The 288358-nt window shown below is 36.9% G+C and overlaps 1 protein-coding gene and 1 pseudogene across 4 annotated transcripts; both read left to right on the top strand.

The window, feature by feature from the left end:
• Positions 1-47842: 47842 nt before the first annotated feature.
• Positions 47843-48563, top strand: LOC100579670 (annotated as a pseudogene).
• Positions 48564-63895: 15332 nt separating this feature from the next.
• On the top strand, positions 63896-282124 carry FBXW7 (F-box and WD repeat domain containing 7). 4 transcript variants are annotated; one of them, XM_012508214.2, is made up of 14 exons: positions 63896-64854; positions 64948-65040; positions 190163-190212; positions 190818-191387; positions 253031-253113; positions 256063-256204; positions 265482-265616; positions 270680-270803; positions 272507-272643; positions 273598-273711; positions 275000-275181; positions 277165-277390; positions 278995-279205; positions 280236-282124. In XM_012508214.2, the coding sequence occupies exons 4-14, from the start codon at positions 190887-190889 to the stop codon at positions 280502-280504; spliced, it is 2124 nt and encodes a 707-aa protein (XP_012363668.1). In that variant the 5' UTR covers positions 63896-64854; positions 64948-65040; positions 190163-190212; positions 190818-190886; the 3' UTR covers positions 280505-282124. The 4 variants fall into 4 exon arrangements, with proteins under 4 accessions (XP_012363668.1, XP_030672101.1, XP_003257888.1 ...); XM_030816241.1 differs by lacking the exons at positions 64948-65040; positions 190163-190212 and having other exon boundaries at positions 64543-64854; XM_003257840.3 differs by lacking the exon at positions 190163-190212 and having other exon boundaries at positions 64543-65040.
• The last annotated feature ends 6234 nt before the right edge of the window (positions 282125-288358 follow it).

The following is a 288358-nucleotide window of genomic DNA, read 5'->3' as shown; positions in this document are numbered from 1 at the left end:
ACTGAATGAATGCCACAGTGAACCAGACAAGGGCCTCTTGGCCGTTTTTAACACCTCCCATCCAGTTCACTTAAGGTTAGAGATATTTAACATTTTTTGCTTTTTTTTTTTTTTGGAGGCAGGGTCTCTCACCCTGTCACCCTGTCTGGAGTGCACTGGCATAATCTCAGCTCAGTGCAACCTCTGCCTCCCAGGTTCAAGTGATTCTCATGCCTCAGCCTCCCTAGTAGCTGGGACTACAGGCATGTACCACCATGCCCGGTTAATTTTTGTATTTTTTGTGGAGACAGAGTTTTGTCATGTTGCCCAGGCTGGTCTTGAACTCCTGAACTCAGGCAATCTGTCCGCCTCGGTCTCCCAAAGTGCTGGGATTACAGGCATGAGCCACTGCACCTGATCTGCAATGTTTTTTAAAAACCTCAGGACTCAGGGGTTACATTAACCATGGCAACCACACTCCTGCTCCGTCTAGCCAGTGGTGCGGGAAGACCAGTATTTACAGCACCAGTTCTTGTTTGCTTGCTTCCTCTCCCTTTTTGCTGTTGATGTATTTTATTGCCAATTAAATTCCCCTTAACCTTCTGACTGGCTTTGTTTTGGCCTACGTACAATGCTAGGAACCAGGAGGCTTCGATTTGAGCTTAATCCTGCTATAATATCACATTTTGAACTCGGAGTTGGCATTTAAACGCCTTTGCACCTCATTTCCTCATTTGCAATATAGAATTCATGAACCAAGAATTTTTAATTTGATAAGATCTTGGATGCTTTTTTGTACAGCAAAATATTTTCTGTCTCTCTGTCTCTCTTTTTTGAAGATGAAGAAATTGAAGATCAGTGAAGTTAAATGAATTACTTAAATCTACCACCTCCCAGGGTTGATAATGAAAATGAAGTAATAAGCAAACAATTAGGTAATACTCTGAATTGAGTTGCCTTTGGCAAAATATTGAGGTAAATAAAGGCTGTTTTTTTATATCGCCTTTCAGCTCCCCAGTCATCTCTGAATACTATTCAAATTTGCAGCCAGTTTGCCAGAAAGGAATGGAAATGCTATCTAGTGTGGCTTTTGACATTCTACTTCAGGACAGCTGTATTTGTACACCTTGGGAGATATGCACAAGAAGTATTGTTAGTTAAGCAACCTTTAGAAGTATGTAGGTTGCATGCCGGTATCTCCTCAGACTTAGCACTTTACTGCTACCATAGAATCGTAATCATAAAAAGTCTGGTACACAGTAAGACGGTGCCTGGAGAAAAATGGACAAGATTTTGGCAGCTTGGAAGACAATCTCCAGGTATGAAAGTAATTCTCTGTTCTTCCTAAAAGCTTGATCATTTTGAAGACAACCCAATATGAAACAAAGTGAATTTAGAATGTGCAGGTGAATAAAGTGTGATTAATTTTCAAATACTTTCACCTTGACTATTTTAGTTCAGAAATGCTGGCCTAAATTCTTCTTTTATATTTTAATTAATTAATTTATTTTGTATTTTTAGTAGAGATGGGGTTCCACCATGTTGGCCAGGCTGGTCTTGAACTCCTGACCTCAAGTGATCTGCTTGCCTCGGCCTCCCAAAGTGCTGGGATTACAGGCATGAGCCACCGCACCTGGCCATTTTCATTTTTTAATTTTAGATTCAGGAGGTACATGTGCAGGTTTGTTACATGGGTATGCTGAAGTTTGGGCTTCTAATGATCCCATTGCTCAAGTAGTGAATGTGGTAAGCAATAGGTGGTTTTTTTAACCCTTATCCCTCTCACTCTCTCCTGGCTTTTGGAATCTCCAGTATTTATTATTTCCATCTTCGTGTCCATGTTTAGCTCCCGCTTATAAGCAAGAACATGGGGTATTTGGTTTTCTGTTTCTGCATTAATTCACTTAGGATAATTGGCCTACGTTCTTAAAATAGACCCAGAACTACGTCTTGGGTCAGGGCTGCAAACAAGAGTTGAAATGGCGGGGACTCATGTTAGGCCTTCCCAGCATTAGAATCGCTGAGAAACAACTTTATAATGAAAATTTTCCAGGTCGTAGCACTAGATATTTTGAGTCAATGGCAGTTGAAAGAGGCCTGAGCATCGGTATTATTTTGAAGTTCCAGTTGTTTGTCAGGATCTACTGATGGGATGCATTGGCCATATACTCAGGTACATCTTGAGAGGTCTAAAGTGAAGACAGTTTACAGCAAAATTTCTGTGAAAGTCAGAATCCTGGCAGAGAATAGATGGCATACTCAAACTGGGTAATTTGAAGAAACTAATAGAGAAGACGTACAAAGCCATGGATAGGGGGTAGAGAAACCCACAAGGGATGATGCCATCCTCCAAGATTACAAACAGTAGGGGGCCACCACCGCTTTAGGCCCAAAGAGCCAAGGAAAAGGAGCAGTTATTGGAACAAACACAGAGTAGCTGAATGGACAGGGCCACCTGGCAGGATTTCTGGCCTTGTAAAAGGATGCAGTCATTGTACATCAACATTTATAGCAGCATCATTCACAATAGCCAAAAGGTGGAAACAACCCAAATCCATCAATAGATGAATGGAGAAACAAAATGTGGCATATATACATACAATAATATATTATTCGGCCTTAAAAAGGAAGGAAATCCTCCTGCATACGACAACATGGATAAACCTTGAAAACATTATGCTAAATGAAATAAGCCAGACATAAAAGGACAAATGTTATATGATTCCCCACTTATATGAGGTACACAGAAGAGTCAAATTCATAGACACAGAAAGTAGAATAAAGGTTACTGGAAGCTGGGAGGAGGGTGGATAATGGGCAGTTATTGTTTAGAAATGGAGATTTCTGTTGGGGATGATGAAAGGTTTGGGAAATGGGTAGTAGTGATGGTTGCTTGACATTGTGATTTGTACATCTAAAAACGGTTAAGATGTTAAATATTATGTATATTTCACGACACCAAAAAATGCAGATAAGAAAAGAAAAAGATGCAGACAACCCACAACAATTCTTCAGGGAGCACCTGAGGAATAAAGTCCCTTATTCTTCATCCTCCCGCCCTCCAATCTACAGCCAGAGTCTCCCGTTGGTTGAACCCGACTGAGATGCATCAGCAAAGGGAGCCCATTAATGTATTTCACAAAGATCAGCATCCAGGGCACAGAACAGGGTAGAGATGAGAGGAAGATCAGAAGGAACAAAAGGAAGCTGGACAGCATGGGTCCCTTATTCCATCATCTGCCCTCTAGAGAAAGCATCAAACCAGCTACCTTAGTGTTAAGAAGAGTTGGTATGAGGAAAGCTGATGGCAGTGTTTTTTCTTACCCAGAAACAGCGGTATACCTCCAGTAAGCCCAGCAGTATGTTTTCCAATGAACCCAGAAAATCTTTGTTTAAATGCCATGCTGTTTATTTATTTACATCTTTTGATCTAGAAATCCTACCTCCTGAAATCTGCCTTAAAGAAATAATCAGAGCTATAGACTAAACATTGCATAGAAGAATATTCACTGGAACATTATTTATAATCACAGAAAGGAGCAACTAAATGTCCAGCATGTAGAAGATAATTTTATATAAGAAAGCAGAAGGGCAAACTGATTTTATGTTATAATGCCAATAGTGTAAAAAAACATGGTACAAAGTACACTACAGTGTTAGAATGGTTATCTTTGAATGACTGAATTAAGAATGATTTTTTTCAAGGTTTCTTATTTTTCAACATTTCTTTCTTGAACATAATTTACTTCAATAATCAAGAAAACCCAACACATATGTTTTAAAACCTTATGGCTGCCTCACATGATAAATATTCCTAATATGGAGATCTCCAGAATCTACTCTGCCATCCTGTGTAAAATGCATTGATTTACCTGCTGGCTGCCTATTAATTAGAAGGGAAGCAGCCAGGGGAAGGGCAGCCAACTCCCCTGAAATAGAGAGCGTGCATGGCTGAGGGTGCAGCTTTCTTTGATGGAATATTGCTAAACGACGAAATTCTATCTCCCACAAGAAATTATTTCTGCTGGCTGTGCAAACATCAGGCTGCAGCCTGCCCTTGCAAAAGTGGCTGCTTTACTATTTATTTGTAAAATCAGCAAAGCCTATGCATGAACGGTCACAGTGGCTGACTTTACAAGCTACTCACGACAGGCATCTGCACATAGAAAACCATAGCTCAGAGTATATTCAACCTATTGTGATTCCTTCTTATTTCATGTCTTTCCATTTTGAAAGGGTGTTGATTTACATAAGGGAGAATGATCTTTTTGTGTAAAATGGCTTTATAGACATATGAAAATATCTGTTAACCTAAGCTTGGTACAATCTTGCCTACCTTTTGTGCCTTGTTTAACCATTTCTCACCCTTGCACAGCTCACACTCTAGGACAGCAACCTATCTCATTAGCAATGCTGGGTGTGTATGGAAATGTGCCTCCAGAAGGAATTGAGCACTGGTTGGGAATGACAGCTTTGGAAGGCCCTCTCCATTGATACTCAGTCCAATTCTTCCCAAGGTTTGGAGGTCCCACCCAGGAAAGGGGACACCTGCATGGCTCAGAGGCCATGCTGAGTCTCTAAGTGCTGGGCCACTATGCTTAAAACCGTCTGTTAATGACAATGGCCAAGTCAATACATGGTGGCACAGAGGCACCTGTCTACTGCTGGCTTGATACCAAGTCATTTCATAAAGTCAGCAGATAGTAAGAGATTTTAATCCACACACACTGTACTTCTTTCAAATTGAAACTTGGTGAAGTCCCCAAACTTTCTATCCCATCTTTTCCCTCAAGGATCATTTGCTGTCAATTTTACCCTTCAAATCATCTTCTGGAGTTATTTATTTATTTTTTTTTGAGATGGAGTCTTGATTTGTTGCCCAGGCTGGAGTGCAATGGTGGGATCTCGGCTCACTGCAACCTCTGCCTCCCAGGTTTAAGCGATTCTCCTGCCTCAGCTTCCCAAGTAGCTAGGACTACAGGTGCACACCACCATGCCCAGCTAATTTTTGTATTTTTAGTACAGACAGGGTTTCACCATGTTGGTCAGGATGGTCTTGATCTCTTGACATTGTGATCCACCCGCCTTGGCCTCCCAAAGTGCTGGGATTATAGGCATGAGCCACCGTGCCCAGCCTGAAGTGATGTTTTAACCAGGAAAATTAATTTTGGCATCAGTGGAATCAAGAAAACATTACAAAAAGTTACGAAAATGCTTTAGGATTTTTTAAATTAGGATATCAAAGAATGAACCACTGAGAGCAGTTGTTCTTAGCCAATTAGAGTAGGCACAGCAGAAAACCTTTACACACACTGCTTGGGACACATCCCAATAGATTCTGACCTAGGAGGTCTTAGGTGGAGACTGAACATCTGTGTATTGAAAGTATTCCACTTATGGCAATTATATTAGGAAACTGCTGGAAGAAATGAGGCAATTCTAATAGCATTTATGGTCCATAGACTAAATTTTAAGGGACAGGATATATTTTCTTTTATACTTGGCTGCATCTACTTAAGAAGGCGTTTACTTGCTGCTCATTCCTGCCCCAGACTATGACATCAAGATTTGAGTGAGATCCAAGAAAATAGCCATCTGAACATAAAGCAGAATTCTCTTCCTTTGTTAATAATGTCTTCCATAAATGAGCAGCTCACTTTCCCCACAATAATGCCATACCTGTGAATTCTCTCTCTCAAGAATTCCTATTTCTTCATGACTGGAATGGCATTATTTCTAGAGAGAAATTAAGTGTGAGCATAAATAACTTGGCCAAGTTCACAAAAGACAAAGGCAGACATATCTGAAGATGGCCAGAGACGCGAACATAGTACTGTGGTTGCCATTTGACTCTTAATATAATGCATCTGTTCATGCAGAGGAAGGGAGGATTTTTAAAAAATCAGGAATGGGCAAAAAATATGATTATTTCCTTTTTTCCTTCTATCCTGCATAAATGTATCACTCTCAAAGTTATCAAAACACCATCGGACAAGGTCAGAAAGGGAGGCAAGTCTACCCGCCTCCAGGGTTCACCCCGTGGGTGTACACCTGTGATATTATTCATAATATCCTAGGGAGATATTACCCCTAATATCACAGTGGATGTACACTCTGTGTTATTATTCATAATATCCCAGGGAGATGATATTAATCCTAGTATCACAGCAAATGTACACCCTGCGATATTATTCGTAATATCCTAGGGAGATGTGATTACTCCTAATATCACAGTGGGTGTATACCACGTGTGTACACCCACTGTGATATTATTTGTTATATCTTAGGGAGATGATGTTACTTCTAGTATCACGGTTTGTGTGCACCCTGTGATGTTATTTGTAATATCCTAGGGAGATGATATTACTACTACTATCACAGTGGGTATATACCATATGATATCATTCATAATATCCTAGGGAGATATTACTCCTCATATCACAGTGGGTGTATACCTTGTGATATTATTCGTAATATACTAGGAAGATATTACTGTTAATATCACAAGGGGTGTACACTCTGTGTTACTATTCATAATATTCTAAGGAGATATTACTCCTAATACCACAGTGCATGTACAACCTGTGATATTGTTCATAATACTCTAGGGAGATATTACTCGTAATATCACAGTGGGTATTCACCCTGTGATATTATTCGTAATATCCAAGGGCAATATTACTTCTAATATCACAGTGGCTGTACACCCTGTGATACAAGGAGTGATATCCTAGGGAGATATTACTCGTAATATCACAGAGAGTGTACACCCTGTGATATTATTTATACTATCCTAGGGAGGTGTTACTCCTAATATCACAGTGGGTGTACACCTTGTGATATTATTCTTACTATCCTAGGGAGATATTACTGCTAATATCACAGTTGGTTTTTTTTTTTTTTATTATATTACTCCTAATATCACAGTGGGTGTTTACCATGTGTGTACACTCTGTGATATAATTCATAATACTTTAGGAAGATATAACTCCTAATATCACAGTGTGTGTACACCCTGTGATACTATTTGTAATATCCTAGGGAGGTATTACCCCTAATATCACAGTGGGTGTACATCCTGTAATATTATTTGTAATATCCTAAGGAGATATTACTTCTAATATCACAGTGGGCGTACACTCTGTGATGTGATATCATAATATACTAGGGAGATATTACTCCTAATATTACAGTGGATGTACAGCCTGTGGTATTATTTGTAATATCTTAGGGAGACGTTACTCCTAATATCGCAGTGGGTATACACCATGTGTGTCCACCTTGTGACATTATTCATAATATCCCAGGGATATTACTCCTAATATCACAGTGCATGTGCATATCACAGTGGGTATACACATTGTGATATTATTCGTAATATGCTTGGGAGATATTATTCTTAATATCACCGTGGGTGTACACCATGTGTAAGAGTTCAGTTAACACAAAGGAAAGTGTTGCAATTGAAGAATTATTTATTTATTAACTTAAAAATACAGAGCAGTAATTGTAAGTTAGTATTACTTCATGGCCACTTACTCCATCTGTCCAGTTGGAGCCCTCAGAAAAGGTCTTGATAGCGCCTGCTGCGAGGGAAAGGACACAGATTTATTTTCAAGAGGCAATGCTTTCAAAAACAATGATGCTTTGTGGGCTCTCTGCAAATACAAAGTGATCCGTATAGAAGAAGCTGGAGATTTATACTCCAGGAAAAAAACAGATATTACCAACTTGCATGAACCCATCCAAATTTCTCAGGTGGTTTAAGTGTAGTTCTAGCCCCTATCTTACTAGGGATAGGTTAGAAGGACAGGCTTCCAAACAATATCCAGGGATGAAATAATAGTGATAGCGGAAACTCCCTTGAAGATGAGACTAACTGAGATTAATTGGAACTGCTGCAGCTCTGATTTTGAGGGCTTCCCAATAAACCCACCTCTGCTCTCTGGAAGTCGATGTTTAAAGCTCTGCGGTGTCTGCCCTAGATCTTTCCAGAGAAAGGATTGCTAAGCAGGAGCAGAAAGATCACATCATTTGCACTTGAACTCAATGCAATGAGCGCATTTGTTTGTCCTCATTAAGTGCAGTGTTGCAGGCGCTAACTGACATGCAGAGGCAGCATGCTGGGGCGGGGCCAGGGAGCCAGAATCTGGTGGAGCGTCAGGGGAGCTGGGCTTTGCCGGCAGCTCTGCCCCTGCTGAGCTCTGCAGCCTTGGGAACTCCGGCTGCTCCGAGATCTCGGGTAACTCATCAATAAGAAGAGACATTCAGGTGAAGGTTTCCCAGTTGTGATTTCCAGAAGCCTCTGGTGTCCAAGGCCACCGCAGGGGTTCAGCAGAAAGGCCATACAGGCGCAATGCCTGCAGGCCCTTACCCCCATTTCAAACAAGACATCTCTCATCGGATCCTTTATATATACTGAGTTCCAAGTAAGACTGATTAAAGATGTGAACGCCACAGGACCAGCCAACTTTCACATCTTTACTTAGTAAAAGGCAAAGTAAAATGTCTGACCATCTTTCTTCATTGTGGAGCATGTAGAGTGGTTACAAGCATGGACTCTGGAGCCAGATTGCCTGGGTTCAACCCTCATCTCATCTTCCTGGAGCTGTGTGACCCTGGGCAAGTTTCTTAACTTCTCTGTGCCTCAGTTTCCTTATCTGTAACGTGGGATAATAACAGTACTGATCTCAAAGGATTGTCATGAGGATGAAATGAGTTAATATATATGAAACCCTTAGAGCAGTATCTGGCACGTAAACAAGTGTTTCATATTATTATTGGCCCAAGCTAGCAGTGAGCTTCTGAGCCAGCAGGATTTAATAAAGCCACAAAAGGCAAGGCAGAAGAGCTCACTCATTCTGTGTAAAGGTGCTTGGGGGCATAATTGGATTTGCTGAAAGTGCCTTTTTAAACAGTGCTGTTGGTTTCTGATTCACATTTGGGAAGAAAAGCAGAACAGAAGGTGATAAATTCCTTTACGGGAGAGCTTGGCAGGAAAGGCAGATGCAACCGTAAAGTTAATTGGTGAATGGGAGGTGGAACTCCTGGGCAAAGGCAGACTGACGGCATGAGCATGTGCTCCTGCTCCGGAGCTGGTTTATGCTGATTAATTCATTAGGGATTCTTTAAGGCCATTCCTGGGTGGCTGCTGGTCCTGCCTATGCCCAGACAGGGATGATGTCAGCATATGGTTTATGGAGTTCTGCAGTCCTCTGGAGGATTCCAGGAGCTTATAGAGCTGTTTCCAGGCTATTTGCCAGCACTCTGAAAACTGAATCCCCCTTGAATCTTGTGTAACCCAGCTTGTTTTTCTCTGTCATGATTTTTGTTTTTGTTGTCTTCTGTACAAGCACCAGGGCATGAGAAGTAACCTCAAAAGTTTCTAAAGCAAAGCTCCCTTTTTCAGCTCCCCTTACTTGAGTCAGAATTCTGCTTCATTTCACAACCCTTCTCTGATGCATGAAGAGCATAGACTGAGATAACACAACAGGGATATACTAAGTTTAAGATGCAGAATGGAAGATCATAAAATGTATCATTATTTTTTGTATCACTAAGAAAGGGAACAGATAACTGCTAATTAAACTCTTAACATAAGCTTTTTTCTTTATAATCAGTTTGAAAATGCTCCTTCAGACTTTTTTGGACACAGATTATTTTTAGATTGCATGTCACTCTTGTGTATACATTAACAGGAAAATATAAGGCCAGGGTATTCCTGAAATCCCTACGCATTGACATTGTGTAGAAAGTCAATGTCAAATTGTAGTATACACTTTCTGAAGACATTGCCAGTGACCTAGGAGCTCACGTGGGTGGTAACAACCAGGAACACATCTCAATTAAAATGCCCTATGAAGAGCTACAATAGACTCATGCTCCTGTGAGCAATGGCAGCTCCTTGACTGTCACCAGGCCAGTAGCAACTGTAAGATGCATCCCAATTTGAGGAACATTTATGTGTGAAAAAATGTGCATCTTAGAATGCATGAAATTGGGGATAAAGATTTATAGTTGTCTCTTAAAGAGGATGGGTTTACCTCTCAGGAAACTTTTCAAGAGTTATTTTTTTAAAAAACTCAGCCTCATCCTATTAGCAAGAAGGTACATAGTGAACTTTGGCCTTTTCCAAGAGCTTGACAATTTCTCCAAGCAGGGTATGCTGGAGGATTGGGAGGAGCAGAAGATGCCAGAAGCAAGAATCAGCCTTAGGAGGGGGACAACTGCTCCCATGATGTGTTTTACATTTGCCCAAAGTGTCTTCCTCTTAAATAAGAATCATTTATTTGTGCGATGTTGTTATTATTCTCTGCTAAAATACAAATACCCTTTAAAAGGTCATTCAGTGTTCCTCCTGCCTGATTAATGATTTCTCCCTTCTGGAACGGATTTTGCCAGAGGTTTATTTAAAGGAGCTAACCTTTCAAAAAGAAAAATTTCTGAATGTTTCAATAGCATAAAACTTAGATCATACAAGATCACATCTTGTATGAATCTATTTATATGTCCAATATAGGCAAATCCATAGAGACAGAAAGTAGATGAGTGGTTGTCAGGGGCTGGGTGATAGGTGGAAATGGAGAGTGACTACTAATGGGTATGGGGTTTCTTTTTGGAGAGACAAAGAGATTCTAAAATTGGATTGTGGTGATGGTTGCACAACCCTGTGAATATACTAAAAACATTGAATTGTACACTTTACATAGTGAATTCTTTGGTACGTAAATTATATCTCAATAAAGGCATTTAAAAATGCCTTTAGAATATGCTGTGTGTGTATTCAATAACCTAACAGAAATTTTCTACACATATCCCAATGACATTTATTTAATAAAAACTTAGTGAGAATTGTTTTGTTCAAAGCAATTATTTTGTCCAACAGATTCAACAAAGCAAAATGCTAGGGGCTGTGGCAAAGGAGATTTGACCCCTCCTTTGAGGAATCCATAATCAAGCAGGAGCAGGAGAAAGAGACATGGACATAAATCACCCTGGAGGACAGAGGAAAGATTCTGAGAGACTCTGGGGATGTTTCTTGGGGAAATCAGGATTTGACTTGGCCTGGAAGGCATTGGAATGATAGATAAGTAAGGGGGATTGGGAGGGGGGATGGAAATAGAGAAATGTCTTAGATCCTTTGCAAGCTGACAGAGGCTTTCTTGAAAAGAGGCCCCAGCCCAGGTGAGTTTATGGGTCCTGCCCATGGAGAGCTTCTCCAAGCAGAGTTAAATAGAGTGGGAATAGGCAGAGCCAAGCTAGAGAGGGCCCTGGGTCTGATGAGGGGAGAGTGCTGTCAGCAGAAATAGATTATGAAATGACATGAAAAAATCGGAAGACTTGAACAGGGTCATTCCAGCTAGTTGCTAGTACAGATCATGAACTCAAATCTGTTTTTCTAAATCTCAGTTCAATCATCACTGCCTTGGAGTGAAGGTGATAACCCATTGCACACCATCCCCAGCAAGGGCTGCCAGTGGTTTTGGGAGATTGCAGCCTGGCTTTTAGGGACACATACAGGTGTTCCTTGATTTATGTGCGATGGGGTTATATCCTGATAAACCCATCCTAAATTGAAAATATCCTAAGTCTGTTGACAGAATATGCATTGTTATGCATTTAATACACCTAACCTACTGAACAACATAGCTTAGTCTAACCTACCTTAAATGCACTCAGAACACTTACATTAGTCTGCAAATGGGCAAAATAATCTAACACAAAGTCTGTATCTTTCTTACCAGTGTAAACTAAAAAAAAAAAAGTATGATTTCTACTAAATGCATTTCCCTTTCACACCATCATAATGCCAGAATATTGTAAGTCAAACCACTGTAAATTGAGGAACATCTATACTTTGAAACGGTGAAAGACAAAAGTCAAAAAGATGATGTGTTAGTGCATTTTGCATTGCCATAAAGGAATAACTGAGGCTGGGTAATTGATAAAGAAAGAAGTATTTGGCTCACAGTTCTGCAGGCTGTAAAAGCATGGAGCCCATATTGCTTGTGGTGAGGGCCTCAGGAAGCATCCTCTCATGGCAGAAGGCAAAGGGGGAGCAGGTGCATCGCATGGCAAAAAGGAGCAAGAGGAAGTAGAGTCTCTGTGTGAGGCTCTGCCCCATGGCAGGCTTCTGCTTGGGCACTCAGGGTTTCCCATACATCCTCTGAAATCTAGGTGGAAACTGCTGAGCCTCCTTCACTGTTACATTCTGTGCACCTGCTGGCTTAACATTACATGGAAGTTGCCAAGGCTTACAGTGATTTGCACTCTTCAGAGTAACAGCCCAAGCTGTGCCTGGGATCCTTTGAGCCCCAGTGGGGATGGGGGGAGCAGTGTCCCAAGGTTGCACAGGGCTAGGGGCCATGGACCTGGCCCCAGAGCCATTCTTTCCTCCTAGGCCTCCAGGTCTGTGATGGGAGGGACTACCTCAGAGGTTTCCGAAATGCCTTCTAGGCCTCTTGGCTATAAGCACTTGACTCCCTTTTAATCACGCAAATCTCTCTAGCAAGTGGTTGCTTCTTAGCTTACTTGTATTTCTGTCCTGAAATGCTTTTTCCTTCTCCACTATATGGCCAGGTTGTGATTTTTCCAAACATTATGCTCTGCTTCCCTTTTAAATATAAATTCCAACTTTAAGTCATTTCTTTGCTCCCATATTGGATGGTAGGTTGTTAGAAGCAGCCACTCAGCATCTTGAATGTTTTGCTGCTGAGAAATTTCCTGCGCCAGATACCCTAGGTCATCATTCTTAAGTTCAAACTTCCACAGAGCCCTAGAACATAGGCACAATGCAGCCAAGTTCTTTGCTAGGGTGTAACAAGGGTGACCTTTGCTCCATTTCCCAATAACTTCCTAATTTCCATCTGAGGCCTCCTCAGCCTGGCTTTCACTGTCCATGTTTCTATCAATATTTTGGTCACAATCATTTAACTAGTCTCTAAGAAGTTCCAAACTTTCCTGTCTTCTTCTGAGCCCTCAAAAATTTTCCAACCTCTGCCCATTACCCAGTTTCAAAGCTGCTTCCACATCTTCATATGTCTTTACAGCAACACCCCATTCCTCAGTACAAATGTTCTGTGTTAGTCCATTTTGCATTGCTATAAGCATATACCTGAGGCTGGGTAATTTGTAAAGAAAAGAGTTTTATTTGGCTACAATTCAGCAGTCTGTACAAGCATGGCACCAGCATTGCTTCTGGTGAGGGCCTCAGGAAGCTTCCACTCATGGTGGAAGGTGAAGGGGGAGCAGGTGTGTCACATGGCAAAAGGAGGTAAGAAGTAGGAGGGACCCCAGACTCTTTAACAACATCACATGGCAAAAGGAGGCAATAAGTAGGAGGGACCCTAGACTCTTTAACAATCAGATCTTGCATGAACTCACTTATTACTGTGAGGAGGACACCAAGACATTTATGAGGGATCCTCCTCTATGCTCCAAAAACCTCCCTCTAGGCCCACCTTCAGCACTGGGGATCACATTTCAACATGAGATCCGGAGGGGACAAACATCCAAACTATGGCAGATGGTAAAGTAAAACCTTCTATTAGTCCTTTTCGTTATTTCTTCAACCTCTTACTGTACAATCAGAAGCTATCACGTTCATTAACCTCAATTCTTACAAGTATGAAGTAAAACAAGTATGAGCAGGCAGGAATAAACCTCCTCACATCCCTGTTCCTGAAGAGGTGCTGCTTACCTGGTTTTACCACTCTCCAGGGTGGTCTGTCCACTCTGGAGTCTTGATTACAGTTGGCAGTGGGGTTCAGGAAGGACAGCTTTCTTTCTTTAACAAAGCCTCTAAATTGTTTTTAACTCAGAGCTTTACATACACCTCAAAAATAAGTTCAGACTGATTGAATCCATACTCTGACAACTAACAATATAGAGTTAACCAAATAGTTAACCCAATCAAAATGTATATCTACTAAACATATAAAAATGTATAGAGCAGTTCTGCAGTTAACCTTTAATCTCTCCTCACTGAGGATTTAATTTGATTCTTAGCCAGATTTCACAGGGGTCACTGTGTCTGTGTTGGGCTCTCAGGATCTACTTTCCCTAGATATTTTTCATTCAGAATCCTCTTCTAGGCTCCATGCTGTTCTTCATCCATGCCTGTCACCATCAAAATGGTCATTTCCTTGCATGAAGGCTCTTCATTAATTTTCTTTCCCCATGTGCAGTTGCCCAAAGCACTCCCTTTAAGAACAGAACCTTTGTCAACTGTGTTTCTGTCGTAAGCCAGATATGTATGAGTGTGGAGCAGAAGGCAAGCGTTCCCTCTGTCAATACACATGCAGCAAGTGCCTGCAGCGGCCACCTGTTACCCAGGAAATTCTTTCTCTCTCTCTCAGTTGATCCTTTGCTCTGCGTTGAGATGTCCCCACAAGCTCCCATAGAAGTAGAGAGGATGTTTATAACATCTAGTTTTAGTACAACCTTAAAAAAAAATCCTGTATCTTGCCCAGAAGTCATGGCTGATATAAACACCCTGGTTTTGCTATTCAACCCTTCTCGGTGTCGGTTCTTCTCAGTTTCTGTTTTTAATATGGGCATATTTGCTCCCTTGGGTTGGTAACTTTGCATCTTAACAAGTCCCTGTCTCCCCACCACCCCACACCTTCAGGCAAAAATGCTACTTCTGCTGTGGGGATTATTCCATTTAAAAGAAAAACTGAGGGCCTCTGGAAGGGGCTGCCTGCTTGGTCACTCAGCCCAGCTCTCCTTAGACCTAATTATATATTTGAGCTATTTCCTTTTTGATCAATTGAAACATGCTGATACAATGTGTGATGGTTAATACTAAGTGTCAACTTGATTGGATTGAGGATGCAAAGTATTGTTTCCGGTTATGTCTGTGAGGGTGTTTGCCAAAGGAGATTAACATTTGAGTCAGTGGACTGGGAGAGGCAGACCCACCCTTAATGTGGGTGGGCACCATCCAATTAGCTGCCAGCGAGGCTAGAATAAAGCGGGCAGAAGAAGGTGGGAGAAGTTGACTTGCTGAGTCTTCCGGCTTTCATCTTTCTTCTATGCTGGGTGCTTCCTGCCCTCGAACACCAGACTCCAAATTCTTCAGCTTTTGGACTCTTGGACTTACATCAGTGGTTTGCCGGGGCTCTCGGGCCTTTGGCCACAGACTGAAGGCTGCACTGTTGGTATTCCTACAGTGAGGTTTTGGGACTCGGACTGGCTTCCTTACTCCTCAGCTTGCAGATGGCCTATTGTGGGACTTCACCTTGTGATCGTGTGAGTCAAGACTCCTTAATAAATTCCCCTTCATATATGCATCTATTCTATTAATTCTGTCCCTCTAGAGAACCCTTATACATAATGCTACAGCCAAAGATACACATGTAATTAATTAAATCAATACATATTTCTAGGCCAGGAACAGTGGCTCACGCCTATAATCCCAGCACTTTGGGAGGCCCAGGTGGGTGGATCACCTGAAGCCAGGAGTTCGAGACCAGCCTATCCAACATGGTGGAATCCCATCTATACTATAAATACAAAAATTAGCCAGGCATGGTGGCACACACCTGTAATCCCAGCTACTCAGGAGGCTGAGGCAGGAGAATCACTGGAACCCGAGAGGTGGAGGTTGCAGTAAGCTGAGATTGTGCCACTGAACTCAAGCCTGGGTGACAGAGTGAGATTCTGGCTCAAAAAAAAAAGTCTGTTCATCTTTGCCATTATGGTAGATAATAAAGAATTTGCATACATTTTGTATAGTTAAATAAAGTAATAAATATCTAAAGGAATATTATAAAATTATCTTGCTTTCTAGTTCTATGATGTCACTCACTGCACACTCCTTTCCTTTCGAAACATTTGTATAGACTGGCTAATTCACACTATTTGATATTTTGAACTGCCTACCAAATCAACAAAATGGAAGGAATTCAAGCCAGGTATTTTCTAAAAATGCATTTTTCATAAACCAGGAAGGGATATCCAACTCTGAGAGAATCCCAGATGTTTGAACATTTTATCACAACCCGTTTCATGATGATAAACCCCTTTTGTCACTCATTTTGTCAGATCAAATAACTTCTTTATTTTTACTGATAATTCAACAAGAGCAGCCTTGGCTAACACAGTTATTGACATTATCTCTTCCCATAAACACTGGCAGAGGAAAGTTCTGAATTCTTAAAGATGGCCTTGCTCTATGATGCTTCTGTGATTATTTCCACCAGCATTTTCAACCTTCAGTAAAACAAGGGAAATGGCAGGTAAGCAGTTTGATAAGTAGGGGTAGTGTGAATATGTGGGGTATATGAGCCTAGAGAGGGGGGTGGAGAAGTAATTAAAATGAAGAGAATAGCTAAACTGCCCTAGGGAGAGGATATTGTGAGAGAAGAAATGAGGGCCCTGGATTGGAGCCTGGAAAATCCCAACGTTTAAAGACTGTGTTGCGGAGGAGAAGCCGGAAAAGAGCCTGAGAAGGAATGGCTGAAGAAGCAGGAAGGGCACCAGGAGAATGTGAGGTCAGGAAAGCAGGCAGGAGAGTGTCTGGAGAAGGTGGAGAGGGATGCTCTCTCATTGCAAGAGGAGAAACTGTAATGGAGTGGTCAAAGCTGATGCCGTATGAAAGCCAGGGAGAACCCGAAAGGCACTGTGGTTTTATTTACTATGTTTGTTTGTTCTTTCCAACTTTTGTTTAGGTTCAGGGGTACATATACAGGTTTGTTATATAGGTAAGTTTGGTGTCACAGGGGTTTGGTGTACAGATTTTTTCAACTCCCAGGTCATAAGCATAGCACCCAATAGGTAGTTTTTCGAACCTCACCCTCCTCCCACCCTCCATCCTCAAGTAGATTCCAGTGTCTATTGTTCCTTTCTTTGTGTCCATGCACGCTCAGTGTTTAACTCCCACTTACAGGAGAGAACATGTAGTATTTGGTTTTCTCTTCCTGCATTAATTCACTTGGGTTAATGATCTCCAGCTCCATCCATGTTGCTGCAAAGGACATGATCTTGTTCTCTTTTCTGGCTGCGTAGTATTCCATGGTGTATATGTACCAAATTTTCTTTATCTACTCCACCCTTGATGGGCATTTAGCTTGATTCCATATCTTTGCTATTGTGAATTCACTGTGGTTGTAAATGCTCTGTTTGGTTCAATTGTGTATAAAGTTTAGTTTACAAGTAAAATCCCCCTGAGAGCACAAGTCTGAAAGTTAAGCAAAATGTCTAATATCCTATAGGAGCCTTCATTCCTGGAAAGAATAAGAATAAATGAACTTATGGAGAATTTGTAAATTAAAGGATCTGGCAATGTATATAGTAAATTTTAATAAACAGAAGTACAGATTTTTGTTCAAGTGGGTGGATTTATTTACTGTTAAATATTTCTGCACAAAATGTATGTACACTACAAATAAAACTATATTTGAACCATGCATGTGGGAGGTAACAAGCAAAAATGAAGAAATTTTGTTAGTTACAATATTTACATGTTTTTTGAAAAAATCATGATGTTTATATTGCCACTGTATTATCTTTTTCGAAAAAGAATGCAAAGAAAAATTTATTTTACATGACATGGAAAAAAAGGAGCTTGGGTTTTTGTAGTTTCTGCTTAACATATGTATATATATTTTTTTGCCTATGTGAAATCACCAGACCAGATAGATAAGAAATGACCCCGGGTCAGAGTGAGTCAGTGTGGGAAGACCAGTAACAGGTCTCCCTCATTATGTTGTATAATCCTTTTCCCGCCATTCCTTAGCATTGCAAAATAATCAATTCCAGTAGCCCTAAAATCTATTTCTCACCCCGTTTCCTAACTGCGTCTTCATAGAAGATCAGAGTTGGCCACCAAAGGATCAATCGCTGTCTGCATAATTTCCCTCTTTGATTTTTACACCTAAATATGATTCCATGGGTTTGCTCCTCCTGGTGGCTGGACCACCATGGCATCCTCAGCAGCTATCCAAGCCCTAGTTGTGCTAGCTGGGAGAGGAAATTAAGGGCACCATTGCTTTAATGCTATCAGCTAATTCTTCATTAGTTATTGGCACCTTTCCATTGTGAACAAGCAGATAGAATGTCAATGTAGTTCCTAAGGTCAGAGGTGGGTTGGACAAGAGAAGGAGTGGAAGGAAAGTGGAAGAACCAACAGCCGACCTTCACTGATATCTAGGTATTGGCAAGGGCAGCTTTAGCCTGGTCCCTAAAGGTCTGTCTTAATATCTGATCTTTTTTTTTTTTTTTTGAGATGGAGCCTCACTCTCTCACCCAGGCTGGAATGCAGTGGTGTGATCTCAGCTCACTGCAACCTCAACCTCCCAGGTACAAGTGATTCTCCTGCCTCAGCCTCACGAGTGCTGGGACTACAGGCATGCGTCACCACACCCGGCTAATTTTTGCATTTTTAGTAGAGACAGGGTTTCACCATGTTGGCCAGGCTGGTCTCAAACTCCTGACCTCAAGTGATCCACACGCCTTGGCCTCCCAAAGTGCTGGGATTACAGGCGTGAGCCACCGCGCCCGGCCAGAATAACTTGATTTTAAAGTCATTCCTCTCCATGCCATTTCTTAATGCTCTCTTTGCACAAAAGATTCTCAGAAGAATAGGGAGAATTTTTTTTTTTTTTTTTTTTTTTTTTTTAGAATAACAAGATGTTTCAAAAAGGGCAGTATAAAGTCAAAATGGCATTGCCTTAAAAGATAGAGGTTAAACCTTTCTGGGCCTCAATTTCCTCCTCTGCGAAATGGAGGATAATAATAGGACCCACTTCCTGGAGTTATTATGAGGTTTCCAATAGATGGCAGCTATCACAATTAGAAAGTGACAATCGAAGCTTGGGTCCAATTGGGATTCTAAAGATAACCCAAACTTGTAGGCCCCTACGTGCATTTTTAGATACAATGTCAAATCCACATTCATTATTCTAGCTTATAAGGCATGAAAGTTTAAAGCCTTTGTGGGGAAGAAAAATAGCTTACAGATGTCTTCTTAAAGGGAATTCTTTATTAATTCCACAAATAATTATTGAAAACTACTGTGTACCAAGCAGTGTGCTAGTTACTGGGGAGTGAATGAAATAATCTCTGTTCTCATTGAACTCCTCTAGTAGAGGAGACTGGGACTAATCAAATACCACAAATAAATAACACAATCTATAATAAAAGCTATGAAGACAAATTCTGACTTGGTTTTAATCTCAGAGAATAGAATAGACATTGAAAAATATTATACTAGGGAAGTGTAATTTTGCCATTTCTCAATCTCAATCTTTTTCATAATTGATATGATGTTAGTACTTGGGTCCACTTGTTGTGTGTGGTGTTATTGGTTAAGACAAACTGTACCAAATACATCTTGAATATTCAAAACTGGATTAAAACATGGACTCATTAAAATGGCAAACTGTTGAGTCTCTGAAGCTACAATTTCATATCACAGCACACATACATTTCCACGGGGCAAGAAAGCCTGGGGTAAAGCCGGGGAGCAGAGGCCTAAGGACGGCAAGGATAAGGTCGGAAAGCCACCATCCAGCCCCCTCCATCACAGAATGCCGGGTCACGGTCCTGACAAAAGGAGTGAGATACGACCAGAGGAGCAGGTCATGGCATGCGGGCAAGCGAGCTCACTTTAATAAAGCAGCTCACTTTAATAAGTTTTCATTTGTACAAACAATTTATCCCGAAGGCCTTCTCCTACATTTTCCCCATGGAGCAGTAATTTTCAAGCTGTAGGTCATGGCCCATCCACAGATCATGACATAAATTTAGCGAGTACCCACATGCATTTAAAAAGTAAAATAAAATAGAAAAAAATAAACTAGAAAATGTCAGTGTGGCCAGGCATTACAGATTACAGATTACAGATTACACACCTGTAATCCCAGTACTTTGGGAGGCTGAGGCAGGCGGATCACCTGAGATTAGGAGTTTGAGACCAGCCTGGCCAACATGGTAAAAATTCGTCTCTAGGCCGGGCGCGGTGGCTCACGCTTGTAATCCCAGCACTTTGGGCGGATCACGAGGTCAGGAGATCGAGACCAGGGTGAAACCCCGTCTCTACTAAAAATACAAAAAAATTAGCCGGGCGTGGTGGCGGGCGCCTGTAGTCCCAGCTACTCGGAGAGGCTGAGGCAGGAGAATGGCGTGAACCCGGGAGGCGGAGCTTGCAGTGAGCCGAGATCGCGCCACTGCACTCCAGCCGGGCGACGGAGCGAGACTCTGTCTCAAAAAAAAAAAAAAAAAAATTCGTCTCTACTAAAAATATAAAAATTAGCCTGGTGTGGTGGCACATGCCTATAATCTCAGCTACTTAGGAGGCTGAGGCAGGAAAATCGTTTGAGCCTGGGAGGCAGAGGTTGCAGTGAGAGATTGCGCCACTGCACTCCAGACTGGGCGACAGAGACAGACTCTGTCTCCAAAAAGAAAAGAAAATAAAATGTCAGTGTGCAGTATGTAATAGGGGTGAGGGCCTCTGTGCTTTGGTGTGTATATGTACACTAAGTGACCCTCTGGGCACTGTTCAGTACTGGGAATTCCCTAAAGAACATCCTGTCCCTACTTTTATCTGGATAGGATCCTTCTAAAGTTAAAACTCTCTCCCAAGCAGATTGCACAAGGACAGGGGCCAAAGAGTGGAGTATCTGCACAGGCTGAAGCTCAGGGGTCAATCTGAGCTAAGATGATGTCTGGATGTGGGGTTTGGCACTGCAAAGGGACAATCCACATGCAGACATGCAGTGTGCAGTGTGGATGAGGCAAAGTGATGGAGGCGGAGACCTAGTAAAATACAAAAGTGCACATCCCACCTCCTATTATGGGGAAGAAAGGTACAGATTGGTATTCCTGATATTCGGCCATTTTTGAGCTATTAAAATGTCAATCCATGTATTGGGTTGGGGGGGCCTTGAAGAGGCACCTTAAGGATGCAGCCTCCTTCAGGGCTTCATCTATGAGTGAGAAAGGAGCTGATAAGAGATAATTGGTAGTGAGATTAAGCCAAGGGTTTGCATCCATATTTTCTTTGCTGGGCTCTTTGCCCTTGAGCAACTGTTCTCAGCACCTGTCAGCTGTCTGTAACTTAAACCATTGTGTTTTAAACAAGGTATGCTTACAGGTAGCTTCCTTCTCACCTTAGCATCCTTATGATTATGACTGCTTTCCAAATACCAGAGATGTTTTCACTTTTATTTCCTCACTTGATAAGATACTTCTTTTGGTCTAGTTATTTAAAAAAACCAACCAACCAACCAACCAAACAAACAAACACTTAGTGTATGTAAAAACTTCTTTTCTTGCAAGGATCAGAGGGTTGGTCATGTTATTTTCAGAAATAATTTCTAACTTCAGATCTCCCACATTGTTTTGGGATGACATAGAGAGTTATCAAAGAAAAGGAATGAATAGCTGGTTTTCCTCTGAGTTCTTAAAAGCATCCTAAAGGGGACTCCTTGATAATAAAAGGGGAGGGAAGGTTGGAGGTGATGTTTTACCTTGACAAATAGCATGGTCACTATCTGTTGAAAGTTAACAGTGGTACAGAGGGCAGGCTTCTAGCTAGGTATACGAACAGATAAGTTGTGGGGGAGGAAAAAGCCACTGCAGGAAGGAAAGAAGCCAGCTTTTGCACTGGCAGGAGTGGTGATCTGCAGAGGCGAGGACGAGCCTCAATCCAGAGACCCCGGGAGCTGGCATCAGCTGTTAAGATGAGATGACAGATATCTAGGGCAGCCACTTATTTCTTTGAAATGACCCGCCCTGTAGTTACTTCTCCAGCCTAAGTCTCTGACTGACTCTTCAAGAATTTGAGTTCCTCCAAAAGCTTTTCTTGGTCAAGTCCAAAGGGCTCTTTATTTCCTATGTAGCGCGAGAGAGGGATGTTTCTTTAAAACTCTTACATAAAACTTTCATGTTGTAGAAAAAGCATGTGCTTAGAAATGAGACAGACCTCCATAGCGTTTTTTCAAATGCTCACCACCGTCTAGCTGTGAGCCCTTGAGTAATAGCAAGTTAGGAAACGCAAAGAACTGCAGTTTCTTAACCTGCAAATAGGAGAAGTAATACATCTGTAGGGTTATTGTGAGGATTACATAAGGTAAAGTTTATGAAGTGCAAGGCTATTGCTGGGCACTCAAGAAACAAAATTAGTATGTGTATTATTACCTTTCCTATAAGTGCCACCATTCCAACAAGCAGCTAAAGGGCAACCACAATGGACTTTACAACTCTTTTAGAACACCAGTGATGATCATAATATAAACATTTGGGACATATTTACAGAATTTATAATTCAAGATGGGGATTTTTTAAAGGCTTTTATGAAAGTGTTCCATGAAGTTGCTTAGACAATTGCATGAAAATCCTGTATAAGGAAAAAGGTATTCAGTTTTAATTCTTTTTCTTTTTTTTTTTTTTTTGAGACGGAATATTGCTCTGTTGCCCAGGCCAGAGTGCAGTGGTGCGATCTTGGCTCACTGCAACCTCCGCCTCCCGGGCTCAAGCGATTCTCCCACCTCAGCCTCCTGAGTAGCTGGGACTACAGGCACACGCCACCATGCCTGGCTAATTTTTGTATTTTTAGTAGAGACTGTATTTCACTATGTTGCCCAGGTTGGGCTCAAACTCCTGACCTCAGGTGACCCACCCAACTCGGCCTCCCAAAGTGCTGGGATTACAGGTGTGAGCTGCCATGCCTGGCCCAGTTTTAATTCTTGAGTGATTTTCAAGTCTAAGAATTTTCCAAGCACTTGGCTTTTCTTTCTTTCTACTTCTACTGTTTAACATTCATCTGTTTTATTTAATTATGGCTTCTCTAGTGAGATTGAGTAAAGTTTGGAAGAAAGGCTTTAAAAATTATAGACACTTTAGACTTAAAGCTAAAATATACTTTAGGGATTAGCTTGTCTAGTGTCTCCCAAATACCACTCATTAGAAAATAATGTGTCATTTTTTGTCATCCTTATATCATTTATTTAAAATTTTCCCTTAAAAACTAAATACCCACTTTACTATTAAACAATAATATTCAGAAATGTCGGGCCAGTCACAGTGGTGCATGCCTGTAATCCCAGCACTTTGGGAGGCCGAGGCAGGTGGATGACCTGAGGTTGGGAGTTCAAGACCAGCCTGGCCAACATGGCGAAACCCCGTGTCTACTAAAAATACAAAATTAGCCGGGCATGGTGGCATATGCCTGTAATCCCAGCTACTCGGGAGGCTGAGGCAGGAGAATTGCTTGAACCTGGGAGGCGGAGGTTGCGGTGAGTGGAGATCGCGCCATTGCATTCCAGCCTGGGCAACAAGAGCAAAACTTCGTCTCAAAAAAAGAAACATATATCCATACAAAAATTAGCCCGTGGGCTCCTGTAATCCTAGCTACTTGGGAGGCTGAGGCTGGAGAATCACTCGGAAGGTGGAGGTTTCAGTGAGCCGAGATCGGGCCACTGCAATCCAGTCTGGGAGACAGAGCAAGATTCTGGCTCAAAAAACCAAACAAAACAAACTGGAAATGTCACAGGTTTAATAGTAGTAAGATAAATACATAAAGCAATTGTCCATTATTACCTACAGTCATCTTCTATACTACCAGTGGCATGGGTAACAGACTTGGATAGCACTGATCACATTTACCCCTCATTGTGTAAGTGAGGACACTGAGACCCAGGCAAATGAAGTAATTAACCCTGGTGGAGTCTATGTTTGCAACTCCAGTAAAAGGTTTGATGTATTGAAGAATTTGGTGAGTAAAAACCATCTAGGTATTTCAGTTGTACTAATCCTCCCTTTTCATATTAGCCATATACTCCCTAAGATCCAAGGGAGTAATCAAAATAAGGACTGACCTTAGAGAAAGAGAAGAAAGCACTGCTTATTATACATAGGCCCCTAAAAAAAAACCAAAAAAGTAAATAAAAAAACAAAAAAGCATTGAGATGGGTCAAAGGACAAATAACTAGATTTGATAATTTGTTCTCTCTTAAAATAATTTTTATAATCGTATGAACACATCCAAAAGCTAAAGCACATTTACTTGTTTGCTTATCCAGTTTCTTGAGTTTGTTCATGCTGACCTGACTAAGGTCAGCAGTATTGGCCGTCTCCTGACCCTGAGTGCCTTGTGCATTGAAACCCGAGTGTCAGTTCCTGTTTGCACCATTGTACCTTGTTAGAGAAGGTATTTCTATTCTCCAGAGAGTGAACAATAAGCTACTGTATGTTTGGTCTCTAGAGTTCATTTCTTCATGTTTTCATTAGTTTTATTCATAAGATTCTATTAGAGTCAATTGTTAAATTGCTGGAAATGTCCCCAACAAAGGACAAAAAGGTTCTTCTATAAAACAACAGCCCATCCCCTGCCCAGACTTGAAGGACCATAAATTAGTGTAATAAATTGCAGAATATAAGTGAGTAACTTTTCTTCCTACTCTCCTAGGGACCTGGAGTTTGCAAGTCCATGTCTGAAAGTAGGTCAGAAACATAGTAAAAAAAAAATCCTACTAAATACAAGTTGAAGTTCACTGCTTTGAAAAATTATAGTCCCATCTAGTTAATTCAGAGCCCAATTCATTCCTTTTAATAGATTCAAGTTATCATGCATAACCCGGAATAATTGAAATAATTGTTAAAATTGCTAATAACATCTCATTTGAGACATTCCTCTTTTAAAAGAATTCTTCCAATTCTGGAGTTTATGGGAAGAAGAACATTCCTCAGTTGGTCCTGGAGATTTCATTAGACACAATTCCATTACAGAGTCACATTTCCCTAGTGCTTTCAAGATCCTGGAATTCCTTTCTCTCTACTTTGAATTGAAGAAAGCATTTGACAATAAATCTATTTTGATTCATTATTACAAAAGGTGCATTAGCCATAATGGTACAAAATTTCAGAGTATGGCCAGTCATGTAATTTCTAGCCAAGGACATGAAAGCAAATACATAACTTAATATTTATTAAGAACTAAGTACCCAGAGGGGGCTAGTCACTAACAAAGACAGAAGCACACACAATTCTGTGTCAAATGAGAAATTTGACCATATTTATTACAGTAATTCCTAATCTATTATGAACTGTACGATTTTAAATAGAGCAACATGGAGGGACTTGCAATACAGTGAAGAAAAAAAGCAATTTCTTTTGAATTATAATGTATTGAAAACACATGCCAAATACTTCCCTCAATACTAACAAATGGGATAAAACCATAATCTATCTGAGTTTCACATCGTTTTTCAATATTACACTCTAATATAAAGTGAAAACACCAATGTAAGGAGGTGGGAATGAAAATGCTGCAAAAAATGTTTGTTTGTTTGTTTGTTTGTTTACAGCACAATGAATGTTTATCTTATTTTAAATGAAATGTTCCTTAACAGACAGCTGCTTAATAGCCCTCATACATTTCCCCTCCCCCTCTTCTCTAATGTTTACCCACAGCTATTCCCCTGAAACTGCTAGGGTGGCTTTTGCTCTTCTTTTAATTCTTTAAAATAAATGGCCAACCATCTCTAACACACTGGAATAGTGTTCCCAGAACAGTTATAAACCTCTCTATTACACAGTAATGCCTCGTTCATTCCATAAATGTCAAGACAATTTCCCGACTACTTATTTGCTCTTAGTACTTTTTCCTGCAGACTCAGAAACCAGCTGCCATTCCCTCTGTACCCTGAAAATTAGGTTGGGGTGTGTAAAACAATGAATGATATAAGGAAAGGACTTCTTCATTCCCTTCATTCCCATACTCAAATTTTAAGGACCGTGTGACCCTCCAGAGGACACTGCAGCCCCAGACAATGGTACATGACGAGTTCTGTCTTGCTGTGGACAAAAACATGCCTGCCAGACTATGTCAGCCCTCTTCATTTGCGTTTAAAAACAAGACAGAAGGATGAGACTTTGAACCAAGAGTCAGGCTCTTGGTGAATTGTCAATTACACAATTTTAATAAAGAAACATGGAGACATTACAATAGAGTGAAGAAAAAGGTCAATTTTTTGGCACTGTAATGTATTGAAAACACTGTCAAATACTTCCCACAATATATGGGATCAAATCTCTTTGGCTATCTGTCTGGTCCATTGGACCAGGTTTATTTACCCCTTTGACCCCCCATTTGGACACCTGGACTCCATGCCTAATTTTATCTCCTTGCCCAGTCAGGACCATTAGTTTCAGTAGCTAGTTATCCTGCTCAGAGGCCATACTTTGTCATTTCCTCTAGGTTAGTTGGATGCCTTCCATCTTTCCAACTGGCTGTCATCTCACTTCTTATCTGCCTTCACGTGGCCTCTTTCAGGGTCTCCAACTCATGTCATCCTGGACAGCATTAACCTGGGAAATCCTTGGACTTGCTTCTCTCTACTCTTCCTCCCACTTCCTGTGACCTTGTACTGACTCCTGTCCAATTCCCAAATTCATGAGCTAGGGAATCCCAGGGTAGATTAAAATTCTGGACCTGGCTGAAAGAGCCATGTACTTTTGTGAAAAAAATGTGAAGTACTTAGGTGATCAATATTCTTGAAAGTTATCATTTACTCAGAGAAATTAATAGCTCATGCTGATGAGTATTTCTTAGTATTGTACTCTGAAGGGGACGTTTTCAGATTCTCAGTCTGAGGGGAGAAATTAGAAAGAGGACAGCAAAGACCAGAAAAGTGCTTACAAGGATTGAAAAATGGGACCAATAAGAAAATGAGAGGGTGTGGGTTATTTATTTGTGAAAAGAAATTAATCTGTGACTTCATAATTCCCTTAAAGATGTGATGCTACTGCATGAGCATTGGATTGGATTGCCCTCTCATTTCCTCTGTTCAACAAACATTACTGAGGGAACCAAAAAAAAAAGTGAAGAGCGCATATTCATTCTAGTATTTACTGAGAGTGGAAGAGGCAGTGATTTAAAAGGTGAATCATGGAGATAAGGAAGAGTTTTCTGAGAGTTGCCAGACCAGTATTTCCTAACTTCCTTATTTCCTCTCATGTCATCAACACAGCCCGGCTGGCACAGGGAGTAAGTCATGAAACTGTTCCAATTCTGAGACCCTGTAATTCCACCTCGATGAACGTACTCCAAGGACAAAGAAAAAAAGTAGCTTCTGAAATTCGTTTATAGTAACATTATTCAAAATATAGAGACATCTTTTAGGGGTCAGCCCAGCCCATTAGCCATCCTCTCTTCCCTAGAACTCCTCCTACTCCCATTGGAGAGGGTGAGTCCCTAGCAGCCATGTTTGTCTTGGGTAATCCCACCTCCTGATCTACAATTCAACCAGAAATGAGTCTAACACAAGCTGGAATGTGGAACTAGAACAGAGAATTGCAGGTTAGTCTTTGCATGTGGTCAGGGTGGTAAAATAATCTCAGGCTATGAGGTAACCCTACTCTCCTACAAAGAGGTAATTAGGGTAAAGGAAAGAAGAACAAAACAGATTTACCAAGAGAAACAAGTAAGAAACAAAGAAAAGGCCGACACCTTTCTGTCTGCTTCCAGATGCCCAACTGCTTTCCCATTCTTTGACCCCATGGCATACCCTTCTATCTTTACAATAAATCACCTTTTTCAAGTTAAAGTAACTTAAATCACATGTTGTTGCTTATAACTGAGTCTTAACCAAGATATAATAATTAAAAATTGGAAGCAACTCAAATACCCCAAAATAATTAAATTATTGTATGTTGAATATTTTTATTGTATATTGAGTACTCTTTAAAGCAATATTTTAAATTGTCTACATGGAAAAATGCAGACCATTAGACTGCATGAACATATTGCTTGCAACTGCTAAATTGCAGATTTAGTTAACAAAGACTGCAAGAGTAGACAAAGTAATATAAACAGTTACAAAGTATGTGGGATTTTTGGAAACAGTATTTGTACAATATATTTAAAATAAAATTAAGCCACTAGGATTTTGAAATACGGATTTAATATTCCACTTCACATCTATCCCAGAAGAGTCATTATCCTGATAATGATATGCTCCATCTGTCTTCCCCCAAAAACTTCAAAGTTGCCTCAAGTTTGTCTATTCTTTTATTTCCCCACATCTAACCCAATAGCAAGTTCATTGGCCATGACACGAATACATATTTCAAATCAGCCCATTTCACCCCAATTCCTTTGACAATAACTCAGTCCAGATTGCCATTGTCTCTCACTGGGGGTAACACACACTGCCTCCTAACCAGTTTCTCCAATTCCACTCAGCTCTCTTTTATCCCATTCTTCACATAAAAGCAAGGATTATTTTAAAATAACATCCAGAATTGTGACTTCTAAATACAATTTTCCAATAAAAGAAATTTGGGCAACTTGGAGAATCAGCTGACTACAGGTCTGGGGCAAGAAATGTGAAAGACTAGGCTGGAATATCTTGTCATACCAGTTAGCAGTGAAGCAATTCAAGGCTACTGAGGTCATGTCAAAAGGACTCAGGAGGCCACTTAAAGAGAATCCTACTGGCCCAAGAAAGGATAATTGAAGTCTTGATAAAAACAATAATTACAAGAGATTGAACCAGATCAAAATGTTTAAATTCATGAGTTAATAATGATGTACTAAAAAAAAACTTTGAAGAATATTAAATGACTGTCTGTGTAGAAAACCCCAAAGAATCATTAAAAAAGAAACTCATTAGTGATTACTGCAAAGTTGGACTTTGTTAGTGATTATAGCAAGGTTGCAGGATAAGCAAAACTAAAAAACTCTGATAAAAGATATCAAGGATACAACTAAATGGAGAGATAGAGATATTCAATATTCATAGATAGAAATATGCAATATTGTCAAGATGTCAGCTTTTCCCAACTTGATCTATAGATTCTGTAAAATTCCAATCAAAATCCCACCCAGTTATTTTATGGATATTGACAAACTCATTATAAAGTTTATATGGAAATGATCCTTAGGAACCCACTCATTTATTTTGAGAACTGATAAGTAAAGGAAAAGAGCAAAACAAAACTAAAAGTAAATTATATATATTGTTTTTCAGATTAAAGCTTTTCCATTGCTTCAAATTGCACTTTAAATAAAAGCCAACCTCCTTACCAGGACCTATAAGGCCATGCTTGATCTGGCATCTTCCAACCACACTCATCTTTTTTCATGCCACTTAGCTTCTTGCTTATGATACTCCAGCTATATAAGCCTTCAAATAAGCTGTGGTTTTTCCTGCCCCAGGCTGTCCCTCCTCATGCTTCAGATCTCAGCTTACCTTTTCAGAGGGCCTTCCCTAATCATCCTCACAGGAAATCCTATTTGTTTCCTTCCTACAACTTGCCAAAATTTGTATTTATTTTGTTTGTTCACTTGGTTTTGCTTGGTTCTTCTAGTAAACTACAGGCTCTAAGAAAAGAGGCATCCCTTGTTAATGGCTAGAATCTATGATACAGAGGCACTCAGCAACTGTTTATAGAAAAAGTAAATGATATTATCCATCAAGGTGAGACTAGGTAGTTGAAAAACATGTGAAACTCAAATAAACCAGAGAGGGTGATTATGGGATCTCTGAGAGGCTCAAGGTCCATGGCATGATGGTTAGGAGAGGGCCTGGAAAGAGAGAAATGTGATTTCCAGGAAGTAGAAGACCACCATAGAGCTGAAGAAACAGATGTGAGCACCTTAGGCTGGGAAAACTTTAATGGAGTGTCTTAGTTCATTCTTGATGCTATAACAAAGTACCACAGACTGGGTAATGTATAAATAGTAGAAATTTATTTCTCACAGTTCTGGAGGCTGAGAAGTCCCCCATCAAGGCGCTGACAGATTCAGTGTCTGGTAAGCACTTGCTTTCTGCCTTCAAGATGGCGCCTTGTTGCTGTGTCCTCAGGAGCAAATGAATGCTGTGTCTTCACATGGCAGAAGAATGAGTAGAGATGAATTTACTCCCACAAGACCTTTTATATGGGCATGAATTCCATCCATGAGGGTAGAGCCCTCATGGCCTAATCACTTTTCAAAGATCTCACCACTTAATACTGCTACATTGGGGATTCAGATTCAACATAAATTTTTGAGAGACACAAACATTCAAACCATAGCATGGAGTGTTAAATTAAAAAAGAAAAAGTGAATACCACTGAAATTATAAAAATTGCAGAACATATAGACCCTAGGCCTTTTATTCTCAATTAACTACTGGGCTGCAGACTCTGTTCATCATGCACTTTGCTGTGGCATTGGGCCAGATAATTCTTTTTTTTATTTTTTTGAGACAGAGTCTCGCTCTATCGCTCAGGCTGGAGCGCAGTGGCGTGATCTCGGTTCACTGCAAACTCCGCCTCCCGGGTTCATGCCATTCTCCTGCCTCAGCCTCCCGAGTAGGTGGGACTACAGGCTCCCTCCACAATGCCCGGCTAATTTTTTTCCTGTATTTTTAGTAGAGACGGGGTTTCACCGTGTTAGCCAGGATGGTCTCTATCTCCTGACCTTGAGATCCGCCCGCCTCGGCCTCTCAAAGTTCTGGATTACAGGCGTGAGCCACCGCGCCCGGCCTGGGCCAGATAATTCTAAGAACTTTTATTGTTGTAGCTGATCTTTGATAGGTCTTGATGTGCGCTGATGTTTATGTATAGAAGCCCACCACAGTTACATTTTGTGCTTCGGGAGCTTTAACAAATGATCCAATGCAAATGTTATCCTTAGTGATTAGGAGCTCTCTAATGAACCACCATACCAATGTTCCTTTTCAGTTCTTTATTGCTTTATTCTGTTTTTTTCCCCTTCTTTTTTAACCAAGAGGTTTTTGTGAGGGTGGTTGTTGGCAAAACCTGTTGCTACAGTTTCTGAAAATTAAGACTGAAATTCTTCACTAAAATGCCAGGAAGTTTAGTGGATTCTGAAAAGCATATGATTTTTTTCTGTCTGTGTCTTAATTAATCACCAAGCAGTATAAACACATCACAGGAAATTTGGATAATAAGAAAAAAAGATGAAGGGAATTAAGACGCAATCCATCTGTATCACCCCAATGTTATAAATCTATGTATTTTCTTTTAATCTTTTCTCAAATGCTTATTGTTCCCTTGCTATATTCTTAGTGTACATATGAGTTTTTATCCTAAATGTTTCGTTCATTCTAAAACAGAAGGCAGATAATAAGCAAATAAGTAAGATAATTTATGATAGAAATAAGTACGGGGAAATAAATAAAGGAGGGTAATGTGGAGTGAGTAGTCAGGGAAGGCCTCACGGAGAGGTCATTTGAGATGAGACCTGCTGGACAAGAAAGAATCTGTCAGGTGCAGTGGCTCACACCTGTAATCCCAGCACTTTGGGAGGCTGAGGCAGGAGGATCACCTGAGGTCAGGAGTTCGAGACCAGCCTGGCCCAACATGGCAAAACCCCGTCTCTATAAAAATACAAAAATTAGCTGGGCACAGTGGCGGGCGCCTGTAGTCCCAGCTACTCAGGAGGCTGAGGCACAAGAATCGCTTGAACCTAGGAGATGGAGGTTGCAGTGAGCCAAGATCACGTCACTGCACTCCAGCCTGGGTGAAAGAGTGATACTTCATCTCAAAAAAAAAAAAAGTTAGCCAGGTGTGATGGCATGCACCTGTAGTCCCAGCTACTCAGGAGGCTGAGACAGGAGAATTACTGTACTCTAGCCTAGGTGACAGAGCAAGACTCCATCTCCATAAAAAAAAAAATAAAAAAAATAAAAAAAAAGAAAGAATCAGACTTACGAAGATTTGAGCCAGTATTTTTCACACATGGGATAGCAAGTGCAGAGACCCAGGATAGGAATAAACTTTGTTTGAGGAACAGAAAGGTGGCCAATATAGACAGAGCTAATGAGCCAGAGGAGCATGGAAGGAAAAGAGGGAGGGAGAGGGCTGTGTGTGTGTGTGTGTGTGTGTGTGAGAGAGAGAGAGAGAGAGAGAGAGCAAGAGAGAGAGAGATAAGGGGACATCACTGGACACAGTAAGGAGATTAGCTCTTGGTCTAAGAGCAATGTGAAGCTATTGTAAGATTTTTAAACATGGCAATGACATGTCTGATCTAAATTTTTAAGAGTACTCTGGTCACCAAAAATAGTGTACAGAAATTGTTTCTGCATGAGTGTGTAAACAAATACTAAAGATGGAATTCTAACTCATATCTGCTTAAACATGTCAAACCATGTGTCCGAAATGCTCATGTAAGTGGGAAATATACAGGCTTTAGGTAGGGCTATATCCAGAAGTCCAGAGAATGTCCTCAGATCTGTCTTTTTTCCTCATTAATTCTGCTTCTTTTTCTATGTTGCCTCCATCCTCTCCTCCAGCACTTCTGAACCTAACAAGCAGGGGGCACAGCCACCAATAGCCCGAGGTCATCCAAAAGGAAGAGAGAGCTTCTGTCTACCTTAGTTTGGAGAATTCTGGGAAAAGACTCAAATTGGTCAGTCACAGACAATGTATCCCTCCTTTGGCCAATTACCATGTACAGGGCAGAGTTGTATTGTCACTAGTCAACCTGGGCCATAAGCTCACCTATTGGGAGAGATGAGGGTAGGCCACCATGACCTATATCCCCACCAGGATTACACCAAATTGGAAATAAATTCTTCAACACAAGGGATGCTGTTATCAGAAGGAGATTGGTAAGCATGCTGTGCAGTGGAGGAACCCCCACACTTACCAAACAATAGCTACACTGCTTGGTCATTCAATGTACATACTAAATTCTTTTTCATGGAATAATATTCTATGATATGTCAGTTTCAATCATTCATTCTTTTGTTGTTGTTGTTCCAAATGACCATTTGTCCAGTTCTATGCTTTACTGAATTAATTATCAATTGTTACATAATTTTTTTTTTCTTTTTAGAAGGAGTCTCACTCTATTGCCCAGACTGGAGTGCAGTGACACGATGTCGGCTCATTGCAACCTCTGCCTCCTGGGTTCAAGTGATTCTCCTTCCTCAGCCTCCCAAGTGGCTGGGATTACAGGCACGAACCACCACACCCAGCTCATAATTTGATTGTTTCATAGTCATAAATAATATTCAATGACTGTCCTAGAGCATGTGGCTTTTTACATACCTTTTATTTTCTTCATTTCCAGAAAAGGAACCCCTGGATTGAAGGTATAACATTTATTTTTCTTTATTGACATATTTTGTCAAATTTATTGCTTTCTAAAATGTTGTTTACCTGTGAAATGCCACTAGAAACGCATAATATATCAATTTCTCCATACCTGCTATATTATTATCATCACTTTTTAATTCTGTCAATTTAATAGGTAAAAATGATGCATCTTTGTTTTATTTGTTGCTTTTTAAAATCACAGCTTCAGGTAATTTTTTTTTTTAAACTAGGGCACATGCCCTTTGCTCACTCATCTGTTAGAGTCTTAATCATTTTTTATCTATTTATCTGATTCATTTAGATTTCTTAGTCCCTTCCCATAAGTGACTGTATTTTCTAGTTTGGTGTTTGCCTTTTTATTTTATTTATTGTTGTCATTGTTGGGTTTTTTTTATTTTTTTTATTTTTTTAGAGGCAGGATTTTGCTTTGTTGCCCAGGCTGGTCTCAAACTCCTGGCCTTAAGCAGTCCTCCCACCTGGGCTTCCCAAAGTGCTGGGATCACAGGCGTTGCCATTTCACTTTACCTTTGAAAATTATGTTGCTCTTATGTTGTCAAGTTTTTATATCTTCTATTGTTTCCAAACTTGGAAATTCATGCTTTTCCAGAAGCTTGAAAAATATTTAATTATATTTTCTTTCAGTTCATCTAAAGCTTTTTTTTTCTTTTTCATCTCTTTACATATTCTAAAATTTAGTTTCTATTTATGGTGTGAAGTTAAGATATGAGTTGATTTTTTTTCCAATTGTTGGCTATTCAGCTCATTACAATTTATGGGATGATATTTTCTTCCCAATTGATTTGTGATACAACTTTTAACTGTATTTTATACATACTAGAATTCATGTATAGGTAATTACGTTTCATTGAGAGCTTTGTCAACTCAATTCATATACCAGTGCCACCAAGTTTTAATTAATATTGCTTTATATACAGGGGCGTCCAATCTTTTGGCTTCCCTGGGCCTCATTGGAAGAAGAATTGTCTTGGGCCACACATGAAATATACTAACAATAGCTGATGAGCTAAAACAAAAAAATGGCAAGAAAAACCTCATAATGTTTTAAGAAAGTTTACAAATTTGTGCTGGGCTGCATTCAAAGCCATCCTGAGCCACATGGGGCCCGCAGGCCATGGGTTAGACAAACTTGCTTTATAATATGTTTTAGTGCCTGGTAGAGCTAGCTCCCTACTTTATTTCGCTCTCGAATGTTCATGTTATTTTAATGTGTTTACTCTTCCAGATAAAGATTGGGATAACTTTCAAGTTAAAAAAAAAAATCCCTTTGAGTTGTTGATTGGAACTGCATATACTTTAGGAGCGAAAACTTCTGGAAAATGTCCAAATTTGTCTAGGGTCAAAGTTGCCCGCCCTCCAGTAGATGAGGCTCTGGTATCACAGTCCCCTCTTTTTAAGGGCAAAATTCATTTGCATGAGGAGGAAACTTTGTGTTATTTTCTCTTAGAACATTATTTAAAAATTGCATTTTAGGAGACATTTCTGTTGTGGCTGATATCAGAATTGGAGGTAGGACTTAATATATTTTTAGCACTTTCTTTGTAGTAAAGCAAGATTGGATACCTTTCCAAATAAGTGGGATTTTTTTTTTAGCTAAAATTCCTCCACTTTTTGTTGTCTCTTTTTAGTTTTAGTATTTGTATATATCTTTTATCACTTTAAAAAAAGGCTCAGTTGGCTGGGCGCAGTGGCTCACACCTGTAATCCCAGCACTTTGGGAGACCGAGGTGGGTGGATCACCTGAGGTCAGGAGTTTGAATTTAGCCTGTCCAACATGGTGAAACCTCGTCTCCACCAAAAATACAAAAATTAGCTGGGCATGGTGGTGGGCGCCTGTAATCCTAGCTACTCGGGAGGCTGAGGCACAAGAATTGCTTGAACCTGGGAGGCAGGGGTTGCAGTGAGCCGAGATCGCGCCACTGCACTCTAGCCTGGGTGACAGAGTGAGATTTTGTTTCAAATAAACAAACAAACAAACAAACAAGCAAACAATAAAAAGGGCTTAGTTTAATCTCCAGAATAGAGATCCTTTTTGTTCACTGAATTTTCTATACTTCTCAAATTTATTTGAAAATATGAGGGCCGTGTGCCAACTGTTTGGATAGCTAGCTATCTGGTTTGCTTAGCACTTACGCGTTTATTACAGAAAGTGGGATCTGAAATTTTCCCCTACCAAACCTTAGTTTTCAGCTATGGGTCCTGAATTACATGAATGGTGTCCCCTGGAGCTGTGCAGTGCATAACCAGCATGTCGAAATGCTGCAGCTTTGGTGATAACAATCTGCTGAAATTGAAAGCAAACCTACATATTTCCAGTTTTTCAAGGTTTCACCAAGGGTTGAATTACACCCTAAAAATATGTAGGCACTTTCCTGGGTATCTCTTGGGGAATCTGTATTTTTCCAGGGAGAGAAGGAAGAATGGTCACAATGATGATGATGACGATAGATACTTTTGCTTTATTTATCTCATTTTATCTTTGTTATAACTGTCTGTTGTAAAGGATAAGTGTTATTACAACCCTTATATTAGAGATGTGGACAATGAGATTCAGACACTCTGTGTGACTTTCCTGGCTGGTAGGTAGTAGAACTGAGCCTTCAACTATAAAGCATTAACTCTATATTACTTCCTCATTAGGGATATTCAAAAAATGCCCTGAATCTGTTATAATTCAACTCTTTAAGAAGGTTTTCCCAATGCTTGGAATCTTGAGTATTGTGCATGGGTTGTTGGTTTTTGTGGGTTTTTGTTGTTGTTGTTGTTGTTGTTTTGTTTTAATCTATCTTGAGGGCTGGGTGTGTTGGTTCACACCTATAGTACCAGCACTTTGGGAGGTCAAGGTAGGAGGATCACCTGAGACCAGGTTGACCAGCCTGGCCAACACAGCAAGACCTCATCTCTAAAAAAAGTTTTTTTTTTAATTGGCTGGGCACGGTGGCTAGCACCTATAATCCCAATACTTTGGGAGGCTGAGGCATGTGGATCACTTGAGGCCAGGAGTTCGAGACTAGCCTGGCCAACATGGCTAAACCCCGTCTCTAGTAAAAATACAAAAAATTAGCCAGGCATGGTGGTGCACATCTGTAGTCTCAGCTACTCAGAGGCTGAGGTGGGAGGATTGCTTGAACCCGGGAGGTGGAGATTGCAGTGAGCCGAGATCACACCACTGGACTCCAGCCTGAGTGACAGAGCGAGACTCTGTCAAAAACAAAAACAAAAACAAAAACAAAAACAAAACACCTCAATTCAAGTTTGGCCTGTCCTTGTGTGGGGTGGGATTTAGGGAAAATTGTATTGTTTTCATTTTGTCACCTTCTTTACCACTTGATGTATTACAATTGGTGTAGAGATAAAACCAGCTTAAATTATACACCCAGTCAGATTTGAAGAATAAAGGAAGTTACAAAAGGTCAGCCAAAGGAGTGGGTGTGGAACCAGGAAGAGGCAGAACTACCTGTGCCTTTTTTGTGATGAGAAAGATGTCTTAATTGTATACGCCTGTGTTTTGCTTTGTTTCATTTTAAACACCAGATGGGACATCTCCTTTTCCCATGCTAGTTTCCTCCGGTGGCTGCGTTGAACTGTCTGTAACTTAGAGATCCTTAAAAACAATACAGTTTGTGTGTGCACATGTGTATGCATGCATGTATGTGCACATGTGTATGTTGGAGGTGGGCCCAAGGCAAGCAGGCAAAGGGATTGATTTTGTTCCATCCTTTGTCCAATTCCAGGTGATTATAGTGTGTCACAGATGACTTACAAAATCATACATACATAAACTTTCTGTTTTAAGAGATCCTAATTCTGATATTCATTTACATGCACCTTCACTTTTATTCAGATACTTTCCCTGTCTTCTTACATTTAATTTTGAGCCTTTGTTTTTGACCCAATCACTTTTACTTAAATTTGTACTAGTCACACTCCCTAAAGTGTTTCTTTCTTCTTTGGCAGTAAATATTTTCCATCTTGAAGAATCTTGTGGTCAAGAGAATAAAATGGCTCTTTTATTTGTTTGAGAAAACAAATAAATAAATCTGAGAACAATTTGAAGTTCTCAGATAAGGAGCAATTTATTTTCTTTCTATACCACACATCAACTAGCAGTCCTGCAGTTAGTTGGCACTCAATAGTTACTTACTCAAAAGAAAATAGTTGCTAATGAGGGCCAGGCGTGGTGGCTCACGCCTGTAATCCCAGCACTTTGGGAAGCCAAGGTGGGCAGATCACGAGGTCAGGAGATCGAGACCATCCTGGCTAATTCGGTGAAATCCCATTTCTACTAAAAATACAAAAAATTAGCCGGCGTGGCACGTGCCTGTAATCCCTGCTACTCCCCGGCATGCACCTGCAATCCCAGCTATTTGGGAGGCTGAGGCAGGAGAATCGCTTGAACCCGAGAGGCAGAAGTTGCAGTGAGCCGAGATCACATCACTGTACTCCAGCCTGGGTGACAGAGTGAGATTCCGTCCCAAAACAAAACAAAACAAAAAAGAAAATAGATGCTAATGAATATTACCTTGGATATCACATTCAGTTTATTCACCCAGTTTCTGATAGCTCCTTTTGTATCATCCTAGAATGAAAGTCAGGGGCACAAGGCCAGGCGCGGTGGCTCACGTCTGTAATCCCAGCACTTTGGGAGGCCGAGGTGGGCGGATCACGAGGTCAGGAGATCGAGACCATCCTGGTTAACATGGTGAAACCCCGTCTCTATTAAAAATACAAAAAAAATTAGCCAGGCGTGGTTATTTGCTAGGAAGGAAGATCTAATTATTCTTTAGGTTAAAAAACAAAAACAAAACAACACAGCTAGAGACCACCTTTTGGGGGGCAGTTGCCTGTAGTTCCAGCTACTTGCGAGGCTGAGGCAGGAGAATGGCGTGAACCCAGGAGGCGGAGCTTGCAGTGAGCTGAAATCACACCACTGCATTCCAGCCTGGACGACAGAGCGAGACTCCGTCTCAAAAAACAAAAAAAGGCAGGGGCACAATAAAGCTTCGTAGACTTTTTTTAAAAAAGTAATAGGCTTTACTTTTTAGAGCAGTTTTAGGTTTACAGAAAAATGAACAGGAAAGTACGGGGAGTTCCCATATACCTTCTTCCCCTACCACAGCTGCCGTTATTATTAATATCTTGCATTAGTGCAGTACATGTGTTATTTATAACTGATGAGCCAATACTGATACATTATTATTAACTAAAGTCCATAGTTTAGGACTCAAATTTGAACCTCATTAGGGTTCAATTTTGGTAGTGTACATTTTGTGGGTTTTGACAAATATATAATGGCATGTATCTAATATTACGGATTATACAGAATTGTTTCGTTGCCCTAAAAATCCCCCGCCCTGCTCTCCACCGATTTATCCTTCTTTCCCTCCCCCTGAGCCCCTGGCAATCATTGATCTCTGTAGTTTTGCCTTTTCCAGAATGTATGTAGTTAGAATCTTATGTATCTATTGCAAACTGGCTTCTTTCACTCGGCTATATGCTGTTGTTTCCTCCACATATCTTCATGATTATAGACTTTAAACACGTTGTCATCTGCATTAAACACCTACTATGTGCCGTACATGGTGATGGGTGCTGAGTAGACAAGACAAACAAGATTACTGTTCTTGATCTAAGCTTTGAAATTGTCCAATATTCAGTGTCCAGCAGCAATGAATTTTCCAAGGCAACAAGCACTGTTCCTGGTATGCTGAAGCGCTTCTCTTCATTCCCTGAGGAAATCACTTGCTTACATCATCATCTATGAGGAGATCAATGTTACCCATAATCCCATAACTGATTTACCATTTTCCAGACTAACCAGTTCCAGCTCCTTTGTGTAACAGGAATGAGCCCTCCTGGTTTAGTTTACAATGCAGATCCTCTTCTATTTTTTTTTTTTTTTTAAGAGACAGTGCCTTGCTCTGTCACCCAGGCTGGAGTATAGTGGCCTAATCATGACTCCCTGCAGCCTTGAACTCCTGAACTCAAACCATCCTCCCACCTCAGCCTCCCAAGTAGCTGGGAGCACAGCTGCATGCCGCCACGCCCAGCTAATTTTATTTATTTATTTATTTATTTATTTATTTATTTATTTATTTATTTTGTGGAGACAGGGCCTTGCTATGTTGCCCAGGCTGGTCTTGAACTCCTGGCCTCAAGTGACCCTCCTGCCTCAGCCTCCCAAAGCGTTGGGATTCGCGGCACCTGGCCCTATTCTAATTCTTGACTACAAAACTTGATGAAGCAAGAGAAAGGCAACTGCCCCCAAAAACGTGGTCTCTAGCTGTGTTGTTGTTTTGTTTTTGTTTTTTAACCTAAATAATAATTAGATCTTCCTTCCTAGCAAATAACTAACATACATCAATTCATTTCTGCTTATTGTCAGCAATAAAATCTAAAATTATAATTAAACTTTCAAAAGACAATTTATGAATCACCAATAATATTGATGAAAAAATACATAAGGCATCCTCCAAGTCTTTGACTGGCTTCTCCCTCCAAGATAGGCAAGATACTCTTATATATGGTAGATTTCATTGGATTAACAAATGGAGGAATCTAGTCCTAGGTCCTAATCAGTTTTGTTTCATTTAAAAACATTTCATGTTTCATGCTTCTTATCCTTGCTCATTATTGCTCACTGTTAAGATGGAACTAAATTGATGGATTTCCATGATAGTTAATGGCAGTTTTAAGTTTTCAGTGAATGTGGGGCATAGTTTACCCTAATTTAAGGAGCAAGAATTTATCCTTTTACACAGAGAGTACCTAAGCCATTTGAATTCTGCTATGTTTATCTCCTAATAAGACTAGATAATGTTAAAAATTGAATATATTACCAAAAAAAGGAGTCTAATTGTACATATAAAATTAGAAACAATAGTTCTAAGAACATGAAAATATACAGCAGACCAGTAAGTTATTTTAGTTGTGTTTCCCCTTTAAGCACTGAGGTTTTCTGTACTATCCGTGTATTACAGAGTCATAAGAACCAAACCGGTTTTAGCCAGATTGGAAAATAGACTACATAGGATGATATCATGATGCTCGAAGAGATGAATTAAATAATTAAATCTCTGATTAATACAGGAACACAATGGTGATACTGAGATACCCTATTTGTCATTGAATCTTTTCCTAGATTTTATTTTAAAGTCTTAGGCCTACAAAAGAGGACTGTCTAAATGGTTATTAAATCACAAAGAATGTGAACGCCCACAAACAGACAATTCTTTTCATCCCTGCTGCAAGAAAGAAATCTATAACTGAAAGATAAGAAAATCTGGAAATGGGGCTATATGTAATATATTAAATTTTATATGAAGAATTGTGCATCTGTTTATGACCAAAAATATTTCTATACCAAAGATAAGAAGGGGATGTGATGATTTCAGTTATTCAGGATGATTATTATTGGTAATAAAAAAGAGCATTTTAAAATGAAAAATATTTAGAATAATAGCTTTTTTTTCCCCTTGTGGTCTATATTCACTTGTAGGATGTAGCTGAAATTCTTTGCCTTAGAGATAATTCTTACTTTCTTTGAATACAAGCCTGTTATATATTTTTTCCTTCATGAATCTATCCTTAGATGACTTAATCACCGCTGCTGTTTTATTTGCTTCTTTTAATGAGGGAAGTAATACATGGAAGGAGCAGAAAATTGTTGTCAGACGAATGGGTGCCTGTGACTTGCCAGGCCCTAGGACAGGTGTGGCAGGGCATACAAGATGAGTGAGTCCTTGTATCCCAGCAGTTTGTAAAGGAGCCAGTGCTGGCTGGAGCCTTGTTGGAGCCCAAGGCTCAGGAAGAATCAGTAATACTGATCCTGTCTTTATTTTAAATTCTGATATTTTGTTCAACATCAATTTCTTGCATTATTTTGATTTGTTAAAACATTTATTTAAAATACTATATTATATACAATTAGAAAATGGAGTTATTCAATATGTACTGAATATGGTACATTCTGCAAGATACATTTTATAAAGGTGGGGGAATGTTCTAGATGAAAAGGGTCTAAAGAGACATAACTAAATGCAATGAGTGAAATTTGATTAGATACTGATTTGAAAACACTGGGTTACTGAGTTATTTGGCATCCCCTTAAAGTTTGCAACTCAAGTAAGTGCCTCACTTGCCTCCCCCTGGTCCCAGCCCTGGAAAGAACACCAGGGGCAGGATGAACCATGGGTGGAGGTGCCTGTGGGAATGAACACACATCTGGTTAGGGTGAGAGTAATCAGCAAAGCTTCCAGAAGAAGCTTTACAGGATGAGTAGGATTTCTGCCTGTCAGAGATAGCTAAAGGGAGGAGGCCCATGTGGAAAGAGGGTCTCTCAAGCAGAAAGAACATGGACAAAGGCATCAGCAGCACAGGCTTCAGTCAATCTGGGATGGGATGTACATAAGGTAGGAATGGGAGAAAAGGCAGAAAAGAAAGGTTTAGACCCTTCTGTGAGCTCCCTCTTTAATTCAGTGGGCAATTAATGAGCAGCCACTGAATTTTTTTTCTTTTGATTTTAAATGAAAATGCATTTTAAAATGTTTCCTGAAATTGTTTTCAGGCACTTTCATAAAATGTAGTTTAAAACTGAAAGTGTATTGTTGCTATTTTTTAAGATAGTTGCCTCTTCAAATTCCTTGTAAAGTGCTGTAAGTGGAAGTAGGATATCAGAAATTTAGAAGCAAGTACATTCTGTCCCCTCCAGCTTTTTAGAGTATTGAATCATAATTGATATACAGTAAATTGCACATATTAAAAATGTACAACTTAGTAGTTTTGATGTATGTACAGAACTGTGGAACCATCATCACAATCAAATAATGCACATATCATTGCTCAAAAATTTCCTCAGAGCAATCCACTTTTCCTTCCTTTCCCCACTCTGCCTCTTCCCCAGATAACCATTGATCTGCTTTCTGTCACTATAGATTAATTTGCATTTTCCAAAGTGTTATATATATGGAATTATGCAATATGTACTGTCTATGCTACAGTCTAGAAGATGCTTCTTTTTTTCAAAATGTGGAGGAATGTTCCAGATTAAAAGACTAAAGAAATAAAAGGAAAAAAAACCAAATGCAATGGATGCAACTTGATTGAATGCTGGTTTGAAAACACTGTAGACACCACTAGGGAAAATTTGAATAGGATTGAATACAAAATGACAATAAGGAATCATTGTTAATTTCCTTGGGTGTAAAAATTCTATTACTTTTTATGTAGGAGCCTCGCCTAATGTTGCATTTTGAAGCATTTAGGGGTAAAGTGTCACAGTTTCTATAATTTATGTTTAAATGGTTCTGAAAAATATCTAAATAAAGCAATATGGAAACACTTTAACAACTGTTGAATCTATATAGTAGGAATATAGGTTTTCTACATAGTAGGACTATTTCAACTTCTCTGTATGTTTGAACTATTTAATAATAAAAGTTGGAAGGAAAATAGGACAGAAAATTTAGAATTGGGACTGTCCTGGAAAATGTAGGCTGTAATCAATCACCAAGTCCTTTTCCTATCAGTGTCTAACTTCTCACTGGTATCTTCTCTATATTCAATCTCAGCACTTCACACCTGATTTAGAATAAGCATATACCCTAAACAAAAGTAACAATAAATATTGACTCTCATGTCACATCATATACAAAAAGTAACTTAAATTTGATCATAGGGCCTGCATGCAAAAGCTAAAAATACAAAAAATTAGCTGGGCATGGTGGCTCGTGCCTGTAATCCCAGCTACTCATGAGGCTGAGGCAGGAGAATCCCTTGAACTTGGGAGGCAGAGGTTGCAGTGAGCCGACATCGCGCCACTGCACTCCAGCGTGGGCAACAGGGCAAGACTGTCTCAAAACAAACACACAAACAAACAAAAAAACCTGTAACATTTCTAGAAGAAAACAGAGGGAAAAATCTTAGTGACTATGGGTTTGGCAAATATTTCTTAAATATAACACTATAAAAGAAAGAAAATCAATCAATTGGGCTTCATACAATTAACATGCAAATTAAAACCACTGGGAGATACCATCACACACCTGATAGAATGGATAACAGTAAAAAGACTGACCAAACTAAGCATGGATGAGAATGTGGAATTCTCATGTACTGCTGGTGGGCATGTAAAATGATACTTTGAAAAACAGTTGAAACATTTCTTTAAAAATTACATACATACCTGCCAGATGTAAATGTATAATACTTACGCAGCCATTCAACCCTTAGGTTTTTCACTCAAGAGAAACGAAAGCAAAAGTCGAAACAAACATGAGTCCACAAATGTTCCTAGTAGCTTTATTTGTGATATCCCCAAGCCGGAAACAACTCAAATATCCATCAACACGTGAATAGAAAAACAAATTGTGGTATACCCACACAATGGAACTCAGCAATGAAAAAAAAAAAACCAAATCATTGATACAGGAGGGAAAAAAACCAACTCAAAATAATTATGCTAAGTGAAAAACTCCAGACAAAAAAGATTTGTCTAATTATTTCCTTGTGATGATGTTTAACTTACACCTCTATGTTTTGGAAATTAGGCCTAAAGGCTTGATTTATTTTTGGCAAGAATACTTCCTAGATCATGCTGGGTCCTTCATATTGTATCACATGAGGAGGTAAATAGGCTGTTTCACTGTGTGATGCTAAATTTGATCGTGTGTTTAAGGTGGTGATTGCTAGATCTCTTTTCTATGAAGGTATATTTTTTCCTTAGCAATTAGCAAGCAATCTGTGTGCTGTACTTTAACCACAGGTGAATATCTTGTTTGGCATTTACTTTTTCCTAACAGTTTTAGCGTCCATTAGTAATCCTTGCCTAAATTGATTATTCCATTGTTTGTTTGTTTTTTTTAAAAGGATTGATTTTAAAAATTCTGTTATTTCTTCTCAATGCATTAGCTGTTTTCGTCTTAGTCAATTGAAACTGAAAAGTTTTTGAATGGAACAACTTTTTCATGTTTGATTCCCTTGACAAATTCATATTCACTTCTTATGGCTCCACTCAATTAACCTCTCTTCTCAAACTCTAATAATTTCCTTCTCCTTCCTAACTTCCTAGTCGTAGAGGCTGTTTTCAAACTGTATTACAAATACCACTTTTTTTCATTCACTCATTTGTTCTGAATTTTTTTTGTGTCCATACTATGTCTTAGGCAGTGTTCTGGGTATAAGGATGTATTATAGTGGCGAATAAATCAGATGAAGTCCCTGGCCTATATTCTAGTGCGAGTGGAGAGACAGATAAGAAAATAAATATAAATATTGGCTAGGCGTGGTGGCTCATGCCTATAATCCTAGAGCTTTGGGAGGCCAAGGCAGGTGGATTACTTGAGGTCAGGAGTTTGAGACCAGCCTGGGCAACATGGTGAAACCTTGTCTTTACCAAAAATACAAAAAATTAGCCAGGCATGGTGGTGTGCGCCTGTGGTTCCAGCTACTCAGGAGGTTGAGGTGGGAGGATTGCTTGAGCTCAGGAGGCAGAGGTTGCAGTGAGCCAAGATCACACCACTGCACTGCACTCCAGCCTGGGCAACAGAGCCAGACCCTGTCTCAAAAAATAAAAAAAAAAAAAAGAGAGAGAAAGAAAGACAAAGAAAAGAAATAAAAATATAATAGAATGTCAGATAGAAGTAAAGCAAAGCAGCTGAAGAGGAAGGGTAATGATGAGAAAAGGTGATGAAGCTATTTTAGACAGGAAGTCATTGGAACATGTATAGCTGACAGCCATCAGTGCCCTGCCCACATCCCCCAGGTCCCTTGGGATGATCTAGTATAAGCCAGTGTTACTGGAAGCACCTGTGACTCTCTGCCTGTGGCCCAAGGGCTTCTCTCTGTCTATGTGGCAGGTCCATGCTGGCGGAACAGCCCTTACCCAAGGGCAAATGGGAGTTGAAAGACAAACACCCCAGCTTTCCTGCCCCCGCTGGGTGGGAAAATTTTGATGTGTATTCCACATCTCCCAGAGGTTTTTGGTGGGATTGAGCCCCAATTGTTCTCAGTGGGTAACTTGGCAATTAAATATTCTGCTGGCCTCTTTCCTTGGCTGGCTCTTGTCTCCACTACTCTACTAGTTCTTCCTGGTACATTTTACACTTCAAACATACCACTTGTACTCAAATCCTTAGTTTTGGAGGAACCTAGCCTAAGTCAGTAAGTCTTAGGAATGGCCCAAGGCAGGAGACCCTCAGAATGAGATTCTAGCATTGGATCACTTGCTGGCCAACAGAGAGCAGGTCAGCAAAAACCCAATCACTGTTAGTAAGTGGGGCAGTGATGATCTCTGGAGTGCTATGGCATCACTATTACTAACAGTCTTGCCTGTGATTAACTGCGGTATTGTGTAGGTGGTGGGGAAATGCACTGGCTGATAGAGTAGCTCTTGAACTGAAAGATACGGGGACAATGATAATTATGAGAACTGTGGAGCTGGTTGCTTGTTGTTAACTGCTAGAGAAGCCACAAAGGAAGGAAATAGCAGGCTCAGGTGAGGTAATCATTGACTTAGAGCATGGGTTAAGAGCCAGAAATCTTTCATGGCATCATTTAAAGGGAGTCTCATCTGTAGGCAGAGGGTAGAATGAGCTGAAGAATAAGACCCCAAGTTTGACCTTAAATACAATAGAGCTAAAAAGGAGGCTGAGTTCACAGCCCACCAACTATCTTTCTTTCTTTCTTTCTTTCTTTCTTTCTTTCTTTCTTTCTTTCTTTCTTTCTTTCTTCTTTCTTTCTTTCTTTCCTTCTTTCATTCTTTCTTTCTTTTTTCTTTCTCTCTTTTTCTTTTTTCTTTCTTTTTTTTTTTCAGGGTCTCACTTTGCCACCTAGGCTGGAGAGCAGTGGTGCGAACACGCCTCACTGCAGCCTCAACCTCCTGGGCTCAAGTGATCTGTCTACTCTCACCTCAGGCCTCCAAGTAGCTGGGACTATAGGCATGCACCACCATGCTCAGCTAATTTTTTTTTTTTTTCATAGAGACGAGGTTTCACCATGTTGCCCAAGCTAGTCTCCAACTCCTGGCTCAAGCAATCCACCCACCTCACCCTCCTAAACTATTCGGATTACAGGTATGAGCCACTGTGCCCAGCCCCCAAATTTCTAATGCTAAAGTAAGGGACCTGAAAAAGAAGGAGAGGGGCCCTGAGAGTTCCGATGGAGGTATTTGGGTAGATGGGCTCGAGGACCTTAAAACCCCAGATTCCTCTTAAAACTGAGAGTGAGAATACTCTGGAGCCTTTCTCCTTGCTAGGAGAAATCAGACTTCTGTTGCTCGGAGACTTGCCAAGGCCTCACGTAGCAAGGGTGAATGCCTTGCAGGACGGTGCTTGTCTCTAAGATCCATCCCTACCTCTCTTCATTGCTTCTAGACCAATAATGAGAAATCTTATTATGAGCCAAGCAAGGAAATACCGTTATGTGAAGAAAGGGGCTGTTCACCAAAAGCACTGCAAAACCTGGCAAATATGTACTAGCAGGAAGTGGGAGAACTCTCCTGGAAATGAATCTTAAAGGTGCCAAATCAGGGAGGGCAGAATATAAGACTGAATAGCGGACAGTTTGTTAATACAGGTGTATTATTCAGTGACACGGGACTCACTATCCTGGTAGAATGCCTAGAACTGTACCTAATACATTGCAGAAACAGCTCCTTGAAACTTGAAAATAATGATCAGATGGAGATGCTGGAACTTCTTAGAAGAGAGATGAAGAAGAGGTCAGCAAGTTCAAAGAGATTAGAAGTAAGAATGCATTTTTTTTTTTTTTTTGAGACAGGGTTTCACTCTGTCACCGAGGCTGGAGTGCAGTGGCACAATATCAGCTCACTGCAGTCTTGACTTCCTGGGCTCAAATGATCCTCCCACCTCAGCCCTCCAAGAAGTTGGGACTACAGGCATGCACTACCATGCCCAGCTAAGTTTTGTACTTTTTGTAGAAATGGGGTTTTGCTATGTTGCTCAGACTGGTCTTGAACTTCTGGGCTCAAGCAATCTGCCCACCTCAGCCTCCCAAAGTGCTGGGATTACAGGTGTGAGCCACGGCACCTGGCCAAGAATGCATTTACTATGCAATACCAGAGAACCCACCAGCCAACAATGTTCCCTGGGAGGTCCTAGAGGACACTCCCTTACTAAAGTGATAAGCAATATGCTAGTATATTCTGAGAAGCTCAGAACTGCTTGTCCTCTAAATCAAGATTGATGGTAAGAAATGCCCCAGAGTAAATGGGAATAACAGAATTCTAGCGGCCAGGTTGGTGGTACTAGACCATCAGAGGCCCTGGGGATATAATTATGGTTATGTGTATCAGCCTGAATAAGTTAGGAATCTAATACTGAGTAGGAAACAAGTGAATCCCAGAAGAACACATGAGTCATTCAGATTTTGAAAATATGTAAAATGCCTTTTGGCTCTCTGAGCAGCAAGAACAAGTGCCTCACGAAAGGCAGCAAAAGGGGAACCAAGAAGAAAGTGGTTGATCTATTTTTTTTTTTATTTTTGAGATGGAGTCTTGCTCTGTCACCAGGCTGGAGTGCAGTGGCGTGATCTTGGCACACTGCAACCTCTGCCCCCCGGGTTCAAGCAATTCTCCTGCCTCAGCCTCCCAAGTAGCTGAGACTACAGGTGAGCACCACCATGCCCAGCTAATTTTTGTATTTTTAGTAGAGACGGGGTTTCACCATGTTGGCCTAGATGGTCTCGATCTCTTGACCTCGTGATCCACCTGCCTTGGCCTCCCAAAGTACTGGGATTACAGGCATGAGCCACCACGCCCGGCCTAGTTGATCTATTTTCTAAGAAAGACTGGTATGATGTGAAAGCACCTGCTATGTTCAACGTAAGAAATATTGGAAAGACACTAGTCACCAGGACTGAAGGAACCAAAATTGCATCAGATGGCCTCAAGGATCGTGTGTTTGAAGTGAGTCTTGCTGATCTGCAAAATTATGAAGTTGCATTTAGAAAATTCAAGCTGATTACTAAAGGTGTTCAGGGAAAAAACTGCCTAACTTCCACGGCATGCATCTTACCTGTGGCAGAATGTGTTCCATGGTCAAAAAATGGCAGACATGATTGAAGCTCATGTTGATGTCAAGACTACTGATGGTTACTTGCTTTGTCTATTCTGTGCTGCTTTTACTAAAAAACGTAACAATCAGATATGGAAGACTTCTTACGCTCAGCACAAACAGGTCTTCCAAATCTGGAAGAAGATGATGGAAATCATGACCCGAGAGGTACAGACAAATGACTTGAAAGAAGTGGTCAATAAATTGATTCCAGACAGCATTGGAAAAGACATAGATAAGGCTTACCAATCTATTTATTCTCTCAATGATGTCTTCATTAGAAAAGTAAAAATGCTGAAGAAGACCAAGTTTGAGTTGGGAAATCTCATGGAGCTTCATGGCAAAGATAGCAGTTCTGGAAAAGCTACTGGAGAATAGACAGGTTCTAAAGTTGAATAAGCTGATGGATATGAACCACCAGTCCAAGAATCTGTTTAACACTCAGACATTTAAAATGGCAAATAAAAAGTCCTATTTGTGAAAAAAACATGGAAAATGAAAATTTGTGTGTGTGTGTATGTGTGTGTGTGTATCACAGGTGGGTAAGCACAAAACTAGAGTGGTTACTTCTGGGAAAAAAAGGAAGAAAATGGGGCTAGAGAGATGTATGCAGGGACTGCTAAGGTACTGGCAATATTCTTTTTCTCAAGCCAGCTGGTGAGTACACAGGTGTTCATTTTATTATTATTCTCCATACACATGAATAATGGTTTTTTGAACATACTTAATATTTAACAAAAAATAATGTACAGAAATAGAACCTAACCATAGTTCTCTATGTTTTTGACTCACAGTAGAGAGTAGTAAAAGGAACATGAGCTCCTTTGGCTTTAGGTAGATCCAAATTCAAGCCACAAAGCTGTATAACCTCCGGGATGTTACAGTCTCTTAGTAATAGGCTTCTCACCAGTAAAATGGTTTTGGTAACAGTTACCCAGCAAGGTCATAGTAAGGATTAAATGAGACAATTTACATAAGTTTTATAGTCAGTGCCTGGCACCTATCAGGCGCTTAAAAATAATAGTTGCTATTCTATAACTTTGTCCACGCTTCCCATTTTTTCCCCCTTTTAGAAAGCTTTCATTTTCGTCATTTCACTTCATTCAATTTAATGATTTCCTGCAAGCAAAGCATTATGTGGGTGGGCTATACTTTAATGTGTGGGGTTTTTTTTTTTTTGTATTTTAAGTTAGTTTTCAAAATGTCATTATCTCATCTGATTCTCAATTTCAATCCTCAGTGCCTAGCACAGGTTGGAACATGGAAGGAGACCAATAAATCTAAGCAAATGAGTGAATGTAATAGGCAGGTGTTAGGGGCTGAATTGAATTCTCCTAAAATTAATATGTTGAAGTGCTAACCCCCAGTAGTTCAAAATGTAACTGTATATAGTGATAAGGTCTGTAAAGAGGTGATTAAGTTAAAATGAGGCCATGGGGTGGGGCTAATCCAAGATGACTGATACCTTTAGGGGAAGAAACAGGAATGCACACACATATACACTAAGGGCCATTTCAAGACAGGGAGAAGGTGGACATCTGCAAGCCAAGGAGAGAGACCTCAGAGAAACCAAACCTTGATCTTGTACTTCCAGCCTCCAGAACTGTAAGACAATAAATTTCTGTTGTTTTAAACCACTTAGCCCATGGTATTTTGTTATAGCAGCCCTGGGAAGCTAATACAGTAGGGCAAGTATAATTATCCCCAATTTACAAATGTCTAAACTGAATCTCAAGGGTTGTTGTACAGTTACATGAACAGTAAATGGGCAGAATTGGTACTTGAATCTAGGTGCCAAATTCTGGTTGTTTCCACTACAGTCTGCTTCTTGTCAAACTGTGCTATATTAAGATGCATCAATCTGTATGAACTCAATTTTTTAAATTAAATGATTTTTATCAAAGTAATACAGGGGAAAACAAGAGTTTCTTATAGTAAAGAAAACCAAGTATCACCTATCTTTCCCCTCGTTTGCCATGGCTTCCTTAGAGCAACCATTTTCCACTCTTTTAGGTGTTTTTTCCTTTAGTATTTGCATCTAACATGCTTATACATGTGTCATAATTTTTGAAATCAAGACATCACCTATTAATTTCCTGCAATTAAAGATGAATCTTTAATGATCTTAAAACTCATGCATACCCCCGTCCTCCTCCTCCCTTCATTTTAATATACTTTTATCACAATATTGATAACTTTTACTTCCATTTTGTCTTAGTTTTCTCCAGGTTAATTTTCTTTTTAACTTTTATGTTAGACTTTCCTCAAACATGTGGTGATCCTTGGTTGTTCATTCATGCTTAAGAGAAGGTCTGCTTTCTGCTTTACCCTGTGTCTTGAGAGGCAATTAGTGACTTCAATTTCTGACATTTTCTGGGGTTCTGCATCAAGGATCAGCCTGATAGTGCTGGACACTGGTGCAGGAACATAGGTTTTAGCTTTTTTTTCTCTAAGTCAGTCATTCCTTGTCCAAGTACTTTCTGTCTTCTAGAATTTCCTGACAATTCTTTTCTGCTGCCATCATCTCTTCTGTTCTCTTTGTATTTTTTTGTTCCATTTTCATTCCTTTACTGTTATCTTAGGGGGTTTTAGGAGGAAGTGGAAATACAGGTTTATAGCCAAGAGTTTACAGTTAAAATTTTGACATCTCTTGAGTTTTTATTATTAGTCAATAAATATTGGTTAGTATCAACTCAATTTAAATGAATAAAAATATCATTAGATAACTATTTTTTCCAGTTGCCTCTGCCAAACTTTCTTTTACACTGAAAACCTCAGTTTGTATTATTAGCAATAAGAGTAATATAATAGTTCAAACTTAAGTGTGACTTATATAAAACTTTTGTGCTTAGAGCGAGGTAAGGTGGGTGTCCATGGCATCACTTTAGTGATATTCCTGCTAAATACAAACACACTGAAATTGAGGGATATCCCACTGGGGAAGGATCTGGGTGGTGTGAGTTCCATAGCAGGACAAGGAGGGTTTATGAGTGGAGGACAGACTGCTGTATGGTGACACAGCCTGAGCAGGGGAGGAGAGATCCTGGCAGTAGGGTGACCTGACCCAGGGTACCAGATCTCAAGCAAGGTAAAGAGGGCATCCACACTGTGGGGTGTCCTGGGTGAGCTACCAGAGCGCAAGTCGAGTGAAGGGGGTGTCTACATGTGGGGATGGCCTGGCACAAGGGTCAGGGCACAGACTGAGGAGGACAGCGACACTGGGGAGGGAGCAGTGGCAGCAATGCGAGTTTGGTTAATGTACCAGGGGATGGATCAAACAAATAAATATATTAAGGCTCATGGGAGTCCAGTTTCTCACTTTGAAAGGAGTCATAAATATGGAAAGGGAGAAAGTTGGAATAATCCCTGAGGTATTGAATTAGGATTAGAATATCAGTGTGAACTCACAGAATGCAACGTTTCTGTATCCATATAACATCAATGTCAATGTTGTCATATATAGAGGTAAATGTGTATGTGAGTGTGTGTGTGTGTTCCCTAGAGCTGTCCACTGCGAAAGCCTGAGAGCTGTGAAACAAAACTGGAATCAGCAGACCTGCTCTGGTTGTGTGTGTGTGTTTTTTTTTTTTTGAGATAAAGTCACTCCCATCACCTAGGCTGGAGTGCAGTGGCATGATCACGGCTCACTGCAGCCTCCATCTTCTGGGCTTAGGTGTTCTACCAACCTCAGCCTTCTGAGTAGCTGGGACTACAGGCACATGCCACCATGCCCAGCTGATCGCTGTATTTTTTTGTAGAGACGGGGGTTTTGCCGTGTTGTTCAGGCTGGTCTTGAACTCCTGGGCTCAAGCAATCCATCTGCCTTGGCCTCCCAAAGTGTTGGGATTACAGGCATGAGCCATCACTCCTGGACAGATCGTGGCATCTAAATACCATTTACCACTGAAAGGAATCAGGGCTCCTTGGTAGGGTGCCAGATTTGGCAAATGAAAATACAGTAAATATTTAGCAAAGAAGATATTATTGCATGGGACATACATGCAATATATATTTACCTGAAATTCAAATTTAACTGACTACCCTGTATTTTATTTAGCAACTTTACCCCTTGGAGAAATAACTGATTCCCATACTGGGTCAGGAAAGATATAAGATGAACCAGAACACTTTTTTGTGCAAGAAAAAAAGTAAATAATCAAGGAATGATGGGATGAAATGACACAGACACCAATTTAAAGGGACTCCCATTAGCCAAATATGGGAGCAATTTAAGCATCAAAATAAATAAATAATAATAGTAACAGGTTATAATCCATTTAACAAAATAGGAAACCATGAGCCTAATAGAAATAAAAAAATAAAATGGAAGTTTGATGAGGAATTGAATATTTATCTAGATCTTATCTCCACACAAAATACTTATTAATTCCATATGGACAAAACAGTGACTTCATTGTGGAGAAGCCTGGCAGATATCATTTTAATCAAGTGATTAAAGTGAATGTCATGAGTAACAGAAGGAATTAAAATTGAGCGTCATCTGATGAGATGCAGTAAGAACGTAAAGCGATGAATATCATCAATTTAGTGATGTTCCTGCTAAAAGAAAACACGTTGAAACTGAGTGATATTCCACAATAACTAGCTGTAATCTTCAAAAGTACTGAAGTCATGGAAATAAAAGGCTGAGGAAACGTTTCAGAGAAAGGACACCAAAGACATGTGACAATTAAATGCAACACATTCTAAACTGGATCCATTATTTTTGCTATAAGGAATGTTACCTGGATAATTGATCAAATGATGGGATTTCAGGATTAGATATTATTGATTATCAAGGTCAACTGATAATTAAAAATGGATTAAAATTTAAATCAATTTAAATGGATTACAAAATCAATTTTTACCTTTTTTTTTTTTTTTTTTTGAGACAGACTCTAGCTCTGTCTCCCAGGCTATAGTGCAGTGGCATGATCTCGGCTCACCGCAACCTCTGCCTCCCAGGTTCAAGCGATTCTCCTGCCTCAGCCTCCTGAGTAGCTGGGATTATAGGCGTTTACCACCATGCCTGGCTAATTTTTGTATTTTTAGTAGGGATGGGGTTTTGTCATATTGGCAAGGCTGGTCTTGAACTCCTCACATCAAATGGTCCTCCACCTTTGTCTCCCAAAGTGCTGGGATTACAGGCATGAGCCACCATTGCCAGCCTAAAAAATCCATTTTAATTATTGTACTGTGTTTCTGTTGGAGAATGTCCCACATATAGGGCATCAGGTTGGCAACTGACTCCCAAATGGTTCAATATAAAAGAGTGATTTGTAGTGGACTTGCAACTTTTCTGTAGGCTTCAGATTGTTTTAAAATAAATAAACATCATGTTTAGTTTTGGTTTTAAAAGGAAATGATAATCATTCTTATATATGGGCCTAAAAAATAGTTGAAAATACCACTAATAAAACATGTTTTGGCCAGGCGCAGTGGCTCATGCCTGTAATCCCAGCACTTTGGGAGGCCGAGGCAGGCGGATCACCTGTCAAGAATTTGAGACTAGCCTGGCCAACATGGTGAAACCCCATCTCTACTAAAAATACAAAAATTAGCCAGGCGTGGTGGCACATGCCTGTAGTCCCAGCTACTTGGGAGGCTGAGGCAGGAGAATCGCTTGAACTTGGGAGGTGAAGGTTGCAGTGCGCTGAGGTCGCACCACTGCACTCCAGCCTGGGTGACAGAGTGAGACTCCATCACACACACACACACACACACACACACACACGCACGCACCAAAATGTGTTTTGCAATGATGAGGTACAGGACTCAAAGCCAACTATCTGGAGACCACAAACTCATACATTAAAGAATGCTCCTGAAATTAAATTGCTAGAATTTTTAAACTATAAGAAGCCAAAAAGGAGACTCAACATATTACTGATACTTGTATGCAAAGCATTGGGGGGAAATTGCCATTTAAAAGAAAAACCAATGGCAGTTACTTCTGGGGTTTAGAAAGTAGCATTTCATCTCTGGGTTAGATGGTCCTTTTGTTTAATAAAAACATCTTTAAGGGTGTGTCAGACACTGGTAATTTTCTACCCTATAACTATTCTTTCTGCTTTCCTTATTAACAGACCTCAAACCTCACTTTGGGCAACAATGCTCAGGGCCTTCTCAGCCTTCTTTAGAGCTGGGTATGGCCTTAAGACACCACTCTGTCAAGGAGAGCTAAACAGAATTGTGCTGGGAATATTGGGAAAATAATCAGTGTGGATGTGACTCCAGAGGATCTGCAGCTTATTTGTGAGTCATCAGGTAACGGGTTTGATGATAAAAGTCAACATGACACGGATGGCAATAAAGATGGCAAAGGAAAAGAAATAGCCTGGGCATATGATGGTATTATGAGCATTATGGTGTATGACCATATATTGTAATGTTCAATGTTTCTGTATGTTTTTTTTGTTTTTTGAGACAGGATCTCATTCTATTGCCCAGGTTGGAGTGCAGTGGCACGATCACAGCTCACTGCAGCCACAACCTCCCTGGGTCAGGTAATCCTCCTGCCTCAGCCTCTTGAGAGGCTGGGACTATGGGTGTGTGCCACCACACCCAGCTAATTTTTGTATTTTTTGTAGAGATGGGGTTTCACCATTTTGCCCAGGCTGGTCTCGAATTCCTGGGCTCAATCAATCCACCTGCCTTGGCCTCCCAAAGTGCTGGGATTACAGGCGTTGAGTCGCCACGCCACGCCATGTTTCTGTATTTTTAAAACTGCCATAATGAAGATTTGAAAAATGACAAATAGGATTGAAGGTTTCTAGAATGCCATTTGTTTATCCTGAGAATGCAAGCAGTGACTCATTTATTTGTAGACCACATCCTCAGAAAATACAGATCAAATGATTTTATTTTAATTTTTTTGAGATGGAGTTTTGCTCTTGTTGCCCAGGCTAGAGTGCAATGGTGCAATCTCGGCTCATTGCAACTTCTGCCTTCCGGGTTCAAGTGATTCTCCTCCATCAGCCTCCCGAGTAGCTGGGATTACAGGCATGTGCCACCACACCCAGCTAATTTTTGTATTTTTAGTAAAGATGGGGTTTCACTATGTTGGCCAGGCTGGTCTTAAACTCCTGAGGTCAAGTGATCCACCTGCCTTGGCCTCTCAAAGTGTTGGGATTACAGGCGTGAGTCACTGTGGCTGGCCTAGATCAAATAATTTTAGATGGTAGTGGCTGGGGTCAAGCACTGAGTCTGGCACATTCTAGGTATCAGACTGTATGCTCCGTTAAGGGAGGGACAAGGTCTTTTTTTTCCTCTTCTCATCACTGTATGTTCAGCACTTTGCTCTAGTGTTAGAAAATAGTAGGTGATGGTAAAATTTTGACTCAATACTGCCTTTTGGAAGTTAAAACAAAAAATATACTAATAATATTTATAAAGCTGGTCCCTTTGGGAACTCCCTATTGTTAATTCAATAATTTAACTTTGAATTTCAAGCCAGAACATTTTAAAGCCTTTGCTCTACAAGTTTAGTTACATTTAAGCCTAACTTAATATTTTTATAAAGTTATTTTTAATCCTGTTTTACTCAATTTTTAATTTTAAAAATAGCTGGATTTTATTGATAAAATATTTCATGACTATTTATGACAAAACCAACTGGCTTGTATCCTGAAGGATTCCTCTAAAGCTAAAGGTTACATTTTCAATGATTATAAGTGATTCAAAGTTATTTTATTTCCTATTAAAACCAGTAGTCATCTATCATTAATCTTCAGAATTAATCTTTTTGCAAACCCAGATGATCAGAAAGGTAACACAGGGGAAATCTCATCATTAGTCTGTAAGTTTTCCAGGTTGATTTGTATTTTAATTATTTTATTTTATTTATTTTATTATTTTATGACAAAGTCTCACTCTGTCGCCCAGGCTGGAGTGCCCTGGCACCATCTTGGCTCACTGCAACCTCTGCCTCCTGGGTTCAAGCAATTCTCATACCTCAGCCTCCCGAGTAGCTGGGATTACAGGCGCAAGCCACCACACCCAGCTAATTGTTGTATTTTTAGTAGAGATGGGGTTTCACAATTTTGGCCAGGCTGGTTTCAAACTCCTGACCTCAAGTGATCTGCCCACCTCAGCCTCCCAAAGTGCTGGGATTACAGGCATAAGCCACTGTGCCCGGCCTGTGCTTGTATTTTAAAATATCATTAAATTCTGAGAGCCTCCAACATTTTTATAGTACTATGAAATTATTAAGAAACTCATTACCAAATCCAGTGGCAACATTTGACACTTTTATTTGGTAAAACTCTTTTCTCAGTTATTAAGGAAGTATGGCGATTCTTTGAAGAAGCAATAGGGACCAGTGACAGATTGGCCATAAGGGATGAAGGGGAGAGTGGAGAAACTTTATTTTTTTTAAAGCAAGTTTTCTTCCATTTAATCCATTTTTAGTGCTACTATTTATATTAATCTTTAATTTTTTTTTTTTTTTTTTGAGACGGAGTTTCGCTCTTGTTGCCCAGGCTGGAGTGCAATGGCACGATCTCGGCTCACTGTAACCTCTGCCTTCTGGGTTCAAGCGATTCTCTTGCCTCAGCCTCCTGACTAGCTAGGATTACAGGCATGTGCCACCACGCCCGGCTAATTTTGTATTTTTAGTAGAGAGAGGGTTTCTCCATTTTGGTCAGGCTGGTCTCGAACTCCCGACCTCAGATGATCTACCTGCCTCGGCCTCCCAAAGTGCTGGGATTACAGACATGAGCCACTGCGCCCAGCCTAATCTTTAATTTTTAAAAAATTATTTCTATTTGTATCAATATTAATCTGATCCTAAAGCTGTTAGGCTTAAAATAAACCTTATTCAATTGTAGAATAAGAGGTCTGCCATGTGGAAATGAACAATATCCTACAGACCTTGGGAATTAATTTACCTTATTGTTCCAGAAGACAGAGTCAGTACCGCATTTGAAGACTCAGGGTGGAGTCCAGGTTTCCCATTTACTTGCCCTCCTGACTCTGGGTAAGTCAATTTCTCTGGGTCTCACCTTCCTCCAGTTTTAAAATATCACTGATTCTAAACAAAGAACTGAGAGATAAGAAATTAATGAAAATAATAAAATGTAGTATGTTGGGAAAATATGCCAGGCAGTGACACCAATGTTGTGTATTTGATGTTAATGAGTGAAATTAAAAAAAAAAATCCATAAATTGTAGCAGGAATGTTAGGAGGAAAGAAAAAGCCACTGTGACTTTTAAAAAAATCAACGAACCTGGGAAATGAAAAAAATATGTGCAGGGAAAACAACTTTTTACACGATTGTCTTGAGAAAAATACAAAGCAACAAAAACAAAGTTTATTTACACAGATTCGAGAGAATTAAAATTGCCTTTATATTCTCGGAGGAAACTAAAATACAACAAAAATAAAAACTACTATGAGGGATTGCTCGCAATAGCCTAATAGTTGAAAAATTGCATGATTTTGGATGGTAAAGAAAAAAAAAAGCCCTATAGGCCTACTTTTAAGAAGTTTATTAGCTGGGTATGGTGGTGCATCCCTGTGGCTTCAGGAAGCTGAGGTGGGGGAATCCACTGAGCCCAGGTTGAGGCTGCAGTGGGCTGTGTTCGCATCAATGCACTCCACCCTGGGTGATACAGTGAGACTTTGTCTCAAAAAAAAAAAGGAGAAAAAAAAAAAAGTAAAGCAAAAAAAAGTTTATAGGGTGGACATGGTGGCTCACACCTGAGGCTGAGGCTGGAGGATTGCTTGAGTCTTGGCGTTTGAGACCAGCTTGGGCAACATAGTGAGACCCCGTCTCTATAAACAATAAAAAAATTAGCCGGGTGGTGGCACGTGCCTATAGTCCTAGCTGTTTGAGAGGCAGAGGCAGGAGGAACGCTGGAGTCCAGGAGTTCGAGACTTCAGTGAGCTATGATTGAACCACTGTACTCCAGCCTTTGTGACACAGTGAAACCCTGTCTAAAAAAAAAGTTGGCCGGGCGCGGTGGCTCACGCCTGTAATCCCAGCACTTTGGGAGGCTGAGGCGGGCGGATCACGAGGTCAGGAGATCGAGACCATCTTGGCTAACATGGTGAAAACCCGTTTCTACTAAAAATACAAAAAATTAGCCGGGCGCACAGGCAGGCGCCTGTAGTCCCAGCTACTCGGGAGGCTGAGGGAAGAGAATGGCGTGAACCCGGGAGGCGGAGGTTGCAGTGAGCCGAGATTGCGCCACTGCACTCCAGCCTGGGCAACAGAGCGAGACTCCTTCTCAAAAAAACCAAAAAAACAAAACAAACAAACAAAGTTTATAATCAAATTAATAAAAAAAACTACATAACCTATAATTATGCTTATTTTGGAAGGAACTTGTCCCAAATATAACTCACTTGGTGGCATTACTGATGGCAGTGGCAGGCCATCCAGAGCAGACACTGCCATCATGCTGGCTGCAGCGTGGATGTGTGAGCGGTGGTGGCAGGAGAGGCTGTGGGAGTGGCAGTGGCAGTTGTGGGACCTTTGTGCCCTGCATTCCCGAGGTGGACAACTGTGCTGCACCCCGTACCCATCCTCATATGGCCATGCAGGACCCGTTCCCAGCACTGGAGGCTCCACTCCTCCAGACCCTGACCCTGAATCACTGTGATCACCAACTGACACCATGGGGAGCATGTGGGGAGGAGGTGGACAGTCCCCAGAGCCCACTGCCCTGGGGGTTGCTGTGATGGGGCAAGGCTGAGCTGCCTGCCAGCAGAGGAGCAGCATGCTCAGGCACGGAGAGGTGGGCAGAGAAGGGCCCAGCAAGGACCTGGAGTCCCCGTGCCGGGTTGCAAGGAGGCACAGCTGGGGCTGCCTGCACACTCCATGAGCAGGCGGCAGCCCTACCCTCCCAGGCGCAGCACCAGGGCATCTCCGCACGCTGCACCCTCTGGGGGATGGGAAGGCCCCCTTGCCCTTGCAGGCCAGGGGGTGTCTGTTCCCACTGCTTGGCCTCTCCCTGCTCCCAGTGCCTGCTCTGATCTCAGAACGGGGTTGGGGCCAAGCCCGGGCACTGTCACAGCCCAGCTGGGTATGTGCAGGCTTGGGGCAGTACTGACATGCCAGCCCCCCGCTGCTTCCGCCCCCTCTAGATGTTGGGCGCTGACAAGCATGGGAGGCAAGGGTTGGCAGGGCTGAGGGCAGCTCTGTGCTGGCCCCACAGGCGCCCCTCTGCAGGAATAGCCTGGGTGCCATGAAAAGTGGTAGGAGGCAGACAGGCTCTAGAGTGGAAAGGAGCGGGTTCCCACTGAAGCCCCACTTTTAGGCCGGGGAAGGCCTGAAGCCTGGGGATTGGGCTGCCCATCCTGCAAACCAGAGTGGGAACTTATGGTGCTTTTTCCTGGGCCTGCCCAAGGACCAATCAGCATGCACTTCCTCCCCTCTGAGGCCCGGGGCTCAGTCAGAACTAAGCAGACGATGGATGACCAGCTGCAGAGAGGAGCTACCTTCTCTGCTGTTAGCTGAACACTTGTTAGGATGACCAGCTGTGGAGAGTAGCTACCATCCCTGCTGAGAACTGAACACTTGTTGGGACAACCTTCCTGCATAGAGGAGCTACCTTGCAAAGAGGAGCTCTCCTCTCTGCTGAGAGCTGAAAACTCATCAGGACAACCTGCCTAGCAGAAAGGAGCTGCTGTCTCTGGTAGGAGCTGAACACTCATTGGGACGCCCTGGCTGCAGAAAGGAGCTACCCGCTGTGGGTCTCCTCTGAGCTGTTCCATTACTCAATAACATCTTGCTCACCCTCCACTTGTCTGTGTACCTCATTCTTCCTGGTCACAGGACAAGAACTTAGGACCTGCCAAATGGTGAGGCTAAAAGAGATATAACACAAACGGGGCTGAGACATCCCCCTTGCTTGCCACGTTGCGGGTGAAGAGGAGAGAAGGGCTGTGGCCTTTCAGAGAGCCCAGACCTGGGAGCTCCCCAAGCCAACGCTGTGACTCCCTCTTTGGGTCCCTGCAGTTCCTGGCGTCTCCAAGCTTCTGGGTGCCAATGTGTTCCCTGGTGCCAGCTGTGGAAGCTGCCTGCAGTATGCGTGGTCCAGCCACAGCCTTGCAGAGAGCTGGTGCATCTGGAGCTGCCCGCCCCACTGCAGTAACTGGTGTGTCTGACTGCGCAGTAGCCAGACCTCACGCTCGCTCACACATGCCTTGCCACTCCAGGCTGTACTTGCCCTTGGCAGGCGTGGGATCCAGGCTGGTAGCATAAGCTGAGCACAGCCTGCCAGGCCAAGTAGGTGGAATGAGCCCAGTGGGCCTGAGCAAGACTTGGGCAAAGGCGCCACAGGCCACAGAGGTTTCTGGCCAGAAAAGTGACACCCTAAACATCCCATAACATTATTTTACCTGTTCAAATGTGGACTATGATAGGATATTGAAAAGTTGGGCATCTCAGAGACTTAGACATTGAAAAGATACTAACGCACCACAAAAACGTAAATCCAAATAGCTAGTTGTATACAAAAAGGTCCTCAACAGCATCAGTAATCAGAGAAATGACAGTTAAAACCACGATGATATACTACTACACACCCACCAGACTAGCAAAACTGAAAAGACCAATAATGTCAAGTGTTGTGAAGGTGTGGAGCAATGGGACTCATATATACCTAGTGTGAGTGTGTAACCCTCTAGAAAAGAACTTGACATTATTTATTCAAGTTTATGATACATATTACCACTCCCAGGTATATGCTATACAGAAACTGACGTAGATGTGATGGAATACATATATGAAGAATGTTCACGTTAGCATTTATAACAATCCTAAACTGGAAACAACCCAGATGTCCACCAGCAATAGAATGGCTAGACATATTGTCACATACTGTTACAATGGGACACTGTAATATGCAGCAATGAAAATGCACAAATTACAGCTATAGGAACAACCTGAACAACATATGAATTAAAAACAATGTTGAGCAAAAGCAGCAAGAACAACAGATTACATATTATATTGTTTCAGTTACATAAAGTTCAAAACAAAGAGTGAAACTAAACAATATATTGTTTAGGGATGCATGCTTGAGACAAAGCGACAAAGAAAAGCAGGGAAATGATTATCACAAATGTTAGAATAATGGCTACATTTAGGAGGGAGGGAGAGTTGTGTTCGGGAAGGTCATGGCAGGGAGGGGAACTTCTGAGTTGCTGGAAATATTCCATTTCTTGACCTGGTTGATTGGTTACGTGGTGGTTTCCTTTATAATCACTTATACTATATCACTGCTTTATGTATTTAAACTATATTTCACAATAAAAATGTTAAAATTCATATAGAGTTTCTGGAAAGCAAAATTTTGCCAGATAAGTTAGCTTACACAATCTTTGACAGTAAAAGCCACTGATGTGGAATAACAAAACACTGATTAGTTTCTCGTAAGAGCTCACTTTCAAGTGTAGAGGTCAAAAACCTTATGAGTCTCCGTTTTTCTGTATTTCAACACAGTATTTACAGCCTTATCTTAAATTGATGAACCAGGGAAGGAACTATTAGCTAAAACTTGAGATTTTTTGGGATTTTTAATTAACTAGCTGTTTTCTCCTCTGGATTAATAAGCAATACGAGGAACTAAAGAGATGCAGACCAAGTTGGAAATGTATGAACTTCCTTCTCTCCAGTCTCCAGTTCCAGCTGTTTCCTCCTGTTATCAAGCTGGGTGTTGAGGTGGGTATCTAGCCCAGTAAGCTTAGTATGTTGTTATTAAATACTTTCTAAGTAAGTGGCTCAGGCTCTCCTGAGTGCCCTTCTGTTCTTCAGCACTGAGGCTGTAAGGTGGAGCCACTGACAATGAAAACAAGATCACGCTGCTGAAAAACCCTATGTGGTACACACTTAACTGGAGGTGTTCTCTGCTGGGCTGCAGAACTCTGATGTTTGCACTCTTTTCCTTCAAAGCCCACAAAGGTTAAACTCTCTGAGGTGTTTAGCTTCAGAAAGTCCCCTAAATCTGTGTGTTTTACTCCTTTAATTTCCACCATTCCCCTGCTGTAAGATAGGAAGAGGGGGAAAAACAAAAAATATTTATTTTGTAGCCATGTGAGACCATCACTTGTCGGTCTGATTAACTGTGAGTCTTATTTGGAAGGCTGTAGCAGGGGATTGGTCATGTAAAGACAGAAAAATCCAGGGTAATTTAAGCAGGATGTTTAACCTGGCTCTTGGAACTTCAGGTCAAGGGCGGTGCTAGTCTGTGAGTCTCTCCTTGGTTTTGCCACATCCTCCTTTGCCCCTCTCACCACCTTTCCCGCAGCATTTTAATGAACACGAGCCCTTGGATTTACCCAGTTAAAAGTTTCCTTAGTCTACTGTTTGCAGATGGTAGTGGAAGTAGTGGGAGAAACCCAGAGCTTCCCACATTTGTCTATAATACACTTGCTCCTATCTCACTCCCTCCTCCAGGTGGAAAGACTTGTAAAATCCATTACTACTGCTTCCCGAGGAGGTAGAGTGTACTAGGGTCCAGGGACAGAATTGTGGAATCTGCTTTCATCATTGCTGCTGCTTTAATCTTTTTCTCATACTATTCACTGAAGACAGATTTCTGAGGATTCTGGTCCTTTTATCTTAAATTTCTTTTCCTAGAGAACTACACTTTTAACGTCATGAATTTTTACTTGACTTTCCTTTCCAGGATAACATCTGTAGGAAAAGCTGCATAATACTAATAACATTTATTTTAGAAAGAAAATAACCTTTGAGTCAGACCTGAAACATAGGCCAACATTTCTTGATGACAACGTACGCTGATGAACCAAGACCAGAAGCTCTCGAAAGCTCCAAACCATAAGAAAGAACCATTCGTAAAAGTGAGGCACTATTAAATTCTTCCCCTGACAGTCAAAAATCCTTCAACAATCTCCCAGAGGATGGCTCCCTTCCAATCCTCCCTTCCCGCCGCCCTAACAATCTGCGCGAGGATGGGTCCCTTCTCCTGCCCGGCATTTCGTCTCCTTTTCCACTAAAGACTCAGGTTGTGACTCTGTACTCAAGCCGCACCCCTGTTTCTTTCATGGCTAGGGGGAGGGGAGGAATGTATTACAACTCATTTTTACAATGCACTGCAGTTTACGAAGCGCTTGCACTTCCACCATATCCTCTGAGCTTCGCGAGTGCCACGTGAGAGAGGCATTCATTCATTCATTCATTCATTCATCAAACATTTGCTCGGCCCGACCACACGTTATCCAACGCTGGGTCTCACCCCACGCCACGGGAAGGGTGGGGCGCTCTCTCCCTGGAGCAGGTGCAGCAGATCAGGCTGTAGGGTAACTCCTCGATCAGTCCGGCTTTTCGAGGGTCTGTTTGGGGCCAAATGCCTCACCTTCGGGTGGTGTGCACAGCTGCCTGAAGGCGCGGCCTGGGCCTCCTCCTTCCTCCCAAAGGAGCAGTCCCCACCTGCCCCGAAGGAAACCGCTACAGAGCAAGCTCTCCAGGCCGCCCTCGGGTCAGGGGTAAGATCGGGCGGCAGCTTAGGCTCGACTCGGCTCCTCCCCTTCCTCTCTTCAGTTCTGACGCGGCCGTAGAGGCGGCAGCGGCGGCGGCGGCTGCGAGTCCCGCGGCCCGAGGCGCACCCACCCGCTTGCCGATCCCCACTTCCTCTTCCCTTGGAGCGTCATCAGAGCGCGCCAGAGGCGCCCAGGGCGGGGTGGCTGGAAGGGGAAAAAAGGCCAGCAGAGGAAGCCTCAGAGCGGAAAGAAGAGGGAGGGGGAAGAGAGCGGTTGCTAGGTGACTGGCGTCATCGGCAGGCGCCGCTCTCCTCCCGCCCCTCTCTCTGGAGTGAGGCGAGAGCCCCGCGCAGAGCGAGGGAGACAGCGAGCTGAGCTCCGGGCGCTGCCGCTGCCGCTGCCGCCGCCGCTGAGAGTGAGAGCGAAGGAGCATCCGAGAGATCCAGCCCCTCTGCACTGGCCGCCGCTGAGACCTTCGCTCTCACCTGGGCCAGCGGGAGCCGCGGCCGCACTCCTTTCCCCCCCTCACCTTCCCGGCCGGCAGCGGCGGCTGCACACGCCGGAGCCGGAGCAGGAGCCCGAGCCTGAGCCGGAGCCGGCGGCTTGGGGGGCAGGGAGGCGGCTACCACGGGCCGGGACTGGGTAGCTGCTCCGCGGTGAGAGAACGCCGAGGAGGCGCCGGAGCTTCTGCCTCGTCCTGTGGGGCGTGGGGCGAGAGACCCCCAAGGTGTAGGGAGGGGGGTCCCAGCCGCAGCGACACATGCGGGAGCCGGGAGCGGGGGCGGCGCCGAGCGGAGCCGGCCGGGTCCCTCGCCTTGCCGCCGCCTCGGCCACCCGCCCGGGGCCGTAGCATCTTGCCCCGGAGTGTATGAACCGGGGCCCCAACCAAGCTCGGCAACCACCCCCCGGCCGGGGGGGCGGGGACCCCGATGTGAAGCGGCGGCTGGGGCGGCGGAGAGAGGAGGACCGACGCCGCCGTCCTTTCCTCACCTTCCCCCTCCCCTCAGCCCCCTCCGGGGGTCTTCTCCCTTGGCCAGTCGCCGGCCCCCCGGCTCCTTGGCTGGACTCCGGGAGGAGTTCTTAGAGCCCCCCTCCCCCGCCCCAGTCCCGAGGGCGGCGGGGCCGGGGGGGACCCGGGGGGCCGGCCGCAGCCTCCACCCAGAGGAAACTTTATAAAAACAAAATCCGGAGTCTCCCAAACCTGACTGTCCCGGGAGAAGTGGCCCTGGACGGGCAGAAGCCGCAGCCTGAAAAGACCCAGGAAGAGGAAAAGAGGAGGTAAGCGGGGCCGCCGTCTCCTCTCCCCTGGCAGCGCGGAAGAGACCCGGGTGGCCGCCTGGTTTAGCGACACGAGCACCGCTTCTTCCTCAGTACCGCGCCGGAGCCTTCCGCAGCTGCCGCCTCAGTCCGAAGGAGGAAGGGAACCAACCCACTTTCTCGGCGCCGCGGCTCTTCTATAAAAGTGTGAGTGGCCCCGGGAGAAGGAATTGAGGGGGAGAAAGTGGGAGGATGCCGGCGCTTCCTCCGGGAGTTTTGCTGATGTTCTCCAGTAGTGTTGGGAGTCTATCAATGAGGGAGTCTAGCTTTATTCACGGAGAGGGGGGAAGGTGTTAGGGAGGCCTGTATTTTGTAACTTTTTAGCTCTTTGTACGAGTAATCCAAGTATGCAGGTTTCTCTTGGAGGAGTTCTTTCTCCAAAGTGAATACTCGCACCTTTCTGGCCAGTAATTGGCAAAGGGAAATTGAGGAAGCCAGAGCATATGTGCGCACGGAGGCCATCTGTATCTGTAACCTTTTCCTGGTACTGTGGGTGTGTGCGGTGTACTTTTTGTTTCTGGGGTACTCTCATATATGTTCCCGAATGAGAACTAGTTACCCTATGGACCCCTGAAAGTAAAATTCCTTTTTTTAAAAACAACAACAACAAACCTGTCTTGAGAGAGATTCATTTTAGTACCTATTGGTACAGGAGTTAACCTCAGTTCCTGGGTCCAGTTCATGTGTGTCAGGAGGACACTGTAACAGATGTCAGTTACTCAGGAACTTGAGTTGTTAGGAATCACAGCTTACTTGGGGAAGAGCATTTATCACATTAATCATTTTATAAAAGTTGTGATTTTTTTCCCTCCCCCCCTTTTTTTTTAGAGTAACAAATTACAGCACTTTTTTATTTGGTTTGAGGCTTTGCTTTTTTGAATTATCTTTATTTCTGTATCAATTTAGGATACATCTTTGATATTTAAGTCAGGAATGATTTTTTCCTTCCATTATTTTAAAGCTGAAGTTTATAAAACCTTTGACTTGTATTTTAGGTATCTTGTCAGGGTACCAAATTAAAGGTTCATGAAAGTAATTAATATTTCATATACAGACCTTAAGGGTTAAACATAGAGCAGAATTTTATGTGAGAAGGCATAGAGAGTACTATACTGAGAATTGTGGTCCATCTAGACAACTGTGGGCTGGTTCTGTCTGAAGCCACTGCTGAGACATGCTTTGTGGGAATGAATGTAAGCCTGGGGTTCTCTCTCTATTCGAAGTTCTCCATTCAGGATCTTGATTAGATTAATTTAAAACTTTCTCAAACTTAACAATGTTTGGTCCTTTTTTTTAAAGTAATGAGTTCTGCAAGTTTATTAGCCTGTGTATTATGTGACAATTCATTTACATATTGCATACCTGTGTCCCTAAACTTTCAGGACACAGTCAGAGTTTGTGTTTCAAGAATTATCAGGACAAGCCTCAGTTCATCTTTTCTTAATTTTATAGACTTTCATTATTTCTACCATCAGTTTCTCCAACTGTTGTCTTAGAATAATGTCTTTCATTTCTTTGACCACTTTTCCCTCCTCTGGAACTTCTCCCACTGAATTGTTTTTCTTTAGTTGCCTTGTTATGCTTTGGTAAGGAACTTTAAATTCTGTCTTTTAAGTGTGTACTGACATGAAAATACTGAATAGTAGATGTAATGTTAGACTTAGAATCAGAGTCACGTATTCTGTTTTTCACTAAGATGTTGTAAAGAGAAATGTAGTCATGTAGAAGCTGTATTTTGGGAAGGAGGGGAGGACAAACTAAGAAACAAACTATAGTTTGAATGTAGGTTGCACTCTGTCAAAGTTGCTTACTAACTTTAGGACCTACTTTTATTGCTTTATAGATTGGTTAAAAATTACGGTAATTTTTTTTTGAGACAGAGTCTTGCTCTGTCACCCAGGCTGGAGTGCAGTGGAGCGATCTCGGCTCACTGCAACCTCCGCCTCCCAGGTTCAAGCGATTCTCCTGCCTCAGCCTCCTGAGTAGCTGGGACTACAGGCATGCGCTACCACGTCTGGCTAATTCTTTTGTATTTTTAGTAGAGACGGGGTTTCACCATGTCAGTCAGGCTGGTCTCGAACTCCTGACCTCAAATGATCTGCCCACCTCGGCCTCCCAAAGTGCTGGGATTACAGGCGTGAGCCACCGCGTCCAGCCAAAACGTTATGGTAATGTTTTATTGCATGTTTGGGTAGAAATGGCAAAGTATTTGGGATCCCTGCCTTTGAGATGCTTTTACTTGTAGGTGGTGGAGACAATCAAACACAAATTGCACAAAGCTATAGGAGAGGGGGGATAGACCAATATTTATCCAAGACCACACTGGATGTTAGATATTATTTGGCAACTTATAGATGTGAATATATTTTTACATTTTTCACTAGGGAAATGTTGCTTTTGGACGTGTACATATAGAACTAATTGAAGTATTGAAGCCAAATCTGGGAAGGTTTCTTTTAGGAAGAAAAGAGCAAGTGGAGACAAAATATTTAAGACTTTTGGAATTGGAAGGCACAAGGGACAGATAAAATTACGAAGTTGGTTTGAAGGGAATACAGATGGAGGTTGTTGAGTAGTGTTAGGGTCAGTTGTGTTTGTGTAGACACATGATTACAGTTCAAAGAAGCAACTGAGAAGAGTGTTCGTGAGAGTAGTTTCAGATGACTGGGGAGAAATTACATTTTAGGCAAAAGCCGTTATGCCTGGATTAGGATTTTGTTTTTCTAGGGAACCAACATTTTTATTATATCGTGGCTATCCAGGGCTATACAGAAGGAGGAGTGAAAAAGAAGATGCTTAGTGTGTTGAAAGCGGCTTCTTACAAAAAAGAGTTTGGAAATGAGTAAATTTTACCAAAGTTTACCAAAGTAAACTTTGCTTTGGATGTGAAATTTTAGGGCAACAATTGGATACTGGTGCAGTTTCAAAACAGCAAAATAGTTTAGCAGGTAATATGCTGAAAATGTAAAGTTGGAATTATTTTCAAAGTATTTAGGTTTCCCAGAGTACTGATGGAAAGTGAAGAGCTGAAAAGTGGGTATTTTTAGTTAGGGGGAAAATCCGAATGAATGAGACACTACCTAAAATAGATGTTTTAGAAGTGGATAAGAGTTGAAGTTAAAAAGGAATGAGCAGGCTTTAAACATGGCCACCAGTTTAGTACCAGGGTATATTATTCTGTATTTTTGAAACAAGCTAAAAGTTTTTTTTTTAATAGGGTGTATAGGTCCCTTGAGATTAAATTCAGAAGAGTATACTTAATAATTTAATTGTTAAGGAATTTATACATAGAAGGACAGATTTGTTTCCTCAAATTCATGTTTTAAAGTTCGCTGTGCATTATTATCCTACGTTTGGTCTTAATATGACGAAGTGAGGCCAAAAATAGCTGACAGAGAAGGCTGCTTCCCTTGTTCACAGTTGGTGTGTGTCTTTGTGTCCCATACAATGGAGGGGATATCCCTGTGTAGGCACAGTAGTGCTGAACATGCTTTTTTTTTTTCCTTTTAAACTTTTTATTAAAAAACAAAAAGCAACTTGGCACTTAAAAAAATGTAGACATTTTTGTGGCTTGCATTTAGTATTGACTTTAACAGGATTAAGGATTGTGAGGAAGGAAATATATATTCACACTTTTTTGTGTTCCTTAGTTGGAATTCTGCACCTTCCCAGTAGCTTCTCTGACTTCTTAACAGTGATTATTCAAATGGCAGAAACTCTGGGGAAGAGATGTTTCAACAAGGAGATAGGTCTAAGGTGATTCTAGGGTGAAGATATAGGGATTGGATTATATGCCATATGGAGGCCTTCTCTCATCACCCTTCACTTTCCACAACATTTTTTGTGCAGTCGAAGCCATGTTCAGATGAATTTTAGAAGGCAGCCGTTTATAGTTAACGTTATTTACCAGTAAGGACAGTGGGAAGAGTGGTAACTTCATGTACTTTGCCTTGGCAACTTTTGGATTGATAGGGAATTAGAGAGCCTTGAGGGTTTATGTTTGTGTGTGTGTGTGTGTGTGTGTGCGCGTGTGTGTGTGTTTTAGCACCCACCAGATGACCCCAAAGGCCATGCATAGGCTCATTTAATTGTACTTTGGATATGGTTCTTGGAGAAGTCTTCTGGTGCTTCTGACATCTCATTGCGTAGAGAAGGAGTTGGCAAACTATTTTTGTAAAGGGCCAGTTAGTAAATATTTTAGGTTTTACAGGCCACGTGATCTGTCACAACTTTCAATTCTGTTCTTAGAGTGTGAAAGCAGCTGTAGACAACAAGGAAGTGAATGAATGTTGCTGTGCTCCAGTTGGCCCATAGGCTGAAGTTTTTGGACCCCTGGTATAGACAACTGCCAAATCCACCAACAAACAGTATGAGCTTTATTACACTACAAAGCCAGGACTGGCTATTTTTGGTGGTCTTTGTTTTCTAGATGAGATGTTTTTCTCTGAGTTCATTTAAAATGATTCTGCATAAAGCACATACTCTACTGTACAAAATACTTTTGCCTTCATGGTAATGAAAACTATGGATTGAGGGTCAGGGGTGATACCATCTTTAAAGAGATGCAGCTAAAAAGTAGGGACTACCTGCATTTCTTATCTAAAGATAACCACAGTTGGCATTTAGTGATATACTTGCTTTGTATCATGGCCAAAAGTTATCTGTAAAGAAGCTTGCGGGCATACTTTTGAAACCTTCTGAAAATAAATGTAAAGCATTTACTTCGTATGTAAAATTAGAAGTGTTTATGGTTGCTTTGAATAATATGAGTCAAATTATAGGAGCATTAAAGTTTGATACTGCTATCTATTAAAGTCCTAATCTCTTGCAGTGACTAATTCAGTGTGTAGAATTAGTGGCTCCGCAATTTTTGTTTTGTTAATTTCAAGTACTAGTGTGTCTTAACAAATCACTTAAATCATTTAAATGTGTACTTTAAAAAGCTTTGATGTATATACATGTATATATATACACGTATGTGTGTGTGTGTGTGTGTGTGTGTGTGTGTATGTTTTGTTTTGTTTTTTTTTTTTGAGACGGGATCTCATTCTGTCACCCAGGCTGGAGTGCTGTGGTGTGAGCTCAGCTCACTGTAACCTCCACCTCCTGGGCTCAAGTCATCCTCCTACCTCAGCCTCTCGAGTAGCTGGGATCACAGGCATGCGCCACCATGCCTGACTAATTTTTTTGTATTTTTGATAGAGATGGGTAACAACTTTTGGATTGATAGGGAATTAGAGAGCCTCGAGGGTATATGTTTGTGTGTGTGTGTTTTAGCACCCACCAGATGACCCCAAAGGCCATGCATCATGTTGCCCAGGCTGGTCTCTTAACTCCTGAGCTCAGGTAATCCATCCACCTTGACCTCCCACAGTGCTGGGATTGCAGGCGTGAGCCACCACACCTGGCCAGCATTGCTATATTTTTAAGAGTGAATCATGTGTGTTGTTCAGAAAGTGTAATTCACTTTGTACAATTTTGCATTTCAGTTAATATTAAAATATTTGTTTCATATGTCAGCAGATACCAACATTGGGTGATGATATATTTAGTTTCATAAATCCTATTTATTTTAGGATTCCCTTGTTTATGGCAGGGATGGAGATTACTCTTGCAATAATGATCACTTTTTAGTTAGTATGAAACCTGCTTTTAGTTTATATATAGTATTCCTACATATTGTTACTTAAATTGAACTAACAATTTACTTTTTAATTTTTCTTCTTCCTTTTAAAGAAAGAGTATATAATCTGACAATGTTAGTACATCTTTTAGAAGGTAACTATAAAGTTGCTTTCCTATTTATTTGGAAAGTATTATTTACTTATTATTTTAAAAAATCTTGTAATTTTTGCCTTTTCAAGTAATTTTATCTTTGTCCCAAGCCTAAGGATGAGTGGCAATTTAAAAGACACAAGGTATGCATCTTCTATCTGCAAATACTCCAAATAGAAATATTCTAGTTTGTTGATACTTTGAGTGGACCAGGGAAAAATGTGTATTAGTTTTTTTTTAGTGTGGCTGAATTGTCATTACAAAAAGATGAGTAAAGTTGCTTTTAAATAATGAATTCTTGCTGTTAAATTGTCCTGTTTTTAGGCTTTTCCCCCATTAAGTGTAATGGGGGAAAATGTACACACACATACACACACAAAGTATGTGTGTAGACGTACCTAGCGTATTGTGCTAGATGTTCATTTCTGCATAACTGCTCTGGAATTTAGGCAATATTAAAAGACTTTACAAAATATTTTTAGTATCACTTAATATCATCCTGTTTTATGTCTTAATGTACTTTTATGTTTTTGCTGCTTTCTGATGATACCTCCTTGGTACTTTCTCATGATACCTTTGACAGTATATTTAAATGGAATGTATTTTCTCAAAGTATGTGACATTTTCTGAACACTACGGGATATATATCTTCTAGTAATTATATTTTTACGTGCAAGTATCTTTAAAAATTTCTTCCTATTACAACTTCAGAATTGTGAAACATTTGAGGGAGCATCTGCAGTTTTCACTGAGCACTTAATCTGGATATTGGAATGACAGACTTAACATTTAACTAAGTTTTTCTGAGGTGTTCCTTTACAATTTTTGAGTAACACTTGATTTCTGTGAAGCAGAAGGCTTATAAGAAGAAAATATGAGAGCCAGTGTTCGTCTTGTATTATCCTGCCATGCAGGTAGTTGAAAATCAGAAACAAACAGAAATGCACAAGAGACCTTATTGCTTGAGTATCTTCTGCTCTTCCCCCATCAGACCTAAGGGACAGCTAGTGGATCAGTCAGATACTGTGCAGTTTCTGTTGCTATGCTGTGTCACCTTTGCCCTTTCTTTCTAGCTGGAAGATAGCTACTGGAAATCTGGCTGTAAGAAAGAGATAGCATGTTTTCTCTCTCTCTCTCTCTCTGTGTGTGTGTGTGTGTCTGTGTACATGTACCTAGTGTATTGTGTTAGATGTTCATTTCTGCACGACTGCTCTGGAATTTAGGAAATATTAAAAGACTACAAAATATTTTTCATATTATTTAGCCTTTTCTCTGAGAGGATCACATCCTCTGGCTTTGGCGTTTTCATCTCACAGCATCTTAAACGAACCTGTCAATGTATATTATCAGTTCCAAATGTGAAGTCTCAAAGCAAATTGCTGGTTTGTTTTTGGAAGAATATATGTGTGTGTGTGTATATGTGTGTGTGTGTGTGTGTGTGTATAATTTTTAAATTTTTAACAAAAATTCCTGATCTAGTCAATGCTTATGAGAGTGTGTGTGGTTTGTTTAAAATTATTTTTTTTGGAGACAGGGTTGCTTGTTGTCACCAGGCTGGAGGGCAGTGGTGTGATCTTTGCTCACTGCAGCCTCGACCCCCTGGGCTCAAGTGATCTTCCCACCTTAGCCTCCTGAGTAGCTGAGTAGCTGGGACTATAGGTGTGTACTTCCACACCCTGCAAATTAAAAAAAAATTTTCTGTAAAGACAGGGTCTCACTATATTGCCCATGCTGGTTCTCAAACTCCAGGACTCAAGCAGTCCTCCTGAAATGGCCTCCCAAAGTGTTGGGATTACAGGCTTGGGCCACAGTGTCCGGTCAGAGTGTATATATTTTTTAACAGCCTTTTAGGATTGCATGCTTTTTAGGGGGGTGAATGGGGGGTAATATACCTTTGCATGACATTCTCTAGGTCTGAGAAGGAGTTGCTTCACTAAAAGTGTAATTTATAATTAGCAAATGGTTGAAAACAAGTCTACCTGGAGTCAGCAACAGGCAGCTAGTTTACTTCTCATTTACCTGATAAAATACATTGATAATATCGATTCAATAATTCATAATTCAATAATTTCTTGGCTTCATGGCCTTGGACAAGCTATTTATTATCCTTTTAATTTTGGTGGCATCACCTGTTGATGGAGGAAAACGTGTCCTTTACGTGGTGGTTGTTAGGATTAAATGAGGCAATATAAAGCATGCAAAGCTCTTAATCCAGTGCCTGACATATAGCATTTGACCCATCAGTGTTAATTTATTAAGTTAAAGTTCTTATAAAGTGTGCTGTAGATAGAAGATTTAAATCAGGCTTTATATTAAGCCCAACATTTAAATTCAACACTTGAGTTTGACAAATAATACTGAAGTAATTGTGTGTTTTCAGAAACATCTAAAACTTCATTAACATTTTATTAAAAACTGAAGAAATGACAGAACTGTTGGGCTTTTTTTTTTAATAGAAAGACTGATTTGAACATAACTGGAATTTGAATTTATTTTCAAAGATCTCGGTAGTGCATGGACCAGAAAAGAATCCTTTTTTGAATAGTTAGTGATTATGATAGTGACTGTGGTTTAAATTGCCCATTTAGAAATAGCAGGATCTAATTCAGTTATCAGAATAACTGAATTATTTTAATTGCCCATCTCTTTAACCCTTGGAAATAAAAAGCTTTAAAAAATCATTAAGAAGTTGAACAGAAATTTTATCTGTGTCATTTACATCCCAAATTCAGATAGAAATAATTTTGTTTACATGATTCTATTTTAACTACTTAATTTTAGTTTTTGTTTTTTCCTGAAATTATTAGTATGTGGATTTTAAAAATTCCTTTTTTTTGTGCTTAGTATTTGTTTTTGTTTGTTTGTTTGTTTGTTTTTTTGAGATGGAGTCCCGCTCTCTCGCCCAGGCTGGAGTGCAGTGGTGCGATCTCGGCTCACTGCAAGCTCCATCTCCCAGGTTCACGCCATTCTCCTGTCTCAGCCTCCCCAGTAGCTGGGACTACAGGCGCCCACCAGCACGCCCAGCTAATTTTTTTGTATTTTTAGTAGAGATGGGGTTTCACCGTTTTAGCCAGGATGGTCTGGATCTCCTGACCTCGTGATCCGCCCATCTCGGCCTCCCAAAGTGCTGGGATTACAGGCGTGAGCCACCACGCCCGGCCTGTGCTTAGTATTTGTTAAATACAAGATTGGTTTTCCGAAATACCTTTTCTTCAAGTGTTTTATTGGCCAATACAATAAATAAATGCTTCTTGATTGTTTTTGTATTTGTAAAGAAATTCTATGTTGAGAACAGTTTTGATATGCTTTCCTTCATAGTCTGTTTATTGAATAGAACTGTATGTTTAAGGTATATGAAAAAAATCTAAGCTAGAAAAAAAGACTGAGATACATTCTTGGGAGAAAATATTTGCAAACTATGCATCTGACAAAGGTCTATTGTCCAGCGTCTATAAGAACTTAAATTTACAAGAGAGAAACGACCCCATTAAAAAGTGGGCAAAGGACGTGAATAGACACTTCTCAGAAGAAGACTTACATGTGGCCAACAAGCAAAGAAAGCTCAATATTACTCATTAGAGAAATGCAAATCAAAACCACAGTGAGATACCATCTCAGACTATTCAGAGTGGCTACTATAAAAAGTCAAAAAATAACAGATGCTAGTGAAGTTGCAGAGAAAAGGGAACACTTATACACTGTTGGTGGGAGTGTAAATTAGTTCAACCATTGTGGAAATCAGTATGGCGATTCCTCAAAGAGCTAACAGCAGAACTACCATTCCACTCAGCAATCCCATTACTAATGGGTATATACCCAGAAGAATATAATTCATTCTACCATAAAGACACATGCACACGCATGTTCCCTACAGCACTAATCACAATAGCAAAGATGTGGAATCAATCTAAATGCCCATCAGTGACAGATTGGATAAAGAAAATGTGGTACATAGACACCATGGGATACTATGCAGCCATAAAAAAGAAGGAGATCATGTCTTTTGTGGGAATATGGATGAAGCTGGAGGCTATTATCCATAGCACACTAATGCAAGAACAGAAAACCAAGTACCGCGTGTTCTCACTTATAAGTGGGAGCTAAATGGTAAGAACTTATGAGCAAAATGAAACAATAGACACTGGGGTCTACTTGAGGGGCAGGGTAGGAGGAGGGAGAAGAGCAGAAAAGATAACTATTGGATACTGAGTTTAATACCTGGTTGTTGAAATAATAAGTACAGCACATCCTCGTGACACATGTTTACCTATGAAACCTTTACATGTACCCCCAAACCTAAAATAAAAGTTAAAAAAATATATTCTTTAGCACTGATTATCTTGCTAGCTGTGACTTCTCCTTTTAAGGAAAGTTTGCTTTAGATTTTAATGTAAATGTAGAAATTAGATTGGTTTATCTGCTAGTGGATCTCTGGTTAGATGATTAATGAATATTTTAGTTTAAAAAAATTTCAGCATTTTAAATACTTTTCTTTGTTGGTAACGATTTGGATTATGCTTCTAGGGATCTTTACATTTCATAGTTTTTCGAAAAAGACTATAATAAGTTCCTGGATGGGAAGAAGAGCATGTTCTGTCTAGTTTATTTGATTTCTTCCTGATTATTATGTATGTAATACTGGAAGGTTGTGTAAATAAATATTTGGGTTGTAAGTTTTCTTTTGCATGATTGGTGGTCTCTTAATTGACTGCTGTGTGAATTTGATAGTATAAACTAGAATGCTTATACAGTGAGTGGGGAAGCCTTTTTCTACTGAGTGTTATGCAGGTGGATTTTTTCCCCCCCTGCGGATAAATACTAAACTTTTATATTACCAGATTTAGACATTTAGACAGGAAACAAAATTTCCTTTTTTTTTTTTTTTTTTTTTTTTAAATGAGCAGGAGAAGAGAGTGGGGTTGTACAGAGGTGGTGAGAGAGGCAGTAAAGGAGGGAGCAAAGAAGAGGCACATATCAGGGAAGTGGCTCCGGAAGTTTTGAGTTCAGTCTTAGTCAGAGGTCACACCCTGTTATTTCTTTGGGTTGTGGACATGAGGTGTTACCACTTGTTATCTGTCACCCTTTGAAATGATGATTAGATTATTGGTTTTTATTCATAGCTTTTCAACATTTGGGTTCTTTAAACCATTGAAGGTTTAGTTTGTATGGGATAATCAGTGTTATTTTAGGGTGGGAAAATTTCCACCATACCTGCTAGGAGAAGGGGATGGCCAAAAAGTTTTTGACTTACAGAGGAGTTTTTTTGTTCTGTTGTTTTTTCCGCATTGACTCTATTTCGCTAGTTTTGTCTGAGAGGGGTGCTTGTAATTCTGTATGTGACATAGTAGCTGAGAGGCAAGCTTTGGAGTTGATAGACCCAGGTTCCAGCTCTGCTGCTTTGTGATTTCAGGCAAGTTATTTATTCCATGTGTGTTTCCTTTAAAACTGGGATGATAATAATAGTGCCTATTTCCTTTATAGGGTAATTAAGAGGATTGAGATAATGCATGTAAGCCTTTAGCACAGTGTCTGGCTAAGTTAGCATCCAGTAAATGTTAGCTGCTGCAATAATAAGAAATATTGTAGTATTAAGTTATTGTTATTTCTGTGAGGGTGCTGGTTTTCTGAATGCTGAGACACTGGTGATCTTTGCTCCTGAACGTGTTACTGTTTTGAATACTACCTTTATTCAGCAGCAGATTCAGTTCAGATTTACTGAACACCTACTATGCCAGGAATTGATCTAAATAAGCAAAACAAAAATCCTGCTCTCTTGAAACTTACTTTCTGGTTAGGAGAGACAAAATACACAAAACAAAATAGATGATGTGTCACTCAGGAAATTTGGTTGTTGGACTTTGTCTAAGCTTTCATTAACCAACCCTAGCAGTCTTAACCTTTACATATTTTTTGATTGTTCCTGTTGCTGTGCTTGAGAGTGTTTGGAGGTAGGGGCACCCTAAAAGCATATCATGGACTAGCTTTATTGTCTCCAGCTTCAGTTTGATCCTAATTTTAAGACAGCCTTAAATGATAGTTTTCATCATTTCCTTAACTTACTACTTAAATTGGCTATCTCAAAACTTTCAGTCCCCAAAACTTGTATTTCACATCGTTCAGAGAGATGTTGCCCCTCCCCAGCTGCTCCGCTTTTGCTCTTCTATGCCATTTTCTTAAGAGGAGGAGATACTAGAAACCTCTTTTTAGATTTATTTTCTGACTAGTCTAACTGCATACTTTTCCTTCTCATATTTTGTTTTCTACCCTTTATTTATTGTTAACTGATATATTTAATTTGCTTAGTTTCTTTAAAATATGTGGTTTTTTTGGTCTCTCCAATTAAATTGTGAAAGTTTTTAGGTCAGGGACCACTTTTCTATTTTGACCTTGAGCTTACTCTTTTGAAAAAAAGATACCACTCAGGGATGTGAGATCTCAAAGAGATAATGTGTGAAAGGGGTCCTGGAGCCAGATCCTTAATAAATGGTAGTTTCTTCTTTGAACCACTCTAATTTCTAAAAGTTAGTGCTGTGCATATAATCAGTGCTGAAAAAATACTTGAATTGAGTTGGTGAACTTTTAATTTTCACTTAGTGGTAGTTATAGTTTTTAGTGCTAGATAAGAGTCAAAATACTACTTTTCAAGTGTCAGATGATAAACGCTGGGTCACTAGTGGTAGAGCTCAACAGTGATTAGGAGCAGGAACTTGAGCCCTCATTGTTTGGGTTCAAGTACAGGCTACCACACTTTTACTGGTTGTATGACCTTTGGCAAGTTGTTTAACCTCCCTCGGTTTCTTTATCTGTAAGGAGGGGAAAATGATATCTACCTACCTCATGGATACTTCTTTGTTAGTATTAAAGGAAGTAAATGAGAAGCTCGAAATAGTGCTTAGCATATAACAATCTATAACAGGGTCCCCGGGGGACATTTGGCACTATTTGGTGATGTTTCTGATGGTCATTTGGGGGAGTGGGGAGAGGGAAGGGTGCTACTGGTATCTAGTGGGTAGAGGTTAGGTATAAACAAGGTATAGGACAGCATCCACAACAAAAAATTACTTGATCCAGAATGCCAGCTCTGCCAAGCAACATTGGGAAACCCAGCTTAGTTCCTTTGTATAAGGTACTTTGCCAGTTAGATTCTGTATAAATGCTGATTATTGATAAAGATGAGTCACAGACATGGATAGGCTTCATTTAACATTCATTTTAAAAGACAGACATGTAAGAAGGTTAGTAGATTTCGTTTTTTTTAAGGTTACAGGGAAATTACTCCAAAATTAATCTAAAAGTGCTTACACTTTTTTCAGAAACTGAGAAAAGATTCCAGATGGATTTTACTAATTTAATTTTTTTAATGACGAACTATTCATGTAAAAGTATATTATGAATAGAGGGCTTATGAGATATGAGTGCCGTAGTGTGTATTCATAAAGTCAAACGTACACTTAAAAAACAAATATCAAGGTAAATGGAATGATCTGTTGGGGGAAACCTTGGAGCTCTCTCTCTTTCCATATGTTTTATTACTCACAAAGTCAAGGGCTCTTTAACTTAGGATCTTGTTTTTCTGTGTGCACTTTTCCCCTTTACTGTTTAAAATTGGACCCTTACTAAAGATACAGAAAATTAGCTGGGCATGGTGGCGTGCACCTGTAATTTCAGCTACTGGGGAGGCTGAGGCAGGGAGAATTGCTTGAACCAGGGAGACGGAGGTTGCAGTGAGCTCAGTCTCAAAAAAAAAAAAAAAAAATTGGACCCTTACCATTCCTTGTCCATTTCAGGAGCCTCTTAATTGCCTTGCTTCTGTTCTTTCTCTGTATTCCCACTTGAATTGACTCTTCTTTGCTGGGATCCCTTTGGGATCCCTTCTAGTGCAGATCCAATCTACCCTTCAGAGCTCCTTCCACTGTCCCCTTATTTCTGGGAGAGAATTCAGCCGTAATACCCTAAGGCTGGAATTTGAATGTACTGACTTTTCTGTTTATAGGGTTGTGTATTATCTTTGGAAGAATTGGGAAGTCACATCATTTTCTGTATGTTGTGGTTCAGGTGATTTCTTTCACTTGTATCCAAACACTGGTTGTGTGTCCATGTATATACAGCATGTATATACTTTAATGTCTATTTGTATGTGTGTGTACATGTATATTCTTTCATGTATATTTGTCTCTACACCTTGCTATTTCCTCTGCTTGGAATGTTCTTTTCTTTGCATCTGGGAAACATTTGTCTCTTCAGACCCTACTTAAGTATTGGTCTCCTAGGAAGTGTGTCCTGATTAATATAGCTAGAGTTAGTTATTTTTTTCCACTGGTTACCCACAGTATCTCTGTGGCTTTTATAGCACTTAACATCCTTATTTGTATTTTTCTCTTCTACTGATCTCTCAGTTCTTTGAGGGCAAGAGTCTTGTCTTAGTCAACACCTGCTCCCCCAAGTACCTAACATTCCTGCCACATTGTAGACATATAGTATGTTAACAAATGAATGGGAGAGACAAAAAACTGGAAAGCTTTTAAATAAGTTCTATGGGGGTTGGCAGGAGGGGAGACCACACATTATCTTGTCACCTTTGTTTCCAAGTGCTTAGTGTTGTGCTTGCCCATAGGTGTTCAGCAAATATTTATTGAATGAATTAGAAGCAAATCCCAGGAGTTGATAAAATTTTCATGTGAACTTTTTTTCTTCTGCATTTCTGGAAAGCATATCCTAGAAGTAAAGTAGCTTAGATATTTTGGAACATCTTATTCTTAAAGTCGACCTTCCTATTTTTGACTCAGTAGTGAAACTTCGATCCAATTGATACTTCCTGAATAGTGCTTTTGGCTGATTTCTTCACAACATAGGTCCGTTCTGCTGTTGAGTTTGTTGGAAAGATGAATATGTAGTATCATTTTTACATCATAGAGGAGCCATCATTAAGTAAAAGTGTTAAATAAGGACTCTGGTCCCCTTTGCACATTTGGGCCCAAATAAAGTGAGTATGTACTCTTCTTAAGTATGGGTAATGACTGAGGCTATTGAGGTGTAGGAATGAAAGAGGACAACTGGAGATGAAGAAGTGACCTACTAGATCTCTTTTTCTTTTGGTAATGATTGATTTTTTACCCCCAGTTATTTTTAAAGAATTAGCAAGGAAGGAGAGGGGTATGAATCTAGAAGATAAGAATGTAGATTTTCTAATTCATGATCATTATTATTACCATGTATTGAATGTTTACTGTATGTCAGAAACTGTCCTAAGGATTTTTACAACTGTTATTTAACTTACTTCTCACAGCAGTTCATATGAAATAGCTACTGATGTTTTATGGCAGAGGAAACAAATTCAGATAAATTTCCAAGAACACATTGTTAGGAATTTTGACTTGCAGAACTGGGATTCAAATCTAGATCTGTCGTACTCCATGGTGTATGCTTTTAATCATGCATGCTGTCTCTTAAGTTTTTATTGAAAATGGAAAGTTGTACTGACATAGGAGGGGAAAATGATAGAAAATCATCCTATTGGAAGGCAGATTAACAGACTCATGAAGAAGCAATTCCCAGGTTCATATCATTATACAAAATAATTGTGAAATTGAAGTCTGTCATTTGAATTGATTTGCATTAATCTTCATTTTTTAGTCTTGCTCTTGGAATCATCATCAGGACAGGTGTCCCAGATATGTTAGCAGTAGAATAAATTTATCTAGGCAAAATCTGTCTAAGATTATGGAGAAAACTGATTTTATATGTGAAATGTGTTGTTTAGTGAGAGTTTAATCTTTTGAAGATTATTCTTGGGTAGAGGATGAGCCTCAAATACATTATTTAGGATTTGAAAACCTACGGTTTGGCATCCTTGTGAAGTGTAGCCAGAAAATCTGACAATCAACATTTGTTAGTCTCTTAGGTATAAATTTATAAATTGTTTAAGTCCGTGGCTATCTGATTATTCTTTCCTTTTTTTTTTTTTTTTTTGGAGACAGAGTCTCACTCTGTAGCCCAGGCTGGAGTGCAGTGGTGTGATCTTGGCTCACTGCAAGCTCTGCCTCCTGGATTCGTGCCATTCTCCTTCCTCAGCCTCCCAAGTAGCTGGGACTACAGGCGCCCACCACCATGCCCAGCTAATTTTTTGTATTTTTAGTAGAGACGGGGTTTCACCGTGTTAGCCAGGAGGGTCTCGATCTCCTGACCTGGTGAACCGCCTGCCTTTGCCTCTCAAAGTGCTGGGATTACAGGCGTGAGCCACCGCGCCTGGCTTCCCTTATGTAATTTCTTAAGCTATTTTTGTTTGCTGATTTGGTGTTTGTAATTTAAAAAAATTTATTTTTTTTTCTTTTACATACTTTGTAGAGCTATTCCCTACCCAGTGAGTTTATTTATAGATATTTCATATTTAATTAATACTGTGAGAACACAGTTTTTATAGCTGTATTTTTGTTTTTTCGTTAGGATATTTAAAATAGTTTTTGTAATTTTGTTACCTTAAAAAGAGCTAAATTAGATGTTGGCCTTTAAAAATGTTTTGTGAAAGATTTTCTCTTGGTTCCATTTAAAATACTGTATTTGTAACTATAGTTAAATACATTTGAACTTTGCCCTTTCCAGAAATTTTAATTATATGCTTTTATAAAATTTTATCAAAAGTTACATGCAAATACTAAGTATAGAGTGCTGAAGCTGAGCGTGATGACTTATGCCTATAATCCCAGTTACTCGGGAGGCTGAGGCAAAAGGATTGCTTTAGACCAGGAGTTGGAGACCAGCCTGGGCAACACAGCAAAACCTCGTCTCTACAAAAATAAAATAAATTAGCTGGGTGTGGTGGTGTGCACCTGTAGTCCTAGTTACGTGGGAGGCTGAGGTGGGAGGATGGTTTTGGGCATAGTAGTTCAATACTGTAGTGAGCCAAGATCTGCCACTATACTTTAGCCTGGGTGACAGAGCAAGACCCTGCTTCAAATATGTAAATAAATAAAATAGTAGGCTGAGTGCAGTGGCTCATGGCTGTAATCCCAGCACATTGGGAGGTCGAGGCGGGTGGGTCACTTGAGGCTAGGAGTTCCAGACCAGCCTGGCTAGCATGGTGAAACCCTGTCTCTACTAAAAATAGAAAAATTAGCTGGGTGTGGTGGTGCGCACCTGTAATCCCAGCTACTCTGGAGGCTGAGGCAGGAGAATTGCTTGAACCTGGGCGGTGGAGGTTGCGTTGAGCTGAGATTGCACCATTGCACTCCAGCCTGGGTGACAGAGCGAGACTCTGTCTTGAGGGAAAAAAAAAGAAAAATATAAATATTGAGTGCTGAATGATGTTCTATAAAAGATTAAAAATGCCTAAGTGGAACTAAATTCTGGTAAATAGAATTTAGGGGTTGGGGTAGAAGGAATCAGATAAGTACTTCAAGATTTTCAGATTTTAAGTCTTAGGCTCATTAGTATCCTCTGACATCATCTACTACAGGTTTCCTTTCTTAGAAGTAAATGTTAATATGGCACCACTATACAAATAATATCGATATCAGTATTTGAGTGTTTATTATGTGACAAGCACTGTTCTGTGTCCATCGTGTGTATTACCTCATCCAGTCCTCATGATAGCTCTATGAGGTAAGTGTTGTTAATATCCCTATTTTATAGCTGAAAATTTGGCATGAGAAGTTAAACATGGTCAAGGTCCCACCTTTAGTTAATGGTGGAGCTGGGATTGTTTCCAGGCAGTCTGGCTCTAGAGCCTGGGACCTTAATCTTTATTCTATACTGTCTGTATCATCTGTAAATTTATTTCTTATATATTATTTATAGAACAGTGCCTGGCACACAATAAGAGCTGTAGAAGTACTGGCTATTTTCATTGGCATTTAATTATATACTCTATGAGGTTGGCAGAGCATGCATTATTATTCCATTTGTTTATTTATACTATTAATTAGATAGTAGACTTTATTCAGATTTGTGTGTTTCTTTTTTTAAATAGTCGAGTTTACCGAGGTTCTTAGAAACTGCATGATTGCCTCCAATAATGTGGCCACGCTATATCTCAAAATCAACTTTTTTTAAAAAACCAGCCATCCAACTTTATTTACACTTCCTTAGAAATGGATAAAGACCAAGATTGGGCTTCTGTTTTGATATGTCATTGGTTTAGAAAGGCAGAAATGGCCTGGCGCGGTAGCTCATGCGTACAATCCTAGCACCTTGGGAGGCTGAGGTGAGTGGATCGCTTGAGCTCAGGAGTTCCAGACCAGCTGGACAACATGGCGAAACCGTCTCTACTGAACATACAAAAATTAGCTGGGTGTGGTGGCGCTTGCCTGTAGTCCCAGCTACTTGGGAGGCTGAGGCAGGAGGATTACTTGAACCCAGGAGGTCGAGGCTGCAGTGAGCCGAGATGGTGCTACTGCACTCCAGCCTGGGTGACAAAATAAGACCCTGTCTCAAAAACAAACAAACAAAAAAAGCGGAAACAACCATACTAAGTTTACAGTATTGTTTGTGTGCCTACTTGGTGGAAGAAATAAATTCTTAGAAGTTACAGTTTTTCTTAAACTTGTACAGTGTTGAGATTAGTATTACCCCTTATCCTGCTGACTTGTGAAATTGAATTATATCACTTATAATAATGTGAAGTTTTAGAAATTGTTTTGATGATAAAGAGTAGCAGCCTTTAAGAGAAATAATGTAAACCATGTTTCCTCAAATCTAAATAGTCATCTGTATGGTATTAGTTTTCCATCGCTCTACAGAAGCAGTCCCCAACCTTTTTGGCACCAGGGACCATTTTTGTGGAAGACAATTTTTCCATGGATGTGGGGAAGGAGAGACAGGGGGGAATGGTTTGGGATGAATCATCAGGCATTAGGTTCTCGTAAGGAGCACCTAACCTAGATGCCTTGCATGCACAGTTCACAATAGTGTTTGTGCTCCTATGAGACTCTAATGCCGCAGCTGATCTGACAGGAGGCAGAGCTCAGGCGATAATACTCCACCTGCAGCTCACCTCCTGCTGTGCGGCCGGGTTTCTAATAGGCCACGGACCAGTACCAGTTGTGGACCCCTGCTCTACAGCAAATTAACACAAATTTAGCAGCTTATCTTACAGTTTCTGTTGGTCAGGAATTTGGGTATGGTTTAGCTGGGTCTTTCCTCAGGTTCTCACTATGCTGAAATTAAGGAATCAGCCGGGTCTCCTATCTCTTCTGAGGCTCTGGGTTCTCCTCCAGGCTCACTCCTTGTGGAAAGAATTCAATTCCTTGTGCTTGTAGATCTGATGTCCCTGTTTGCTTGCTGGCTGTCAGCCAGGGACCACTTTGAGCTCCTTAGAGGCCCACCCCCACCACCATGTTCTTGCCATGTGGCCAAGTTACTATGTTGTGTATGACTAAGGAAGAAAAATGCTGGATTAAAATATAAGACGAATTGTTACTTTGTATATGACTAAGGAAGAAAAAATGTTGAATTAAAACATGATACAATGCATTATTGCTTGGACAGTGCCTTGCAAAAAAAAAAAAAAAAAAAAAGAATTGTTATTCTTCCAGCCACAATATCTGCTTCAGAAATGTCAAATTTATTTTCTACTGTTGTGTTTGTGTGCTTTTTTGTAAACAATTTTTTTGTTTCAATGCTGAATCATAGTATTTTACAGGACGTTTAAAATTAAGAAGTAAGTGTGACTTGTGTGCCAAAAATGTACAGAATTTAGTAAGAATTCTGGTGATATAAACTGCCATTACCAAATTTGCAAGTGTACAGGGAATGACAGCTATGTTGTGACTGCCACGGGCAAATGGTGATTTGTAAAGCATTGTTGCTTTTTTCCCCCCATTTTAAGTTGATTTTGAGATATAATTTATATACAGTAAACTACAAGACATTTCTGTCACCCTCAAAAGATTCCTCATGCCCCTTCACAGTTAAATCCTTCCCTGCACCCTCACCCCAGGCAATCAATGATCTGCTTTTTTATTACTACAAATTAGTTTGCATTTTTTAGTATTTTAGACAGTGAGGAAAAAAGAGGAGATGGAGACAGGCTATTTTTAATTTTTATATTTTCTTTGTTCTTAGAGAAATCCTAGTTTCTTTATTAGGCATTAGGTTTATTCCTTCAGTGTGGGGGTAAAATGATTCTTCCTGAAGCTTTCTAAGTACGTTTCCTAGATGTTCTTGACCTCTGTTTTGTGTCAGATAACTTTTCTCCAGCATAACCAGAGTTGGCTCTCTTAAACCATACATGTTTGCCTAGCTCCCTCATCCATATTTCTACTCACTGTCTTTTTAGGACCATAAACAGAGGTATTTTTGACTTGACATTCTCAGCTCCTAAACAATCTTACAGTGTTACTGAAGCTTTTCACCTGTCACATACCCCCTGACCTAGTCTGTTTTTGTGTTGCTGTAAATACCCGAGGCTGGGTAATTTATGAAGAAAAGAGGTTTATTTGGTTCATGGTTCCTGCAGGTTGTGTAAGAAGCATGATGTCAGAACATCTGCTTTCTGGTGAGGGCTTCAGGAAGCTTCCACTCATGGCAGAGAGTGAAGGGGAGCAGGTATTACACGGTGAGGCAGGAAAGGAGAGAAAGAGGAGAGGGGGTGCCAAGCTCTTTTTATCAGTTCTCATGAGAACTTACAGAGGGGAAACTCGTTCATTACCTTGAGGATAGCGCAAGCTGTTTATGTGGAATCTGCTCCTATGACCCAGGCTCCTCCAACTGTGCCCCACCCTCAACATTGGGGATCAGATTTCAACCTGAGATTTGGAGGTGTCAAATATTGAAATTATATCATCCATTAGAGAACATACCGCCCCACCCCTGAGAATCTCAAAATGTATTAATCTCAGATTTTCTTGTTGAGAATTCATATTACAGTATGAGTTGTAGGAAACATGAAGGAAAGATTTCCCTTCTAGTCAGTTCTTATATTTATCGCTTGTTTCATGCTCCTTGATGTGTATAGTGTTTTCAGGTGCAGGAAATGCTGTGGGAAGAATGTTGCTTCTTAGAACGTAAGAAAAAGGGAACCCTAAGGGAAGACTCAAATGAAGTCCCCAAAAAGCCCACTTAGCTTCTTCTGAGACAGCATTTTCCAATGGAATGCAAGCGAGATAGTTAAATTTAAATTTTCTAGTAGCTATGTTAATAAAGCAAAAAAAAAGAACCAGCCAACATTAATTTTAATAATATATTTTATTTAACACAATGTATCCCAAATGTTATTTTATCATGTAATCAATATGAAAACTATGAAGACTTTGATATTTAAAATTCTTATTTTAATACTAAATCTTTGAAATCAGTGTATATTTTATACTTACAAGACATCTGAATTTGGACTTAGTCACATTTCAAGTGCTCATTAGTTAGTGACTACCTTAGTGGACAGTGTAGATGTAGATTATGTACTTTTTAGGAAAAGACAATAGCATGTGGACTCCACAAGAAATTGTCTTTAACAACTGTTTGACTCTCATAGGTTAGGGCTTTAGTGTTTCAGAATGGTTTCTATGGTTAAGATACAAAGTTTTTTATTTTTATAAAGGTAAATACATTTTTATACATTTTCATTATACATATAATGTCATTGTTGGAGAGTTGGAAAAGTCTGGGTAAAAGACAACAAATTGTCCTCACTTCCTCAGTCCAGAGATAACCAATGGTAAACTTTATTGCATTTCCTCTTTGGGAATGTTGCTTTTTAAAATCAAAGAGAAAATAGATTTCTTTTTTGTCATAATTCCTTCCTGTTCACATTCAGACATACATTATTATTGACAATTCTTTTACCTCTTTGTTTAAATTTATGTATTCTTTTTCTCCGGCTGTATCCTCCAATAAGGTCTCTGTGAGTGGAGTACTCTGGAGCACAGTAACCTGAATGGTGCTTCCCTGGATTAGGGTTAACAATAGAAACTTCAATGGCTTTTATGTACTCATTGCTAAACCAGTGTAGTTGCTTTCTATTTTAACTATCTGCGATCTCTTTGCATATCCCACAGCTTTTTTAGTTATTGAGGCATAATTTGCATACCAGAAAATTCACTCTATTAAATATTCAGTTCAGGTCGGGCACAATGGCTCATGCCTGTAATCCCACTTTGGGAGGCTGAGGCGAGCGGATCACCTGAGGTCAAGGGTTTGAGACCAGCCTGGCCAATATGGTGAAACCCCGTCTCTACTAAAAATACAAAAATTAGCCGAGCATGGTGGTGTGTGCCTGTAGTCCCAGCTATTTGGGAGGCTGAGGCAGGAGAATCGCTGGAACCCGGGAGGCAGAGGTTGCAGTGAGCCGAGATGGTGCCATTGCACTCCAGCCTGGGCAACAGGAGCAAAACTCCATCTCAAATAAATAAATAAATAAATAAATATTCATTCGTTTTCGTTGTATTCACACAGTTGTGCAATAATTATCACTATCAATCCAGAACATTTTCATTACCTCAAAAGAACCCCGATGCTTATTAAGGAGTCACTTCCCATTTCCTCTTTGCGCAGTCTCCTGGCAACCACTAATCTATTTCCTATCTCTATGGATTTGCCTATTTTAGACATTTCTTATAAATGGAATCATACAGTACATGGCCTTTTGTGTTTGGCTTCTTTCACGTAACACGATGTTTTCAGTGTTCTTCTGTGTTGTAGCATGCATGAGAACTTCATTCTTTTTAGGACTGAATAGTATTCAGTTGTATGGAGGATACCACATCTTATTCATTCATCAGTTGATGGACTTTGGGGTTGTTTCTGCTTTTTGAGATCACATTCATTCTTCAAGAACATTAATTTCTTAATATCATCCTCCATTCTTGTCAAAGCTTTCAGTGGTTTCCTGTTGTCTATAAACATAATAGAAAAATATTTAGTTTGCATTCAGTCTTACAAAGTGTAATTTCAAGTTACTTTTCCACTCTTATTTTCCATCTTGGTATTGTTTACTGTGTCTAAAATATGTGCTACATATGAATTATAAAATTATGTAGACAATATAGATAACCTTGTCATCTGATCTAATTTTTAAAAACTGAATTTGAATACTGACAAACTAAGGAGTATGTGTAGTATGGAGAATTTGAGAAAGACAAGTATCAGTAAAGAAGAAACATTATAGTAAAACAAAATTTTTTTCTGCCTTGGTCCATTGAAAGAAATATTTAGTTTCATATAATGTGAACAAAAACCTTAATTTTGAATAAACATTTGATACATAGGAACTCATTCAAATCATTGATTTTCTGGTTAACTTTGTTAGTAGTTTGTTTTTTTCTGAGTCTTTTGTTTTATTTTAATCTGGACAGAGTCAGTCTTTTTCTCCTTTTTACATGCCTGAAATAGTAAAAATGAAATATTTTTACTTAAAAATATTTCCAGAATGTCTTACACACACGTACACTTAGAAACAAATACAAATATATAGTGATATTCTCTCACATTTTACAGAGAAAAGCATAGTATACATGCTTTTTTAAATTTCACAGTAGATCTTAGAGATCTTTTAATATTAGCATACTGAGAACTTCCTCATTTTTTTCATAATAGTATTGTTTATTCCATTGTGATGAACATGCTATTGTTTTTGAAACTAGTCCCATATTGGTGGACATTTAGGTTGTTTCCAGGTCCATATTACAGATAATACTACAGTGAATAAGTTTGTACATGTATCATTTCATATGTATACCAATATTTCTGCAGGATAATTTCCCAAAAGTGAAATTGCTGAATCAAAAGATATATCCACCTGAAATTTGATTACCCATATTTTTAAGCATAGGGAAATAAATAGAAAAAAAGAAACTATAGATTTTCAAAAACTTTGTTTATAGATGAAAAAATGGAGGATTAGAACTTTTAAGTAATTGTCCATGGTCATGCACTCCACGGAGGACTGGGCATGGTGGGGGTTGGGGCGGGGGCTGTGTCAGGATGCTAACCCAGGTGTTCCTGATTTTAAATAAGCTCCTATCCTTCCTGTTATATTCATACTGCATGTTATGAGCAAAAGGGGAGAGAAGTCACCAACTTTTTTGAGAAAAATAATAAAATCCCAGACTTTATTTTTGGGATCATCTGAGGTGGGAAGATGGCTTGGGCCCAGGAGTTTGAGATTAGCCTGGGCAACATAAAGAGACCCCGTCTCTACAAAAAAAAAAAAAAAAAAAAAAAAAAAAAAAAAAAAAAATTAACCATGGTGTTTGAGGCTTAAGTGAGCTATGATCACTGCACTCTAGCCTGGGTGACAGAATGAGATACCAGTATACGGAGGTATTTAATGTATATCGAAGGTAGCATTTCAGATTGGTGGGGGAGAAGATGGATTATTTGGTCATTTATATTGCAGCAACTTTCTATTCATTTGGGGAAAAAGCCCTGTCCCTTGCTCTTACTCTTTACATAAAAAATAATTAAAAAATGAAAGCAAAAGGTAATGCAGAAGGATGTCGTGAGGTTAGCCTTATTAAATAGACTGAACTCAGTGAGTACTGAACTCATGAAAGTTTCATATTTTTCCCAGTCACTGTCTTTTGCATTTTCCTTAATTGATTTTTAACGTCACCTTGGATTAATCTCATAGCTTTCCCAATATGTTTTTAGTTATGAAAAGTCTATTTCTGCTCTTGCCCCGTATTAGGCTTGACATGTGGCTGGAGAGATCTATGGTACTCTTTCATATGTACTGCTCTCCTCTTTCTCTCCTCCCTTTTTTACTTGTTATGAAAACAATGAGTAAGGTTAAAAAATTATTTTTCACAAACATGAAAAAGGTTGATAATACGTAAGTTTTGAATATGGGGGGAAGTTATTCTCATACTGTTGTTGGGAGTATACATTTTTGTGGCCTTTTTGGAGAGCAGTTTGACAGTATTTATCAAAATAAAGTACACAGGTATCTTGAATTAGCAGTTGTTCTTCCAAAATTTAGTAGTACAGATATACTGACATAACTTTACTTAAAAGTAGAATCATTTTTATAACTTAGTGTTTATTGACAAGAGAATTAGCATTTATTTGAGTCATTTATTATTCTAACTCTTCTACCAAAATGGTGAGATGTGTTGTAATTTACTAGAAGTTTAGGTTGTTCCCAATTTTTTCGTAAGTATAAAAAATGCTGCAGTGAACATCTTTGTCTGTGTGCTACCCATTCATTACTGTTGAGAATGTTTCTTAATGGCTATATTTAGGTAAGTGCTATTTCCCTTTATTTCCCCTCTTATACTTTAAGGAGCACAGGAGATCTCAGTTTTAATCACAGCTCAATTGCCTAAATGGGTGTGTGACTTATAACAAGCTCTTTAACCTTACTGAGCAGAAGGTTCTGCAGATATGGGCCTGTCAGACTATTTTATAGCAGTAACAAGTGGACTGCCTATTGTTGACCATAGTCACATTCTTCATCATCTTGTAGGGAGTAGTGTCAATAGGACAACCCATTGAGTGATAGTCCTAACTTTCTTGGTTCCTCTCCCTCATTGTGAGGTCATTGTTTCACATTGTATATACTTACTGATTCAAAAAACAACTCCAACACTTATTGAGGGGTAGTACTGTTCCAGTTGAGAATTACTGTTGTAAAAATTTTGGCAGGAATTATATAAGATTATTCGTGATTGTTATTGACTTATCTTTATTCCTTCATTTTTTTTAAAGCAGGAAGCAATAATAGTTTACGTTTGTTAACCTCAATATCTACTCTAAAACATGTCGTTTTTCTTATTATCACCATGAAAGTCTGGGTTAACAGGAGACAAGACTAGCTTCTTCACAGATACATACATTAATTTGACATTATAGAAAAATGAGACTGTATCCTGACTTGCCAGTTTGGTTTTGATTGGTGGTTTCACCTTTTTTTTTTAGACTCAGGAAAACGGTGGCAAAAAATAGTATAAAGGGTAAATTCTCATATGTTCTTCATTCAAGTTCCCAAAATTTAACATCTTATGCAATGACAGAACAATGATCAAAATCAGGAAATTAACATTCATGTAATACTGATATATAGTCTATAGACTTTATTCAGATTTCACCCATTTTCTCACCAATGGCCTTTCTCTGGTCCAGGATCACAATGAGATTACTCATGTGTTGTATTTTAGTTATCATGTTTTCTTAGTTTTCTTTAACCTGAAACAATTCCAGTCTTTCTTTGCCTTTTGTGACTGTTATACTTTGTAAGAGTACTGGTCAGTAATTTTGTGGAATATTGCACAATTTGTGTTTGTATGTTTTCCGATGATTCAATTAATTTTAAACATTTTTGATTAAGAATACTGCAAAAATGATTTTATGAATCTTATTTAGAGGCACATGATGCTGATTTGTCCAATTATCGGTGATACTAACTTTCAGTTCCTTTGGTTAAGGTGGTATCAGTCAGGTTTGTCCACTCTAGTTGCTTTTTTTCCTTTGTAATTCGTAAGTAGTGTTGATTCAGATTCTAAGTAAAGAAAAGGAAAAAAAAAGTATCTTATGGGAAGGTACTTAAAAATAAGTACTTTGGGACCAGGTAATTATCATTTCTCATCATACTCTACCAATTTTTAACTTCCTTGCTTTTTTTTTTTTTCTTTTTTTCTTTTTTTTTTTTTTTTTTTTTTTGTAGTAGCATGATCATGACTCACTGCAAGCCTCGATCTCCTGGGCTCATGTGATCCTCCTACCTCTCAGCCTGTTAAGTAGCTGGGACTGCAGGTGCACACCACCATGCCTGGCTAATTTTTCATATTTTTTGTAGAGACGAGGTTTCATCATGTTGTCTAGGCTAGTCTCGAACTCCTGGACTCAAGCAATCCTCCTGTGTTGGCCTCCCAAGGTGTTGGGATTACAAGCGTGAGCCACTGCCTGGCCCCAGACTTTAACTTTTATTGATGATTTTGTCATGGTGATTTTCTATTTCCATCATTTCTTCTGTATTTACGTTAGTGGTTTTTGGTAAGGGAGAACTTTCCCTTGTTATGTATTTATTTAATGTTTTATGTATATCAAAATGGACTCGTGGATTTTTTTTCCCCTCTTATATCAGATGGACTTAGAGATTATTCTATGGATTTCATCTGTTATCATCATTATTTATTTTGGTGCTCTAATTATCCCAGGTTTGGCCCTGTGAAACCTCTTCAAGGAGGTTCCTGGTCCTTTTGACGTGTCTCCTTCATTTTGTGAGGGCTTAACTTTCTGTTTCTTTGTTTGTTTGTTTTTTTCTTTTTGAGTCAGGGTCCTGCTGTGTCACCCAGGCTGGAGTGCGCAGTGGTATGATCATAGCTCACTGCAACCTTGATTTCCTGAGCTCAAGTGATCCCCCTGCCTTAGCCTCTGGAGTAGCTAGGACTACAGGTCAGGTATGTGCCACCACACCCAGCTAGTTTTTGCCTTTTTTTTTTTCTCTGATAGAGACAGTGTCTTGTTGTGTTGCCCAAGCTAGTCTTAAACTCCTGGCCTCAAGTAGTCCTCCCACCTTGGTCTCCCAAAGTGCTGGGATTATAGGCATGGACCACCACACCTGGTCAGAAGGCTTAACTTTCTAGTAGCAGAAAATGTTCTAGTCTCATCTTGTACTTTTCTCTGCCCCAGCCATGAAATCAGCCATTTTCACCAAGGAATATTGATTCCTTTTATTGGAAATTGGAATTATTCCATTCCCCCTGCCCCCAGTACTTGTATCTTACCATCTTTTTAAGTCTTTGTGTCTTAAAACCGTTAGATGATCTGGACACATTACCCTGATGTACATAAATTAGTTTATACATAGTAATTCTTTTTGTAGCAGACTCTGTTTAGTTTGTAGCAGATTCATTTTGCACTGATTAATCCTGGAGGATTTCTTCACAAGTTACATTGTGTCAAATATGTTATTTCATGGGAACACTATTGAATTTTTTCTTTAGTTTTGTTGGGTATTTGATAATAACAATTTAAAAAACTTTTCTAAGAGCTTCCTTCTAATATATGATATAGGAATGTTTACATTTCTCATTTATTTATTTGGTGTAGTGATCTCAGAAGTTTTTTTTAAAAGAAAAATCTTGGCTTTGTCTCAGGTACTCTCAGTTCACTTCCATGTGGGAGGGTCATTTGCCATCCATCCAGAGTACCTTTTTGATTAGGCTTTTCAGTGTCTATAAATATTTCAGTCTTTTCTGATCATTTAATTTCTAATACATGCATATGCTCCTATGTATAATAAATAGACAATAACTTCAAATTTGCAGTTTCTAGAAGGTTGGAAAAGGGAAACATTGTGGTGTGTAATTTACCAGCCATCAGATCCTAGATATTTGAGATTTTAACTAAGCAAGGTATTAGACCATGCTGTTGTGTCTTCACAGAATTCATTCATATTGTGCATTACACAATCAATGTGCATATTGCACATTGATTTTATCTGTAAGTTGTCTTTATCAGTGGTTCTCAAAGTGTGGTCCCCTGCTAGTATAGTATCAGCTTCACGTTGGAACTGGTTAGAAATGCAGACTTCTCAGGATCCACCTAATTGCAGCAGTTAATTTTAACAAGCCCTTCTGTGACCCTGAAACATGTTACAGTTTGAGAAACACTGCTATAATACGTTTCATTTAAATTGTTTCAGGTTGTGGGGGTAGGGAATAAGACTACCAATTTATTCATCTTCTGTGCAATATTACCTGTTTACCTAACTCTTAGGGATATTAAGATATTTTGAAGAAATGTGTCCCATAAGATTATAATGGAACTGACAAATTCCTATTGCTTAGTGATATCATAGCTGTCATGAAGTCTTAATGCTATACCTTACTCATGTGTTTGTGGTGGTGATGGTGTACACAAATCTTCTGCACTGCCAGTCGTCTGAAAGTATAGCACATGGCCGGGCGCGGTGGCTCACGCCTATAATCCCAACACTTTGGGAGGCTGAGGTGGGCGGATCATGAGGTCAGGAGATCGAGACCATCCTGGCTAACACGGTGAAACCCCGTCTCTACTAAAAATACAAAAAATTAGCTAGGTGTGGTGGTGGGCGCCTGTAGTCCCAGCTACTCGGGAGGCTGACGCAGGAGAATGACAGGAACCTGGGAGGCAGAGCTTGCAGTGAGTCGAGATCGCGCCACTGCACTCCACCCTGGGTGACAGAGCAAGACTCCGTCTCAAAAAAAGAAATATAGCACATACAATTATGTACAGTACCTAATACTTGATAATAAAGGACTGTGTTACTGGTTGATATATTTACAATACTGTACTTTTTATTGTTATTTTAGAATGCACTCTTTGAACTTTAAAAACAAAAATTCACTTTGGGAGGCCGAGGCGGGCGGATTGCTTGAGGCCAGGAATTCTAGACTAGCCTGGCCAGCATGGCAAAACCCTGTCTCTACTAAAAATACAAAAATTAGCTGGGTGTGGTGGTGCACGTCTGTAATCCCAGCTACTTGGAGGCTGAGGCACGAGAATTGCTTGAACCTGGGAGGCAGAGGTAGCAGTGAGCCAGGATAGCGCCACCACACTCCAGTCTTGGTGACAGAGTGAGACTCTGCCTCAAAAAAAAAAAAAAAAAAATTGCAAAACAGCCTCAAGAAGGCCCTTCAGGAAGTATTCCAGAAGGCAGCAATGTTGTCATAGGAGATGGCAGTTCCATGTGTGTGATTGCCTCTGAAGACCTTCCAGTGGGACATTATGTGGAGATGGAAGACAGTGATGTTGATGATCCTAATCCTGTGTAGGCTTAGGTTATTGTGTATGTTTGTGTCTTAAAACAGTTTTGAAAGTTAAAAAAATTTTTTTTAAAACAGGAAAAAGGCTTTATAAAATAAGGATATAAGGAAAGAAAATATTTTTATATAGCTTTACTATGTGTTTTAAGCTAAGTGTTATTACAAAACAGCTGAAAAATTAAAACATTCATAAAGTATAAACGTTATAGTAAGCTGAGGTTATTATGGAAGGAAGAAAAAATTTTAAAATAAACTTAATACAGCCCAAGTGCACACTGTTTATAAAGTGCATGGTAGTATACAATAATGTCCTAGGCTTTCATATGCATTCACCCCTAACTGACTCATCCAGAGCACCTTCCAGTCCTGCTAGCTTCATTTATGATACAGATGCACCATTTTCAATTTTATATACCTTATTTTTTATATACCTTTTATATATTTAGATATGTTAATATCATTGTGCTCCAGTTGCATACGGTATTCAGTACAGTAACATGCTGTACAGGTTTGTACCTGGGAGCAATAGTTTATACCATGGAGACTTGTGTAAAAGCACTGTATAATATTCACACAAAGAAGAAATTGCCTGACACATTTCTCTCAATGTATCTTTGTCATGAGGTGATGCGTGACTGTATAATTTGAGCCACACATGTTATTTTAAAAATTGCAGTACCCTTATTAATATAAAAAGCAGTTGAATTAATTTTAAGATATTTAACCTGATGGAGCCAACATATTACCATTTCAACATATAATTTATAAAAAAATTGTTATTTTAGATTCTCTTTGTACCAAGTTTTTGAAATTTGGTAGATATTTTATATCTCAATTTCAGCACTAACTTTTTACCAGAAGTAATTGATCTTCCTTTAGATTTCATAAAGTTTATGGTTGGAAAAGTAGATTCACATATCTAAATCGTTTCAAACACACTTAAGTATTTTGGTACCTGAATTAGGTACCAAAAAATAATTTTTCTGTAATATTTGCATCTAAATTGGTAAAACTCGTTCATGTTTTAGACTTTGAAGTAAAACTATATCCATTTCAAAATTGAGCTACTCAAGTTAAGCAAATTCATGAACTCTTGTGTTAACTCCGTTATTACTGACATTATATTCAAAAGGATATTGGATGTTAGGCAGATCTATATTAAATAAAGTGTTTTTCAATGATTTTTTGCAGCCACTTTGCAAAACACTGTCAATTATAATTAAAATTTATGCATGTTGATTTATGTTAGAGCAAAGTGTAAAATCTTTTTTACTGATTTGTGTTATGAAAACTTTAAATTTCAATGTAAATTTATAAGAAAGTTCTTATAAAATTTCTGGCATACCTTCTTCCAGTTTCTTTTTATTTTACTTTTTCTTATGTAGCCTGGTCATAAATAAACTCTACCTTTCTTTGGTGCTTCAAGTTAAGCTTGTTCATAGGCATTGAGATATAAGTGAGAAAACAAAAGAATACTGCCATTTTTATCTTTTATTACTTAATAGTGAAAAGCATCTCTTTCTAAAATCAGAGTTAACATTAGAGTAGATCTTTGTGAAGTTATTCCACTATACCCAGTGAGCAAAGAACACAGATGTTTTAAATGTATTGTTTTCTATTTTTTCAACATTTCCATGAACTGGCTAGGATTCATATTTTTGGCATGTACATACTGAACAATTTAACTCTTTATATAGGGCTTTTCATAGTCTGTTTCAGAAAGCTGAACACAGATATTTTCAGTGTGTATCATACAGTGGAATGAAGGAATAGGAGAAACATCAATTTTTGCTTTTAAAATTCCTAACATAGCTGGAGCTGTCTGTTGTGATAGAAACTAATTGTTTAATACCTAGCTGAAATTCTTTGACAGAGGTAAAGGATTAAAAGATATCTATGCCACTCTTGATTTTTTTTTTTTTTTTTTACAGCTATATAGTGACAACTTTTCTTAAATTTAGAAGTTCTTTCAAATAAATTTCACCTAAAAGATTTAAGTGGGGCCGGGCACGGTGGCTCACGCCTGTAATTCCAGCACTTTGGGAGGCCGAGGCAAGTGGATCACTTGAGGCCAGGAGTTCGAGACCAGCCTGGCCAACGTGACAAAACCCCATCTCTACTAAAAAATGCAAAAAATTAGCTGGGCGTGGTGGTGTGCCTCTGTAATGCCAGCTACTTGGAGGCTGAGGCAGGAGAATCGCTTGAACCTGGGAGGCGGAGGTTGCAGTGAGCCGAGATTGCACCACTGCACTCCAGCCAGGGCAACAGAGCGAGACTGTCTCAAAAAAAAAAAAAAAGATTTATTAAGGTAGTGTCTCTTATATCACATGGCTCATCTAAAGCTAAAGGGAAATAGTAATTTTTCAAAGTTTGAATCTGTTGATTTTTGGTATTGTTAGAAAGGTCTTCCATATGATGGATGGTGTCTTAATTGAATATCTTCCACGTGTTGTAAAGTATCTATTTTAGTATTCCTCATAATTTTCTAACAAAATTTCTATAATTGAAATAATTTCTTTACCATGTCTTTATATAAATGTGATTTTCTTTCTTTTGGCGCAAGAATTTAAGCCAGTTTATAGCTGACCAGAGTTACAAGCCCAGATTTGTTAAAAATTTTTTAAACATGTTTGTTGGACATTTAATTCTGACATTGTTTGGCTAATTTTGTCGCTTTTCTTCTGACTGTAGAGCAGAAAGTTCTTATAAAATTCACTATGTATTTGTTGAAAATGTCTCCTAATATTGTGTACTTTACTTGTAAAACTTTAAAACACAAGAAATAGCTTTTAATTTTGCTCTGTCATAGCTAATTGTAATTGTCATTCATTAGAAAATTTCTGGCATACCTTCTTCCAGTTTCTTTTTACTGTACTGTTCCGGTGGTAGCATTAGCTTCTGTATCTCTACTTGATTGTGTATTGCTGTAATGCCTTCTTTTTACTTTTAAAAATGTGTCCTCCTCTTGTCCATTCATTTTTAAAGTAAGAAAATAAATTATATTCAAAATGTATTAAAATTAAAAAATAAAAAGTATTGCAATTGAGTTACCAGTTGTGATTTACATAGGCATCACTGCAACTTGTGTTATTTATGAAAAACATATTTACGTAAACGCATTACGGTGTTAGATTGGTGAGTAGAAAAATATTCATTCTAACTGAATTAGTTAATTTTTACTGACTAGATCAGTATTTTTATGTGTAATACTCGAAATGACTCACTGTATCCTGAGATGTGGAGTATAATATGCAGTGCAATGGTCACAATGAAATGTAGTACTGCCAAAAGAATAAAACTTTCTTTAGTAGAAAGACATTTTACACAGCTTCAGCTTTTAAATTTAAATTAAGTACAACTAAATAAAGCTGAAAACTCAATTCCCTGGTAACACTAGCCACATTTCAAGTGCTCAGTAGTCACATGTGGCTAATAGCTAATGTATTAGAAATTAAACCTTTGAGAGTTGCTTATGTATGTGATTAAAGTATTTTGGTTACTTGGGACTAGAAATTACAGTCATCTTTGATAAGGCTGATGTCATAGGAACAGTACCAAGGGGACTTCTGAATCAAGTACCCTAGAAAGAGCTACTTAGAACTACTTGCATTTTCTTTGTGGCATCTCTTACAGGCATGAAGGATTAGTAGAAAAAATTTCAAACATTTTTCATGGATAAAAGGATTTAATCAGAAAAGCATTTGGATATACATATTTGAAATCACAGCTTGCCTGTATGTTACTAGAGTAGTTGGAGAGTGGAAAAGTATCTATATTCTAAAGACTGTTTCATCATTTGGGTGAAAAACCAAAAAGAGTAATTTTGTTTAATAGCTCTTTCACAAATAAAAAAAAGAATGTTCATCTGTAGAGACCTATCGAGATCTCATCAGGTTTACAACAAACTTTAGATTAGCAAGCTCAATTTCAGTTGACATGGATTGTGGAAAGATTTTCAGTGGAGCTCAAATATTTAATATCCTGAGTTTGGATGAATATACAATTTCTAAAATTAAGTACTTCAACTCCTCTGTGGTTTTAAAACCAGTAGTGGCCATATCTTGACTAGTTATTAAAGCACCAACCTTTTTTTCTTTATTACTTTTCTTTTATCCTTTGAGCAAGTTAGGCAATAAGTTCTCCATGTTTTTGATTTCCACAGAAGTAAATGAATGTTATTGCTGATGTTTATTTCATTCTGTCTTGATGTCATGATATGAGAGTATAAGGAGATGTCTGAAAACTTGTTTTAAAAATCCTATGAAGTGTAAGTTCATGAATAAAGAAGGAAGTGGAACTTGTCTTGAGAGAATTTGACCATTTAGATGGTTTCCAAAGTGCATTCTGCTAGTCACTAGAGATGGTCCTTGAAAGAGTTCTGTAATTAAGTTTGAAGAAACACTGTGTACCATAATAATGGCCTATTGAATATTTTACCATGCACATTAATATATCAAAGGCTTTGAGATATCTTACAAGAAAGAAACTTGCTAAAGCTTGTCTTCCTGCATTTCTTAAACTTCTTCCACAGTGACTTTAAGTCGGACTTGTCTATCCTGTGAGAAATGCTGCCCTCTAGAGGCACAAATTCAATTGCTCTTAAATTTGAGTACCACAATGCTGCCTGATCTTAGTGTGAGGTTGTAATAATTAATATTAATCAAATGCATGGTAACAAAACCAAATAGAAGAAATCTTATGTTGCTTAATTTTAAGAAAATATGAGGAAACAGAATTGCAATTTATAAATACCCACTTTTTAAATTGTACATGTGATATTTTTGGCTGCTAATAATCTTTTGAATACATTTCTGTATATGGGGAATTGCGGACACATAGTACTTCAAGTCTCCAAACTCTGAGTCTCTCCTGCTAGCAGACGCCATCCTTCCCTGTGTTAAAAACCTTGCTTAAGACAGTTACCATCCACGGGGAAGCAGTTTCCTCATACCCCTTCCCACGATACTCATGTTTCCATACCTGTAACTGGAGTCAAACTATATCATGCTGTGCCTTTGCAGTCACAATGGGAAGAAAAGGATTATATGTAATTTTTTTGAAGATTTTTTTTTTTTTTTTTTTTTTTACCGACATAGCAGCAAAACCTTCAGGAATATGTATAGAAATGGGTGATGATGATGATGTGAGAGAGAAAGAAACATGCTTTTGCATTTAGCTGAATGTATTGGTATGGTGCAGTTATCAGAGATTCTGAATTCGTTGTTCTCGTTCAAGTAGCCAGGAGTGGTTCTAGTTGTTTGCTCCTTTGGTCTCAGCATTGACTTATACTAAATGAAGTTGAATGCCTAAAAACTCATAGCATAATATAGAGGAAGAAGTCAAAAGATTAAAGGAAATAGAACTGATGGAGTGGATTTATCACTGTGACCATTCACTTACCTCCCCTATTCCCTCTCCAGTATTCTCTACTAAGATGTCTGGAAGACACTTCATTCACCAACCTAATGAGAAATACTTTGAGGGCAGTGCCAGCATATATGAAAAGTAATTCAATTGCCTTTTTCTGTAGGTTGGAGGAGATACTTTGATTGAAATTGTCTTTTTTACTTTAGGGGGTGTGACCAGATTCTGGGTAAGGCCCAGGCATCATTTTCATAAGGTAGCTTGACAGGCATGATAATCAGAGATACACTGACTTGAATTCTTTTTGGCTGTGGCTAAATGATCATGGGTCCCTAAGGTCTAAAACAGAGAGGCAGCCTATTAAGATCCTACTTTATCTGTATGAACAAAAAATTTTAGGTTGACTTGAACTACCGGAAGAGTGAGTTGGCCAGCCTGGGCAACATGGCGAAACCCTGTCTCTACAAAAAACACAAAGGGCATGGCCGTGTGGGCATGTGGTCCCGGCTGCTCGGGAGGCTGCCCCCTTTTTGCAGTTTACTTCATGGGTTATATAAGAAAACAGAAAGGAGGGGGATATCACCGAGAGATTCTGATATTGGAGCTGTGTGCAATAACTGATAAGTCTCTGGTTTTTACCTCCATATGAGGAACAGAAAGAGTTTTGTTTGTACAAGGCTTAGTTATAATCTGTCAGGTTTGAGGATCTTGATTGGAAGCATAGACTTGGTCTGTATTTGTGGTTGCTCATTTCAAATAGCCTCTCAATGTTGGATAAATTTGCATGTTCATGTTCTATAGAGTCAGAACTCAATTTCCTAGTATTCCTTGCAGCTAGGGCACAAGCATGTGACCTAGGCTTTATTGATCAGATGCATCTGTGTAAGACATGAATTCAGGGTCAGAGTAATGCAGGGTAACAGCTCTTGCTTGGAATTACTTCCTAATGTGGATGTTGAGTGACGAGATATTGAGCTGTTTAGAGGTAGCAGTGACAGAGATACTAGTGAGCCTTATTGTCCTAGGCTCAGCTTTCATGGTACTAGGGCTGAAGGGTGGGAACAATTTGGTGGGGAGACTTAGGTATTTTTCCTGGCATCATATCTCCAAGTGGATTCTTCAATTCTCTGATAATTCTTGGAATCACCTAATATATTAATAAATTTATTTTCTCTTGAAACCACCTCAAATAGATGCTGTTTACAGCTTAGAGCCCTGATTGATTGTCTAACTTTAAAGATTTTATTTATTGTCAAAATATTTTATTTTTCTAATTGAGATCTAAAAATTGCCAAGCACTTATACTCCATTTTTCCCCTTCCTAGAGCTCTGCAATCCTTTGCCGTCATTTTTTCTTACCAGAAATGCCAATTTTTGCACCTTTTGAATTGCTTTTTCTTCTTTGCTATTTGGCTTGAGCTCCACTATTGTTATGAAACCTTTCTTATACCATCCGAGCAGCCTGATAGATTCTTTTCTTCCTCTGAATTCCAGTAGCACTTGTTTAGACATTAAGTGCAAGGTGTTTTTTTGTTTTGTTTTGTTTTTCTGTATGCATCTTAGCTTCCACACTAAATGATAAGCTCCCTGAAAACTAGTACTATGCCTCTTTATATCCCTTGCATTATCCAACAGAATGTCTTGCACCTATTAGATTCAAGGTTCAACACAGTCACCCTCATAATATATTGGATGAGAGTTGCTGAGAATCACAGTGATGCCAGGCTGAATGAGCTGAGATAATAAACTAGTTAGATGCATAGTCTGGCCATGAGGCCTAATTGCCATCTTCCTCAAGGAGTCTGAGACTTGCCTGTCAGTAGTTTTCACTAGTAGGTGATCATATCTTCTGAATTACTATCTTCTTAATGTTTTATGAACTTTTTTTTTTTGCCTTGACAAAAGCCTTCTATTTCTCTCATACTTCCTAGTTCCTTCCATTGTGCCCTCTGCAATTTCTTTTCACCAAGCTTACTATTTGCAGGCTCTTAAAATTTTGTGTAAATTATGAAATCAAATATACAAAAAAAGTACGGAAAGTAATATAACAAACACCTGTGTACCTAACCTCAGGGTCAAGCAGATCTTTTGCCTCATTTGATTTTCTTTTAAAGTTCTTCCCTCCCCATACTTTTCTCCCTTCTTTGGAGGTACTCATTCTCCTAACGTCCTTGCGATTATTCCCCTGCTGTTTTTGTACACATAAAACATTTACACAAAAGATGACCTGAAAAATTTTCATGCAGTGTTTTTTTCTAGATATGTTCATATTGATGTGTAGATTTAGTTCTTTCATTTTAACTACTGTTTAGTTTTCCAGGTTGAATAATGCCAAGTTTTATAGAGATAATGCAGTTCTACCTTTTGGCAAATAATATTGTAATGCTCGTACATAAGTACTTAGTGTAATTTTATCAGGATAGACACCTGAAAGTAGAATTGCTGAATCACAGGGTTCAGGTGCCACTTTATCAAGTATTGCCGAGTCCAGTCCAAAGTGGAGCTACCATTTTATACCCATTAACATGTTTCCCCACTTTTTTTTAAATAACATTTAATTTTATCTAGCTGTTATTTTTTTGCCTATTTGAAAGATGAGAAATGGAGTTTGATGATTTTCATTTTCATTACTTTGATTTATAGTAAAGTTGAATGTCTTTGCATAGTTTTTGATCATTCTAGTTTCCTATTCTGTGAATCTTTTATGTTCTTTGCTGATTTTTTTTCCTATTGGGTAATGGACCTTAAATTGATTTGTGGTGATTCTTTTTATAATCTGGATATTAATGGTTTTGCTAATATGCATTGCAAGTGTCTTATAGTCTGTGTGTGTGTATGGTTTTTTTTGTTTGTTTGTTCGTTTTTTTTTTTGAGATGGAGTCTCACTGTCTCCCAGGCTGGAGTGCAGTGGTGCGATCTTGGCTCACTACAAACTCTGCCTCCCGGGTTCAAGTGATTCTCCTGCCTCAGCCTCCCCAGTAGCTGGGATTATAGGTGCCCGCCATCACACCTGGCTAATTTTTGTACTTTTAGTAGAGACAGGATTTCACTGTGTTGTCCAGGCTGGTCTCCAACTCCTGACCTCAGGTGATCTGCCCGTCTTGGCCTCCCAGAATATTGGGGTGACAGGCGTGAGCCACTGTGCCCGGCCTTCGTGTTGGTTTTTAACATTGTTTAAAAGTTTCAGATTTACTACATGAGTTTATTCGTAGAATCTCTCTTCTGTATCATAGCTTATTTGGTCTGCTTTCATGTCATTACAATATTGTGTTAATTTTAATAGTTTTGATATAAATCTTGATATCTGATAAGGTGAATCTTCTCTCTTAATAAAAATTTTAGGTCAACTAATCATATTTCACCCTGACCCTAATGAAAATTTAACAGAAAACAAACCCTGTTGGAAATGTGATTGGAATCTCATTGAATTTACAGGTTATAGTGGGGATAGTTGTCACCTTTACGTTGGTTGACTGTCATTGATATTTCTGTTCAGTACAGTTCTATTTTTTTCTTTTTTCTTTTTCTTTTTTTTTTGAGATGGAGTCTTGCTCTTGTTGTGATCTCGGCTCAGTGCAACCTGCGCTTCCCTGTTTCAAGTGATTTTGCTGCGTCAGCCTCCCCAGTAGCTGGGATTACAGGCGCCTGCCACCATGCCCAGCTGATTTTTCTATTTTTAGTGGAGACAGGGTTTCGCCATGTTGGCCATCCTGACCTCAGGTGATCTACCCACCTCGGCTTCCCGAAGTGCTGGGATTACAGGCATGAGCCACCGCGCCTGGCCCAGTTCCATTTTTTTCTTGATAGAAGTCTTCATTAGATTTTTTTTTTAGGTCTTTATGATTTTTGTTACCATCGTGAATGGCAAATTTTTATAAAAACACTTTTTGTTACTGGTAGTTACAAACCAATTAGTATAAGAGACAAATTGCTAAGAAACAAGTTGCTATTTGTATCTTGATTTTGTATCTCTCAATCTTGCTGAATTCTTAGTTGTTTTTGTTTGTTTGAGGCGGGGTGTCTTACTCTGTCACCTAGGCTGGAGTGCAGTGGCGTGGTCACTGCTTACGACAGCCTTGACTGCCTGGGTTCAAGCAATTCTCCCACCTCAGCTTCCCAAGTAGCTGGGACCACAGGTGCATGTCACCACACCCAGCCAATTTTAAAATTATTTGTAGAGATGAGGTCTTGCTATGTTGCCCAGGCTGCTCTTGAACTCCTGGGATTAAGCGATCCTCTTGCCTTGGCTTCCCAAAGTGCTAAGATTACAGGCATGAGCCATTGCACCTGGCCTAAACTCTTCTAATAATAGATTCTCTTGGATACCTCATGCAGATAATCATATAATTAGTGAATAAAGATGGTTTTTGTTGCTTTCTAAGCCTATGTCTTTATATTTTTCTTTTGTTATTGACCTATGTAGGACCCTTTTACTAAAATTGCAGCTTTTCCTGGGCCTTGGCTTTATGTGTGTGTTAATGTATGGAGTAGAAAGGGATATCTGAGAACTAAAGTCTCCCACTAAGGGCCAAAAGTCTCATTTCTAGTCCCTACATATGAGTCAAAGGATAAATATAGGTTAAGACTAGCAACCCATTGTAGGGAAGAAACATTGCCAACTTGTAGCCTAATATGTATTTTTTTAATATGTTACTGTTTTTTCCATGTTACTGGCACACACTTAAAGATTTCTGTTTCATGGTGGCTAAAGGATTAATTTAAAATAATTTTTTTTCCTTTTTGAGATGGAGTTTCACTCTGTTGCCCAGGCTGGAGTGGAGTGGGGTGATCTTGGCTCACTGCAACCTCTGTCTCCCGGTTTCAAGCGATTCTTCTGCCTCAGCCTCCTGAGTAGTTGGGACTACAAGTGCATGCCACCATACCCAGCTAATTTGTTTTTTTTTGTTTTTTTTTTAATTTTTAGTAGAGACGGGGTTTCACCATGTAGGACAGGGTGATATCGAACTCCTGACCTCAGGTGATCTGCCTGTCTTGGCCTCCCAAAGTGCTAGGATTACAGACGTGAGTCACTACACCCAGCCTAAAAGAATTATTTTGATATATCCTTTCTGCATGAAATTTCTGTGGGAAGGCTTTTCAGGTGATCTGATCTGATACAGTGTTAGGATTGGAAGTATAGCTTATACTGTATAAATTTCCTTAATTGAAATTTCACATTATTTGGGAACTCTGTACCCTGAAGCTGTCTCACTCTGGTATTGGATGTCCTACAATTAGTTTAAGAGAGCAGGCTTGGGTAAATTTCTTAAAACTTCCTTATATTTGTTTCTTCATCAATATTAGTAGTATAGTATCATCTCCTATCTTATAGATTATTATAAGAAATAAGTTAATAATGTAAAGCGTTTAGAACAGTATTAGTTATTGGTCTCAACCTCCTTTTAGCTGTTTATCTACAGCCTTTCTGGTAGATTTTACTTATTCTGGGAAGATAATGGTGTATTCCTCATAATCTCCTTGCACATTCCAGGTCCTACAATAATTCTCAAACGTTTTAGCATCCTTACATAGACTCTCCAATATCCTGGTCTTATTTCCCTGATCTCCTCAAATCTACTGATTTTTCTCTTCCTCAGACAAGTGATTTTTCACTTATTTGGTAAAATCCTAATTCTGGATTAACTCGGTTATCAGATTCTTTCATTCCTATGCCATCTGAATGCTGCAGTAGAAAGTTACCTCAAAGGACATTTAAAAAAAAATTATAAATTCATGATTGTCGATCACAGACCCTAATACTGCATGGAAATCCATTGCATTATCCTTGTCAGCTAGTTTCCTCATCTTTACCATGACTGTTTCAATCATCTGTTCTCCTCAGACCTCCAACATGCCCTTTCTCTTTCTACAGAAAACTTTTCCTATTACTTTCCAGTGGAAACCGGAGTACTCGATGCAACCTTTAGTTGCCCACTATCTTTTCTGTATTTTCTTCCTTCTTAATGTAAAATAGAGGTAGTCTTGCTTTCTATCTAAGGCTCTCTCCCTTTTTCTGCAGTACCTTATGCTGTTGATGATTTCCTTTTTTTTCTGTATGTTTAACTTTTCTTTACACTTGATTCTTCTCGTCAGTATTTAAACACGCTTAATTCCTGCTATTAAAAAATAAAAACAATAAGCATTCATGGGTACCACGTTACTGACCTTTGTGTTCTCTTTCCTAGCCAAATGCTAGAAATTATTGTTTCCATTTCTCACCTTTGACTCACCTATTTAGTTTATTCATTCCACTGGAATAGTATTTGCTTATGATACCAACGACCTCTCTGTTAGTAAATTAAGTGAATATTTTTAGACTTGCTCTTATTTGGTCTCTCACTTGGTGTGCTAGGGCTTCCATAAAATACCACAGACTGGGTGGCTTAAACAACAGAAATTAATTTTCTCACAATGTGGAGGCTGGATGTCAAAGATCAAGGTGTTGGCAGGTTTGTTTTCTTCTGAGGCCTCTCTCCTTGGCTTGCAGAGGGTGCCTTCTTGCTGTGTCCCCACTTGGTTTTTCCTCTGTACGCATGCATTTCTGGTGTCTGTGTCCAGATTGGATTAGGGCCTGGAGGATGAATTTACTCACCTCTGTAAAGGCCCTATATCCAAATACAGTTGTGTTCTGATGTACTGGGGGTTAGGGCTTCAACACGTGAATTTTGTGGGAGACAGTTTGGCACATAATCTCCTAGCAGGTTTAAACAGTTTTGAAAAACTATCCTTGGCTGGACGCATTGGCTCACACCTGTAATCCCAACACTTTGGGAGGCTGAGGCCAGTGGATCACCTGAGGTCAGGAGTTCAAGACCAGCCTGGCCAACATGGTGAAACCTTGTCTCTGCTAAAAATACAAAAATAAGCCAGGTTTGGTGGCACATGCCTGTAATCGCAGCTGCTCGGGAGGCTGAGGCACGAGAATTGCTTGAACCTGGGAGGCAGAGGTTGCAGTGAGCCAAGATCGCGCCACTGCACTCCAGCCTGGGCAACAAAGTGAGAATCTGTCTCTGGAAAAAAAACAAAAAACAAAAAAACTATCCTTTAAACTCTTTGGTTTTCATTTTGCCTCTCTGATCTGTTGCTCTTCAGCCTTTTTTTTACAGGCTTCTCTTCTGCTTGGTCATTAAAAGTAGAAATTTCTAGAGTCTTGGTCCTTTGGTATTTTCTGCTTCTCTTGCTTCTGTTATTTCTCCCCAGGCAGCCTTACCACTTTGATTTCCACTTATGAAGGAACTGCATACCTGTTATTCCAGCACTTAATTTGCCTAAGTTTCAGACCTATTTAATAATGCCATTTAGCTTATCCCAGAGGTACCTTAAAAAAACGAGTTCAAATCTGAACTTATAATAATCCCCATCCATGTGATTTGACCCTAATCTACCTCCTTAGCCTTACTATTCTTTGTTACTCTTTGCCATAGCTGCACTACAGCAAAGCATGGCCTCTTGGTCCAGGTGTAATATACCTTTTCCTCCAGAGTCTTTGCTCTTGTTTCCTATGTTAATATGCTCCTCATTTTTCATTTACAACATTACCCAGTTTTCAATACATACAAAAGATACAAACATTAGTTATTAGGGAAATGCAAACTTAAACCATAAAATAATCACTAAAACCAACTAGAAGGGGTAAAATTAAAAAGACTGTCAATGACAAATATTCTAGGAAGCCATCCAGAACACTCATAAATTGCTGGCGTGAGTATAAAATGGGAGAGCCACTTTGGAATACCATTGGCAATTTCTTATAAATTTAAGCATACCCCTTTGGATCCAGCAATTCTACTTCTAGGTGTTTTCGGAAAAGGAATGAAAACATGTCCACAAAAAACTTTTAAAAATTATATTTATAGTCGATTTATTCCTTATAGCTAACAACTAGAAGCAGCCCAAATGTCAATAGGATTAATGACCAAAAATTTTTTAGTATATTCATACAGTGGAATGCCACTCAGTAATAAAAGAACTACAGAATGGCAAATGTACACAACATGACATGGATGAATCTCACATACTTGGCAGAGGAAGCTGGACACGATACTGTATTATTCCATTTATATTAAGTTCTAGAAGAGGCAAAGCCACTCTGGAGTGAAAAAATAAAAACAGAACAAAGGTTGCCTTTTGCTTGCGGAAAACGCTGATATTCAACTGGGAAGGTGCATAAGGGGCCTTCCTGAAGTGATGAAAATTTTCCATATCTCATAGAGGTGTGTGTTACATGGGCTTATCTATTAAAGTTGTACAGCTAAGAAGTATGTATTTCAATGGCATACATGTATCTTAGATAAAATATACAAGTTTTATCTAAAAATTATAGAAATAATTGAGTTAGGTGACAGGGAGTGGGAGGTGTAGAGGAAAGAAGAATTACAGAACATTGGTGGTTGCTGAAGTTGAGTAATGGATGTGGGGAAGTTTAGTATACTATTTTGTTTGTTTTTTGTGTGTTCAAAATTTTCCACATAAAGAGATCTTTTTAAATCAAAGTTATGAAGACACTTAAGCAGCACCTGTGGTCTGACCACCAGCTTAATAAAGAATGCTTACTGATGTAATTTTCTTCTCTTGTGAATCGTACCCTGATTCACCACTCCTTTCTCCCCACCAACCACTATCCTGAATTCCTCTTGACTTTTTAAGACATCCTCCAAATATCATTCTAAACGTCATGTCCATGGGGGAAAGCCTTTTCTGATTCATAACACTCACTAGTTTTAAGTGCCCCTGTTAAGTCCTTTCATAGCTTTTATCTTAATTATGATTTATTTGCTCAACTATTATCAACCTCTACACTAGACTAAGCGTAAGTTTTTGGAGGGAAAGATATATCTATTCTTGCTGTTTTAGTGTCTAGAGTAATAATACATTTATTGAATGATTATGTAGGTGTAGTTTTTTAAAAAAAATTGAAGGATACCCAAATTGAAGAGCTATTCTATTACTGCTTACGTTGTAAGTTCAGTATGTTATAAAATGTATGAATGTGAGAAATGATAATGATTTCTTTCTGATTTTATTGGCATCTGATAAAAACAAGGGGCAATAATACTATGTTATTAGATCTGGAACTATGTCCGGAAAGTCCTGTCAGTTGGTTCTCAAATGCCCTTGAGCTTTATTATGCTTCTTCCTTATTATGTAAGTATTAAGCCATGTGAGTGAAAGACCCCTTTCCTCTTTACAAAGAATATTCCAAATCACCTCTTTTTTCTCTCTTCTCTAATGTGCTTCTTCCTTGGACTATTAGTTTTGGTATTTATCAGAGACAGTGATCTTTAAGGGCTTGTTGTTTTGTTGTTTTTTGTACTGCTTGCTGTATGTTTTAAATTTTGATATATCTTACTGCCAAATGAAGGTGTGAGCTCATAGGTAGATATAAAGATAGAAAAAATATGCTTTGCTTATAATTATACCATTAAACATGTTGTCCTTAATTCAGATACACACTATTGGTATTGTAGGTGCAGGATTATGTTTTGATTTTTGCCAGTTCATATTTCCATGGAGTATTTAGGCAATTTTAACAACATAGATTTCTGTAATGAATGTTTTTTTAACTTACGCTGCTGCTTGAGAGACAGAGTCAGACTGCCAGGGTTTGAGTCCTATGCCCAGTATTTCCTAGCTCTGTGACTTTGAGTTATCTGCTTTTTGCCTGTTTCTTCCTCATTAAAACAGAGATACTAAGTGTACCTTATAGTGTTGTTGGGAGGGCTATATGAGGTTGTATATGTAATGCCTGGTACTTATTAAATGTTAGATCTTTTTTACTTTTTTGGGTTCTAGGGAGTCCAATAAGTAACAGATTTTTCCTCTAAGGTTTTTTTTCTTTATTGGTGGTAAAATATACATAGTATAAAATTTACATTTCTACCATTTTTAAATATACAATTCAGTGGCATCAAGTACATTCACAATATTTTGCAACCATCCATCTCTGTCCATTTCCAGAAGTTTTTCATCATCGCAAATAAAAACTTGATACCCATTAAACTATAACTCCCATCTTTCCTCCCCTAATTTCCTGGTAACGTCTGTTATACTCTCTCTTTATGATTGTGGTTATTCTAGGTACCTCATAAAGAGAATCATACAATGATTGTCTTATTGTCCTCTCTTATTTCATTTGGCATAATATTTTCAAAGTTAATTCATGTTGTAGCTATTGACTTCTAGTTCCATTTCTTGTGGTTGAAGAAAGTACTTCCCTAATAGAAATGAAAACACGTTTGCAAGGCTTTTTTAAAGAATGCATATGGATTTAGTCATAATGGGTAACAACTGAAAACATTGGTATGGCTGGGTCAAGTTGGACTAATTCACTGTAGCCCAGGGTCATGTAAGAACATGGAGTTTTCAAGGTAGGCATAGGGGGTGGTGTTGAGGGGAGGGTAGTATCATGAAAGATAGTGCTCAGAAGAAGATAAGGGTGCCAGGTTTCAGTTCCAGGGATGTTCACAGTAAGGATTACAGTGGGCTAAATTTTAAGGTTAATTTTATAAATTCTAAACACATCCTGTTGACTTTAACTGCAACTCTTAAAATTTATCAATAACATGACTTTATAATTCCTGGAAACTGATATTTTCCCAATACTTTGAAGAGGTTTAAAAATAGTTGACTAATATTAGAGCCAATATTTCATGTATTGATTTTTCTCTTTAAGTGGCAGTTAGTTTAGAAAATGCTAAACTTAAGTTAGCAGTATAGAGTAGGTATACAGTTATACTGAGTGTGAATGTCTTGGTAGGCTTGGAAGCCTACCATTTATGTCCTCTTGAGGTACCTGAATTACCAAAAGCTTTATGTATTCTGAAGTTATTGAAAATAAGAGCTTTTGGGAATTCAGGTAGTTCGGGAGTGACTTTTCTAAAAAACAGACCTGAGCACTGTACACTATTTCCTACAGCCTTTTAATTACTGCCAATTGCCTGGAATAAAGTTAAAATTCTAGAGCAACACAAACATGGCCCTTCGTGAACTGACAGACATTTCCTAATAATTCCTTACATACACGATACCCTTGAGCCTTACAAAATTAAGAATTTCTGAATTTACCTTCGTGTGTGATTCATCTGTGTTTCTTTCTATACATGCTATTTACTTACCTAAAATAGACTACTCTCTATTTAGCCTCAAAAGTCTCATGGAAGGTTTTAAAAAATCTTGTCTAAGCTCAGTTAATTATATTCTTTATACTATTATATTTAGTAGTTAATATTATAAACTACCTTACAGTAATTTTTACAGATACCTGGCTTACTCCCTAAATTGAGTTGCTTGAGGGCAGGAATTGTGTATTAATCTTTGCCATATTTTCTTTGCCTTGCTTACTGTAGTTGATTGGTGCTAATTGAATAAATGAACATTTATGGTTTTCTTTTTGAGAATATTATATGGGTAGTTCCTTTAGTTGTTTAATAGAAGATAGCACAGACTTCTATACAGATTGGCTTTTATGGGAAAACACAAGAGAATAATTAATTAAAACATAATTTCATCTGGAAATAATTTTCTGCAGTTGGAGCGAATATTTTTTAAGTTATTAACTTACCTAGAGTGGAAGGTTGAATTTTTGAATGATAGTGTTTTAGTTATTAAAGTAAATGGCATGTAAGAGAACTTTTAAGTTCATGAGGCAAAACAGGGAAAAATTGCAAAGTTAGAGTCTGTAAGGTTTCTGATGTTTCATAGAGTAACAAAAGGTTGCTTTATTAGCAGCATTAATGAACGAATCGCTTTATTGGCCTAGGCATACTGGTAGCATTGTCGTTCCAAAGAGCTGAGAGTTCTTATTTCAATTCATGATTATGTTAGACAAGTGAAGTGAAAGCCGTTGACCTTCTCTTAAGGAGAAAATAGAAAGTTTTTACAAATAGATTACAGATTAAAGCCTTTTAAGGAACATGATGAAGAACTAAATTACTGCTAAATCACTTGAAAAATTTATATTTTTTTGTGTACCAGTCTTATAACAGTAGGTTTTTTATAGACCTATTAATTGATATTTAAAATAATAACTTTAATAGGATGATTTTGTAGAGTTAGTCAAAGTGATTGACAAAAGCAAATTATTAAAATAGGCAAACTTTCAATTCTCCAAAGGATGTTCAATTTTAAAAGCAATATGAGATACCGGAAGTATTAAACTGGAGAAGATGTAATGCCACTTGGATGGCATACTTTTCACATTATTTTTTATTTGTTTAAATGGAATACATTTTGCTTTTTAGACTCATTTTGGAAGTGCCGATTTGCTTCTGTTAATTTACATTAAAGATTAAAATAGGAACCACTGGTGACCTTCTAAATCAAAGTTCTTCAAAATGGTTGTTTTAAATAGCAAGAATTACAGAACTGAGTATTGTATAGCTGTTAAAACTAAAAATTATGTAGCAGCAGTCCATTTTAAATTTAACAATTTTAAATGATACTTCAAAATATAAAAAATACAAGGAAGAATATAAGATGCTCATATATTTGTACTGCCAAAATTTAACAAATGTTAACTTTTTGCTATCATTGTTTCAGAACTTTTTAAAATAAATTAAAAATATAATTGAAGATTACTAATCTCATTCTTTTGCCTCTCTTCTCAGAGGTAATTACTTTTCTAAAAGTATCCTGTAAGTTTTCAATACTTTTTACCACGTATTTGTATAAAAAGATAAACAGTACTGATTTAGTTTTAAAATGTAAATAATAATATATTGTTGGCATAATTTTTTAACTTGCTTTTTTCACTCTGTTTACTTACATCAAGATTTGTTCATGTTGATATTTGTATGTACTTAAAGTTTGTTTGTTTTATCCTCTGTATTATTAGTTTGTTCCATTATTTATTGTGTTAAGTTTGATTACTTGGTTAAGGTGGTGTGACCTGATTTCTCTATGGTAAAAGTATCCTTTTTCCCTTGATAATTAATCATTAATCTGTGGGGTAATGCCTTGAGACTGAGTAAACATTGTTTCTCAACAGCCTTTCACCCAGTGTTTTTAACATCCATTATTGATTTATGCCTGAATTATCGGTTACATTGATGCTTGCAAAATGATTTTCTACATCTGTTATTCTTTCCACATTTATTAGCTGGCATTCTTCTTTCTGTAAGGGAGTTTCTGTCCTTTCACTATGGGCTCATGCTTTCTTCATTAATTCGGTGAACTAAAATCCATTATCGTTATGTAGTCATGCATTGCATATACGACATTGATCCCATGAGATTATAATGGAGCTGAAAAATTTCTATCGCATAGTGACGTTGTAGCTGTCATAACATGTTAGGACTAACGTCACAACCAACATATTACATGTTTGTAGTGATGTTAGTGTAAGTCAAATCTACTGTGCTGCCAGTTATCTAAAAGTATAGCACATATAATTGCGTACAGTACATAATACTTGATGATAATAATAAACAGCTATGTTACCGGTTTATGTATTTACTGTGCTATGCTTTTTGTTGTTATTTTGAATGTACTTCTACTTATTAAAAAAAAAAGTTAACTGCAAAACAGCCTCAGGCAGTTCCTTCAGGAGGTACTCCAGAGACACTGTTATTTTAGGAGATGACAGCTCTGTGCTTGTTATTATCCCTGAAGACCTTCCAGTGAGACAGTACGTGGAGGTGGAAGACAGTGATACTGATGATCCTGACCCTGTGTAGGGCTAGTCTAATGTGTTTGTTTGTGTCTTAGGTTTTAGCAAAACAGTTTTAAAAGTGAAACAGGAATTTTTTAAAATAGAAAAGGCTTGTAAAATAAAGATAAAAGGAAAGAAAATATTTTTGTGCAGCTGTACAATATGTTAGTTTTACGCTAAATGTTATTACAAACGTCAGAAAAGTTTAAAAACCAAAAAGTTTATATGAGCTAAGGTTTATTACTGAAGAAAGAAAATGTTTAAAAATAGATGTAGTGTGGCTTGAGTGTATATTTACAAAGCCTACAGCTGTGTACAGTAACGCCCTAGGCCTTCACATTCACTCCTCACTCAATCATTAACTCACCCAGAGCAGCTTCCAGTCCTGTAAGCTCCATTCATAGTAAGTGCCCTGTATAGGCGTATGATTTTAAAAAATCTTTTATACTGTATTTTTACTGTACCTTTTCTGTGTCTAGATATTTTCAGATGCACCATGTTACCCGGCAATATTCAGTGCAGTAATATGGTATACACGTTTGTAGCCTAGGAGCAATGGGCTATACCATGTAGGCTTGTGTAAATACACTCTGTGATGTTAGCACAGTGAGGGAATAGCCTAACAAACACATTTCTCAGAAGATATCCCTGTGGTTATGTGACGCATGACTGTGTATCCTTTGGTGACTCAAATTGTTAAAATTTAGCCAGCGAGAACTCAATCAGTCTAGTTTCTATGTTTCTTTGACATGCCCCCTCATTTTTATAACGCCAGTTTGCTTTGTGGCACAACAAAACATTCTCTCCTTACCTTATGGTTTTCTTACCCCAGACCTGGACTTGGCTATTTTACCAAAAGTTCTTGTTTCTCTTAGTGGGGAATGGTATTTGGAAGCCAACATCATGGATGCATTACTGGGTGTCATTGCTTCTATTGGTTCTTTTCATTAGACAGAACAAGAAAATATACTTTTAAAAACTAGTGATATTTGAATTCCTAGTGACACCAAGGTTCTTTTCTTTCCTTGTTTCATATTCCTCTTCTTCCATAATGAAGATCCAGTTTACCAATAACATCCATATATGCTTATTCAGTTGCTCTGTCTTATACATGATATAACATTGGAATTACTATAGCAATACCACTACTAATAATAATCTCAACAAAATTTAAGATTTCTATGCAGTTTTTTATTTATAGCATATAGCCCAGTGAAGGTATATAGTCAGAGTGCTATGCTTATAGTTATTTTAATTGTATTTTTCACATAGGCAATTTGAAACTTTCTAATAGGAAGGTTAAGCCTATTTACTTATCTTGATATAACTAGTACGTTTAATCTAATTGATATGTTGTATTTCCTATTGTTTTATGTTATATATGTTTTTATTTTACTCTTTTTAAAAAGTTACTTTTACTAATACAAAAATCTTCCTTTCTCTAGATATTTAGAATGTTGGTCTTAGCTCTTATAGTTTCCCAGTCTTTTTGGTAGTTTTGTTGTCATTACTATGTTTAACTTTGTTAACTAGAATTCGTGTTTTCTTTTCTTCGTCCATTTAGTTGGGCTTTACACTTTCCTTTTTTTTTTTTTTTGGAGACGGAGCCTCGCTCTGTCACCCACACTGGAGTGCAGTGGCGCAATCTCAGCTCACTGCAACCTCTGTCTCCCAGGTTCAAGTGATTCTCCTGCCTCAGCTTCCCGAGTAGCTGGGATTACAGGTGCTTGCCACCATGGCCGGTTAATTTTTGTATTTTTAGTAGAGACAGGGTTTCGCCATGTTGGCCAGGCTGGTCTTGAACTCCTGACCTCAGGTGATCCACCCACCTTGGCCTCCCAAAGTGCTGGGATTACAGGCATGAGCCACCGTACCCATCCTATACATTCCTTTGCATAAATGTTGTGGTCTGAGGAAAATTTGTGTCTGAGCATTTAATAATTTAAAAAATTACCATGTGAGTGGATTTATTTTATATGAACAATGTGCCACATGTAAATTGTTCTGCAGTTGATTTTCCCTTTTTGTGGAGCTTTTACAATATTGTTAGTATGTTTACTTGTTACTTTTTCCCCTTGTATGTGTAGCCAAGTAATTACAAAAAATGGTGCACTTTGCCATATCTGAGCTTCTCTTTTTCCCCTCAAGTAGATACTGTGCATTTGAACTGCAAAAAAGGTCATATTCTTGCTTTCTCTCTCTTTTAAAGGCAAAGGCTGATGGTTACTTTTTGTTTAATAAGAATCTTGATTTTTCATTTTGTGTATTTGATATTTATCATTTTAAGACAAAAAATCCTCTATACATAGTTGTTAGAAATTTATGTAGAATGGATGTTGGAACCCAATCATAAAGCTGTAAAACCATAAAGTAAGTAGTAATAAATTTTAAAAAATGAATAGGATTTGTATGAAGAAAATAGCAACACTTCATTCTAGGATCAAACAAATGAAGAGAGAGCTGTTTTTCAGAATGAAAAACCAAATAGTGTCGAACGTAGACTCTATTCAAAGTTCAAATCTGTAAAATTAATAGCAATTCTAGTCAAAATAGCTGTATTTTCTTTTGAGAAGTTCGGGAAGTTTGACAACCTGATTGTCAAATATATGTAGTAGAGTATGTGAATGAGACTATCCAGTGTAAAATTTAAAAATAAAAATAAGACCAGTACTGTTATACTATACTGTATTGCTTGCTATACTATAGTGCTGTAGTAATTAAAACACTATGCTAGTGATACAGGAATAGGGTCCAAATAAATAAAAACTGAGAAGGAAATTGTATACACATGCAAGTGTGTGCGTGCACACACACAGACACACACACAACACAAAAAGGGTTTTTTTTTTGTTTTTTGTTATTTGTTTTTTGGAGACAGAGTCTCACTTTGTTGCCCAGGCTGGAGTGCAGTGGCATGATCATGGCTCATTGCAGCCTTGACCTCCCAGGCTCAAGCAATCTTCCCACCTTAGCCTCATGAGTAGCTGGGACTATATCTGTGTGCCACTGTTTCCAACTAATTTTTGTACTTTTTGTAGATACCGGATTTTGTCATGTTCCTTAGGCTGGTCTTGAACTCCTGGGCTCAAGTGATCCTTCCACCTCAGCCTCCCAAAGAGCTGGGATTACAGGTGTTAGCCACCACACTCAGCCTCAAAAAGCTTTTTTTTTTTTCCTATAAAGAGCCATATATCTAAAAAGGGAAACAGATTTGACTTTATTATAATGGAATTCTGTGAGAGAAGACATTTTAACAAGATCAGGCTATCTAGTAGAAAATATTTGTAACATATAGCAAAGTTTTTTTTTTTTTTTTTTTTTTTTGAGACGGAGTCTCGCTCTGTCGCCCAGGCTGGAGTGCAGTGGCGCAATCTCGGCTCACTGCAAGCTCCGCCTCCCGGGTTCACGCCATTCTCCTGCCTCAGCCTCTCCCAGTAGCTGGGACTACAGGCGCCCGCCACCGCGCCCGCCACCACGCCTGGCTAATTTTTTGTATTTTTAGTAGAGACAGGGTTTCACCGTGGTCTCGATCTCCTGACCTCGTGATCCGCCCGCCTCGGCCTCCCAAAGTGCTGGGATTACAAGCGTGAGCCACCGCGCCTGGCCACATATAGCAAAGTTTTAACAAACATAGTAAAGACCTTCTAAAAATTAATAAAATTGAAAAAATGGGTTATAAGTACAAATAATTCAAAGAATGTACACAAATTAGTTTTCACAGAAATATGCTTAAAGATGTATGTACGAGTATGTTAATTTTAGCATTATTTGTAATACCAAATAATAATATCCCAACAAAATAGTTGGAATAATCTGAATGCTCACCAGTAGGGAAATGGTACATCTGTATTTTAGAATATTAGCAAGCTGGTTAAAAAGAATAAGATCTTTGTGACCAGGTATGGCAAAATATCCCACATTATTCATGAAACTATAGAATGATCTGTGTAGTATGATCTCCTTTACTTAACTCAGTAGGTATGTTGTTTGTGGTAAACTTAAAATTATTTTATTTATCTTATAGGATAGGGACTTTTAAGTTAACCTAATATTATTAGGAACTAAAATATATCACTGTAAGAGAATAAAGACACAAATATAGAATAAAAGGAACTAAGAAAAATATTTTACATCAGATTAATTGGAAATATTGGTATGAATGCATGAGTAAATAAAGAAATATCTCTTCCCCCACCCTGTTCTGTCTATCAGAAAATATAAGAAGCATGGACAATCTCAGTAGCAATGGTTACATGCATCTTGGCTGCTAAATATGGCTCCCTGTTGAAAGGATTCAAGATGTCTTAGAAAAATAGATGATCCCAGTTCTTAGGAAAACACACAGAAGCCAGAAAACAAGGAAGTGGTGAAAAACTGAGGAATTCTGTAAAAAAGAACCAACTCAAAGGAGTTCTAGTGGCCATCTCCGAAATAATGATTGCAATCACAGGCATATGTTGGAGATGTTGTGGATTCGGTTCCAGACCATCACAATAAAACAAATATTACAATAAAGTGAGTCACACACATTTTTGTTTTCCTAGTGCATATAAGTTATGTTTATACGATATTGTAGTCTGTTAAGTGTGTAATAACGTGTTTAAAAAATGTACATGCCTTAGTTTAGAAATACTTTATTGCTAAAAAATGCTAATAATGATCAGCTGAGTTTTTAGCGAGTTGTTCTAATCTTTTTCCTGCTGGAGGGTCTTGACTTGATGTTGATGACTGCTTGCCAGTCAGGGTGATAGTTGCTGAAGGTTGGAGTGGCTGTGGCAATTTTTAAAAATAAGACAGCAATGAAGTTTGTTACATCAATCGATTCTTTGATGAAATATTTCTCTGCAGAATGTGATGCTGTTTAATAGTGTTTTACCGACAGCAGAAATTCTTCAAAATTGGAGGGCAGTCCTCTCAAACCCTGCTGCTGCTTTGTCAACTAAGTATGTAATATTGTAAATCCTTTGTTATTGTTTCAATAATGTTCACAGCATCTTCACCAAAACTGGATTCCATCTAAAGAAATCACTTTCTTTGCTCTTTTTTTATAAGAAGCAACACCTCAGCCATTCAAATTTTGAGATTTCAGCAACTCAATCATGTTATCAGGCTCTGCTTCTAGTTCTGTTGCTATTTCTGTCACATCTGCAGTGATTTCCTCCACTGAAGTCTTGAGCTCCTCACATCCATGAGGGTTGGAATCAACTTCTTCCAGACTTCAGTTAATGCTGATGTTTTGATCTCCACTCATGAATAATGTTCTTGAAGGCATCCACATTGATGAATCCTTCCCAGAAGGCTTTCAATTTACTTTGCCCACATCTATCAGAGGAATCCCTATCTATGACAGCTATACCCTTAAGAAATATATTTCTTAAATAATAAGACTTGAAAGTCAAAAGGACTTCTCAATCCATGGCCTGCTGAATGGATGTTGTGTTAGCAGGCATGAAAACAACATGAGTCTTCTGGTATATCTCCATCAGAGCTCTTGGGTGACCAGGTGCATTGTCAATGAGCAATGAGTAGTATTTTGAAAGGAATCTTTTATTCTGAGCAACAGTCTCAACAGTGGACTTAAAATATTCAGCAAACCATGGTGTAAAATAGATGTGCTTTCATCAAGGCTCTGTTCTGTTTGTACTGCACAAGCCAGAGTAGATTTAGCTTATTTCTTAATGGCCCTACAATTTTTGGAATGATAAGTGATCATTGTTCCACTTGGAAGTCACCAGTAGCATTGGCTCCTAACATACTGAGTCAGCCTATCCTTTGAAGTTCGGAAGCCAGGTATTGACTTATCCTTTCTAGCTAGGAAAGTACTACATGGCTTCTTCTTCCAATAGAGAGTTATTTCATCTACATTGAAAATCTGTTGTTTAGTGTAGCCACCTTCATCAGTGATCTTAGTTAGATCTTCTAGATAACTTGCTGTAACTTCTCCATCAGCACTTGCTGCTTCATCTTATACTTTTATGGAGACAGCTTCTTTCCTCAAACCTCGTGAAATAACCTCCGCTAGCTTCAAACTTTTCTTCTGAAGCTTCCTCACCTCTCTCAGCCTTCATAGAATTGAAGAGAGGACTTTGCACTAAATTAGGCTTTGGCTTAAGGGAATACTGTGGCTGGTTTGATCTTCTGTCCAGAACACCATATCAGCTTTTCCTTTTTTAACTTGGTTAACTGTTTGGCACAAGAATCCTCGCTTTCAGCCTATCTTGGCCTTCAACATTCCTTCCTCACTAAGCTTAATTATTTCTAACTTTTGATTTAAAGTGAGTAATGTGTGACTCTTCTTTTCACTCCAACACTTAGAGGCCATTGTGGGGTTATTAAATGGACAAATTTCAATGTTGTTTTGTCTTAGGGAATAGGGAGGTCTGAGGAGAGGGAGAGAGATAGGGATTGGCTGGTGGTTGGAGCAGTCAGAACACATGCGACATTTATCAGTTAAGCTTGCCATCTTTTATGTTTGTGATTTGTGGTGGCCCAAAGCAGTTAAAATAGTAACATCAAAGATCACAGATCACCATAACAGATACAGTAATAATGATAAAGTTTGAAATATTGTGAGAATTACTAAAATGTGATACTGAGACACAAAGTGAGCACATGCTATTTGAAAAATTGCACCAAATAGACTTGCCGAATGCCGGGTTGCACAAACCATTATCTTGTAAAATCCACAATATCTTTGAAGTCCAATAAAATGAAATGCAGTACAATGAGGTATACCTATAATTATAAAACCTTGGATTGAAAAAAATAATCCATGAGTCCAGAGAGATAAGAAGAAAAGGAAGGCCCTCCTTTAGAGAATTGTAGTAGCAGTGTTAGAACTGGAAAACTGTACTGTAAACTCCAAAGAAGCAATCTGTGCCAACAGCATCAATGGATCCCAAAACCTTTAGGTGTAAGAGTGCTGTGAACATGGTATGTATGCAGTGGTGCCCAATGATTCTGTAAATCTTGTATGACTACAAAGGGAAAATGTGCCTTTGCAGTAGATCTGTAGATTGCCACTTGAACTAAGTGGTCACACTTATAATGGGACAGCCTGATACCGTGTTCCTTTTGTTATGATGTAATACGGAATGATGTAACCTTGGGGGTGTTCTTGCCTAATGTTTATCTACAATCCAATCAGGTTTCTAGACTTGATTTGTTTCCAAGAAATACAGGAAGTTGTGGAGTAAGTCAGAATACATTCTGGGAAGCAGTCAGACAAATCTAGGATCTGGGACATTCTATAAGAAAACTGGCCATGAGTCCTCACACATCATTGTCTTAAGAGAAAGATATGTGTGTGTGCGAGAGACTATTCTAGGACAGGCGAGACCAAAGAGATGTAACAAGCAAATGTTATACATAAATTTTCATTTGCCCTTGGATTGCTCTCTCAACCCTGAAGGCTTAAAAATAGATATCTTTGAGACACTTGAGAAAACATCAAGATACCAGCTTACCTTGTTTTTACTTTTTTTGACTAGATGTCTTAATGGTTTTATTACTTTGTAAGACTTGTTTTAAAAGATATGTTTCACTGCTCAGTATAGTCTATGATAAAATCAGTAAATATAAAATATTTGTCATTTGCATCTCTTAAGAGGTTTGTCTCTATTGATGAAAGCTCAACTTATGTGTAACTGTCTTCCGAAGTAGCTTGCTTGGAAGGACATTCTCTGTCATCATATTCTGCTTCATTTAATAGCTGTGTAATCGGATCTACTACATCCTTGTTTATCGTTTATTAGATTACTGCTTTTAAGCCTATTTTAGTTCTTTAATCTGAGAATAACAGTTAACTCAGTTAATTTCATTAAAGCAAGATTGCCTGTAATTTTTTTATAACCTTAGAAAAGTACTGTGCCCAACAGCAAAACAAAACAAAAACCTAATTCAAAAATGGATAAAGGACTTGAACAGATATTTCTCCAAAGAAGATATAAAATGGCCAGTAAACACATATGAAGAGTCTCAACACCATTAGTCATTAGGGAAATGCAAATCAAAACCACGTTTAGATACAATTTGGCTGTTACCACGTTTAGATACAATTTGGCTATTAGCAAAGACACAGAAAATAGCAAGGATTGGGAAGGATGTGGAGAAAATTGGAACCATGCCTGCATTGCTGGTGGGAATGTAAAATGGTACAGCTGCTATGAAAGACAGTTTACTAGTTCCTCAAAAAGTTTGATGTAGAATGATTGTATCATCCAACAATTTCACTAGGCTTATCTCCAAAAGAATTGAAAGAAGGGACACAAACTGGATAACTTATACAGCAGTGTTCATAGCAGCATTGCTCATACTAAATAAAAGATGAAAAAGGCCAAATGTCTATGAACAGATGAATGGACAAATGTGTTTATACATATAGTAGAATATTATTCAGCCATAAATACAAATGAAATTTTGGTACGTGGTACAACGTAGATGAACCTTGAAAACGTTGTGCTAAGTGAAATAAGCTAGACAAAAAATATTGTATGATTCTACTTAGATGAGATACCCAAAGCTGGCAAATATGTAAAGCTGGCAAGTATAATAGAAGTTACTAAGGCCTAAGGTGAGGGAGGAATGAGAAGTTTGCTTAATGAGTATAGAGTTTCCATTTGGAATGATGAAAAGTTCTGGAAATTAATAATGGTGATAGTTGTACAACATTCTCAGTGTACTCAATGCTACTGAATTGTCCATTTAAAAATGGCTAAAATGGTACATTTTATGATACAAAAATATTTTTAAAGTAAAAGTTTGTATTTTGATGTTATTTGTGAAAAATATTTTCACTAATAAAATTTTTGTTTGTTGTTTCATTGCTCCCTCTTTGAAAATGTATTAAAAATTATATGCATTTTGAAATATTACAGCTATATAAATGAAAAAGAGTGTCAGTAAATAATTTTAGCTCAGTACTCTCATGTTATTTATTGTCCTTTCTGTTTCACATTAAGTTATAGAGAGTCAGCAATTTAAATTTGCAGATTAAAAAACACTTTCTGCTTTTGGCCCTATAGAAATAAACCAAACTGGAAAAGGTGTCATGTTTCCTAGATTGTGGACACAGAAAAAGAAGAGATCAAAAGGATAGTAGATAGTTATTGACCTGATCATATTTAAGAATACTCTAAAAATGCAAAAATGTTAAGAAGCAAAACTGGGAAATACGGGGATGATATATGAAAAATTCAAATGACAAATATGCAGTGGTTGAGTATTTATGGGTTTTTTTTGGGTTTACTATTTTTTTCCCCCAAATTTAATGGATCCTCTTTTAAATACTTCTACTGGATTCTCTTTAGATGATGCTGCAACTGGGTTGAGACATTTTCATTGTTTGGCTTTGTAAGATTTCCAAATGCATATAGTTGTTAAAACACGTGTTCAATGAGGGTGGAAGGAAACACACAAAAATAGAAGTATGTCACTCTGGTAAGAGATGATAGGTCCGATGACTGCTAATACTCTTCCAAATGGCCTTATTTGGATCCTTCTTAGAACTTTTATATTTTTCTATTATTGACCTACCCCTTTGGAACTAGAGTCCCATTGTCAAGAACTGTGAAGAATCTGACATTTTACCCTACTTGCAAGCTAGCAGTTACTCCGTTGTAGTTTTATGGATGGTGGTTAAAGATATGAGACTCCTGAGTTGGAGTTGAAGGACAGTTTATTAGTGCAGCAAGCAGTAGCAGTGACCAGAGTATTAGCTTGCCTTTTTTTTTTTTTTTTTTGGCCGGTTTTCCAAGCCCTGGTTCCCATATAGCAGCGTGAAGAGGAGGGCTACATGATGCTTATACATACTGTGGATTGCATAACAGATGCGGAATCCTCAGCTTCTTACAGAACCTGAATAGTAGTGTATAATAGGAAGTAAGAATGCCTTTCTTTGCTTTGGAGCAAGATACTATCTTTGTCTCCCAACACTATTGCTATAAAAGTATCCTCAAAAGGATAGTGCAGACCAAAAGGGTAGTGAGTGTCTTCCTCCTAAGAGGTGCAGAAACATGAGAGTCTCATAGAAAATTGTCTCCCAATCATATTTTCTGCTCATTTCTATACTATTTTGTCTTAAGGCAAATTTTTTTCATGAGTATACCACTATGAGTTATCTGACAGAAGATAGTGAAGTATCTGTTCAAATAGTTAGCTGGCTTTTAAAATCAGGTTATTTGCTTTCTTATTGTTGAGTTTGAGAGTTCTTTCTTGATTCCGGGTACAGTCCTTTGTCAGATATGTGATTTGCAAGTATTTTCTCTGAGTCTGTGACCTGTCTTTTCATATTCTTCAATCTCTTTTACAGAACAAAAGTTTCTAATTTTGATTACTATCAAGTTTTTCTCTTATGAATTGTCTTAGGAACTTTTTGGTTGTTGAAAATCACAGAGTTTTTTTCTTTGTTTCGTCCAGATGTTGTATTATTTTGTGTTTTACATTTAGATCTGTGATCTGTCTTGCATTACCTTTTGTTTGTATAAGTTATGAGGTAGAGTTCAGGTTCATTGTTTTTGCATATGGATATTTACTTGTTCTAGCACTATTTGTTGAAGAGACTATCTTTTCCTTCAGTGAATTGCCTTTTTACCTTTGTCAAAAATCAATTGCCCTTATTTGTAAGTATATTTTGCTGGATTTATTATTCTGTTCTGTTGATTTCTGTGTGTCCTCTTGCTAATACATCATTGCCTTAAATAGTAACAGTTTTATAGTAGTTATTGAAATTAGTGGTCTCCAATTTTGTTCTTTTTCTGAATTGTTTTGGATGTTATAGTACCTTTGCATTTTCTTTATAAATTAAGAATCAGCTTGTTGATAGCTACAAAGATACTTTGAGATTTTGATTAGTATTATGTTTAATGTACGTGTCAATCTGAGGAGACTGACATTTTACCAATATTGAGCCTTCCAATCCATGAATATAGTTATTTTTCCGTTTTTTAGGTCTTTGATTATTTTCATCAGTGCTTTATAGTTTTCAGCATACAGAGCCTGCACATATTTTGTGGAACTATATCTTTTTCGGATGCTATTGTGAGTGCTACCGCTTTAAAAATTTTTGATGTACTAACTTATTGCTGATATATAAAAATATGGTCGATTTTTACATATTGATTTTATATTCCACTTGTTAAAATCATAATCATAAAACCCTTTGTTTTTTCTATATAGACAACATGCTTTTGAATAAAGGCAGTTTTACAAAATTTCATTTAAAATTTGTATGCCTTTTATTTCATTTCCTTTCTTAATTGCACTTGCTAGAGCTTTCCAGGACAATGCTGAATAGAAGTGGTAAAAACACATCTTTGCTTTGTTCCTGGTCTTTTATTACTCTTTTATTATTACTGTTATCTTTAGAGATGGGGTCTTGCTCAGTTGTGAAGGCTGGAGTGCACCGGTATGATCATAGCTCACTGCAGCCTCAAACTGTTGGGCCCAAGTGGTCTTCCTGCCCCACCTCCCTGAGTAGCTGGGATTACAGGCATGTGCCATCATGCCTGGCTAAGTTTTTTATTTTTTGTGGAGATGAGGTCTTGCTGTGTTCACAGGCTGGTCTTGAACTCCAGCCTCAAGTGATCCTCCCACTTGTACTTGGATTGCAGGCATTAGCCACCACACTCTTATTATTATTAATAAATAAATAAATATTTATTTATTTCTTGAGACAGAGTCTTGCTCTGTCAGCCAGGATGGAATGCAATGGCACAATCTCTGCTCACTCAACCTCTGCTTTCTGGGTTCAAGTGATTCTCCCGCTTCAGCCTCCTGAGTAGCTGGGATTACTGGCGTTTGCTACCATGCTGGGCGTGGTGGCTCACGCCTGTAATACCAGCACTTTGGGAGGCCAAGACAGGCAGATCACGAGGTCGGGAGATCGAGACCATCCTGGCTAACATGGTGGAACCCCGTCTCTACTAAAAATACAAAAATTAGCTGGGCATGGTGGCGTGCACCAGTAGTCCCAGCTACTTGAGAGGCTGAGGCAGGAGAATCACTTGAACCTGGGAGGTGGAGGTTGCAGTGAGCCAAGATTCCACTATTGCACTCCAGCCTGGCAACAGTGAGACTCCATCTAAAAAACAAACAAACAAACAAAAAATTATAGGATGAAGTTTTAAAAAGACCTTTGAAAGATACAAGATAATAGGATTCAATTCTGTATAAGGTAGAGATAAACTGTTGATTTGTACTAGTTTGATTTGTGAAATATTACAGTTAGGCTAAATCAAATAGGTGATGGGTAATTTGAGAATTGATTTCTAATGCTTTGTCCTAGATCATTCAAAATCTGATGTTCACATAACTGCTTAGAACTCTTGACTAGTTGTGCTTTTTAAAAACCTTTACCAGGCTGACTACAACTTTTCTACCACCATAATTAAAATTGAAAACAAAAGAATTAGTCTCTTAGGAAAATAATTTACGAACGCTATCTAAACATGCTAGATTTAAAAATATTTACATGGTTAGAATTCATGAACAGTCTTCATTAGACTTACTGCTGAATGACCAGCATACAGTCGCTGAATTCATTGTGCATCTTTTGTTTTAAGGGAAGATTGTTTTGCTTATATCTTTGCAGTCTTCTCTGAGATCTTTAATGTTACTAGAAGTTATAAAGTTTGGTTAATTTTTCTAATAAGCCTTTATCTGATTCTGTGGGCTATTTAGATTTGGGATGGGATCTGTTGTCTTAATTTGGTCACTATTGGCTCTTGGCTTCAAAGTGGACCCTAAACTATATTCCTAGTCTGTCTAGTATTTGTCTTTTTTTTGCTGAGATATGTGACCCCTGGGGAGGTTTCCCTTATTTTCAGTAAGTTAATCTTTCTCTTTTAGGAAGAAAAGACACATTTCTCATAAGGGAGGGGTTTTTTCCTTTTTTGTTCTAGAGTGCCTCTCAAATTAACAATTTTGTTCATATCAAAAGTTGCCCATAATGATCACTGTAAGTCTCAAGTTATTCTTGGTGAAAATACGCCATTCAGAAAGATAAGTATCTGAATTGGAAGAAGCATGTTTCATGCTTGGAGAGGTTGTGGAGTTAGACTGACTTAAAAAGTCAGTTTTGTGTAGCCTGGGCAACATAACAAGACCCAGTTTCTATGGAAAATAAAAAAAAAAAAAATTAGGCAGACGTGGTGGTGCACACCTGTAGTCCTAGCTACTCCAGAGGCTGAGGCGGATTGCTTGAGCCCAGGAGTTTGAGGCTGTGGTGAGCTATGATCATGTCACTGCACTTCAGCCTGGGCAAAAGAGTAAGACCTCATCTTTTAAAATGTATATACAGGTTTTTCTTCAAAAGATTCCAAAGGTACCGCTTTAAAAGATGTAAGATTTTCTAAGCAACAGGGCCAAGTACTTTGCTTTGAAGTTTTTATGAATGCCTGCCTTGGCTATCTGGTTGCTTTTGAAATCAACATCTTACTAAGCTATTAATGCTTTTAAAATGTGTGAAGAATTACATATTTGTAAATTTAACTTGAGTCTGTCTAGGAAAGCATTAGCAAGACTTTTGTTTTTGTTTTTGTTTTTGTTTTTGGAGACAGTCTTGCTCTGTCGCCCAGCCTGGAGTGCAGTGCAGGTCACTGCTCACTGTAGCCTTCACCTCCTGGGCTCAAGCTATCTTCCCACCTCAGCCTCCTGAGTAGCTGGGACCACAGGTGTACATCACCACACCCAGCTAAGTAAAAAAATGTATTTTTCATAGAGACAGGGTGTCCCTATGTTGCCAGGCTGGGCATTAGCAAGATTTTACAGGAAATTTTTTATACCATTAGTAGAAAATAATAAGGAATCCCTTGCTGGTAAAATTTATATTGAAACTACCCTTAAACATATTTATATAAAATGACCAGAGATATTTAATTTACCTTTATATAATAAATAGAAATAAATTGAAATACATTATTAGGAAATTCAGATTTTTTAATTAGTAAATTACATATTAGTGTGATGGCTTAAAGTTATTGAGAGGTAATTTTTCATCTTTGATTAGAAAAACTTAAAAATTGTAGTATAATTTACATACACAAAGTATATATGAGCTTTTTATATTGATGAACTTTACAAAGTGAACACACTTTTGTAACCACAACCCAGATCAAGATATCAGCTTCTCAGAAGCTTCCCTGTATCTGTCATATTCCTTTACATGAAAGGTAACTAATATTCTGGCTTTGTAATTAGAGATTAGCTTGGCTTTTTTTTGAATTTTTATAAATAAATCATAAAGTGTGTAAGACTGTATGATATATAAGTTTTTTTAAACTGGCTTCTTTCCCACAGCAGTATGTTTTTGAGATGGATATTTGGCTTACAGCATTTTTCATTTTCACTGAGGTTTAGGGTTTCATTGTGTGAATATACTTAGTTTATTTCTCTCTTCTGCTGATGGACATTCAAATTATATCAATTTTGGGTTCTTACAAATAATGCTGCTGTGATAATTCTTGTACATTTTTTTTGTGCATATATGTACACATTTCCATTGAGTGTATGCTCAGGAGTAGTATCACTTAGTCTTTGGGTTTATCTTCAGCTTTAGTAGATACTTCCAAACAGTTTGCCATACTGTTTGTATTATATTATTATACATTTTTACCTGCAGTATTTTAGAATGTCAGTTGCTACAGATTTTTGCTTACACTTGCTTGGTATTGTCTTTTTTTAGATAAAAGTTAGTCATTTTGGAGGGTAGTAGTATGTCTTTGTGAAGTTTTGTTTGGTCTTTAGCCTATCTTAAAAATCGGTTTGTCTTTTTTGATGAGTTGAAGTATTTTTAAAGAATATATTTTGGGTATGAGTCTTTAGTGGAACATGTGCATTGCTAATATTTTCTACTACACTGTAGCTTGCATTTTTATTTTTAATTTATTTAATTTTTATTAATTTTTTTTTTAAGAGAAAGGGTCTCACTCTGTCACCCAGGCTGGAGTGCAGTGGCCTTATCATAGCTTATTGCAGCCACGAACTCCTGGGCTCAAGCAGTCCTCCTGCTTCAGCCTTCTGAGTAGCTGGGACTGCAGGTTATGTGCCACCACACCTGGGTAATTTTTAAATTTTTTTGTAGAGGCAGAATCTCACTATGTTGCCCACACTAATCTCGGACTCCTGGCCTCAAGCAGTCCTCCTGCCTGGGTCTCCCAAAATGCTGGGATTACAGGTGTGAGCCACTGTGCCAGCCATTTCCTTCTTTCCCTCTTTCTCTCTTTCTCTCTTCCTGTCTCTCTCCTTCCTTCCTTCCTTCCTTCCTTCCTTCCTTCCTTCCTTCCTTCCCTCCCTCCCTCCCTCCCTCCCTGCCTCTCCCCTTCCTTCCCTCCGCCTTCCCTCCCCCTTGCCTCCCCCCTTCCCTCCCTGCTTCCCTCCTTCCTTCCCTCCTTCCGTTTTTCCTTCCTTCCTTCCCTCCCTTCCTTCCTTCCCTCCTTCCTTCCCTCCTTCCCTCCTTCCTTCCCTCCTTCCTTCCCTCCTTCCCTCCTTCCTTCCCTCCCTCCCTCCTTCCCTCCCTCCCTTTAATTGTAATGAAATTGTTTGTTTGTAATGAAACTCAGTTTTTTTTCTGTGCTGTGTATTAAATCTGTGCCTAAATATCATGACAGTATTTATCTTGTCACTATATAAGCTTTATTATTTAAAATTTTATATATAGGTCTCTAATATACCTTGTTTTTTTTCCCACCTTTTCTATGGCTTGTGGATAGATGTTATTCATTTTACTGATTTTGATTTTAACAGTAGTAGTCATAGAAAATCTATTGATGTGGCTTACTCATGAGAAAACATTTTTATTTTTATATGTGATATTATAATTTCTAGTATGGCAACATTTTCTGCTAGTTATGATACGTGATTTTTACTCTGGCGATTCTTTAAGAGGAATTTAAAAACAGCTTTATTCCTGACTTTAGAGAAGGCAGTCAGTTTTACTTAATAAGTCATTTTATGTCTTATTTCTTATGTTTTGTTTTTGAGGAGTCATACTGGTAGTTTAAAAATACTGGGTTTTATCATCGAATGCAGCTACAATATTTAAGCAGATGACTTAATCTCTGTGAGGCATGAGGTGATTAAAAAATGTATGTATATGCTTTTTCAAATACAGAGTAAATTGCCTGGCAGTCAAGAAGAGCTTCATAAATATTATTTAGTGCTTTTTATTCTAGATTTTTGAAATAAATTGGACTTGAGACTTGATGGAAAGGATTTGTACTATAAGTTTATTATAAAATTATTAACCGCTAGCTTTTGTAAATAGTAAAATTGATTTGCCCATTATACATCTTTTTGTTATGCATAAAATATTTTAATTTTTAAGTACCAACATAGGATGGATTTTTAAATGCTTCCTCATGTTAATTTTTTAATAAACATGGAATGAATACTGTGTGAAATATTTTCCCACTTCATCGGCTCTGTTTTAACTCAGTAGACTCTATAGTTAGATTGTCTAGATGCCACTTAAAAGATGGTAACTAGATACCAGAATGTGTTACATTATATGTTGATTGTCAGGAAGAACTGAATGCATGAATGCTTCCCTAAGATATTGTTAGCATGCCGTTGTCTTGATCTATAATTTTTTGTCTAAGTTGTGATAGAGCTCATTCTTTACATGGTCTAGTAAATTCAGCCAATGTCTTTATAATTCATTAGCATCTCTATATATTACCTATAAAATTTAAATTATAAGGCTATGAAAAAATTGTTTCAGATGTATAATATGCCAAAGTTTTAGCATATGGTTTGAATTTTAAACTGTTTTACTGAAACAAATTACCCTCATTAAATGGAATTCTTGGGTAGACATTACAGAGTAGGTGTTACTCTGAAGTTGAAAATGGTTTCATCTTCTTTTTAAAAAAATTTTATTATATAGGGAATCTCAACCACCAGCAGGATTTTAAAAAGGCTATCTAAGTATTTGGTAAGTAAATATTCTCCATGTTAAATATTTTGCATGTTACTTAAATTTACACATATGCTACATGAATGACATTTACAATAGTGAGTGTAAATTACAGTTATAATTAATATTTTAAATTTTACTTGGTTACTAGAATTTTTGTCTCCTTAAACCTATTCCAATGCTTTTCTCTCTTGTTCTTTATGTTGTGTCCAGAAATTCTTTCAGTGTACAGCCTTAATATTAAGAGTTCAAGGAAAGAAATGGTTTTAGTGAGCAGGAATACTAATACTTTATGAATAAAACAAGATTTCCCCTACTTGAGATTTTGTAGTATTTCTTTTTTGTGAAAACACTAATACAGATTTCTTTAGCCATCCATTGCTTGACTTCTCCTTGTATTTAGGTCCTGTTTGCTGCAGCATGCCAACATGAACCGAATACTGTGATCAAGGTCTATGCATTTCCTATTTAGATTATTCTTTGTTCTAAGATTAAAATATGAAAAATTTTGTAGGTGTCTGTAGTTAAGAATTTCATAAACTTATGATTTCATAGATAAAGCTTTTACTTTTTTATTTTTGAGTACAGGTAGGTAAGTCAATCTCAGAATGTATTTTACTTCAACTACATAGTATTTTATACCTGTGTACTATGGTGATTATATAGATATAAAATGCTTTGGTTAATCATAATAGATTTTAAAGCTATTAAATATGCTTCAAAATGGGAAAGAAGTGCTGAGACATTGCATAATGAGGTGTCATAATATAGACTTTTGGTTGTTTTTAATATAGTCAATAACAGATTATTAAGGAGGAATTATTTAGTGATAAGCACTGGCTTCCTTTATTACACTTTTTAATGTGTTTGAAACAGCAAATATTTGACCAAATTATTTTTCTTAAATTTTATAGTAACTACAGTAGATGTTCAACAATTACTGTTCTGTTTACTGTACATTTGTAATAAATATAAATACTTTTAGGAGCAAATGATGCCACAGAGATCTCTTAAACAGATTTTTACTACTTTAGAAGGTGGTAACTGATTTCTGGAGTTGTATTAAGTAGAAAAGAGTAACTTACTGTCATTTTTTTCCCTATTGATGCGTATATTTGAGTTAGAGGGAAGCAGTCATCTTTGCATTATATACTTATCATGTAGATTTCATCATAGCAAATTTATTAATTTTAGTGACAGTTTTGTCAAGATGAAATTTACATACCAGGAGATTTCATCTTTAAGTGTACAATTCAGTGATATTTTAATATATTCACCAAGTTGTGCAACCACCAATACTGTGTAATCTTAGGTTACTTTCATCATCCTTCTTCTGGACACCCTCTATCACCCAGCCCTAGGCCACCACTAATATTCTTTGTTTGTATAGATTTGCCTATTCTGGGCATGTTATAAAAACAGAATCATACAATATTTGTCCTTTTGTGTCTGGCTTCTTTCATTTAGCATGATATTTAAAGCTTCACTCCTGTTGTAGCATGTGTCACTGTTTCATTCATTTTTGTGGCTGAATATTTCTTTGTATATCATTTGTGTATTCATCAGTTAATGAGTTGTATCCACTTCTTTTTTTGGCTATTAGGAACACTTTTCTATGAACATTCTTATATAAGTTTTGTGTAGATATGTTTTTGAGTATATATGGATGGGGTAGGATTGCTGGATAATATAGTAACTGTGTGTAACTCTTTGAGGAACTGTCAAAATGGCTGTACCATTTTACAATGCCACCAACAATGTATGAGGATTGTAATTTCTTCACGACCTCATAAACACTCATTGTCATGTCAGTCTTTTGTATTTCAGCCATTCTAGTAGGTATGAAGTTGTATCTCATTGTGATTTTGATTTTGATAATGACTAATGATAAGCATCATTTCACATGCTTATTGACCATATATCTTCTTTGGAGAAATATCTGTTCAACTCCTTTGCCCATTAAAAAAAGGATTATCTTTTTAATGTTGAATATTGTAAACATTCTTTATGTATTCTGGAAACTAGTCCCTTATCACATACATGATTTGCAAATATTTTCTCCTATGGATTATCTCTTTACTTTTATGATGGTGTCCTTCGAAGCAGAAAAGTTTTAATTTTGAAGTTCAGCTGATCTGTTTTTTGTTGCTTGTTCTTTTGGTGTTATATTGCAGATTTGTTTTTAAATAAATACTCACTGATAGCCTGGGTCTATGACAAAGTTTTAATTGTCATAGAACTACGAAAAAGCATTGGCATTTCTTGTGTTTGACAGTCAAAGCCCAAAGGAGGCAATTATCCTTGTATTTGTGCTTCAATTCCTCAGCTAATTGTTTTAAGCAAAACCTTATGTTTTGATCCCATGTGTTACTGTGAAAATATTAGCTGTGTGTGATATGTTTATTGATATTAGTCTTGTGAATTTATGTTTAGTTTTTTTTGGATTGAAGAAGGGAGGGGCCATCCTTAATAGGTGTTATTAGTCCGTTCTCACGCTGCTAATAAAGACATATACCCAAGACTGGGTAGTTTATAAAGGAAAGAGGCTTAATTGACTCACTGTACCTCAGGCCTGGAGAGGCCTCAGGAATCTTATAGTTGTGGCAGAAGGGGAAGCAAACACATGGTGACAGCAAGGATAAGTGCAGAGTGAATTGGGGGAAAAGCCCCTTATAAAACCATCAGATCTTGTGTGAACTCAGTCACTGTTATGAGAACAGCATGGAGGTCATCATCCCCATGATTCAATTACCTTGCACTGAGTCCCACCACAACACGTGGGGATTGTGAGAACTACAGTTCAAGATGAGATTTGGGTTTGGACACAGCCAAACCGTATCAATAGTTTATTATGACGATTACTGCATATTTTATTTCATAGCTTAAGAAACCATTGCTTTTTAGACTAAGGATTATCAGATTCTTATCTTTCTTGTGAAGAAGGAATAGATTTTGATAATCTCACTGATTTTAATCTTGTACAGATTATTATTATTATTATTATTTTGAGACAGAGTCTCGCTCTTTCGCCCAGGCTGGAGTACAGTGGCGCGATCTTGGCTCACTGCCAGCTCTGCCTCCCGGGTTCACTCCATTCTCCTGCCTCAGCCTCCCGAGTAGCTGGGACTACAGGTGCCTGCCACCGTGCCCGGCTAATGTGTTGTATTTTTAGTAGAGACGGGGTGTCACCATGTTAGCGAGGATGGTCTCGATCTCCTGACCTTGTGATCCGCCTGCCTCGGCCTCCCAAAGTTCTGGGATTACAGGTGTGAGCCACCACGCCCGGCCCAGATTATTTTTAAGCAATGATATTTTGGTGTTTTTGTAAACTTCAGTATGGAATATGTAAGTTTTTCCTCAAGTAAATGTCTTTAATTTTTTTTTTTTTTTTTTGAAATGGAGTCTCGCTCTGTTGCCCAGGCTGGAGGGCAGTGGCACAATCTTGGCTCACTGCAACCTCTGCCTCCCGGGTTCAAGTGATTCTCGTGCCCGAGCCTCCTGAGTAACTGCGATTACAGGCGTGTGCCACCAAACCTGACTAATTTTTGTACTTTTAGAAGACACGGGGTTTCACCATGTTGGTCAGGCTGGTCTCGAACTCCTGACCTCAGGTGACCACCCGCCTCTGCCTCCCAAAGTGCTGGGATTACAGGCATGAGCCACTGCGCCCGGCCAGTGTCTTTAATTTTTAAGGTACCAATTTAGTTCCTTATTTTTTATCGTTATGTGATGTTATGTGATCAGTTGAAGGTGTATTTCATGTATTTTGGCCTATAATGTTGTCTAGTTTAGTTTCTGGAGAAATGGTGTGTAACAATGGAATGTCACTCGTCTTCAAAGCATTAGCTTTCTGTGTAAGGTTGAGGTTGTAATATAAATGCGCTAGATGTGTTTTTATTAGGGGAATTGACTGTTCTTACCTTTCATGTTATTTGACAGTATTCTTTGTCAACTTCAAATAACAAAAGGCCTATTTTGATGAGATTTTATAGTGCTAAGATCACTGATATTCTTGTTAGTTGATTTAAAATCATGGTGTTTGTTGGCTAACAGTCACTTGAGTGCCTATTAGATGGGTAATATTGTTCTCTTTTTTTTTTTTTGAGAAGGAGTCTCACTCTGTCGCCCAGGCTGGAGTGCAGTGGCATGATTTTGGCTCACTGCAACCTCTGCCTCCTCCTGGGTTCAAGCGATTCTCCTGCCTCAGCCTCCTGAGTAGCTGGGATTATAGGCGTACGCCACCATGCCCGGCTAATTTTTGTATTTTTAGTAGAGATGGGGTCTCACCATGTTGGACAGGCTGGTCTTGAACTCCTGACCTCAGGTATCCACCCACTTTGGCCTCCCAAAGTGCTGGGATTACAGGCATGAGCCACCGTGCTTGGCCAGATGGGTAATGTTGTTCTATACGTTGATATTCTTATGGTTTATGTTATAGTATTCATGGAAATTTAGCAATGGAAAAGGAAATGAAAAACTTATTAATGATGTTGTTAAATTTTCAATTGTGATGACAGTAAGGAAAAGACATAATTGAGAGCTACCTCCAATTGTTTATATCAAATGTGGTAATTAAGAGGATTACCTATTTATGGCTGAATTAAGGCAAAATAGCTTTTATATCTGATTCTTTCCTCTTCCCTTCTCTTGTTCTGCGTGCTATCATAATAATTGAGTATACATTAATTTTCTTTAAGTATTTATATTTTAAATAAGGTTTCGATGTCAGTAGAGACTTTTTTTTTATTTCTTCAAGGTAAGTACCCTTTAAACCACTAATTTGTCACTAGAGTCTATAGTGGCTTCCGTATATAATAGGTAGCACAGCTTCTCAGGGCATGTCCTGCTTTGCTGCTCTGTTGATCCATAATACACCTTGGAGATACTGATTCTGGTTATGTGAATAGAATAATTAAATTGTTTTTCATTAGATGGATCTTTGATTACTAATCTTACTCAGAAAGGCTCAACTGGACTTGGATTATTCTAATTGCCAGTACTGTTTTTGCACAAATGTCTGCAAATCACTTAACAGTAATATTGACCCCTTTTTCTTCCAATAAAGTTATTGCAGTAATCACATCACTGCAGAGAATATTTCTTAAAAGCCTTTTTTCAATATTTACTTCTTTAATGAAAAACTTAATCCAGATTAAGCCACATACATAGACATCTTGACTTCATTATTTTGAATACTTGAGGTTTCCAAACTCTCTTTAACTATCTTCACACAATTTCTAGTCTGTTATTTTAAGTGATTACAACTGTTCGTTTCTTCTGCTTTTGTTTCCTCTTCATGTGCTGCCTAGCGTTGTTAGAGTTTCATCAGTTTCCTGCCTTGAGAGGTTTCTAGTACAAATTCACATTTTCCCTTCCTAGTTTATCCAAGTTCCTTCCTGGTAATTTTTATCTTTTTGATATGTTTCATTCTGCATGTTAGTTATTTGGAACCATTCTACTGTGCTCAAATGAACAGTCCTAGCCCTAGTTCTCTTATTCCTTTTTCATTTCATATTTTATACCCTTTTTTCCTCAGTCTGTCAGAATAAAGTGTTTTCATTTCAAAAGCTTATTATCTCTGTTTTTAATCTTAGCTCTTCTTTCCTCTATTTTTCTTCCTCTTATGGTCCATGCTGGGTTCTCTGCCTTATCAGACTTAATCTTGAAAAGAACGTTACTTCCTTCCCATTATCTCCAAGGTTGTTATAGTCCATTCTAGGTGTCTCCAATTTCTCAACTCTTACTCAACTACTTTCTGAAGTTTGACTATTATTTCTACTAGTGTTCTGCTTTCTTAAGTGTAAGTAAACACATTTCTTACTTAACTAGGTAGATAAACAGTAGCTGGACGGATCTGGCCGTAAACATGCTATTATTTCCAAGATAAAACTGAGTTCCAAATGGCTAAATATTTGTCTTTTCACTTTTCATCCTTTCCTGTCATTTTTAGCATTTGTTTTTTTGCTGCTTAACATTCACTTCTCCTTTGTCTTCTGTAGTAAACCTTAATGGTTTTTCTCCTCTCTCTGGCTAAATGTTTGTTTTCTTTGTTACTGCTTTCTTCTTTTATATACCACTTATATATAAATTGGGTTGAAGCTTTGCACTTAGCTCTTTTTCATTACACATCATTTTGAGGAGATGGTCTCGTGTTCATTATGTAGATTATCACAAATTTGATGACTCAGAAATACCACATTTTTCTTAGTGACCTGTTCTACCACTTTCTCAGTCGCCATGTCCTTAGCACCCCAAAATTGTTATTTCCCAGTGGAAAAGTTTGTCTTGTACAATGGTTGATATATGGTTGGAACTAAGTAAATGCTTTTTGAATCATGAACAAACTCCTTATCTGTCTTTTTTTTTTTTCTTAAGATAATGGTTTTAAATGTCCACCTATTCTCATGTCACAAGCCCTGCAATATCTCTGACCACTTCTTGTCTACACTTGTTAATATTAGTTGTCACATTTTGGTCCTAAGTTTGACTAATGAGGAAGATGACATTTTTGTCTGCAGATGGTGGAAATAAAAATCACAGAGATTGTGATTTCCTTATGGTTTTATGGGTAATGGTGGAGTTGAAACTTACAACGAAGTTTCTGGTGACATGTTTCCTGGTTTTCACAGAAAACATTCTTTTTTTTTTTGAGGCAGAAAGTCTCACTGTGTCGCCCAGGCTGGAGTGCAGTGGTGTGATGTCTCGGCTCACTGCAGCCTCTGCCTCCTGGATTCAAGTGATTCTCGTGCGTCAGCCTCCAAGTAGCTGGGATTACAGGCGCCCACCACCACGCACAGCTAATTTTTGTATTTTTAGTATAGACGGAGTTTCACCATGTTGACCAAGCTGGTCTTGAACTCCTGGCCTCAAGTGACCCACCTGTCTCAGCCTCCCAGAGTGCTGGGATTACAGGCATGAGCCACCACACCTAGCCAAAAACATTCTTTATAATGATGCAAGTAATATACCAGACAAGAAATTACTCAGTGTACTATGTGAGATTAAAAAAAAAGATGACTGGAAGTGGAAGTGGGAGTACTTTAAATTCTTGTCTGATGAGGTAAAGATTTTAACTTGGTGGAAGGAATAGAAATCAAGGATGTGAGAAGTTTTTCATTCATTAGAATTTCGAGATTCTTCTTTTAAGAATGCAGTGATGCTAGTGAAGTGGTTGAGTGAACCATCTTTCAGATAACAATTATAAGATCTGGACAAAATATTGAAAGAAAAACTTTAACTGTCTTAAAAGCAATGGAAAGTAACCAAAGAAGGCAAAACCAGATGAGAGCCTCCAACTGCAATGTATAATTGTATGTTTGTGGCTTTCTTGCCTTATGGTGCATTTTCGCCTCCTGTCGTTCAGTGGCATAGGAAAGAAGTTAGAGGTAACCTAGCAGTTGGAAATTTACTCAGGGGAATCATGGAAGCAATAAGTAAGATCCAAAATCTGAGCGTAAACCCTGTCCAAATCATGGCTAATCACGAAACTATACATGCGTAGGGGAGACCCCAGGGGACCCAGTGTAAAAACAGGCAGAAACAAGAGCAGAATCTGCTCCTGAAAGAATTGAACCCTGTGAGATTTGTGATTGCTTCTTTTTTTGACAGTACATTTCTCAACTTGTATGCAATTTGCGTGGCCAACAGCTGGCTTGAGGTATCAGAGCACAGAACATATTGTTGACAGAAGAGTTAAAATTTAGGGAATAAACACTGAAAGCAACACAACATCAGAGGTTGTAGGCCACACATCTCAGTATAATCTCTGCCCATTTCCTTCACTGACCACCTGACTACCCAGGTGCAGAGGGGATGCTCTGGGCATCAGGTTAGAAGAAGGAAGCAGCTGGAAGGTGAAAGAACTAAGCAAAATCATTGTTGCTTACCACAAGGGAGACACACAGTAAGTCCTCACTTAACGTTATTGATAGGTTCTTGGGATATGACTTTAAGTGAAACAACATATAACAGAACATTTTTTTCTCATCAGTTGTATAACAAAACAGTGTTAAAGGAAACAACAGTATTCAAGGACCTTGCTGTTTGTTGTTTTGCTTCTAGTTGCTGTTTCTAAGACCTATTGACGGTATTGAGGACTTAGCTGAAGTTTGCAGTTTGAGTCCATACAAGCCCATTAGAATCATACAACATGAAAATCAAATAGTCCTTTGAAAGGCTGTAACAAAATCCAGTTGCTATAACTTGCTATTTACAATAGATATTTTCAACTAAAAATTATTAGATATGCAAATAAAGTGGAATATGACTCATTTTCAGGTAAAGAAAATCATTCAATAGAAATTAACCCCAAGTATAGCCAGATACTGGATTTAGCAGGCAAAGACTTTAAAATAGCCCTAAATATAATCAGAAGAATTTAAGGAATCCTATGTTCAAAGGATTAGAGAAAAATACAGTCACCCCTCTGTTTCCATGTTTCTGCATTTGCAGATTCAACCAACCATGGATCAAAAAGAGTTGGGAAAAAACATAATAAAATTTACAGTACAGCAATAAAAAATAATGCAAATAAAAAACAATAAAGTCTTGTTGAGTGAATAGATAGGAGATCAAAACAGAGAAACAGGTACTATAAAGAAGAAGCAAAAGAGAATTTTAGGGTTGAGATCAGTAACTGAAATGAAATTTTTATATTTTATTTTATTTTATTTTGTGACAGAGTCTTGCTCCGTCGCCCAGGCTGGAGTGCAGTGGTACGATCTCGGGTCACCACAACCTCCGCCTCCTGGGTTCAAGTGATTCTCCTGCCTCAGCCTCCTGAGTAGCTGGGATTACAGATGTGCGCCACCATGCCTGGCTAATTTTTGTATTTTTAGTAGAGACAGGGTCTCACTATGTTGGCCAGGCTGGTCTCGAACTCCCGACCTCAGGTGACCTGCCTACCTCGGCCTCCCAAAGTACTTTGATTACAGGCGTGAGCCACTGTGCTCGGCCAAGCAAAACAGTTGTTTGGAGATGGCAAAAGAATCAGTTAAAGATAGATAATAAAAGTCATCTATTTGAAAGAGAAAGAATGGAGAAAAATAAGCAGAGTTTGAGAGACCTTTGGGGTAATACAATGTTTGAACATGCATCTAAATGGAGTCTCAGATGGGGAATAAATAATGGCTGAAAACCCCCCCAACTTTGGTGGAAAGTATCAATTTACATATCCAGGAAGCTCAGCAAACTTCAAGCAGGATAAACACACACAAAAAACAGATGTTAGCACATAAGTGGTCAAATCGCTTAATGCCAGAGAATTTCTTGAAAGTAGCCAGAAATAACTTACCAGAAACAATGGCGACCTCTAGCCATGGATATGGTATATTCAGCTGAAAGGCAAAAAGCTATCAAATAAGAATTCTATGTTCAGCTAGAAGTGAAGGTAAAATAAATATATGTTCAGATAAACCAAAACTGGGAAATTTTCACCAGCCAGCCACCATTGCAAGCATTTCTAAAGGAATCAATTTCAGGGGAAATGGCACCAGATGGCAAGTGCCATCTACAGGAGGAAATCAACATCAAAACTAGTAAATACATAATTTACTCTAATTTTTATAAACTATATTTTTCCTTATTTTAAAAACAAGTACCTATGACTTGAAGCAAAAATTATGATGCTGTATTGTTGGGTTTATAATGGAGTTTGGGAATTTATGTATTGTACAATATTTAATATGTAATGACATACAAATTAACATATTAGTAGTCTTCTAACTTATGAACATGGTATATCTCATTAAGGTTATTGTTTAATTTTAGTAATGTATAATAGGTTTCCAAAAACTTAAAAATGTGGTAAAATACATACAAAATAAAATTTGCCATTTTAGCTGTACAATTTGGTGGCACAGTTACATTCACAGTGTTGTTTGTTCATTACTACTTTTTCCAGAACTTTTCTATCATTCCAAACAGAAATTCTGTACCTACTAAGCAGTAATTTCCCATTTCCCTTCCCAGAGTTCCTGGCAGTGTCTAATCTACTTTCTGTCTTTATGAATTTGGCTGTTCTGTATTTCATATATAGTAGTCCTCCTTATCCACAGTTTTGCTTTCCACAATTTCAGTTATCTGTGGTCATCCATGGTCTGAAAATAGGTGATTATAGTACAATAAGATGTTTTGAGAGACCACATTCATGTAACTTTATTACAGTATAATTGTTCTTTTTTATTATTATTGTTGTTAATCTTTTACTTTGCCCAATTTACAGATTAAACTAATAAGTATATATGTATAGGAAAAGACGTAGTATATATAGAGTTTGGTTCTATGTATGGTTTCAAGCATCCACTGGGGGGTCTTGGAACATATGCTCTGTGGATAAGTGGGGGACTAGTGTACTTCCTGCCCTGCCCCTTGGTTTGGAATCACTGCTGTATGAATATAAGGGCAGTCTGCCTGTGATGTGACTCTCCATTGATCACCAGGGTGTATGAATTAATTGCTGTCTGTAGAGTCTTGGAATGACTGTTGAGTTTGCTCTGTGTATGTGTACATACAACAGTATGATAATGATGTCATCCTTCTGGTTTAAATATTTTGTAGCACTTGTGGTAGATTGAATGCTGGTGTTGGTAGTAAAGTCATGCTGCAGTTATAGTCTGAACTAGCTGTACTGTTTTGGGTAGTAACTTAGACAGTAGAGAATACCACTTTCCTAGGCAGGGCTCCTCACCTCTCCTAGGGGGCCATTTCACTGCATCTTGGAGCGAATATACAGAGGGGAAGTAGCTAGATCCTAATTTCTACAAGTTATGTCAGTTGGGGAACAGTTGTGGTTGTCAACCTGTGTTAGGGCTGTATTGGTTTTGCTTTCAGTTGTGCTATAAAGTGGAAAAAATTGAATTGTTTATTTATCTCTTATTTATGGTGAAACTTTCCTGTGGCCCGTAGAAGTGGCATAGCAAGCTGAATATAGCTGGGTTGGTTCTTCATTACAAGATCCTACCCCCACCTCCCTTGCTTTCCTGCTTAGTTTCTTGTATCTATACTGCAAGCTCTTTTTCCCAGTTAGAAGTAAGTTAGTTCACTCTTAATAGAGCTGATTTACAAAGGAATTTTATATGTGTCATACTGTTTGATTCTCTGAAAGGTAGATATGGGACTGTGGTAACAATCCAGCATGATGTTAACTGTGCTCTCATTTTTAAATGTGCAAATGGATGTGTGTGAAATGGTGGTTTGTCTGATACAATATTGGGTGCTAAGACATGTCTGACCTAGAGCCTAGATGTGTTGGCTTCTTAATAATGCTGGATGATGTATATCTGGATCATTCTTTTTAATTGACTGAGAGGATGCATATCTTCTACCTGTTGAGAGTTAGGAATGTAAAGGCAAGTGAAAAATTTATTAGATGCTCTTAAAAGATGAAAATAGATGTGCTCCATCACTAGTATAGTTTCTTTTTGACCACTGTGTCAACCTGTTTAGAAAGTCTGTTTTAGGCCGGGCGCGGTGGGTGGCTCACGCCTGTAATCCCAGCACTTTGGGAGGCTGAGGCGGGCGGATCACGAGGTCAGGAGTTCAAGACCAGCCTGGCCAACATGGTGAAACCCCATCTCTACTAAAAATACAAAAATTAGCTGGGTGTGGTGGTGCATGCCTGTAATCCCAGCTATTTGGGAGGCCGAGGCAGGAGAATCGCTTGAACCCAGGAGGCGGAGGTTGCAGTGAGCTGAGACTGTGCCACTGCACTGGCAACAGAGCCTGGCAACAGAGCAAGACTCCGTCTCAAAAAAAAAAAAAAAAAGAAAGAAAGTATATTTTAAACATCAAATTAAAAGAATTTCCTGAAGTAACTTTTTTTTTTTTTTTTTTTTTTAGTAGGAGTGGGGAAGATAGGAGTAGAAGAGAAATGAATTGGAAATTGAGTACCACTACCCTTTTTCTTACCTTCTATCTAGAAATCTTTCTTAAATTCCACAGTATCAGTGTAACATCTTTTATCTTTTGAGCTGTCTTTGAGATTCTTTACTTTGTTTCCAGACTGTTTGTTAGGATTCTACTAGAGAAGTTGTTTTCAGATTTTAATTTCTCTGCTCCATTTTCATCTTCTAATTTTTTAATGAAAAAAATCCAGTTTTATTGAGTTCTAATTAATGCATAATTTGTTGAGTTTTGACATATATGTGCACTCATGAAACCATCACCACAATGTATATATCCAATGAATATATACATCACCCTCAAAAACCTCTTTATAATCTCTTCCCTCCCCACTTCCCAGGCACCCACTGATTTGCTTTCTGTTACTGTAGGTCAGTTTGTATTTTCTTGAATGTTATGTAGGTAGAATCATATAATGTGTCTCCTCTTTTGTCTGACTTCTTTCAACCCTAGCTCAATATATTTGAGATTTGTCTATATTGTTGGATGAATGATCAAAATTTTGTTTTGTTTTTTTAACTGGGGAATAGTATCTCATTTTTAGTATATAGTACAATTTATTTTTTGCCTGTTTCCATTTAGCTATTATTGCTGGATTGGGTTATTAACAGTTATTGACTATTATGAATAAAGTGGTCACAAATGTTGGTGCATAGTTTTTTATGTGGACTTGTGCTCTTATTTCTGCTGTGAGTGGAATGGCTGATTCATATAGTAGGTGTATGTTTATCTTTATAAGACACTGCCAAACTTTTCCAAACAGTTTGTATCAGTTTATATTAACACTTGCAGTGTATGAGCATTCCAGTTGCTTCACATTCTCAGAATTCTTGGTATGGACAGTATTTTAATTTGATTTGTTTTAGTAGCTGTATAATAATGTCTTATTGTGGCATTCATTAGTCATTAGGAAAATGCGAATTATGTTGAACATCTTTACCTATGCTTGTTTGCCATTCACATCTTTTTCTGTTGAAGTATTTTCTTAAATGTTTTGCTTATTGATTTATTGATTTATTTGTTTTGAGTAAGACATAGTCTTGCTCTGTCTCCTAGGCTGGAGTGCAGTGGTATGATCATAGCTCACTGCAGCCTTGAACTCCTGAGCTCAAGCGATCCCCCTACCTCAGCCTCCTGAGTAGCTGGGACTACAGATGTGTACTACGACACTCGGCTGTTTTTTTTTTTTTTTTAAAGGATTTTTTAAAAGTGATAGGGCCTGACTGTTGCCCAGGCTGGTCTCAAACTTCTGCCTTCAAGCCGTCCTTCCACTTCTGTCTCCAGAAGTGCTGGGATTACAGGCTTGAGCCACAGTGCCTGACTACTTAATTTTTTTATTGTATTGTTTGTCTTATTATTGAATTGTAAGAGTTCTTTCTGTGTGCTAAATACTAGTCCTTTGGATAACTGCTTGCAGATTTTTTTCAGTTTGTGGGTTGCCTTTTTTTCTTTACCCATGTCTTCTCAAGTTCAAAAGTCTTTTATTTTGATGAATACACGTTTATAGTTTTTCTTTTATATTTCATGCTTTTTGTGTTGTATTTTGGTAGGCCAAATAATGACCCCTGAAAGATGTCCGTATCCTAATTTCCAAAAGCTGTATATATGTTACCTGACATGGCTACACGAACTTTGCATATGTGATTAAGTTAAGGATTATGAAATGAGATTATCCAGGATTATCCAGGTGAGCCCAGTGTAATCAGAGAGTCCTTGTAAGGAGGCAAAACCAATCAGGGCAGAAGAGATGAATGACCGCAGCAGAGTCCGTTGGAATGATGTGCTTTGAAGATGAAGGGAAGGGGGCATGAGCTAAGGCCATGAGATAATAAATTTGTGTTGCTTTACACCAAGTTTATAGTAATTTCTTACCACAGCCAATATAGATTTTACCTGTAAGTGGAATGCCGCTGTAACAAATACCTAAAAAGGTGAAAGTGGCTTTGAAATTGGGGTATTGGCAGAAGCTGGTAGAATTTTGAGGAATGTAATAGAGAAAACCTAGATTATCTTGAATGTACAGATGGTAGAAATACAGATGTTAAAGGCTCTTGGTGAGGCCCCGGAAGGAAATGAGGAGCACAGTAGACAAAATGTGTATCATCTTAGAGAATACCTAAATCATCATAAAGAGACTGTTGGTGGAAATGTAAACATTAAAGGTGCTGCTGTTTGTGAGGGCTTTGAAGGAAATGAGGAAGATGTTATTGGAAACTGAAGTGAAGGAGATCCTTGTTTAGATTGTAACAGAAAGCTTACCTGAATTCCGTCTTGTAGTTATGTGTCTAACTCTCCTGTGTTGCCTGGGTATAGCAGCAATCATTTATACATATATTTGCAGTTCTATTCTGTACTTGTTATAAAGTAGTTTTAATTAAAGTGACAGATTTATGTTTTTATAAATTAAATTTATATTTAAAAAATCAGTATTTAGAACACATATCTTAGTGGACTATATTTATTCTTGAGATATTATTATTAAAGTCTTTTTACAGCTTCCTTTTGAATAAATGGATATGTAATTTAAACCTTTAGTTTCTGGATTTTCTGATGACTTTTCTTTAAAAAGAATAATTTTTAAAAACACGTTTTAATTTATAACTAAAATGGTTATTTAAGGAAACATATATTAGTTGTATTTAGATATATGCTTTTTTATTATTAATTTGGAAAATGGAAGTGCATTGTTTGGTAGAATAATTTTAAATGGTAGCTCTTGTTAATGGCTAATATTTATTATGGATACAACTTACAAATATCCGTACGTTCAGTCTTCATCCTTATCTTCCATATCTTTTTCTTCTGCATTCTAGGTTTTTTTGTTTGTTTTTTGGAAGGAGGATATATAAAGTAATTATTACTACATTTTTAGCTATTGCCAAGTTGAAAGTCAATGTTTAATTTTTTTAAGAAAGGGCTATTTAGTGTGGAATTCCTAAATATTATAGTTCCCTCTTCTGTCCTTTCAGAGCTATTGCACCCTGTTAAATTTTTTTGCATTCAGTTCAACCAGTGTTTGAAAATTACCAATAGACTTAAAGTACTTCTCTGTAGGAAATATTGGAGATTGGGGTACAAGGTAAGTGACACAGTGAAGAAACACAGACAGTTTCAGAATATGAGACAGGTACCTAACATGGTTTCTGCAAGGTAGTGGCATGGAAAAAAAAAAAAAAAGAAAAAAGGCTTAGGGAGTTACTCTGCAGTAAAAGAGATATAAGAAGCAGTACTATAGTTATATACAAAGGGTAGTTCTTTGGATTCTGTTTAGATCAAATTAACTAGAAAATACATTTTTAAAATAAGATGAGGAATTTGAATATTGACTGGTATTACTTAATATCATGGAAATATACTTATTTTGAATGTGTATAGTGACTTTGTGAGTATGAAAGGCAGTGGCCAAATTATTTAATGATACATAATGATGTATATGGATGAGGGAAGTAATGATGTGATGTCTGGAATTTACTTTAAAATACATTGGAAAAAATGAATAAAAGATAGATAAAGCAATATTGCTAATATGTTAGTACCTGTTAAATATAGGTAATAGTATATGTATAGAGGTTCATTGTACTCTTTTCTCCACTTTTTGAAAAATTTCATTTAAAAATTCAAAAAAATTCTAAAAAATATTTTTTCTTTTAGAAACCAACACATGCTGAAAAAATTCAAATTTTGTTCATTGACCATGTTTTTGCTGCCACCACTCTTTCAACATTTAAAAAATGTTCTTAAATCTTTAAAAATTCGATTTATATTTTCATTAAGAAAATGAGGCATTTCCTGGCCATTTCGTCCCCCCTCTTGTATTTTTTTCTCCTTACCTGCTGCCACCGTCTACTAGAAAAATATTTCTTTTGTTTTTTATGTACCTTCTCCTTGAAATATAAAAGTTCAGTGAAGGCAGGAGAGATTTTAGCCTGTTTTTGTATGGCTGCATCTTCCTTATCCATACCTGCGTAGCATGTGGTAGGTGCTGAGTAAATATTTGAATGACTGAATGGATGACTGAATAGACTGAATGAATCAGAGTTCTAGAAGACATGGGGTGATGTGGGGTTTGGTTAAGGACAGAACCAAGAAGAACCCCTTTGAAAATTAACTCTGTGGGATTTACAGGGGAAAATGTGGGCTACTACATAAGAAATTAAGATAAGAAATCATCTTTCCTGTTTGACTGTAAAGCCTTAATATTTCAAGCATTTAACATATTCTCAGCATAAATAATTAAGTGTTTTTTTTTCTTTTTTCTGAAATGGAGTCTCACTCTGTTGTCCAGGCTGGAGTGCAATGGTGCAATCTTGGCTCACTGCAACCTCCGCCTCCCAGGTTCAGGTGATTCTCCTGCCTCAACCTCCCGAGTAGCTGGGATTACAGGCATGTGCCACCACGCCTGGCTAATTTTTTGTATTTTTAGTTGAGACAGGGGTTTCACCGTGTTGGCCAGGCTGGTCTCAAACTCCTGACCTCAGGTTATCCACCTGCCTCAGCCTCCCAGAGTGGTGGGGTTACAGGCGTGAGCCACTGCGCTTGGCCAGTAATTACGTTTTTATACTGTAAGTTCTCTAATTGTCTTTAATGTATTCTTGAAAGTGTTTTTCCTCCTAATTTATTTATTACTGCAAGGCAATCCATTCTTGAGGTTCTATTTAAAGTTTATGTATTTCTTCTCAGGAAAAAAATTACTTAAAACTAGTGGTTTGTACAGGCAAGATGAGTTTTAGAAGCTGTTCTTATAATTTCTTTTTATGTTAAAAATGTATAATGTCACATTTCCCTTTTCCTAACAACTGATCTTCTTTCTTTTTCAACGTGTATTTATAAGCTAGATTTTTAAATTTTGCTCCATGGACTACTGTAGTTGTTCTACTACTTAAAAAAAGAAAGATGTTAGTATTTAACACTATTATGAGACACATCTGATAACAATTGTGCTCAACAATGAAGATGGCTAAAAATTGGGTTTTAAAAATGACTGAAAATTCAGAAGCATTTTATACTTGCTATTCTAAAGTGAGTATTTTTCTAATCTCTGCTTTAAAATTACTGAAGTCCTTTTAATAACCAACGCTGTATTTTAAGGAAAAAATGTGAGCAAAGATTTTTAGTGATTCTAAATTTGTTTTGCTTTCTGGATCTCTTTAAACTTTTAAAAATTATTGAAGACCCCAAAATGCTTTGATTTATGTGGGTTATCTCTCTTAATATTTACCCTATTAGAAAATAAAGCTGAGAAGTTTAAATAGTTTTCATTTATTAACTTTATTTAAAAATAACAGCTATTTACATGTTTACACAATTAACAAAGTCTGGCTTACAGGAAGACAGTTGGATGCTCATATCTGCTTTTGCATTCCGTTTGTTAGGATATTACATGCTCTATACTCTGACAAAAACTTTACTTTGTGTATACTCAAGAGACAGAGTAAAAAACATAAGTAAAGTCTTAATATTATAGAAATAATTTTGATCTTATAGACTCCGTGTAAGTGTCTTAGGAACTCCCAGGGTTCATATTTTGAAAACTGCTGGAGTCATCTCTCAGAGGCTATGTGTGACAAATAGTGTTTTTAAATGAAACAATAATTTTTAAAATATAGTGTCAGTTGGCTAAGTTTTTATTTGATACTTTTTTTTTTTTGAGGCAGGGTCTTGCTCTGTCATCCAGGCTGGATTGCAGTCACGGCTCATTGCAGCCTCCACCTCCTGGGCTCAAGTGATCTTCCCACTTTAGCTTCCCAAGTAGGAAGTAGGTGGGACTACATGCAAGTGCCACCATGCCCCAGTAATTTTTGTATGTTTTGTGGAGACAGGGTTCACCATGTTGCCCAGGCTGCTCTCATACTCCTGGGCTCAAGCAATCTACTTGCACCCAACTCAGCATCCCAGAGTTCTGGGAGCCGGATTCTTATTTGATACATTTTTACCTTTAGGGGAACTATAAAAATTAGCTTATGCTTATTTATGCAAATAAATTTGAGCATTGAGGAAGGATGTCTCTTGTTCAGGGTTATGTTTGTAGATTTCACATCTTTTAGACTACCATTTAAGAGAAGTGATCACCTTGTATCTTAAGGAAATGAAAATTATTTGATAGAAATGGATTGTTAAATATTTTTAAAACAAGTTTTGACAGTTACTTGCAATTAAAGGGGAAAGCAACTTTAAAATGCATTAGTTAATTGAAGAAATACTCAAGATCCTTAATTGTTGTTAGTGAGCAAGTATTAATGTTCTTTCCTCTTCGAAAACATATCTGTACCTAGACAAAGTTAATTATAAACTTTTTCATAAACAATATTATGCTGCTTTTTCTTCTGATTTTTAAACCTTGTCTTTGTTGGTTTGCCTTCCAGCTCCATCTATCTGCAACCTAAGAATCAACAGTACTGTACATCAAATTAGCTGATGTGGAAGGAAAATGATAAATAATGAAAATACCTCATATTGCTTATACTCTAAGTTATAATTAATATAAGATCCAAGGGATATTGGTGGGGGATGAGGAGGAAGGAACATTGCAAGTCAAGCTATTTCACAAATATTCTATTCTTTGAATCTTTTATTTCATAGTTTTCTTTAGAAACAGTGATGCAGACTGAATAGCTAGTAAGATAACTTTCATTAATAGCAGTATGGCAGGGATTTTTAATTGATGCTTGTTGGTAATATTAGACACATGATTTATTTATAGGCTTTTAATTAGAAAACTAATACAAATATCAAATTGTTATGGACAGGTTATACATTTTTTGGCAACACAAATCCTACCAGGTTTTAATGCCTGGTACTTGTTTTTACATTAGCATGAGGTATTAATTTTTTCATTACTACTCTTAGCTTCGCTAGCTTACCCATTTGCTAGGAGTACATCAGCAGCACTAGGACATTTTTCCCTAACGTGGCTGACATGCATTGAAAATGTGACAGAGCAGGGGGATAGCTAGATTTTAGAAGTTCTTTTGTTCATTTAAGAAACTTAAACTTCAGATTTGATAGTACTTCAGATTTTCTAGATAATGTGCTCTTTCGATGAATAGCTGTGTAGCAGCAGCACAGGAAAAGCAGAGTTCTTGGCAATACCCAGCTCAATTGCATCTGCAGATGAGGATTTAAAATTCTATGCAGCAGACAGTACCTCCAGCAGGCGAGTAAAAGGTTACTGCATTATTTTTCTTGTTTGTTACCATAGCCTTTATCTACCAAAGGATTTTTAAAAAATTGAATGTGAAGTGCATGCCTGTTTTTAGATATTCTGGAAATTGATTTAAGTATAACATGAATATCGAAAGGGCAGTGCAAGGTGAAGGCAGAGGCAATGCTGGATCTTTTTAGCTTTAAACCAGGGAAGAAATTGAGCATGTTACATACACAAATAAGAAACCTTTCAGTGTCACAGACAATGGAAAGTTTTAAAATACATACTTTAGTTCAAGGTGTTTATTATTTAGTTTTAGACTATCTTCCCCAAAAAGGGTGCTCTTACATTAGTAATCATTGGTCTATGAATGTTCATTTAAGTTACAGTAATTTGAAGTATGATTATTTGGGAAGACTATAAAGAATGTGGATTAATTACGTGGTATAAACAAATATCTTTGTGCATTATTGGCAAAGGTAGAATGCTTAAGTATAAAAGATATAGTATAGCTAACATACTTAATATTGTTGCTTATGTTTTCAGGGTGGTTTGTGGTTTTTAAAATAATCTTTTAAATGAAATGCAGATAAGTAAGTGGGAGAAAATTCAGTATCAAAACAATGAGGTTTTTGATGGTTTTTTACTTGTTGTCAGTACCTACCTATATAGCCATATGTCCTTTTTTCTCATTAAAACTCTTCTAACATTTATGATAGCAGGAGCCTCTTTGGATTATCCAGCTTGTTTATTACATCATTATCTGCACCAGTATTTTTGCTATAGATTTTGATTGTTCGTTACTTCTCAAGTCTACATAAAGTATCCAGAGGGAATTTTTACTTGCATATCTTATTCAGTTACCCTCCTATCCTCTTTCATCAGTCCTCAAAGATTTGTATTAGCTACTGTCTACATTTTGTTTATTTAAAAAATACTTAGGCCTATATTTTTGTATTGTAGATTGAATAATAAGATTGAAAACAATTCTGTAAATTAATCTATAGTATAGAAGTAAAATTTGTTGATTATTCTTACTGTGAGTATTTGGCAGGCTTCTTGAATTGTAGAGTCATAAAAGGTCAGCAGTTCTGATTGGTAAGTTAAAGAATCTGTCCAGTAATTTGCTCCCTGTTGTTTCTCAAAGCAATGCAGCAGCAGTTCTTTTCCAGATATTGAACGGTTCTTGAACAGTGTGTGTGGAGACGGGGAGGGGTGGAGCTCATTCCTGTTGGTTGTTGAAATTGTGTGCATTTACAGAGGGAACAGGTTGGATAGGCTGAGCTGAAGGAGTAGGCAAACAGATCTAAACTGATGGAAGACAGAAAGTGGTTAGTATAATTTTGGGGTGTCTTGAGTTTGCTCCTTTGTTAAGTACTTGGGCTTTAATATAAAACAATTTAAAATATTAAAGCACCTTACCTTCTTTCTAAAGAGTAGCTGGGAGACTTCTGTTTTTAATATTGAGTTTTTCTTGGTGATGAGTTTGTGGCTGGCATCTTCTGTAGCAAAGCTGTTGTTTTATTCTTTTTTAGTAGTGTTTCTTTCAGCGAGAGAGCTGCAGAATGAGGCAGTTTGACAATTTTGAGTATATATGTGACATCACCAGTTCTGATTTTTTAAGTCAAATTCTCATCTAATGAGCAAGTCAATGTGTGGCTGTGGCTGCAGCATTATTTCTTCCTTAATGAAGAGGTTGAGCCGTTCGACCTGCTGCTCCGATTTGTTCTCTTGTAGCCATACATCAGACCAGTTGCAGAGGTTATCCATCGAATGTCCCAGGCAACCAAAGGTAACTACATAGATTTATTTCAAATAAAAATATGCAATGCAAATGGATGCATTATGACTAAGACCAAATGATTAAAAATAAAAGACCAATTAAAGATGTTCTTAGCAGTTTTCTTGACCTTGCAGTAGATATCCAATATCATTTTGTCATCATCAGATTGTGTAGCAATGGAAATGCACTGCAGTAATTGATTTTGTAATAGAATCAGGTGATTTGCTAGCTGCACTGACAACCACTTGCTTGCTTGCTCTGAGCTGTGGAGCACTCTAATGGATGTTGTGATTTCAGCCTGGAGTTTATGTGAGACTGCCGGCCACTTAAAGCAGCAGCACTTATTTTAAAGATTAGTTTTTCTTTCTTGTTTTCTTTGTTTCAAGTTTTGTGAGTAGCCTCAGTAATTTTATGGTTAAGTTGTATGCCCTCATGAAATTTTAGAGATTATGTATTCATTCATCAATTCATAGTCTTTCTGCTCCATATTCCTAGCTCAGCATCCACATATTCTGGTATTGACCATGAGAGCATATCTCTAAAATATGAGAGTTATTGGTAACTGTGCTATGTTATCTAAATGAAGTGGAATATTCCTCACATTCGTAAGTTTCATTAGCTTCAAACTCTAGCTGTAATTAGAATGATGGTAAGGTTCTTGATCTCTTGAGTTGTACTACAGTTGTTTTGCATCCTTTTTTGGTCTTTTACTTTCTTAGTGGTGTCATGGATATGGCACCATTTAGGAAATATGAGTTGTATTACTTCTAAGGGATACTGATGAGGATATATAAAGCTATTTTAAAGTAGTGTTTAAGGATATAGCAAATTAAAAATCTAATACCAAGTATTATAAATTTCAAAGTGATTATTTTAAAATAATTTTTGTTTTCCTTTTCTATGCCTTTTAAATAATTGGTTCAAATATAGAAGTGTAGGAATATTGCTAACTGTAAAATAGAACTACTGTCATGGAAACTCAGATGCTGTCAAAGACTTTGATTACTTAAAAGTTTTGCTGATGGTGTTAGATCAGAAAAGAAACTCTCTTCCACTCCCTTCCTCACCAATACCTCTACCTCATGTAAAGTGTTTTATACAGACCCTGCCACATAAAAATACTGAATTCTTTATCATTCCCTGTTTATGTTCTTGCCATGATAGAGACACCATTTCTCTCAACCACATCTAAAAACATTTACAAAAATTAAATAATATTAACAATTTACTGTAGTAGAAACAGAGCATAAAATTGTCATTACATGTGGTATTCAAATCACCATGTTAAGAGAACTTTCCTTTTTGATGTACTCAAATAGTCACCCGTAGTGCTTGAAGCCTTAGTGTTTCTAGAAAGTTGAAAATATTATCTGTGCTAGTCTGCACAATTTCCTTTAATTCAGATACTTTAAACATTAATTATGGAAGATTGAAAATAATTTAAACACTAGTATTTGTAATCTTATTATTCAACAGGTAAAAAGTTTATAGAGTCTCCTGACTTCCAAGAAAAAAACCCTTCTGTGAACACTGATTAACATAAGCACGTTAATATCATTTAGGATTTGGTCAAGGGTGTGTCTGAATTTCATATATATTGAAAATGTTTAATGATGGGCCACCAGCAAATTAATCATGGATATATTTTACTGGAGTGCCGTACATGACAACTTCTTTTCGTGATGAGTTCAGCAAATAGGAAACGAGGAAGTAAACAGCAGAGTGTTGACTACTTTTTATAAAAGTTAGAAAGATAGCTATGATTGGTCTGTGATTAGACAGTATTTTGTGTAAAATAAATGGGCAGAGTGAAGTTCTAGCCTCAGTGGAGCTGCCTTTTCTAAAGAGCCCTGGATCGAGCATTAAAATAGTTGGATTTAATTTGGCTCTTCCATTAATCTATTTGATAACCTTGATCAAATTATGTATGAACATTTTAAAGTCCCTTAAACATGCTCTTAAAATGTCCATTAAAAAGATTTCAATTTACCCTTACCAGTGGGAAGTATTAGAATACTTGACCTTGAAGCTATAGAAGTTAGAGTTAGGAAGAAGGATGCAGTCTCTTAAAGAATCAAGTTGTAGGTGATGTTAAAACGTCTCCTTTCACTTTTTATATCTTTTTTTGGGGGGGGGGGCGGTGGGTAACATGTTTTTGCTTAGAGTACTGTTTTATCTCTTTGATATCCAGTGTTTCCTAAGTAGGATAGTAATTCTGGAAATTATCCTAGTGGTTAGTAGAATAGACCTGGGGTTAAAATCTGGTGCTGCCTATTTTTTCTAGGCTTTCTAACAAAGATAATGTCATTAGGGAGTTTATTCAGTACCTAGCATATTTTTTAGTAAACACCTTTTAAGAAGGGTGGCCATTATGTTATTGGTGCTTTCTTCCTATATGGCCTGTTAGATAAGTGCTGTGCAGTCATCTTTGTTGCCTAGGCAAAATGGTTTGTAGGTTGGTTGATTGAACTCTTACTTTGGACCAAGTGCTGTACTAAGCACTTTTTTTTTTTTTTTTTAAAAGACAGAGTCTTGCTGTGTCACCCAGGTTGGAGTACAGTGGTGCAATCTTGGCTCACTGCAACCTCTGCCTCTTAGGTTCAAGTGATTATCCTGCCTCAGCCTCCCAAGTAACTGGGATTACAGGCACCTGCCACCACACCCAGCTAATTTTTTTGTACGTTTAATAGAGATGGGGTTCTGCCATGTTGCCCAGGCTGATCTCTAACTCCTGGCCTCAAGTGATCTGCCCCCCTTGGCCTCCCAAGGTGTTGGGATTACAGGTGTGAGCCACTGTGCCTGGCCTGCACGAAGCACTTCTGTGTTAATTATGTCATTTATGAGAAAGACTCTAATGATTATTTTTAAAGATGAGAAAACTGAGGCTCAGAGAGGTTCTACAACTTTCCTAAAAATCACACAACTGGGAAGTAGCAGACCCAATGTCAAAACTTTAGGCATCAGCCTGACGCTCGAAGGAAGTGCTCATCGAAGCACTTTGTATTTTGAAATTTCTGATAAGTATAATCCAAATATTTTTTAAAAATCCCAAATCGGAAACATTTCTGGTTCAAAGCATTTCAGATAAGAGATACTCAGTTTGTTTTTGTACTTTCAATTAAGCTGTGAGTGTAGAGATGAAGCCAAATTTCATCTGAAGATGTAATGTAAATGATTACCTAATTTTTTTGGTCTTGAATAAGCAGTGATTTGTTCACCTCTTACTCAGCAATAATTCGTAGGAAAAATTACTCATATAAAGCATATTTGTACTGTTTGGAGTAATGTTTTCCAAAGTGTGGTTCAGGGCTGGGCACGGTGGCTCACACTGGTAATCCCAGCACTTTGGGAGGTAGAGGCAGATGGATCGCTTGAGTCGAGAAGTTTGAGACCAGCCTGGGACACGTGGCAAAACCTCATCTCTACAAAAAAAAAAATACAAGAAAATTAGCCAGGTGTGGTGGCATGCGCCTGTAGTCAACAGCCATGTAGGAGGATCATCTGAGCCTGGCAGGTCGAGACTGCAGTGAGCTGAGCTGTTATTGTGCCACTGCAGCCCAGCCTGGGCAGCAGAGTGAGACCCTGTCTCAAACAAAATGTATGGTTCAGGGATCACTTGTATCTATCGCTTTGGATGGTGGTTAAAAGTACCAGTTTACTGGGCCCCATTGAAAGAATCACTGGAATGGGATCCAGAAGTCTTTGTTTTTAAATAAGCCTCTCACATGATTCTTGGTTATACCAAATTGTTACAACCAATGATATTGAGAATGTTTTCCTGTTTTACCTTGTTTCTATGCCCTGCAGCTTTTCCTTGAAGAATTTGTTTACAGACTATAGATGGTTTGTAAAATTATCCTTCTGACTTATGGTGAAATGTAAATTGGTTCTTTTGTGGTACTCATTTTAGGAACTTTTTTAGGATTAAAAGTATTCATGAACTTTGACTCAGAAAACCTACTTCTAGGAATTATCCTAAGGAGATAATCAGATTCGCAGGAAGACTTAGGCACAAGGATGTTCATACCATTATCATCTATAATGGTGGAAAACTGGAAACAACTCAATTTCAAAGATCAGATAAATGGTTTGTTTTTTATATCCATTTGTTTGGACTACCATCCAGCCATAAAATGTTATATGGGGAAGATTTTGTAAGACATAGGAAAGTGCTCATGATTTAATGTAAAGTCTCAAAAGAAGAATATAAAATTATGGTCATACATATATATACATATAGTGCATATGGTCTTAGGTTAAATCATATGAAATTACCAGTTTTGTAGGTCAAGAGTAGTAGAATATCAGCATTTTCATGTAGTGTAACCTAACATGGCACCAATTTTTAAAGCACATATTTCTAACACTTTGTAGAGAAGGAGACTGGAAGGAAATAGAGCAAAGTTATAAAGTGATTATCTCTGGATGATGATATTATGGATAATCTGAAATATTTCATCTTTACATGTCTATGTTTTCAAATTTGCTACTATATCTTAGACTCAACCTTTGAAATAGGACAAAGTAATAAAACAGGGAACAGTTACAAACTTTCTCTGAAAAACATTGAAATTTTTTAGAAGATTATAAATCCTTTAAGCTAATATAAGGACCCCTTTATACTAATATTCTTAACTCTTGTATTAATTATTGAGTGTGTTTATGCAAATGGAGCATATATGCCCTTACCCACCCACCCAGCAAATTTTTGATTGGATTTTAATCTGCAGTGGAAAGTAGCTTTCAAAAGAAGAGAAAAAAATAACAATTTTCAAAGTTTTTAAAAAGAATTGGGTTCTTAAAAGACCTCCAACTATATGCAGGAGTCAATTGGGTAGCCACGTTAAGCACAAAGCCCTGTTTTAGGCTGTGTGGTTTTGATTTTTAATTGTAATTTAACTAATCCATAAAACTCTGTAGATTAAAGTTAGTAATTTGTGTATTTATTTTAAAATATTACTGTATTTTTTTTTTTGAAAGGAAAATGTTTCTCCCACTTTCATATACTTTAATGGTTTAATTTTAAAGAAATAGCTTAATTAAAGTAACAGCTACTATATTCTGGTTATCTGCCATACACGAGGTTTTGGGTGCTTTAATATGTTTTTTGTTTTGTTTTGTTTTTTTGAGAAGGGGTTTCACTCTTGTTGCCCAGCCTGGAGTGCAATGGTGTGATCTCGGCTCACTACAACCTCCGCCTCCTGGATTCAAATGATACTCCTGCCTCTGCCTCCCGAGTAGCTGGGATTATAGGCATGCACCACCACGCCCGGCTGATTTTGTATTTTTAGTAGAGACAGGGTTTCTCCATGTTGGTCAGGCTGGTCTTGAACTCCCAACCTCAGGTTATTCGCCTGCCTTGGCCTCCCAAAGTGGTGGGATTACAGGCATGAGCCACCGTGCCTGGCCTTGGGTGCTTTAATATGTTACTTCTTTCAATCTTCACCTAGAATGTATTAATTAGATATGAGCTTTGTTTTAGCATTGAGGAGGCACTGAAACTATTATAAACTTTCCTGAGATCATATTAAGTGGTGGATCTAGGTTTTTACCTCAGTAATGTCTATCTTAAAGGCTCATGTTCTTATCTCTGATATTGTCCTTGTTGGTCTGTCTGAAACTTTTAAGTGTTCATAACTTGGGAAACAAAACTGTTGTATAAGCCTTCCTAATTCAGACTGTCAAAGTGTAGAGCAAAGTATATAATGAGTCATTATTGCTGATTTTTATTCAACTATTTGTTACCTATCCTTTAATCTGGTCAGTACATGTGTACTGGCATTTAATGATCACCTGCTAATAGCTAACCTCTTGTGTAAACCACTGGAAATACTAAAACAGAGAAGCCAAAAATTGCTTCCTTGGAGTTTACAGTCCTCATGAGAGAGACAGACAACAAAATAGTTACAAGGTATTTCAGAACATAGGTATGGAATAGAACCTGTTGGAACAGAAAGCTTTTAAACTAATAATGGGAGTAGTAGTGAAGAGTTACTTGGAAAGCCATCTTGGAAGAGGTGAATTTAGAAGGAGCCATAGATTTTGTTTTTGCTACCAGCCTAGGAATTTACATTTTAACAAGAACCCCTGCTTCCAGAGTGATCTGTAATTCTACTGAAGTTTGAGAACCACCACTGTAGATTTTAGTTGATGCTATGAGAAAGGATATAATACCCTGAGGAAGCTGTGTAGAGTGGGAAACGGGAAGTTGGAAACCTCAGAGCAACAACATTGCTTTGAGAAGTAGGGGAAGTTATGAGATAGTTACGATTAATATATTATAAGCAATATCTTTTAGTGCCTAGAGGTAAGATTGGAAATGTCTTGAATTTTGTGTAAGATCACAAAACTTACAGGAAAAATATCAAAATTCCGATTGAGGTTACTTTTTTCTGGGAGGGATGGTGAAATGTTATTCTTTACCCTAAAATGTGTGATTAAGAGTGAATAAAAATCGTATTAACCTTTTAAAGATAATGTTTAAGAAACAGGTTTAATTTTTAAAAGAAAAGTGAGCATAGGAGCAAAGTTTTGTAACATATTCTGCTTCTATATAGGAAATTAATTCCTAAATTTTGGAATTGACTAGTTGTTGAAAGTCATAGCAGTTTATCCTCCAAAGAGAGCTTTTTAAAATTTATTTTTTAGAATCAGACCTGGGTTAACTTTTAGATATAATTTGGCATAACCAGCAAGTCATTGGTTATTCAAAAATAAAGATTGGAAATAATTGCCATGTAGTCTTGGCTCTTTGCATATTTTGTGATACTGATTGTTGCTTCCTCCTTTACTTCCATTTTATTATTCGAGCTTTATTAAGAGTGAATTAAAAAGAAAACTGAATTTTATTATTTTAAAAATCTGAATAGTTGGATTGGGGCAACTCTTCCTATTTATGAGACTTCACTCATTTACATTGGTTTTATATTGACATTAAAGAATCAGTGTCATATACTGGTGAATGTTAACAGAAAGAGACAAGGTAAGATTAAAGAAATTGAACCTGTAAGCAGGAGGGGTGTGACTAATGGAGCAAATTTCTGAAAGGCTTAGGATAGACAAAATCAAAGCTACTGATGGTATTAATAGTCTTAGAAATGATGGAGATTACATTTTTCCCCTCAGAGACAGGCGACAAGGGAGGAGTAAAGAAACAAAACCTTTGAGATTGAGATATCACAAGTTGATAGGTACACAGCTCTCTGAAAGCTTCAGTCATCTCAATAAGGAGAGGATCGTATTTAGCAATATAAGTTCGAGTTGCTGAATATACATTCTATGTAGGTAGGTCTGTGTAATTTTGATATGTATTATCTGTTTATCACAGTGGAAATCGTTCTTGATCAGTGTTTTTATTTCAATAAGAAAGATATATTGCCGCTGCCATCTTAAAATTTCTACATGGAAGAGACGTGACGCATAGTGAAGGTTTTTGAAAAAACAAACAAGCAAAAAACCATATAAACTTAAGCAATGAAGAAAGAGAAAGAGTGTTCAGAATGTTACAGTATTGAACCTGAATTGGTAGAGAGAATAGAAAGTGGTATGAACAGTCAGGGTCCAAATGACATTCTATATAAAGCATATAGGACATGATTTGGAGCAGGGGGTGGGATGGGGAATGCTTAGATTGCATCTCTTTACTAGATGAGTGTACTTGTTCTGTGCAAGGTACCATTTTCTCCCCTTTTTTGTTAGCTCCTATATCCCTTCCCGCTTTTGAAGAGTGCTCTACTAGTATGTATAACTTCAGTGATTTGACATTTCAGGATGTATCTGTTTCAGAAAACCATAAGAAGTTTTAAAAATACCTTGATGTAAAACAAAATTTCAGGTAAATTTAAATACTTTAAGTTTTTAATAATTTGTGTTACCAAAATTAAATTTTGGTTAGAGTTTGACATTCCTAAATGATAGAATCATCTTAAACACATGTTGTCAACAGAAATTTGAATGCTGAAGTCAATTTTTGTTATTGTTATTGTTCTGCTTAGTAAAGAAATGTATTCTCTCTAACCAGGGACGGTACATCCTACTTTCTCCTTAATACTTTGAGATTTTCGTAAAGAAAATAATTTCAAAGGTGCTGTGCTGTGAGCTAAAGAGATTATTTCTAAAGGAAGAATTTGTCATTCTAATGGTTGTCATCTTCCTTGTGGCATTATTATAAAATTAAGAAACTGAAAAAAATATTTTTTTAGAAGACATAGTATATACCAGAATTTAAATTTAGTTTGGCATAAGAGGCCACATATTCTACCTATGTTATTACAGTCTGTATTTGTTATTGCCTAATTTTGACTCATTTTGAATATCTCACTCCAGTCCTTTTTATTAATATTTCTTAAAACAAAAATGGGCAATATGTTGGATTGACTGAAAATAACTTTTAAGTGTTTAGTAGCAATAAAATTTAATCTTTTAGTGCAGATTTGTTTTACCCCATAACAGCACATATGGAAGAAGTAAAGCCAGGTCTGTATGAAGCAGGAGGGGACATTGGACTTTCTTCTTTTTTTTTTTGAGACGGAGTCTTGCCCTGTCACCCAGGCTGGAGTGCAGTGGCACAATCTTGGCTCATTGCAAGCTCCGCCTCCCGGGTTCACACCATTCTCCTGCCTCAGCCTCCTTAGTATCTGGGACTACAGGTGCTTGCCACCATGCCTGGCTAATTTTTTTGTATTTTTTAGTAGAGACAGGGTTTCACCGGGTTAGCCGGGATGTCTCAATCTCCTGACCTCGTGATCCACCCGCCTCAGCCTCCCGAAGTGCTGGGATTACAGGCGTGAGCCACCGTGGACCTCTTTAAATACCATAATACAGGCAGTTACTTTTGCTATACAACAGTATAGTTGTCTCTGAACAAAACCTGAAGCTCTGCAAAATCAGGCCCTGAAAATCAGTTTCTGAGTGGCTTGTTCCTGTGTAACCTTGTAATCTCTGTGGTAACGGAACCAGTACCCATTCTAATAAAAATATTACATAGCTAAATATTTACCCCAGTTCTAAGTTCTAGGATTTATGCTTTCTCCTTTGAAATGTAGGTCCTCGAGAACATTCATTTCCACTTACGATGAAATTGTGAAAACTAGTAAATCTGATCCAGAATGTAGTTTTTATCAGTTGCCTCTCACCCCTTAAAAAAAAATTAACATGGGAAAAATATTGTCATGGCTTTTCTATCTGTGCTCACAGCTTGACCAGATGGTTTTAACATTGTGGAATGCCTCGCAGTTTAAAGCCATTAACTAGCCTCTGGTTACCCTCTTCTGGATTTATAGTTTTTTTCTTAAGGTCATCATGTATTGCTTAAGCTCTGTCTTTGTGAAAAAGCTTGTCCCTGCTGGCTTTAAAACATTACTATGCTGGGGAAAATTTTGGACTAAAGTGACATTCACATTATACTGACCTCATCGCCCAAATGATGAATGAATGAACTAATGTACACTACAAGAACATGTCTTAATAGGAAAGTAGACTGTTGTCTGTAGTTGTCCCATTGTTTTGTCATTGCTGCTACTATATTGACATGAAGTAGCAATGTATATTGACACGAAGTAGCAATGAGTGTGCATGTTTGTATATTTTTTCTGTGCTGTTAAATAAGTCCACCCACATCTCCCATGTGGGTAGGGGAGTACTGGGTGATGGAGTAGGTTTACCAGTACCATTTGTCCCTTACTTGTATAGCTTTATGTTTTAAAATTGACAGAGTCTCACTCTGTCACCCAGGCTCGAGTGCAGTGGTGTGATCTCAGCTCACTGCAACTTTTGCCTCTGGGGTTCAAGTGATTCTCGTTCCTCAGCCTCCTGAGTAGCTAAGATTACAGGTGTGTGCCACTCCCGGCTAATTTTTGTGTTTTTAGTAGAGACAGCGTTTCACCATGTTGGCCAAGTTGGTCTAGAACTCCTGACCTCAAGTGATCCACCTGGCTTGGCCTCCCAAAGTGCTGGGATTACAGGCATGAGCCACCATGCCTGGCCACTTTTTGTTAGAATTAATACTTTGAAGATACCATGGACTTGGTTCTAGACCACTGCAATTAAGCAAATACCATAATAAAGTTAGTCACAAGAATTTTTTGTTTTCCCAGTGCATATAAAGTTATATTTACATGGCATTGTAGCCTATTAAGTATACAATAGCATTCTGTCTAAAAAGCGTACATACCTTAACTAAAAAATACTTTGTTATTTATTTATTTATTAAGACAGTCTTGCTCTGTTGCCCAGGCTGGAGTGCAGTGGTACGATATTGGCTCGCTGTAACCTCCACCTCTCAGGTTCAAGCGATTCTCTTGCCTCTGCCTTCCAAGTAGCTGGGATTACAGGCGCCCACCACCACACGTGGCTAATTTTGTATTTTTAGTAGACACTGGGTTTCACCATGTTGGCCAGGCTGGTCTTGAACTCCTGACGTCAAGTGGTCTGCCCACCTCTGCCTCCCAAAGTGCTGGGATTACAAGAGTGAGCCACTGCGCCCGGCTAAAAAATACTTTATTGCTAAAAATGCTAACAATCACCTGAGCCTTCAGGGAGTCACGATCATTTTACTGGTGTAGAGTCTTGCCTCAGTGTTGATGGCTGCTGACTGATAGAGTGATGGTTGCTGAGGGTTGGAATGGCTGTGTCAGTTTCTTAAAATAACAATGAAGTTTGCTGCATTGATTGACTCTTCCTGTCATGAACGATTTCTCTGTAGCATGTGATGCTGTTTGATAGCATTTTACGCACAGTAGAACTTCTTTCAAAACTGGAGGCAATCCTTTCAAATCCTGCCGCTGGTTTATCAATTAAGTGTATGCAGTATTCTAAATTGTTTGACTTTGTCTCAGGAAACTACTTTCTTTGCTCATTCAGAAGAAACACCTTATCCATTCAAGTTTTATTATGAGATTGCAACAGTTTAGTCACATTGTCAAACTCCAGTTCTAATTCTAGTTCTCTTGCTATTTCTACGATACCTGCAGTGACTTCCTTGACTGAATTTTGTTTGTTTTTGAGACGGGGTCTGGCTCTGTCTCCCAGGCTGGAGTGCAGTGGCGCAATCTCAGCTCACTGCAACTTGTGCCTGCTGGGTTCAAGTGATTCTCCTGCTTCAGCCTCCTGAGTAGCCCTCCACTGAAGTCTTGAACCCCTCAAAGTCATCCACGAGGGTTGGAATCAACTTCTTCCAAACTCCTGTTGATGTTGATATTTTGACCTCCTTCTGTGAAACACAAATATTCTTAATGGTATCTGGAGTGCGGTATCCTTCTCAAAAGGTTTTCAATTTACTTTGCCCAGATCCATCAGAGGATTCACTGTGTATATATATAAAACAGCTAATGTATTTCTAAAACAAGACTGGAAAGTAGAAATGACCCTTGATTAATGGGCTGCAGAATGGGTGTTGTATTAGGAGGCATGAAAACCACATGAATCTCCATGTACATCTCCATCAGAGCTCTTGGGTGACCAGGTTCATTGTCATTGAGCAATGAGTAATATTTGAAAGGAATCTTTCATTCTGAGCAGTAGGTCTCAACAGTGGTCTTAAAATGTCTAGTAAAGTCTTGCAGTAAATGGATGTGCTGCTATCTAGGCTCTGCTATTCCATTTGTAGAGCACAGGGAGAGTATATTTAGCCTAATTCTTAAGAGTTCTACAGTTTTTGGAATGGTAAGTGAGCACTGTTCTACCTAAAGTCAACAGCAGCATCAGCCCCTAACAAGAGAGTCAGTCTGTCCTTTAGTTTGGAAGCCAGGTATTGACTTCCCCTGTCCAGCTAGAAGAGTCATGGATGGCATCTTCCAGCAGGAGGCTGTTTCATCTACACTGAAAATCTGTTGTTTACTGTAGCCACCTTCATCAGTGATCTTAGTTAGCTAGACCTTCTAGGTAACTTGCTGCAGCTTCTTCATCAGCATTTGCTGCTTTACCTTGTACTTATATGTTATCAAGACAGCTTCTTTTTTTAAGCCCGTGAACCAACCTCTGCTAGCTTCCAGCTTTTCTTCTGAAGCTTCCTCACCTCTCTCAGCCTTCATAGAATTGAAGTGAGTTAGGGCCTTGCTCTGGATAAAGCTTTGGCCTAAGGAAATGTTATGGTTGATTTGATCTTTTATTCAGACCACTCAAACTGTTTCCATGTCAACAATAAGACTATTTCACTTTCTTATCATTTATGTCTTCACTGGAGTGGCACTTTTAATTTCCTTCAAGAACTTTTCTTTTGCATTTCTAGCTTTTGATTTAAAGTGAGACTCTTCCTTTTTGCCTGAATGCTTAGAGGCCATTTTAGGATTATTAATTGGCCTAATTTTAATATTGTTTTGTCTTAGGGGTAGGGAGGCCTAAGGAGAGGGAGAAAGATGGGGGAATGGCTGGTTGGTGGAGTAGTCAGAATACACAACATTTATTGATTAGGTTTGCCATCTTCCATGGGTGCGGTTTGTGGCACCCCAAAACAATTATAGTAGTAACGTGAAAGATCACTGATCATTGATCATCATAATAGATACAATAATAATGAAAAAGTTTGAAATACTGCAAGAATTAACAAAGTGTGGTACAGAGACCTGAAGTTACCACATGCTTTTGAAAAAATTGTGCCGATAGACTTGCTCAACATAGGATTGCCACAAACTTCCAATTTTTAAAAAAATATACTATTTGCAAAGTGCAGTAAACTGCAGTCCAGTAAAATGAGGTATGCCTGTGAAACAAACCTGCAGAAAAAAAATCGTCTACTCCGAAGAGCACTGACAAGTATCATTGAATTATTATATCTACAACTTACTAATCAAGCTAATGTAGTGTGAGTTGTAGATATAACCATTTTAATGCAGGGGTTCCTGAGATCTGAAAACTATTGTAAGTGTTCCTCCAGTTTAGAAAGATTGAGAAAGGTTGAAAGTGAAGATCAATAATGGGACGAACTGGAAATATGCCTACCTGATAATAAAAAGCAATGAGAGAAACATGGTATCACTTCCGTCGTATTCCTGCCTCTGATGCATAATGTGAATCCAAAATTAGACAAACCAAAATTAAGGGCCGTTATGCAAAATGAATGGCTTATAATCTTTCAAAGTTGTTAAAGGAATGAAAGTAAAGAAAGGATCAAGGAAGTATTTCAGATACGAAACTCAAATGGGTTCTGTTGTCAATGCCATTTTCCTTACTTTAACGTTTATATTGTGATTATGAAGAAGAATGTCCTTTTTATAAGAAATGCATACTTACGTGTTTGGTAGGGGATGGTGCATCATGTTGGAAACCCCTCCCCTCCCCTCCCCTCCCCTCCCCTCCCCTCCCCTCCCCTCCCCTCCCCAGGCCTCACCCTTCCCCACCTTCTCTTTTCTTTCTGACAGAGTCTCGCTCTGTCACCCAGGCTGGAGTGCAGTTTCCAGTGGTGGCGCGATCTTCTGCTCACTACAACCTCCACCTCCCGGGCTCAAGTGATTCTCCTGCCCCAGCCTCCTGAGTAGCTGGGCTCACAGGTGCCTGCCACCACGCCTGGCTAATTTTTTGCATTTTTAGTAGATGGGTTTCACCATGTTGGCCAGCCTGGTCTCGAACTCCTGGCCTCAGGCGATCCACCTTCTTCAGCCTCCCAAAGTGCTGGGATTACAGGCATGAGCCACCGCACCTGGCCTGGAAACTTATTTTCAATGCCCTAGGGGAAACGTAAGTTCTTAATACTGTACTGTATGTAGAACTTTTCTGAAAGTTAAAAAAGCAGGGGAGTGGGGGAGGGATTTGGACATCATTCTGGTTAACATCATTTGTTGCAAAAGACCTTTCCCTTGTCTCCACACTTTTGTCACTATACATATCACTAAGTCCTGCTAAGTCTACCTCTTAAGGATGTCTACAATCAATTCCCACTTGTTTAGTACTATTTAAGCAGATGCCATCTGTCTCTTGCTTGAACTATTGGAATAGCATCCCTAGTCATCTGCCTATCTTTTGTCTCCCACCTCTTTCATCTACTTTCTATACTGCTGCCAGAACATGAAATACCAACATCTCATTAGTAGTTTCGAAACCTTTTGCCTGCTGAACCCATTGCTCAAATGAAGGCAGAATATTAAACATGTAAAGGAAGAGCTTGTGTGTATGTGTATGTGTGTGTGTGGGAAAGGAGGTTGGGGGAACAGAGAATTAGGAACCCTTGAGTGACTACAGAACTTCTGAAAACCACTGTTCTGTAGGATAAAATCTAAACTCTGAAGCACATTATACAAACCTCTATCTATACACATCAGTTTGTCTGAGATTGTATATTTCTCAACAATATTGATCTACTTGTATTTCAATATGTTGTATGCTCTCTTATGTCTGTATCTTTGCAAATGATATTTTCTTCTCTTTAACGATTTTTGTCTTACCCTGCTGGTAAGGAAGTCACCTTCCCTCTCCCTTCTATATATCCTTGTCAAGGAACTATGGAAATTGAATGGCATAGGTCTTGATACAAGAACCTCTCTTTTCTCTTTATAAAAAAGTCAGTAAATAGTGGTAGAACATTCAGGAGAAAGTTGGGGACATAGAGACTAAGAAGGCAATGCAGTATTATTAGGACGGGGTAAACTAAGGCATGGAGGACAGATTTGATGAACATATTATCGTTTTTATATACATTATAAGAAGTAGAAGGCTAGAAAAGTGAACATGCTTGCTATTGCACATGTCTCACTTTCCAATTTCATGAAGAAAGCAAAAACTACTTCTACTTTATTCCCTCTTTTTGATGTTAATTGGTACCACATAGCAAGTTTGCATTATAGTACTGAGCTTTAAAATGCAAGGATACACTCATGTATATACACAGACAATAAATAATAGGTTCTTTTCCACATTCAGGAAGTGAAACTCAGCTGTCCATACGACACTCTTACTGTCCATGTATAGGCATCCCTCAGTATCTGCAGGGGATTGGTTCTAGGACCCTCACATACACCAAAATCTAGGTATTCTAGTCCTGTAGAACCAACATATATGCGAAGTTGGTCCTCTGTATACTCGGGTTTCTATATCCCATGAATGTGGAAAATACTTTTGATATGTGGATATGGAGAGCTGACTGTATTTATTGAAAGAAAATCCACGTACAAGTGGACCTGCGCTGTTCAAACTCATGTTGTTTGAGGGACAACTGTATTGTGTTACTTCCTATAATTTCTAAAAGCATTAACCAACAAATATATGTAAGATGCATGGAATAATTTTTCCATTTCCTAGAAAATAGTCAATAATTTTTTTTCTTGCAGATTGTAAACTAGAAAGCATAGTGAATATAGATTTTTAAATATGAAAATGTAAGTGTCCATTTTAAATTGTTATGGATGTTTCTGTTTGCTGAAGTTCAAGACTGAAGACTACTGGAAAAAACCCTGTGACTGAGAGCACATAGATTCCTTCTTTTCAGGTAGAGCGCAACAGTCACCATGACTTCAGTGTTTGCATATGAAAGCTAAAATCTGTCTGAGAAGGGGCAAACAATCACAGAAGTCATTGATTTATTTATTTGTTCATTTTTAATGCAAATTTTAGTTGAGTGAAAAAGTGAAAAAAACAGTTGACTAAAGAAGATATGAGAAGGGTTAATACATGAAGAAGTCCTCAATAATATTAGTTACCATGGAGATGCAGATTAAAACCACAATGCCATACTACTTTCCATCCACAAGAATAGCTAAAATTAAAAGAAGTCAGTCACCACTGAATGTTGGTGAAAATAGGAAGCAGCTGAAACTCTCGTACATGGCTGGTGGAAGTGTAAAATGGTACCAACCCTGTGGAAAGCTATTTGACAGTTTCTTAGAAAAAACACTCACCCTATGAGCAAGCACTCCTAGTTATTTACCCAGGAGAAATGTCCACAAATAGGCTGGCACAAGAATGTTTATAGCAGCTTTATTCAGAATAACCAAAAACTGAAAACAACTCCAACATTCATCAAGAGAAGTGATAAATAGATTGAGATATATTCATACAATAGAAAGTACACAGGGACAGAAAAGAATGGATTTCTGATACATGCGACAACATGAATATCAAAAACAGTATGCTGAATTAAGGAAAAAGACACAAAAGTAATGCAGCATGAGTCATATAAACATCATATAAAAATGATGTTTAAAAATCCACAAAACTAATCTGCACTGATGGAACAGTAGTTATCTAAATGTGCTAAGGAGTGATTGGAATGGGAATGGGACATGAGAAAAGAGGGAACTTTATGGAGTGATGAAAATATTCTATATCTTTTTCTTTTTGAGACAGAGTCTCGCTCTGTTTCCCAGGCTGGAGTGCAGTGTCGCGATCTCGTCTCACCACAACCTGTGCCTCCCAGGTTCAAGTGATTCTCCTGCCTCAGCCTCTTTAGTAGCTGGAACTACAGGCTTGTGCCGCCACACCCGGCTGATTTTTTTTTTTTTTTGTATTTTTAGTAGAGATGGGGTTTCACCATGTTGGTCAGGCTGGTCTTGAACTCCTGACCTCAAATGATCCACCTGCCTTGGCCCCCCAAAGTGCTGGGATTGCAGGCGTGAACCACCGCACCTGGCTGAAATATTCTATATCTTGATTAAGGTGTTGTGTACATGGATATATATGTTTTTCAAAACTCACTGTGCATTCTACTTTATATAAAAAGTACCTCAAATTGCATATTAATTGAAGGCAAGTTAAAAACATCTCTGTCTGTAACTCCCCTACTGTGAGTCTGTTCCATGTTGAAGAATGCTTTTGTCTTCTTTTCTTTGTTCTCCTTAGTTGGGACTTCCCTGCTCTAGTACCATATATGCTCACATTAGAAAGCTAGGACAGAGGCCTAGAATACTGATTTTTTTCCACTTCAACAGGCAAGGTGACAGTTTTCCTGGAGTTCACAACTCTTGGTATTCCAAGGCAGCACATAGTTCATGGTGAAACATTCTCTAGGAGGTAGAGAGAATTGTGACTGAAGAATATGATAGGACCAAATAAGTAGCTATACTAGAAGGAAGCACATTTGAAACCACTACCCTAAACAGCCAATGACTACAGAACCAGGGAAAACCAGAATCTGCTAAATTTCCGAAATAACTCAGCATCTTTACAGGGAGCCTCTACACAATCACAATGAGACTCTGAAGAGTAGCAAGTACTGATTCAAATCCTTTTAGCTGTGGACTCCACTGTGCCTCACAATCATTTTAGAAGAGGGTTTTGAGCTTCAGAATAAGCCCACCACTGTATAAAACTAGTGAGTCTGTTTTTTAAGATAGGATTCCCATCTTAGTAATCATAATTTTGGCATGGCAATTATTAAATATGAACTGCAAGGAGAGAAAAAAGTCCTCTTGTTATTTACTTTTTAAATTAGGCATTTTATTTTCATTTACTACTGCTTGATACTCTCTTATCTGGGTTCCTGGGAGATTTCATTTGGTAAGTATTGTTCAATAAAAATTATGGGACACCATTGTTTTGGACTGTGCTCCTGCCCTAGGTCCCAGTGGACCAGATAAAACTAAAATGTAGTCATTCATATTAACTGCCACATAATCAAATAGAAACTTCCAGGAAGCAGATAGATCCCAAAGCAGACCATTTTTTTTCCTGAAAACAGGAGATTCCAGTCTAGCTGAATCCCCTGTGCTTTAAACCCTTAGAAAAAGTAAACTGAAGTAACCTGATATTAACCAATCAGCTTTTTTTTTCCTGTTCTGTTTCCTTGTTCCCATCTTACAAAACCCACTGTTGTGCTGTTGCTCAGTAGGACCTCTCATTTTACCTTGCAGAATGGGGGCTGCCCTGATTCATGAAATGCAAATAAATGCCAGTTAGATCTATAACTAAACTGTTGTAATTTTGTCTTTTGACAGAATGCAGTTAAAACTCAGGTATATCCACACTGCTTTTATTTCATCTCCTTCCCATTTCAGAAACTCCTGTCTAGATTTCTTTTCTTGTTCTCTAAGGCAAACAATTACCACAGTTAGATGAATATGCCTGGCAATCACTATTGACAGACTCTCAGAAACAATCATTCCATTTTCCTCTTCAAATTCTTGGCAGGAAGGCTGAGTGGATATATTGAAGGAGATACTGTTTGATTGTATTGCACACAGTGTGGTTTCAAAAATGTGTATTTGAATTGGAAAAGAGAAAATATATGTCAGGCACTGGGGATACAATACTGACCAAAAGTATATATCCTGAATCCAAAAATAAATATAATGTAGTTGCTATAAACATATTAATTTTAAAGATTATCAGAAGAATATCCATCCTAGTTAGACCTTTGCAAGATATATAGATAAGAAAATTTCTGAAAGTTACATAACTAAAATAGAAACCAGTCAAAATGAACTTCATTCTACCCTGGTTTCTTCCCTCTAATGTTCTTATCTGTCAATACTGTGACTGAAAAAGCCAAACCTACCACCACCACTGACAAAATCCAAAAAACTACAGATATCTACAACGTTAATTCTAACACCAAGAAACATTATAACCCACTTAAAACTGTTCTTTTTTCTTTCTTTTTTTAGTACAGACAGAACTTTTTTTAAAAAATGGTAAGAAATATCATGATTTTCTTATAAAGATCTTCTCTTCAACCTAAAACTAAGAGAAAGCATTGTGGGTTGGCCACAACTTGAATTTCTTATTACAATGAGGACTGCTTCAGGATTTTACCACTAAACTCAGCCATTCAGAGAACTAGGAAGATCGTAACCATGGTCACTGTTCTCCAAAAGCACCAATTTCAGATTTGTTGAAGGGATATTTCTTCAAGTTTTTGAAAAGGTTTCCTTCATTCTGGTTTTCTGGATTTCCTTGTCATTCTGAAGTTATTGCTCTTGCACAGGCAAAATTAGAGTACTCATTCAATAACAACAACAACAAAGCCATAAAATATGTCTTCTTTTTTCTACAACACCAATTTAGCTACTCAAGATACAGAACTAAAATAATAGCAGAAACTCTTGTAGGTATGAAGCCAGTTATATATTCACATTAGTAAACATGATTCCACTGCATTCATTTAATCAGCAAACATTTACAGAATGCCTACTACATACCAACAATATATTAGTGACTGCATATTCATTTAATCCCAAACTCTGAAATCATTATTCCTGGTTTACAAAATAGGAAACAGGCTTGGATTAAGGTTGCTTGCCCAAAGATTTATAGTTAGTAAGATTCACTACTAAGTTTGAAACTCAGATATGTCTGAGCCAAAATTTATGCTCCTTCCACTAAGCCAACCTGTCCTCCAGCATGGCTTCCAGCATACTTAGTATCTTGCTGTGTCAAGAGAAAACAAGGTACAGGTGACAGTGACATGATGCCATTATGACTATCTCTTTTTATATAAAAAGACCCTTGTTAAGATAACTACAACTCTCTTTTTCTCAGACCTCCTACACATTGCTTTTCCTTCAATCATCAGGGTCATAAGCCTTCTCCCCTCTTCTCCCCCGCCGCCCCCCACCACCCAACTTCCCCCTAACAAAGTAAAAGAAATCAAATGAGATTTGATTAAAGTGTTTTGTCTAGACTGCTTCAGGACTAAAGGGTCTTGGTAATTTGTACCAGCACCTCACTTCTTCCCCACGCCCAAAAACTCATGTACACAGTTTGATTGTTCTTGCTTTCTAAAGTGTTCTTTTTTTTGAGATGGAGTTTCGCTCTTGTTGCCCAGGCTGGAGTGCAATGGCCCGATCTCGGCTCACCACAACCTCCGCCTCCCAGGTTCAAGTGATTCTCCTGCCTTGGCCTCCCGAGTAGCTGGGATTACAGGCATGCGTCACCATGCCCGGCTAATTTTTGTATTTTTAGTAGAGACGGGGTTTCTCCATGTTGGTCAGGCTGGTCTCAAACTCCCAACCTCAGGTGATCCACCCGCCTTGGCCTCCCAAAGTGCTGGGATTACAGGCATGAGCCCGGCTGAAGTGTTCTGAAAGCTATATGTGAATGTGTTAAGTACAGTCTATACTTACATTTGATTATAAATATTTTGACAATCTGAATTCATAAGATTTTAGGCAAAATATTGAAATCAAATTCCGTGGACTCTGACCCAAAGAATATATTCAGCTTTGTTTGAATATATTTCATCTTGCTTCCTTACCAATTCTCAACACAACTCCAGAATAACTGTTACTAACTCTTATTAAATCTTATTTGGTACTAAGCCTTGTTAAATGTTTCACCTAGGAATTGTGATTTCATTGTTATAGCCAACCTATGATATAGATGCTGTATTACAGATAAAGAAATGAGGTTCAGAACCTGTGCTACACTGCCTCGCAGGCACAATCCATCTGATAAAAGTAGTCCCTTGAATCTCTCTTTCTGAATTCCATTCCCAGGACAGTGGAAATACACAGTATTGTGGTCAAAGATAAACCATTCTTGGCTCCAGCTGAGCTAATGGTTTTAGATAAGAATAAAGAATATTTATTAGAAATAAAAAATTTTGTAAGTATAAAATTAGACTAGGAAAAAGCTCCTGGTTGAATTTTATATTTATAAAATTCTTCCTTTACTGAAGTTGAAATCTTCTCCTTGAAAGTTCTGCTTGGTATGGCCTCTCTGTTTGCCTCACAAGTGAAATTTAATCCTAATGTTATCTTATTTTCCAAGCATAACCACACCAGTAGGCTGCTTTGTCATGACTTTAGTATGGTGTCAGTAGAAACGAGACCAGCAGTCATTAGGGTTACCTAATTCAAATCTTGACTCATTTTGGGTACTTCCTACAAGTTAGAATAATTATCTTCCAAACCAAAAACATACCCAAGATTCCATGGGAAAGGGTGTAGCTTCAACTCTTTTTAGGTGGCAAGAAAATCATTCTCTAACCTCTCAAAGGTCAGGAATAGGGTCGATGGTCCTTAAAGTTTGGTCTGGGGACCACTGGTTGCTGAACCTTTTGCAGGAGGTCTGAAAGGTCAGACCTGTTTTCACAATACATGCTAAGAAGTTACTGGCTTTTTTGTTGTCATTCTTTTCCAAGTGTATTTGACTATACAACTTGTGATGATGTTCCTCTGATAGTTAATGCAATTATACTTATGTTTTAGAAGTTTGTCAGTTTTGATTTCTAATACAGTAAGTCTCAACAGATAGAACTCACATAACAAAACACTTTTGGGAGTGCTTCATCCTTTTTAAGAGTGTAAAGGAGGTTCTAAGACCAAAAGGTCTGGAAACTGCTCTTCTAGGTTTCAGAATTATGAGGCATACAAAGACTAATAGACTCTTCATCTGGAAGGGTTTAGAGGCAATCTTATCTAATCCCCTTATTTTACAGGTTTAGAAACTGATTCTAGACATTAAGTTCCCAGACTAATGTCACAGAAGCCAATGAATTGCAGAGGTTAATTGGAAGCCTGGTCTTAACACTCCCAGATTATCTTAATGAGGTCATGAGGATGGCATATGGATAATTCACTTCAAAGGGTGTTGTAAATATTAACTAAGTTAATACAGGTCAAATGCATATATCAGCACTCGATGCACGGCCGTTGATCAATAAATGCTAGTGGTTCTGATCAGAGAGAATCTAACCTCTGCTTAAATACCTTTAGCGATCAGCAGTTTCCACCCCCTGAGTAACACGTTGCATTTCTTGATCAATTATATTTTTACAGAATTCTTCCTTTACTGAGGTTGAAATCTTCTCCTTGAAATTTCTACTTGGTGTGGCCTCTCTGTTTGTACACAAATGAAATTTAATCCTAATTTTATCTAGCTTATTTTCCAAGCATAACCACACCAATTTCACTAAATGATTCCTCATGTGGCATGACTTTAAACTCTGTCACCATCCTGTTTGTCTTTCTCAAAGAGCTCCAGTTGACTGCTCCTGTGAAATTGTCCATCTATTAATGTAAATGTTTTTTCTAATTTTACAGAGCTCCCCATTGTATTGTGTACAGTGTTAAAATAGTTTTCTGAGATTTCTTGACTGTTTTCCCAAGTTTCTTGTGGCCCTTCTCTTTCCTTTGTCTCTATTCTGTGTGGTTTTTATTTCACCCCCAGTTTCTCATAACTGCGAGGCCCTGTTATGGAATGAGAGCCCTGGTTTTGAAAGTTCACAGAGGCTAGACTTCTCTTGTCCCTGTAGTCCTGGCTGAGGGCCCACTACACTTGTCTGTTATCGGAGTGGTTAAACGACCTACCAGTTTTCATCTGCTGAGTGGCCAGTTATTTGGGGGGATCCACCTGTCGCAGGTCTGATCTCTGTTGCTTCCTTTTCCTTGTTCATGCTATGACACTGATACCATGTAGGTCTTGGGGGTGTCGGTGGTTTGCCTTTACCTAACAGTTGTATTTTAGGGTTCTGAGGATACTCTGCCATTGAGTTTTGGTTTTGGTACCTTCTTGCTCTGTTTATAGATTTGGGAAGATCCAAAAACTGTGTTGCTGCTTTCTTCCGAGACTTCTGTTTTAAATTAAATTAACAAAGTTAAAGTTTTTTTTTCTTTTTTTTTCTGATACAGAGTCCCGCTCTGTTGCCCAGGCTAGAGTGCAGTGGCGCCATCTCAGCTCACCGTAAGCTCCGCCTCCTGGGTTCACGCCATTCTCCTGCCTCAGCCTCCCGAGTAGCTGGGACTACAGGCGCCTGCCACCACGTCTGGCTAATTTTTTGTATTTTTAGTAGAGACGGGGTTTCACCATGTTAGCCAGGATGGTCTCAATCTCCTGACCTCGTGATCCGCCTGCCTTGGCCTCCAAAGTGCTGGGATTACAGGCGTGAGCCACCGCGCCCGGCCAACAAAGTTAAACTTTTAAGCTAACTTTTCAAAATAAGTAGCTATTCTTTAAAATAGGGAGTAATATCTAAAAGATTTAAATAATACCACAATTTGTACTGTTATACAGAGATAATTTTTGACAAATGAAATGACTGTTTGTAAAGTATACACTGATACTTTTCAATTTATTTGAATGTCAAATTTTGAAAAGTTAATAGTAGACTTGCATAATATAAAGAGAAGTGCTTTACAAAGAGAAAATTCCTGTTATTTATGCAAGGTGCCGTCATTCTTTGGCACTAGTAACTTAGCATAACGGTTAAGATCTTTCATACCTCTGGTTTAGAGGTAGCCATCACTTAAGGCAGGAGTTTCTGACCCCTGGGCTGTGGACCCATACCGGTCTGTGGCCTGTTAATAACCGGGCCACATAGCAGGAGGTGAGCAAGCTGGCAAGCGAGCATTACCGCCTGAACTCCGTCTCCTGTCAGATCAACGGTAGTGTTAGATTCTCATAGGAGTGAGAACCCTACTGTGAACTGTGCACGCGAGGGATCTAAGTTGCCTGCTCCTTATGAGAATTAAACTAATGCTGGATAAAACTGATCTCAGGTGGAACAGTTTCATCCAGAAACCATTGCTCCTCCCACCTACCCCTGGTCTGTGGTTGGTATTCCATGAAACTGGTCCCTGGTGCCAAAAAGGTTGGGGACCTCTGACCCAAGGGATCTGGCAGCTGTCCAGAATGTTATGGTAAAAGCAAATATAAATCATCTTGGGAACAATGTATAACTATTGCAACTCCCTCACCCCTAGTAGAGTTCTATTTTGTTCTTGAAAGATAGCTTCACTGGTTATAAAAATGTGGTTGGGCATTTTCTTTCAGTAAAGGAAGCTATCATTCCACTGTTCTGGCTTCCACTTTTGCTATTCAAAATTAAGTCAAATGGCTAATTGCAGTTCCTTTCTAGGTAAACTATCTTTACTCTTTAGTTGTTTTTTAAAATATTTTCTCTATCTTGTCTGTTCTGTACTTGTACTGTGATGTGTCTGGATGTTAATTTATGCATATTTATTCTGGTTGAGATTCATTGAGCTTTCTGGATTTGATAATTGATATATTTCAACAGTTGTATTATAGAAAGTTCATAGCCAGCCGGGGGCAGTGGCTCATGCCTGTAATCCCAGCACTTTGGGAGGCTGAGGTGGGTGGATCACCAGGTCAGGAGTTCGAGACCCGCCTGGCCAATATGGTGACACTCCCGTCTCTACTAAAAATGCAAAAACTAGCTGGGCGTGGTGGCGTGCGCCTGTAGTCCCAGCTAGTCTAGAGGCTGAGGCAGAAGAATCGCTTGAACCCGGGAGGCGGAGGCTGCAGTGAGCCGAGATTGTGCCACTGCACTCCAGCCTGGGTGACAGAGCGAGACTGTCTCAAAAAAAAAAAAAAAGAAGTTCATAGCCATTATCTCTGGAAATATTTACTCTTCCTCATTCTTCTGCTTATATCTTTTTGGAACTCCAACTAGATATATACTAGACCTTTGATTCTATTTTCCATACCTCTTAACCTGTCTTGCTTATTTAGTCATACATCTCTCAAGCTGCATTCTTCCTTGGAGCTTTATCTGTAGGAATTCTTTGAGCCTTGAGTTGAGTTTATATTACTTCTGAGAAAACTAAGGTTTGCTTCAGCTAGTTGCCCAGGAATATTACCACCTGGTTACCACTTTTAATTAAGGTCACTGCTTGAGGATTTCAGAGCGACACAGAGCCCTGTGTGAGGGCCTGCTTATGGTTATAAATTCTTGGGGTGTAGGCAGGGGCAGAGATCCTGCTTCTTTACCTGGAGCTGAAACTGAGACAGAAAAATCCCTGACTGTCCATTTTTGTGTGGTGGGTTTATTTTCTGTTCACCCTGAACAATTATAGGTATTCACCTTATAGAGCTCCCAGCTTTATGTGGGGGTTTCCTGTTAGAGAACTATCATATGTGGCCTTTTGGCTTATTTTCTTGCCTTCAGCACCTGTGCCAGTACATAAGTTAGAAACCCAAGGTTTCCAAGTTTCGAAAAACTCTCAGGGCAAAAGTTCGTTTTAGCCTATGCTTAGCTCCCAGGGTCCTTTGTACTTGGCCATATGGCTTTCTTTTTTTTTCTTCATGTCAACACTGTGGTTATATTTATCTGTCTGACCTACTCTTTTAATTTTTGTTTTATCTGGTATTTTAATTGTTTCATTTGAGGAAGTTTTTTTATAGTATCTGTTTGGTAGTTGGCCATTCTACTAGGAGTTCAGGAGTTATACTTAACTCCTTCCAGGGAGACCTTGGAAGATTTTCACTAAAAATACAATATTTAAAGTGGGTATTGAAGTACTATCAGGGGAACCTGGGGTGGAGTACGAAAACAAAACAAAACATTACAAATGGGAATAATTAAGAGTTAGGATATGTGAGATGTTTGGTTTTGCTGGGCTTAAAATAGAATTGTGGGGTATGGAATTGCTGCAAATGAGGCAGATGGACTCAGAGATGAGGCTCAAGAGAGGCCACATGCAACTTTTGAGAGTCTTTGTGTGTCACAGTAAGGAAGATGAACTTGTAAAATCACCAAAGGGTGGAATATATAAGGAGGAAGCTGACACTGTCATATCTGTGCCTTAGGATGTTTATTTTGGCAGCAGTGAAAACAAAGCAGGTAGACAAGAGTGGAGCATTGCTCTTCAAAATTTAGTCATTGACTGGCAGTAATGGCATCATCTGGGAGCTTGTTAGAAATGCAGAATCTCAGGTCCCATTTCAGATTTACCAACTCAGAATCTGCATTTTAACAAGATTCCTAAGTGATTCATATGCATAGTCAGTTGATGTCTGAACCAGTGACCTGCAGAGCCAATGATCTGCAAAGCAAGTGAACATTAGCTTTATTTTAAATTTCAAGAAAGAAGTCTTAATTTGCCTAGAGTACATATCATTTGATGTTCACAGTGTCACTTTATTTGCCTAGTAACTAGCTGACTCTAGATCCTTAGCAGCATTAGATTTAGTATTTGAGGTTTTGATCCTACACACCTTTGATATGTAGTGATTTATAACTTATGAATTAAATTTGAATTCCCTAACATGTTGCTAATTACAAAACTCTAGTGTCTCTAGCAGACTATTAAGAATTTGAGCAGGTTTTCATCATCACTGGCCATCAGAGAAATGCAAATCAAAACCACAGTGAGATACCATCTCACACCAGTTAGAATGGCCATCATTAAAAAGTCAGGAAACAACAGGTGCTGGAGAGGATGTAGAGAAATAGGAACACTTTTACACTGTTGGTGGGACTGTAAACTAGTTCAACCATTGTGGAAGTCAGTGTGGCGATTCCTCAGGGATCTAGAACTAGAAATACCATTTGACCCAGCCATCCCATTACTGGGTATATACCCAAAGGACTATAAATCACGCTGCTATAAAGACACATGCACACGTATGTTTATTGCGGCACTATTCACAATAGCAAAGAGTTGGAACCAACCCAAATGTCCAACAACAATAGACTGGATTAAGAAAATGTGGCACATACACACCATGGAATACTATGCAGCCATAAAAAATGATGAGTTCATGTCCTTTGTAGGGACATGGATGAAACTGGAAAACATCATTCTCAGTAAACTATTGCAAGGACAAAAAACCAAACACCGCATGTTCTCACTCATAGGTGGGAATTGAACAATGAGAACTCATGGACACAGGAAGGGGAACATCACACTCCGGGGACTGTTGTGGGGTGGGGGGAGGGGGGAGGGACAGCATTAGGAGATATACCTAATGCTAAATGACGAGTTAATGGGTGCAGCAAAACAACATGGCACATGGATACATATGTAACAAACCTGCACATTGTGCACATGTACCCTAAAACCTAAAGTATAATAATAAAAAAAAAAAAATTGAGCAGGTTTTGTTCTCCACTCGTTAACACATGCGGTAACTCACCAGGCGCTTAAAACAAGTGGGCTGTGGTGCAGGGTACTTCTTGTTTAGTGACAGAAATGAAAAGATCTAAGAATATGATGGTTTTAAATAAATATGATAAGAGATGGAGAGAGTTTTAAGTAATAGAACTATTCTAAGTTTTGGATGTTTGGTTTAGTGTCTCTAGCTATATTTCTGTTTAATGTCAAGTGCATAATATATTTGAACCATTTTATTTATTAAATTTAATAAACATTGATTGTCCTGTTAGTCAAAGTTTCAGAAAAATGCAAAAAGTCTTGTTCTCAAAGGCATGCTCCCTGGACCATGCACATCAAAGTCGTGGGTGGCTGCTTGTGGGGGTAGAAAATATTAAAAATGCAGAAACTGGGCCCTACTACCGAATCCCAATGTACATTTTAAAATAAGCAGCTTCCTGGCCAGGCACGGTGGCTTTCATCTGTAATCCCAGCATTTTGGGAAGCCGAGGCAGGAGGATCACTTGAACTCAGGAGTTCAAGCCTGGGCAACATATTGGGACCCCCATCTCTGCAAAATATGGAAAAAAAAAGAAAAAGCATTTCCCAAGGAATTCTGCCAGCAGGAAAGTTGTGTTTTTCCCCCTCAAATCTGGAAACCATAATTGTTCACTTTTTGACTTTTTACTGGAATACAGCATACACTGAGAAAAGTAACAACAATCAAATAAAAAAATAGAACATTACTGCTATTCCAGAACCTCCTCTAGTGACTCCTTCTAGAAACTAGTCTAGCACCCCACCCCTCCAAACACAAATGTAACCACCATAATGACTTTTAACACCATAGATTAGTTTTGCCTTTTTTGAACTCTTTAAAGTGGAATAATACAATTTATATTCTGTCTGTTTTATGTTGTTTTTGCTTAGCGTTATGTCTGTAAAATTTGTCTATATTGTTAGCCACAGTTTGTCATTCTCATTCTCATTGCTGTGTGGTTCTCTGTTGTTTAAAAGTACCAGTAGTAAAATTATTATTTATGTGGTTTACCTCTGATGGACATTAGAGGTATGGTGGTACCACTGATAGGCACCAAAATCGAGTTTGATAACCACTGTTGTATATTACTTGGGAAAATGTGTACTGTTGACATGTTTGGCAAATTTTTATTTCTCCAATCTAAAATTTAGAAAATTATAATTTTTAAATTATCAATAAAAATTTACAAAGTTTTTACTGTCAAATATTATCTAATAGCTCAACTAGTTCATGCTAGAGTAATACAGCATTACCAACTTTTCTAAGTGGACTATAGCACTGAGGAATTAAATAGCAAATAAGGGAAGCATTTCTTTATGAAATCATTTCTTTTAATAAATTGAAAAGAAATGAGAGTGTTAGAATACCACCATTTTGCCACCTTCAGTGTATTAATGGATGGAGGCAACGAATATCAATAGCTGCTAAAATCATAAGAAGGAAACCAGATGCTAGATGACACATAATGAACTAACACATTATTAGACAAAGAAACAAACCAAGTTCAATAAAGCCTCTGGATCCAGCTTCCAATTTGCCACAAATAAAGAGACCAGATGAATATGCTGAATTGCATTATGTGTAAATAATCAGTCAAATCAACACTACGAAAAGCCAGATCAAACATAAATTTTAAGAAAAAGAATGGAAAATAAACCTGTAGATTAAAAGAGACTGAATAGAAGTAGCAACTCTTCTTAAAAATGGTCAAGATTAAATAATAGTTATCTGGGGAGGCTTACTTAGCTGATAAAGTGATAAATACAGGATGTAATTAAGAATAATTTAAAAGAAGTGAGTTACTTAGAGGAAGGGAAGGGGCTATGACTGAATCAGAGCACTTAGAGGAGCTTCTGGGCTCACTAGCAAATTGCTGTGTGGTGGTCACAAGAATGTATTCTCTTAATATACTAAGGTATGAAGTTTTTGTGTAGTTTTCTGTATCTGTATTTTATTTTACTCTAAAAAAGGAAGTAGTTTTTAAAAAAAGATTTTAGATCTGCTAATCTAATATAAACTCCCCTAGAGCTTCATCAGTAATAGTCTAGTGTCATCTGGATTATCTTCAGCAATCATTTTCATTCTAAATTGTCATAGTAAGTGTCATCTCAAAGCAGAAAGAGACAGAGAGTTTGACAAAGTGTCTTAAAATGCCTGATGTCTGTCTTAATGATTCTAATAGAAACTTCAGTACAATACTCAGACTTACTGCACTTACAACTACATAATGGCTTATGAATTTGGGAAACTCAACAGATTTGGGAATACAACACATATCTTGAAGCCAGTTAATTTACTTTTTACACACCTCTTCACTATTCCACTACCAGTGTGCAACTGGTAATTCAGTTGAATTCATAAAGAATTCACCGAGCTTTTCTGAATTTCTTCTGATTTCAAGAGGCTAGAAGAATTCAGATTATAAAGCATCAGGTTATCACTTTTACTATATAGGCACACCGTGGTTTATTGCACTTTGCTTATGTTTTTTTTTTTTTTTAAACAAATTGAAGGGTTGGAGCAATCCTGTGTTGAGCAAGTCTCTTGGTGCCATTTTCCAGCAGCTCACTGTGTGGCTCTGTGTCCCATTTTGGTAATTCTGGCAATATTTCAATCTTTTTCATTATTATTATACCTAATGGTTATCTATGATCAGTGATCTCTTCGATGTTACTATCATAATTGTTTGGGGATGCCATGAACCATAGCCATAGAAGAATAAAAGATGGCAAACTTAATAAATGTTGTGTGTATTCTGACCACTTCACCAACCAGCTGTTCCCATCTCTCTTTCCTCAGGCCTTCTTATTCCCTGAGACACAACATTGAAATTATGCCAATTAATAACCCTACAGTGGCTTCTTAGTGTTCAAGTGAAAAGAAGAGTTGCATGTCTCTCATTTTAAATCAAAAGCTAGAAATGATCAGTGAAGAAGGCATGTTGAAAGCAGAGACAGGGCAAAAGCTAGGCCTTTTGTGCCAAACCTCCAAGTTGTGAGTACAGAGGAAAAGTTCCTTTCTTTTTTTCACTTTTTTGTATGTTTAAAAAGTAGAGACAGGGTCTCACTATGTTGATCAGGCTGGTCTTGAACTGCTAACCTCAGCAATCCTCCCACCTTGGCTTCCTCAAGTGCTGGGATTATAATCATGAGCCACTACACCCAGCTGAAAAGTTCTTGAAGGAAATTAAAAGTGCTACTCTGGTGAACACATGAATTATAAGCAAAACAGCCTTATTGCTGATGTGGAGAAAGTTTTAGTGTCTGGATAGAAGATCAAATCAACCATAACATTCCCTTAAACAAAAGCCTAATCCAGAGCAAGGCCCGAACTTACTTCAATTCTATGAAGGGTAAGAGGTGAGGAAGCTTCAGAAGAAAAGTTGGAAGCTAGCAGTTTAGTTCCTGAGGTTTAAGGAAATAAGCTGTCTTGATAACATGTAAGTACAAGGTAAAGTAGCAAGTGCTGATGGAGAAGCTGCTGCAGCAAGTTATCTAGAAGATCTAGCTAAGATCACTGAAGGTGGCTACCCTAAATAACAGATTTTCAATGTAGATGAAACAGCACTCTATTGGAAGATGCCATCTAAGACTTTTCTAGCTAGACAGGGGAAGTCAGTACCTGGCTTCAAAACATCAGAGGACAGGCTGACTCTTGTTAGGGGCTAATGCTGCTGGTGACCTCAAGTGGAAGCCAGTGCTCATTGGTCATTCTGAAAATCACAGGGTCCTTAAGAATTATGCTAAATCTACTCTGCCCATGCTCTATAAATGAAACAGAGCCTGGATGACAGCACGGTTTGCTAGATATGTTAAGCCCACTCTTGAGACCTGCTGCTCTCAGTGAAAGATTCCTTTCAAAATATTACTGCTCATTGACAATGCACCTGGTAACCCAAGAGCTCTGATGGAGATGTATAAGGAGATTCCTATTTTTTTCATGCTTGAAAAACATAATAATATCTATTGTGTAGCCCGTGGATCAAGGAGTCATTTCTACTTTCAAGTTTTATTATTTAAAAAATATATTTCTTAAGGCTGTAGCTGCTGCAGTGATTCCTGTGATGAATTTGGGCAAAGTAAACCAAAAACCTTCTGGGAAAGATTCACCATTCTAAGTACCATTGAGAACATTCGTGATTTATGGGAGGGGGTCAAAATATCAGCATTAATAGGAGTTGGGAAGAAACTGATTCTACCCCCATGGGCGACTTTGAAGGGCTCAAGACTACAGTGGAGGAAGTCACTGCAGATGTGGTAGAAATAGCAAGAGAAGTAGAAGTAGAACCTGACACAACATGACAATTGCTGAAATCTCAAGATAAAATTTGAATGGCTGAGGTGTTGCTTTTTATTGATGAGCAAAGAAAGCTGTTTCTTTCTTTCTTTTTTTTTTTTTTTTTTTTGAGATGGAGTCTTGCTCTTTTGCCCAGGCCAGAGTGCAGTGGCGCGATCTCGGCAAGCTCCACCTCCCGGGTTCACGCCATTCTCCTGCCTCAGCCTCCCGAGTAGCTGGGACTACAGGCGCCCGCCACCGCGCCCGGCTAATTTTTTGTATTTTTAGTAGAGACGGGGTTTCACCGTGTTAGCTAGGATGGTCTCGATCTCCTGACCTCGTGATCTGCCCGCCTCGGCCTCCCAAAGTGCTGGGATTACAGGCGTGAGCCACCGTGCCTGGCCCAAAAGCTGTTTCTTGAGATGGAAACTACTCCTAGTGAAGATGCTTTGAAAATTGTTGAAATATCAACAAAGGACTTAGAACATTACATAAAATTAATTGATAAATTGGTAAAGCAGCGGTGGTTTGGGAGGATTGCCTCCAATCTTGAAAGAAGACCTACAGTTAGGTAAAATGCTATCACATGGCATAGTGTCTTTCATGAAAGGAAGAGTCAATTGATGCGGCTAACTTTGTTGTTGTCTTATTTTAAGAAATTGCCACAGCCATACTGATTAGTCAGCAGCCATCAATATCAAGACAAGACCCCCCACCAGCAAAAGAATTGGACTCACTGAAGTCTCAGTTGATCATTAGCATTTTTTTTTAGCAGTATAGTCCTTTTAAACTAAAGTATGTACATTTTTTTTACACATAATGCTATTACACACGTAATAGTAGTGTAAATATAACTTTTATTGCACTGGGAAACCAAAAAATTTTTTGTGACCTGCTTTATTGCAATATTAACTTTATGGCAGTGGTCTGGAATTGAACCTGCAGTTTTCTGAGGTATAAGTATTGGTGAAATCATTAACCTCCTCCTCTTTTTGTGTGGTTTCTTCACCTCACAAAGGATAGCAGCCCCAATGAAAGTCATTACAGAAGGTAGAGGAAACTCCATTTTTTTTCCTTTTTTTTTTTTTTTAAGACTTTGCCACTGTGTGTGTGTGTGTGTGTGTGTGTGTGTGTGTGTGTGTGTTTACCTTATCCTAGTGGGCCTTACCACACATTTCTATTACGTGAGATCCAAATGTGATGTGGTATACACAAGAATAATTTTCACCCCATTCTTAAAACTAAAAATGATGTTTAAATCACTTTTTCTTGGGGGAAAATTCAACCCCATGGTAATTAAGCTTCACTTTTCTTGAAATTAATCTTTTTATAAATTTTATAAACTCATAAGAAATGTAATACATTTTGCGTAAGTAACTAGCGTAAGCCAAAATGGCACTTCATTTTTCTTAGGCTCAGCAGATTTAATTTAATAAAGATTATAAATTGATTTTAATTAATGATGTTTACAAAATGAAAATTGACAGTGTTGAATAGTAAAGCTGCTAAAACCATAAGCCAATGCAATATGAATGAAAATATGATTTAGACACAATTTTAAACCAGATTTTGAAAAACTTTTCTTTACTCAGTGATATGGTCAGGCTCAATTGTATGCCTGCTAGTTAGATTACTTCTTGTATAGGCTGATATATGCATAAAATTATTATTTTTGAATTTTAAATAAAATTATATTTATCTCTTTAATGTGAATTTGCCTCTTTAATGTGAAAATTATATTTGTCTTTTGTCCTTGTTTCTTGCTGCACATATCAATTCCAGGTCAAGCATGAGATAAGCAAATCATGTTAATTTCATTTTCAACTGAAATAAGACTATTTCTGAGCTTATTCTTGTTTGCTGAATAAAAAAAGATTGTTCATATGTGTGAGAAATTGCTGCAGCATAATGTTCACTGTTTTTCTGTGAGTAGCAGGATAATCTTTTCTTCATAGAAATCTATATCTTGTCTTGGAAAGATTAGTAAAACTCATCTTTAATGTAAGACAAAACTGCAGATCTTTTTCCTTTTTTCTCAAGTCAAATTTTCACAGTCAGAACATTCAGAAACAGGATCCCTTTTCCAGTTCTACGCTTGTGTTCAAGTGAAGGAAAATGTGTTCAGTTTTTTTCTGCAGCTCCTCCAGGTGATTTCCAACAAGACTTGAGACTTGCTGATATCCTTCCTCACTCTGAAGCCCTAACAGCAATAGAAACATTTCAAGATTTTCTTTTGTAACATGTTTTTCAACAGCTCATTTTCCTTTTAAATCCAAGAATGTTGTCCTTTGAAATAAAGAAAACCCAACCATTTTCTTCACACCTTACAGAGACTGAAAAATAAGTACTATGTAGACTAGTTTCTACAGCCATTAATGTTTAAATATTCAACAGAATCTAGCCTACTGTTTTCTTTAAAGGACCCATTTCAGTTCAAATACGCTATTGAGTTTTCCACTGCTAAGTGGATTTTTTTGTGTGTGTATGTGGTAAGAGTTGTTCTTTAAATGAGTGGAATGACCTTTGTTTAATGAAGTTAACCATTTTATAACATCTTTCAGATGTTAAAACATTTTGCCCCAAGAGCTTTTGATATCAGTACTCTTAACACAGATGTTTTTTGTGTTAGTTTGGGTCTTCTGAGACACAGATGTCAAGACAAGATTTGATGCGCAGGGAATCTCCCACCCTACCCTACTACCCTCCTATGTTGTCTTTTGGAGTAATCCCCATTCTAGTACTTCTACCCTGCTTGGTAGCTTGCTGGGAGAAGCCCAGAGGCAGCAAGGCCAGGGGTGGTTGCCATGGATTCCAAGGTGCGATAGATGGAGGCTGTCAAGCAGTTCTGTTCCTCATAGCAGGTTAGGTTGAAGGGATATCTGAGTAGGGTACCACTGTGGCCACTGCACCCTCCTCTTTCCTTCAGCCTTTGACATCCTTCCCTCATGTGGACACTCTTTACTGTGTTACCCACCCACAGGGATGTTGTCACTCTCTTCTGCCTTTGACCTACAGGGGCTTCTTTACTATATGGATTATTTCTCATGCTTCTTTGAGTCAAGCTTTGCCACCTTGCCCCCTTGTTGGTCTGCCTCTGTTCCTCCCCACTGCCATCCCTCACTACAGAAAGGCTCTTTTCATTCTGCTTCGACTTCCAAATTTTGGACTACCTGCCTCCCACATACACACCTAACTTGCTTGGCTCCATCTAATAGCTTTTTGACTAAATTTTTGAGGAAAAGAAGGAAGAAGAGCCATCTGGGTTTCTTACATCTGCAACTGGCTAGAATATGATTCCATTCACTGAAATAGAGAAAATAATAGGAGGATATAAGAACAAATTTGGGCCTTACGTATGTGTGCATGTTGTGGCGAAATAGAAGTTTGGATGTTAAAATAATGAATTTGATGTGACTTTGGGACACCTTCTTGAAATTAATAGGCTCAGTAGAGGAGTCTGACTGGAGACAATAGTATGGGGAGTCATTAGCTTCTTTGTGATAGTTGAAACCCTGACTTTCAAAGAAACAACAAAGAAGGGAGGAGCTAGCGATGGAGCACAGTAACAGTGCTGCCTGAGGGATGCACTGAGGAATGTACCAAGGAAAATTAAGGGACAGGAGAGAGTTGTAAAGAGAGCTAGTGACCAACAGAGTATAGAGATACAAAAATGGCAAAAGAGTCTTTGAGATGTAACAACCAGTTTAAAATTTAGTTATTATGGAGTAAGCCCATATCACACAGGTGGTGGCATATCACACAGGGATTAAATTTAGCCAAAACAAAATATATATTATAATTCAAATAACAAAAAATATGTATTGTCATATGGACTGAGGAATAGTCTTTTGCATCCTTTCCAGTAAAGATATATATGATTGACTAGCCAAGTCGATTTAAATTATTCAGTGTACATCCATAAAACTTTATGAATTACTTTCTGCGTATATGATGACACTTGCCAGTATTGCCCGTTTTGTGTTGATTTTGCTAATGTACATTACCAAGGAGCTTTTCATCAAATTTTGCAGTCCCTGAAAGATTTTTATCTTTAAAGTTACAAATGTGATTTCTCAGCTGCAGTATAGAATATATGGAACCAGAAATACTCAGAAACAATAATTGTTTTCGAAGTATTGATCTTTTTAGTCACATAGTTGTTTTTTACATGCTGTGCTGAAAATAACAAGAAATTTGATACAGAGGCAAAAATGATTTCTTATGACTTAGTAGACAATTTACAAATATGTGTTAAGATATTAGGATATATGTCCTACCAGTTTCAATACAGAGTACAACTTTAAAAAATGTATTTAAAGTAATTGACGTTGTGTTTGTGACCTGGCTTGAAGTTCTTCTTTGGTGAAGAGCATGCTTAGTACATGATTGTCTTTAAAAAGATTTGATAATTATTTACTCAGTAAACAAATGTTTTGAGTGCCTTATGGGTCAGGCATTTTTGTGGGTGCTGGAGATAATAGTGATGAAAAACAAAAGTCCCTTTTCCTTATAGAACTTAAATTCTAGTGTGGGAAGGCAGATAGTACAGAAATAAACTGATGGATGGAGAGATGGATAGGTAGGTATTTACTATATAGTAGGTACTATTTCTGCTTTTATATAGTGCTGTGGAAATGAGTAAAGCCAGGACAAAGAAAAAGAAAAGGTGATGCTGGGGGGTATTATTTTAAGTTGCGTGGTTAGAGGAAATATCATTGAATAGGGGACATTTGAACAGAGTCCTCTATGAAGGAAGTAAAAGAAATAAAAAGGGGAATAGCTAGCACAAAGACTCTGAGGTTGCAGCACACTTTACCCCTCAAGAAAGAACGGTGACAGAAAGGGTGGAATAAAGTGAGTTCACAGTGGTGGGGATGTATGTAGATGATAGAAGGACCAACAGCCAACCATAAAAGACATTGGCTTTTACTCTGAGTGAAATGGGAAGCTCTTAGTGGGTGTTGAGCAGTGGAGTAATAAGATAAAACTTATTTCATCATGCATTTCAGGTACTTACTCCTAATCATAGTAATTAATAAATTATTAATTTGGGGTATAGAAAGTTCATATATGAAGTGGAGGGTGTTGGCTCTTTTAAAAATTCAGTGAAAATCCTAAACTTCTTGCAGAAAGTGATTCCAGGCTTTGAGTTATTCTTCCTGATGATCAGTACAGTTGGTTTACTTTCTTGTTATCTTTGTCCTAAAGCTTCTTAAATCACTTTGTAGCTCAAGCCTAATGGATTATACCTGCCCATGTAAATTCTGAAAATGTTAATGTTGCCTAGTGATTCAGAGTCTTTAGTAATTTGCTTAAACTACTTCTTGTTTTATTGGTATAAACTGTATTCCTCCGTGTCTACTATGATTTCGAAGTTAGTATTTGCCTTGGAATTTTCCTTTGAAGCTGGCAACTCTAGTTCAATATAAGACAGGCTCTCAGAGCTCCATTTATTTAACAACTGTATCTATGCCCACTTTTTTCCTTTAAGCAGCCTAGAATAAGCATTTCAACTGGTTTTGAATTATCAAAGGTCTTTTTGAAAAACAAGGTTATTGAGAAAATGTTTAAAAAGTTCATGAGAAAGTTGTCTAAAATACCCCCCCTTCCCCAAGGTAGGCCTGAAATGCCACTAAATCAACAAAGCATAGTCACTGAAAGTTACCCTGTATTTTCTAGGACTTGGGGAAAGTCATGGAGTAGCTCTGCTTTTTCTAAATAACCTATTTTAAATTTTTTTGAAGAGCAAAATTATTATACCTCTTTTTCATCCAGAATGGAGCTGACTGTAGGCATCTTTTTAAAGTACCTATTGGTCAAGACCTCTCTGGACTTTCCACTGCCTTGAAAGACACTGCCAGAAGAATGTTGTTCCCCACACTTAAAAAAAGGAAAAGTAATGTTCTTTTCTCCAGCCATTATTTTATGCAAAGTCCAACTTTATTTTATCTGAGCTATCTGAACTTTCAATTTATTTGAAACATTTATTGATTAATATCTATAATGGAGCTTTTAATTTCTCTGATCATTTATCCTTTGTTAGGTTAGCAGAACTGTAACAACACAGTCACTTTCACAGCCACGAATGATACTTTCATAGTCATTTGTGGACACGTACTGTGCAGAGTGTCACAAAGTTTGAGCCACCTGACAAACCTATTTCCAGTTGAGATCTACAGGGTGATGCTCTGCCTTCTTGTTGCAGCTCTCATACCATAAACAAGTGTCATTTTCATGGTCCATGAGGAAAAAGCATTGTCCTCATTTTGGTGCTTTTTGTTAGTGATTGTGCAGTTTAGAATGGCCCCCAAACATAGTCCTGAGGTTCTGTTTAATGTTCCGAAGTGCGGGAAGGCTGTAATTTGCCTTAAAGGTAAACTAATGTGTATTAAATAAACTTAATTCAGGCATTAGTTATAATGCTGTTGACCATGAGTTCAATGCTAATGAATCAATCTATATTAAAGATATATTTAGACAGAAACACGCATAAAAAAGGTTATGCATTGATCAGTTGGCAACAATGTTGTGACCAGAGGCTTGTGAGAACCGTATTTCCCCTAGGAGCAATGGCTCAGTATTTGTTAATTCAGTGGTTGCAGCAATTTTATAGAACACAATTACTGTGAATGCGAATCAACTGTATTTGATTAATGGTGGTGATTTATAGGGACTTTAGATACCAGAAATGTTTCATAATTCCCTTTCTCTGAAACCATTGTTTTAATATGTTTAATTGCATGCATGCAGAGTTGTGATGTTAAACATAATTTTACTGTGGGTTCTGGTCAAAAAAGATGAAATGTCATTGGTTAACTTGAAAGAGACACTATTCTAAACATTATCCTCCAGAAAATTGACATGTACAGGAAGCATATTGAATGCTCAGCAAATAATTTGTTTTAGAGTAATAATCTTTGAGTATTGTAGTGATTCTAGTTTTGGAAAAGAAGGCAGTATCAGTGTTAGAGAATAATATTCTTTCAGGATTTTATGTAGTTACTTTAAGGTGCATGAAAGAAGACTCAGTTGGGTGTTAAATTCTTGTCCCTGCTTTACTTGAAGCTAGTAATCTTGAGAAATTTACTAAATCATTTTGAGCCTTGATTACCTTGCCTGCAAAGTGAGGAACATTTTCAATTTAAAATTTTATTTCTTTTATTAGTATTCTTCCTGACCTTGGATCATTTCTATTCCCATCATGTCCAGTTGCCAAGAAAACCATGCAACTTAATGTTGTTTATTAGCCATCAGATTTTATTTTACTGAACTCAAGTTGAGTCACATCAGTTACTGATAAAATAATAAGTTATATATTAATATTTGATATGTCTTGACATTTTGTATTATGGTAAGAAGAAATAAAAGACCTTCCTCAAATTTTAGGATATGGGCCTCTGTTTGTTGAAGTTTGTGTTTTATGATACACTGTTGTAAATCATACTAAAGGTTTTCTCTGAAAAAGACTAGTATTGACAACACTTCATTTGTTAGCAGTTTCAAGTTTTAGATCACGGGTGCATAATTTCTTGTGTGTGCACAATATGTTGGCATTATTTTATCTGACTTCAAAGATGTCCATATAGATACCAGCAAAGGATAAAATGTAAGAATGAATATCATGAAAAGATGCTGTATCAGATAAAATTCTAGAGCCTAGGTTAAAAAACATAAAGGTAAACATGCTTGATATAAATTGAGAAATATGATAAAAAGAAATGTTTAAAGCATCAGTAATACCACTGCCTAAGATGCAGTTTATTTTGAAATGTTGTCTTCTGGCCTTCATACAGTGTAAAAATCATACTATAATCATAATTTCCAGCATTTTCCCCTTAGCATAATATATTATAACATCTATGTTTTAAAAAATATTTTATGAACGTCATGTTTAGGGATTACACCATATATATCCCATCTCATAGATTCCTTTATATTGAACATTTGGATTTTTATTTTTATTTTTATTTACATTTATTTTTATCTTTATTTTTTGCTTTTGTGGATAAACTGCAGTGAGCATCCTCTGTATAATTTTTTTTTTCTGTTTTAGGATTACTTCCTTAGGATAGATTGCCAGAAGTGGAGTTACTGGGTCAGAGGGTATGAACTTACAAACTTTTTTTTAAAATAAATTTTTTGTTTATTTTCTGTCCAGTCATTTGTAAAAAAATTGAAATAATAATGATTATAATTGTTACCTGCTAGAAAACTGTGTCTGAAGGCAAGATTCTGTGATCAGAAAAGTTTGGGAAATACCCAGGGTAAAAAGCCTTTTAATCTGATTTACCTCAGCATTTCCCAAATTTAACTGAACACTGAAACTTTTTTTTGATACACTTCTTAAAATTTTGTGGAAGTTTTATATAGGATATAGTCTATGAACTACTGATGTAAAATTAAAATTGTTTTATTTGCTTGAAATATTATGTTTTATTGGTCAAAGGAATTAAACTATAAATCTTCATGCTAAAAATTATTAAAAGGGATTAATGTTTACTTTGGTTTTTGTGCATGTCTTTATAAAGTGTTATAACTTTTAAAATTGAAATGTTCTATATTGTTTACTAAAGAATATTTTAATGCCTTGGTGGCATCAATACTTTTTTGCAATCATTAATGATATTTAGAATGTAGACAAATAACATGAAAGTAGAACATAATATAGATTGTACAAATCTTGTTTTTTCTCCTATTTTCCCCTGCAGGATGTGAAAACCTTTGCATCTTCTGATAGTCTAGCCAAGGTCCAAGAAGTAGCAAGCTGGCTTTTGGAAATGAATCAGGAACTGCTCTCTGTGGGCAGCAAAAGACGACGAACTGGAGGCTCTCTGAGAGGTAACCCTTCCTCAAGCCAGGTAGATGAAGAACAGATGAATCGTGTGGTAGAGGAGGAACAGCAACAGCAACTCAGACAACAAGAGGAGGAACACACCTCAAGGAATGGTGAAGTTGTTGGAGTAGAACCTAGACCTGGAGGCCAAAATGATTCCCAGCAAGGACAATTGGAAGAAAACAATAATAGATTTATTTCGGTAGATGAGGACTCCTCAGGAAACCAAGAAGAACAAGAGGAAGATGAAGAACATGCTGGTGAACAAGATGAAGAGGATGAGGAGGAGGAGGAGATGGACCAGGAGAGTGATGATTTTGATCAGTCTGATGATAGTAGCAGAGAAGATGAACATACACATACTAACAGTGTCACAAACTCCAGTAGTATTGTGGACCTGCCCGTTCACCAACTCTCCTCCCCATTCTATACAAAAACAACAAAAGTGAGTATATTCAATATATTGTTAACCTGAGAAACTTTACATACCTATTTTAATTGTAATGAAACTTTCCTCACAGTCTTTGTATTACTAAAAATTAATCTTAAGATATGTAATAATAAAATGAACTAGTTTTTTGTCTTACAGAAGGTAATGAAAAGTATTACAAGTAGAAATACTGATAATGGGACAATCTGAGTACAAATGGAGAGAAAGTAATTCAGCCTATTACTGTGAAAAATTATTAACATCAAATGTTCGTCTAAACCTTGCGTCCCGGGCAGGGATTAGTAGCTTGTGTGGGGTGTAGAGGTTTCTGGTAAAACATGATTTGTGTAAATCAAGTAATGAAGAAACTTGTTATTTACAAAATACAGCTGCTGGAGTGGGCTGTCTATTTACAAGTGTCACTCTAAGACATAAATTACTCAAAAGTTGCCTCAAATTAGTTCTAGTTATTTATCATTTGAGAATTAGAAATAATGAATATTCATGTAGAGTAGACTTAACCAGTTAAACTGTATTTTGGAAAGGAACATTTTAACTTGAATAATAGCTTACGTGTTTTATAGACATTAAAATAATGTCTGTGGTAGTTCATCCTCTTACTCCTACTTGCTTATTTCTTACATTTTACAGTGATTTTAGGCCATAAACAATATACAAACTGATTTAACATCATATCGTTTAACCTAACTTGACTTGGAATGAAGTATCTTACACACTTGGATTAATAATATTTGAAATGCTAAATCATGTTTTACATCTCCTTGTAAAACCTTAACTTTCTAAAATGTGTTTGGCCCTAATTTACCTAGCCTGTCTGCAAGTCAGATTTTATTTAGCTGGCATGATCTAAGAAGGATGTGACATCAAGTAGTGATTTTTCATCCATTGTACCATCCCTGTCTCAAGATGTTGAAGCAGTAGCTTTGGATCTTAGCCAGATGGCTTTACTGCTAACAACTATAGCACCGCTTTGTTAAGGCTCAGACCTTTTATAGTGTCATTCCTCCCTTCTATCCCCCTAGTCTTGATCCTCTTCTTCAAGCTTACTATATCAAAAGGGAGTTTTAACATCTCTTTTTTTCCTGAGGGTTCAGTTAGAGGAATAGGGGTTTAATACTTAAGGTCCAATTGCACTAACTTATTTCAGAAAGAGATTCAATCAAAACTAAGCCTTGTGGAACAATGCAGAGTTATTGCTGATTTCTGCTACACTTTAAATTAAAAGCAAAAAAAGCTAGTTAGACAAAACATTATCTTTTTCCAAAAGGAAAAGTCATCCTTATATTCTGTAGGAAACCTTCCAGTTCACAAGTTTGATAGGTGCTTTATCTTTTCTTTACCTTCAAGATGTAAAATTTTGTGTATGATGATTACCTCTTTAAAAACGAAGTATACTGAATTTGTTAGTTTTTTTCTAGTGATTCTGAATCATAAATAACAATTATTGTCCTGTATATATAAGATAACAAGAATGGACTGGGCTCTAACCATAGCATGGATAGATGTGTATATGCATTTATATATATACACATGTACAGTATAGATGTGTATATGCATTTATTATATAAGCGTGTATGTATACTTTTTGATATATTGTTGATCATGAGATGATCTGCCTTCACAAGTATGGCATGAAGAATACAAAGTTATTTGATTGCCAGGACAGTGATACCCTTCTACAAGTAAGATTTCAGTCTGAAATTTTTCTAAATGTTTTCCTTTTTGTCCATTCCTGAAACCCCTCTGCCAGAGTATTCCCAGAGCACTTTCAACAGCATTAAAAAAAGTCACTTAGTACTGCTTCATCTAAAAAGAAAATGTCAGTATTCTCCGTGTATACATGTTTTAATACAATAAATAGAAGCTCTCACTATTTCAAGTACTTTATTTTGGAAGAGCCTTCAATTCTTGATCATTATAAAGTTAAGACACTTCTACAGATGTTACCCTAGACCATAGTTTCATTCAAGTCTTAAACTTTGACTTTTGAGAGTAGAGACATAAGAAATGAAATCCCATTTTTAAATGTTAACATAGGATTAGCTTTCTACAAATTTTACTCAGGATACCTTTCAAGTTTTATTTTTTGGCATTCTCATAAACAAACCCTCTGGACAGCTAGACTGAATTTTATCCATCATCCCTAAATATGCTGCATAAGCAAATATGATATTAATGAGAAAAAAAGATTTTTAATTCTTCCTTGCATTGCTTTATTCTTTGAAAGCATTTTGAAAACTGTCAAAACTCTGAGGACAGTTTTTTCCCCCCTTGTCACTAAAGGTTTGTTTTTTGGGGAGCCTTATGGCAAGCAATATATGTTAAAAATTCCATATTGTCTTAATGTTAAAAGTCAAGGGAAGTGGTAGTCAAGAATTGCTATTTATTAAGCTCACACTGTTTGAAAGATCCTATGACAGATACATAAACAAAAGTTACAGAGAGGCCGAACGATCCACCCCAGATTACACTAAGTGATGAGAAATTTTAATCCTGATTTGCCTAATTGCAAAAAACCCCTTTCTCTTTCCACGTGCTATGCTGCCCCCTATGGTAGAATTTGACAAACATCACTGAACAAGATTTCCAACATAGTCAAAAAGACTCTGGAGTGTGATGATTTTCTAATACTATGTCCCATTTGAAGTGATCAGAGCTACCCTATAGAAAGGACAGAGAGTTCAGTTAACTACTTTTCTTTGTGGCACATAACAAAACATTATTGAAGATTTTACAGCTCAAGGCTAAAGTAATCAGGAACAAATGACGCTGTTAAAAAATTTGATAGAGATCATACTCTCTCAAATCCATAAAACATGCTTTTAAAGCAGAGGTTGTGTGCTGGCTATTCCTCTAAATTTGACTAGCCTGTAAATTCTAGAGTCAGCTTGCTTCTCTAGATATAAATGACTGTCTCTTCAGTTTTAACTCCCTTTGTCAACATCCTTATCATATTTTTTTTAAAAAACTTGTTTTCTGAAGAGATGCCCAGCTCATATTGAAGAATCTTTGACGTATTTTATGCAGAGTATCAACTAATTTTCTACTGACACGAAAAACAAATGAGATGATTATTAGGCCAGATCTGGTATCCTGATCTTTTGATGAAGAGAAGTGTGTTTGAGTACTAATTTCTGATGCTTCCATGTCTATCTTAGTGGCTTCCACCTGTTCTCTTCTCACATAACTTCCTTACCTCAAATTAGTCTATTTTTTTCCCATCTTGATTGTTAGATTCCTCCTAGTAATTAAACCGTTTTTATCCATTTGCCTCAAATAAGAAATAAATGTTTATCAAAAAATACATATATATAAAAGATAGCCGGGTGTGGTTATCACTGGCTCACACCTGTGATCCCAGCACTTTGGGAGGCTGAGGTGGGCAGATTGCTTGAGACCAGCCTGGGCAACATGGCAAAACCCTGTCTCTACAAAAAATACAAAAATTTGCTGAGTGTGATGGCATGTGCCTGTGGTTCCAGCTACTTTGGGGCTGAGGTTGGAGGATCATTTGGGCCCAGGAGGTTGAGGCTGCAGTGATCTGGGCTACAGAGCAAGACCCTGTTTCAGAATAAATAAATAGAGGGTCGGGGGAGGTGTGGAGAAGCATCTAGTGTATTGGAGTTTAGAGGCGTAAGACCCTTTCTTGTCTATAAGTTCTGAACAATAGAGGAGTCAGTTAATAGGATCATTAACCAATCAGGGTATCTGGTCTGCCATTCTCCAACCACCTCCTAGGACCAGAGCTGCTGAGCAGCTTTGTAGGATAATGTGGCTAACATTGGAAATATAACAGGGCTCTAAGTTACACTCTTGTAGAGTTCTAGAGAATGATAGCTTCTTCAGAAAGTCCCTGGTCTAGTCTACCTGCAAGACAAATAACTTAAGTTCAAATTCTGTTTGGTATAGACATGTCCAGAGAGCAAAAAATGCTATTTAAGGCAGTCATCTTGAACAACATCCACTAGTAAACATGGCCCAGTGAATAGCCACATCCTCTACCTTTGTGAAGGAGGAAAAATGAAACATTGACTCAGCCTAGTTTAGCCCAATTTTAAACATATGGGGAGGATAATGGAAATGGGAGAAATGCGGACAAGGGGTGAGATGGGTTTTCCCCTAACATATTAGAGTGATAAGAACTTTTCACGTCTGAGTTTGAATTCTGATTGTGCCACTTACTATATAACCATGTGTATATAATCTCAGTGAACCTATTACTTTATCTGTAAAATAAAGACTAATGCCTACCTCTCAAGGGTTTTGTAAGGATTAAGTGAAATAATTTATGTAAAACAAGTAGCATAGTGCCTGGGACACTCAGATATTTTACAGATATAGGCCTTGTGACCTCATTTTTTCTGTCTCCTGTGCCTTTCCCCAAATCCCACGAAATACACTTCATTCCCCACAGCGGTTGTCAATCTCTATATATATGTTATATGACCTTCAGCATTCAGTCATCATATTACCCTCTAGTGTAAAAAGTAGAGAAATAAATTCTTTTAAAAAGGTACACAGGAGGATTAGAAGAATAGTATAATAAGCTAGGCCCATCTTCAATAAAAATAGACATAAATTTTGAAGCTGATGCTACCCACAGATCTCCCTAGTTGATAAAATATGTACCCTTTCCTTTCATTAGAATTTAAGTCAATTTCTCTAGACTTTCTTTAACTAAAGCTTCTGTATTTTTAAATGCTTTAATGAATCTTCCATATGGATGCCAAAATGAATTTTAGCTCATGGTTAATTTCTAATTAATGCTTGTTAATATAGTTTTAAATGTATTTGTTAATATTATTTTAAACCATAGTAGCTCTAAATGTTAGTGATAAACTGTATCTCATTCACTGCAGGTAATGACAGTTACTATTATTAATTATTTAAGAGATAGGGCCTTGCTGTGTTGCCCAGGCTGACCTTGAACCCCTGGGCATAAGAGATCCTCCTGTATAGCCAGGACTACAGGCGTGGACCACCGTGCCCAGCTCAAAAAGTATTTTAATTATGGGGTTTCACTGTAGACTAAAGAATAATCTTCACACCAAATGGGCCATTTTAAAATTGTTTTATAGCGTTCCATTGATTAGTTCTTTATACAGATGATAAACTTCACTGAAGTATACACAAATATCACAAATAGTTATCTTCAAAATGCTTCCAAAGAAAATTGTTTCATATGTGTATTATAATGATCTGATCCATTTTTAATGTTGTTTTTGTTGGTGGTAGGGAAGACAGTATGAAGAAAAGGGATATAGGAATATATCATGATGAATATTGTTTTCACTTTGGTAGTTAACTCCAAAATTATTTCTCAAGCTCCGATCATTCACCCTAGCCACAGTTTTGCATTTCTAGCTGTCTGTTGGGCATCATCATCTGAGTGGTCCACTGAAAACTAAAACTACTGTTTCTTTCCCCAAACCAAGTTTTTATTTTCCTCCCCAGGTGTTCTTTTCCCTCTCAATAGTCCCGTCTTCTGGTCAGTGGATAGAAAAGTGGCTTGACTTTTTCTTATCATCTGAGTCTGGGCCTGCTGAATAATTTAACAGACTTGATCACTTAGTCTCTCTTTTTCTTACCCGCCAGGCATTTGTAAGATAAAAATTGGACGGTCAGTGTTTAAAAACGTTAAGAGCATTTTTGCTTGGGCTTCTGTTTGCATCAGGCTATAATGCCACGTCCTTGACAATGAGTTGGCAGTATGAATAATTGGATGAGTTTTTAAAAATGAATTTTTAGCTCTGTATAGATAATAACCTCAATACAGATAACTGGTGCTCCATTTCCCACTGATAAAGCCAAACCTAAATGAGAATGTTTGAAGTCTTCCAATATCTTACCATAGTTTCTACCTGGTTTCATCTCCTTTCCTCTCTACTTGTTTTGAATGGTACTCCTTCCCATCAGCCAGATCCTTCAAATCAAAGTCCAAATCTCCTATCTTAATCCCTTCCTAGATTTAGAAAATCTAATTCCTTTGAACCTGTTCTTGCTTCTCTTCATGGTGCAGTTCATTTGGTATTACCTGGTGACATTTTTGGTAAGCTTTGTCTTAAGTTAACATATAATTCTTCACTTTTTTGAGCAGTAGAAATTTGGTAAATTTGTTTTCATTCCTAATTCAGGTTGAGAATTGAAGACTGGCAAACTGTAATGTGAACAGTTGTCATTTCACCTCTTTTTTTTTTTTTTTAAGACAAGGTCTTGCTTTGTTGCCCAGGCTGGATGGAGTTCAGTGGCATAATCATGGCTCACTGCAACCTCCACCTCCCAGGCTTAAGCAATTCTCCCACCTTAGCCTCCCGAGTAACTAGGACCACCCGTGGCACCACCACGCTTGGCTAATTTTTGAATTATCTGTAGAGACAAGGTCTTACTATGTTGCCCACCCTGGTCTCAAACTCCTGGGCTCTAGTGATCTTCCTGCCTGGGCCTCCCAAAGTGCTGGGATTATAGGTATGAGCCACCATGCCCCAGCCTCATTTCACCTCTTAAGATGTACCTAAGCTAGACTGGAAATTGTAAATGGGCACATCATTAAAATTGAGTTTAAGACTCAGGTATTCAGTATATGTACAGATCGTTACATTGAGACTGCCCTGAGGAGAAGTTAAAAATTCCACTTTAGGAATCATTTTGCTAACATGCAGAAATCAGTTGAAGGCAATTCATACAGCCATTAAACATCACGTTTGAAAGAATATTTAATAACAGGAAATGCTTAAAAATATTTTATTTAAAATATAGGATTCAAAACTGTATACAGTGTGATCTTAATTATGAAGCAAACATACATTTTTATATATGTGTGTGTGTATATATACACACATATATACATATGCAAAGAAAAAGATCAGAAGAAATTGTACCAAATGTTAGGAATTATCTCTGAATGTGGTTGAATAAAAGGTTACTTTTTCTTAAATACATTTTATAATTTCTCCATTTTGTTATAACAAGCATATATGCCTCTTTATTAGAAAAATAACTCTCTGCTGGAAACCAATTATTATTCTATGTAGTCTTTTTTGATGACTTACATGGTGTGTAATGCTCCTAATGGAGGATTGGATAAAAAGATGTTCCTCACAAGAAATGTCATTATATCATGATCTCTGTATGAGAATGCAGCTGAATATAGTGGAAACCTTCCCCTATTCCCAACTCCCCATTTCATAGTGGAAAGAGCACAGAACTCTTTAAGTCCTAGTGTAACTGATTCTTCACATCTCTAGGGCTCAGTTGTTACCCTGGCAATTTTCTAAGATCAACTTAACACATTATTAGAAGAGTAATAGCATAGTAGTATCTTTTCTTGTTTTGAAGATATTTATTTAATATTGTTTTCTTTGAAGGGTTCTTTAGCCTTGATAGCACTTTTGCCTCTCTCTAAACATGAATATTTTTCATATAAAAACCTTTCTCTGAGCAATTTCAGAGTCTGTTTTTGAAAATGGGTGTCCCCAACCCCCAGGCCATGGACCAGTACCAGTCTGTGGCCTGTTAGGAACTGGGCCTCACAGCAGGAGGCGAGTGGTGGGTGAGTGAGCATTACCGCCTGTGCTCCGTCTCCTGTCAGATCAGCTGTGGCATTAGATTCTAATAGGAGCACGAACCCTATTGTGAACTGTGCTTGCAAGAGATCTAGGTCATATGCTCCTTCCGAGAGTCTAATGCCTGATGATCTGAGGTGGAACAGTTTCATCCCAAACCATCCCCCCACGTCCCCCGTCCATGGAAAAATTGTCTTTCATGAAAGCTGTCCCTGTCCCTGGTGCCAAAAAGGTTGGTGACTACTGTTTTAAAACACAATTCTTTTTTTTTTTTTTTTTTTTTGAGATGGAGTCTGTCTCTGTTGCCCAGGCTGGAGTGCAGTGGTGCAATCTCAGCTCACTGCAGCCTCCACCTTCCAGGTTCAAGCGATTATCCTGCCTCAGCCTCCTGAGTAACTGGGATTACAGGTGTTTGCCACCACGCCCAGCTAATTTTTGTATTTTTAGTAGAGACAGGGTTTCACCATGTTGGCCAGGCTGGCCTGGAACTCCTGACCTCAAGTGATCCACCTGCCTTGGCCTCTCAAAGTGCTGGGATTACAGGCATGAGCCATCATGCCCGGCCTTAAAACATAATTCTAAAGTGGCCACTGCTTTATGAAGAAATCATCAGTGCTTTCCCTTCCCTCCCTTCCCCTATTCCCAACTCCCCATTTCATCAAACTAATTACATATTTAACGTGTTAAGGGTTTTTAGTCCTAATTTTAAGTCTCCTAAGATGGACCCCAAATTGGAGTGGACCTTTGAGATCACCAAGGCCAAACCTGTGCCCAGTGGCTTTACCAACAGACTTGAACTTACAAGTGAGGTCATTACAAAGGAATACTGCAATATGAAGTATCTTCATAGTTTAGACGTTATTTATGTTAGGGTTCCTTATTTTATGTCGACATCTCTGACTTTGCTTTGGTCCTTGTTCTTCTACCTAGAGCAGTGACAGCTCTTTTCATAGGAGAAGATTGCTGCCATATTCATCTGTGATCTTCTCCAGACTGAATGCCTTCCATGTGTTCCCAGAATGTGTATATATACTTATATTTTTTCTCATTTATCTTAACAGTCCTAATATTTTATTTCCAATCTTTAACCCCATAATGGAGATGAGAAATATATGAAGAGAGGTTAAGTAATTAATCTTGTATCAGTCAGCTGGTAAATAGTGGAGTTGGGATTGGAACTCAGATCTTATTCTGGGTCCAGGTTGTACTTTTGTTAACATTTGGAAATTGAGTTAAACAATATTAGTAATTTTGGGATGAGTGGGCTGTGATGAAATAACCTATAAAGCTACTGCCCTGACATTTATTTTCATGTCCCCAAATGTTGCCTCAACTAAATCTCTGTTACTGTGGTATATTTATTGTGACTCATCGTATTAAGTTTGTTTTTCTCCCTCTCATTTAAGCCCTTCGATTTCTTATTTTATTGCCTAATAATATTTATTGTGTTATCAGGTACCCTGATAACGTAATTATTAGTCAACAAAGAATTAGTGTGTAAATTTTTACATAATACTTGTCAGTCATTGACCACATGGATATATATTTTGTGTAGCTGGAGTCAGTGTGTATACTTCTTTTATATTCCTGATTCTTTCAGTTATTATGATAATAATAGTCTTATTATTATTTGGTAACCTGTTTGAACAGTTGACTTGTTCAGCCCCTCAAAGGGAATTTCCCCCACTCCCCTCAGCTTCACTGAGACATGACCCATTAACATGAATTATTTCTACATTCCTTCACCTAGTATTTCATATGTATCTTTTTTCTTCTATCCCTCCAATCTGGTAAGAAGAATACACTCGTCCTTTACAAGGAAACCTTGTCTTTGAATTATTGATCCTTGAGGTCTGCGAAATGTTTTTTGGAGACTTCCTGCATTAGCCATTCTGTCTTTTTAAATTAACAAGCTTTAATTTTTAGAGTAGTTTTAGATTCACAGCAAAGTTGAGTGAGAGGCCTAGAGAGTTCCCATATGCCCCCTGGTGCACACATGTACAGCTTCCCCCTTACCAGAGTAGTACATTTGTTATAGTCAGTGAATCTACATTGTCATATCATTATCCAGAATCCATAGTTTCCACCAAGGTCTCACTCTTGGTGTTGTGCACTCTGTGGGTGTGGACAAATGTGTATTGACATGCATCTACCAATGTAGTACCATAGAGAATGGTTTCACTAACTTAAAAGTCCTGTGTTCTGCCTATTAATCCCTTTCTTCCCCAGCCTCTCATGGCCACTGATCCTTTCACCGTCTCCATAGTTTTGCTTTTTCCAGAATGTCATATAGTTGGAATTATACAGTATGTAGCCTTTCAGATTGGCTTCTTTCACTTATATAATATGCATTGACTTTTCCTTCATGTATAGTTATAGCTTGATAGCTCATTTCCTTCTAGCACTGAATAATATTCCATTGTTTGGATATACCGCAGTTTATCCACTTCCCTAGTGAAAGACATCTTGATTGCTTCCACATATTGGCAATTATGAATATAGCTGCTTGTGAAAATCTGTGTGCAGGATTTTGCATGGACTAAGTTTTTAACTCCTTTGTGTAAATGCCAAGGAGTGTGATTCCCGGATTGTAAGTTAACAGTATGTTTAATTTTGTAAGAAACTGCCAAATGGCTTCCAAAGTGGCTATATCATTTTGCATTCCCACCAGCAGTGAATGAGAGTTCCTATGGCTCCACATCTTCGTGGCATATGGTGTTGTCAGTGTTCTGGATTTTGACCATTCTAATAGGTGTGTATGGTATCTCTTTGTTACAATTTGCAGTTCCCTAGTGATATATGATGTTGACCATATTTTCCTGTGCTTACTTCCCATTTGTAAATCTTCTTTGGTGAGGTGTCTGTCCAGATCTTTTGTCCATGTTTTAGTCAGGCTGTTCTCTTACTGTTGTATATTTTGGATAACAATCGTTTATCCCATGTGCATTTTGCAAGTACTTTCTTCCAGTCTGTGGCTTGTGTTCTTATTTTCCTGACAGTGTCTTTCAGAGAGCAGACATTCCTTGTTTAGTAGAGTCCAGCTTATGAATTATTTCTTTCATGTATCATGCTGTTAGTATTGTATTGTTGTATCTAAAATGTCATTTCTGGCTGGGTGCCATGGCTCATACCTATAATCCCAGCACTTTGGCAGGCTGAGGTGGGAGGATCGCTTGAGCCCAGGAGTTTGAGACCAGCCTGGGCAACATAGTGAGACCTCCTCCTTAAAAAAAAAAAAAAATGCACAAAATTAGATAGGCATGGTGGTGCATTCCTGTGATCTTAGCAACCCGAGAGGCTGAGGTTGGAGGATTGGTTGAGCCTGGGACATCAAGGATGCAGTGAGCTGAGATCATACCACTCTACCGCAGGCAAAAAGTCTTTTCTATACCCAAGGCCGTTTAGGTTTTCTCTTATGTTATCTTCTAAGAGTTTTATAGTTTTGCACTTTATATTTACGTCTATGATCCATTTTGAGTTAATTTTGTAAAAGGTGTAAGGCCTTTGTTTAGATTCATTTATTTGCATGTGGATGTTCAGTGGTTCAGCACCATTTGCAGAAAAGACTAGTTTTCTCCATTGTACTGCCTTTGTTCCATTGTCAAAGATCACTGTACCATATTCTGGTCTGTCTGTTCTGTTCCATTCATCTACTCTTAATTCTTTTACCAATACCACACTGTCTTGGTTACTTTAGCTTGATAGTAAGCCTTGAAGTTGGATGGTGTCTGTCTCCCAGCTTCGTTCCTCTCCTTCAGTATCGTTTTGGCTATTCTGGGTCTTTTGCCTGTCCATATAAGTTTTAGAATCAGTTTGTCGATATCTGTTACTTGCTGGGATTTTGATTGGTATTGCTTTGAAACTATAGATCAGATTGGCAAGGACTGACATCTTGACAATATTGAGTCTTCCTGTACAAGAACATGGAATATATCTCCATTTATTTAGTTCTTCTTCGATGTTTTTTTATCAGAGTTTTATAGTTTTCATTATGTAGATCTTATACATATTTTATTAGATTCATCCCTAAATATTTTATTTCAGGGGCTGCTAATGTAAATGATACTGTATTTGTCATTTCAGATTTCACTTTTTCATTGCTGGTGTATAGGAAAATAATTGACTTAATATATATATATATATTAATCTTATATCTTGCAACCTTGCTATAATTGCTTATTTTTGGTCAATTTTTTAGGATTTTCTATGTAGAGGGTCATATCATCTGCCAAAAAAGACAGTGTTATTTCCTCTTAATCTCTTTATCTTTTACTTCCTTTTCTTGTCTTTGTGCTTTAACTAGGACTTCCCCTACGATGTTGAAAAGCAGTGGTTAAAGAGGACATTCTTGCCTTGTGTCTGATCTTAGTAGGACAGCTTTGAGTTTCCATCCTTAAGTGTGATGTTAGCTGTAGGCTTTTTATAGGTAGTCTTTATCAAGTTGAGAAAGTTCCTCCCCTCTATTCCTAGTTTGCTAAGAGTCCTTCTATCTTATTTCTTAATGGTTTAGTAGATGACTCTGTGGTACTTTGAAGGTGGTTTGCAGAATTTCCATGCCATAGGCAATTTACCTTTCCTTGACATTTGAAGGATTGATGTTGGTGCCAAGTATAGGATCTTCACAGAGTCCTCCTGTAGCTTCTAAAGGTTTAGCTTGAAAATGTTAATTGCTTAACGCTAGCAAGTGAGTGAAAAAGCTGGGGATAAATTTTGTATCTTGCTCATATTTCAGTTCCCACCACTCCCCTGATAAAACCCCAATATATAAACAGTAAATGTAAGGTTTATATATTTTAAACATATAACAAATGTGAGTTCCTTTTGAAATTATTATTTCACCAACTTTAAACAGTATTATCAATTTTTCAAACATTTGGCCAGTGGTTACAATTTTATGAATCTTATTAATGAGATTCTTTTCTGCTTGTGGGTCTACTTTTACTTTGATTCTTGTCCTGAAATCTCAGTTCTATCTTTGGCCTCTCCTGAGAGACATAATTTTGTGTATTTAATTAATCTCTATTTTCTATAAATTAACATGATAAAAAGAATCAAGTTGGATGGATCAGAAGTAGAATAGAGAGAAAAAATATGGTTAGGGAATTGAGATTAGGTATGTTTAAATACTTAGTTTATAGACACGACCCCATTCTTTTGTTTTTTCTTTGAAATTTGCCTTAGATTCAGTATTATCTAGTTCTTAATTTGGAAATGCTATTTTTTTTCATTTAGCCTTACAGTTATTTGTGGGAAAAATTTTAAGAACATTTCAGAATTCTTTCACTTGATATTCTAATATGGATAGTAATTCAAAAGAAAGCACAAAGATGTAAAATCACAAAAGATATAAAATATTTAGGTTTTTGTAGAAATCATATATTAGTATGTTTAGCATATGTAGAAAATTTTATAAAGCATTTTTTTTTTTTTTTTACTATGAAACATCATATCAAAAGCACACAATTCCTTAAGAATTTATCTGTTTCTTCACTGAACACTAGAGGGCCATATAGCACCTTATAGATAGAGCTGCTTTCCATGTATTTAAATATATTTAGTATGTGCTTGTCTTTCCTACTTTGTGTGTTAGTATAGTATGTCTTGCTCAGAATTTGGAGTATACACTCAAGAGTAATTATGTACACTGTCAATATGTGGGATACCTAGGGTTTTTGTTTTTGCTTTTTCTTTTAACAAGCAACTAGCATTTTGCTACTTAGTAACAACAAAAAGTGATAAAAGAGTGAATCTTGGGATAAACGTATGTGCAGACTTACTATGCTTTGGAAGTATAAGTATGCTTTTAGAAAATTTCTCAATATCTCAACATATACGTGTAAAAAGAATAGGCCTCTCATTGTTATTTGCTCTGGGACTTCTTGGCATGTATGTGAGAAAAGAATTATCTCTCCAAAGAAGCTACTTCCCTTGTCTAAATGTCATCTTGTATTAGCACAGAAAGTAATATTATGGGGTATAACCACCTAATCATCCTGGAGTAAAGAATATTTGAACAACTTATTTAATCTTCAATTTTTTTTTTTTTTTTGGCTGCTTAGGGTAAAGAAATGAGAAATACAACTTATAGGAACTTAAATAGGTAATGTCAGTGTGTGAAGAGAGTCACGAATAGCCAGTAAGACTGTTCAGGCTCTTACGAACTACGTAAGATATGCCTTCCCCAAAAGGTGTTAATATTCAGTTAAAAGAATAAAAATATGAGGCAAGAGGATGGTTAGAGCCCAGGAGTTTGAGGCTGCAGTGATAGTACTACAGTACTCTAGCCTGGGTGACAGAGTGAGACTCTGTCTTTAGAAATATCAAGAAAAGAAAAAGAAAAACATTGTGCTGGCTCCAAAAAACTGACTTTGAGCTACATATGACCCATGGACTGTATACTATTGGATCTTTGATAGCTTCTAGAGAAGAAGTTCAAGATCTAAGTAGGGCCTTGGCTAAATTTTAATTTCTTCCTTAGATATACTTTAGACAGCACTTTTCATTATTAATTTCTGTGTTATGTTTTGGGGGGGCAGAAATAGGGACATTCTCGTTAGCTACTATTTACATTGTCTTTTGGTGAAGGAAGATTAGTATGATGAATTTAGAGGAAACACACTGTTTACACCTAGAGGAGAAAATAAAAGAGGGTCATGTGAAAGAGAGAGAAGGAACAATAATTTACTTAAAGACTTAAAAGAATCTCGTCTTTTAAGTCTCTCCTCCTTTGATTTGCCAATTATAATACCTTAAATTATTTCTTCAAATTAGTTACTATAATGGAGTGACAAAACTTTGATCTTTAGTTCTAAATTTTACTGAGATGTTAGTCCTCTTGAATATTGATGAACTTACTATTATTTTAAAGTCACTGCTATGATAAACAGTATTCTCTAACTGATAATATTTCTTATGCCTTAGTGGTGTGTTTGCTAGCTTTCTGTATCACTGCCATTTTCTGAAAACCACATTTATTGGCAGATTGACATGAGCTTAGGTAATTGAAGGCTGAGCTTGAATTCAGATCCTTTTGCACAGGTAATGAAATGAGTTATTGTTAATATAGGTGGTGCATGTTGAACTGTTAAATGGTCAAGAAGGTAAGTCAAATAAGAAGATCAGTATCTGGATATGTTGAAAAACACATGGACTCCTTCTTTGAGTGGCAGAGATAATAGATGCTATTGATGGATTGAAGACATCCATTATTGTGTCTTTAACACGTGTTTGGAGAAAACACTGGCTTACTAGTTAAAACTTGATTCATTTAATGGTATTATTGAGCACTCAAAGAATTGCCATTATTTTTCTAAGATATGCCATAATTTAATAGTAGCTCTTGTAGGGAGGGGTTGGGGAAGGACGATGTTGGGAGTAGATTACTATGCTAAATGCATATATTCATTGTTAGTTGCATTACATTTTAAAAGGGTTAATGGGAGGGGGCAAGTACAGAATTGAGGGTATGTAGTATTTTGTAAAGGGTAAGAGATCCCTTTTATCCACCCAGAAGTCAGAGGTTTGGAAAAAGCAGGTTAGTATGAATATGAATACTAGAGATGTTTCTAGAATATCATACACCTGTATTGTAACTAATTTCCATCAATGATTTATTTACTAACCTGGAATGATTTTCAAGCAGAAAACCCTCTGGACCATAGGGTCCAGAAGGTTAATTGATATGAATGAAATGGACTAAATATAAGAGCCAGGGAGCTAAAACTCCTCTAAAAAGAGGGTCTTGATATTGCCATGTTTTTGAATTTTTCAAAATTCATTGGAATTTCAGATTTTCAGATGATATTTCTTAATCTTTAAAATATATTGGTGTCCACATTTTGCAAAAGCACTTCCGTGGGTTGGTTTGACCCATAGACCACCCGTTTTTCACTAGACATCATGTAGGGAAAAGAATGGACTATTATTCTTGAACTGAATAACTGAAACTGGAATAAATGCAAGGAAAGATGTTCTTTGGCACTTCTGTAGAAATGTTTATCACCCATTGCAAAATTATGATATTTTGCCTCCAGTGCTGATCCATTAATGGGAATTGGGTTGTTTGGAGTGGAAGTGCGGCATATGCATAGCACTCTAAGTGCTTTAGCCGGTGACCTACAGACTTTTCCTTATGAATTTGGTATACTGATTTTAGGTATTAAACTGCCAAATGAATTGACCTCATTTTGAAGAAATGAGTATCCAACTTCCACAAGGAATTTGAGATTTGAAGTGGTCTATATGTAGGAAAAATACATATAATAAAGTGACAAAGTGTACATGAAAATCAGAACCAGGGACAATACTGGAGTAGAATATGAGGGCGAGGTCATGAGAAGAGGTAAGGAATGATTTATGATGAGCTGGAGAAAGCTAGTAATAGCATATAGGTTGTCCACTCTTAAGTGTCTGCACCAGTGTTTTTCAAAGTGTTACCTTGGACCAGCTGCATCAGAAGCATCTGGAGTGCTTTTTAAAAATAACAGATTTCTGGGTTACTCTCCAGAGCTACTTAACTAAACTCCAGGGTTGGGATGTGCATTTTTAATAAGCTCTCAAATGATTTTCATGTAAACTGAAGTTTGCAAAACACTGGTGTGTAGTTTGGTGTCTCTGCTGCCCTGTGGTAAAATTAAGATGATGTACTGAGTCCTCAGGGGAAGAGAAAATATGTCACACACACACACACACACACACACTTATGCACACCCATGCATCTTTCCTAATATTATATAAAAGGAATTTCCCACATAGGGCTTCCTGAGTGACTCAGTAGATCATGTCCTCAACAGTATATCTGTAACAAATGCATTAATGCTCATGAATAGTGGTAGAGTGTGATCTCTAAGGTCAAAACTATGGGGGGATTTTCAAATGCTAGCTGTGTCACTTCATGGCAGTTTGACCTTGTACAAACCGTTAACCTTGTAGAGTTTCTTAGGGACGGTAGTAGTATCTACCACATAGTGTTATTGAGAGGATTCAGTGAGGTAATGTATGCAAAGTACTCAGGACAATGACTGGCATATAGCAAATCCTTAATGAGCATTTGCTATTATATTTTATAAGGTTAATTATTGTAATGTTACAAGTTTATGCTATAACTAACTTACTAGTTCAGGCTGGGAGGAATGCTATGCAAAATATTTTTAGTTCCAAAGATACTCTTTTGGGTGGGTTGAAACTATTCCATTGACTTTTGCCTACATTATTATGGCTTTTAGCATAGAGTTCAGCTGTTTGATATTGCACATTTTGTTACCGCTAACTATGAAGCACTCTTGATCCCTGACAGGTATTTTTTCCCTAATTGGTTGTTAATGCTGAACTTAGAAGGAATTTGTAAAAGAACCTAGAAGTCAATTTTGGTAATCTTAGAGCTTTGAGTACTCATATGAAAATGTTCAGAAGAGAGGAAAAGGCAAGTTTTATTCTTTAATGATACTTGGGTGTTCTTGAACTGAATAGCTGAAACTGGAATAAATGCAAGGGAAGATGTTCTTTGGCACTTCTGTAGAAATTCTAGAATTACTGCTTGATACTACAGAACATATCTAAGGTTTTCACCATGAAGAGATGATTATAAACAAATGAAGCAATCACTATGAATGGAACAATAGTTTTGGGTAGGTTAAAATTATCTTTAGGATACATTTTAGAGAATACTTTGTAAATTATTGGGATAACTTCTAGCTGTATCTGACATAAGATGTTAACTTCATTCCTTGTAATAAGTATTGTCAGGGTAGCATCTTGCATATAAACTTTAACCTCTAATTATATGAAATGCAGGAAGAATGATGATTGTTTTCATAGATCAGGCTTAAAAATGATGATTTTTTTGTATGTTTCCCCCTCCCCAGAAAAGGGTCTATTTTATTCAAACGTACCTTGTCCTTCTGTCAGTTGGTTTTTGCTGATGCAAAAGGTAGTTTCTCTGCTTTAGAAATAGCAGTTGCTTTTAGGAGATGCATTACTTGGTTGGTTTCCATGGCAGTTTTTGGTTATTGAAATCAGATGCAAATGAGGAATGGAAGTATGAAGAAGGTACCGGTGAATTTGAGGAGTAAGTGCCAACAGTTATTCATTTGCTTAGCTACACAGATGTTGGTTCTATTAATATAAATCTACATTATAAGTTTAATTTTCTAGAATGCATTGTTTGTACTTTACCGATATGCTGCCATCTGTCTTAGGGTTTAATGAGTGAAAAATATACTGAGGTACCTCTGTAGCATTTATCACGTGTTTCAGTTTTGGGGTTTATTCATCATTATCATTTTACTCTGTTACTTGGTATAGAAAAGCAAATTAAAACATTAAGACAGAATCATTATTCTCTATCAGTTAGATTATCACTAATCTTACATTATATTTTAATTATATTTTTGTGCTTCTTTACTCAGAAGGGAACAGAATAGAGATTACAAAATGGTACCTCGTATAGTAGGTATTTAAATCTTTTTCTTTTCATCATGACAGCTTACCGTTGAATGTATTTTTAAAACACATTTAAATTTGTTGCCAACATTGGAAAATCTTGAGAGTTCACATAAAAATATTGATTTTTTTCACCTTCTTTTGAAAATATGGAACAAATGGCCTTGCTGGGCCCGGGTACTTACATGACAACATCACTTGTACCTTCTAAAAGGGCTTTTCAGGTCTTAAACCTAATTTGTTTTTCTCCTTTATTATGCTTGCCTTATTTGTCATCTGAGTTTGCTTGGAGTATAGACAAAAGCATGATTTTAGGAAATCCAAAAGTGAGTTTGATTTTTCTTTTCTTGGTCATAACGTCAAATGACTTTAGATGTAAATTCAAGCCAAAGTAATATGCAACTTTTTAAAAAGTTTTATTATGAAAATAGAAACTTGCTAAGGCCTCATTTCCATTGAGTATCAAGGTGGAAAATTGTCACCCAAAATTTTGCCATCCTCAAGATGATCACTTATGTTTTCATTTTGAATCACCTGTTATCCTTTCCATTCCTGTTACATTGTAAAATTAACACTCCCACTAGGATGACTATAAACCAACTTAGAGCTCCTTGTTTTATAAGATGTCTCGGTTATCCATTGTCACCTGACCAATCACAGTCAAAGCTTTGTGGATTATAACAAACGAGAATTATTTTATTATTTCTCGTTGTTCTTATAGGTTTGTAATTTGAGGAGGGCTGATCTGGCCATTGTTAACTCTGGGTGGCAGTCAGATCATGGCTGGAGGTGCAAAAGCGGGGGTCTAGAACAGCTGAAGGCTGACCCAGAAATTGTTTTTCCGTATCATCTCAGAACGTCTCTATGTAATACGGTCCTTTTACCTGGGCTAGTTTGGGCTTCTTCAGAGCATGGTGGCCTGAAGGTACTACTTAGCCAGCACATCAGGACTACCAAGTGAGTGTTCCAGCAAGCAAGGTGGAAGCTGAATCTCCTTTTTATGACAGCCTGGGAGGTCACATGATACCATTTTTACTATCTCTAACCATCCAGTCACAAAGGTCTGGCCTGTTATTAAGGCAAGAGGACATGGCCTCTCCCTCTTAGTGAAAGGAGTGTCAGAGTCACATTGCAAGAAGAGCATGCAAGATGGGGGATAGTGTTGTGACTACCTTTGAGAATACAATTTGCTATAAGAGGTCATAATATCTTTGATGTTATTCCTGTTTCTTTTTTTAAATTTGGACTTCATAAAAATTAGGCACATTAAAACATTCGATGTTGTGTAAATGTCTCTTATACAATATTTCAGTTATGTAGAACTCATTTATATCTGACAAACTTACATATCTGAAACACTGACAAAGAAATCTCTCTGAACAACTAAGTTAGGAAGTAACACAACTAAGTTAGAATGTAACATTCTGTGGAATTGGATAGATGTTCTGTTACAAAGCACAGGTTTAGGAATTAGACATACCAGGGTTAAAATCTCAACTCTACTACCTGGCAGCTGTGTTACCTTGGGCAAATTTGTAAGCCTTTCTGAGCCTTAGTTTTGTCTGTAACAAGTAGACAAGGATAATGATACCTCAAGGTTTCGGCGTGGTGATTAAGTGATACAAAGCATGATCTACTAGAAACTCTTGTCAGTGTTTAATCTCTTCCCCTCATCATTGTTCTAGTCTGAAACAATGTGTATGTATTTTCTTAGCCCTATAGCTGCAGACTTCCTTTATATCTCTTATTGATCTCTGATAGTCTCCTTAGACTTATTTATCTTTCTATCCCAAGATCTTTCTATTACAGGCATACTAAAGAATAGTAGGAATTGAGTTTTGTTTTTTTGTTTTTAATTTTTCTTGATAGCCAGTTAGTGTTTTACTTATTGTAAAGAATGAAAACTTAGGCCCTCAGCTTAATTTAAACTTCAGCTACAAAAAATAACATTGATATTTTTCAGAAAAATTATTTTATTGAGTATGTAATATTGATAGCATAAAAGGCCAGTGGTATCAACTGTCAGCCCATCCAAGAATTAAGTTCTAAATATGTATTTTCTGCTGCTTAATCTTATACTTGTTTTCTGTACTTTAATTCTATACTTAAATTCTGTGCTGAAGTACTTTCAGTTAATATTAATACTCACATACTTTCATAGCACATTACTGAAAATTATATAAATGAAATATGGTACTATGTTTATCTTACTCAAAATATATTGATTTTTATTTATAATTGCATCAGAAACTCAACAGTGTAGGAAATAATCATCTCCCCATCCTTACTGTTTTACCTATTTAAAGCACTAGCACTCCTTCAGATTTTTTATATTTCCATAAGTGTAGCTTTTTATTTTTCATAAGATAAATTTTTATAATTTGTCGAACTGTCAATTTGGTTGAGCCATCTGCGTTATAGCTTAATTTTTTAAAGCTGTATAGCAAAAAGACACACAATTACTTACTGTATTTTAAAAGAATATTAGTATTATTTCCTTAGTCCTTATTATTAGTATAATTAGTATTATGACTCCCTGGCCTGCAATACTCTTCAGAATTTTTATAAGAGAAAGATGTTATTGGTAAGTAATGTTTAATTTATTTTAACTGAAAGTTTAAACTGTTATGTTTAAACTGTTTATGTTTATGGACTTAAGTACTGATATTAAAGAAGTTATTGTCTTTCTTACACTTAAATTTTATTTTGAGAATTATGGAAAATTAGGTTGCTTTAAATCACTTACTCTGTCATTACATGAGGCTTTTTGCATGACTGAAATACCTGTAATTACTGTGTCATTTTTGTCATAGTTGACTTAAAGGTGTAACTATAATAATCACGAACTAAATTCTTGGTGAGCAGCTGTGTAAGGCCATTTTAACAGCTGGGGTAACCCTCTTAGCCTGTAAAAGTTAAGCTTAATCATGAGACAGGTTATGTTAAGTCATTGAAGACTTCATACTGGGCATTTCTGAAATACTTAGAAAATTCAGTGGGATAGTTGGATTTTTGTTTTATCTTAAGTACTTTTTAAAATGCTTAATGAAAGGATGAGGAAAAGTATTTTAACAACTAAAGTTCTTAGGCACAAATATAGAAATAAAATCCAAAGTTTACTCATTAAAAAAAAAGTCAAATATACTCTGTATGCTAGTGTTTAGACCACTATAGTAGGTAGGAGAGGAAAAAATATATATAAACACACACACATATTATTATAGTATAATATGGAATCAGAAAAATCCTGAGGTTATTTTTCTTGAATTTCATCTTTTAAAAATTTCTTTAAAAATCATTATGCCTGTAGCTTCTTTCCAATAAAAATGTTTTCTTATTACTATACAAAAACATTTACAGCACAGGCATACATGCCTTTTGTAAAAGAAGGCAGACACAAAAGAATTGAAGCAATGCATTTTATTTAGATATATTTTATAAACTAGCTATATTGTTCACTAAACTATAATAAAGGAAAGCTCACCAAATTGAACCTTCTTAAAAGAAGGCCATATATGTAATATTATTAGAGCTGTAATATACTTTTTTTTGTATAAATTTAAGGGGTACTGCAGTTTTTTTTACATGGATATATTACATAGTGGTGAAATTTGGGCCTTTAGTGTACCTGTCACCCAAATAGTATACATTGTACCCATTAAGTGATTTCTCATCTCTCAGCATCCTCCCTGCATGTCACCCTTCTGAGCATCTTAATATCTATTACTACATACTCCATGTTCATGTGTACACTTTACTTAGCTTTCACTTGTAAGTGAAACGTGGTGTTTGACTTTCTATTTCTGTTGTTTCACTTAAGAATCACCTCCAATTCCATCCATGATGCTGCAAAAGACATTTCATTCTTTTTTATAGCTGAATAGTATTCCATTTGTGTGTGTACACACATATATATGTGGGTTAGTTATCATAGTTGACTCAAAGGTGTAACTATTATAATCACCAACTAAATTCTTGGGCATCTTTAAAATAATGATTTCTTTTGGGTAGATGCCCAGTAGTGGGATTGCTGGATCAAATGATAGTTCTATTATTAGTTCTTTGAGAAATCTCCATACTGTTTTCCATAGAGATTGTACTAATTTGCATTCCCACCAACACCGTATAAGCATTTCTTTTTCTCCACATCCTCACCAACATCTATTATTTTTTGTCTTTTTAGTAATAGCCATTCTGAATGGTGTGAGATGAGATCTTATTGTGGTTTTACTTTGCATTTCTTTGATAATTAATGATGTTGAGCATTTTTTCATGCTTGTAGGCATGAAAAAGTATGTATGTCTTCTTTTGAGAAGTATTTATTCATGTTCTTTGCTTACTTTTTAATGAAGTTATTTGGTTTTTGTTGTTGAGTTGCCTGTATATTCTGGATATCAGCCCCCTGTTGGAAGCATAGTTTGCAAATATTTTCTCCTGTTCTGTAGGTTGTCTTTTCACTCTGTTGATTTAGAGATGTAACGTACTCTTAAACCTGCAAGGGACTTAATCATCTGAAGAGAAGTTAGACAATCTATTTCTATTAAATATTTAGCCTCCTCTTTGTAGAAATCTGAAGTATAAACTCCAAGTAATTGTACTGCAAGACATTAAATAGTTAAGGTTCTTGAATCTTGGAGTTTCTGATGTACCATGGGATGGTTTTGTCATCTGTCAACTTATAATTTATTAGCACTTGTTTTGGTTGGTTTTCTGTGTTTTACTTGTTAATTTATAATGTATTTTCAGCAAAATTTTTGGAAATAACGAATATAAAACAGCTTAAATGTCTAACATTGAGATGCTGATTCCATAAATCAGAGCAGTTACAATACCTTATATAGTATTCTAGCATTTTTATTTTGAGAATGCTACATATCTGTGTATATAGGCATGTACATGCAATGCTTTTGTTTTGCAAATGTCCAATTATCAGGTCACATTTTTATAACACTTGTGTATGTTGTATGTGCTGCTTCAGAACCCAAGCATATTTCTCTTAGGGGCTGTCCTTGTTGCCCAAATAAAGAAAATTAGCAGGGAAGTGCAGTATGTTGTCCATTGAATGTTTACATACATATAATGTCTCAAATACATTATAATTGGAAGTTGTAATCTGAGTGAGCACTTTGAGCATGTAAATAAATATCTTTTAGAACATTTTTAGTAATCATTTTAAATGTGATTTTAATCTTATAAAAACAATTTATTTGACATACCTTTTGTGAATACTAAAACTTAATAAAAAATACTAAAACTTCAAAGGTATCCTGACCAGGCACAGTGGCTCACGCCTGTAATCCCAGCACTTTGGGAGGCCGAGGCGGGCGCATCACAAGGTCAGGAGTTGGAGACCAGCCTGGCCAACATAGTAAAACCCTGTCTCTGCTAAAAATACAAAAATTAGCTGGGCGTGGTGGCGGGCACCTGTAATCCCAGCTACTCAGGAGACTGAGGCAGGAGAATTGCTTGAACCCGGGAGGCGGAGGTTGCAGTGAGCCGAGATTGCACCGCTGCACTCCAGCCTAGGCAACAGAGCAAGACTCAGTCTCAAAAAAAAAAAAAAAAAAAAAAGTATGCCATATTTTTTTTCTTTGATGCCCAATCTAATTGTATTTATGTTTCTGCATTTAAAGTAATATGTTGCTTGCTGGATTTTTTTTTACAGTTATTGCTGATACAAGCTTATAGTTAATTTATCATTACACAGAGGGTTTAATGTATTGATTTATGATTGTTTTCCTCTGTGTTTAAATTGTTCCGTCTTCAACCATGAATTGCTTTCATTTGTGAATTGCTTGGTAGGGAAATACTTTAACACTCTGATATCTATGATGTTAGGAAGACTAAAAACTGATTTGATAGAGAAAATAATCTGCCTTACTCTGTGTCTGTGAAATAAGTGAGTATGCTTGATAATACCGTATTATCTGATCAGAAGGATTTTGATTCTGATTTATTGCACTTCAGTAATGGTAGACTTTTTAGCATGTGGGACTTTCTGTTTCTACAACAGAGCAAGTCACTTGTTGCCTGAATTCACAGAAGCAGTGAATAATACTGAATTCAAATAACATACATTGATATTCTTCCTGTGAAAGTTTTTGAGGTAAGATTTTTAAAACTCTTGGTATAAAGTCAATTTGAATTTGCAGGGAGATTTACATCTTCTGAGTGATTTGTTTTAGCTGATTCAGGAATAATTTATGAAAAATGGAAAATCTTTGTGCTGCTCATATGCTGTGGCTTTGGTCAGGAGCAGTTAAATTTCTAGCCTTTTCTATAATACTGAATGAAAGAGAAGATGGAAATCCAGAGTAAATTGCCGTGATGGTATTTTTATTGTTGTTACAAGAGAATTGGAGTGCTTGGACTTGTAATGCATTTTACAGATACCGTATTGGTGATATTTTATTACATTTAACATTTATATATAATTGTTTTTGCGGATGCAAATTTTTAGAAGAAAGAAAATCAGGAAGTGATAAGTGGACAAAATAAGCTACCTTATATAAAGACCTTTTCTTTACTACAAGTTCCCTAATGTTTAGCCCGTCTTGTATGATCAGTGATATCTGGAATCTTAAAATGCCAAGACACTATGGCTAAGATACTATAGCTTCATATTTTGGCAAAAATTTTGACAGAATTATAGAAGTCTTTCTGAAACTTACAGATAATATGTTTTAAAATATTCTTTTCCAGAGTTATTATAGATGGATTTTAGAATCTCTGCTTTATTTCCTGGTGATTTTAAAATTGGAAATGTAATCTACAAAGCTCTACGTGATTTTTGATTCCATTAATAGTAGCAGTAATCATGACAGTTTAATTAACACTATCGAACACTTACTAGATGTGAGGCATTATTCTGTATACTTATATCAACTAATTTTTAATCCTCACAACAGTCCTATGAGGTAGGTACTGCCTAGGTGAAATTAAGGAAATTAAATTAAGGTCATACCTGGTAAAGCCAGGATTTGGACTAGGTCAGTTTGGTTCTGGTGTCCATGCTCCTACCTATCATATTGCACTGCCTTATTATTTGTGGTATCATCTTGAAAAGAGCTTGTCTGTTTTTAGAGTCTCAATTTGGGTAGTAATTAAAGAATATCTTTAATGTTTTTAAGAGAAGAATTGAGACTCAGACTTTATCTTTTCTTGAACACATGGAGTTAGCTGCGTTTTGAAGTATTAACAGTTGAGGTTCTCATATACCTTGTCTATGATTTCCCTCATTTATTAGGGTTTTTGTCTATATTTGAAGGTTTGGTATTTTGAGTGTTTCGTGTTGATTGGGAATATCGCTTTAGAAGTTCTGTTACTTGAATCCTCCAAAAAAAATGAAACTTGTAGTATATATATTTGGAAATTAGTACTCACTTTGCCCAATCACTGATAATGTCTTCTTTTTCCAAAAATATATTATGACAAACACATGATTCTGTTACAGTGTTTGGTTTGCCACAGTTGTAATGCCCTGTATTATCCAGTTGAGGGCAGCTATTTACTGATTTAAAAAAATAATAATTGAATTACATGTCACCCCCTTGTGCTTACCAAAACTTGGTATCCACTAAAAAACTCAACATTTGAGGTACAAACAGCCTTAATTATGTTCACTTATGTTTTGTTTCTGTTGTCATTGTAAATTATTTAATGAAAATGAAAAGCCTAGTTTTACTTCATAATAACTTTTGGTCTCTTAGAAACTAGAAACTGTTGATTTTAGTTTTAATTTTCCCAATCCAAGTTCTTTTCAATTCTAAATCTTTTTTCCCCCCGTTAGGATTAGACTCATTGAGATCAGGGATTTTTCTTATCTTTAAAATGTCTGCATGTAAATACATGTGACTTTAGAGTTCTTTGAGGGCTTTTAAATGTAAAAGTGAAAAATTATAATATTCAATACATTATCTTTATCAACCAGTGGAATAACCACTGATTGTTAACTAGGTCTTTGATTCATTTTTCTAAATGCCAAATGAAGATGTTAAACTCATAGAATATATTACCTTCTTCTAATTTTTCTGCATTGGAGTATCACATTGGTAAAATTGTATCTTCTGTGTAGTTCAGGAAAAGAAATTCAGAGGGGTTAATTATCCAATTGATTTCAAAGATATCAGTTGGATAATTGATACCTTTGAGTATCAATTGAGTATGAAGTGAGACGGATTTTTTTTGAAAATAATCTCAGACTACAGAAAACTGTTGTAATATTAACAAAATAGGTAGTGTTAGTAACTGAGATAAGGATATTCCATGGGACCTACTTTAGCAAAAGGGATTGTCTAATGAGAGAAGGGCAAAATGACAGAAGGACAAAATATGACATATGTTTCACAAACAAAACGATTAGTCTTATGTTGGAAAATAAAGTGAACATCTGAGGAGATGCTAAGACTAGCATGAACCTAGTATTCATTCTGGAGGATAGTAAGTTGTCTCATAGGGCTGTAGACATGGTATCTTGGATATCATTCTCACTTTTTTTCTACTACCAATTTATAGGTTTCCAACACTCTCATATTATCTCTTCTCTCTCCTAACCTTAGATCTCTCGAGGTTTTTTTCGTGATGATTGTTCCATTTTCAGTCATTTACTTTTTTGTTTAAAAACATTTAAAATTTATGATTAAATATGTATACATAAAATTTAATATTTTAACCATGTTTAAGTATACAATTCAGTGGCATTAAATATATTTACATTGTTATACAACCATTACCACTATCCATCTTCAGAATATTTTCATTTTCTCCTACTGAAACTCCGTGCCGACTAAACACTAACTCTCATTTCCCCCTCTCCCTGCCTCAGACAACCATGATTCTATTTTCTATCCATACGAATTTAAGTATTGCAGGTACCTTATATAAGTGGATCATACACTATCCTTTTTTGACTGACTTATTTTACTTAGTATAATATCTTCAAGGTTCATGCATGTTGTGGCATATGTCAGAATTTCCTTCTTTTTCAGAGCTGAATAATGTTCCCTTGTTTGTATATGTCATATTTTGTTTATTCATTCATCAATTGAGACTTGAGTTGCTTCTACCTTTTGGCGATTGTTAATTATGCTGCTATAAGCATGTGTATATAGGTATCTGTTCAAGTCTCTGCTTTTAATTATTTAAGGTATACACTCAGAAGTGGAAATGCTGGATCATGTGCTGATTTTATGTTTAATTTGTTGAGGAACTGCCATACTATTTTCCACAGCAGCTACATTCATTTCACATTGCCAAGGATGCACAGGGTTTCTGATTTCCCCATATCCTAGGCTGCACTTGTTGTTTACTGTTTTGTTTTGTTTTAAAACCATCCTAACAGATGTGAAGTGGTAGCCCATTGTGGCTTTGATTTGCATTTCCCTAATTAGTGATGTTGAGCATCTTTTCATGTGCCTATTGACCATTTACGTATCTTTGGAGAAATCTGTTTTTGTGTAGCATTGCTGCCGGTGATTTTGCATTTTTAACTACATTTTAAATTGTGGTATAAGAGAAGGGTCTACTAGTAGGAATGGGACTATTTCTTGTGCATAGATTGCCTTCCCAGCAGCCCACTTTAATATTTAGCAATGCCAATATTTCCAAAGTCAAAAAGAAATCACCCATTTCTAACTTTCTCCTTTCAAATCCTCTCTTGTCTCCGTCAAAATTCCTGCTATAAAACTCCATAAAAGCTTGGAAGTTAAAAGTTGGAAGGAGAGATAAGTGGAGCAGGCTGTTGGGAGAAGAAAATAGAATGGTAAGAGAGAACAGTTGATTGAACACTGTGAATGGATAGTTCACAATCATTATCTACTATCTGTTAGGAATATGGATTATAGTATAAAGATTAATTAACACTTGCACAAATGGTTAATTTAGGGAAATATTTGAGATAATAGTGGAAAGTTTAGTTTGGGGCCACTTTGAGGAGAGTCTTCATCTCCAGACTTTATCTTAGGCCTTGGAGAACCATTGAAGGTTCTTGAGGAGTAAACAGCACACCGCATTCCCTCTCTGTGTTTTAGGAAGATTTATCTGACCATACTATGAAGGAGAAATTAGGCACTAGGGATTTGCAATGGACCGGCTAGTTACTCTCCCATTTTACTATAGTTACTTCCCATCATTGGTTACTTTATAAATAAATACACTTTTTACATATCTTTAATCAGTTGGGTGACTGTTATACTTTCAAGTATAATCAATAAGTTTTTCAGAATTAAAGAGATTGACAATTGAAAACTCTAGTACAAAGATTAATCTGAAGTGTGTATTAATAGCCATTAGAGAACCAGAGTGTACAGTATTCAATGTCTAGTGAGTATGAGATAAAGAATGGTGTGTATAGAAAAGGGAAAGAGAGCACACACTTGAAAATAGTGTTCATTATAATATATCTAAGGTAGAACAAACATATATATGTGTGTTTTTTTAAACCATACATAAACACAATTCAAAAAATTCAAAACAAATTTTGAAACACAATTCAAAACATTCCTAAAGTATTAATGCTGACATTTGGATAAGGAAGACTTAATAGATACTCAAGATACAATTTTTTTTTATTTTATTTTTGTAAGTAAAAATTTACTTTCACTTTCTAGGAAACACTCTTAGGTTAGTTAGTTGGAGAAATATTAAAAGGGACCTTACAGCACAGCCCTGCTTTGGTTGTGTTCACATTACTGACGTTGTATGAGAGGTTCACCAGCTGTTTGACTGGCAGGAGCAGGAGCTTTCACTTCAGTAGTTTATAATTCCTGGCTATTCTAGGATAGTTTGCACTTCACCAAGCCTCAGACAGGTCAGGACATTTGGTAGGGGAAGGTTGAAAGACAAAAGCAACAGGCCTTGGGTTCTCAGCCTTTTAAAAACTATTATTAAATATATATTTTTAAAATTTAGTGGTTAGAGCTTTTAGTAATGTGCCTGTATTACATGTAGAGAGTATTCGTCAACCAAGAGGAGTTTTAAAATGTCAAAACCGGGAAAAGCTACTCTAAACCATGGCTTGGTTCCTGTTGATCTTAAAAGTGCAAAAGAGCCTCTACCACATCAAACTGTGATGAAGATATTTAGCATTAGCATCATTGCCCAAGGCCTCCCTTTTTGTCGAAGACGGGTAAGTCTCACACATTTGAAAAATATGAGTGTTTATTTAAATGAAGTACTTTGGTCTCTTTTAGTGAAGAGATGCCTCAAATTTCAATTGATATTTAAAATTAAAGCTATCAATGCATTGTGTAGCCAGTAAACACTTATATAAGTGATAGTTTTATAATATGATATAGAGCCTAGAAGATAGGGTTACCCAGTTCACCTTTTTGTCTCACTTATTTTTCATGAAATTAGAATCCTGCAGATTTATCTAAAATTAGTAAATGTAAAAAGGTATGTTTTGAAATACGTTGACAAATATTAGCACTATAAATTTGTAGTTTTTATTTTGCATGAAAGGCAAAAAGTTGATGGTATTCTCCTTATATATGGGAAATACAGCATTTCATTCGTTAAAAAGTATTCCAAATCCTTAGGCTTCTTTGGCCTCTTAAGCTGTATTTTTTTTTTTAAATTGCTATTCCTTACATTCAAACTTAATAGGAACACTACTTTTTGCTATTATATAAAATAAAAATAGCATGCCATTGTGTGGCAGTCACGATATGGTTTATATATAGACAATCCTGAACTAACAAACATTTTGTAGAACTTGTATGATCTATTGGATGTTTCTCAGGATTACGTACTCCTCTCCCCGGTCAACAAGTTTTAACCCGTTAACATGAGCAATTTTTTGCATTTCCTGAGTTAATTGAAATTGCCAGTTTCAAATTATGTATTAGAGTGATATATTTTTAGATCTAACGTAGGTTTATGAGCCTGAAACAAACAAACAAACAAACCACTGCTTGGGATTAAATGAGTGTATTTGTGTATATCAACACTGTTAGGGTTCTATCTTTTTTGTGCGTTTCTTAAAGTTTTATTTTGTTTTTAATTGACACATAATTGTATGGTACTTTTTCTTTTAGCTAAAGGGGAAATATTCTATTAAGTAGAATAATCCATAACACTGGAAGAATATTTTTCCTCCTTAATAAAGAGAATCTTCTGTTTGCTGGAACTTAACCTTCATAAAAGCACATTTTCTAGTTAGCTTAGTTCTTTTTGAGTAGTTTCCACTTCTACTCCAAACAAGTGGCAGCCATGTTGGAAAACTTTTGCATGAGGTTAAAATGTAATACAATTTAAACATCAAAAACAGAATACAAATATCCCCAGCACCCTCTTGTTACTTTTGTACTTTACTGTTTTAAGAAAGTGTTTCTTTTATTTTGTCTACTTTCACCTTGTCATTTTAATAGCTTCTTCTGAATGAGGTCACTGCTCTGATTTGAGCATTTTACAGAGGCCTCTAATAGCTTTAAAGTCACTAATAAACTAATTTATTATCTTATACCTCTGTAAAAGAAAATATCAATATAAATAAACTTAAAAATTGAGAAAAGTGTAGGGCTTTTTAAAATTAAAGGGTTAAGATGTAAATATTTTTAATAAACAAGTACATATGGGAGATTACCTCATTACGTTATGGTATATATTTCCTGTCTTTGTCTTCTAACATGGACATTAAGTTTAAAAGACATAGGAGAAGATTCTGTAAGATAAATGAATAGAGAACTGTAAGGCTTTCCTGAGGGCTTTCTGGGGTCAGTATTTAATTTGACTTTTCTAGGTTACTGTGTTATGTTAAATTATAGTTACAGCCTTGCAGTTGTAATAGCAGAATAAAACTAAATATTAAAAATGAAATTCATATTAAAAATTTTTAGAAGATACTTAGAAAACAAAATGAATACATTCAGTTTTAGCCTGCCGGCCAATAATTTGCTATTGCATAACTCATTGACTCTGACTACTAGAAATATTAGAGGGATTGTGAAATTATATCCTTTCTTTCCTTTTTTTCAAATGGTTGGTTGATTTACATTTTCTGTGTTATTTAATAACTTTCCCATTTTTCTTTATTAGAAATTTTGAAGATATTTTTAATGTTATAATTAATAATATTTTGTACCTGACGTATTGTATGGCTTTTACATTGGGTATTTTTACTTTCTTTCAAGCAGATTGCTATACGCCTTGACAGCAAAGCACACAAAGCAAACATTCTTCTGTATTTTGCAGACCACTTTTTTCCTTCCAAGTCGTGAGCTGAATGTAATGTATAGTTATTGCTTATGAGACTATATGCAGTCTTGATCTATTAAAATTTGAAAGCATGGTATTTTCCTTCCAGTCATCATAGATACTGAATCAAGTTAATGTTTGCACAGTTAATATTTTGCACAAAATAAAAAAAGTTTGAAAATAGTGGAAAAATTTTAAGATAGCAGTAATAACTATAACTTCAATTTATAGCTCTTCAAATATTTTCAGGAAATTAATTTACCTTACTATTAAGTGTAATATTAGTACTGGTAGTTAATGTCTTATGTAAATTATTCTAGTTGCTCATCTGAGATAATTTATAAGCATTAGATTTAATACTAACAACAGTAAATAAATAGCAACCTAGCTATTAATCATTTGCCTTCAAATGAAAATGTTTTTAGGCCAGGCATGGTGGGTCACACCTGTAATCCCAACACTTTGGGAGGCCAAGGTGGGAGGATTTCTTGAACCCAGGAGTTAGAGGTTGCAGTGAGCTGTGATGGCACACTGCACTCCAGCTTGGGTGACAGAGTGAGACCTTGCCTCTGAAAAAAAGCTAAAATTAGAAGAGAAAAAGAAAAAAGTGTTTTTAGTCTTAAAGTCCTCATAATTTGTTCGTGTTTTCTCAGATTTTCCTGGTCATAAATATCAACTGGAATACTTATTAAAAATAAGTTCTGCAGGTATTTCTTAGTATCAGAAAAATTTGGGAATACAATTTTTAACTAAAAAAAGCCTTGGTTGTCTTTTAAGGGAAGATAAATTTTACAGGAAAAATTATTTAACCTATAAAATAATTAGGTAAAGATATTTAAAATAACTAGTTATTTTATAGGTTATAGAAAAATAACTATTTTTTATTTGAAATTGGAATGCCTAATTATGGTAATGTTATATTTCTTAAATCCTAAGATGCATTATTTTTTCACATTGTAAGCATATATGAAATAAGGGTATATCTTGATGGCACTAGATAGCTTACCTAGCAACATTTTTTTCTTTCTAGTAATAAGAGAAATTATATCAAGATGCATCTTACAACTAATAATTGCATGGTTTTTTGTTTTGCCTTTTTTTGGGACAGCGTCTCACTCTGTCTCCCAGGCTGGAGTGTAGTGGCACCATCTCGGCTCACTGCAGCCTTCACCTTCTGGGCACAAGAGATCCTCCCACCTCAGCCTCCCAAGTAGCTGGGACTACAGGTGCACGCCACTGCACCTGGCTAATTTTTGTATTTTTGTAGAGATGGGGTTTCACCCTGTTGCCCAGGCTGGTCTCGAACTCCTGGACTCAAACGTTTTATCTGCTCACCTCAGCCTCCCAAAGTGCTGGGACTACAGGCATGAGCCACCATGCCCGGCATAGTAATTGTATGTTGAAAGAAAATGGACTTTTAATGCGTAAATTTCATCTCTTGACTCATTTTGTTTTTGTTGGAGCACTTTTAAGCATTCAGAATATTCTCTTAAAATTATTCTTCAGTGTTACTATTTTAGTAGAAATTTCCAAATGACATGCAATTGTTGGTTTCTTTGGGACTTAAATATATCTGGTTTGACTGTTGGTTTATAGACAAATATTGTATTTAGAGTGCCTCATATATTCTTGAGTTTGTGTAGCATAGGCATCAGCAACACAGGAGAGAATGGAGTAGAGCTTTGGTGGAAAGGGTGGAGCACAGATAAGGGACAAGGATTTATGCATCTGAGACCCAGGAACTCAGGAAATAGTGAAATGTACAACTGAAGTTTCCAGTAGTTGAAAACAATTTCATAGTGATTATATTCTATATCAAATTCTGTTCCAAATACCGTACTTAAAATTGTTTTTCTTTAAAATAAAAATAGAAATAAAAGTAGAATATTTGTGTGTCATTTGACAAGGTATTACTGTCACATCTTATGTATCATCTTAAATCAGGAGTCCACATGCTTTTTCTGCAAAGGGCCAGTAAATATTTTAGGCTTTGTGGACCGTGTAGTTGGCCTCTGTTGCACTCAGCTCTCTCTCCCTTTCTATCATGAAAGCAGCCACAGACAGTACTTAAACAAATAGGCATGACTGTGTTTTAATAAAATGTTATTTATAAGAACAGTGAAAAACAGGTTTTTACTGTTACAGCAGTACTGTAGTAAATTTTCTTTTGCATATAGCTTTTTGCTTATGTATAAGTTTCATTTTATGGTGAGCTTTTAGAATGGAGTTCTGGAGCTTTAAGCCATTACTTTCCTTTATAAGACTCATTTTGTCTAGTTCTTTTGTGTTTGTGGGAGGAAGAATTTTATTTTTGTGTATCTAATCACTCTGAATTTTTTTTTTTTTTTTTTTTTAAGACAGGCTCTCCCTCTGTCGCCCAGGCTGGTGCGACCTCAGCTTACGGCAGCCTTCTTCTTCCAGGTTCAAGCAATTATCCCACTGCAGCCTCCTGAGTAGCTGGGACTATAGGTGCCCACCACCATGCCCAGCTAATTTTTTTTTTTTTTTTTTGGTATTTTTAGTAGAGACAGGGCTTCACCATGTTGGCCAGGCTGGTCTTGAACCCCTGACCGCAGTTGATCCACCTGCCTCGGTCTCCCAGAGGGCTGGGATTACAGGCAGAGCCACCGTGCCTGGCCTAATCACTAGAATTTTAACATACTGCTTTTTATTATTTATCTTCTAAATGTATAGTATAATAATGGTATTGATGATTTCTATCATTTTAAAAGAGCCAACTATGTATTCTAGGTACTCCTCAGCTACTTTTTATATTTTAATCCATTTAATCCTTAAATAGATTAAATGTTAATGAAACAATAAGTTTTATCTCCATTCAGTAGATGAGAAAACTGAGGCTCAGACAAGTTAATAACTCTCTCAGTTTTCCAGGTAGTTCGTAACGCTGGTATTTAATCTCAGGACTCTCTAATGCTGCAGGTACTAGCTGTTCTTTTACTATGCTTTGTAACATATACATTTTTTTTCTTGTGAACTTAACACTTTTCAACTATTAGTATTTTGTAGGGTTAGTCTGGGGGCCTATTGCTGTTGACATTGTTTCTATGAGACAATACAAAGTTTCAAACAATTGACTTACGAATAATTTTTGTAGCACGGTCCCTTTATAAATTTAAAATTTTTTGTGTAATCTCTTTTTTTTTTTTTTTAGTTATAAAGTTATCTCACAGATTATGTAACAATTTTAGTCATGAAAAAACTGGAAATATTCAGACCGTATGCATGTTTGTCCTGTGTCTTTTTGTAAACTGAGGGATGATACTTCAGGGTCCGGGGTCAGGAAATTGAGAACAGGGTGCCTAACAGGTGACCGTCCTCAAAAGACAATGCAGTACCATTCTCATCAGTTAATCAATTAGTACTTTTGATAATTATGACCAAAAAAACACAGCACCTCTCATAGGACCTCTTAGCAATACTGTGTTAGGTTGAGGTTTTTCTTCATTGTTCAGTTATTCATGATAATAGACAAGCCTATATTCAAAATTTTAATCTTCTCATTCTCATAACAAATTAGTCCATAACCTAATTTGTTATTTTTGTATGTATAAACTTCAGTTAGTTCAAGGGGTGTATAATTTTAATCTGTTATGCACCTGTAGTAGACTGTTGAGTTCGTTAGAACTTTTCAGCAAGGTCTGCTAGGCTTATTAAGCAGTCGTATTGCTTTTGTTTCAGAAAATAACATCTCTAATTATTTATTCTACAATAAAATTTTCATTAATATGAAGATTTTGTACATACCCAAAACACTGACCATCATAAGCTCTGTTGGTAAAGCAAATTTGGGAATTATTACCCTCTCAAATTTAGTAATTTAATATCCTCCAAACTGTGAGTTCAATGGCTATATAATGAATTTTTATTTCCCTCCAATATTTAATATCTTTTACTTCTCTTTATAAAACTATTAGACATGTTAAATATGTAATGTAGAAAAGACACTTGTCTTTACAGTTTCCTAAATTATTAGTAATCTCACTGGTCAGAAATAACCACAATAAGGATTTTAAGCATATAATTTTTTAAACAAAACTGCCACTTTAATTCATTTTTAATATACTGCTAGTATTTTCCCATGGCTGTAGGTATTCAAAAGTACATAATCTGCCATATAAATATATCATAATTTCTCACTATTGTTGATTCAGATTGTGACCTGCTTTGAACATTGTTATATAAAAATTTAAACACATCACTGTACACAGATTTCTAGAAGTAGTTTTATTGGGTCAAGGAGTATGAACTTCTTTAGATTCTTGATAAATATTATTAAATTTTTTCAGAAAAAATTGTATCAGTTCAAAAACAGCATGGGGTTTCTAATGTTGTTACAAGACAAATTGTATTTTAAAGCACATTTATTCTTATGGCAAAGTTTTGTGGACTTTTCTTAGCTGATACTGTATCGTTATACTTCCATGTTTATTATTCTAGGTTTTCTGTGAACTGAATTTTCATTTTGAGAAAATAACAATATGTGTTTTTACTTAAGGCCTCATAAGGAAAATATATCAATTGATTAAAAAATTATTTGTCGCTCATAGTGATTTTATTTTTTATTCTTATAGGAGATAATATTTGCCATAGACTTGTCACCTATATTATTTTCAACTGTAATTTTCTTCCGTTCTTCTCATGGTTTTAAAACTGTGATCTGTGTTTTTATCTGAATAGATGACCCACATGTATGATTTGATAATTTATTATTGATTCAACGTATTTTTTTATACGGCGAGTCTTCTTATGGTTGTCTCAATTTTTGTCACATTAGATTATACTTTTACATTTCTGAATTTTAGCATGGTATCTTTACAGTATAAGTGACAACCTCTCCCAAAGTATATAGCTATTAATAATCTCTACTGTAAGAGTACTTCTCATGCTAGCAGGAGCAGCTGCCAGAAATACTTGCCTGTTTCCTATAGCACTGTTACTTAGCATTACATTTCTGTCATAGCTTTGTCATTTAGCCCCAGTCCTGGTTCGCCTTAAAAAAAAAAAAAAATTCTAGTCTAGCTATGATTAATTCTCATTTAAAGTAGTTGTAGCAAGTCTCCTCTTCTAAAATGTCTTGATGACTAAAAGGGATTTCACGAAACTCAACATCACTTTCGTAGAACTCTTAGCCAAGTAAAAATATATTGATACCTCCTTAACATATGGAAATATAAAACATTTTAAAAGCCAGCATCATCCCCTCCTCCCCTGTAACTAGTCTATTTGGTATCCACTGGTTACATTTGTGCCTGTTTTTCTACATCCTTTCCATGACCTCATGGTCCAGCTTACCTCTCTCTTGAAACCTCCCTTTTGGCACTGATTTCATCCACTGTTGTCCTCATCCATTAAATGAAACATGTTACAATTATTGCTGTTATCTTTGGTCCTTAGGCATATTATATGGGCTGCTTAATGATGTTATATGACAATTTTGTATAGATACCTCCTTGGTTAGGTTATAAACTCTTACAATTCAGAGGTTATTTTTAATACCTTTTTATGCTTCCAGAGATATGCAGGAGAAAGTTAGTATAAATATTTCTATGGCTGATTCATTGAAGTGTCTGTTAAACTTGGAAAAATCCTTAAGGAATTTTTGTGCTGTAAGAATGTGGCATGTTTTTGTTTACTAAATGTTTTTAAATGACTGTGCAGCTGTGATTTTGAATATTTCATTTTCTAAATTTAACGAAACTCAGATACAGTTTGACACTTAATTTTAAAAGTAATTACTACTTACTAATTTTGAAAATGAAAAAGAAACACACATGGGATAGTCATTTAGGTGGTACTTTTGGGAGTCTAGAGTAGCTCCTAAGTATCAGAAAATGCTGAAACAGAGAAAAAAATACAGTACTTTGAAGAGAAGAAAGAATAGGGTGGTGGTATGAACAAATTTAGACAGGGAATTTAATAGGGTACCTGTTTTGTGGTGGGGGTTTTTTGTTTGTTTTGGTTTTGTTTGTTTTTGAGTGAGGAAACTAAAAGGTGGTTTTCTAAGATTCTCTTCCTTGCATATATCTTCCATTGGTACTTGGAAAATATAAGCATTTCCAGATCCTTTGGTGTTTTTTATGGTCACTACTTACTTTATCAATAAAGGCATTAATTACTGTCAGTTACCACATATCAGACCATTCTATTTTAGATCCTTTGGCCTTTTTCTCTATAAGAATGTTTCACGCATCATGCATCAACATGAGTAAGCAATGAAATTGTCAGTTTTCTTTGCATTCTCTGTGCTGTGCAAGCCACTGGCTATAAATATGATGATGATCCCTCATGCCCATGCACAAATGAAAAGTCACAGTGATAAAACTACAAACAAACCATTATAGTACAAAATGATAATTGCTTAAATGGACCTACGTACAAAGTACTGTCGGAGTATGAGGAGGCACCCAGAGCTCAATATGAGTGGTTCAGGAAGGGCTTCACAGTAACCCTGAATTAAAACTTGAAGATGTTTGCTAAGTAGGTGATCAGAGAAGTGATTGAGGGAACTTCTATCATTGCTTGGGATCGTGTCTTATGTTTTTTCATATTAAGTATACTGCTGCAAATTACATCTTGCCATCAATTTATTAATGTTGAAAAAATATGTATTGAGCACCTAGAGTAGAGAACTTTCCTAGAACCTGTAGATACAACAGTGAACTTGATAGACAAAGGCCATGCCCTCATGGAGCTTAGATTGTAGTTTGGGGAGACAGAAAATAAATACTACTGTTAATATTTTGATGACAATAAAATAGGGTAATAGAATAGAGTATGATTTGGGATGTAGAAGAGGCACTACTCTAGTTACTTTCTATGCATAAACTCATTTAATCCTTAAAATCACCTTGTGAAGTACGTTGTATTATACCTGTTTTACACATGAGGAATCTCAGGCATAGGAAGGTTCTTGCCCCTTAGCTAGTAAGTAATGTAGCTAGGACACTAACTCAAGCAGTCTTATTCCAGCATCACAGCCACTGCAGTATACGGATCTGGAGTAGGCATTTGTTGAACAGACCCTTAGTGTCCAAATGTTTTAAGGGTTAACTTTTGCCATATAATCTTGGAATTTTAAATGTGTAATTCTCATCTTTCCCAGCAATTTACGATGGTCTTAATAGCTAATTACTGATAATACTGCCTTCTATATGTTTTTGTCATCAGATGATGTTTTAGTATTGGGTTGTGCCCGAGTTGTCAGATATGAGTACAAAGCGACTTAGCACGTGATTTATAAATCTGTAACTACACCATGGAAACAACTTGTATGATTTTCTTTTATGTAACAAATTTTTAATTAGGTAACAATTTGTATAATTTTGACATCAAAGGGCAAGGCTATTTAAATTTGTAAATTTAAACTAAGGTTTTACAGAAACTAACCTAATGTTAAGGCTTGTAATACAGAAGACAGATGAAAAATATGCTAAAAATAAACTTGGAACTAAGCTCCTGGCAAGGTAAACAAGTGTGAAGTAAGTCCACAGTCCCTTGACTGCAAAGCAGAAATCCAGCATGCTCTGAAACCTGAAAATTTAAAAATAAAAGTAGCAAAACCTAACCCAAACTAACATAAAACAGTCATCTTTATTATTTATCTGAATATTCATATATTTTGCTGGAGAAACACTAATGTGTGATATACTGGAAGTGTTCTGTAATAAATAGTATATGCACTCTGTTACCTTTCTGCAATTCAAAATATTCTGAATTTAGGAACACAGCTGTCTCCAAAAGCATGGAACTAAATCCAGAGACCTTAGAATTTTACAACTGTCACCCACTCATAAAAAACTGAACACACTTTGAAATGTCAGAGTAGTCTGAGCTTTATCTTATGTCTCTGGGTACATGCATATTAAATACTTTAAAACATACATATATAGATGAGTACCTAAAGTTTATTAACCTAATTATAGGCTATTATAACCATATAATACAATGATAGTTTGGAGCTTTTATATTACTTTTCTTCAGTGATTAAAATACAGCTCATGCTAATAGACTTATTCTTTAAATGAGGGTAGAGAACCTCAACCACATTTTTTTCAATTGTCCCAGTATTTCCATGGGAAATTAACACCACAAAATTAATTTTAATCTTCTGATATATAGTATGCATACTCTCTGTGTGTGTTGCTACTGTTACAAAGATGAATAAGACAGCACACCTTTCCCTTAAGGAATCCACAAATGCCTTCATGTCTCTGAGAGACTTGTCTCATTGTCCACATTTCATGGTCACATATCAAAATTAGATGAAAATGGCTTAATTAATTTATTCAACAAATAAGCATCTACTAATAGCCAGGCCCAGTTCTAGACACTTGGGATACACTGGTGAACAAAACAGGAAAAAAAAGTCCTTTCAACGTTTCAGTGGTCCCGAGAAGTCCTCCCCAAGGTGTAAGGCAGTTTGTGCCAACATACAGTGTGTCATCAGACTCCTTTATTAAATTATACACTTTCCATTTCTAAATCATTTGGTGATAATTTGTATTATAGTTTTTTCATATGTATACATAACTACATACATGTACATATGATTTACCTGATTTGATAGAATTATGTTAGTGGCCTTATTGAAATGTGTAATCTGCCGGTTTTCAAATACTGTTAGATAGTATCTATTATAAACAAAATATTATTTTGATGCTCTGAAAGGATAAATAGGATTCCGTTTAACTCCTTTTTAAAATATTTTTGCAAAACAACTTTCTTTTGATGTTTTTAATGATTCTATCAGGCACAGCTTAGTGATTTCTTTCTGAATTATTCCTAGATCAGAGTTAGACTTCTTGTCTTTTTCCATGCCACTATGGAAGATTGCATAAACTAGCATGTATCTCACATATAAATTAGTTATATAATGGTAGATAAAATTTATGGTAGATATATTTGTGTTATATTTGTTTATATTTTGGTATAAATAGCAGTAGATATAATTTAAGATTTTTTAATATGATGTTAATTTTACTATAGAAATAATAGTGGAAAGGCCCAGCATTTTTTGGTAAAGTTGATGACATTCTAAATGTTAACAGTTTCAATTCAGTTATTTCCTTTCACAAGTACCTGCTGATGCAGCACGTCTCTTTATTTGTATATATAGTGTTTTACTCCTAAAATATGAAGGGTAAAATTATTAAAGTAGGGTTTTTTTAAGTCACTATCTTAGATTAATAAAGTTTTCTTTTGTGACTTTGATAGTGTCTTGTGTTTATATATTTATAAACTTCATTGCAATTTAGGAATGGGGGAAGCAGTGAGTCTTTCTCAAATATTAATACTGTTTGTGTAATTCTATTTTTCTATACTGAATATTTTTCAGAGCTATTGAACCATAAAATAGCAGGCTTTTCTTCTTAGGAGAGCCATCGTTTCTCAAACGTACATCTTACTATGTTGGCATTATTGGCATATTTGTTTTTCTTTGAGAGAGAGAATAGTTGAAAGTGGCCATTGAAAGCAGCACCTCCAAATGTAGATAATGCTAAAAACATTGCAGTGATCCACTATACATGTAAGATTTTGATATAATTAACTTGAAACATTAATTTTATGGTGGAATTCCATGTGTACATTCTTCAGGAATTTACTCACAACTAAAGCAAGACTTTTAATTTGAACTTTCTTCCTCAAGTAAAGGTAGCACTCTCCACCCCACACATAAAAGAGTCAGAAAAGGTTAAATATTTATCCCAAAAGCACATGGCTAATTAGCCATTTGTTTATGATTATTTTATGGTATCCTCATATAATGATGGGAAAATCTGTTGTGAGGATTTGAGAAAATTTATGGTAATGTCGAATGGAATTTTCTTAAATTTCTTCTCCTTTGCTAGTCTTGAACATGAAAATTGAAACTTATGAGCTATTTAATTACATTTTTATGTGTGGGTGATTTCATATAGTTCACTTGGGAACAATTTCAGCTTAAACAGCTTTTCAGTAATCCATAGAAATCTCTGCATTATCACTTTAGATTTTAAAATGTCATTGTTGCTACTAATATGAACATGTAGGGGCAGTATAGTACTGTTTTTGTAAATCTTGTCTGAATTTGTGAGTTTTAAAAATCTGTGTTACTGTTAGAAGTTTGTTCTTCTCTAAGATAACATAACTATATCTTGCTTTTTTAAAGGATGGTTGGTACTACTTCATTAAGTTGGAACTATTCTTTCAGTTCATGTTCTTACATGTATTATACAAAATCTCTTATATTATGAAAGCTCTTGGCTCTGATTTATATTTGAAGTCAAGGAATATGTTTAGTTAAAAGGAAAAATGCATTTTTATTGTCTGACAATAAAAATGAGAATAAATGGATTCATAAAAATCTGAAAATACCAAGATGAGTCCAGTTTTGCCCTTACTCTGTGTCATCCTTTCAAAATGAATGTTTATGAGAATTTTTACAGTCTTAATTTTTCAATGTGACAAGTGAACAAAACTGAGATTACCAAACAGTCTTATTTTTAAGATTCTTTAATTGGTACATCTTTTTTTCAGTGTCAAAATGGTTAAGGTTATTACAAACTTTATTACAAAATATAGTAACTTTTCCCCCGACTTAATATTTAAAAGAAGACAACTGAGCAGTTATCTCTTCCATCTATGTATTCACTTTATTCAATACCTCCTATGAGCCACAGACTGCTTTAGGCATTTAAACTACAACAGTGAACAAAACATCCCAGCCATCACCCTCGTGGAGTTCATATCAGAAAAGCAGAGTGCCTAAGAGGGCGGATTATAGAGTCAGTTGGACCTGGGTTTAAGTTCTTTGCTCTACCACTTACTAAGCCTCATCTGTGAAATGGTGCTAATAGTAGTACCTTTTACAGAGGATTGTTGTAAGTATAAAATGAAATAACCCGTGGAAAGCATGGTTATGTACAAGAGTTCTGTAACTATTATGAAGCCCTCATAAGATATTTTTAGATGTGTTGGTAAAATTTATAATTAATTCTCCTGATGTAATAGTACTTATGATAGAGATTTTGAGTGTTTTTTTCATTTTTAGTTTCTTCAAGTGGTGAAAGAAGATGCACAGCATAAATTTTGAATAATTTTTCTTAAACAGTTTCCTGAGTGACTTTTAATCTTCTCTGAGTGGAAAGATACTGTGCATAAAAAGTTAATGTGATTTGGTTCTACTTACATTATGTAGATTCATTCAGTGCGACTATCATATATGTAAAATTTAACCCCATTATGTCTCCCTACATGAAGAAAATCATATGTGACATCTTGCTATTTTGTTTGGAGATTCTCAGATGTTCAGAATAAATGTGTTGGTTTCAAATGTCATTAAATTGGAATTTTTAAAATCGCTATATAAGAATTAAAAATACATTTTATTGATTTACATAGTATGTTAGCTGCTAAAATGTCTAGTATATAGTTTCCATTATAATTTTAAGTTCTGACACCATTTTCCTACTGAAGCCCCCGAAATTTGGTAATTAAGAAATGGAACATACTTTTTAACAAATTTGAAAACTGTCTTGTCAAAATGGTACCTGATATATCATTACTACATAAGAATTGAGACTTAAAACATTTAAAGAACTGATTCACAAATTTTAACAAAAGTACTTAGAAATAGACCTTTCTTTAGTACCCTGTGCTTCTCTTGGTTCTTGTTATTTCTGCATTATACAGAAATTCCATATTTAACACACACGCATGCATCCCCACACACGGGCATCCCACACACATAGAAATAAAATTCTAACCACCCCCTACCTCTATTTAATAGCTTATCAGCCATGTTCATGCTACAACTGCTTCATTGAAGGGAAGTGCTGTTCTGCTGTTTTCATATTAGCTTTGTTATCATGCAGTATTTTTCAGCTGCTCATGCTCATTACCATACAGCTGGTATGTAGAGAAGAGAAGGAAACAGGCAGAAGTTGTACTGTCTACAAGAATAAGAAGCTCTCTTACAGATGGGGTGCTGGCAGATGGGGCATGTGTTTGAACAGGTTTTACTAATAACAGAGTGCATTAAAAATCATTCTGAGAAAGTCTAAGGTCAGTGCCATGAATTCAGAGCTTGAGAGGTTGTTCAGCTTTTTTGTAGACCTTTTTAGAATATTAATCGACTCTTACAAAAAAAAAAGTAATAAATGGCAAACCATACCTCCTCCAAAAAAAACTTACCAGTTTTTTTCTTCTTTGTTATATTAGTATGTTTTTTCTTTAGTATAATTTTAAAAGCATTAATACTGTCACCTAGTATCTCTCATCAACTTGTGTTGTCGTAGTCTAAAATATATTTACTTAAAATGTCCACATCTATATACAAAAGTGTAGATGCTTTGTGAAAATGGTAATAACATTCTTCAGTTTCTGTATATTAGAATATTTATTAGAAAGTGAAAACTGAAGATTTAGATGTCAATATGTATAGTGTTGACTGCGTTGAAGATTAAGTCGAGGAATGTTTTATCTGCATTCAAAGTTAGAAGTGAATGGTATGCCCAGGAATGTATCTATTGTTAAAAATATTTCTTGCATATTTTGCATATTCACAAAACCAAAGTGAATGAAGTATAATTAAAATAACCATTATTTTTATTAGAGTATTTTAGTGGGATCTTAGTTTTTTTGGCCCTTTTTTATTAACTAGTGTTTCTTGATACATCCTCTCTCAATGGGAGATGCTGATGAAAAGCAACTGAAGCAAAATAAAGCTAGGCAATTTTGTGTAACATATGTAGTATTCAATTTAATTTTAAAGGAAATAGAACTTGTTGTTTTCATAGAGATTAAAATATGTGAATATATATAAAATATGAAATGTATACAAGTATAGCTAGTTTTTTTTTATACTTTAAGTTCTAGGGTACATGTGCACAACGTGCAGGTTTGTTACATATGTATACATGTGCCATGTTGATTTGCTGCACCCATTAACTTGTCATTTACATTAGATATTTCTCCTAGTGCTATCCTTTCCCCATCCCCCCACCCCACGACAGGCCCCAGTGCGTGATGTTCCCCGCCCTGTGTCCAAATGTTCTCATTGTTCAGTTCCCACCTATGAGTGAGAACATGCAGTGTTTGGTTTTCTGTCCTTGCGATAGTTTGCTCAGAGTGATGGTTTCCAGCTTCATCCATGTCCCTACAAAGGACATGAACTCATCCTTTTTTGTGGCTGCATAGTATTCCATGATGTATATTTGCCACATTTTCTTAATTCAGTCTATCATTGACGGACATTTGGGCTGGTTGCTAGTCTTTGCTATTGTGAATAGTGTTGCAATAAACATACGTGTGCATGTGTCTTTATTGTAGCATGATTTATAATCCTTTGGGTATATACCCAGTAATGGGATTGCTGGGTCAAATGGTATTTCTAGTTCTAGATCCTTGAAGAATCGCCACACTGTCTTCCACAATGGTTGAACTAGTTTATAGTCCCACCAACAGTGTAAAAGAGTTCCTATTTCTCCACATCCTCTCCAGCACCTGTTGTTTCCTGACTTTTTAATGATTGCCCTTCTAACTGGTGTGAGATGGTATCTCGTGGTTTTGATTTGCATTTAGTTTTTTTTTTTTTTTTTGGTTTCTTTTTTTTTTTCTTTTTTTTTATTATTATACTTTAGGTTTTAGGGTACATGTGCACAATGTGCAGGTTTGTTACATATGTATCCATGTGCCATGTTGTTTTGCTGCACCCATTAACTCGTCATTTAGCATTAGGTATATCTCCTAATGCTGTCCCTCCCCCCTCCTCCCACCCCACAACATTCCCCGGAGTGTGATGTTCCCCTTCCTGTGTCCATGAGTTCTCATTGTTCAATTCCCACCTATGAGTGAGAACATGCTGTGTTTGGTTTTGGAACCAACCCAAATGTCCAACAACGATAGACTGGATTAAGAAAATGTGGCACATATACACCATGGAATACTATGCAGCCATAAAAAATGATGAGCTCATGTCCTTTGTAGGGACATGGATGAAACTGGAAAACATCATTCTCAGTAAACTATCGCAAGGACAAAAAACCAAACACTGCATTTAGTTTTTAAAGCTAGTATAAGTTACAACACTTTTGGCAACTCAGAAACTCATGCTTCAGATTTCTTGTTAGTAAAATGGAGGTACAAAATATTGTCTGTGAAGTTAATAACTATGAATAAATAAAGTGATTTAAATGAGATCTGTGAGAAGTGGTGTACTTTAACAAGCATTACTAAAACTGTGTATTCCTTTTAATAGTGAAAGTTTAGGTTCTGTTGGGTATTTTAAAGGTACAGAAGTCCTAAACTGTGAAGTTGCATTTTTATTGCACATCAAACTTATTTTCTTCCAATTTAATTTGTATTTGGACTGTATGATAAATATCTAGAAATGCTTTTATGACTTTTCCCTGAGGGGGAATATATTAATTATTATAAACAATAGTATAATTATAAAGTGATAAGCCTGTAAAATGTATTGTTCACCTACATCATCATTTCTTATTTAGAAAATTATGAGTTTTTAAAATTGTGTTGAAAATTAATGGTTTTCTGTTGTTATTTCTGTAGCTCTACCATTGTTGATTAGAGTATGTCTTATGTTGCTAATTATCTCATATACATATTTTTTATTGGTATCCTACTATATGCAGGAACTATGTGAGGAGCTGAGATACAACAAGAATCAAAACAGAATCAAAATACTGCCCTCATGGAACTTACAGTCTATTGGAGAAGACAGACAAATATTTAATGTGCTCACACTGTAACAGAGTGTTGGCTTCAAGCACTGGGAAATCAGAGATAGCCTGTATACAGATAATTCACATATTTTCATCTCCAACCCAGACCTTTCTTCTGGGCCAGAACCAGTTGGAGCATGAGATTTAGATACCCGGTTATCTCCAAGATATCTCAAGATCCTCCTCACCCCTGGCCCCCAGAAAACAAAAACAACCAACTAACCCAGTCCTTGTTATCCAATTGCAGAAGTGAGAAAACAGGTGTTATCTTTGATACCTTCCTCTTTTTTACTTGCCATGCATGACCCATCTGTTACTATCCTATCAGTTTGATGTCCTAAATGTCTCTTAACTGCCTACTCCTATGCATCTCTGTTTCTACCTAGCTAATCAAAGCCATCATTATCTCTTGCCTGGTCTAGTGGAATAACTTCCTCACACAGTCTCTCCACATCTACTCTCAATCACTGCCATTTTATTTTCAAAATTACACTTTGAATGATTTTTTCAAGAAATACATCTGATTATATCTTTTTCTTAACTAATATCCAGCATTAGCTTTTCATTACTCTTACGGTAAAACCCAAAATCCTTTGAGGCCTTGGGTAATCTGTCCCTTGTCTACTTCTTCAGCCTCATCTTACACCTGCCATCCTACCTCTGTTCAGTGTCCTCTAGCTATAGGTGGTTACCCCTCCCTGCCCCGAACCTAGCTCAGTCATTCATTCAGAGAGAAGATGCCTACTCTGAACCCACAGACTAGATGGAAACCTCAACATTCTTAACACTCTTCGAACACTGCAGCATTTACCACAGTTGCAGTTTTGCTTTGTTTTGTCTCATTATCTTGCCCACTATGCTGTGAACTCCAGCCATGAAACAGACACAAGACTTAGTTTAGCTTATGTTAGGCAACTAAGTAACTATTATATTGAATGAATGAGAGTGTCTGTGGCAGACTAAAATAACCATATAAGTCTGCATGTGTTGTAATTATGTATCCTAGGTAGAATATAATTATAGAGATACTTGAGACAATAAAGTGTAGGATAGAATCACAGAGATACATACGTATCAATACAGATGTTCACTGCTAGGAATGATAACCACACATGGATCAAATGGACAATTACTAAAGATGGATTGGCTCTTTAAAAAAGGCCTTATGTAATGAAGTTAAGAAACAGGGCCCACATGATAGCCACATATTGAAAAGCATGTGCTCTATGTATTCAGATGGAAAATCCTGTGTATGTGTTACTACTTGGTTAGTAAGTCAAGTATTTTTAGGCTATGTACTAAAAAAATTTTCAATGAAGAAGTCATAGTCCCTTATTAAGTGTATTTGGGTTTGAGTAATCAACAAAGAGCATTTGAAGCAGTTTCTTTCGTAAATATTATGATTCATAACTTTTGCCAGCTTTCCATAGGGTTCGAATCATTTTGGTAAGGGGGAAAAAACCTAGTAGCTTCGTTGAAAGGACAGTCCAGTGGAGATCCTTTGAGGTTTGTGTTTTCACCTCTCTTTTATTTCGTATTTTAGGGAAATAAAGCATAGGACATGAAGGAAGGAGAGTAAGACATAGAAGTCCTGAGAGAGTTTGGGAAAAGGAAGCAAAACCCATTTGTTGTTGTGTTTCTTCCAGTATGCCCACTGATGACTGCCTGGCCTCAATATAATGTCACAGATTATAAGAGCAGTTCTTAACCAAGCGGAGCCACTGGCAGTAGTGTATTAACTTGTTGTCAAGCTGCTCCTGGTGAATTCCCAGAAATAAAGTGTATCACCGTACACAATTAGCTGCATAGTCTGTCTCTTCTTTCTGCAAGTCTGCAGTGGCTCTAGTGTGGATTTCATATTCACCTCACACTTTTGCATACTGAAATAGCTAAGAAAACATCTTAGAGATATTTAAACTGCCAATATTTCTTGCTTTGTATATAGAGAACCCTATTTTTATTTTTTTGTAAACTGAAGACCAAGGCTTCCTTAGGTTCAAATCCCATGTACCTTAAGTGACCTTGGGGTCACTTAAAACTCTGTGCCTCTTTCCTCATCTGTAAAATAGAGATAATAATAGTACCTTCTGCAGAAAGTTGTTAAACCGTTTCATTGAATTAATATAAGAAAAACACCGAGGAAGGGTGCCTGACATGTAGTGAGTTTCCTTTCCTGTATACATTGTATTCTTAAGAAAACATCTTTTTGAAAAGGAGTTGCTTATTTAAACTGGAATAAAGTTTGCAGCATCTTTGATAGTGGGCGCTGAAAGAGCATTCAGGTCAGTTTAAAATCTAGTGTTTATTTTTCTTTTATACATTTGTTTTAAAATATTGCCATGTGCGTTTCTTGAAAATATTATCTCTTCCTTTTCTAGTTGTATATATTGTCTTACAGATTAAGCAGTTTCACTTATTAGTCAAATGGATTTGTCATTTTTTATTGACTTGTCTGCCCTTCCCTCCTGAGTTGGGAGTGCTTTCAGGATAGATACTACATCTTGCTCAATTTTGCATCTTTTTTGCTTAGTGCTTGGCTTTTAGTAACCCTGGACAAATATTTCTAAAATGTGGTAGATCTAGATCTAAAAATATCACATTTGAATCACTGCTTAATTTTTTCTCCCTCTTATTGTTTAGAAAATGGAGAATCATTATATGACTCAGGATTCATTTGGATGAGACTGATAATACAATGGAATTTGGAGTTAGAGGCTCACACGAATTGCTGTCAGTCACTAGCTTTTTCTGTGCTACCTGTATATAATAAATATTGTGAATCTCACAAAGTTAAAGTCTGAAATAAATGGATTGGTAGGGGGTAAATTACATCTTAGTCTAACAAAATCGTTTATTGCAATGGTTTAATAAAAGTCAGGTGACTAAAAATATCTTAGAAAATACCACTTAATTTTAATCTTTGCTGTTTATGTTGTGATCATGATGATTAACATATCTCTATCTTCTCTTGAAAACTATTCCAAGTTCTTGTTTTTTTTTTTTTGTTTTTTGTTTTTTTTGTGAGAGAGCCTCACTCTGTCGCCCAGGCTGCAGTGCAGTGGCACAATCTCGGCTCACTGCATCCTCTGCCTCCCAGGTTTGAGCAATTCTCTGCCTCAGCCTCCCAAGTAGCTGGGATTACAGGCGCCCACCACCATGCCTGGCTAATTTTTTTTGTATTTTCAGTAGAGATGGGGTTTCCCCATCTTGACCAGGCTGATCTTGAACTCCTGACCTTGTGATCCACCTGCCTCGGCCTCCCAAAGTGCTGGGATTACAGGCATGAGCCACTGCGCCCGGCCCTAAGTTCTTTTTTAATATGCTGTGTTGTCTGTTGATGGAATAACTTTAAAGGAAAGGTTTAAAATGAAGAACGTAATGTGTGTGTGTCTTCTTTATCTCGTGAACTAAAAAATATTGGAATTTTAAGATTACACTAAAGTTCAGCATCCTTTTGCTAGCTTTGAATTTATATTCTTTTGAGTAGATTTAGACTATTCCTCATAGGATTTTTTCATATTGTATAATTATGAACATACATTGACTCATAAACTTAGATTTTAAGAAATCTAAGATTTAGCTTTAAAAAGTGGTCTCAATTTACCATGTAGCAGTTCGTAACAGACCACAGCTATATGCACTTGTTCAGATCCAGAGCAGTTCTTAATTTTAGTTATAATTCATAATTGTTTAGTAGTCATCATTCCATCATTACATACCATGCCTTCGTGCAACTGGTGGGAAACTTACGATATTCATTCCACATAAAGGAGTTTTTAGAATCATGTATTAAATGTGATAAGCTTTCTTTTTTCTTTTCTTTTTTCTGTTCTGTTCTGTTCTGTTCTTTTTTTTTGAGGTGGAGTCTAGCTCTGTCTCCCAGGCTGGAGTGCAGTGTTGCGATCTCAGCTGACTGCATCCTCCACCTCCCTAGTTCAAGCAATTCTCCTGCCTTAGCCTCCTGAGTAGCTGGGATTACAGGTGCGCACCACCATACCCGGCTAATTTTTGTATTTTTAGTAGAGTCGGGGTTTCACTCTGTTGGCCAGGCTGGTCTCGACCTCAAGTGATCCACCCGCCTCGGCCTCCCAAAATGCTGGGATTACAGGCGTGAGCCACCATGCCTGGCAAAAGTTAGTTTTCAAACATTTGGAGGTCTCAAGTATTTATAGGTAAATATTTTTTAAATCATGTGCTAAAATAAATTTTAAGAAAGTGAATCTGTAAATAAAATATTTCTATGAGAAGAATGTTGACAAGATAGCAAAGTGCTTCTAACTATCAGTCTTACAGTTCACTGCACATAAAAGACAAATATACATTAGATACCTTTTCAAGTTAAGTTGTCTTGAAAATGTACTGAACCTTCAGTCTTTTGGAATCTCCTAAACAGGTAGGGAATCATGTATTTGCTAGTCGTAGAATTCTTGATTTTTTTTAAAGCAAATAATGCAATTTGTTAAAGTATATATATGTATATAGGAATTGCTTTAAAATTTAAATTAATGTTTTAAAAATGAATAGAATCCTCTTTTTAAAATGTACTGGGGGCCTGATTACTATGTTCTTCCCTACTCACTTGACAGCCGTGTCAAACACTTGAGTACTTAAAGAACAAGCAAGCTACATAAAAACAAAGAATTGATTAAAGATCACCATGAGACACACTTTCTAGAGCAAGAACCCAGTGTTATTTTTGTTTCTCACTGGCCTAGCACCAAAACAAAACAGGTACTCAATAAATATTTTTGAATTAGTGAAATCAGTTCACAGACTTTGATTCATAACTAGAGTTTTAAAAGATTGGTTCAAGTTATGACTTGTCATTTTGAATTCTTCCAGAAAATTAGTAAGATGCTTGATGAGAAGAGATGCCTATGTTTTAAAAAGTGCAGTAAGTATGAATCTGGACTTTCTGTATCTGCCAGCCAAATGTTGGCTGGCATTTTAATAATATATATATATTTAATATGTTTTAATATATTTTTCTAGGCTTTTCTCTATGCATACACAGTGCGCACGCACATAAAATATATGCTTTTTTTTCAAAAGGACTGTACCTTATATTGTGTTACGGAATCTCACATACCTTCTAGTTTTACAGTCACCCTTCTGTAGTCACCTAGCTCTGTACATGATGAACAGTTTCTGAGACTTCAAAATGCTCTATAGTAAAGTCTGTTCTTTAGAAAGGAGGCTTTGAGTCTGGGGGCCAGACAGTAGGGGTGTGGGGAGAACGGGCTGGGGTAGAACAAGATGAAAATGTTCTTAGTGAGCTATACCTTTTTGAATAGGAGAGGTTCTTTCAGCCACATGTTGGCAAGAATCGGTGAATTGTGTACTCACCTGTTGCCCCGAGTAACTTTTTGGATTGTTTTTTCATTAACTTTTTCTGGGAATATACAATTTCAGTGAATGTTTTCTACACTATTTCCCTACGCCATATATTCAGGAGTACAACTTGCTTGTATGTATGATTTCTAGTGTGAATGCCTGTTCAAACAGAAAGTCCCCTTGTTTGTCAGTGTTTACTAAAATAAAAAGTCAACAGTCTTCATACCCACACAGTCAAGTTCTCCTAGTACAGAAAGACACATAATGCCCTAAAATGGAATGATGAGTCATGGCAGGAAGTATTTTGAAGAAATTTAACAATATGTTAAATAACATTTTAACTCTAGTATTAAATGTTTCAATTAGGAGAAATATTGCATCACATGGGTTATCCCCTAATGAACCTTGTAAGACCAGTGACTAGAAGTCTAATAGACGCTGTTAATCTTGCAAGTTAATAATAGTTGTATTTCCATTTACATCTCAGGTCCACAGGTGATAATTTCCTTCTTCCCTCTCAACACTTACCAAACTTCTGTTTTTTAAACACAGAAGCAAGACCATGTCATTTATGAACTCTCAGACTATTAAAATAACTTCTCCATTTTCTGACCCACTCCACCCAATTTGGCAGTTGACATGTAGTCCAGTATTGCTTTCTATTTGTTTCTTGTCTTTGTGGGGTTTTTTGTTTTTTGAGACTGAGTTCTGCTCTTTTTGCCCAGGCTAGAGTGCAACGGCACGATCTCAGCTCACTGCAACTTCCGCCTTCCGGGTTCAAGTGATTCTCCTGCCTCACCTGTCTTCGTGGTTTTTGTTGTTGTTTTGTTTTGTTTTGTTTTTGGTAGTTTTTGTTTGTTTGTTTTTGAGAAAGAATCTTGCCTTATCACCCAGGCTGGAGTAGAGTGCTGTGATCATAGCTCACTGCAACCTCAAACGATCCTCCTGTGCCAGCCTCTCAAGTAGCTAGGGCTACAGGTGCACACTACCATGCCCAGGTAATTTTTTTTCATTATTTCTAGAAATGGGGTCTTGCTATATTGCCCAGGCTAGTCTTGAACTTGTAGCCTCAAATGATCCTCCTGCCTCGGCCTCCCGAAGCTCTGGGATTACGGGTGTGAGCCACCACACCCAGCCTCATTTCTTATCTTGTCACCTGGATTTTAAGTATCTTGTGGGAGGAAGGTAATTGCAATGTTTTTGTTTGCCCTTGGTAGCATTTCGCAGATATTGGGATATAGGAGGTGACTTATTTCTCAATTGATTGTTTTTTTAACCTAAAATTTTCTCTCAGTTTCTGTCACCTTTCCCCCATCAGCAGGCCTTTGCCTCAGATTTCCCAGATGTAGTAGAAGCATAGTTATATGGACCTAAAATAATGATTCAATAAACTGAATAATCAAGATTTACTTGTAGTTTACATACATACTTATTTGCAAAATGTACCACTTTTTTTCTTCTTTAGCAATGTCTCGTGTTTTAGCTTAACTTGAGCTACCATATATCTAATGGAAATCAGTAAGAATTATTGATCTTGGGACCAGAGACCAAGGTTCTAAATATAGCTAGCTGTTTAAGCCTGAGCAAGACACTTAATTCTGTACCTACTTTTCTCACCTGTTAAATACAGCTACCATTTCTAGGGTATCTGTTATGTGCTAGGCATTTTCTGTGTCCTCACAGTGACTCTGTAGTTTAGGTGGGTAAGGTAGGTGTATATCATTACTGTTTTATAAAAAGAGAAAACTGAAACTCGTAAAGGTCAAGTAACCACCTGACATTACACTCTGGTAATGGCAAAACTTGCACTTAAATCCAGGTTTCTCTGGTTCCATTGCTTGTGTTCATTCCACAAACAAAGAGGAATTAGATGACATCCAAAATCACTCTATGGCTTCCTGCTGTTAATGTTTTTTGCTGATTTAGTAGCTACACCTTTTTTTTTTTTTTTTTTTTTTTTTAGTCTTTAGCTCTCTTTTCAAAACTTTTTTTTATCATGACTAATCACTAATTTAGGAAATTAATCCCAGAATTTTAAACAGTTCTTGAAATGAATACAAGATTAATGTATCACACCTATGGAAAATTCTTCTCAAGTCAGGCAAATATATTTGAAAATCACAAACAGCAGCAATAAATATGGATTTGTGTAAAGAAAGCAGAAGAGTGAATAGGGTTTAGGCCTTGTATTGAGGGAAATTTGATTTCATTCTTTCTCCATGTTAAATTCTTTCCTGGGTCATATTTGTGGTTTCATTTTTCTTGAAGTCACACTTACATTTTATACTTTTTTTCCGTGATATCTGTCTGTCTTTACTGAAGGTATTACTATCAGAAATTCGCAATAAAATTTTGAGAGGAAACTTATGAATTCCAAATGCTTATTGGTAGTTTATTTTGGATTTTAAGCATGAAAGATTCATTGCTTTCTGGATAAATCAGTAAACTCCAGGGTGACTTGCTAACTTTGTTGTCAAATTATTGCACTGATGCCGGCTCTCTATGAAAAAGTAGAGGATGTTGACTTAGTATTAGTCTGACAGCTCTGTAACAATATAAATTTTAGAGGAGTGAATAAAACCCCCATATTATTTTCTTCTGTGGCTGGCATAAATAGAACTCTTAACTTGCATTATTGGGTACAAATTATGTATGTATGTATATTTATATATTTGTAGATAAATACGTTTGTGCATGTGTCCATCAGGTGACTAATTTGGCCCAGTCTGACGGAATGAAAAAACTTACACTGTTTGAACTAATACTGCAGTTGATTTGTGTCAAATCATCAGAGGCTGTGTCTTTGTAAGGAGAGTTTTAAATAGCTTAAACTTCAAGAATTAAAACTTCTGGCCGGGCACGGTGGCTTACCCCTGTAATCCCAGCACCTTGGGAGGCTGAGGCAGGCGGATTACTTGAGGCCAGGAGTTCGAGACTAGCCTGGCCAACATGGTGAAATCCCATCTCTACTAAAAATAGAAAAATTAGTGGGGTGTGGTGGCACACGACTGTAATCCCAGCTACTTGGGAGGCTGAGTCATGAGAATCTCTTGAACTCAGGAACTCAGGAAGTGGAGGTTGCAATGAGCCAAGATTGCACCACTGCACTCTAGCGTGGGCAACAGTAAGACTCTGTCTTTAAAAAGAAAAAAAAAACTACTACTTCTGTAATTATATTAAAATTTATTTAAAATCAGTCAGCTATAACGTTTTGATTTGCAGCTTGATTTACAGAGGTTTGGATTATATATATTATTATAAACATCCCCTTACCCCCAAAAAATAAGTTTAAAGTAAGATTATCTATTACAATGTTTAGTGTTTGGGATTTTTTTCTAAGGCACTAGTGTCACAGTATTTGTTTACTTAGATGGTAGTTTTGAACTAAAGCTGGCTCATCTTGTTTTATTTTACATGTTCTCAAAAATTTTTTAGAACTAATTTCAGTTGAGTTCTAACAGTCAGATGTTTGTGTGTATTACATTACACTGTGCTCTTGTGTTAATTGACTATATTTCCAATGGAGAAAGAACAAAGTTTCAGTTAATGTATATAATATGCCGTGCCCAACACAAAGTAGGTGCTAAACAAATGCTTACTGAAATGAATAAATGTGGAAAATTGTTTATTGGTCAATACTGCCACCTATTTGTGTTAGTGAAAATGTAAATGCTGGGCATATGTACTATTCCAATTGATATCTGTAATAGAACAGGTTTATTAGTTTGCCAGTTTTAATAAGCAAACCTTTTAATAAGCAGTCACATCCCAGAAAGTTAGTGACAGTGAGTTAGTGAAATTTCAAAGTATTTCAGTCTCAAGATGCTTGGCATTCCTTTCATTGATGTTGAAATTTTGAACTGTCTGTAATTTTGAACTGTCTATAATCTAAATTCTGCGCTCAGGGCAAGACAGCTAACTGTGGTGGTTTCCTAGTCCTTTCCAGAGTGCAAAGTGTTGTCATGATAATAATAAAATCACTGACATAGGAATATAAACACATTCTCCTACTATTATAAAATGGAAGTGTATTTTTAAATGTTAGCAAGGTAATGAACTAATAGTATTCATAGTATTTTCCACTAATTATAAACTTTTTAGTTGAGCTAAACTTTCTAGTACTGATTGTAATATATGTTTAAGCTTTAGAAAAATAATGCTGTGGTTTATGATATTTGCTTGTATGACCAATTCAAAAATATTAATTATTTGTTTTGTATCATTTTCTGGATGCCCTAGAAATAAATTTGAGTAAGAATTTATTTCTAATTCTTTAGGGATGAGATAGGGGAATCTTTAGGGAGGAGATAGGGGAGAAAGATGTATAAAAATAATGACAATGAACTATGATAACTGCAGTAATAGAACTATATATAAGACGGAAATAATGAACTCTTGAGAGTCAAGGTGAGGTAAAGTACTCTATTAACTACTTCATCCTTTATGTTGACATTATGTATAAAGGTAAGTATTTCTCTGAAGGTACATGATTCACTTAAGACCATTTGTTTATAATTTTCTCACTGTATGTACACTATTTTTTCTTTCTCCTTACAACCACAACTTGCCCTTCTAAAAACTTAAGTCATCCCAATTATTTGCTCAGAGAGAGCCATTTCTCTGGTAGGAGCTCACAGGTTAATGATTCTATGGCATCATTCCCCAGAGGCAAAGATATCTTCATATATTTGTGCTGTTTTTTTTTCCTCATTACTGCTAACTTCTATGCTAGCACACTGGTTCCACTTCTACACCTAGCACAGTGGATTTGTGATGAGATGAGCATTGGGTCTGAGTTAGCAGATGGATTTTATTCCAGGACCTTATTGTTGGTCATTCCCTTTGCTAATGGAATTTCAATAATGTTTCTAGGTTGTCAGTCAACACAAGAATTAATTTTTTATAGAATGGGAGAAATGATTGCCTAGCTGAAATTACATGAAAATTTACTTTATTGTAATGAAAATATATTTAATACAGTGAAATAGTAATTCTAAAAATATAGATGACAAACATAAGCATTTTCTTAGCTGTTTGGTTGACTAACTTAGCTATTTGGTTTCTTAGCTATTTGGTTGACCTTCTTTCCTGTGAACTTACTACTTAATATTTTAGTGTAAGGCATAAAATACTTAAAAAAAACTTATTTAACAGAGATAATAGACTGATCTGAAGTTTAAAATGTTTCTTGTCACAGAGATAAGATAGATAAATACAGACACAAACCCATAAAAATTTTTAAATATTACTGAAAATTTAAATCTGAATAAAGTTTCAAACTATATTTTAGCCAAGAGTGGTATAAATAGAAATGAGTGATTTTATTTGCTTTGTTCATATTTGGATTATGATGACAGTAATATAATAGATCACAGTTTTCATTGATAGTACGTCAGAGAATGTTGAAAATCATTTTTATTCTGTTAATTTGAAATTCAGAGGCTTGGTTGACTAGTTTTGCTTGACAGATTCTTCACAGTTCAAATTAGCATCATAAGATATTAGGGAGAATTGTTTAAATACTTGGGAAGACAAGGTCTTCATTAGTACTTATAAACATACGCATTTCTCACTTAAAGGATAAATAATAAAAATCATTCCCAAGTGGGAACCATGGTAGATGGAGGATATGTGGTAGTAGAAAGACTTCTCAGTGTAGACTTTTTTGTATATCATTTTGATGTTTGAAGCATACCAACCTGGCAGTAAAACATGGATCTACAGGACAGTACCCACATATAAACAATATTTGTAGGGAACAGGTTTTCCTGTAACTCACAGCCCTAAATAGAAGCCATATAACCATGGGAGCAGTCCTTTGAATATACAAAGTTAAGAGATATTTTCTTTAGGTTTTGAGACAGTATCCCCTACTTCATTAAAGTTGGTCTCTCCTTAACTGAGTAGATTTAATTTGAAAAGGTTAGTTCAACTAGAAATAGGACATGATTTCAATTGAAGCCAAAGTATACACTATTATAGCACTAGTATTACACCTGTCTTATGAAAAGCTTGTTACCGCTGACAAATTCTGGATGAAATTTCAGATGTTCTCATAGCCCAGAACATTGAGGAAAATCACCTTTTTTTCCCCTTTCCTAAATCTTGAGTCCTCAGAACTTCTAACAAAAGGGTTTATGGGTCCATTCCTAACAATTAGATTTTTTTGTTTTCTTGCTTCTCTTCGAAGTGAGATTATTTAGATAACTAACTTCTGCTGAGTACATATACATATTGTTCCTGAGGGTAAGAATTAATTTAAGAGCCAGGTAGGAGATTTTTTTTTAAGATAAGTAGACAGTAGAATATAATTTCTAGAAGACTCAAGATGTACATCTTCGTAAAATTTTACGTTATTTTATTTTCATTTGTTTTAAAGTAAAAGATGTTGCATTGATGTAATGTCTTAGTTATAAAGGTAAACATTTTTATTTTTAAAATTATGATACTACTTTATGCAGTATTTAGAACCATTTTACTAAAGAAAGCCATTTACCACCATAGCAGAGAGTATTAAAATGTTAGTAAGTCCAAATGGTTGTTTTGTTTTTCTGGAGAAACTTCGAATAGTGGTAACTATAGGCACACAATTTACTTGTAATAAAGAACACTAATGGTGGGGAGGGTAGGAGTAAATTAACTAGAACCTTAATAATGGGCTTTTCTAGTTCAAGGAATCTTATAATTGTCCCTGAAGCTAGTTGTGAAGGAAGTTGTAAGATGAAATATCTAGATTTGTGTAGTAGTCATTCCAGGAAAAATGTTGCCTTCTGGCAAACTTTGGCACCTTTATTATGTAAAATGCCTTTTTAATGATAAGCAATACAGATTGTCAAAATAATTTTGGAGATAGAAGTCCAGTGCCTCCTGTTTACTCCAGATTAAATTAGCAAATAAAAGTGAGCCTCTCCAGCGAGCACAGTGTTTGCTCTTTTGGGGATAAAATAGCCTTTTGGCCAAACTTTACACACTTAGGTAGTACTAGTTTGTTAATCTTAAAAAGATATTCTCATGATTAGTCAGAATTGATGAAGTGTATGGCAATTTTCCTGAAAATTACTATGTTTTAAAGGATTGAAATGGAAAAGCATAGGGAATGTTTTTATTAAATCAATACCAAGATATGCAGGTTGAAATATAACTTAGATTACATAATTTCTGCAAATGCTGTCGGCTCCAAACCAGTTTACTTTATTGTCAGTCAACCCCAAAGAATATTAATTTCTCTTTTTGGGATTGCCTGTTTTGTACCATCCAAGCTACTTGAAAAATCTGATTAGTCTGTGCCAGGACTACGGTAGGATGACAGTGAAAATAGCATGCTTTGCCTCTGTTGAGGGGGACCGTATGAAAATATATCCTATTTTCAAAATGTTTCTGAAAAGACTTATTTGTGGAAATGTTCCTTGCTATTTAAAACTCTTCAAAAATGCAGGTTTTACAAAATACAAAAATAACCTCCTGAAAGTTTGAAAGGGGAGAGGGGGCTGTCGTGTGGGGGCGGTCTCTGCTGCCCACATCCTCCCTCTGTTCAGTGCGTTGTGTGCTTACGGGTTCCCTGGAGCGGATCACCATATAATTGATGTGCAGTCTGCATTGCTGAATCCTGGACTGCACCATTCTGTGTTCAAGGGAAGATGTAATCTGATCCCTCTGCTGCTGAGGGAGGAATCTGTTCAGTCAAGGCTTTGACAGGGCATAGTCTCCTCCAATAATCTTCTCCGTTCTCTCTCATTATTCCCTCGAGTTCTTCTCAGTCAAGCTGCATGTATGTATGTGTGTCCCGAGAAGCGGTTTGATACTGAGCTGCATTTGCCTTTACTGTGGAGTTTTGTTGCCGGTTCTGCTCCCTAATCTTCCTTTTCTGACGTGCCCGAGCATGTCCACATTAGAATCTGTGACATACCTACCTGAAAAAGGTTTATATTGTCAGAGACTGCCAAGCAGCCGGACACACGGGGGCACAGAATCACTGAAGGGGAAAAATACAGAAAATATGGGTTTCTACGGCACATTAAAAATGATTTTTTACAAAGTAAGTAATCTATTTTCTTCCTATGCTATGTGATTGTGTGTGTATGCCTGCCTGAGAAGGAAAATCTGTATCATCAGAGATGGCTGCAGTATCCTCTAATTTTGGTGGGTGGCTGGATGTCTGGTATTCTGTTTTATATCATGAATGTAAGCAAATAATGGAAAGACTGTGAGCTGGAAAAAGCTTTAAATTTAAGATAAAATGTATATTTTAATCTGAGAATTTTTCACTAAAAATATATTCAGACTTTAGAAATGTAGCTCCGTTAAATGCTGACCTGGAAATACTCTATCCTTAGTTGGCTTTTAGTGAACCTTTTGCCTTCAATTTTTCTATACCTTGTGTATAGTTTTTCTTTTTTCATTAGTTGACTCTTTAAAAGTATAGAATCATGAGACTATTTGCGATTTATATTTAAAGAGATGTTTACTTTCTGTACCCTTCAAAAATTCCGGAATTAATTTTTGGTTCTGAAGTCAGTATTTTCAGCAAACAGTACAGTATTTAAAAGACTTCTATAGTCATATAGAAGGTGTTTTCCTTTATAAAATATTTTTAAAATAAAATCCTTTCTCAGTGGTTTCCTTGATATACATTTTGGGCATGTTTATTCATTGAAGGATTTCTAAGATGGAAATAAAGTTTGCTTTTAGTGGCAAATGGTATTTGCACCAGTGTTTTTACAAGGTATCCTGGGAAGTTCTGAAAGCCAGTATTACAAACTTAATTAGAATAAATATCAAAGTTTCTCCTAATTACGAAGATAAGAATTTGTGGAAGTTATCAAAAAACGATTTTAACATAGTCTGTACTGACTGACCTTCCTGATGGATTCATTTGCATGTATGTATATATATATATATATATCTATCTATAAATTATATACATGGAAACACGTGGCTACCTATATACTTCAGCTTTTATATTTATATTTGCTTTTTAATAAAATTATTTGGAGAAAGAAAATAATGGTTTCTGAGAGGAATCACTTTAAAACAATTTGTAATGAGTACAGAAACTTCTGAAGAGAAGAAACCAGCCAGATCAATTCCATTTCTTTCCAGTAGGTATGTCATGAACTAAGGTATAAATTGTAGATGAGCTTGTTATACTCTCACCTCTAGCCCCTAATATCGGAAGATCATCCCAGTATTTTAGAAAGCTCTTCGTGATGACAAAAACATGGCCTTTATCATTCAGTGGGGCTCTAAAACATTTTTAGTCTCTTTAGTATTTATATTGTATCATGCTGTCTTATGATGTTACCATGTAAGGCAAGGGGTAGGAAAATAAGGCTGCTGCAAAGCAAGGATTTTTACCTACTTATAAACATGAGGATAGCTCTCTATCACTTTGGAGTGTTTTTCGTCCTATAACTTGCAGTAATACAGTGATTAATTAGTGGACACAAATCTTAAAAAGGAGTTGTTGAAATGGAAAAAGTCGAATCTTAACAGATTTTATTTTGTAGTTTTAAAATATACATATAGTCACATAAAAATATTTCAATATTGATGTTGACAAGAAACAATTCTGAATATAGTATAGCATGGCATAATGAAACACCTTAAAATGTAGATTTTGGATACACCTTATAGAGAGGCATAACTGGTTCTTTTAAAACCTTTCTGTTGCTTTTCAAGTTAGAATATTTTGTCCTGAGTATCTGTCAATAGAGCTATATTCTGTATATATATCAATTGACAACTTTTTCCCTCAGTGTTGTTATACTATCTCCAGATTTCTCTTATTATTGATTTACTTTTTAAAACTGTCCTTATTGCCCATATTAATTGCTTTATGCCTTACCACTGTTCAAGATTATTTATACTGCTCTTTACCCTTTTATAATGGTATGAGTGTTTAAAATTGAGTTTGTTACTTTCATACTTATTTCTGATTTTATAATTTTGAATTTTATCTGTATTAAAAACATGTTTTTAAAGAAAAATGATTCACGAGGAAGGCACGTTAAATATGATTATTTTCTGTGTGGATTAGCATGAGATTTTTCCGTATGTTGGTTGTTAAATTGGAAAACATGAAAGATATATTACCTCAAGGAATATATATATAATGAATATCAGTTTTCAAATCATCACACAGTGTTCTTCTGGATAAAATATTAGGGGGAAAAATTCACCTTTCCATTCCATTCAGAGTAAAACAAAGTAGAACAAATAGAAGAAACTATGAAACATTTATTTTATATATTTAATTAACATTGTAGGCATATGAAAATTTAAGAATTTAAAATATTAACCATGCTGACTCAAGATTTGATAGTTAGACGATTTTTAAAAAACATATCTTGTTTGTTTTACCTTATAGATGAAAAGAAAGTTGGACCATGGTTCTGAGGTCCGCTCTTTTTCTTTGGGAAAGAAACCATGCAAAGTCTCAGAATATACAAGGTAATATTAAATATAATGATTGATTATCTCATGATTCTCAGTTTTTTAGAGTTGATTCTGAAAGTGTTTTAGTTTATTCTTGTAGGATAATAATGTTACTAGTACGGTTGACTGTTTAACACATTTTGAGATTACCGGAAATTGAGAACTATATCATTTTAAATAAGAAGAGGAATACCACCTTACTTTATGTTTTGTTACTGATACATTTTGAAGTATGACACAAGCAGAAATTATCTTGTGAAAAAAATTTAAAATTACAATTTTTAAGGATTTCTAAAAAGTAAACCATAAAATATGAATATGAGCCCCTGTGTCTTGTTGCTATAGCAACAGCTGTTCTAGGGTAGACATTTATGTATGGAAATTTGAAGATACATTTATCAGCAGTGAAATAAAACAATTACTAACTAAATCTTATTTCATGAAATTAATATGTTAGAAATATTCTTTTATGGGCTTGGTAGGTCTTAAGTTTTTAACACATACATTTCTATACCAGTAGAATAGTTTCCATAACAATGAAATATAATTGTAATCTTTTTCTACTTCAGTCCCCATTATTTTTGGATTTTACATCAGTGTAAAACTTTTCCCACTCTCACAGTTATTAGGCTAACTTAAGCACGATGTCTATTGCCCAGCCAATTAAAAGTGGCTTTGAATGTCACTTGGAATGTTGTATTTTAAAATTTAAATGACAGAAGTATCTTAGACCTTTTTTTTTTGATCTTTAAAACAGAATTTTTTGTATAATTGCCAGCTTTTAAAATAAGTGATTGAAAGTTAACAGTAGAAGCCATAAGAACTTCATGGTTATGACATTTCTTCCTTTCTCTCAAAATATTTCGATTTAGTTATTTTTATTCTATAAGATGCAATAAAATTAACATTGCTCAGATATAATTTTTTGTTGAACATTGTTACAGATTGTGCCTCTTACAGAGAAATAGCTTGTTTTTATTTCAGTTGTAAAAAATATTTCTTTCAAATGCTGCTTTATGAAATTTGAAAATCGTCATAATTGGAATAGTCTTACATTCAAAAAGTGAAGAGAGAATACAGAAGAGAAAAATAAAGCTATCAGTTATTCAGGAGCTGCTTTTCTGTGTGATTTTTCTTATGTTAACTGTTCCCCTTCCTGTTACTCTTTGCCTTTTGACAGTTTTACTGTGTTTTGGCACTTCCACCAGAGGGTGTGGAGGGATAGAGAGAAGTGAAACCATTCACTTCATTTTGCTTTTCCCTTCTAGTCATGATAAAGTATTTCTTGGATGAGAAATTTGCATTTAATGTTTAACTGTTAATGCTATTTTTTAAATGTGTCAGTCTTCTATTAATATGGCTGATACCAGGACAAAGGTATTACGTTGTTCAATTGTTTTTTAAGGCAACTTAGAATAAATAAATGAGTGCTGAATTTTTATTACAGAACACATTTTAGTAAAATTTGTCTTTAGTTGCCCACTTTTTATATTGACAAAGCAACTGAAAAGGCAGAAGTTTTATTTTTAGCCTGTTAATATATAATTTTGTTAAAGCAAAATTAGACCAAACAGCATATTTATTTCCATGTTTTTTTGGAGACTCTCGGTTAGGAAGGTATATATTTGATATTTTGTGATATTTTTGACAGATTTGCTAATAAGATAAAACTATGATTTTTCCATCAAAAATTTGTTATAAACACATCCTATTTTATTTTGGAGAAAAAGAAAATAGAACTTACCTTTGAATTTGAAAGAAGAAAAGATAGATTTAATTGTTAAATGTTAAAGATTGTCTTTGATTTATACTATCAGAGGATTTAAAGGGAGTACATAAGAAGACTTTTCTGTAAAATCTGGTGATTGAGATACATTTTTTAACAAAATAATGCTGGATAGAAAAAAAAGCTGGAGGAGTTGTTTCATTAGTAATTTATCAGAGTTTGATTGTTAATTATTATGATGCAATTTGTAAGTGTTCTTTGAATTTAAAAGAGTCAACATAGCTCGATGAATTGAGTGAGAATTTCTTTTCAAATATAATTTCGTTAAACCAGACCTTCCTGCTGCTTTTTTTCCAAGGTCTTTAAAATGGATACCCAATATTTACCTTGAGTTTAGTTTAATTACATGCAGAAATTAGAAAGGAAAGTTTAATACACTAGTAATATAGTTATATATTCTTTCTGCTATTAATTGGTCATTTTTAGGGTAGTTAGACAATTTTAGAGAGATCATCTAGTCGTCCTCATTTTACTAGTGGCAGAATTGAATTTCAAGTTTGTTTGAGATAGTTAAATCTCAAAATTTAAATTGTTGTATAAAAATGTTTAGATGATCTTATTTAGTTTTGCATGTAAGTTCTTAATACTTACCTGTTTTGAATAAATGTATTTTTAATCAAGACTGAGTCCTGTCAACTATTCAGACCAAGCTTTATAAATAGCAATAAAAATAGAAATATTATAGACAATTTTGAAGGCATCTGAGGCAAACTTAAGGAATAATGTGATTCTTGAAATTCAAAACATTTGAACATAGTATTTTATGAGTTTTTTAAAGCATTAGTAAAGTATCACAACCCTTTTTATAAAGAAAATTTAAACTTATGTCACTGAAGACCAGTCATAGGGGAAGTGGGACTTGTATGTTCTAAGGAAATATTTTAACATTATTTGTATATATTAACAACTTGCAGTTTTGTCATGGAGATTCTGTTATTTGGTTGCAATTAGAATTTCTGGGATAATAACAGGTGTTATGTAGGAGGGAGGAAATTTACTGTAAGAATAGCAAATAGGTTTTGTGTACCTGTGATCTCTGGGAAGAAATGTAATTAATTGAATTGATGTTTGAAATATACCAGATCATTATTCTTTGTACTAGAATCTATTATTAATAAGTATCTATCTTTGCTTTCACTTTTGTTTTTTTCCTTTTATCCTTTCTCTTTTTTTTGTAGTACCACTGGGCTTGTACCATGTTCAGCAACACCAACAACTTTTGGGGACCTCAGAGCAGCCAATGGCCAAGGGCAACAACGACGCCGAATTACATCTGTCCAGCCACCTACAGGCCTCCAGGAATGGCTAAAAATGTTTCAGGTGACATATCTAAACATAGTACTTGAAATGCCTCACTTAATTGCTGCAAAATAAGGGATTATTCATCCATAAAAAAAGAAGGAAGCACTTTTACATACTACTATACTGTGGATGAACTTTGAAGTCATTCTGCCAGGTGAAAGAAGCCAGACACAAAAGGCCACATGTTGATTCTCTTTATATAAAATGTCCAGAATAGGCAAATCCATAGAGACAGAAAGTAGATTAATGGTTGTCCAACAATGCGGGGAGGAGAAGGACTTACTGCCAATAGGTACAGATTTTCCTTTTGGGGTGATGGAAGTGTTCTGGAATTGGATAGTGGCGATGGTTGCACAGCAAGGTGAATATACTGGGAAGCACTGAAGTATACACTTTAAAATGGCGAATGTTATGTGCTGTATATTTCAATTTAAAAATGCTATTAAAAACAAGGGAACTCAATTTTTGAGTGTCATAATTGAGAAAGTCCAATACTTATTTGTGTAACTGTGCACTGACATTGTTTTTATTGCTTGTTAAATAATAAGACCTTCCTTCGTCTTCTCCTTTGTTTGAATTTCTGGGTTGTCTAGTTTTCTAAACTGCATTGCTTGTAAGTTAGGCATTTAAGAGTAATTTAAGAACCATACTAGCTAGAGTTAATACAGGTTATTTTCTTCAGTGCCATGCTTGTATATGGCTTACCAGGCTTGAATCCTGATTACTATATTTTAATAGTATTTATATTCTTTGGACATGTACAGGGAAGATGGGTTACAACCAAACCCTGAATATTATGAATTTTATAACCTAAGATAGTGATATTACATTGGTTTATCTCTTCTTCCAGTAAGATAATGCATATAAATCAAGTGTTTAGCAAAATACATGGCAAGGATTAAGTACTTACTCAATTATTCGTTGCAAATAATAAATAATATAAATTATGTAAAGTAAAGATATCTGATATTAGCCTCCATAGTAATGTAAAATGAATATACTACCCTACCTCTGGCTGCATGAATGGTTAGGTATTTAATCAATACATAAGGCAATAATCGTTGGTAAAGATGATACTTTACTTGACTTTTAGTGTTTCAGATTTTTAAGGTGTTCACTTTGTAAACCCTAATATTTTAAATACCTAGATGAATATGAGATAAATGTGTCTATTTTTTTCTTCTGTAGGTAGCAAACTAACTTGGAGCAGTATTGCTTTTAAATGGATTTTTAAAATTGTTTTCTACCCTTCAGGTGATTTCTGCAAAACTAGGATAACCTTTTTTTGGTTGGTAACTGAAAGATTTAAGCCTTGTTCTCAACAGGGATTAGTTTTTCCCCTGGTTGAGACAAAAGTGTCTCAAGACATTTTTCATTTTTATAACTGAGTGGATGGGGCGCAGGACACTGCTGGCATCTAGTAAGTAGAGGCAATACAAAGAACGATCTCATGCCAAAGAATTATCCAGCCCAAAATGTCAATGGTACTAAAGAATCTGGGTTAGAGGAATGAAAGTTACATTTTATTGTTATTAAAATGTTATAAGCCACTGTAATTACAAAGAATTTTTTTTAAGTTTTCATTTTCATAGTCATTTGTTGATTAAACTTACCTTTTCCTCAGGGATTATTCCTACCCCTCCTCCTGAGTTATTTTGCCTCTGGTTCATGATGGTTTGTTAAATGTTAGTTAATTTTTATTTTTTCCTATGCACACCCTCAGAATTCTAAATTTTTAATTTTGTTCTATCCTTTTAAAAGGAAATTTATCCATCAATAAGAGGCGAAAATAAAACTCGGATACTTGTATAGCCTTAAAAAAATAATTTAAAGATTTTTATCATCTCTGATTAAGCCAAAGAGGTGGGAATATGGTTGTGTGTTGCCATGCTAACACATGCATGTAGTGTGAACAGCATATATCATTCTGATTTCATATCACATGATTTCACTGATTTCATATCATTTTTATAAGAAAATACCAACATGATTGAAAATTACATTATTAGCAATAGTTTTATCATTGTAGATAACCTCCAAAATGCTTATTTTATGTGAAAAGGCTTATTTCTTTTCAGAAGGTAGTTCAGAGTAAGATTTACTTTTTCTGTGGTAGGGCTCATTTTTTCCAACGTTTTAGAATACCTGAATATTCTTTGCTTGCTATCTAGGATATTTCTCAATTTTAAGGGGACTCTATAGTATTGATCTATAGGAAGAGGCATTTCAGCTTTATTTTAGTCAGGATATTTTAGAGAGTTCATTGTACACCGTTTGCTTGTTTAGCTAGCTCATGCTTTTTAAATAAAATGTCCAAATGTTACCACATACTGTATTTCATCAAATCTGAGACACCATAGTTTTTTTAGATGCATTCCAATTTCAGAAATGTTAATGTGAAGAAAAAAAAAAAAACTTTATTCAATAAGCCGAAGAATGTTAGACTAGCTTTTGGTCCTGTTAAAGGAGTAGGTGCAGTGAAGAAAACGTGTTCTTAGTTAACAGGAATAGCATGTGGAATTACCCCTGCAGGTATAGTATTATATATATTTTTTTCAGATAAATATTCTGTGGCAAAGAAATCTGTAGCAACGAAAGGTCAACTAGACAGGTAGATCAGGACCTTCATCTTTTGAGTACCATGTCTGTCTCTGACACACCCGAGGCCTCATTGTTGTACACTGCCCTTTATTTTCAGGGCTGGTCCCAGAGTAACTAGAAATGATTCACTTGCCTAAAGGCTTATAGTGCTTTAATGTCTAACTTGTAGAGATACAATTTCATAATAAAGTGGGAAGTCATGAGTTGACCTATGTGAGAGAGTTGAGGGATAATTAAACTGGCATGATTTCTACAAATATGCTGTGGGGGCATTTCATGATGACTTTTCTGTTGCATAATAAGCAGTATGGGAGAGCTTGTCCCCTTACTGTTCTGCTATTGCTCGTAAGGCAGTGATACAGCATTGTTTTGGTCCAGTTCCATCTATTCTGACAAAGTACTCTGTACTCTGTTTATAAATTGAGTATGAACAAATGATATTCCATTTTGCATAAAAGAGGACTGAAACAGAATGCCACTGGAAAATAGAAATGCAAATTAAAGACAAAAACCAAAAAAAATAGACATTTTATACCATTTGAATTTTCAGTAGCCATCGATCCACTTTGTATGGCAGTCAGATTGATGCTTCAGATTAATTTAGGGAAAGCGAGTTGGTCATTTGTTTGGCTTGTTTATATCATTCAGGTGCTAATAAATGGTTTTTTGCTTAAAATTTTCAGACTAGGTAAAGACATAAATTACATGAACATTATTTTATATTGAAATTTGTATTCAGAAGCATCTTGAGAACAGCACAGATGACTTAGAAGGACAAGTTCTTAGTTCGAATTTTGACATTGTCTCTTAACAATAATTTCATTAATATATAACCATTCTTGCCTTTATTTTCACACTCTATAAAACACATAACATTAAAAAGTTGTCAAAGGGGAGAAAACATGTACATCTGCTTAAAGTTATACTTGGAAATATATTGGAGACTCAATAAATGTTAGTTTCTTCCCTTGGTCAAGAAATAATCTTAGTGGACCTCAGAAATTTTCTCAGATCTAGAAAGGGACTGTTAACACTAGCTTCACAGTATTGCTATGAGGATCAAAGATAAAGTGATATGGAAGAACTTTAACCTTACACAAATGTCAATAGCTTTACATTATTTTAATTAAAGCATTTTGGAATTAAGCTATTTATGTACTTTGAAAAGATGTTATACTAAAAATATTTTAAAATGATAAGTATAAAATACATGTGTTTTGATATTAAAAATGGAGAAAAAACTTCTCCTTTGAAAGATTTAATTAGGTTTCATGGGAACTCTTAGAAATTGTACATGTTCTCAAACGTACTTTATTTACATCTTATTTGCTAGTCAACAAAAGATTAAAACCTACAGGATAGTGCCAAAAATTGAATTTATTATTACTTTGAAATTGTATTTGGGACACGTGATTTAAAAACCTTGTTTTGTGTGAAAGACTTGAAGAAAGTCATGTATTTAGCTAGAGAAGACCAGGAGAAAATGTGATGTCTGTTTTTAGTATTTTAACGACTTTTGTATAAAAGTAGGAAAAGACTCATTCTTGGTTTCTTCAGAAAGTAAAACCTGAATCATGTTCTTTGAGTCAGATTTTGGTATCAAGTTAAACTTAACAATTAGAACTGGCCCACAGTAGAATGGGAGATAATAAGTTACTCGAATCCTGGGACTGTTCAAGCAGACTGGATAACCATGTGCTAGAGGTGCTAGAGAAGTGAGTTCTTTACCACATGAAATTCAGGTGCAGTACTACCCAAGGTCATAAAACAGTCTATCTAATTGGGACACTAAAGATCATCCAGACCAGTGGTTCCCAAATGCTGCTTTATGAATCATCTACATCAACACTGGATGAGTTGCTTATTTAAAAAATAAAATGTCTTCAGCTGCTGAATCAGACTATCTGCTGGTGGGTTTTAGAACTCAGTAATTCTTGCTATCCTTGATTGGCATTTGGGAACCGCTGGCCTGGATCAAGCCTCTCACTGTGTAGGTGGGTTCTCTGAGACTCAGACTCATTAAGAGACTTCCATGTTGTTCTACAGTGAGTTTCCTGCTGAAGCCCAAGCTCTTGATTGCAGTTTAGTGCTCCTTCTACTCTTCTCTACTACCTCTGTGCTCTAATTTACCTGAAATAAAACACCACTTCCATGGGGAATTTTCAAATTTGCATTTGCAATTTTGTCCTTAAATTAAAATTTGCTTCTGAACCTGGAATGTTTTTCCTCTCCCTTTCAATGTTCCAATGTGACTACCATGAAAGGCCAAAGGAAGTACTTTTTTTTTTCTCTTTTCTGAGACAACCACTTTTCAAGTAGCAGTAAAATAATAATTAAAAGAATTATCCAACACTCTGCTTTTGTAGATAAACTAAGGCCTGAAGAGGTTAAATTGTAACCTAATTATAATGACAGTATCTCCTAAAATTATTTCCTGATTCCCAATTCAGTTATCTCTCAACTATTCTTCGTTAATTGTTGTTGTAGGTTGTTATTTCATATACACACGCATGCGCGTGCGTGCACACACACACGTAGATAGTCATTAGCTGCAAGGTTTTCATGTTAATGTATATGTCCCTTGCTGCTAAATTGTATATTTACAAAATTTGAAACCACTCTTGGAGCCAGAATAAGCAAGCAAGTCCTAGTGATACCATCAAATATAAAGAATAGAAACACTCTCTAGAAATAGAGTTGAGATGATAGCATTAATCTAGAGATAGTATTTCCTGATTCTTTTGGGATTCATTTATTTTTTCAGTAAATATTTATTAAGCACCTTCTCTGTGCTAGGCCCTACTTGGGTGTGATATGCAATAGTGAATAAAACAGACAAAAAGCCCTTTTTCGTGAAACCTACATTCTAGTCAGAAGAGGATGAGGTGGATGAGTTTGGAACTGGTTGCAATTTTAGAGAGGTTGCTCAGGGAAGGAAGTAAGGAAGCAAGGCATGTGGGTATCTAGGAAAACAATGTTCCAAGGAACAGCAAGGAAAGATGCTGTGAAGCTGAGTGTGCCTGGAGTGTTTACAGCACAGAAAGAGTGTGTATGGCAGAGCAGAGTAAATAAGAGGAAAAGTAATGCGAAAGTAATATGTTGTAGGCCAACCTAAGGACTGATTTCTACTTTGGGTGAAATGGAAAGCCATTAGAAGGTTTTAAGAAGGTTTAAGACTTTCTAACAGTAGCACTGAGTACAGTGTGGAGAATAGAACGAAGAGCCAAAGGTAGAAAGCTGAAAGACTGGCCGGGCGCGGTGGCTCACGCTTGTAATCCCAGCACTTTGGGAGGCCGAGGCGGGCCGATCACGAGGTCAGGAGATCGAGACCACGATGAAACCCCGTCTCTACTAAAAATACAAAAAATTAGCCGGGCGTGGTGGCGGGTGCCTGTAGTTCCAGCTACTCGGGAGGCTGAGGCAGGAGAATGGCATGAACCCGGGAGGTGGAGCTTGCAGTGAGCCGAGATTGTGCCACTGCACTCCAGCCTGGGCGATGGAGCAAGACTCCGTCTCAAAAAAAAAAAAAAAAAAAAGAAAGCTGGAAGACCACTTAGGGAGTTACAGGAATAATCTAGGTGACACATACTGGTAGCTCAATCCAGTGTAGTAATAGTCAGATTGTGGATATATTTTAAAGTTTAAGGCTATGAGTTCATTTGGATCAAAGCCATCTGATGGTGAAAGAGAGGGAGGAGTCAGGAATGACCAAAGACTTCTTGGCCTGAGTAACTAGTAAAATAGAGTTTATTTTACTGAAATGAGGAAGACTGTGGAAGTACAGATTTGGAGAGAAAGATCATAGACATGTTAAGTTTCAATTACATATCCAAAAATAGATGTTGAAAAAGCAACAACATATACAGTTCTGGAGTTCAGGAAGGACTCCAGGCTGGAGAGAGGAAAGCTGTTTTTATGGTCCAGATCTTTGTTTAGAATCACCAAAGAGATGTGATTTTAAACAATAGGACAGTTGAATATGTGTGGTCAGTGGAAACAGTCTCATTTTCTTTTGCTACTCATCTTTATCAGTGGTATACTTTTTTTTTTTTTTTTTTTTTGAGATGGAGTTTCGCTCTGTCGCCCAGGCTGGAGTGCAGTGGCGCGATCTCTGCTCACTGCAAGCTCCTCCTCCCGGGTTCACGCCATTCTCCTACATCAGCCTCTCGAGTAGCTGGGACTACAGGCGCCTGCCACAACGCCCGGCTAATTTTTTTAATACTTTTAGCAGAGATGGGGTTTCACCGTGTTAGCCAGGATGGTCTCGATCTCCTGACCTCATGATCTGCCCGCCTTGGCCTCCCAGATTGCTGGGATTACAGGCTTGAGCCACCACGCCCGGCCTATCAGTGGTATACTTTTTAATAAAATAACATGAAGTAACATCTGCCGAGTGTATAGATAATTTAAATTGAGACATTTTAAATTGTCTTCGATTCTTATTAAAGATTCTTTAAAACAAAATAAAAATACATTGTTTCTAATATTGTTTAAAGTCTTAGATATGTTTTGTTATACAGGCATAATTTTTTTCCATGTACTTTTTCTTAAATATATGGAAATTTCTGACACAGTTTCAAATACTTAGCTAAGGTCTGAATTAGTTGTTTATCATCTGTTCATCTGTCCTGTCTTCTTTAATTTCTACACCCTATCCTCCAAAAGCCTTGATAAAAGATATGTCTCATATATTAGCTTTATTTTTTATTTTTTATTTTTTGAGACAAAGCCTCGCTCTGTCATCTAGGCTGGAGTGCAGTGGCGTCATCATAGCTCATTGCAGACTTGACCTCCTGCCACAGCCCCCTGAGTAGCTGGGACTACAGGCGCATTCCACCATGCCTGGCTGATTTCTAATTTTTTTGTAGAGACGGGGTCTCGTTATGTTGCCAGGCTGATCTCAAATTCCTGAGCTCCAGTGATCCTCTTGCCTCTGCCTCCCAAAACTGCTGGGATTACAGGCATGAGCCAATGCACCTGGCCTAAAGCTACATTTTAATCAAGTCAGCATAGTTATCCATCACTCAAAATGAGCATGTCCTTATATTAGTGTCCATGCATTGTCTGTGATGTAGATGGAGAGGAATAGCATATTATCAAAACCCACCTCAAATCCTGTGAGGGATGTGAATCAATAAATTAATGAGTTTGTTCTGTTGATACCAAATGGAGAGAGATGAGTGGAGATTGATCACTATCAGTTATGTCAAAGAGGTAAGTTTTAAACCAGTGTTTGAAGTTACGTGAGAGAAACCAAACAAGATAATTAAACTTCAAACTAACTGCTTTTAATTGGTCACGTGTACATATATATGTTTATGAGTATTTTACATTTCTTTGTATAATAAATCCCCTGACCAAAAAAGGTACAATGTAAGACTCAAGGTGAATGTTCTGGATACATGTATTTGTAGAAGCAAAAGGAAGGGACACAACTGGTTGGAACCTGTGTTTCCTTAACATTAGGTGGTAAAATGGAATATACTATGGAAATAAATACCATTGAAATGTTTTATGGTATTGCCAATTTAATACATACTTTGTGATAAGAAAGAAGAGAAGAAGTTCATTGTAGATTCCACAGGGGTAAATACTTTAAAAAGTATTCCAAATACAGCTCCTCATATCCTTAATATATCCAGTCAGTTATTATATATTTCATGTCTTGGATCAAGTTTTCTTGTTTGGACAAGAAATCGAATGACAAAATCCAGATCTTTTTAGCTGAAAACCTCACCTATTCTCTATTCACCCACTTCTAAAGTGGACACAATAATTCTTAAAATGGTACTTAAATCAGTATAGATTTGCAGAAACAAAGGCCTGCTTAAGAATGTTCTTTCATTTAAGTATTATGAGGTTAATTAAATGTGTGAAATTGTAACATTTTGAATTATTCACATGGCATTTTAGTTTTTCCTTTTAAGAACCATGGCTTTTCTGTGCAGGTGTTCTTCACTGGGATGATGTTTTAAAATAATACCCTGATGTCATTTAAAGGAACTCTTATTTCTGAAGCATAATTGTGTGTTTTTGTGTTTTTATGGTGTATCTCTTTCTTATCCTCTTTTGGCCTTTGTTTATATTCTGATTTTACCACTATCAGCTACTATTTTCTATTGTTTATTGTTTTTATTGTTTATTCTGTTTTCTATTGTGTATTTGTTTTCACATAACAAATCAAAGCCTGTTTAATTTGTGGAAGACAGTTGTCAAATGTGTAATATATCCAGTTACTAATTTTTCTCTGAATGATGCTGCTCATCTCCGTTCAGATGAGTGCCTTATTAAAACCATCTAATTTTATGGTGCTTACTAGAAAGAATGTAGAGAAATTGTCAAAATTTTCTATTATTTACTCAGTAACCCAAAATGATATTTCTGGAATAAAATTTTGGATAGTCAGTTAGTGACTTGGTGGTAGATGAACATATAACTATTATAATAATGTAATGAAAAAATGTTTTCTGTCAAACTTTTTTTTAAACCTTTTACAAAATAAAAGTGGTTGGTAAGCGATGAAATTAAATGCCTTCTTCAATGCCTTGTGGAAAAAATGTCACTATAAGGAGCCACTTTTTATACAATTCTACCTTGTTCAGCTATGGTTGTGTGTAGATGTGAGTTTTCCTTTATAAGCCTGTAATTTGGGACATCTGTTAAAACAATAAAAATTTCTAATTCTCTTTGATAGAGCTGGAGTGGACCAGAGAAATTGCTTGCTTTAGATGAACTCATTGATAGTTGTGAACCAACACAAGTAAAACATATGATGCAAGTGATAGAACCCCAGTTTCAACGAGACTTCATTTCATTGCTCCCTAAAGAGGTAAAGATTATCAATTACATTCTTCATTGGGTGTTATTTGAATATATAACTCAACAGCTACCACCTTTAAACGTTGTCATGCTAATTATAGTATTCAGTATTGTCAGTTTGACACTCTTAATTAGTGGTAAAGAGGGCTGTAAATTGATAAATTGCCATGACTTAATAATGTAATTGCCAGATTAAAGTATGCATGTGGACTAAGTAACTCCTTTCCACTACTTGAATAAGTCATATATGTGAGAGTAACTATTGAGTTTCACTAATTTGATTATTTATTTACCAAGATTTTTTTGCCAAGTTATTTGAAGCCCAACCTTTAGTTATCTTGGTATATTCATGGTAGTAGATTTTTTAAAATTCTGACTATATTAAAATAGCAATATTTTTTCTCTTATTTTATTGTATATCTTAAGTCCCTTCAAGACCAATAGTTTTATGATTCTATTGAATTCTAGTTCTCTGTTACTTACATTGTGTAATTATTTTAAATACAAATATTATAATTTCACATGTGTATATTTTTCTAATCATTCTCCTCCCCATCTCCATTACACAAATAATGGATTTCCCATACTAATTACATGCTAACAGCACTTCTTTGGGAATTATTTATGCCTATTTCTTTTTACATTTTTATGTAAGCTGAAACTATCATAGACTGATTATATGGGCATTCATAACTATAAGGCATAGTTTAGATATAGTTCCTTTATTGATATTATAGACCTGGTAATTTTGTCATTGAACAGAAATAATATAACATTAAATAATCAGCATCACCATGATTTATATTTTCATAAGTAATATGTATATGCCACTAGTTATATGTCAGCTAAGAAGACAATATAAAATACTAATATACCATTTCAAATGATCCTGAAACTTCAAGTTTGAACAGAAAAAAGTCATTTTTTAAGATTATCATTCAAAATATCCTAATGGTGTTAAAGATAGTCCCAATTAGAATTGCACACTGGATATGAATAAAATAGTTGTATCAAATTTAATGCGTGGAACTAAGCATAACTCCAGAGAAAAGCAAAGTGGAGAAAATCTCTTCTTCCTGAAATGTGTTTTCTACTGAGTGCTTTTTAAAAATGACTTTGGCCCAGAAGAAAATTTTTATTTTTGCTAGCTCATTCTAAAACTGAATCCTTTGAATAGATTTGGCTTTTGAAAGTGACGTCAGCTCTCTTTGCTTCCAGAAGGGCATTAATAATGGGAAACACTTACATAAGTATTTGACTGAAAGTGATTTTATTCACCTTTGATATATTCTCTGTAGTTTACTTAGTGATATCCTCCATATTTTAGAGGGTATCATTTTTGTTAAAATGCAGGCTTTCTTATGGTCTCATTTTTTTCTCTTATTTCTAATAATGGTGAGGTTTTTGGTTTGTTTTGCTTTATTTGAATTTCCATAATAACTTCTTAACAGACAAAATGTTGTTTAAGATCAGAATATGAAAGTATTTTGAAAAATCTAAGAATTAAAAACAAATAATCAATAACCAGGGTAAATCCAATAAAGATTCTCTCAGTTTAAGTGTTCTTTTAAAGACTGCCTGGGGAAAAATAAGTGAAATTAGTTAGATAGGAGACTAAGGGAGAGCCTTGGTTTAGCATATCATCTCTGTTTCCCTCTTGTTTTCAACTACCAGGAAAAAAATTTCCTATTTTGAAAAATGCTTTATTGTCTATGTGGATAAATAATGGTATAGAAAACATTATCTTCTCGGAAACAAAGTATTATTATTTAAAACATTATTACCTTCTTGTCGGGAAATGGACTTATTTGTCTTATAATTCCTTTGGACATATCTCAAAACTGTTTACAAACATTTACTTATTAATCTCAAAAAGCTTGACAGAAGTCTCACTAATTTCACATGAGAGGCTTGTGATGAATAGCATTGTCTTTATTTTATAAGTGAATACCAAGAAAATCATAATCATTTAGTAGATGATCTAGAGCAAAACCTGAAATTCTTAATAGAGGATTAGCCAATATTTAAAAAAATTTTTTTTTCCTTGACTAGTTTAATCTACTGAAATATAGCAAGTCTGGGAAAATATTGGCTACCTTTTAAGTGCAATGTGGTTGTCTTTTATATAGGTTATAGAGAAAAAAAAAGCAATTCTTACAGATTTGGACAAGGAAAAGGTAATTATCTGAAATAGGTTTCAATTCAAGAGCTTTTCTCTGGCAGAAGTGATCTTTAGGAAGAAATACTAATCTGGGTTTTACCCTTAAAACAAATGAATAGAAAGCGGCATTAACTGGACCATTTAACTTGGCTATAAGAAACCCATAACTCCCTAACATAATGTTTGGACAGACAGAGTCTCACTCTGTTGCCCAGGCTGGGATGCAGTGGAATGATCATAGCTCACTGCAGCCTCAAACTCCTAGGCTCAAACGATTCTCCTACCTTAGCCTCTTGAGGAGCTAGGACTACAGGCATGTGCCACCACACTTGGGTAATTTTTTTGCGAGGTGGGGGTGGTGGTAGGGGGGGATGTCCCTTTTATGAGAGTACTAATTCCATTCATGAGGACTCCAACCTCATGACCTAATTATTTTCCAAACACCTCGCTTCCTAATACCATCACATTGAGGGTTAGGGTTTCAACAGGAATTTGAGGGAATATGGACATTCAGTCCCTTTTAAGAGCCCTACATGACAAAACCTTGCTTCCTTTGAGGGAACTGGTATACTTCATCCTCATAATACGTAGTAAGAATCATGCAACTAATTGCTATTCTCTTTTTGGCTTGGCAGTTTAATTCAAAACCTTGTAAGACATAACCTTGTTGACAGCATATTTATGCTCTACTTTTTCTCTAGTTTAAACCACCTTTTCTGATTTTTAAATTCATATTTTTTTGTTTTGCTTTGTGTATTTTCTGTATGGCTTAGATGTTTTGATGGAACTGGCTAGATGTAAATAGGCAAACTTTTAATAAGTTGAAGTTCTTGGTTGAGTTAGTGTCTTCACTGCTTTTAAGGAAAGTGTGCCAGTAACCTGTAGAGTTAGCACTTCAACTTTCTTTAGCGCCTTAGTATTTCTTTATGTTTCTCTTTAATGCACTGGACTAGATGATCTCATAATCACTATTAATGCTGGAAATTTTACCTGGTGATTTGGGGATGTACTTTTGAAATCTAAGCTGTTCTGGATTTGTTGTTTCCTAGTCTTTAAGATCCATTGACTATTTCTGTAAATTACCTGGTTTCTACTTCAGTTAGATAACTAAAGCAAAGAAAAGAATAGACTTTTTCTGTTTTTAGATAAATATCTTGGTCATTAATTAGCATCTCTTTTGCACAAATATTTTTGTGCCTGATAGCTTCTATGTTAAATTACAATTCCACATAGATTGGTAATGGTAACATCACATTACTGCTATACTGACACAAAGCGAACTTGCCTAGGCTTTGATTGATTGGTAATTCCCAAATTAAGTGGCTTTTGGAGTATCTGTTAAGTACAATATTGAGATTATATATGTGTGAGTATTGTTGAATATAGTTACACCTTTTTATTTTAAATGACTCAGCTTCTCTACATAATACTGGTCTTCTCTGATATACCAAAAGTAATTATTTAACAAAAAGTTTTTCACTATCATTCATCAGTAGTAGTATTAAACTGAATACTGGCTGGTTGGAGTATTTTGTATATTGAATATACTCAATAAATATGTAATTAATGATGAGTTGTTGTTGTTGTTGAGACAGAATCTTGGTCTGTTGCCCGGGCTGGAGTGCAATGACGTCATCTTGGCTCACTGCAACCTCCACCTGCTGGGTTCAAGTGATTCTTATGCCTCAGCCTCTTGAGTAACTGGGATTATAAGCGTGCACCACCACACCTGGCTAATTTTTGTATTTTTAGTAGAGATGGGGTTTCACCATGTTGATCAAGCTGGTGTCGAACTCCTGGCCTCAAGTGATCCACCCACCTCGGCCTCCCAAAGTGCTGGTATTACAGGAGTGAGCCACCACACCCAGCCCATGATGAATTCCTTATATATGCAAAGTCATTGGGAGCATAATTTACATTATATTATTTACATTTAGCGTCAAAAAATAATTAAAATTGTGCTTTTACTCCCTATATGACCCTTGACCCTTTAACGGATAATTTGTTTTAGTTCTTGTCATTTAGTTCATATGAAAACTGAACTTAATTGCTCTATTTAAATTGTTTTGCCTAGTATCATAATTTAAAATTTTATGTGATATGTGAGGCTACTTGAATAATCAGTCAGAGGCTATAATTCCCATTCTTTCTTTTTTAGTCTGTATTTTTCCTTTTTATTTATTTGAACTGACACACCGAAAAAAAATTAATAGTTTACAAGTACTATAAACAAAATTTTTAAATCAGTGGTATACCAAAGGTTTAGCTCAAATATACAACTCTTATGTGGCCCATCAAGAAGATCCTTATAAGTAATGTAAGGTAATCAGAACTCAATTACTTTTATATGTCTATGGAATGGTTTAATAATTGTCCTCGTTTGTCATTTACAGTCAAGGATGTGTTTCAAAAGTTCATTACAATAATAAACACTTTGATTTGAAGACTGTTAATTATGATATATATCTATCAGAAATGATCTGAAGTCATACCACACAGAATATATAGAAATCTCATTTCTTATCTGTCAGGCAAGCATTTAGGTCCTATCTTTGGTGAATTTACATTGTAGTAGGATAGAGAACAAAGTTAAACAACTAATAACATTTTTTAAAAAAATTGAGTTGAGGCTCACAGAGCAAAGGCAAGAGCAGAGACAGAGAGGTTTAATAAGTAGTCCTTGAAGAGGTAAAGAGTTAGTAGAGTGAAGTTCATAAAAACCGTAAGGTGTGTGTGTGTTTTTTATCTCGTATATATTTGTTAGGACTGAAGTTACTGTCTTTCGTAATTTTAGAAATCAGAGTGCAGAATTATATTTATCAACTATCCCATCCTGTGGAGAATAATTAACTTATTATATAATATATATATTTATTTAAATGTGGGTATTATACTATGCATTTTTTTCTTAGTTGGCACTCTATGTGCTTTCATTCCTGGAACCCAAAGACCTGCTACAAGCGGCTCAGACGTGTCGCTACTGGAGAATTTTGGCTGAAGACAACCTTCTCTGGAGAGAGAAATGCAAAGAAGAGGGTAAGGTTCAAAATTGCATAGAGAATATGTTCATACTTTGAAAAGCAGAGTGATTCTGAAAACAAGTAGAAAAAAATAAAAATAATATTCAGTTACTTATGATAAAATCCACAGATTATTCTACACATTCAAATGAGCCGAATCTTAACAGCTAACCCCTTTAACAAGCAGTATAACTAATAGCAAATATATCTATCTGATTTGCTTCCTATCACTAGTAGAATTAATAAACAATGAAAAAGTCAAGATGAGGATGATTTAAAGGAAACCCCGAAATTACATTTCCAATTAAATATCCAAATATTTAGTATTAATTCATTTTTTCATAAATGTTTATTGAACACCTCCTATGAGCCAGACATTTCTTCAAGGTGGGGGATATAGCAGTGAACTGAAGTTCTCTTTCTGTCATGGAGCTTATGTTCTTGAAACCTGTTTTTTTCCTTAGTAGAGGAGTAGTTATCCTGTGTATTGGGAGAACTATTAGTTTTTTTGTTTTCCCAGCAGAAAAAAAAATTTCGAAAAATATTTTTGAAAAAATATAAAAATATTATGTGCCTCAGAAGCAAAATATTTTAGAAAGAATCATAGAGCATGATGTAGGTACTCTATAGGTGATCATTCCCTTCATGGTGGTTATCGTCAAGTAGGAAGCATTGATGGTTAGTCCAGTTAATAAAGGTTTTAGGTAAAGATCCAGGGTACTTGGTTTCTCATCCTGCTTTTGACCTCTGTAGGGCTTGGATTAATCAGTGAAATCTTCATTCTTAAGTATCTGTATACATAAAGTGGGATTAATCTCTGCCTTCCCTTCTCCCATACGGTCATTTTTTTAATGATCTTTTAAAAATTGTGATAACATATATGTAATTTATCAACTTAACCATTTTTATATGTACAGTTCAGTGGCATTAAGTACATTCACATTGTTTTGCAACCATCACTACCGTCTGTGTTCAGAACTTCATCATCTTCACATGAAACTCCATGCCCCCTGTTATAACTCCCTGTTATTCCTCTCCACAGCCTCTGGCAACCACCCTTTTACTTTCTGTCTCTATGAGTTTGACTACTCTAGGTACCTCATATAAGTGAAATCATACAATATTTTTCCTTCTGTAATCAGCTTATTTCACTTAGCATAATGTCTTCAAGGTTCATCCATGTCATAGCATGTGTCAGAATTTCCTTTATTCCATTGTGTATATGTATCTAATGCTACGTTTTGTTTATCCATCTTTCGGTGGACCCTTGGATTGCTTGCACCTTTTAGTTATTGTGAATAATCCTGCTATGAAAATGGGTGTACAGCTAACTGTTTGAGGCTCTGCTTTTAATTGTTTTGGTTATGTATCCAGAGGTGGAATTGCTAGATCATATGTTAATTCTGTGTTTGTTTTGGGGAACCACCAGACTATTTTCCACAGCAGCTGCACCATTTGCACAAGCATTCCGATTTCCTCACATCTTCGCCAACATATTTTAGAATCATTTTGAGAAAGAAATGAAATAGTGAATACAAAAATATGCCATATAGAATGTAAACTTTACATTATTGCTACATACTGTGATAACAGTATTAGAAATTGGACAGTGTCTTGCATTTCAGTGGTTTTGAGCAGAGAGAAAGATGGAATACTTTATAAAATGTATAATTGTTATTATTGGTGAAGGCAATTTACTCTTGAACTGTAACCCTTTAGGGATTGATGAACCATTGCACATCAAGAGAAGAAAAGTAATAAAACCAGGTTTCATACACAGTCCATGGAAAAGCGCATACATCAGACAGCACAGAATTGATACTAACTGGAGGCGAGGAGAACTCAAATCTCCTAAGGTAACTGAACTCTGCACAATGTAACAGAAACCGTTAATCAGTGTTAGTACCTAGTGTACTATTTCACTTGGCAAACTGTATAATTTGACACCCCTCTTCTGTAGAAAGAAAACCATATATTTTAAAATAACTGAAAGTATTACTGACAATATTCTTTTATTGCTAATTTCTCTAATCTGACAACTAATTGTGCTTGAATAAAAGATAAGTTAAATTGAGTATCTTTTTATCTTACGTAAATGAAAATCTCTCAATATCCTGTTGAATTTTACTGTGTCATACGCATTCTACCTAAGAATTTGCTGCCTCCTCTGATTACATAGTCCAAACATGATTTTTTGAGGAGTGTCTATGTTTTGGTTTTGGTGGCTTTTGTGTGTCTTATTTTTATAAATTGAGGCATAATTCTGGTTTTCTGTCTAATAACATTTCAAATATATAAAGCATAGTAAAAACACTTGAAATTATTGGGCATATTTCTCAACTGGAAAAAACCAATTTGGGGAGACATTGTTATACTAATATGTATATATTATGATAGATTTTTTTGTTTTAAGAATGCTAATAATTGTTACTCTTTGTGGTTAATAGATGCTTATTTTGTTCTTGTGTGTCAAAGTTGTAAAAATTAGAGGCATATTCTTCTGGTTTGAACAGATAAAATAGATTATTGTCAAATACATTGGTGATTGAACCATCTTTATGAGGTCTTGATGCAGTAAAACTTTAATAGTTGATGTTTTGAGTATAAATAATAGACTATGGAAACAATAAAATGTTTAATTCTGGATTCGTCAGCCAGGAAAAATAATGGTTTATATTTTATATAAATTTTAATTCTAGAGATAGACTACAAATTACTGTTCCTGTTTATGCCTTCATTTTTCTCTTCACCAGTATTTTAAAGAACATAATTTAATTAACATATTTCTAATCTGCACATCTTTCTTATAGGTGCTGAAAGGACATGATGATCATGTGATCACATGCTTACAGTTTTGTGGTAACCGAATAGTCAGTGGTTCTGATGACAACACTTTAAAAGTTTGGTCAGCAGTCACAGGCAAAGTAAGTTTACTCTTCCTACACTTCACAAAGTCATAATTTTGTGTATATCATCGCAAGTAGCAACTGGAAAAAAGAAAGCAAGAATTCATTTTTGATTCTCAGTTATTTGGATATCAAATATCAGAGCTCATAACTTAGCTTTTTCCCCATATTTATGAAAGTCAATGGCATGAGGATAATGATGCTTCTCATGATAGAGGTTTCATTGATTTTTTTTCATTTACATAGTTTGTCTATCTTTGTGACAGATATTTTAACATTTTCAAGGGTGCTTTATCTTTTTCTTGGCTCAATTTTTCCCCACTTTTATTTACTGTCTAAGTTATACCTCATTACTTTGTAATGTTTCTCAAAAGTATGGTTGAGGGATATTTATTTTTCCTTATAAACTGCTTTGTTGATAACCTACCTATTGTTTAGAACTTAATAAATCATGTTAATTTATACTTATCTCAAACCCTTGTGAGATGAGAGTGGACTAGGCATTTAAATGTTAAATTTGAAGAAAAAAGTAGCCCAAGCAATCAGCTTGATTGTGTACCATATCATACCTTAATGAGTCTCTAGTGAATATTTATTTTTATCTGTCCAGTAGAGAATATTTTCATGAATTAAGTAATTGCCACCAAAAAAATAATGGAAGAGAGTATGAAAACAAAAAAAATCCATGTCTTTTAAAATGTCTTTTACCATGTTGCTTCTTGGCAAGTATCTTATAAATATTCCAAGTCAGATGTTAAAATTTTTTAAATCAGCTTTATATTTCCATAGTGTAATATTAGTTTGGGATTTATTTCAGGGCTTTAATGTCTGTCTTTACTTGTCTAGAAGTAGCTTCACTGGCTCCTAACTACTGCCCTGGGGCAGATTCAGATGAAATGTGGTATGTAGCCACACCCAACACTGTTGGCATACTTTCATTGAATCTATTCCCATGGAAGAAACCCAGTTGCAATTTCAGTATTATTTCATCAAAGAGGCCAGGCCAGAGCTATCATAACTGCTTTCATATCATGTTTCCTTTTTATTATATAATGTTTTATATCATATGTTTGCTTTCTACATACTTGTTCCTCAATTGCTTGTGCTTATATAAATTTATAATGCTATTGAATAAACAAAATAAATAGTGATGGGATCATTTTATATGGATGTGTAAAATAATATTTTCTGAAGAGCCAAACAAATTGAATAAGTAACTTTACTCCAAATTTTAATGAGCTATTAAATTGTATTTAAATCACTTTTCCTTTCTACCCAAAAGTAATCATCTTAAGTGTTTTTCCAGTGTCTGAGAACATTAGTGGGACATACAGGTGGAGTATGGTCATCACAAATGAGAGACAACATCATCATTAGTGGATCTACAGATCGGACTCTGAAAGTGTGGAATGCAGAGACTGGAGAATGTATACACACCTTATATGGGCATACTTCCACTGTGCGTTGTATGCATCTTCATGAAAAAAGGTAAGGGAAAATCTTATCAAGGTTGGGACTTCTTCCTCTATTATTTGTGAATTTGGGCCCTTTCTGTGTAGAGTTACTGAAATAGTGACAGTGTGCTCTTAAATTAGATTTAATTATTAAACTTCAGATGTCTCTATTCCAGGAAAGCCATAGCGTTTTGTCTTAAAGTCTCAAAAAAAAAAAAAAAAAATTGGGGATTGTCTGTAAATTTCCTTTCTCATTCAATAGTGTTGTCGGCTTCCTCTTTGAAACTTTCTATTCTCTAATCCTTTTTATTGTTCTGTATCTTTGATGACTCATCATATTCAAGCAGAAATCATGTTTCCTGTCTCTTTTTTTGATATTCTTATTTCTGCAAGTGGGACAAATTCAGGCTTCAAGGGTCTGAGCCTTTTTAAATTACCTACCCACCTTACACCCACCCTATCTCTAAGTCTAGGCAAAAGCTGAGGCCTGTGGGTAATTTGTTCTCTCATTCTGAACTATTGTCACAGCTTTCTAACTTGATCATCTTATGTTTTATACAGCTGACATACAGTCGTTTTATAATTATGATAGTGTCACTGTCCAGTTCTTAAGTCTTTGTGAGCCTACTGTTGACTAACGAATTAAGGAAGAAATCCTTGATCCAGTTTTCAAAATGGTGTCTGCCAAACTGGACTTTTTGACTTTTTCTTCTCAGTGCCTTTGCTGTTGCTTTTATCTCCTCCTGTAAAGCCCGCCTATTAAAATCCTATCTTTCTATTATCTTCATCGTACCCCTGTTAAACAAGTGTGATTTCTACCTCATTTGTCAAAAAAAGTCTCTCTGAAAGGTCCTTACAGTGAATCCATGGCAGTCTTTACCTTTAATTCTGTCTATATCATCTTCTTTATTAAGAACCAATACATTAAGCAGATTTCACACCAGATTTATAATATGTGAAAAGGAGTACCTTTTCAATTGTCATTTACCTCTACTTTGAACAGTGTGCTATACTGTTAAAATTTGTTGGATGAGTATCAAGAGACCTTGTATTCCAGTTTCCATTATGTTCTCTCAACATTATGTTCTCAATTAAAGGGTTCTCTCAACCATTTAATTATCTACTTTTTCAAATATGGAAACTGGTATTTCTTTATCTCTTCAGAATGACATAAGGATACCTAAGTTTTCAGCTTTGTTTTGTAATCCAAAAATGATTACAGTATTTGCATATTGCTCTGGTTTTCAGAAGAGTATAGCGCTAATGTTGAACCAAATGTTTAAGGGATAGCCATTGTTTTTAAGGATGTACATATCTTTTAAAATCTGGATTTCTTAATATTTTTATAGCCTATTGCGTATTTATAAATCTAATCATTAAAAGCATAAGCAGCCTGTGTTTGAGGACGTGTCTAAAACTGGTTAGTTTTTACTGGAATGTATAGTGTAAACACAAATCTGCAGCTGTTTAAATTCCAAATTCTGACTTGTTTTGTTGTATAAACTTTATTGAATTTTTTACCTAATCATAAGGGAGCATATGCATTCATAATTGAAATTTTGGAAAATGGCAAAGAACATAAAGAAGAAAATTTAAATTCTTTAAACTACTACCACCTAGAGTTCTCCCATTAACATTTTATACATATGCCCACATTAACATTTTATTTCTAAAATCAAAATCTTATTGTATATATTTAGAGGCAGCTTCCGCTGCTTTTAAAAAAATACGGTACAGTGGTTTTCAAACTCAGTCCCACAGAACCTTAAGGTTCTGAACTAAGGTCCACAGGTCAGGGAACCAAGCATGCAGCATTCTAGGCTTCCCAACTTCCCATTCCCTTATTATGTTTATATACCAAGGTTTTACATAGGATTTCTTTTGAAAACAGTTGTTCCTGTGTTAAAAAAAAAAAAAAGCTAAAAAACCTTGACTAAATCTACCATGTTTTCTCATATTATTAAAAATTCTAAACGTGGGTTTGTTTTGTTTTGTTTTTCTGCTTTTCCCTCTGCAGAGTTGTTAGCGGTTCTCGAGATGCCACTCTTAGGGTTTGGGATATTGAGACAGGCCAGTGTTTACATGTTTTGATGGGTCATGTTGCAGCAGTCCGCTGTGTTCAATATGATGGCAGGAGGGTTGTTAGTGGAGCATATGATTTTATGGTAAAGGTGTGGGATCCAGAGACTGAAACCTGTCTACACACGTTGCAGGGGCATACTAATAGAGTCTATTCATTACAGGTAAGATCTCTTCTCTCTCCCTTAAATGCTCTCCTGATGAATCATAAGGTTGTTTTACTCAGATAATCACTGTCAAATTGCTGATCCAGTACAGTCCAAAAAAGATTAATCAGATTATTCTGCTGTTTTTATATACGTTAAAATTGGCATGAAGAAAGTGTAAATTTCAAAATTATTTAAATGCTTTCAATTTTCTGTGATCTATTTCTCCCCTAAATACAAATATTGGTCTTGCAACCTGACATTTTGGGGCTCTAAGTTTTGCTATGTTAATTAATGGTTAAATAGTCTCATAGAAGAGTAACCTAGATTTTAAGAAACTCCTTTGCAGAGGATTAATATGGCCAAAAGCTGCCCCTTTGCTTTGATAGCTGAAAGTTGATGGACCATGTAATTGTGATTCCATCCCCATTCAAAGTGGAAATAGATCCTTTCTGCATAAAGCACTCTACTGTCCCAGGCCCACTGATTTGTAGTCATGAAGTAAAGTTGACTAAACCGATTTCTTTTTTTTGGTTTATATTTCAAGCCCATATCCTTGAAAACATTGCCATATTTTGAGATCATTAACTAGATGAATAGGAAGTTTAGAATATGAATCTTGTTTTATTTCCAGGAAGGCAACATTTTCAATGTAAAAATATTTCCTATAGCTTAGTTTATTTACCAGTTATTGCCCATTAATGTTCAGCAAATTAGTACATAATTTTAGTACTGTCAATTCTGTTCTTAGGATATTTGTTTCTTTGTTGAAGGGATATTGTCAATGTCATGAAATACTGACACTATGATAAAAATGTTTGCTAAATTAGAAAAGGTGATGAATTTGGAGGAAGGGGAATTGGCTGCACCTGTTTGTGATATGCTCAGAAGCTTAATGAATATAATATTCTAGTTTAAATAAACCATTTGATTGAGAAAAGAGGTAGCCACATTATTATATAGAAATTATAGACTTACTGACTTTTGGTGTAGCTGGGAAGCTGGAGAAGAGGTAGTATGTAGTTTGCTTTTGATATCAAAATGCCACCTCTTCTGATCCCAGATACAATTATCTTTTGGCACATTTCCTAATTAGCATTAGGTTCTTACAAATGAAATTTTATTTTACACACAGTTTTTAATGGAACTTACTTTTGAACATCACGAAAGTTATCTCTAGCCCTTTTCATGCCTTAGGTGCTGATAAGCATTCCGTTTATCATAAGCTACGTCATTAGTCTCAGCTTCCTAGTAGGAAGTAAAACTCAAATAGCAATTCTCTCAGTCATCCATGATATATAGCTAGGTGGGGCCAGATGATTTGAAAATCAACATATTATTCATTTTAAGTGCTTTGTTTTCATTTTAAGTTGTTTCTCCATCTAGTTTGAAGCTGCTTGGCATAAAGATGAGCCTTTCTGATAGAAGTGTGTGAGAACATACATTGTAGAGTTGCTTGATGGCATGCACTTTATCCTCATTGCCACTCTATCTTAGTACCTCATTTTGTTCCTGGCATTACCTGTTTCCCATCCTCTTCTCCCTTTCCTACTAGGATTAAGGTCAGTAATTGATAGGAAGAGTATCCATACTTCTATTCTAATAAACTGTGTCTTTTGTAGTTTGATGGTATCCATGTGGTGAGTGGATCTCTTGATACATCAATCCGCGTTTGGGATGTGGAGACAGGGAATTGCATTCACACGTTAACAGGGCACCAGTCGTTAACAAGTGGAATGGAACTCAAAGACAATATTCTTGTCTCTGGGAATGCAGATTCTACAGTTAAAATCTGGGATATCAAAACGGGACAGTGTTTACAAACATTGCAAGGTAAGTATTAGTTACTCACCTTTCGTTTTGTTCATTAAAAATGAGATCATTATTCAAGAGAAATATGGAGCTTTAGCATCACAAAAAGAGTCAACCTCATACAGAATGGTTACTTCGGAAAAGTTTATGAATATTTTCACCCTGACTTACAGAACTAGTCTACTCTTGAGGAAATGTTTTAAACTCTGTTTTTAATATGTAATATAAAATTGTTTAATCCCTTCCTGCGTGTTCAATTGACTCTAACCTTTAAGAACAGTGAGAAGAAAGATCTTGGCTATATGATAGAAGCAACGTACTCATATTTTTTGATTGACCATTGCATTTTGAATTTGTAGTCCAATTTTAAAGGGCTACCTTATTGAAAAAAACAAAAGCATCCTTGATAGAAAATTTCTTTGGCCTCCGCTTAGTCACGTGCTTAACTGGAATGGAGAGGAATAATAGTGCCTACTAAGATAGAGAAAGAAACAAGTGAAAATCACTAATATTAGATGAGGTACAGCAGTGCCTCATGATTAACTTTTTCTATTTGTCGTAGCCCTTAGAAAGTGTTTTTTTCGGTGGGGCCATCTGATAGGCAACATTGCAGCTTTTTGCTCATTGATTTTGTCTCTCCTCAGAGTTTTGGAATAGTGACCATTCAGCTTTGAGTGGTTCATAGTGGTGGGGTAATAGATCTCTTAGTGCTCATTTGTCCATCAGCAGAAGGTATGAAGTTGCACTATCTACATCCTCACCAAGGAATGCTGTCGTTCACACAGCCAGAAAATAAGACGTTTGTCGGTAGCTAACCCAGCTTCTTGGAAGACAGACCTCTTGAAAGTTAATGTTTCAGTTACAAATTGCTACCAGATTTTCTTACATCCATGCTGATCCTAAGATACTGAGGACATAGGTTTCTAAATATGTATCATTTCAAATGTTGCATTTATTGTATGTTCTAAAGTAGAAGTCTACAAATTGTATTGTAACTAACCCATAGCCATTATTTCTAACCAGTAATTAAATTCTTTTGGTTTTTGTCTAGGTCCCAACAAGCATCAGAGTGCTGTGACCTGTTTACAGTTCAACAAGAACTTTGTAATTACCAGCTCAGATGATGGAACTGTAAAACTATGGGACTTGAAAACGGGTGAATTTATTCGAAACCTAGTCACATTGGAGAGTGGGGGGAGTGGGGGAGTTGTGTGGAGGATCAGAGCCTCAAACACAAAGCTGGTGTGTGCAGTTGGGAGTCGGAATGGGACTGAAGAAACCAAGCTGCTGGTGCTGGACTTTGATGTGGACATGAAGTGAAGAGCAGAAAAGATGAATTTGTCCAATTGTGTAGACGATATACTCCCTGCCCTTCCCCCTGCGAAAAGAAAAAAAGAAAAGAAAAAGAAAAAAATCCCTTGTTCTCAGTGGTGCAGGATGTTGGCTTGGGGCAACAGATTGAAAAGACCTACAGACTAAGAAGGAAAAGAAGAAGAGATGACAAACCATAACTGACAAGAGAGGCGTCTGCTGTCTCATCACATAAAAGGCTTCACTTTTGACTGAGGGCAGCTTTGCAAAATGAGACTTTCTAAATCAAACCAGGTGCAATTATTTATTTTCTTCTCCAGTGGTCATTGGGCAGTGTTAATGCTGAAACATCATTACAGATTCTGCTAGCCTGTTCTTTTACCACTGACAACTAGACACCTAGAAAGGAACTGCAATAACATCAAAACAAGTACTGGCTGACTTTCTAATTAGAGAGCATCTGCAACAAAAAGTCATTTTTCTGGAGTGGAAAAGCTTAAAAAGATTACTGTGAATTGTTTTTGTACAGTTATCATGAACAGCTTTTTTTTTTTTTTTTTTTTTGCCAACCATTGCCAATGTCAATCAATCACAGTATTAGCCTCTGTTAATCTATTTACTGTTGCTTCCATATACATTCTTCAATGCATATGTTGCTCAAAGATGGCAAGTTGTCCTGGGTTCTGTGAGTCCTGAGATGGATTTAATTCTTGATGCTGGTGCTAGAAGTAGGTCTTCAAATATGGGATTGTTGTCCCACCCCTGTACTGTATTCCCAGTGGCCAAACTTATTTATGCTGCTAAATGAAAGAAAGAAAAAAGCAAATTATTTTTTTTTATTTTTTTTCTGCTGTGACGTTTTAGTCCCAGACTGAATTCCAAATTTGCTCTAGTTTGGTTATGGAAAAAAGACTTTTTGCCACTGAAACTTGAGCCATCTGTGCCTCTAAGAGGCTGAGAATGGAAGAGTTTCAGATAATAAAGAGTGAAGTTTGCCTGCAAGTAAAGAATTGAGAGTGTGTGCAAAGCTTATTTTCTTTTATCTGGGCAAAAATTAAAACACATTCCTTGGAACAGAGCTATTACTTGCCTGTTCTGTGGAGAAACTTTTCTTTTTGAGGGCTGTGGTGAATGGACGAACGTACATCATAAAACTGACAAAATATTTTAAAAATATATAAAATACAAAATTAAAATAAAGTTGCTGGTCAGTCTTAGTGTTTTACAGTATTTGGGAAAACAACTGTTACAGTTTTATTGCTCTGAGTAACTGACAAAGCAGAAACTATTCAGTTTTTGTAGTAAAGGCGTCACATGCAAACAAACAAAATGAATGAAAAAGTCAAATGGTTTGCCTCATTCTCCAAGAGCCACAACTCAAGCTGAACTGTGAAAGTGGTTTAACACTGTATCCTAGGCGATCTTTTTTTCCTCCTTCTGTTTATTTTTTTTGTTTTATTTATAGTCTGATTTAAAACAATCAGATTCAAGTTGGTTAATTTTAGTTATGTAACAACCTGACATGATGGAGGAAAACAACCTTTAAAGGGATTGTGTCTATGGTTTGATTCACTTAGAAATTTTATTTTCTTATAACTTAAGTGCAATAAAATGTGTTTTTTCATGTTAGTATGCCTGTTTCTTCCACTGAATTAATAATCCTTCATTATAAGTATTTAGGATTTGTCTATAATATTTAAATAAGCAAAATCTTGATTTCTTTGTATCTCCTGCTGTATAACATAGAAATCAATACTTCAAGCCTGTTTTATACAGCAAAAGTAAGGATAATGTGCTGCAACTGCAAATTTTATTTCTCTCCTAGACTGTGAAGGAGGACACTCTACTGTGCTCATCTCTGTAGATTGCACTGGGGTGTATAAATATGAAATCTGGTTCCCTCAAAGAATCCACAAAACTTTTGTGATAATTACAACTAGAAGCCTTATAAATAACAAATTCAGTTTGAAATTTTGACCACATATTAAGTACTTACCCTCGATACTTTCTGTTCATTCTCTCTCAAGCTCCCACTATCCCTGAGAAGTAGGCACTATTATCTCCCATCTTAAAGACAAGCAAAAATCTGCAGCTGAGACTGGTTAGGCAATTTGTCAAATCATAGAACTAGCGGAATGCCAGAACTCAAACCCATATTTCCAAAGACTAAATACATGCTGCTCTTTAAGAAAGTTTGACAGACTAAAGCAAGGTTTGAGAGGGAAATAAGCCATTTTTCTGGTACTTTCCGACTCTTCTATAGCCATTTTGTTCAACAAATCTAAATTTTATAATGTAAGGGGAAAAAATAAAGTTGTTTTTGAAACTATGTAGTTCTAAATATATTTAATATCTCAAATAGCAGGCTGTATATATATATATATACAGTAATCTCAACTAACCAGGCTGTAGATGAAAATCTAAAAGCTACTGAAAATGGACTCTCCTTTTTCTCATAGTCATAAAGTATGTGTTCTTTACTCATAGGGCAAATCCTGGGCCTCATTCTCCCAAAGCTACTAAATCAGAACATCTGGGAGTGTGACCCAAGAACCTGCATTTAAACTAGCTCACCAGGTGAGTTGTGGATACTAAAGTTTCAGAACTACTGCTTTAGATACCATTCCTGTACATTTGGTTATTTGGTTTATTAGTCCACAGCAAATTACAGACACAAAAATAACAAGGAAAAGTGACGGTAAAGGAAAAAAACAAAAAACTACCTGGTTAAATGCAAGGCAAAAATCCTACTAGGCCGTGAAGTGCAGGGTCTTTAGAGTAAACTAAGTTACTGCCCAAACCGTGACTACTGTTCACATTGATGACTGTGAATTGTCAAGAAAAAGTTGTAATTCTATTTGATAGTTCTTGAAACTGCTTAATTTTTCATAAGAGCATATAAATGAGGCTTAACTAGAATATAATTGAAGAGAAACACCCATTTTTAGAACTTTAGAGAATACAATGAGTTCACAGGCTTTGCAGACAAATAGCCCTGAATTCATATCTCAGTTCTAATATGGTCTAGTTACTGGGACCTTTATCATGTTTCTTGACCTCATGTTTCCTCATTTAAGATATAGAGGATACCCATCTCCTAAAGTTATTATAAAGATTAGGTGAAACTTAAAGCACATAGCATACCGATGGCATTTAGAGCTCAGTAAATGGTAGCTTCTATTAAAAATTTTTAAGTAAATAGACCCAGATAACTTTCTATATTTGAGAATTGAATGTATTTGTTACTCATTCGGATTATGTAATAAAAGCATACACATGCACACATGCACACGTGCATGCACACACACACACACACACACACACATACACACACAGCAATCCATTCTTTTAACTGGAGCCATCTAGATTCTCATTTGACTCTTACAGAAACCTTGTGAGATAGACTGATATTGAGCACCTAACAGTGGTTTTGTATATACAGTCATCCCTCAGTATTTGGGGGGGATTGGTTTTAGGATCCCCCCAACCTCAGAGCCCTGTGGATATCAAAATTCATGGATGCTCAAGTCACTGATATAAAATGGCATAGTATTTGCATGTAACATATACAAATCCTCCCATATGCTTTAAATCATATCTAGATTACTTATAATACCTAAGACAATGTAAATGCTATGTAAACAGTTATATTGTTTAGGGAATCATGACAAGGGAAAAAGTCTGTACATGTTCAATACAGACATAACCACCCTTTTTTTCAAATATTTTTGATTCCTATTTGGCTGAATCTGTGGATGCAGAACCCACAAATAATGGAGGGATGACTGTGTTTAGGTGTTCATTAAACATCATTTTATGAATAAATGAATAATATTTATTACAGTAGATCTTTGCTTGAAGCGAAAATGTTAACATCCTTCTACAGGAATCAAAGTATTACAATTGTAGTAAAAAGGTCACTAAGATAACTCCATTTTGTGGCCTTTTTAATGAAAAACTTTACCACCTTATATAACTGTACATTTTTAAATCTTCATAACAGATATAGGCACACTTCATATTTAAATGTTACAAGTTCCCAAATATCAAAGATTGCCTGAAACTAAGGCTGAAATTAGGACACAAAAGTAACCCATAAAAGCCAGTAGCAGTTATTTAGTATACTTGTTGAATTGAGCAAAGAGAGTTGATTATCTCATTATTTTTTATTAGAATTGTTTATAATTTTGACACTTTGAAACCCCCTTACTGAGATTCAATTACCACAGCTATTTCATTAGGTTGCAACAGCTAATGCCTACCAAGTAGTTAAGTAAATGTTTCAACCAGCCTTATTTGTTTCATTTCAGAAAAGTAATTGACATTTAGTTATTTGTGTTAACTGCTTTAAGCCATTTTCTTTACCGGCTTTGAGCTAGTCTGTTGTAAACTCTTCCATTTCCCTGAATTGATTAGAGGCTACAAAAGACCTCTTTGCTTTTCTCTTCCCTAAAGTGAAATGGGGATCAAGGGCAGCTTTCTCAGACCCAGCTGAGCCCTGGTTTTCTGTACACTTCTCCCTGAGATACACATTGCACACTGTGAAACAAAGGTACGGAGGTGGAGGAGAGAAGACATCTCAGAGGCACCTACCCACTATTGTCCTTGCCCCTGTAACTCCCTCTATTCCATATTGAAACCAGAAACATGAAGCTCTGTTGCTGTGCATAGCAGAAATAGATTCACATTACATTTTTTTCTGATTGGTTCCCTCCAGGAGAAGGAAAGTTTTTGAAATATTTCTCCCCAATCAATACCGCCCTCAGACACAGCTTCGTTTTCATTCTTTTAGTCATCCCTGGCCCCAATAAAAATCATAATTGTAACCTATACTCCTTCAGGTTCATCAGCCAATAAAGGGTCCAGCCTTGTCCCTTATAGCAATTGGAAGAGAACCTCCTATTTTGCAGTGCCATTTGTAATTCTAATAGTAGAAGTGGCTTAGGGTTGCTGATGAATGAATTTGAATAAATGCTTCTGACACGGATTGTTTTAATGTTCTCTGCCTTACTGCATTTTCAAGATGGCTTTTGTTTGTGTGTATGTGTTTACACATAGTTACACATACATACACAAGAATATTTTGGAAACAGAATAAGCCTCTTGTTCTTATTGAGTCATACCATCATTCCCTTAGGCCTCTTTTTTTCATCTATTAAAAATAAGGAATGGGTCATAAAGGGAAGGGGTTGGTGGCCAAGAGGAGACTTCTAATATTCCTCCCCATGATAGATTAGTGGCCTCTATGTCTGAAGAGAATGTGTGTGCACAATGTTCCTGGAGCCCTGCATCAAGCAACCATACGGTAATTTGAAAAGTTGATGCATAATTTTTGATTTGGGCATTTTCTGCTGCCCAGGAGATTGATATGAAGTTAGATCCAAAGTAGCTGCACCCAGCTCCTTTTTGGGGGAGTGCCTAGTCATTGCTTTGAATTGCAAACAACATAGCAAGATCTGGCATTGTTGACTAACTAACATGTCTTGTCCATTCAGTTAATACTAGTGATGCCCAAATGAGTGAGGTTCTTGCCAACTTTGTCCCCTGCCACCATCTCTTTCTAGATTGAATGAGACAAAAAATTTCAAGGGTTCTTCAGGGAAAGGAAAAGCATCAAAAGCTGAAAGGATTCAGAATGCACCTTTCACCAAAGCATGAAGTATAAACAAATTCTAGATCCAGTTCCTAGGAAGACTCATTGCTGATACAAAAAGCCTGGCGACTTCCCAATTTGCAATTGGGTATAAAAATAGCAGAGTTTCTATTTCAGATGATCTGATTCTCCCCAAGATTCTTGAGGACAAGGAGCCACTGAGTGGACATTTTGATGTTTCATTCTTTCCTTTGGAATATCTATGATGGCAAAACCTATGAAGGCTGTTTGGATTCTGTTTTGCTTCAGTGGCCATGCTGTGCAAGCAAAATTATTTTGAAGCCACTTGCAAATCAAAGATTCAAGTGCAATAGACCACAAAAGTATATTGCCAATTTGCCCTTTTCCAGGAGGTTAATCGATTATAAAAGAGACATTAAACCCTGCTACTCACCTAGAGGGGAAGGTTATTTGCAGGGCTTTTTAAACTTAGTTACAGCCACTAAGGATTCATCAGACCCTTACTCCTTACTAAATGTAGTTAGAAAAACTATGAGTCAGTGTGAGTATGCTCTCCACTCCTTTAAAGGGAGTTTGAATAGCTTAAATACATCCAGCAAGAACACAGTATGATATAGAGAGAAAGAGTAAAACCGCATACATCTCTGATCAGGGTTAGATCTGGGTTTCGGGCGCCTAAAGCTTACAAACTTAAGGACTCTCTTAAAAAAAAATACAATTAGATCCAAAAATAAACATTTAGAATGAGAAAGATGATAAATTACTAAAGCCTAGAAGCCTAGGAAATGCAGATCCTTCTGAGATTTTTTTTTTTTTTTTTTTTTTTTGAGACAGAGTCTCGCTCTGTGGTCCAGGCTGGAGTCTAGTGACGCAATCTTGAATCTCAGCTAACTGCAACCTCCACCTCCTGGGTTCAAGCAATTCTCCCACATCAGCCTCCCGAGTAGCTGGAATTACAGACGTGCACCACTAAGTCCGGCTAATTTTTTGTGTTTTAGTAGAGACAGGGCTTCACTATGTTGCCCCCATGGTGATCTCAAACTGAACTCAGGTTCAGGTAATCTGCCTGCCTTGGTCTTCCAAAGTGTTAGGATTACAGGCGTGAGCCACTGAATAAGATCTCTTTAGGCAATTATCAGAAATGCTTCAGATTGCAGCCTGGCTTGTCTTGCCCACCTGAAATACTACAACTCCCAGCAACCCCTAGCTCTCCCAGGGGTCTATTAAATGAGGGCCTCAAGATTAGCTTCGTCGGTTTCAACATGAATCCATGTCTGCCTGTCTCAACTTCTGTGTTCTACCCCATCTATAAATGAGGAAACATGAGGACTATGTAAGACAATGTATGGCATAGTGCCTGGCGCATAGTATTTGTTAAAGCGTTGTTTGTTGTTATTACCTGTAATACACTATCGTAGCTAACTGCCATTGTGCACTTAACACTTAGCATGGCTCTAAATATTTTTAAATTATTAATATTCTCAACTATCCCATGGCATTCTACTATTATTAATACAAAGTCTCATTTTACAGATAAGAAAACTGAGACACAAAGATATCAAGTAACTTGCTCAAGGACACAAGAGGAAAAAAAGGGGGGCTGGCATGTGCAGTGGCTCACCCCTGTAATCCCAGCACTTTGGGAGGCCAAGGCAGGAGGACCATCCAGGAGTTCAAGACCAGCCTGGGCAATATGGTGAAACCCCATCTCTACAAAAAATAGAAAAATTAGCCTGGTATGGTGGCATGCGTCTGTAGTCCCAGCCACTTGGGAGGCTGAGGTGGGAGAATATCTTGAGCATGGGAGGTTGAGGCTGCAGTGAGCTGTGGTTGTGCCACTGCACTACAGCCTGGGTGACAGGGCAAGACCCTGTGTCAACAAAACAAAACAAAACTTGGAGAAACTGGGATTTAAACCTGGGCATTGAGGCTCCAGAACCCAACCTCTTAACCACTGTGTTATATATTGATTCACAACTGCCTTGAAAATACAGGAACACGTAGTATCTCATAGGTCATGCCAGAAAATGATGTAGTCTTCAGCCTTGACCTGTCAAACTAGAAGCTGACATAAAGCTATTCAAGCAAGTGCCTGGTTTTCAACAGGGGAGGCCTGAAGAACAAATGTGTGGTAGATTCCTGGTATGCTTTGGCTGTGTGAATCCCCTCCTGCTTTTTTTCAACTGCGGAAACAAAAGAGAGTAAGTTACCTAAGAAGAAAGAACCTACTCTAAGCCATCTCTTTAGTA

Source organism: Nomascus leucogenys, chromosome 7b, assembly GCF_006542625.1.
Source record: "Nomascus leucogenys isolate Asia chromosome 7b, Asia_NLE_v1, whole genome shotgun sequence".
NCBI classification, from domain to species: Eukaryota; Metazoa; Chordata; class Mammalia; order Primates; family Hylobatidae; genus Nomascus; species Nomascus leucogenys.
Note: the sequence above shows the minus strand (reverse complement) of the source record. Positions and strands in the feature narration are given on the sequence as shown.

Excerpts from the sequence above, each read along its gene's own strand:
- FBXW7 (XM_012508214.2), top strand. The coding sequence starts at position 190,887 with ATGAATCAGGAACTGCTCTCTGTGGGCAGCAAAAGACGACGAACTGGA. Across the intron at positions 270,804-272,506 it reads AGAGAAATGCAAAGAAGAGG|GGATTGATGAACCATTGCAC; the intron begins GTAAGGTTCAAA and ends GTAACCCTTTAG. Across the intron at positions 279,206-280,235 it reads GTGTTTACAAACATTGCAAG|GTCCCAACAAGCATCAGAGT; the intron begins GTAAGTATTAGT and ends GTTTTTGTCTAG.